Consider the following 288,358-nt stretch of genomic DNA (forward strand, 5'->3'; position numbering starts at 1 on the left):
GTTCGCATTGACGGCACTTTGAACAGTGGACGTTACATTTCAGCTGTGTTACGACCCGTGGCTTTACTCTTCATTCGATCCCTGCGAAACCCTACATTTGAGCAGGATAATGCACGCCCGCATGTTGCAGGTGCTGTACGGGCCTTTCTGGATACAGAAAATGTTCGATTGCTGCCCTGGCCAACACATTCTCCAGATCTCTCACCAATTGAAGACGTCTGGTCACTGGTGGCCGAGCAACTGGCTCGTCACAATACGCCAGTCACTACTCTTGATGAGCTGCGGTATGGTGTTGAAGCTGCATGGACAGCTGGTACCTGTACACTCCATCGAAGCTCTGTTTGACTCAATGCCCAGGCGTATCAAGGCCGTTATTACGACCAGAGGTGGTTGTTCTCAGGATCTATGCACCCAAATTGCGTGAAAATATAATCACATGTCAGTTCTAGTATATTTGTCTAATGAATACACGTTTATCATCTGCATTTCTTCTTGGTGTAGCAATTTTAATGGCCAGTAGTGTATGTTGCCTTCAAACGCCCAGATACTTGAAAATGGTCTAAGGCCAAATTTTACAAGTGAAGTAAAACAGGCAGTTGCAAGCGAAATCAACCATTCGAAAAATTCGCTACAGCTGTGGACCAAAGTTCAATGAAAACCTTGAAAAATTTCGATTCGAAAATATCTTTTGTGTTTTGATGGCTAGAGTTGCGGTGGGATTGAGCTTTAGATGCTTAAAATGGAGCTGTTCTCTAGCAATGCTGTCATATTCGTTAGGTCAATGGATTGTCATATTATTCTGCCTTGTTAATAGATGATTGGATGCCGACTTTCCTTCGTTTTGGTATTTTTCCGTGGCTCTGCGAATATCTCGTGAATAAAAACCTGTTTCTGCATTTGATCTACGTGTGTAGGAAGACTAGAGAGTGGTCGGAAGGGCAGAGGAGACGAGATGAAAATACGGCAAAAGTTTTATGAATGCACAAAACATTTTAATATAAACTTAAAAATTCGTACAACAATATGAAAAATTATAACTATTATACACATGTATATTATAGTAACGGGATGGAAAAATCCGTTCTCACTATGACGGCGGCCACTATAAGAGCAAAAAACGTGGGTGCGCCGGCGAGCGGTCGCAACGGACGCAGGGATTGCGACTGCTAGCCGCGCGAGATTAGAAGAGTCTGGCCTCCGCAAACCTCAGCCCGACCACCACTCGCGCTGACGTCGACGACGGAGCGCGAGGGGTGCGTCGGGCTGCCGCGGGCGTCACTAGCATTTCCGCCCGTGCATCGCTTCACCTAATCATCCTACTTTTCCCCTCTGCGGGCAACAATTTCTGCCGTTGTCGAAACAATGACGGCAGAAGTAGTTTGGGAACCACAAGGTGTTTCCCTCTGAACCTCGCCAGAGCTCAACACCCGTATCAATAGAGCACGCGAAAGTCATATTTTCAGACTCGACGTGTCGTAGTGGTTGCTGGGTGAAGATACGAACATCGTTTCCACGACACCAGAGTGGCGTATGCAAATATTCATCGCCGACAACGGCGCAAGAAACTGCAAGGTGCGTGTTTTTCTGTTTCAGTACTTGTTACAGAGCGTGATTATCGAATATGTCTGAGATCACAAATTACTACTTTTATCACAAACATTGTGTACGTCGAGACAGCCGAAATAGCCGAGCGGGCCTCTTGCGGCGCGACGTTAGTTCGCCCAGAGCTCTATCGGTCCCGCTACACATCGGGCACTAGACGATGTAGTTCGGCGACATTTCCAGGTTGAGTACTTTACTCTTCCGCGGACGCGCAACACGAGACGTCAGTTTTGGTGCCTACATTTTAGAATCTTGCCTCGAGGTAGCTTGCATTTTAAATCCTATCGCGGTAAACTAAATTTTTCAGTAGCAATTAAAAAAAGAAGCAGACTTCGCGATGAAGCAAATGGGGCAGTAAAAGCAAACCGACCGCTGTATCATCTGTCTCGAACCTGTATCTCGCAACCCACGAACGACTGAATTCTCATACAGACTGCAACTGGGTAACATAAATGGTCACTCAGATGCTTCGAGAATCAGCGTACCTGTTGCCCATATGGGACGCAATGTCCGCATCCAGTCACCCGATCACTCGTTAGTTCCTCAAATAATACAGGTTTAAGACGTCTCCGACGGTATTACTGTAGCTGTACGTGGTTACTACATCTCTGTCGTGCCGACGACGCCAAATAAATTCTTACCAGTCCTCACACTAAGGCAAAATCCGCGACAATGTTTTGGGTCGAACTTAGGTTCGATGTAGCCTGACTGACTGCTCCGCTACGGACACGTTATACGCAATTTAGTTTTCGCGCTGGAAATACTGTATATGTGCCTCGCCAGCACGTTAGTTTACCGACGGTCCATAGTTCGCGGAGCGACAGGCAGAACGTTAGTCTCCTGGTGAACTTCGCACGAAAATGGTGCAAAGCGTCGATCGCCACAAGAAGCGCTTGTCGCAAACGACGGGAGCATAGTAGCCCCCCTGTATCACAGACACTGTGCGACTTCGGCCAAGTTCGGCGTTCTCGTCGTCCCTGCCTCGTCCGGTAGTGCGCAAATCGCCCGCTGGCTGCGCCACCTCCGCTGTCAGGCCGCCTTCCTAAAGCTAAATTCTACCTCGCTACTATAAATAGTTGTAATTGATATTGACACTGAAATCACGTTAGGTAAAAAAGATAGACCGTCGTCGCCGACTTTGCTATTCCCTATATATATATATATATATATTTATTTATTTATTTATATATGTGTGTATTTATTAACGTTACTTCTGTAGCTCCACAAAAAACGGGATGAAAAAGAAAAGTCTGACACGGACGTTGTAGATAAAAAAGAGTCAATGTTGCCACTTTCTGAGTTGCTTCTCACAGAAGATATCCCTGTCACTTTCCTTTATTTGCTAGTCATATCTACCGTAAAAACAGTCGGCTGGGCGGAAACCGCTATTGCTTATTCAAAACCAGACGGCAGACGTGATTCGTCGGTTGTATTGTAGACGTGGGAACGACCAGCTAGTTATCTGCTCAACTGTGGCGCCATTTTAACATTAAATAGTTTTCGCGGTTTCAGAAAATCAGTTGTGTCAAAAAAACTATTCTCTTTATATTGGTTTCTGGACTAAATAGAAGCCACATACGTTATTGCATGGAGTACACCTATTTATGCACTGATTAATAAAAGCTACCTAGGTTGCAATGATTTATTTATTACACAGACTCCTTCTCATTCAACAACACCCACTAAATATTGAAACCAAAGTAAATAACTGTTCAGATTGTATAACACAACAAAGAACGATAGATCAGTTGAAAATGCTGATAGTGTCTTGAAAAGAGATAGAGATAAGAAAAGGGTAACTGAGGACTGTTGGATTAAGTCACGTGATGCTGAGGGAACTAAATTAGTAAATGAGACTCTGAAGTAGAAGCTGTTTGTTATTTTGACAGCAATGTAATTCACGTCAGGAGAAGTGCAAAGTAATTCACGCCAGGAGAAGGAAGGAGGATATGAAGTGTATGCTGGGCAATATGAATGAAAGCTTTCGCGACACAGAGAGACATGTTGACGCTAAATGTAAATTTAAGAGCTAAAAGCCTTTTTGAAAGTATTTGTTCTGGGTATAGCCTTACATGGAAGTGAAATGTGGAAAGCAAACAGCACAGACAAGAAGAGAATAAAGATTTTGAAATCTGCTGCAGAATAATTTTGAGGATTACTTTGGTAGAGTGAATAAGTAATCATGAGATACTGAAATGAAAACGAGAGAAAAGAGCATGATGGCACAAGGGATAGGTTGATACGAGACATCCCGACGCATCGAGGAATAGTTCATTTGGTAATGAAGTGTAGGAGGATAAAATAAAAATTGTGGAGGAAGACCAGGGCTACACCACAGAAAATAGGTTAACGTGGATATAGGTTGAAATAGTTATGCGGAGATGAAGATATGGACTAGTGTGGAGAGCTGCATCAAAACAGTTTTTACACTGATGATAGCCCAAACGTCTCGTAGAAGTACAAAAAAGAAAAAAAAAATACGGGCTACAGTTAATCACGATGCTTTTTGTTTGAGTGTAGATGTTCGCTCACAAAAGGAAGAGGTGCTTGACAGGAACAGTACTTTTTCAGTTTTTTCTGCTATGCTTTGATGATAAGGGAATTAGGAGCTGATTTAGTAAGAAATAAGTATTATCAAAGTTTTGTGTCTGTTAATGTGTTAGGTGCTGAAAAGCGGAGGTGAAAGCTGCATTGGTCACACACGTTTCTGTTTCTAAACAAGTCTTATACTAAAAATAAGAAATAAACGTAACTTTGGTAACTCTGTTTTTATGGATTCTGCACTATCCAGTAGGTAAACGTTTTGCTTAGAGTGCATAGAATTTATTAATGGATAGTTTGTATAAAATGTACTCGGACGTTCTTATAGGAACTGTGCACAACCGACGAACCCGCGTCTCCCTCTGGCCCGATCTCAGTTTGCGTCCATCGCACAGGCAAGGCAGCCTCCGCCTTAACACCAAATTTCTTCACCAACAACCGTAAACAACCAACTCGTCATTGCCTGACAAATGACTATTTTTCAGGTACCATTAACCATTTCTTCGTTTCGTTCAGCAACATTGTATTGAAACCAGACCCTATACTTACTTTGAAGTATTAATTTTAATATTATTATTAATATATTAATATTATTATACCAAACATAACAATAGTCAGTATTAAACAAAATATATTTCAATATAAAAACAAATAAAAACAATAGCTATAGCAAATCTATTTTATGTATATATATATATCTCTTATGTATATATATATAATCAGTGAAAAAATAAAGGAACAAATCAAAACAATATGTGTAGCTATGACTAATCTCTATACATGAAGATCTAGCGTAGAAAGTCGAATGGCGCCCGCGGCGGCTAGCGCAGCGGGCTACAATACTGATCCGAGGGCACGGTACAAAAAACTTGAAAAATATTTGAATCTTTCAGCTCCTCCGAACGTAGTAACAAAATAAAAAGCTTGAATCACCGGTGATCTTTTTTTTATCTCCATTCTTGGTTTTCTTCTTTTGTTTCCTTTCACTCTCGCAGTTTCTATTTACATGTGGAAGGCGAGCTCGTCGCACACGCCCACCAGAACTTTTTTTTTCATTTTTTTTTTTTCGTTTTCAAACAACATCGAAGCTGCTCTGTCTGTCGTAATCGAAACACGGGGGCGTGCAGCGCAGGGACGCAATCGCTCAGCGACGCACTCCACGCGCCACGCCCCTTGGTGTGAAGATCAACATATCGTTACAATGTAGAAAAATGGGTAAAAAATATAGATATATTATAAAATATTACTTTCTAGTTTTACAACATAACAGTGGCTTGGCAAACCAACCAAGGAAGGAAAAATATATCATCATGTATGTATATATATTATGGTGTGTGTGTGTGTGTCTCAGTTTTTTTTTCTTTTTTAGACGGTGTTGGTTCTAGAGCGACCCGAATCGTAATCCAAGGTAAAGGGTGTGCTCGCCACCCTGCGACTAGAAGATGATCAAGCCGGCTGCTGCTGGAGGGCGGGCCTAGTTGGCTACGAGCAGGTGCTGGTACGGGCTGTGCGCCTGGTAGTGGTGCGGGGGCGGCGGGGGCGGCAGCAGCTGCTTGGCCGACGGGGGCGGCGGACCGTCGGGGGAGGAGGCCGCCGCCGCGCCCGCGCCCGCCCCCGCGCCGGCGCCGGCGCCTCCAAACAGCTGGTGGTGGTGCGGGGGTGGCGGCGGGGGCGCGTGGTAGGGGAAGTGCGAGCCGTGGGCCTGCTGGTAGCCCTGCAGGAAGTAGTCAGCCGGCGACAGCGGCCGCGGCGGCTGCAGCTGCTGCTGCTGCTGCATCGCCCGCTGCTTGATGTAGTTGCTGAACTCCGTCGGCGACATCCTGCAACCATGTACAACACATTAGCATCTGTCTCCAACTCAGCCAGAAATGACAGGGCAAAATCCTTACCGCCCAGCTACTGCGATATTCCACAGTCTACACCAGCCGTTGGTAAACTCATTAGTCAACGGGCCAAATGTCAACAGCAGAATGACTGCAGTTTCTTTTGAAAGGCACCTTTTTTAAAACTTGAAATGTCTAGGTAGGTACGGTGTTATTAACTTAAGGCGGGTAGGACGTCAAACGGGCCGTCTTGGAGCAGGAGAGACACCACAGGACTTTTTAATTCCCACTGTCTATACTTCTATGAATAAATTCATAAAACTTTGTCAGCAAGACCAGGAAGGATTCAGGATTCACACTCATAGCAGAGGAAGTTCAAAACCATAACAAAATTAAATTTGTTTTACATGTGAAAGTTCATCATTTTTTCACTTAGTATTGGCTGCCCAAATTATCTCTTGTTAGTTCATTATTAACCTAATTATTTTCTTCTTTCGCCCGATCGTATACTTTTTCCCACACTTCAGGAGGAGCAATTTGCCGGCCGCCGTGGCCGAGTGGTTCAAGGCGCTTTAGTCCGGAATCGCGCTGCTGCTACGGTCGCAGTTTCGAATCCTGCCTCGGGCATGGATGTGTGTCATGTCCTTAGTTAGGTTTAAGTAGTTCTAAGTCTAGGCGATTGATGACCACAGATGTTAAGCCCCATTGTGCTTAGGGCCATTTGAACCAACCTGTTCCCAAAACTATAGCGGAATAGATATTCCTTCCACTGCTACATTCCTCATGAACTTCAGCACGTTAAAAATTACCTGACGCACCTGGCTTCGAAATATCGTCCGCCTCGCACTTTCGGAGATATTGTCAAAAGCAGCAAAAGCGGTGCGGATGTAAGAGAGAGCACGAGGGCTGAGTCTCCCGTTTAGTTATTTTTTTAAAATAGACTCGTCCAGGCCGAAAGCGGCCTGGGTGGCCGAGCTGTTCTAGGTGCTTCAGTCTGGAACCGCGCGACCGCTACGTTCGCAGGTTCGAATCCTGCCCCGGGCATGGATGTGTGTGATGTCCTTAGGTTAGTTAGGTTTAAGTAGTTCTAAGTTCTAGGGGACTGATGACATCAGGAGTTAAGTCCCATAGTGCTCAGAGCCATTTGAACCAGGCCGAAAACCGACCTCTGCGTGTGCCACGAAGTTCCAGTCACTCTTTATGTGAGCGCCGCCACGTCGTATTTTGAGGAACAGCCATTCTCACAAACGGACCGTACGAACTCCCCCTCACCGATTTGATTCGTATTGACACGCTGTGTGGGGAATAACCAGGACTTCAAAAAGTGTGAACAGGAAGACGCAACTCTCAACCGTTTTTGAGAAAAGTCGAGTTTGAATATTGTAGGTGTGCGTACGCCGTACGCTTTGGACCGCCGCTAGCGTTCACGTCAGCAGGCGAGTGAACAAGTGCTTTGACTTCAGTGACATAATCAATGAGTTTACTTCGGTCAAAGCAAGGAAATGGAAAGTATAATTATAATAAAACTACAATTCTTGGAAAGGAATGCGTTCTCACCACTTAATTATAGCCATTCTTCTTTTTTCTAGTTGATTTTTGGACTACACTCCTGGAAATTGAAATAAGAACACCGTGAATTCATTGTCCCAGGAAGGGGAAACTTTATTGACACATTCCTGGGGTCAGATACATCACATGATCACACTGACAGAACCACAGGCACATAGACACAGGCAACAGAGCATGCACAATGTCGGCACTAGTACAGTGTATATCCACCTTTCGCAGCAATGCAGGCTGCTATTCTCCCATGGAGACGATCGTAGAGATGCTGGATGTAGTCCTGTGGAACGGCTTGCCATGCCATTTCCACCTGGCGCCTCAGTTGGACCAGCGTTCGTGCTGGACGTGCAGACCGCGTGAGACGACGCTTCATCCAGTCCCAAACATGCTCAATGGGGGACAGATCCGGAGATCTTGCTGGCCAGGGTAGTTGACTTACACCTTCTAGAGCACGTTGGGTGGCACGGGATACATGCGGACGTGCATTGTCCTGTTGGAACAGCAAGTTCCCTTGCCGGTCTAGGAATGGTAGAACGATGGGTTCGATGACGGTTTGGATGTACCGTGCACTATTCAGTGTCCCCTCGACGATCACCAGTAGTGTACGGCCAGTGTAGGAGATCGCTCCCCACACCATGATGCCGGGTGTTGGCCCTGTGTGCCTCGGTCGCATGCAGTCCTGATTGTGGCGCTCACCTGCACGGCGCCAAACACGCATACGACCATCATTGGCACCAAGGCAGAAGCGACTCTCATCGCTGAAGACGACACGTCTCCATTCGTCCCTCCATTCACGCCTGTCGCGACACCACTGGAGGCGGGCTGCACGATGTTGGGGCGTGAGCGGAAGACGGCCTAACGGTGTGCGGGACCGTAGCCCAGCTTCATGGAGACGGTTGCGAATGGTCCTCGCCGATACCCCAGGAGCAACAGTGTCCCTAATTTGCTGGGAAGTGGCGGTGCGGTCCCCTACGGCACTGCGTAGGATCCTACGGTCTTGGCGTGCATCCGTGCGTCGCTGCGGTCCGGTCCCAGGTCGACGGGCACGTGCACCTTCCGCCGACCACTGGCGACAACATCGATGTACTGTGGAGACCTCACGCCCCACGTGTTGAGCAATTCGGTGGTACGTCCACCCGGCCTCCCGCATGCCCACTATACGCCCTCGCTCAAAGTCCGTCAACTGCACATACGGTTCACGTCCACGCTGTCGCGGCATGCTACCAGTGATAAAGACTGCGATGGAGCTCCGTATGCCACGGCAAACTGGCTGACACTGACGGCGGCGGTGCACAAATGCTGCGCAGCTAGCGCCATTCGACGGCCAACACCGCGGGTCCTGGTGTGTTCGCTGTGCCGTGCGTGTGATCATTGCTTGTACAGCCCTCTCGCAGTGTCCGGAGCAAGTATGGTGGGTCTGACACACCGGTGTCAATGTGTTCTTTTTCCATTTCCAGGAGTGTATTAATAATTTATGAAGAGCAAATTAACACATTATATTTTCGTGTGGAAAGCACGTAAGTAAAAACGAATATAGGTGCGAAGACATCACGACAGACTTAATTACATTCTAGAAGATAGGTTAACTCCCAGAAAAAACTTTCTCATCCACATCGTTTGGTTGCAGATGACAAGCTACATGTAGTAATTAACACATAAGTGAACCGGAAAATTAATGCCCCCCAAATGTAAAGGTATTTACAAAAAGAAACGATCTATTGTTTGAACTAAATATCCACATAATTTTATAATCACTTAACAAAAATGTTCACATTACAGAATAAATAAAAACGAAACCTCACTGATGATGGCACAGTGGTGCCGAAACATGTTTGGGTACTGAGAAACACTGATGTTTTGCATAACTGGCGGACCTTACATCCCACAATTTTAACTGCAAACACGGCCAACACAAGGAGCTGCGAATCAAAATGATGAAGAGGACTGCGACCAGTTGAACGTAGTCATTGTGAGAGGCAGTGTCACAGCGCAATGGAGCAACGTGTAAACATCAACTTCTGCTACAAATTGGGGAAGACTGCAACAGAGACACATCGAATGTTGGTGCAGGTGTACGGGAGGGACGCCGTGAGCAGAAAATGTATTGACGAATGGTTTAAACGCTTCCGTGAAGGGAAGGAAACAACTGGGGACGAGCCACGTTCAGGTCTGCCACCGAGAGAGTGCGACAAATGCTGACACAAGATCAGCGACGGACTCTCGGATTGATTGCGCGGAGGAATTGGGCATTAGCAAGGCCATGGTGCACACCATCGTCCGCTGTGATTTGGATAAGCGGAAGATCTGCTCCCGATTTGTACCACACAGCTGGACGGAGTGGCCAAGCGGGTCTAGGCGCTTCAGTCTGGAACCGCGCGACCGCTACGGTCGCAGGTTCGAATCCTGCCTCGGGCATGGATGTGTGTGATGTCCTTAGGTTAGTTAGGTTTAAGTAGTTCTAAGTTCTAGGGGACTGATGACCACAGCAGTTAAGTCCCATAGTGCTCAGATCCATTTGAACCATTTTTTGTACCACACAAGCTCACAGGCGAGCAGAAAGCAAAATGGATGGAAACTGCTGGTGAACACCATCGTCGCTGGCCGCAGAGGCCGAGCGGTTCTAAGCGCTTCAGTCCGGAACCGCGCTGCTGCTACGGTCGCAGGTTCGAATCCTGCCTCGGGCATAGATGTGTGTGATTTCCTTTGGTCAGGTTAGGTAGTTCTAGGTCTAGGGGACTGATGGCCTCAGATTTTAAGTCCCATAGTGCTTAGAGCCATTTGAACACAATCTTCACGGGAGATACCTGGTGCTATCAGTCCGATCCGGAATCAAAACGGCAATCGATGTCCTGGTGTTCACCGTCTCCCCGCGACCAAAAAAAAAGCCGTCTGTAAAAATCCAAGGTGAGAACACATCATCCAGAAAGAATCTATTCCTGCAGGACGAACCATAATTGCTGCATTTTACCAGTCCGTTGTGAACCGATTGCTGAAGCGTATCCGGCGGGTTCGGCCAGAGTTGTACAGGACTGGAAAATGTATCCTGCTCCATGAAAATGCCCCTGCACACTGCGCGATCCGTTTGCTCGAGTTCCTGGCGCAGAAGATGGCAACTGTTCTTGAACACTCTGCGTACTCCCCTGATGTGACTCCTTCGGACTTCTTCCTGTTTGCCCACCTGAAGGCGCGCATGAAAGGTGAACGTTGTGCGGACGTGAATGCCATCAAAGATCGCGTGACAACTGTTCTGCGATCGATTCCACAGGACGCCTTTGCTTTCCAAAAGCTGTACGAACGTTCTCAAAAGTGCGTTGTAGCGGGTGACGACTATTTTGAAGGGCAATAAAGAACATTTGTTTGTATCAAAACTAGACATGATTGTCTTAATGGGATTTCCGCGATCGTTCTTTAAATAAAAATATGGCATTTCAGTCTTTGATCGCTATTTTTTATTTTCAATGACCGGTTTCAGGCTAGCTGCCCTTCTTCAGATCATATATTGCAGTTACAGAGTAACTTGTCAGTACAGAACTATCGGTTCGCTGTCATAACTAAAGTAAATTTTAATCTGTTAAAAGCTTATATAGCATGTTTTGGAGAAACCTGATTGGAAACTGTAAAAAGTGCCCTCTACCTATAAGAATTGTGCATATGTTATTTTTTCACCGTACAGGTACAGATTAATGGCGAATATACTTTTTAATCCAACAATTTTTTTAAAGTAATAACATATAAAAAATTGTTTTATTAAAAAGTATATTCGCCATTAATCTGTACCTGTACGGTGAAAAAATAACATATGCACAATTCTTATAGGTAGAGGGCTCTTTTTACAGTTTCCAATCAGGTTTCTCCAAAACATGCCATATAAGCTTTTAACAGATTAAAATTTACTTTAGTTATGACAGCGAACCGATAGTTCTGTACTGACAAGTTACTCTGTAACTGCAATATATGATCTGAAGACGGGCAGCTAGCCTGAAACCGGTCATTGAAAATAAAAAATAGCGATCAAAGACTGAAATGCCGTATTTTTATTTGTTTGTATCTTTTGTTTTGTTTGCTGTCTGATAGCATTCATCGAACTTTTTAGACACACCACATATACAGGAGTTGGGCTGAGAAGTCATTCTGCACCGCGTTTATTTATGTGAACCTGCGCCCTAAGATTTTCTCCTTTTGCCGGCCGGTGTGGTCGTGCGGTTCTAGGCGCTTCAGTCTGGAACCGCACGACCGCTACGGTCGCAGGTTCTAATCCTGCTTCGGGTATGGATGTGTGTGATGTCCTTAGGTTAGTTAGGTTTAAGTAGTTCTAAGTTCTAGGGGACTGATGACCTCAGATGTTAAGTCCCATAGTGCTCAGAGCTATTTGAACCATTTGAACCACCTCCTCCTCTCCTGGGTGCTTGATTATTTTGTCAGGGAATGCATGTTTCTGAGTCTTGATTACTCATGCCTATAGCTTGTAACAGTTATTAAGAAGAGGTATTCGATGGTATTTATCGCCGATCATCGTTCTTATAAAGTGATATTATTCAGATGTTGTTTTTCAGTAAGTATTTACTGCCCTCAGTCCCCGCAGTTGTCCTTCATAATTAATTCTGCGTTATTTATTTATCGTATGATGATAAAGAGCTTGGATCAAATACATAATTTTAAGAGTATACAGTGTAAGAAATGGCAAGCAAAATACAGGTACGGAATCAAATGTCCAAAGTATTATACTAAATTATGAACACATTACACAAGTTCTTAGATTTCTGAGTCCCATCTTTTGATACAGTTGAGCCCTTCAGGTGATGCATGGTGGATGTCATTTATTGATCCCACGAAGGCTCGTTTCAGGCATTCACCAACAATGTGATTTATTGTTTGCAGGTCAGCTCCACACAATAAATCACATTGTTGTGTGTGCGGCTGGTCCCGGCTGAGGTTCGAGTCCTCCCTCGGGCATGGGTGTGTGTGTTTGTCCTTAGGATAATTTAGGTTGAGTAGTGTCTAAGCCTAGGGACTGATGATCTTAGCAGTTAAGTCCCATAAGATTTCACACACACACACACGCACATTGTTGTGTAGCGATAACGCCTACCACACAGGGGGCCCGGGTTCGATTCCCGGCAGGGGACTGGGTTTGTGTGTCCTTCATCATCATTTTCATCATTCTGCGTTAATTCCGTTCCGTCCCGTGGCCTTTCCATTTTTCATTTCTCTTACGGCTTCCTGTAGCTCCTCCTCGTTTATTTCGTGTCCTTAATAAACTTCGCTTTGTGCTTCGGAGGTGTTCCTCGTGTCCGTTGGCTCATTTTCTTCCTTGCATAGCTCCTAGTAGTAGTCAATTCAAGTAGTTTAGTGTATTACGTGCAGCCGATCATCATGTTTTCCTGCTTTGTTGATGTGATTGTATGCTACTTCCTGCCTACCGTGGATATCAGTCTGACTGTGAGCTATTTATTAACTCGTACCGAGGCTGATCATAGGTCGCTGGAAAGCGTACCGCTTATGAGGCACGTAGGGGACGATTGAAAAAGGTGTCACTGGCAGCGAGATGCGGGCTGAATGGCGATTGCCGTCACAGTGGGATGCGGCTTGCTCGGCGCGGGATGTCCGCCGCGGCGCGGCGGCGACCGGCGAGGTCGCGAGGTATTGTGCTGGCCAGGCACGTCGGCGCCGGCCATCCCGGCCAAGGCTGCGGCGCTACACGGAGGCGAGGACAGCACACGGCCTCTCCCACACAACACCCCACAGCCTCGTGACGCACGCCTCGCTCTTCCTTTTTTTTTTTGGTCATCAGTCTTCTGACTGGTTTGATGCGGCCCGCCACGAATTCCGTTCCTGTGCTAACCTCTTCATCTCAGAGTAGCACTTGCAACCTACGTCCTCAATTATTTGCTTGACGTATTCCAATCTCTGTCTTCCTCTACAGTTTTTGCCCTCTACAGCTCCCTCTAGTACCATGGAAGTCATTCCCTCATGTCTTAGCACATGTCCTATCATCCCGTCCCTTCTCCTTATCAGTGTTTTCCACATATTCCTTTCCTCTCCGATTCCGCCTAGAACCTTCTCATTCCTTACCTTATCAGTCCACCTAATTTTCAACATTCGTCTATAAGACCACATCTCAAATGCTTCGATTCTCTTCTCTTCCGGTTTTCCCACAGTCCATGTTTCACTACCATACAATGCTGTACTCCAGACGTACATCCTCAGAAATTTCTTCCTCAAATTAAGGCCGGTATTTGATATTAGTAGACTTCTCTTGGCCAGAAATGCCTTTTTTGCCATAGCGAGTCTGTTTTTGATGTCCTCCTTGCTCCGTCCGTCATTGGTTATTTTACTGCTTAGGTAGCAGAATTCCTTAACTTCACTGACTTCGTGACCATCAATCCTGATGTTAAGTTTCTCGCTGTTCTCATTTCTACTACTTCTCATTACCTTCGTCTATCTCCGATTTACTCTCAAACCATACTGTATACTCATTAGACCATTCCGTTCAGCAGATCATTTAATTCTTCTTCACTTTCACTCAGGATAGCAATGTCATCAGCGATTCGTATCATTGATATCCTTTCACCTTGTATTTTAATTCCACTCCTGAACCTTTCTTTTATTTCCATCATTGCTTCCTCGATGTACAGATTGAAGAGTAGGGGCGAAAGGCCACAGCCTTGTCTTACACCCTTCTTAATACTAGCACTTCGTTCTTGATCGTCCACTCTTATTATTCCCTCTTGGTTGTTGTACATATTGTATATGACCCGTCTTTCCCTATAGCTTACCCCTACTTTTTTCAGAATCTCGAACAGCTTGCACCATTTTATACTGTCGAACGCTTTTTCCAGGTCGACAAATCCTATGAAAGTGACTTGATTTTTCTTTAGCCTTGCTTCCATTATTAGCCGTAACGCCAGAATTGCCTCTCTCGTCCCTTTACTTTTCCTAAAGCCAAACTGATCGTCACCTAGCGCATTCTCAATTTTCTTTTCTATTCTTCTGTATATTATTCTTGTAAGCAGCTTCGGTGCATGAGCTGTTAAGCTGATTGTGCGATAATTCTCGCTCTTGTCAGCTCTTGCCGTCTTCGGAATTGTGTGGATGATGCTTTTCCGAAAGTCAGATGGTATGTCGCCAGACTCATATATTCTACACACCAACGTGAATAGTCGTTTTGTTGCCACTTCCCCCAATGATTTTAGAAATTCTGATGGAATGTTATCTATCCCTTCTGCCTTACTTGACCGTAAGCCCTCCAAAGCTCTTTTAAATTCCGATTCTAATACTGGATTCCCTCTCTCTTCTAAATCGACTCCTGTTTCTTCTTCTATCACATCAGACAAATCTTTACCCTCAAAGAGGCTTTCAATGTATTCTTTCCACCTATCTGCTCTCTCCTCTGCATTTAACAGTGGAATTCCCGTTGCACTCTTAATGTTACCACCGTGCTTTTAATGTCACCAAAGGTTGTTTTGACTTTCCTGTATGCTGAGTCTGTCCTTCCGACAATCATATCTTTTTCGATGTCTTCCTTTACAAGTCCCTAGGCTCGCAGCAGAGTCGTCATTTTATCTCTACACGACATTCCGACATGCATCGGTTTGGAACATAAGGTCGTAGCGTATTCCTGTAAGTTTAATAAACACAACTGATGCACATAACAGAGTCTGCCACTGTAGAAATCACCTGGTTATAAGACGAAGAAGTCATCGAGCCATGTTCTGAGCCCGTTTCCATCAGAAAACGAAGTACCTTGAAGGTTGTTCGATAGAGAGCGGGCCGGCCGAAGTGGCCGTGCGGTTAAAGGCGCTGCAGTCTGGAACCGCAAGACCGCTACGGTCGCAGGTTCGAATCCTGCCTCGGGCATGGATGTTTGTGATGTCCTTAGGTTAGTTAGGTTTAACTAGTTCTAAGTTCTAGGGGACTAATGACCTCAGCAGTTGAGTCCCATAGTGCTCAGAGCCATTTGACCCATTTGATAGAGAGCGGAAAAGGTGAAAATGGTTCAAATGGCTCTGAGCACTATGGGACTTAACATCTGAGGTCATCAGTCCCCTAGAACTTAGAACTACTTAAACCTAACTAACCTAAGGGCATCACACACATCCATGCCCGAGGCAGGATTCGAACCTGCGACCGTAGTGGTCGCGCGGTTCCAGACTGAAGCGCCTAGAACCGCTCGACTACAGAGGCCGGCTTTCACATTTGGAAAAACCTTACTTTTCAGGAGGTGTTTTCGTAATTTCTGAAAAACTGCAGCACACAGAAAGTGGATGCCCTCGTTTAACAATGGAATAAGAAAATATACTAAACTGCCAATAAAGCGCTGGCTATAGATAACGGTCTGGAATCTATCCCAAGGCAGAACATTCTCCACTACATTGTATCACTAGGTGCTGTATAAATGGTTTATTAATAGTAGTACCGTGCATGAAACTACTAAAATGCGTATTTTGTTCCCGATACACTTTTTGTTTTACACAGTTAAGGCATCGCCAGTGCAAGGATTTTCCAGTCTGTTAGTTGTTAACAATGTTAATGTGACGTCTGCAAGAAAGTTCCAATAAAAATTTTCTCTGTAACGTCGGTGCTGCATATTAAACAAAAGGAAAAATGGCATACATCATCGTACACCAGCGGACAGGCTGCCGACGAATACTGTGTAAGGAGATATTCCTTCGACGGCCAAGAAACACAGAGCATAGACAGCCGTGAGGCGGAAGGAAGCGGGAGGAAGGGCTATTTACTCGTCTTTAGACGCACCCCGCCTCATACCTTGCAGACACTCTTTTCATCTGCTTACCGTACAATGGCATGCGTAACGGAAATGTGACTGATGATGCAGATATCTACATGTACATCTACATATATTCTCCGCAAGTCACTATACGCTCCATGGCGGAGTGCAATTTGTATCTCTACTAATCATTACCTCTCCTGATCCACTTTCAAATGGAATGAAGGAAAGATGTCTTTTTCTATGCTTCCATAAGAACCCTAATTTTTCTTATCTAGTTTTCGAGGTCCGTAGACGAAATTTCCGTTGGTGATAATGGAATCATTCTGCAATCAGCTCCAAATACCGGTCCTCTAAATTTTCTCAACAATGTTTCCTGAAAAGAACGTCGCTTTACATCCAGAGAGTCTCATTTGAGCTCACGAAGCATTGCCGTATTACTCACACGTTGCTAGCACCTGCCTGTTACAAATCTGGCAGCCCGTCTCTGAAATGCTTCACTGTCTTCCTTAAATTTGACCTGGTCTGGACCCCGAACACCCGAGCAGTACTCAAGAATGGACTGCACCAGTGTTCTATTCGAGGTCTTTGCTATAGATGAGCTGCACTTTCCCTAGAATTCTCTAAATACACCGAAACTGTCCATTCGCCTTTCCTGCTACCGGCCTCAAGTGCTCATTCCATTTTGTATCGCTTTGCAACATAACGCCTAAGTGGTAATCGTAGTGACTGTGTCAAACAGCACACCACTAGTACTATATTTTGTTTTTTTCTATTTATCTGCATGAAGTTAAATTTTTCTACCTTTGGAGGAAGCCACCATTTATCGCAGTAAATAGAAGCTGTACGCCGGCCGGAGTGGCCGTGCGGTTCTAGGCGCAACAGTCTGGAACCGAGCGACCGCTACGGTCGCAGGTTCGAATCCTCCCTCGGGCATGGATGTGTATGATGTCTTTAAGTTAGGTTTAATTAGTTCTAAGTTCTAGGCAACTTATGACCTCAGAAGTTAAGTTGCATAGTGCTGTACGTCATCTTGAATTCTCCTACAGTCACACAATGACGATACCTTCCGGTACCTGACAGCGTCATTACCAAACAGACGCAGATTGCTACTCGAGCTACCCGTCAGATGATTTATGTAAACAGAAAATAAGAGGTCTCCTATCACACTTCCCTGAGGCACTCCTGACTATACACTTGTCTTCTGGTGAACACTAGCTGGCCAGAGCCTATTGTGTCCTATTACTTAAGAAGTCTCCGAACCACTCACGTATATCGAAACCCAGTCTGTATGCTCGGGTCCCCTTTAATAGCCTGAAGTGGGAGATTGTGTCAGAGGACTTCCGGATATCTAGGAGTATGTAATTTGCCTGTTGGTCTTAACCCACGTTTCACAGGATATCGTGTAAGAAAATGGCGAGCCGAGCATCTAAACCCATGCTGATTTGCGGACAGGTCAGTTCCTGCTTGAAGGAAATTTCCTGTATTCGAAATTAGAATATACTCCAGAATTCTGCAGCTCTCTGTTTTTGTGGGTCCTCTTACCCGCGCTACATTCAGGAACCACCTGTACTTTTACCCAGTCATTTGGGACTTTCCACTGGGCGAGTAATTCGCATCAAATGGATGCCTCGTGTGGGGCTATTTCCGAATAGTGCTCTCTGTAAAACTAAATTGGGATTCCATCCAGACACTTGTTTTAAACTCTTTCAGCTGCTTCTCAGTGCCAAGATCAAGTGTGGCGCCTCCGAGAGGAAGCTGGCCAGTAGGGCTATGCGACAGAAACTCTGGCAGGAAGACTCATGGAAGGAGGCTATACATAAAGGAAACAGCCCCTGCCTGCTGATCGCTCCAGAAGATAGCTTTTCGGCTATAGGCACTCTTGCGCAAAGCACGGCGGTGCTCGAGCGGGGAAAGTGAACAGCCAGTGCGAGTGTTAGTGGCCCGACCAGAACCAGATCCGACTTTCTCCGGCTGGGACAGGTAACGGTAACGCAATATTTTCGTTACCCCGCTTGCCGGCGGTAAGTCCAAAGGCAGTTCTGGGCGTCGTCGCCGTGGCCCGCGGGTTCCATCTCGACGTGAACACGCCCTGCGCCCGGCCGGCCGTCCCCTGCTGTCGCAACCGTGCGTGGCGCGCCGCGACAGGCGAAGAGGCCGCGCCCTGCCGCCAGCGGCCCTTGCACGGCCTCGACGAAATTGCTAGTAACCGAGCAGCGATACGGTGCTGTAGCCGTAGCCAAAACACATAGGCAGTCGTCTCTCTGGACATTCCAAAGATGCTTCTTCGTGTACCTACTACACTGCTGGCCAGTAAAGTTACAGCACTAGTTAGGACAAGTACATTTTACGAATTGTGGGTGTATACAATAATATACACGGTCCAGTTACACTAACGTGACCACTGTCGAAAGCCTGAGTAACCACCATTTGCAGCTCGGACAGGTGGGAGACGTGCAGTAAAAAGAGTAAAGTTCTGGGAAGGTACCGACAGGGATGTGAAGCCATTAGAGACCAGTGCAGTAGCCAGAGGCCCTAGATTTCTCGGGTGAGGAACCGTGTCGCGGACAGCCCGATCGAGATGGTCCCACAAATTTTCGATAGGTTTAAGTCCGCGAAATTTGGCGGCCAGGGGAGTACGGTAAACTCATCCTGGTGCTCTTCGAACCATGATTGTGTAGATAAAGCAGCGATTAGTATGATTAATCATTCAGAAACAGTCTTAATCGCATTTATTATTATTATATCGCCAACTGGTTTCAATCCGACGTAGGGGTCATCTTCTGGGCGTTTACACCATTCGTCGACTGCTGGTGGTGTCACTCCTGTCTACATAACGGCAGCAAACTATCAATCTTACCCGCATTATATTCAGGAGTCACCTGTACTTTTACTCAACAGGAAACTATCAATAGTTTGATAGTTTCCTGCCGTTATGCAGACAGGATTGACACCACAAGCAGTCGACCAATGGTGTAAACGCCCAGAAGATGACCCCTACGTCGGGTTGAAACCGATTGGCGATATAATAATAATAAATGTGATTAAGACTGTTTTTGAATAATTGGCTCTTCGAACCACTCACGTACACTGCGAGCTGTGTGATCCGTTCCATTGTCCTCCTAGTAGATGCCATCGTGCTGTGGAAAAAAAAAAAACTGCATTTAGGGGTGAACATGCTTCCAACGATAGGTGCTTACGTGTCTTGATCCATTGTGCAATCCAGAATGAGTAGATCACCCAGAAAATGCCACGAAAACTTTCCCCAGATCATAACGCACCGCCGGCCGCGGTGGTCTAGCGGTTCTAGGCGCTCAGTCCGGAACCGCGCGACTGCTACGGTCGCAGGTTCGAATCCTACCTCGGGCATGGATGTGTGTGATGTCCTTAGGTTAGTTAGGTTTAAGTAGTTCTAAGTTCTAGGGGACTGATGACCTTAGAAGTTAAGTCCCATAGTGCTCAGAGCCATTTGAACCATAACGCACCCTCCTCCAGCCTGAACCCTTCCGACGATTGTTGTAGGGTGTTTGCTTTCTGACATTTCACGCTGTGTTGTAGGGTGTTTGCTTTCTGACATTTCACGCTGTACTCGCCAACGATAATCCATTAGACGGAGGATAAAACGTGATTCATCTGAAAAGGACACCAGTCGCCAATCACTGAACGTCAAATTACGGTATTGACGAGCAATTTCCAGTCTTCTCTGCTGCCGGCCGATGTGGAAGAGCGGTTCTAGGCGCTTCAGTCCGGAACCTCACTTTTGCTACGATTGCAGGTTCAAACCCTGCCTCAGGCATGGATGTGTGTGATGTCCATAGGTTAGTTAGGTTAAGTCCCATAGTGCTTGGAGCCATCTGAACCTTCGTCGCCAATGAAGAGGAGTCAGCATGGGTGTACGAACCAGGCACCTGCTGCTCAAGAGCTGCAAGTCTATCCGCCCCTACAGATCTCCGTAGCCTTCATTCACCCTTGTCATCTATGGCCCATGATCATCACAGCTGCCTCGGCGCCGGGTCTGAGTAGCCCAAAAGCTAATGATCAGGCCCATTTGGACGTCAGATAAGTCGGTACGTTTCCGTACCACGACAACGACTGCACTGTTTTTCCCCGGCCCACCCACCCAACACGCCTTATCTACCCTCCTCTCTTAGTGCCGCTACCTGCCGTCTGTGAGCGGTTATTGCATGTTGACGTCGAACATACGCTGTGACTGTGCCGTGTACAAGAGAAAATACATGATAAATGAGTGTGATTTTGGATATTTATGGCGCGAAATTTACTTCACAGAGCTGCCAACTCTGGCAGCAGCATCGGCTGTAACCCGGTCGGGCTTAGGTGACAAGACGCAGCTCCGTCACTGCATGCTGCTTCAACTCGTTGCCAGAGATCATCAATCGCTGGCGAGTAATGGCGTGCTGGTCTCTCACAAACACACGACACGTGTTTTCAGTGGGTGAGGTGACAGACGCAGCTCCGTCACTGCATGCCGCTTCAACTCGTTGCCAGAGATCATCAATCGTAGTGGCTGGCGAGTAATGGCGTGCTGGTCTCTCACAAACACACGACACGTGTTTTCAGTGGGTGAGAGTTGTGCAAAACGTGCTGGCCAGAGCAACAGTCAGACACTCTCTGTGCCGCGGTAGGTCAAGACACTACAGGCGATGTACAGTCTTTCGTTATCTTGTGGAAAGATAACGAAATGGACACGTCAAAGATAGAGCACAGCCACGAGCCTAAAAACATTGTTATGTAATTATGCGAGTGGGGTGAAGCTGTGGTATGGAAATTAGTGGGCAGTTTAAAGACGAATACAAGGCGGTGAACAATGTTTGTAGGGTGACTGCGTTGGTTATGACATGGGGAAAAGCAGGTTAACGCGAAATGGAGAGAAGCAGCAGAAAAGAAAGAGATGGGGAGAGAACAATACTGTTTTATGTTGTATTTTTTGTATCAAAACAATATCCTCTGAATCCTTGGTGACAGCTGTGGCCAGGGAAAGTTTTGATTCTTTCTCAGCATATCGAGGATGGCTCTGTGAAACGTCTTGCTACTAGTGTTGTCTTTGTTGACCTGAGTGCGGTCCACGACATGGTGAAGATCGGGAGGCTTCTCCCAAATGAGTACAATACCACAAAGGTTTACGACTTTATGAATATTACTGCAGAGCTGCTCACCAACAGGGGATTGTACGTTACCTTTGAAAACACTTAAGGCCGGCCGGGGTGGCCGAGCGGTTCTAGGCGCTACAGTTTGGAACCGCGTGACCGCTACGGTCGCAGGTTCGAGTCCTGCCTCGGGCATGGGTGTGTGTGATGTACTTAGGTTAGTTAGGTTTAAGTAGTTCTAAGTTCTAAGTGCTCAGAGCCATTTGAACCATTTGAAAACACTAAATGTCAGTGCTGGAAAAAGCAAAATGGCTTTCGCTAAGGAAGCGTTCTTGCTCCCACACTATTTAATTTGTACACCTTGACCAACCATATGAAGAGGCTTGCGCCTCATTTATTTATGCCAACAATTTGTCCCTCCCGACCCAGCATAACACATTTAAAGGTGTCGAAATACAACTTTCGTCGGACCTTGACGACCGTGGAGAGTTTTACGAAGCCAACGCCGTGAATTCAAGTCCTAGGAAAACGGTAGTCAGTGCTTTCCACCTCCACGACAAACAATCCAAATAGAAGTTACAGATCTTATGGCTAGGAACTCTTGTCAGCCACAGTACTGCTCCTAAATATGTACGTTTTCATTACTCTTCACCAGACATGCCGTCCGATGACATGATGCCTGATACCAACGCCAGTCGAGAGGAGCTGAGTTCTGTCCACAATAGCACCACTCTCTATCCGACGGGTAGTAACACAACGAAACCCGAAAAAAGAGCAAACTCAACACGGAAAACAGACACCCACCCAATCGTGATGAACCTGTTGCTCACCGTCTTTGCGGCAGTAAAAGCATTATGTCAAGTACCTCTCGCTTAATAAAATCAAATGCAGAAGAGGGTCTTCAACGCTGGCAGACAGAGCTACGTCTACCACCAGGAAACATCTTGCCATGGCCAACACGGATCACTTAATCGTCTTCGTGGGAGAATTGAAAGAAGTATACCGAGGTGAGCTCGCCCGGTTGGCCGTGCGGTCTGACGCACGGCTTTCCGGGAGGGAAGGAGCGCCTGGTCCCCGGCACGAATCCGCCCAGAGGATTTGTGTCCAGGTCCGGTGAACCGGCCCGACTGTGGATGGTTTTTAGGTGGATTTCCATCTGCCTCGGCAAATGCGGGCTGGTTCCCCTTATTCCGCCTCAGCTACACTATGTTGGCGATTGCTGCGCAAACAAGTTCTCCACGTACGCGTACACCACCATTACTCTACCTCGCATCATGGGGGTTACACTCGTCTGTTGTGAGGCGTTCCCTGGGGGGATAGCGATAGCCCACGTACAGGTGGTGGTAGTATCGTGTATACAAGATATAAAAGGGCTCTGAGCGCTACGGGACTTAACATCTGTGGTCATCAGTCCCCTAGAACTTAGAACTACTTAAACGTAACTAACCTAAGGACATCACACACATCCATGCCCAAGGCAGGATTCGAACCTGCGACCGTAGCAGTCAAGCGGTTCCGGACTGAGCGCCTAGAACCGCTAGACCACCGCGGCCGGCGATATAAAAGGGCAGTGCATTGGTGGACCTGTTATTGTGCTCAGGTGATTCATGTGAAACAGTTTCCAATATGATTATGGCCGCACGGCGTGAATTAACAGTCTCTGGACGTGGAATGTTAGCTGAAGCTAGATACCTGGGACATTCCATTACTCAAATCGTTAGGGAATTCAGTATTCTGAGAGCCACAGTGTGAAGAGTGTGCCGAGAATACCAAATTTCAGGTATTACTTCTCACCACCGACAACGCATTGGCCGACGGCCTTCACTTAACACACTCGAGCAGTTGCGTTTGCGTAGAGTTGTCAGTGATAAGAAACTACCCCGCATGGGGCCTCCCGGCCAACAATGCCATACGATCATTTCATTTCATTTTTCAGCAACACTTTGTGAAATAACCGTATGAATCAATGAGGGACGTAAGACGAAAGTATCCATTAGGACAGTGTAGCGAAATTTGGCGTTAATGGGCTACGGCAGCAGTCGACCGACGCAAGTACTTTGCTAACAGCACGACATCGGCTGCAGCGGCTGTTCTGGGTTCATGATCATGTCGGTTGGATCCTAGACGACTGGAAGCTGTGGCCTGGTTAAAAAATGGTTCAAATGGCTCTGAGCACTATGGGACTCAACTGCTGTGGTTAACAGTCCCCTAGAACTTAGAACTACTTAAACCTAACTAACCTAAGGACATCACACACATCCATGCCCGAGGCAGGATTCGAACCTGCGACCGTAGCAGTCGCACGGTTCCGGACTGCGCGCCTAGAACCGCGAGACCGCCGCGGCCGGCGTGCCCTGGTTAGATGAGTGCCGATTCCAGTTGGTAAGAGCTGATGGTAGGGTTATAGTTGGCACAGACCCCACGATGCCATGGACCCAAATTGTCAACAAGGCATTGTGAAAGCTGGAGGTGGCTCCATAATGGTGTGGGCTGTATTTACGTGGAATGGACTGGGTATTTTGGTCCAAGTGAACCGATCACTGACCATTTGCAGCCAATCATGGACTTCATCTTCTCAAAAATGATGGAATTTTTATGGAGGACAATGCACCGTGTCACTGTGTCACAGTTGTCCGCGACTGGTCTGAAGAACATTCTGAACAATCCGAACGAATGATATGGCCACCCACATCAACCGAAATGAATCCCATCTAACATTTATGGACATAATAGAGAGATCAGCTCGCCCAAAAAATCCTGCACCGGCAACACTTTCGCAATTATGGACGGCTATAGAGCCAGCATGGCTCATTACTTCTGCATGGGACTTCCCGCAACTTGTTGAGCCCATGCCACGACGAGACGCTGCACTGTGCCGAGAAAAAGGTGGCCCGACACGATTTTAGGAGGTATCGCATAGCTTTTGTTACCTCAGTATAAAACTGCCATGTTAAAGTGGGGACTGTGCGATAACCAAGGTATGTCCCGTGCGTGTGGTGCTAAGCAGCGGTTCTTTCACTGCCCTGTGTACATCATCTCCTCAGGCAGTGTGATGCGAGAGGATCTGGCAGTGCACCTTGCTGAGGCGCTACACTTCCATTTAAATAGTTGTCACTGATGACACTTCCGATCTAAGTAAAAAACAGTAGAAGATGCAGTTAGTCCAAAACTGACAATTGTAGGTTGTAGACCAAGAACGAAACCAAAATTGTGAGTATAGCTGTTTACAGACCACGGATGAAGTTTTAATCCAATAATACGTATTGTAAACCAGATGCATGAGACAGGCGAAATACCCTCAGAGTTCAAGAAGGATATAATAATTCCAATCCCAAAGAAAGCAGGTGTTGACAGATGTGAAAATTACCCAACTATCAGTTTAATAAGTCACAGCTGCAAAATACTAACACGAATTATTTACAGACGAATGGAAAAACTGGTAGAAGCTGACCTTGGGAAAGACCAGTTTGGAGTCCGTAGAAATATTGGAATACATGAGGCAATACTGACCTTACGACTTATCTTAGAAGAAAGATTAATGAAAGGGAAACCTACGTTTCTAGCGTTTGTAGACTTAGAGAAAGCTTTTGACAATGTCGACTGGAGTACTCTCTATCAAATTCTGAGGGTGGCAGGGGTAAAATACAGGGAGCGAAAGGTTATTTACAATTTGTACAGAAACCAGAAGGCAGTAATAAGAGTCGAGGGGCATGAAAGGGAAGCAGTGGTTGGGAAGGGAGTGAGGCAGGGTTGTAGCCTCTCCCCGATGTTATTCAATCTGTATATTGAGGAAGCAGTGAAGGAAACAAAAGAAAAATTCGGAGTAGGTATTAAAATCCACGGAGAAGAAATAAAAACTTTGAGGTTCGCTGATGACATTGTAATTCTGTCAGAGACAGCAAAGGACTTGGAAGAGCAGTTGAACGGAATGGACAGTGTCTTGAAAGGAGGGTATAAGATGAACATCAATAAAAGAAAAACAAGGATAATGGAATGTAGTCGAATTAAGTCGGGTGATGCGGAGGAAAGTACATTAGGAAATGAGACACTAAAAGTAGTAAAGGAGTTTTGCTATTTGGGGAGCAAAATAACCGATGATGGTCGAAGTAGAGAGGATATAAAATGTAGACTGGCAATGGCAAGAAAAGCGTTTCTGAAGAAGAGAAATTTGTTAACATCGAGTATAGATTTAAGTGTCAGGAAGTCGTTTCTGTAAGTATTTGTATGGAGTGTAGCCATGTATGGAAGTGAAACATGGACGATAAATAGTTTGGACAAGAAGAGAAGCTTTCGAAATGTGGTGCTACAGAAGAATTACATGGATAGATCACATAACTAATGAGGAGGTATTGAATAGAATTGGGGAGAAGAGAAATTTGTGGCACAACTTCATTAGAAGAAGGGATCTGTTGGTAGGACAAGTTCTGAGGCATCAAGGGATCACAAATTTAGCATTGGAGGGCAGCGTGGAGGGTAAAAATCGTAGGGGGAGACCAAGAGATGAATACACTAAGCAGATTCAGAAGGATGAAGGTTGCAGTAGGTACTGGGAGATGAAGAAGCTTGCACAGGATAGGATAGCATGGAGAGCTCAATCAAACCAGTCTCAGGACTGAAGACCACAGCAACAACAAACGGAATACGCATTTTTAGCGGACCCTTTCGAATAATTGTGCAGGTACCTGTTGGCCCTCTTGCTGGAGGTCTTGAGCTTGGTGCTGCCGAACTTGGTCTGCGCGAAGGTGGCGGTGGTGAAGGTGAGCGGCGGCGGCGGCGGCCTCGTGAGGAAGGAGGCGGCGACGGGCGACGGCGAGCCGGCCGGGCTGGGCGCGGGCTGCGGCGACGCCGACCCGGCGTGCGGCTCCGCCTCCACCGGCCGGAAGCACTGCGCCTCCGGGTTGAAGGTGCGCGTCACCTCGCGGTCCTCGGCCGACGCCGACGCCGGGCCGCCCCCGCTGCCGCCCCCGCTGCCGCCCGCCGCCGGCGAGCCCTCGCCGCCGGCGCCCCCCGCGCCCGCCCCCGACTCGCTCAGCAGCAGCTTCACCGCGCCCTTCTCGCCGATCCGGTAGCTCACCTCGCCGGGGTCCACCTGCCGGCAATGGTGCTCTGTCAGCTGGCTCTTCACCATCACAAGTACGTTGTGCAATATATTTCAAAAACATCGCACATTATCTCAGGTGTTGTACATCTAAGTATAAAATACAAGAAACATTTTATCAAACGGTTTACAGTAGGTTTCTAGAAGACCGTAGCGCCCCAAAATATTGGATAAGGGCAGAGGTCATCCTCGTTTTCAAGAAGGGACGTCGAACAGATGCGCACAACTATTGACCTATATCTCTAACTTCGATCAGTCGTAGAATTTTGGAACACGTATTATGATCGAGTATAGTGACTTTTCTGGAGACTAGAAATCTGTAGGAATCAGCGAGGGTTTCAAAAAAGACGATCGTGTGAAACCTAGCTCACGCTATTCGTCGATGTGACTTCCGCAAGGCGTTTGATACAGTTCCCAACAGTCGTTTAACGAACAAAGTAAGAGCATATGGACTATCAGATCGGTTGTGTGATTGGATTGAAGAGTTCCTAGATAACAAAACGCAGCGTGTCATTCTCAATGGAGAGAAGTCCTCCGAAGTAAGAGTGATTTCATGTATGCCGCAGGGGAGTGTCGTGGGACCGTTGCTATTCACAATATACATAAATGACCTTGTGGATAACATCGGAAGTTCACTGAAGCGTTTTGCGGATGATGCTGTAGTATATCGAGGCAACGGCCTTGTCGCAATGGTTACACCGGTTCCCGTGAGATCACCGAAGTTAAGAGCTGTCGTGCGTGGTTGGCACTTGGATGGGTGACCATCCAGGACGCCATGCGCTGTTGCCATTTTTCGGGATGCACTCAGCCTCGTGATACCAATTGAGGAGCTACTGGACTGAATAGTAGCGGCTTCGGTCAAGAATACCATCATAACGCCCGGGAGAGCGGTGTGCTGACCCCACGCCCCTCCTATCCGCATCCCCCACGGAGGCTGACACGGCGGTCGGATGGTCCCGGGAGGCCACTCGTGGCCTGAAGACGGAGTGCTGTAGTATATCGAGAGGTTGTCACAATGGAAAATTGTACTGAAATGCAGAAGGATCTGCAACGAATCGACGCATGGTGCAGGGAATGGCAATTGAATCTTAATCCAGACAAGTGTAATGTGCTGCGAATACATAGAAGGAAAGATCCTTTATCATTTAACTACAACATAGCAGGTCAGCAACTGGAAGCAGTTAATTCCATAAATTGTCTGGGAGTAGGCATTAGGAGTGATTTAAAACGGAATGACCATATAAAATTAAACGTCGGTAAACCAGAAGCCAGAATGAGATTCATTGGAAGAATCCTAAGGAAACGTAATCAGAAACCAAGGAAGTAGGTTACAGTACACTTGTTCGCCCACTGCTTGAATACTGCTCACCAGTGTGGGATCCGTACCAGATAGGGTTGATAGAGAAGATCCAACGGAGAGCAGCGCGCTTCGTTACAGGATCATTTAGTAATCGCGAAAGCGTTACGGAGATGATAGATAAACTCCAGTGGAAGACCGCAAGAGAGACGCTCAGTAGCTCGGTACGGGCTTTTGTTGAAGTTTCGAGAACATAGCTTCATCGAGGGGTCAAGCAGTATATTGCTACTTCTTAATCTCGCGAAGAGACCATGAGGATAAAATCAGAGAGATTAGAGCCCACATAGAGGCATACCGACAATCTTTCTTTCCACGAACAATACGAGACTGGAATAGAAGGGAGAACCGATAGAGGTACTCAAAGTACCCTCCGCCACACACCGTCAGGTGGCTTGCGGAGTATGGATGTAGATGTAGATGTAGGTAAATGGCTAAACGTAACATAATAAATTATACAGTACGTGAGAGAGAAACTCTCAAAGTTTTCAAACGTTACACCGGCAAGTTAGTTTCGAAAACTACCGACAGTGGCGCATCGACAGTAATTGCTGGAAAAGGTAACCAACCAAGTGAGAAAGCATTTTGTGTGCGGTAATTTGCGCATTGACAATGGGTAGTGAATGTGCAAGCAGTTCTGTGGCTATTTTCACAAGATACCAACAGTTAACACTAGCCTATAAAATAGCACAAGAAATTGTTTGTGTGATGCAAAACATTCAGGTCTACCCGGCATTTAAGAGGAGACAGTGGACTGTGTCAGGAACATGATGTTACGAAGTCCCACAAAGTCTCTCTGTCAAGTTAGTGCAGGACTGAACATCCCTCAGTCAGCAGTGCGGGAAATCCTTCGTAAGCAATTAAGAATGAAGCAGTACAAATTGCAGCTCCTGCCAAGTCATAAGGCACGATGACAAAATTGCACCTTCTGCGGTTCTGCACTGATATGTAAAAGCATCTTGAAAATGATGACTTCGCAAGCAAATTAATCGTGTCATAGAGGCGCCATTCGTTCAAAATGGTTTGAATGGCTCTGAGCACTATGGGACTTCTGAGGCCATCAGTCCCCTAGAACTTAGAATTTCTTGAACTAACCTAAGGACAGTGGACAAAGTTCAGAACCGTCGTACAATATGCATCGGATGAGTATGTGCCAAGCAAGATCGTAAGAGATGGAAAAGAGCCACCGTGGTACAACAACCGAGTTAGAAAACTGCTGCAGAAGCAAAGGGAACTTCACAGCAAACATAAACATAGCCAAAGCCTTGCAGACAAACAAAAATTACGCGTAGCGAAATGTAATGTGAGGAGAGCTATGCGAGAGGCGTTCAACGAATTCGAAAGTAAAGTTCTATGTACTGACTTGGCAGAAAATCCTAAGAGATTTTGGTCTTATGTTAAAGCGGTAAATGGATCAAAACAAAATGTCCAGACACTCTGTGACCAAAATGGTACTGAAACAGAGGATGACAGACTAAAGGCCGAAATGGTAAATGTCTTTTTCCAAAGCTGTTTCACAGAGGAAGACTGCACTGTAGTTCCCTCTCTATATTGTCGCACAGATGACAAAATGGTAGATATCGAAATAGACGACAAAGGGACAGAGAAAGTATTAAAATCGCTCAAAACAGGAAAGGCCGCTGGACCTGATAGGACACCAGTTCGATTTTACACAGAGTATGCGAAGGAATTTACTCCCCTTCTTGCAGCGGTGTACCGTAGATCTCTAGAAGAGCGTAGCGATCCAAAGGATTGGAAAAGGGCACAGGTCATTCAAGTGTTTAAGAAGGGACGTCGAACAGATGTGCAGAACAATAGACCTTTATCTCTAACGTGGATCAGTTATAGAATTTTGGAACACTTATTATGTTCGAGTATAATGAATTTTCTGAAGACTAGAAATCTACTATGTAGGAATCAGCATGGGTTTCGAAAAAGACGATCGTGTGAAACGCAGCTCGCGCTATTCGTCCACGAGACTCAGAGGGCCATAGACACGGGCTCCCAGGTAGATGTCGTGTTTGTTGACTTCCGCAAGGCGTTTGACACAGTTCCCCACAGTCGTTTAAAGAACAAAGTAAGAGCATATGGACTATCAGACCGGTTCTGTGATTGGATTGAAGAGTTCCTTCAGGTGTGCCGCAGGGGAGTGTCGTAGGACCGTTGCTATTCACAATATACATAAATGACCTTGTAGATAACATCGGAAGTTCACTGAGGCTTTTTGCGGATGGTGCTGTAGTATATCGAGAGGTTGTAACAACGGAAAATTGCACTGAAATGAAGGAGGATCTGCAACGAATTGACGCACGGTGCAGGGAATGGCAATTGAATCTCAATGTAGACAAGTGTAATGTGGTGCGAATACATAGAAAGAAAGATCCTTTATCATTTAGCTGCAATATAGCAGGTCAGCAACTGGAAGCAGTTAATTGCATAAATTATCTGGAAGTAGGTATTAGGAGTGATTTAAAATGGAATGACCATATAAAATTAATCGTCTGTAAAGCAGATGCCAGACTGAGATTCATTGGAAGATTCCTAAGGAAATGCAATCCGAAAACAAAGGAAGTAGGTTACAGTACACTTGTTCGTCCACTGCTTGAATATTGCTCACCAGTGTGGGATCCGTACCAGATAGGGTCGATAGAGGAGATAGAGAAGATCCAACGGAGAGCAGTGCGCTTCGTTACAGGACCATTTAGTAATCGCGTAAGCGTTACGGAGATGATAGATAAACTCCAGTGGAAGACTCTGCAAGAGAGACGCTCAGTAGCTCGGTACGGGCTTTTGTTGAAGTTTCGAGAACATAACTTCACCGAGGAGTCAAGCAGTATATTGCTCCCTCCTACGTATATCTCGCGAAGAGACCATGAGGATAAAATCAGAGAGATTAGAGCCCACACAGAGGTATACCGACAATCTTTCTTTCCACGAACAATACGAGACTGGAATAGAAGGGAGAACCGATAGAGGTACTCAAAGTACCCTCCGCCACACACCGTCAGGTGGCTTGCGGAGTATGATGTAGGTAAATGGCTAATCATAACACAATAAATGATACAGTACGTGAGAGACAAACTCTCAGAGTTATTTTAAATGTGGTATACCGGTAAGTTAGTTTCGAAAACTCCCGACAGGGGCGCATCGACAGTAATTGCTGAAATATGTGGCTAACCAGGTAGAGAAAGCATTTTGTGTGCTGTAATTTGCACCTTGACAAAAGGTAGTGAGTGTGCAAGCAGATCCATGGCTATTTTCACAAGATTCCAACAGTTAACAATAGCCTATAAAGTGGTACAAGAAGTTCGAGGAGCGTGGTTGTTTGAGCGATGCAAAACATTCAGGTCTACCCGGCATTTAGGAGGAGACAGTGGACTGTGTCAGGGACATGATGTTGCGAAGTAACGCAAAGTATGTCTGTCAAGTTAGTGCACGACTGAACATCCCTCAGACAGCGGTGTGGGAAATCCTTCGAAAGCAATTAAGAATGAAGCCGTATAAATTGCAGCTCCTGTCAAGCCATAAGGCACGATGACAAATTGCACCTTTTGCGGTTCTGCACTGATATGTAAGACCGTCTTGAAAACGATGACTTCGCTAGCAAATTAATCGTCAGTCATAAAGGCGCCTTTCGTCTTTCGGTAAAGGTCAACCCACAAAACACATGCGTAAGGGGGGGGGACAAAGAATCCATTCACAACCGTCGAACATGTCCAGAATTCCGAGAAAGTTAACATGTCCTGTGCCGTATCAAACAAGATAGTTGACGGATCCTCCTACTTCGCTGAGAGAAATGTGAATGATACCACCAGTCTCGACTTGCTACAACTGTGGCTCATGCCACACCCTGAAGCATAACAGGGACTTCATCTTTCACATTCAGATAACTGTGTACGAAATTACCTGAATGAGACGTTGCCACGTCGCTGGATCGGCTGCGCTGCAGCCACTGACTGGCGCTATTCAAATGGCCACCCACAGTCTCCGATCTTGAGACCTCGCGATTTTTCTTTTTTATTAGGTAGCTTTCTTGTCTGTCTGTCTGTCTCCTCGTTACAAATTTTGCAGTTGATTTTAAACTAACATCGAGATGAACTAGAGCCTTGAAATTTCAAACATCGCTCAAAACTAGATGTCAGTCTCTTCGTTAGGGCTGTGGGTGGGGATGAAAAATGTTGCTAACAGCTGACGTCCCAGTTTCCCTGGAGGACTGGCGTGTTGTGGTAATAGTATCAGAATGCATTCCAGACAGATTACAAGTGGACAGGCACGGCTGAGCAGTGGACAGGCACGGCTGGAGATGGACAGAGAGACGGGCGGGAGGAGATAAGTGACATACGTGTGACATACGAATAAAAGGGCAAAGCCATCAAGTATATGTAGTATAGTATTTAAAAAACCATTACAATAATGATTATCTTTAAAAAATACTTAAAATAACATTTTTATAGCACCAAGCTCAAAAAATGCACAAAATTTCTTCACGTAATATCCACGATGGACAACACAAAATAAAACGAAATGTAGCAGGATTCGCATACTGCGGCTGGTGATCCTCTAAATATACTAATTTGTGGAAAGCCTCGGCAAAGAGAACTGATTTTGTATAATGCTACTCAGTTACTTAACATTTTCAGTTAACAGAATACACGCATGTGAAACGGTAAACTACAACACAAACTAAAAAATCTATGAGTTTAAAACCTAACATAACATTTTAAAACATAAAACAAATAATCAGAATAAGAACGAACGTTTAGATATTTTAATTAGCTATGGCGAAAATACTCCAACAGCACATTGTGTACAGCTTATTATCCAAAAAAAGGTATTTCGGAATATAGTTTTATTATACATGGATGGGTGTGGCGTGGAAACTCCTTTAATTTATTTTGTAACAAAAGGTTTCATTTTTCAAAATTAATTGTGGTGGGGTATTTTGCCAAATTTCGATTACAAAAATTGATTATAAATCTTTTAAGAACGTTAACCACATTTCAATTGTTATATGAAAGACATTTTGATATTACATGGTTTCGAAGACATTCGCTCTAAACTCAGCATGTGAAATTACCTTTCGAGGCGTGTTTTACTCCTTAAAATTGAAACTGGGCAAAAACGAAAAAATAGGTATTGCATTATTTTGACCCCTCTACAAGCCGGCCAAATTTCATCAAGATCGTTTATTTACGCCTGGGAATTTGCCCTTGTTAGTGAAACGATTCAGATTCTTAACATAGATATTTTGCTTAATGGTTTTGGATGCCTCCCATTACAGAGACACACAAAACGCTCCCTGAATACTACGCTATCATTTCCGAATAGCAGAGACTTTCAAAAGTACCGAAAGCAGCAAGCAGCAGTAGGCGAGGGAGTGCCCACAAGTGCATGTCCTTTACCCGCTCAGAGTGCAAAGCTCCCGCTGAAGCCGTTGGACCACTTTCGCTTCTCGGCTGGCCTTGGCATCGCCTCAGACAGCAGGTCCGGTAAACCCGGCTTCCATAGTTCCAGGTACTTTCTGGGTTGCGTGTGTAGGGAACTGCTTTGGGTGCGGTTTCATTTCTACGAGTGTGCACGTTGTACCTCATAAGGACTGCCAGGTACATTTTCTCCGATGTTTCAGCACATAATTTTAACTTCGCTTTTGTAATGTACAGCCGAAGTCAGCTAAAACAAACGCTGCTCATCGCGTCTTTCATGCGACGCTCAGTATCGATGAAAAGCGTCGGTGTTTTTCCACTTACAAACAAAATGGTTTTCACAGCTGAATTTTACATGGCCATAGAGCGGCCCCAATTTTGTCTATTGCGATATTTATTTTATCGAAACCTATTAACGGGGACAGTAAAAAATGAAGAACAACAAGTACGCCAACAGCGCCTGAGCAGCGCTAATGCAAGAGGGTAGCTACGAGTGTGGACTAGGGTGGTGCTGCCACAGGTGGAGTAGCCTACTGGCTATTCTCCGTTTTTCACTTTCCCTGTTAATATATGTTGATAAAACAAATATCACAGTACACTAATACAGGACCGCCATATCGAATGACCATACAAAATTCCGCTTTAAAAATCATTTTGCTCGTAACGGGGAACAAAGTGACTCTTACCGTCGACACTGACACACGGCAGATGTGATGAGCAGCATTTGTTTGAGATGACTCCGGCTATACATTACAAAAACGAAGTTGCAGATATCTGCCGAAACATCGGAGAAAATGCGCCTGAGGACCAATAGGAGAAACACCCCGTATATAAATCACTGAATTACAGAAATTTTTGTTTCAGTAGTACTCTGAGCTTTTCGGCAACGACTAATAATCTGCAGATGGTGTTCACCTTCACAGCATGGACACACAACATTTGCATGTATAAGACTGTTAGTTGGTTTAAAATGGTAATACTATTAACTTTACGATGTTAGCGATATGAGTGAGTAGCGACACTTTTGTCATCATTTCAGTGGTATCGGTTTCGATACGAAGTATTAAATAATTTCATAGTATCGTAAGAAGCATTAAGTGTCTTTACTAGTAGTCTCGAATAGTTCTTCGGAAAATAATAAATAACCTTTTACATTAATGCAGCATCTACATAGTATACAGGAAACACGAATACAATAGTAAAAATTACATTATCTACAGTTTAAAACAAACAAACAGATTTTAGCTACATAAGAAGTAATATTAATAATTTGCCTACTAAGTTAGAAAAATGGTTCGACTATTGATTTTATATTAGAGTTACTCTTTAGTTCTGTGTTTGATTTTTAGAGTCAAGATAGTTAATGAAAACATAATATAATATCCATAGTCGGTCTTGTGTTCTAAATCTTTGGGGCTCAAGAGAAGCTTAAAAATATAAAGGCAATTAACGCCTTATGATGCTATCGGTATCTATGATTTTGTTCCGTTGTTATCGAATTATAGGTACAATTTTAAACATTGGTACTGATACGCAAATATCGAATCTGGCACTGAAACGTTCCTAGTACTATTATCACTGAAGGAAGTTTAGCACAGTTTTAATTAATAAAGTTTTAGAGTTCCTTCGTAGTCGCAGACATTTTTGGCAAGGCCAACAAGTAATTAAAGCATTGTTTATCTTATTAGTTAACTTATAACATTAAAAAAGTCAATATGTCTCTATTACTTAATAGATGTGTCATCACCAGTCATATTACTTCTAAGATTATAATGTATCCCAGTTATCTGCTGAAAGTGTCATAATCACTTAAAAGAGTTTTCGAAATTGTTGCTGCTGCATATGTTGTGTAGGTACCTATAAATAGGAGAATAAATGATTTAAATGAGTACTTAAGAAAAAAAAGTTTCGAGGACCCAATGAAATAGGACTAAGTAAAAGGATCAGTACGTTAAGCATTTCACGTTGCAAGTCCTAGTTTTCTGATTTGCAGAACAATTTATACCCAAAGTCTGGTATACTTTTCAGTTGTAAGCAACAATATCTTGGTAGAATTTAGCATTGAAATATGTTATTCAATATTGTGTTGCCATTTGTTTTTAGTTACATCGCAGGACTGGGCAATAAATACATCGCAGTCTGTCTGTAGAAATGAACAAGTCGACTTGCAACGCTCTCGGTATCTGTAAACGTGAACAGTAGCAATGACAATCAAAGCCGTAAAATCAATTATTTGGCATCACGAAAGCTTTCACTAGTCGTTTAACTACTCGCAAAAAATGGAGATGGACTCTCCGAAATCACTGTTTTAAGTACAATCGGAGAAATAAATACATGATGTGTTCTGCATTATGTGAAGTGTGAAACGTTAGTTGCATAAGAATATTAGTTCCGCCTTGGCTAACTGATGTAACTGTGTTACTTTCAACAAGTCAGACGGCAATAAATTCGCTTGCTTCGTACACCCTCTACCTTAAAGTTTACGATTGCAAATCTCACTGAACAAAAAGTAGCCATGGTAAAGAATTCTTCGTCAAGTACTTGCAATTTCTTACCAAGGGAGAATATAAAGCAGAAGAGTTAAACTGAATCTCACAGAATCATCGTACACATTAAATAATTCAAGATGTCATTTTCTTTGCTTTTGTTTTGTTTCTTTTCTTCCCTCATGCTACTTCATCGTCTTCTATTTATACCATTTCTCTTTTGAAAGATTATCGTAACACGAGAGCTGTCTTTCTTCCGACATTTTATTTGACTTATCCAGTCAATGATAGGGAAACCTACAATCGCCGGCCTCTGTGACCGAGCGGCTCTAGGCGCGTCAGTCTGGAAACGCGCGACCGCTACGGTCGCAGGTTCGAATCCTGCCTCGGGCATGGATGTGTGTGATGTCCTTAGGTTAGTTAGGTTTAAGTAGTTCTAGGGGACTGATGACCTCAGATGTTAAGTCCCATAGTGCTCAGAGCCATTTGAACCATTTTTTTGAACCTGCAATTTATCACTGACGCCGAAGCATGGCGCGGCTTGGCGTATTTCATTGCTCAGATGAGTTCATTGTCGCAACACTAGCGTATTTTAGAAAACTTGACAGTTTCTGTTTTACTAAAAGGTGGTCAGGATGCTGGGAAAAGTGTATGTACCTTTGAACGTAGAGTTCCCAAATATTTAAAATTCATGTTCTCTTAGCCTTTGCTGCCATTTACCATAGAATTTTTCTTAAAAACTACACACATAGTAATCTCGTTAACAACAGTAATTCAGTCCAAAGTGTTGAGTTGTTATCAGCTTACAGCTTCTCAATGTGAACAGCTTCGTCCCAACTGTTGAATTACTGTATGTACCTTTTGTGAAAAGGTATTAGCTGGAGAAGATTGAACCTTATAATTTAGTCGTAATAATGTCGAACAAATGACGTAATGAAACAAAGCCGTGCTGCTTCTGTTACTGTACATTTTTGTTATGTTTGCAGCCATTCTAATTTTTAACTCCAATTTTTTTGTCTCTCTACTGTTGTAAAAATTGCAAAACTGGTTCGTTGGGTGATGCATGGAGCCTGGAAGTGACAAGAAGCTGATATTAAAATTCCATCAAATTCTAACAAGTAGGTTTTGAGAAAAGGTACTTTTACATTACGAAAAATTTAAGATGAGGAGAAAAGCATTAAAAAAAAAACATACAAAATTCACATTGCTGTATCCAGCGATTCGCTCCACCACCAGCGGATCTCAAATCACGCCTTTTGAACCACGAGCGGCGCTACGAGCTATGAACCTGGGTTCTCGCTCCACGTAGGACCGCGCGACGCCGATCGGCCTCTTCCGACTCTGAATAAAGAACGCAACACACCTACCGCAGGACTACTTCAGCGACGTCCACGATCGTCGCTCAGACACTGTGGTATTTATACGACGACCACTGCGAAGGACCTTGTCTCTGCGAGGTTTGTTGTGCTGGAAGGATACTAACCTACATCTCATAGTCCACTATGCCAGCACCTGGAGTCGAGTTTTGTGTTTGTGTTCTGTGTAACCAGTGTCTTGTGTTTAATAAACGTGATGTGTACCGCGAAAAAAAAGGGGGAGGGTCAAATGGCTCTGAGCACTATGGGACTTTACATCTGAGGTCACCAGTCCCCTAGAACTTAGAATTACTTAAACCTAACTAACCTAAAGATGTCATGGTTGGGATTCACAGTCATGTTTGTGAGAGCTTATTAACAGATAACACATGTATTATCCCCTATTATGCTATAAATAAATATTCCCATCCTATCCTACTGCCCATTACAATCATAGCACTATTTAGTAAGCTGTGTGATGTCGACAGATGAAAAGACTTTACGATATAAAGCTTATACGTTGTGTCATTGGTGTGCACTGTCTTTGCTACGTGCACAGACAGTATCTTTAGTAAATGTATTTTCACGCCAACTGACTTAGCTCCACATGTCAGTGCACCTGAACTTGTATGTGTGATAGATTATTAGAACGATGGTAACATCGACAGTTCAGTATATATTTAACAACATATTACGATGTAATAAGTGTCGTTCTCATCAGATCTTGTGGGACTCTCACAGCCAAAAGGCTGCATTTTGACAACGACAGTTTTATTTTCTGACAGAATGTAAGTAATGTACATTTATCTCCAATTTTTATAATTGAGCTACTTTCTTAATGAAATGTTTGCTTAATTATTTATATACACCCTGTGCTTTACTTTTGTATTTTTGTGTTTAGGTAACTTTGCAGTGTTACTTGAAAATGGCCATAAGGCCGAAATTGCAATAGTAACAATAAATATTTTATACAGTCAACGGCGACTATGATGTCTTTTAAGTAACCGAAAGACATCACAGACACACCCATGCCCGAGGCAGGATTCGAATCTGCGACCGTAGCGGTCGCGCGGTTCCGGACTGAACCGCCTAGAACCGCTCGGCCACAGAACCGCGAATCAGCACACCTTATAATATACAAACATACACTCCATAACATGCCATATGCATAGGCTTTTTCTGCATATTATTGTCTTGTCTCTCCTATTTCTGTTTCTGCTTTCTCTTCCTTCTTGTTTTCTTTCTTAGCACCTCCACACTTATATTCACAGTTTATTTCCGTAACCTGTCTATTCTGCAGAGCTGCAGTGCACAAAATGACTGCTTCCACAATCATTCCACTCAGGATTAATTTGCGAGATTATAACCACCATTGGAAATGCTTCCAATCAACCTTCAGGTGAAAAGCACTCCGTCTTCAGGCACGAGTGGCCTACCGGGATCATCCGACCGCCGTGTCATCCTCAGAGGAGGATGCGGATAGGAGGGACGTGGACTCAGCACACCGCTCTCCCGGTCGTATGATGGTATTCTTGACCGAAGCCGCTACTATTCGGTCAAGTAGCTCCTCAACTGGCATCACGAGGCCGAGTGCAACCCGAAAAATTGCAACAGCGCATGGCGGCTGGATGGTCACCCATCCAAGCGGCCGACCGCGCCCAACAGCGCTTAACTTCAGTGACCTCTCGTGAACCGGTGTATCCACTGCGGCTAGGCCGTTGCCCCAACCTTCAGGTAAGGATATTGTTGTAGGGCAGCTGAACTGAGTGATAATGTGTGTTCTGAACTGAACGTAATTCGCACCGTAAAACCACATAAATATGTGGAGAATCAGAGATATGATATTCAGTCTCGAAACTGAATGTTAATCACTCTGTGAATCCAGAGAAGTCTGTAGATAATCTCTTTGAGCGACGCCTACTCGAAAGTCAAAATTCAACACGTCATAATTGTATGGCTATAAACGAGATTTGCCACCTTGTGTATCCGGCCAGAGTCCGCCACCATGCAGGCACAGCCACTGGGGCCTCTAAGTTCCTTGTAGCAGCCTCCAGATGAGCTCACAAACGTGGACCTCTTCCTGATTTCGTGCCAGATCCTTCAGCTGCTGATATACGTCCGCCGATAGCGTAGACAGCCGCCTGTGGAAGCTCTGTCAAATGCGGACTACATTGCTTCCGCCTCGGACTGGTAGACATGGAAATCCTTCTGCCCACAAACACGAATACACGGTGCGCCGCGGACACTCAGAGAGTTACGATCGAGCAGTTAGACAGTTCAGTTAAGTGCCTGCAGCCAGCTCAGTATAGTACTGTGAAGACTACATTCTGGCTTAGCAGCTGCTAGTTATGGAGTAACAGAACGATCAAGAGTGTCTGTACGATTTCTGTTAGTTAGTGACTATATCATAGACTGCCAAGTGACAGCAAAATTATATATCTTCTACATTTCGCGGCCCTGTCAGCAACTGTATAAATATTAATTTTAACTTTAATAATCAACAGCCTCAGTTGCACCGTTTACCTAGAATTTACCTAGGTTTCAGTCGGGATAACCCAACCTCCTTCAGAATAACCGTAACTACTGTTTGTCCATAGTGGACATAATCAAGCTAAAACTACAAACCCATAAATTACCGTCAGACTGTCAAACTTATCTGGCACTGCCTCGGCCCCACTTCGCGACCGCGATGCGGCAGCCACGAGTGCTGTACTGGAACCTTCCGAGGCAGTTCCAGGTAAGTTTTAAAGTCTGACGATAATTTATGGATTTGTAGTTTAGTCTACTATGGACAAACGGTAGTTACGGTTATTCTGAAGAAGGTTGGGTTATCCCGACTGAAACCTAGGTAAATTGTAGGTAAACGGTGCAGCTGAGGCTGTTGATTTTTAAAGTTAAAATTAAAATTATTTATATTTCATTGTTTTAGGTTTAGGACATGTAGAGCCACATATCAAATTGGACTAAAGTTAAGTATAATTTTGTAACATACTCGTATTAAATGGTATTTGTTATTTCTTATTGTGCTGTCACGTTTCTGTTAAAAATGGTTCAAATGGCTCTGAGCATCATGGGACTTAACTTCTGATGTCATCAGTCCCCTAGAACTACTTAAACCTAACTAACCTAAGGACATCACACACATCCATGCCCGAGGCAGGATTCGAACCTGCGACCGTAGCGGTCGCGCGGTTCCAGACTGTAGTGCCTACAACCGCTCCGCCACCCTGGCCGGCACGTTTCTGTTACAGAGCCGCCCTGTCAAAAAAGTGTTCAATTAGCAAGCGTGCAGCTAGCCATCTTTAAGGAACTATAGCAAGGTTCAAATGGCTCTGAGCACTAAGGGACTAAACATCTAAGGTCATGAGTCCCCTAGAACTACTTATACCTAACTAACCTAAGGACATCACACACATCCATGCCCGAGGCAGGATGCGAACCTGCGACCGTAGCAGTCGCGCGGTTCCGGACTGAAGCGCCTACAACCGCTCGGCCACCGCGGCTATAGCAAGGAAACACTTTTTGCTACCGAGGATGTTTGGGCTGAATTAATAGTAGCATTCAATTACTACAGTGACAACATACCTGAAACAAGGTTTCCTTTCTACTATAACCTTTACTTTACACAAAAGGAAAGAAAAACCTGAAATTCAACTTTTTGCCAACAAAACTTGCCCATAAGTGCACTAGGCTGTCAAAAGAAGAAGAATATGTTTGTGATTAATCTTCATGGATGGAGCCCTAGGCACGTTCAGTTGTATTTCATTAACGTACTGTTCTTGGATAAATCATTTTAGCTATGTTGTTGATGTTATGTATTTCACATGATCGGTTTACAGAGTATGCAATTTCACCGTCGGATGGGCTTGTGGCACTCCAACTGATCCGAACCACAGAAATATGTAACGTGGTTCAAAATGCAAACTACAGTTGAGTCGGAATAAGGTGAACCCAGAGAGCTGCAGTGGGCTGGGCGTGGCAGGTTAACTCAACCAATACCGTAGCGCGATCTTGTAAACGTCTCTACGGCAATGCCTGAGTGTCGCCACAGCTCTGTAGACGGCTAGTGTTTCGCCTGCAGCCGTTAGCGTTTCGCAGTTGAAAGCTGGCAACAGAGCTGCGAGATGTCAGATTTTTCAAATGCCTTTTCTACTATAGGCAGCTTTACAAATTTTCGATGTGGTTACGTTTTGGATCACTTTATGTGCTTCTATCATTCGGTTGAATTGTGCTGTCAGATGCACGTCTGATGATGATATTGTGTAATTTCGAAATCGATTACGATAAATACATAAAAAAATGAAGATTTAAAAACACCACTCTGTCTACAGGTCACAAGTGGCCCAATGAGACCATCCGACAGCCGTGTCATCCTCAGAGGAGGATGCGGACAGGAGGGGCGTGTGGTCAGCACACCGCTCTCCCGGTCGTTACGATGGTATTCTTGACCGAAGCCGCTACTGTTCGGTCGAGTAGCTCCTCAATTGGCATCACGAGGCTGAGTGCACCCCGAAATTACATAACACCAGTAAAACATCTGAATCGGTTATGCAACAACAATACAATAAAGAAGAACTGTTTCGCCCGCATCTCGTGGTCGTGCGGTAGCGTTCTCGCTTCCCACGCCCGGGTTCCCGGGTTCGATTCCCGGCGGGGTCAGGGATTTTCTCTGCCTCGTGATGGCTGGGTGTTGTGTGCTGTCCTTAGGTTAGTTAGGTTTAAGTAGTCCTAAGTTCTAGGGGACTTATGACCACAGCAGTTGAGTCCCATAGTGCTCAGAGCCATTTGAACAATTTGAAGAACTGTTTCGGGATGAAAATGTCTTCTTCACTCCTAGCACGGTCCCTAGTTGAACTGCAGCGGCAGAGACGCGCTACTGACCCAGACGGCGAGCTCCTGGGGCAGGTTGTCGAGCACGTCGTGCACCGGGACGCCTGCCTCCCTGGCGGCGCGCTGCAGCACCGGGTCCACGGGGTCCCCCGTCTTGAGGCACCGGAACGCCGAGCCCTTGAACGGCTTGTCCGGGTACCAGTGGCCCTCGAACTTCTCCTTCAGGGCCTTCTCCAGCTCCTCGCCGAAAATATTGACGCGCCGCCTCGGCAGCTTGTTGTACAGGTACGAAATGACGAAGTTGAGTGCTACTTGCACTTCGATGTGCATGTTGATGGTGGGGTTTATCACTATTTTTTTGTTTTTTTACAAAAAGGTTCCGTAGTTGCTTTCTGAAACAGAGAAGAGAGAAAAGTCTCAGTTAGCACCGCATCCTCATAACGCAAGTCAAACATAAAACAGTTAGCCAATATGACAACAAACATGCGAGATCTCATGCATAAATACACTACTGGCCATTAAAATTGCTACACCAAGAAGAAATGCATATCATAAACGGGTATTCATTCGACAAATATACTACACTAGAACTGACATGAGATTACATTTACACGCAGTTTGGGTGTATAGATCCTGAGAAATCAGTACCCAGAACAACCACCTTTGGCCGTAATAACGCCCTTGATACGCCTGGGCATTGAGTCAAACAGAGCTTGGATGGCGTATACAGGTACAGCTGTCCAAGCAGCTTCAACACGATACCACAGTTCATCAAGAGTAGTGACTGGTGTATTGTGACGAGCCAGTTGCTCGGCCACCATTGACCAGGCGTTTTCAATTGGTGAGAGATCTGGAGAATGTGCTGGTCAGGGCAGCAGTCGAACATTTTCTGTATCCAGAAAGGCCCGTACAGGACCTGCAACATGCGGTCGTGCATTATCCTGCTGAAATGTAGGGTTTCGCTGGGATCGAATGAAGGGTAGAGCCACGGGTCGAAACACATCTGAAGTGTAACGTCCAATGTTCAAAGTGCCGTCAATGCGAACAAGAGGTCACCGAGACGTCTAACCAAAGGCACCCCATACCATCACGCCGGGTGATAGGCCAGTATGGCGATGACGAATACACGCTTCCAATGTGCGTTCACCGCCATGTCGCCAAACACGGATGCGAACATCATTATGCTGTAAACAGAACCTGGATTCATCCGAAAAAAATGGCGTTTCGCCATTCGTGAACCCAGGTTCGTCGTTGAGTACACCATCGCAGGTGCTCGTGTCTGTGATGCAGCGTCAAGGGTAACCGCTGCCATGGTCTCCGAGCTGATAGTCCATGCTGCTGCAAAAGTAGTCGAACTGTTCGTGCAGATGGTTGTTGTCTTGCAAACGTCCCCATCTGTTGACTCAGGGATCGAGACGTGGCTGTACGATCCGTTACAGCGATGCGGATAAGATGCCTGTCATCTCGACTGCTACTGATACGAGACCTTTGGGATCCAGTACGGCGTTCCGTATTACCCTCTTGAACCCACCGATTCCATATTCTGCTAACAGTCACTGGATCTCGACCAACGCGAGCAGCAATGTCGCGATACGACAAACCGCAATCGTGATAGGCTACAATCTGACCTTTATCAAAGTCGGAAACGTGATGGTACGCATTTCTCCTCCTTACACGAGGCATCTCAACAACGTTTCACCAGGCAACGCTGGTCAACTGCTGTTTGTGTATGAGAAAACTGTTGGAGACTTTCCTTATGTCAGCATGTTGTAGGTGTCACCACCGGCGCCAACCTTGTGTGAATGCTCTGAAAAGCTAATCATTTACATATCACAGTATCTTCTTCCTGTCTGTTAAATTTCGCGTCTGTAGCACGTCAGCTTCGTGGTGTAGCAATTTTAACGGCCAGTAGTGTACAAAAAAGAAAAATATTAGCTGCTGCTCCTCAGACTGATTTTATTTAGTAAAATTATGTGAACTAAAATAATATGAAAATTTTCTACCTCAATACATACTTGAGCCGCAAATTAAATTGTGTCATGAGGCTGGCAGTATACTCACGATCATATGTAATAACTAGAAAGGTAGGTGAAATTTGAACGTTGTCATCGATAAGGAAGATGAAAATTTTGTGGTCAAATCAAAGTGCCCACTGACAATATTTGTTCGTAAATTCCATCTAGGAAACTTTTCAACTATAACGAATGGCTGTGCCGATAAACAGGAGATATAGCGTCTAGAAACGTCACTATTTTCCAACGGCGTATTGCTAGTGTCGGTAGTTTTTTACTTTGCTTGCTTCCCGTTGGTAACGGTTCGCGCGATGAATGAAGGAAAGTCGACACGGCGGATCATGAGTCACATGTAGGCAGCCAAAGAGATTCTCGTTTGTAATTTCTTTCGCTTCGTGAATGGAAATGCTGAGATTTACTTTCGCTAGCAGCAATTTAATCAGCTGGTATATTGTTTCACTCGCAGCAGTTTGAACTGTACTCTTACGCTCCTGCTGGACTAAAACACTGAAGATTGTGACACATTCGTAAAAAGTCATATATTTGTAATAAATAAGACTAAAATTTCACGCCATCCACAATCTCAGAAATTGTGACACATTCGGAAAAAAGAGGCAAATACTTGTGATAATCAAAATTATGCTGTATACTATGCCGTTTACTATGACATAATTGCCTACAAGTAGTGATAACTAATTTCTAACAGCAGAACGCAACTAAAATCCGCCTATACTGTTGTGCACCGTAGCCGAAATACCCATAACATACATAGCGTAGTAGCTACAACTATTCAAAAGGCGAGTGACGATTACTGACAATGGTTCCTTTGGTCCACTGAGGACGTAATAAAAATTCATTGATAGGTAAAGTTAACTGAAGTAGACAAGATATCAGCCTTAACACATGACATCCTGAAATCTGCGGCCCCGATATTTTTTTTTCTATATGTATATGAGATGTTGCCCCTGACTATGGGAAATAATCTGACATTGTCTAATTAAAGAACAGTGGGTAACTCCTGGAGCCCGACACATCGTTTAAATTTGTGACATGGGCCGACCAAACAAAATCAGTATTATGAATGGCGTTTGGAAGACTTTAAGTTCTGTTGGAAGTCTTCCAGGAAGGTCCACAGCATATGTAAAGGTGCTAGTTCTTGAATACCTGCAGTGCTTACTGACTGGGCAACACACCAGGTGCTGAAGAAGTACAGAGATGCGCTGTTCAGATCGAAACATGTCGAGAGGTGCTCGGGGAACTTAAATAGGGATCTCTGGAGGAGAGGCAACACGATTTGGCAAAACAGTGTTTTCTAAATTTAAAGAACAGACATTCGACGAAAACTGTGCAACGGATCTACTGTAGCAATATCATATCTCACGCAGGGATCATGGGAACACCGGGGCGTATAGGCCAGGAGTAATCAGCTTTTACTACCTACTGCGCATTTTCGAATTTCTGTTAAGAGTAGAATTTTCCAGTAGGCCACCGGCTCCACGATAATGATGATTTATAAAGTAAGGAAGTAACTTTACTTTATAAAAATTATTAAGTGGAGTTACAACAAGTCAAAGCATATAATAATCATTACTTGCCAAATACTTTACACCAAATTTTTATGGATTTTTTTAAAATCCCTGGCGCCTACCGTTCGACATTAAAACTGGACGCGCACTAGTGGGCGGTATGGACGAGGTGGACTACGACTAATCTAGACCTCATTTCTCTTATTGTTGCCGCGCGGTCTAAGGCGCCATGTCACGGACTGCGCAGCCACTTCCACCGGAGGTTCGAGTCCTACCTCGGGCAATGATGTGTGTGTTGTTCTTAGCATAAGTTAGTTTAAGTTAGTTAAATAGTGTGTAAGTCTAGGGACCGATGACCTGAAGAGTTTGGTTCCGTAGGAATTCACTCACATTTGAACATTTTGAACATTATGTTGTTAACAGGACTAGCCCAGGAAACTGCGGGTTCGAGCGGAGTATGCTACTCAAAACTAACAGCAATAACCAAAACAACAACAACAACAACAACAACACATAAGTACGCACAAACACACACACACACACACACACACACACACACACACACACACACACACACACACACACACACAGGCGCGAGCGCTCACACACACAAACATACTCGCTTTAATAGTGTGACGTTTTTTAAGTAGACAAAGCGATACACTTAAAATAATAAAACAGGAAATTAAAGCCAACTAGAACAGCCCCTACTGTACCGTTAACTTACTTTGACCCATAAGCATAGTATTGTGCTTGGCTCCCTGCATAATTTTCGAGAAAGTTCTTTTGACTGGAATGAAACAAATTCTGTTCAACATTATTCAGATACGCGGTATTCTTAGTACTTGTTCACACCTGAGTAGTGGCAGGCTTTCTTGCTCAACATTATCTGACCATCCCTAATCGTGTAAGCGACAAGTAAAATGAAATTAAATCTCATAAAACGAAAAAAAAGACACTCTGTATTCCTTCAGCGTGCAAACCATTGCATGTGTGTAATTTCCAGTAGAGAGTCGTGTTTATCTACGAGAGTTTTCCTACTTCTTTTCTAACTTTTCAAATGTGTTCCAAAATTCTTATGGATCACTGAGGTGAAACAAGTATGGAAATTTCCGGTGTTACGAAAGTAAACGGTAAAATCGTTGCAGAACCACTGAATAACGAAGTTTCCTTTACCGAGTCAGTGATACATACGAATACCATAGGCTCAAATATAAGCTTTTTTTTAAAGATATATGTATGTCTGCAAATAATAAGCTACTTAAATACTGAGTGGAGAGCATTTCTATTACAGAGATACTCTTCACCTAGTCTGCTGCCTACTCATCGATATACTTCCAAAAATGAAAGGAAAGAAATACCGTACGCTACACAACGAATCTTTACTTTTTTCTGCTGCGTGTATAATAATACCGCTCCAAAGTGTATTTTGATCCTTCACTGAGCTTTCCGCACGTGGTTTTTACGACAGCATGGGCGTTCTATATTTTGTGCTTGATTTATTGTACTGTTCTCTCAAATATCACTACAAAACCTGTCATTAATTTACTCACTCATCCAACAAACACAAACACGCTTCGTTGATGCTTGGTTATCACCCTAAATTATTAGCTACACGTTCCTCAATAAGTGTATTCATGATCTTCAAATGATATAGGTGTAGTTACCATGCTTATGTAAACCTGTTTGCCTGTGTAGTTTACTTGTCACACGAAACATTGACCTTTATCAAACTCTAATAGCAAAAGTCAAGTTAACAAAACAGAGCAACAGGCAATATGCTAGCAAGTGGCCACTGAGGAAGCACTAGTGATAACTTTTTAAGTAGAGGAAACGTTTTCCTGGTGTGACGACTTACAACGCTTCGGCGAACGCTACAAGGATTGACGGCTTTAGTATTGCAAGAACACGCTCAAATGGCACAGGTTCAAAGCTGTAACTAAACCGCATCTTACCTCACTATTCATATTTACGAAGACTTCACTGGAACGACACTTCATGCTGCATAGAAAATATGCAGATATTAATCTGCTATAATAATGGAGAGAAAGAAACATTTCACGTAAGGTGTGCTTGACAGCTAGCTCTATATTATTTTTAACTTACTACGGTAACAATTATAATGCAAGAATCAACACAGATTCTACAAAGTCAAAGAATAACGCACAATTTGTTTGCATGGCAATATCGTAACTAGAAAAGTCATTCTTTCTGTGTTACTAATAGTACTGCTAGTAAACATTAAGTTCGAAGAAGGCTCTAAAGCGATTTCTTCTATAAAATCAGCAGAAATAATGGCGATGAACTGGGCTTCTGGTGACACACTTTTAATTAGCACAATCAGGACGTCTTGGGTCAAACAAAACAAACAGTATGGACCTAACAGCGTCTTGAATGAGTTCTGTACATGAGGCATGGGAACGCTGCAGAAAGTATCCCTAAAAATTACCTACTTCATTTACAAACTTACGCCCTACGTGATAAATCAAGTATCCAATCCCAGTGTTCTCATGGAAATAACTATGCAGACGACAGGTCAATCGATCAGGGAATAGCTAACCTCAGTTTCGCTAGCAGCTTCCACATATAGAAGAGCTTAGGTTTTTTAACTAGTTTCAAAGTGCTACGATAGAAACACTTCAAAGAGATTCACCCTGTAGTTCGCATTGAACACGGATTATTTTTGTTGTCGTGTTTGTGGTAGGCATATTTTCTGACATAATTAAGACAATTTCCTCAGGATAAACAATGATAGATGGAGTGCCATGGTTAACCCTTCTCACTATCACAGTAACTCTGTTGTTTTATAATTTTAGTGAGGCAGGTTCAAAAATGGTTCAAATGGTTCTGAGCACTATGGGACTTAACTTCTGAGGTCATCAGTCCCCTAGAACTTAGAACTACTTAAACCTAACTAACCTAAGGACATCACAAACATCCATGCCCGAGGCAGGATTCGAACCTGCGGTCGTAGCGGTCTCGCGGTTCCAGACTGTAGCGCCTAGAACCGCTCGGCCACTCTGGCCGGCTGAGGCAGGTAAAGTGCAAAGTATGAATATGTGCCATTAGACCAACTTACTAATTGGAATGCTATAGTACCCTCGTTACAGCCAAATTAAAAGAGAGAAAACTCAAGAAGTATTATACGACAACTTGATTGACCGTTAACGGAACTCTTAACTGACTTTGGATGGAATGCAAAATTTTTAGTCGTTCCCACTGGAAGATATTTTTAACTGCCATCTAACAGTATCAAGTAATAGGAACAACAATTGCTTCTCCAGTGCACATCAAAAAAGCTTTAGTAATGTAAGGATCCAATAACCACTGATTCACAAACAGAGTATCTGTTAAAATGACTCCTAAATTTCTTCAGTGTCTGTTTGGACTGTTTTCGACTCACAACTGACGGCGTTAACCATAGATTACTAAACCCTCGTGAAACTTACGACTGCAGTAAGATATAAAACAGAACATTTTGTACTTAATTTGGTTTGTAAGATACCATTGGGGATCTAATAATGGTTCAAATGTCTCTGAGCACTATGGGACTTAACTTCTAAGGTCATCAGTCCCCTAGAACTTAGAACAACTTAAACTCAACTAACGTAAGGTCATCACACACATCCATGCCCGAGGCAGGATTCGAACCTGCGACCGTAGCGGTCGCGCGGTTCCAGACTGTAGTGCCTTTAACCGCTTGGCCACCACGGCCGGCTCTAATAATGGTAATTAAATGATTCATAACCTATAAATTATGACTTTCTTCAAATAAAATGTCGAGTAGTAAACTTTACGATTGCTTAGTAGCAATGTTAACGTTTCCCTCCCTTTAATGTTCTAGAGTTAAGCGAATTGCTGTTTAGAGCACATTTCGATGCCATACCCTTCGAAGTAACATCACAGGCAATAACGTCAACTTCCTGCTGTTATTTTGTAGCCTGAGTTCCAGATAGTACAGTTTGCTGCAATACCGAGAACGGATAGCCAGAAAATCGGGAGCGGAAATTCTCAATCGTCTGTACTGTGAAATACGACGTCAGGCTACTGAGGTCGCACCGTAGTTTTATTTTTATTTTCATCTGAGACCTCCCTAAATATTGCCATTGTTTTTATCTCGAGTTGTCCCACGTATGTAGTTGATATTTATGACTTTAGGAACGTGATTGTAAACGTGTTTCAGTTTCAGTTATAATTTTTTGACAGAATGCAAATCATCAGGAATATTAAGACGTATATCAGAAGGAAAAAACTCATTAAATAATGTACTTGTGTCTACTCGAATACGATGCAAAAATTTGCATCTTAAGCTAACATGATTTAAATTCATAAATAACTTCATACAGTAAAATCGACAATATAAGCTGAAAATGAAAGTTCGGTGTTCTTGAAACTTCTTGACAGATTAAAACTGTGTGACGGATGAGGACTTGACCCAGACGTTTGATTTTCACATGCAATGTCCACACTAGCTGAGCTATGCAGACGAACTCTTAATTCACTAGCTGAGGCGCGGGGTAGCCGCGCGATCTGGGCGTCTTGTCACGGTTCACGCGGCTCCACCGCGGGATGTTCATGTCCTCCCTCGGACATGGCTGTATGTGTTGTCCATAGCGTAAGTTAGATTAAGTAGCGTGTAAGCTTAGGGACCGATGACCTAAGCAGTTTGGTCCCATAAGATCTTACCACAAGTTTACAAAAAAATTACGTGCTGCAATCACAGTTTGAGTTCCCTCTTCCCCACTTCCTGATGTTTACTCATGGTGTCCTGCATACTTTGCTGCGCTGTCATTCGTGGCAGAGAGGCGATGAGGACATTGCCCACGAAAGAATAGGGACGGGTTCAAGTCCCCATCCGACACAGAGTTTTAACTTTTAACCTGTCAGGAAGTTTCAAAACAGAGCAGAATGAAAATGGTTCAAATGGCTCTAGCACTATGGGACTCAACTGCTGTGGTCATAAGTCCCCTAGAACTTAGAACTACTTAAACCTAACTAACCTAAGGACATCACACACATCCATGCCCGAGGCAGGATTCGAACCTGCGACCGTAGCAGTCGCACGGTTCCGGACTGCGCGCCCAGAACCGCGAGACCACCGCGGCCGGCCGAGCAGAATGAAACATCCGTTCTATCGTATTGTGTCACCTAGACTACCTTACGTCAGAACGTACTATATACTAACAACAATCAGTCTTTGTTTTTCTTTGTTGCTGTCCAGTCCACTGGTCTCTTTTGGTCGGCAAAGACTGGTAGTCCCAACTAACGAAAGAATTTTTTTGATGGTACTGCATACTGTTCCTGTGTCACTCGCAAGAGCCTTCTAAGAGGACTTCAGTGACATAACGTGCGTGAAACATCAAATAGTATATAACAAGATACAGCGCCGTAGTGTCCTACATACGTCGCCACCCCAACCTCTGTGTATTCTATGTTACGTTTCAGACTTATTTGCTCGTTTCAGTACATTGCAGATGTAAAATTGGTTTTATTTTGGAATTTGTCCTTTGTTAAAAGTGTGAACCAGGGTACGACGGTACGACTTCAACTAATGTATGCTCTACTTTGCCAAAACAAACTGTAGCATCATTTTAGCAGTGTTGAGATGACTGTACGACACGCACCGAAAGCCAAATAATGTAATAATATTAAAAAAAAAAAACAGCGTCTGTCCCACTGTAGCATATGTAAGCGTTCTTGTGTTTACCTGCGCATGTGGAGCCCATTGGACTGTACTCTGCTGATGGGCTATTATATGTGGGAAAAACAGTAACAAGAAGTCTACAAGGAAAGACATATGACTCTTCAAGACACGAAATGCAAATACCTTCGAACGACCTCCGAAATTGTATCAGCAGAAAAAAAGTAAAGTCGTATGGAAAGAAGCTGGTACACCTGCCTAATATCGCAGGGGGCCCCCACGAACAAGCAGAAGCGCCGCAGCAGAACGTGGTCGACTGATGTCTGAAGTAGTGCTGAAGCGAACTGACATCATGAACCCTGCAAAGCTGTCCATAAATTCGTAAGATTACGAGGGGGTGGAGATCTCTTTTGAACAGCACATTGCAAGACATTCCAGATATGCTCAATAATGTTCATGTCTGGGGACTCTGGTGGCCAGCGGAAGTTTTTAAACTCAGAAGAGTGTTCCTGGAGCCACGCTGTAGCAATTCTGGATGTGTGGCGTGTCGCATTGTGCTGCTGGATTTGACCGTCGGAATGCACAGTGGACATAAGTGGATATATGTGATATGACAGGATGCTTACGTATGTATCTCCTGTCAGAGTCGTATCTAGACGTAACACGGGTCCCATATCACTCCAACTGCACACGCCCCACACCATTACAGAGTCTCCACCAGCTTGGTCCCCTAATGACATGCAGGGTCCATGGATTTATGAGGTACACGTTCCTCCATTCGATACAATTTGAAACGAGACTAGTCCGACAAGGCAACATGTTTCCAGTCATCAACAGTCCAATGTCGGTGTTGACAGGCCCAGGCGAGGCGTAAAGGTCTGTGTCGTGCAGTCATCAAGACAACACCAGTGACGTTTCGTTGAATGGTTCGCACGCTAACACTTATTGATGGCCCAGTGTTGAAATCTGCAGCAATTTGTGGAAGGGTTACAATTCTATCCCGTCGAACGACTCTCTTCAGTCAGGATTTTTTTCCTGCCGCAGCGATGTTCAAAAATGTTCAAATGTGTGTGAAATCTTATGGGACTTAACTGCTAAGGTCATCAGTCCATAAGCTTACACACTACTTAACCTAAATTATCCTAAGGACAAACACAGACACCCATGCCCGAGGGAGGACTCGAACCTCCGCCGGGACCAGCCGCACAGTCCATGACTGCAGTGCCTTAGACCGCTCCGCAGCGATGTCCGAGATCTGATGTTTTACCGGATTTCTGATGTTCACGGTACACTCGTGTAATGGTCTTACAGGAAAATCCCGCTTCATCGCTACCTCGGATCTGCTGTGTCCCATCGCTCTTGCGCCGACTATAACACCACGTTCAGACTCACTTAAATCTTGATAACCTGCCATTGTAGCAGCAATAACCCATCGAACAACTGCGCCACACACGAGGCACTGGCAGAACTGAGGCTGTGAGGACGGGGCGTGAGTCGTGCTTGGGTACCTCAGTTGCTAGAGCACTTGCCCGCGAAAGGCAAAGGTCCCTAGCTCGAGTCTCGGTCCGGCACACAGTTTTAATCTGCCAGGAAGTTTCATATCAGCGCACACTCCGCTGCAGAGTGAAATTCTCATTCTGGAAACATCCCCCAGGCTGTGGCTAAGCCATGTCTCCGCAGTATCCTTTCTTCGAGGGGTGCTAGTTTTGCAAGGTTCGCAGAAGAGCTTCTGTGAAGTTTGTAAGATAGGAGACGAGGTACTGGCAGAATTGAGGCTGTGAGGACGGGGCGTGAGTCGTGCTTGGGTACCTCAGTTGCTAGAGCACTTGCCCGCGAAAGGCAAAGGTCCCTAGCTCGAGTCTCGGTCCGGCACACAGTTTTAATCTGCCAGGAAGTTTCATATCAGCGCACACTCCGCTGCAGAGTGAAAATCTCATTCTGTGCCACACACTTGTTTACTTACATAAGCGTTGCCGATGGCAGCGCCGTATTCTGCCTGTCTACATATCTCTGCGCTACAGTCTGGAACCGCACGACCGCTACGGTCGCAGGTTCGAATCCTGCCTCGGGAATGGGTGTGTGTGATGTCCTTAGGTTAGTTAGGTTTAAGTAGTTCTAAGTTCTAGGGGACTCATGACCACAGCAGTTGAGTCCCATAGAGCCATTTGAACCATTTGAACATATCTCTGTATTTGATTGCACATGCCTATACTGCTTTGGCGCTTCGGCGTATGACAGCTGATCTATTTTCAAAGACAGTGCAGGAAAAGGTAATGTATTGATAGATGCACTGTATTTTCGGTTAATCTGCAGAAGGAAAGGTGGTTTATAAAGACGGGGAAGGAATGTAGCAATCAGAGGGGCCGGCCAGTGGTAAATTCCAACGCGGCAAGCAGCTGCTGGTGTCTGTTGTGGAGGCGTGCAGAGACACACCGGAAGAGCGGAACAGAACGGCCAGCGAAAGCGGAACGCCCGGCGCGGCGTTGTACGGGAGCGTGTCTTCCGGCCGCGGCAGCGCGGGAACGGGGGAACAGATCGTTTGGACACGACCAGCCGACAGCCACCGCTCCGTCTCCGCGTTACGCTCGGCAGGCAACCGCGCCGCCGCCTGCAGCTCTGCGCTTCGCGGAGTCATACTTACCACACACCGCCGAAGAAACGCCCTCTGGCAGCGGCGGTATGGCACTTGCACTACTCGAACTGCCAAAGTTACCGACCCGTTATTTACTTCGGAAGCTGTTTGCAGATGGAAAGCCAGAAATGACACATTTTTCTCTCTAGTGAATTGTTACCGGAGTTATTGATCTAATGATAATTTTGATTTGTTTACTGTATTCGATTTGTACCACTTTCCCATGGTCAGTGTCCAGTAGCTTTGAAGTGTTGCAGTTATGGCCTTGCTAATATAGGTGTCGTCCCTTTACTAACAACACACATCAAAAAAAGTTTTGCATCACCCCAGTTCCCAGAACTCCTGAAGATAAGCGTTGACTGTGGATATTGTATCACAGATACAGTTCCTTTGACCGTTCAGAGATGTCACTAAACCCGCCCAAAGATGTAAACAACCATGCATGAGCAGCGCCTATTAGACGGAGGGGGTCCGACAGCCGATCAGTTCCAGTCATTCCACCAGGAAGGAGGTACACGGCTCGTGTCGTCTGTAGTTCAACCATGCCTAGACGGTCAATACCGCGGTTCGATCGCGTCCGCATTGTTACTTTGTGCCAGGGAGGGCTCTCAACAAGAGAAGTGTACAGGCGTCTCGGAGTGAACCAAAGCGATGTTGTTCGGACATCGAGGAGATACAGGGAGACAGGAACTGTCGATGACATGCCTCGCTCGGGCCGCCCAAGGAATAGTACTGCAGTGGATGACTGCTATCTACGAATTATGGCTCGGAAGAACCCTGTCAGCAACGCCACCATGTTCAATAATGCTTTTCGTGCAGCCACAGGACGTCGTGTTAAGACTCAAACTATGCGCAACAGGCTGCATGATGCGCAACTTCACTCCCGACGTCCGTGATGACGTCCATCTTTGCAACCACGACACCATGCAGCGCGGTACAGATGGGCCCAACATCATGCCGAATGAACTGCTCAGAACTGGCGTCACGTTCTCTTCACCGATGAGTGTCGTATATACCTTCAACCAGACAATCTTCGGAGACGTGTTTGAGTGCAACCCGGTGAGGCTGAACGCCTTAGACACATTGCCAGCGAGTGCAGCAAGGTGTTCCCTGCTGTTTTGGGGTGGCATTACGTGGGGCCGACGTACGCCGCTGGTGGTGGTCATGGAACGGCTGTGCGAGACGTGAATGCTATCCTCCGACCGATAGTGCAACCATATCGGCAGCATATTGGCAAGGCATTCGTCTTCATGGACGACAATTCGCACCCGCATCGTGCACATATTGTAAATGGCTTCCTTCAGTATAACGACATCGCTCGAATAGAGTGGCCAGCATATACTCCAGACATGAACGCTACCGAAGATGCCTGGTATAGATTGAAAATGACTGTTTACGGACAACGTGACCCACCAACGACTCTGAGGAATCTACGCCGAATCGCCATTGACGGGTGGGACAATCTTGACCAACAGTGCCTTGATGAACTTGTGGATAGTATGCCACGACGAGTACAGGCATGCATCAGTGGAAGAGTACGTGCTACTGGGTATTAGAGATACCGGTGTGTACAGCAATCTGGACCACCACCTCTGAATATTTCACTGTATGGTGGTACAACATGCAATGTGTGATTTTCATGAGCAATAAAAAGGGTGGAAATGATCTTTATGTTGATCTCTATTCCATTTTTCTGTACAGGTTGCGGAACTCTCGGATCCGAGGTGATGCAAAACTGTGTCACAGATGTGATGAGCAACATTTGCGTGGGCGACCTCAGCTACACATTGCAGAAACTAAATTGCAAATATATTGTATATATGTATAGTGAATCAAAATTTGCGCACTCGGGTGGCACAGCGCAATTCCTTGCATACTAATGGTTAAGACTGTCTGGAGCAAACTTTACAGCCTGCACATATTTTCGCCAAATAACTGACGTCGAAGGAAAGCGATTTGGTAACGGTGTAATCACATGAACTATTATTGTTTCAATGCCACGTAAGTGTTCAGCAATGTTACTGCAGAAAATCAAGTTTTGTGTTAGAATGCTCCAATTCGGGATTTCGATTCCAGGTATAGATGTATCATTTTCTTACAGTTTATAATTTTAGGTTGCGTGATGTCGTATCTTGCTTCTCAATCATTATATAACAGAGCAGGCCTTACAGGACAAACGTGTAATTGTGTAATACCAACACAGAAATGAAGAAGGGTATATTTGAAGACTTTGGCGTATTCCATTTCAGTTTGTAGCGTCTATTAACTCCGGTAACGCATCGTCGATGGTTTGAATGCGTTTGGAAAACGCCTGGGAATTGTGATCGTTTGCAGGCACTGATGAGGAGACACACTCATGTCTGCCTTCACGTAAACGGCAGTTGTGTGGAACAACTTTTGTAATGAAACTTGCTGGCAGGTTAAAACTGTGTGCCGGGCCGAGACTCGAACTCGGGATCTTTGCCTTTCGCGGGCAAGTGCTCTACCCACTGAGCTACTCAAGCACGACTCACGCCTCGTCCTCACAGCTTTAATTCCGCCAGTAGCTCGTCTCCTACCTTTCAAAGAGTGAAAATTTCATTCTAGAAACATCCCCCAGACTGTGGCTAAGCCATGTCTCCGCAATATCCTTTCTTCCAGGAGTGCTAGTTCTGCAAGGTTCGCAGGAGAGCTTCTGTGAAGTTTGGAGGGTAGGAGACGAGGTACTGGCAGAAGTAAAGCTGTGAGGACGGGGCGTGAGTCGTGCTTGGGGAGCTCAGTCGGTAGAGCACTTGCCCGCGAAAGGCAAAGGTCCCGAGTTCGAGTCTCGACCCGGCACACAGTTTTAATCTGCTAGGAAGTTTCATATCAGCGCACACTCCGCTGTAGAGTGAAAACTTCATTCTAGTAACTTTTGTAATGTGTTTGTCCTCACGTGCATACTTGCAGTTTCAATATTAGTAGCTTGTTTCATCGTTCTGTATTCGCCCCTTTGATTTGTGCCTATAATAGTTGTACAGTTTCAAAAATGATTCAAATGGCTCTGAGCACTATGGGACTTAACGTCTGAGGTCATCAGTCCCCTAGAATTTAGAACTACTGAAACCTAACTAACCTAAGGACATCACACACATCCATACCCGAGGCAGGATTCGAACCTGCGACCGTAGCGGTCGCGCGGTTCCAGACTGTAGCGCCTAGAACCGCCCGGCCACTCCGGCCGGCAAGCCGCTGGCTTGGTACATTGGGCACATAAGCTTCTCCATCGTATTCTGTATTTCCATAATCTCACCTTGATCAAATCTTCTCCTTTCTTTTGCACTCAGTGGTTCGCTGCTTTCAGCCACCTGTGTCTTGGTCTTCTTCTTGGTCTTTTTCTCTTACCTTTCATCTCAAGTATCTTTCCGAGTACCTACTTCTCCTCCAGCCATTTAATACGTTCATACGATCTAAGTCTTGATTCCCCTGTCCTGTCGTGTGAAGGTTCCTCCTTCCCTAATTCACTGTCCTCTCGTTCCTCAACGTGTCCATCTTTGTCACTCCAATACTACTTCCCAAGAATTTCATCTCTTTAGCTCGTATTTTACTGCCCTATTTTCCTTTCACTATCCAGGTCTGTAAGGCATACGGCAAGAATCATAATGGGCAGGCCGGGGTGGCCGAGCGGTTCTAGGCGCTACAGTCTGGAACCGCGCAACCGCTACGGTCGCTGGTTCGAACCCTGCCTCAAGCATGGATGTGTGTGATGTCCTTAGGTTAGTTAGGTTTAAGTAGTGCTAAGTTCTAGGAGACTGATGACCTCAGATGTTAAATCCCATAGTGATCAGAGCCATTTGAACCATTTTGAAGAATCAGAATGTAGTATGGCCAGTACAGAATCCTTGCTCCGTATCAGGCTTTTAACGCCCTTCCGGAACGCTTCCGCTTGTCTCTCCTGGCCCGCATCTCGTGGTCGTGCGGTAGAGTTCTCGCTTCCCACGCCCGGGTTCCCGGGTTCGATTCCCGGCGGGGTCAGGGATTTTCTCTGCCTCGTGATGGCTGGGTGTTGTGTGCTGTCCTTAGGTTAGTTAGGTTTAAGTAGTTCTACGTTCTAGGGGACTTATGACCACAGCAGTTGAGTCCCATAGTGCTCAGAGCCATTTGAACCATTCTGTCTCTCCTGTCCAGTTATTCTCTGTCGTTTCGGCCATTCTCCTGTATTACATTTCCGAGATACTTGAAACTCTCTATCTTCATCAGTCGTTCCGCACTACTTGTAATTCCTAGTTGTGACCATCATTCAACACTTTCTTACGCTAGGTTTTGTGGTGTCACCGCCAGACAACACACTTGCTAGGTGGTAGCCTTTAAATCGGCCGCGGACTGTTAGTATACGTCGGACCCGCGTGTCGCCAATATCAGTAATTGCAGTCCGAGCGCCGCCACACGGCAGGTCTAGTCTTGAGAGACTCCCTAGTACTCGCCCAGTTGGACAGCCGACTTTGCTAGCGACGGTTCACTGTCTACATATGCTCTCATTTGCAGAGACGATAGTTTAGCATAGCCTTCGGCTACGTCATTTGCTACGACCTAGCAAGGCGCTATATTCAGTAATTAGAATGAATTATGAACTGACAATACTGTGAATCATGTACCGCCAAGAGCGACGTTCATCATTAATGGATTAAAGTTAAGTATCAAACTAATTACGTCCGCTTTCTGAATTCTGATTCCTTGTCATGTTCCAGACCTCAGTATAGTTCTTCCCTCCTCACGCCAGCCCGCGTGAGCTAAAACGCGTGCATTTCGGCCTCCACTAGTAACACGGTGTTGGCTCTTCTGCTAACACCACAGGTTTTATGCCATATCCTTGTGCTATTCATTGCTATACGTCCAACTTCTTTTGCGGGGGTGATGGTCCGTCTCCGTCGTTGAGTGGTCAGCGGCTGGTTGCTATGCGGAATACCCAGGGTCGATTGCCGGTACTGCCAGGGGTTTTGCCTTGGTGGGAGGACTGGTATGGGCTGCACTGAACCACGTGATGGCAGTTGAGGAGCGGCTCCGAGTCACCAAAGCTAGCGACAACTGGGACAGCGGTATTTTGACCCTATAGCTCCCCCCCCCCCCCTCCCCCGGCACCGTATCCAATGAAGCTATTGGCGGAGAATGACACGGCGAACGGTCGGTACTGGTGGTCCCGCCAATGCCTTTGCCCGGAGTTGACATTACGTGTTGGGTGACAAATATGATGTCTGCGGTCAGTTCGATCTCCCCGCTGGTGCACTGGCGTATAGCGAGTTCACTGATTTGGGACTTGGCCGAGGGGCCAGCTGGCGTTCGCGTGTCGCGCTGTACCGGAGGTCCGTCCTAATTGCAGGCCCGCAGCTGCCGTGTTGCAGACAGGGGACGCCCACAGCGAGTATGTGGAGCGCCGTATGGCGGGCGTGGCCGCTACAGGTACAGCCAGCCTTGTGCAACCAGCCGAGACCTGATTTTTTTCCCCTCTCCTTTTTTTTCCAGTCCGTGGAGCGGGCGCTGCGACACACGGCTAGCGGGACAGCTTAAAGCGATGCGGGTAGACCGCCCACACTACACACCAACTGACTGGCACTCGTTTGCAAAGGGTCCGATAGGTGCGACTGGCTCCATTACGAAACCTCACCAAGTCTCGTTTAATAACACTCCCCTCGTCGTCAGTCGGTAACACATTTAGTGTTTCTAACATACACTGAAGAGCCAAAGAAACTGGTATACCTGCTTAATATCGTGTAGGGCCCCCGTGAGCACGGAGAAGTGGCGTGGACTCGACTAATGTCTGAAGTAGTGCTGACGGGAATTGACACCATGAATACTGCAGGGCTGTTCATAAATTCGTAAGAGTACGGGGGGTGGGGGGGGGGGGGGTGGAGATCGCTTCTGAACAGCACGTTGTAGGTACCCCACATGTGCTCAATAATGTTCATGTCTGGGGAGTTTGGTGGCCAGCGGAAGTTTTTAAAATCAGAAGAGTGTTCCTGAAGCCACTCTGTAGCAATTCTGGACGTGCGGGGTGTTTCGCATTGTCCTGCTGGAGTTGCTCATGTCAGTCGGTATGCACAACAGATATGAATGTATGCAGATGATCACACAGGATGCTTACGTACGTGTCACGTGTCAGAGTCGTATCTAGACGTATCACTCCTACTGACACACGCCCTACGCCATTACAGAGGCTCCACCAGCTTGAACAGTACCCTGCTGACAAGCAGGGTCTATGGATTCATGAGGTTGTCTCCATACCCGTACACATCCAGCCGTTCTATACAATCTGAAACGAGACTCCTCCGACCAAGCAACATGTTTCCAGTTAACAGTCCAATGTCGGAGTTGACTGGTTCAGGCGAGGCGCAAAGCTTTGTGTCCGAAAGAACAGTTACCATCTCCATAAATAGTTAAGGCTAACCGGCCATTGACCTTCTTCTTCTGTGCGGATGCACACGCATTGCCCGAACTCTTACGGGACTCGGTCAGATTGTCTGCCGCGAGTAATCAGTGTAGTGGGCAGGGGCACTACGAATGTAGTGTGTGGACATTTAGTTGGGAATGTGGGTCTCACGGGGAGCGTACAAGGGATAATTCCCTGCAGTCGCACTACCCTCTGTGCCCTCGGTGGCTCAGATGGATAGAGCGTCTGCCATGTAAGCAGGAAATTCCGGGTTCGAGTCCCGGTCGGGGCACACATTTTCAACTGTCCCCGTTGATGTATATCAACGCCTGTCGACAGCGTAGGCTCTTAATTTAATTACCATTTCATATCGATGATGTTTCGTTGAACGGTTCGCACGCTGTCACTTGTTATGGCCTAGCATTGAAATCTGCAGCAATTTGCGGAAGGGTTGCACTTCTGTCACATTGAACAATTCTCTTCAGTTGTCGTTAGTCTCGTTCTTGCAGGATCTTTTTCCAGCCGCATCGTTGTCGGAAATTTGATGTTTACCGAATTCACGGTCGACTCCTGAAATGGTCGTACGGGAAAATCTCCACTTCATCGCTACCTCGGAGATGCTGTGTCCCATCGCTCGTGCTCCGACTGTAACACCACGTTCAAACTCACTCAAATCTTGCTAACCTGCCATAGTTGCAGCAGTAATCGAACTAACAACTGAGTCAGACACTAGTTGTCTTATATAGGTGTTCCAGACCGCAGCGCTGTATTCTGCCTGTTTACATATATCGGTATTTGAATACGCATGCCTATACCAGTTTCTTTGGCGCTTCAGTCTAACAGGGAAATTTTAAGAATATAGAAGACAAGTCTACCAATGTGATGTAACACATCATTTCCTGGCTGCACCAGGTGCTCGTCCTGTTCGCTCTTCTGGACGCCAGGGCCAGTCTCCAGTAGGCTGGGGAAGTGTTTTTGTTCAGCCTGGAGGTGATGGGTCGGATTCCCTGTAGCCTCCTAAGTGGGTAACCGTCTGGACGTGAAGTGCGTGTAATGTTTCCATCAGCCGGCCGGAGTGGCCGAGCGGTTCTAGGCGCTACAGCCTGGAACCGCGCGACCGCTACGGTCGCAGGTTCGAATCCTGCCTCGTGCATGGATGTGTGTGATGTCCTTAGGTTAGTTATGTTTAAGTAGTTCTATGTTCTAGGGGACTGATGATCTCAGAAGTTAAGTACCATAGTGCCCAGAGACATTTGAACCATTTTTTTGTTCCCATGACTGTCGGCTTTTTTCTAGTGTGACGTGAGTTTCACACATCGCTCTGCTATATTGTTTCATTTTTGTGCCCCTATTTCGCAGTTATTTCATTGAAAGTAGTGAGCTTGTTTGTTTTGGAGGAAAGCTTAGAGTTTTCCTGTCTGGGAGACTGCACTCCTGCTGTGAGAGTTCTTGCCAGTAGAAAGAGATCAGTGAGTCTCATTAGGAGGCAAGCATACCCGCAGAGTTGTGCAGTTTTTCGCAGTAGTGGGGCTGTGGCATCTCCGTGCTTTTGTTGGCATGTCCTCGCTGAGGGCAGAGACCAACGTGGCACCAATGCCGTTTCCCAGGAATAATTGGGCATGACATTTTTGCGTTTTCTGTGCGGACATCAAAGATTGGGACTCTGTGGCGCCGCCCGAGCTGTATGAGAAAGGCTTTTGTTTTTCCTCCAAATTTTTCGTGGATGCAGTCGAATGAATCATTCCCACCAGTGTGCCAGGAGCGAAGAGGTTGACCAATCGGTGGGGCACTGCTGTACGTCAGAACCAAACGCTTGTTTGCTAATGGGCATTTTGTATCCCAAGAGTGTGAAGTGCCTGCTGCGTTTCGCTGTTTTTTTTTTTTTTTCCTGAACCAAGCGATAGTCTTGTCTGCCACATTAGCAACAGCACTGAGTCGTCCACTACACGTGGAGTTTTTAAGTTGGTAGTTGAGTGCGGAGAAGGAAGTTTCTTGACTATTTGCCTTCCGACCACTGTCTGGCCCTCATTGGCACAGTCTAACTGATGAAGGGGAAATGTAAGTGTCGCAATTGCAATAATGCGATCCATATACTGGGCAACTCGTAGCTGCAACGCAACTTGTATTGCCTATTTCATTATGATTTTTGTTCTTTTGTCTTGCTAACTAAGAATGCGCGGGCTGACCAGATGAGGAAATATTGCTGCGTTGTCTCCATACCGTCTTCCACATAGGATGCCGTGCTGAAAAGTAATGTCTCCGAATTTTTTATGTGGAAACTCTTAAAGCCAATATCCTAGACATCCATTTGTTGTAGTATCTTAGAACATATTCTGAGCTCCATCATAATGAGCTATCTCAAACATAACGACCTACTCCATGGCCACCAACATGGATTTCTAAAACATAGATCATTTGATACCCAACTCGCACTTTTCTCGCGTGACATCCGAAACCCATGTATCAAGGCTATCAGGTAGATGCTGTATTTCTCGATTACTGAGAAGCATTCGACTCAGTACCACGCCAATTCTTATTATTAAAAGCATGGGTATCAGCCGAAATATGTAACTGGGCTGAGGTTTTTATCGGTAGGAAGGACGCAGAATGTTATCTTGGATGGAGAGTCACTGTCAGGTGTAGAAGTAACTTGGGGTGCACCCCATGGAAGTGTGCTGGGTCGCTTGCTGCTCATGTTGTATATTAACGATCATGCGGACAATATTAATAGTAAACTCAGACTTTTCGCAGATGACGCAGTTATCTAAAAGGGAGCACAGTCTGAACGACGCTATACAAGTATTCAGTCAGACCTTGATAAGATTTTAAAGTGATGCAATGAATGGCAACTTGCTTTAAATGTTCAAACATGTAAAATTGTGCGTGTGATACAACGGGGAAGCATAGTATCCCACGAATATAATACTAATGAGTCAGAGCTGGAATATGTAAACTCATACAAATAGCTGGATATAATATTTAACAGGGACATGAAGTGCAACGATTAAATAGGCTAAGTCGATGGTAAAGCAGATAACAGATTTCAGTTTATTGGTAGAACACTGGAGAAATGCAACCAGTCTAAGTAGGAGTTTGCTTACGAATAACTCGTGAGACCACTCAAGTGTGTGGGACCCGTACCAAATAGGACTGACAGCGGATACTGAACGTATACAGAGAAGGGCAGCACGAATGGTCACAGGTCTGTTTCTTCCGTGGGAGAGTGTCACAGATATGCTGACCAAACGTAACTGGCAGACTCTTGAAGATAGACGTAAACTATCCCGACAAAATCTGCTGAACGAAGTTTCAAGAATCGGCTTCAAATGATGACTCTAGGAATATGGAATATACTAAACCCTCTACGTATCGTTTCCGCAGGGATCGTGAGGAGGAGGAGATTAGATTAAATATAGCACGCACGGAGCCAGTTCAACAATCATTATTCCCGCGTTACATACATAATGGAAGGGGGAAAAGTCTAACAACTGGTACAATGGGAGGTACCCCCAGCCATACACTTCATAGAGGTTTATAGAGTATAGATGTAGATGTAGATGTATACCCTACAGAATCTCTAATCTTCCCACTGCTACCGTATTTCACCAATGCAGAATACGAACATTTTGTAGTCAAATGAAGGTACTTCAATTTTTTGTATTTTCTTTAATTGTTGTGAAACTTATAAGTGTGTCGTTTATGTCCATAAACATCCATGTTTTCCTTGGAGGTGGCGTTTTAGCCCAAAAAACGCGTTCGACGTAAATTGGATAGTAAAACATTGTAACTGAAGATGACGTATTAACGGTAAAAATATCCTTAACCAAAGCTATAGCTCCTGAAACACTGTTCAAAATGTAATTTAACCTTGCTTCTTTCCGTCATGCCTGTAGTAAAATATGCATGCCTTTCACGTTATACGTATTTTTGGTTAATTATGCCGCGGTGAATAATATACACGATTGATTCCAGAGACTTCTCGACCACTTAAACTATTATATAGTACGAAAGCAGCTGCTTTGCAGTTACGGCTCAGGGTCATATGGTTGGCTTTCAAGAAATATTTCTTCGAAAAAACCCGAGCTTGGTCTCGCAAATATCTCGGTGAAAGTTTTTTGGCATTAAAGATGTACTCGTACTTTTCGAAACGTAGTCAGTGAGTTTTAGTGAGATAATATTTTGTGTTTGCTTCTGCTTATGATTAGTGTAGCGTGATGTAGATTAGCATCCCTTGTCTAAAAGCGACCAAACTGGCACATCAAGGCCAATCTGGTAGGGCTCGCTGGCTGTAAGTCCAACGAACATCGGCCAGTGTTATGCCTGAACGTGGAAAACAGTTACGTAACCTCCGAAAACAGGACCCTGCGACGTTGGGGCGTACAGTTCTGGGTTTGCAGTTTCGTCTCAACCTATTGTTATGCAAGTCCGCCCCCGCCTCCTCCTTCTCCTCCCCCCTCCCCCCTCTCCCCTCCCCCCGTCCCCTATTCGCCGCCGCAGTGACGCAACGCAAGTCGCGGGACACACGGAAGCACCGGCGCAAAGAGCTTCGGAGCTCGCCTGAGCTCCAAGACGAACGAAGACACTTATTTGTTCTGGGCGGCATTTGGCGACCAGCATCCTTTAGTCGCGGCTAAATTGTCTCAGGAAGAGAGCGGCGTAGATGCTTTCCGGTTGCGGGAAGTGAAGGACGACAAAAACCGATCAACTTGCTGGCAGTTCCTGATTGGTTGCGGGCAGCCGTCGCTAGACCCCATATTTCCAAGAAGCACCGCAGTCGTTACATCACGACAAGAACAAACGCTGCGGTTACGTAAGACACTTGCAGTTGCACCTAATGCTCGTGTCACGAAGATGAGGGATGGCGTACTTATAGGCTGAAGAAGCTACATTGCAGGTCTCGGCTTCGTCGTTAAACTTCATCGCATCTTTCCGGATGATTTCGTGTATGGTGGGTAGCTTACCATGTCCACTTTATGAGTTACTGAGGTAGCTGCAAATTACAACACTCCGTAGCGATTATATATAAGATACATTTATGTTACCACTCGAGAGTAGCCTTACATAGAGGTGATACGCGGACGACAGAGAACAGATAAGAAAAGAATGGAAGTTTTTGGAATGTAGTGCTGAAGCTTAGATTGGTAGGTGAAGTAACGAACGAAGAAGTAAATAACAATAATTTTACGGGACAGTTTGATAAAAAAAAACGTAGGTGATCGGTAGGACACATCCTGGCACATAAAGAAATAGTTAATAAGCTAGTTTATTTGTTTTAATCTGACAAGACTGGAGGAAAGTGTGAGTTGCAAGGGGGGGGGGGGGAGGGGGGAGTAAAAAGTGTAGAGGGAACCGAAGACTGAATTCAGTAAGCAGGTTCAAATGGATGTAGGGTGCAGTTGTTATTCAGAGTGCACAAGTTAACTAACATGCAGAGCGCATGAGACAGCTCTTCGTACTGGTGACCATAACAACAACAGTGCCAGATTATGCTGGAGAAATCAGTTTAGAACCCCTATCGCACTCGTACTTTTTTTTTTTAAACACATACCCTGAAATCACTTCTGCTCTTGTGTTCTGCATTGTGGATGTGGAGAAAATTACGTGTCAATCCTGTCGACATATCTTTGATGATGTCTGTCACATTTTCTCTTTTTTGTCGCTAATTGTCACCGATGTTATTATAAACTGTTTACGGTGAAATATTAAATTAATATCTTCCTTAGTATAACGATTGCTAATTGACTTGAAGACTAGATTGGGCTTCTGGGAACGTACATTGGGTTGTTTTTGGTGTAGTGTTGGCAGAGGAGCCAACACCGTGTTGCTAGAGGAGGCCGAAATGCACGCGTTTAAGCTCACGCAGGCTGGCGTGAGGTCTGGAAAATGACAAGGAAATTAGAACTTAGAAAAACGCACGCAGATGGTGTAATACTTAACTTTAATCCATAATTGGTGAACATCGGTCTTGATGATACATGAATTACAATCTCAATATAAACTGGTAATGGCGCCTTGCTAGGTCGTAGCAAATGACGTAGCTGAAGGCTATGCTAACTATCGTCTCAGCGTATTTGTCCGTGAACCATCGCTAGCAAAGTCGGCTGTACAACTGGGGCGAGTGCTAGGACGTCTCTCTAGACCTGCCGTGTGGCGGCGCTCGGTCTGCAATCACTGATAGTGGCGACACGCGGGTCCGACGTATACCACCGAGAAACTTTCAGGGGTGGCAGTAAAGAGCAAAACAGTAGAAGAAATGTGTATCACAATAGCGAAAATGGACAGGTGCTCAGAGTACTGTTGTGCATTTCATAGCTCATATTTACTAGACTTTTATTTTGTTTTGGTCCATCTCTAAAGAAGTTGAAAGTAAAGAGCTCTCAGTAGAAAAGATGTCTCACAATAGCAAAGATGAGCAAGTACTCATAGATCTCAAGGTAAGAATTTTAGACCCAATGTTTATTAGACTTTTTTTGTTAGTTGGGCCGTACTGCCACCTCTGGAAGTTTGTCCGTGGAATTCTGATTCACCTAGTGTATGAGAGAAAACCATGATGCGGGAATTTAGCTTGCAAAAGCGTCTAACATTCATAGTAAGCTCTTTAGTCTGCAGAAGATGATCATACAGTAAAAAAGTGACAAATAATCGGGCGATGCTCAACTAAAGCGTTTTAGTAGGAATACAGGAATTATTACAGATATTAAGAGAAAGGCATAATTAAATAAAATGCACAATTGTGGATGCCCTATGTTGAAGATGAGGAACATGTTGGACAAAACAGCAAAATATTAAGTTCTCAGGAATGGCAAGAGGCGATCGATGAGCGGCTCTGTGACTGAGCAGTTTCTCACATCCGTCTATATAAATACGTGGCTGGTTCACCAGTTACACGTGAGTAACATAATACACGAGACTCAAATAACATACGGGAATTCAACCGAGTGACGTCGTCGACAGGAGCACACCCCGCAATTTCCAAGGCATAACTGCAGCAAGTAAGCGCTGTGTAAGGGAATTTAAAACCTAGGCTTTCAGAGAAACTCCGGAAAGATAACACTACACTGTATACACTGGCGCCATCACAAACCTAAGATGACTGACGTCAGAAGTTATCCACAGTGAAATTAATAACCAGCGGGTGAGGCAGCATTTCTGACAAGGGAGGGAGCAGAATTTAAACAAAAACCATCCTCTCTTTTTATAAAGTTACTTGCTAATTCACTTTCAACAGCTTCCATAATAATATTGTCCCAGTAGCTGGAAGTGCATGCCAGAATCTCCGTGTTGTTATATTCCATATGATGAGCTGTGCAAAGACAGTGTTCTGCAATGGCGGATTTGCTTTGCTGTTGTAAGCGTACGTCAGTACCTACACGACAGTACCTGTACGACAGTGAGTCGGTCCTCCACATTCCTGATAGTCTGACCAATACCTGACATGCCACAACCACATGGAGTAAGGTAGACACCACACTTACGCAAACCACGATCATCCTTTAAGGAGCCTAAAAGAATTCTGATCTTAGATGGTGGTCGAAAAACACACTTCACATCATATACGCCGTGTGGCTAGAAAAAAACCGGACTAGTACTGGTGAAACAATAAAACGAATGCAATAAGGCTGAAAGTCGCGTGGCCTGTCACGTGACTCTCGCTCCGCCTACTGCTCGAGTTTCATCTGCCTCCTGCACTCAGTCTGCCCGTGGCGTCTGTTTTAAGTAGTTGACGTTTTGTCTGTGCGTCGGAAAATGTTGAGTGTGCAGAAAGAACAGCGTGTTAACATCAAATTTTGTTTCAAACTAGGAAAATCTGCAAGTGAAACGTTTGTAATGTTACAAGTGTACGGCGATGATTGTTTATCGCGAACACAAGTGTTTGAGTGGTTTAAACGATTTAAAGATGGCTGCGAAGACACCAGTGATGACACTCGCACTGGCAGACCATTGTCAGCAAAAACTGATGCAAACATTGAAAAAATCGGTAAACTTGTTCCTTGTCAACTTCTGTTAACTCAGACACTGCTCTGATTGTTAAACGGCGATCTTGTCGAACAAGATTACCGATTTTTTCAATGTTTGCATCAGTTTTTGCTGACAATGGTCTGCCAGTGCGAGTGTCATCACTGGTGTCTTCGCGGCCATCTTTAAATCGTTTAAACCACTCAAACACTTGTGTTCGCGATAAACAATCATCGCTGTACACTTGTAACATTACAAACGTTTCACTTGCAGATTTTCCTAGTTTGAAACAAAATTTGATGTTAACACGCTGTTCTTTCTGCACACTCAACATTTTCCGACGCACAGACAAAACGTCAACTACTTAAAACAGACGCCACAGGCAGACTGAGTGCAGGAGGCAGATGAAACTCGAGCAGTAGGCGGAGCGAGAGTCACGTGACAGGCCACGCGACTTTCAGCCTTATTGCATTCGTTTTATTGTTTCACCAGTACTAGTCCGGTTTTTTTCTAGCCACACCTCGTATATCCGAAAAATACGACCAATCCTGTTCGAAATGCTCCCTGCGTAAGGAAAAAAGGCCGTAGACATTGGTGCCACCTCGGTATTATCACTCACCCGGTGCTCAGTTGACCGATAGCGCAACGCTTGTCTGATGGTTTTTGTTTAAATGATAGAATCCTGCTCTCTTCCTTATCAAAAAATCAAAGGGACTGAGTTAATGCTACATCACCCGTTGATTATTAATTTCACTAGCGATAACTTCTGACGTCGCTTATCTTTAGTTTGTAACGACACTATTGTTTATAGTGTGTCAGTGTTATCTTTCCGAAGTTTCTCTGAAAGCTAAGGTTTTAAATTCCATTGTACAGCGGTTACTTGCTGTAGTTATGCCCTGAAAATGGCGGGGCGTGCTCCTGTCGAAACATCGGCGGCTGTCGACGACCTCACCCGGTTGCATTACTGTTAGTTATTCGGACATCGTATACGTCGGGACAAACTCAGAATACACGAGGCGTTACACAAGCGAAACAAGATTTTCAGGATTGACACACATACGACGGATACGATTTTCTTGCCCAAACAAATGAAACTGAGCGGTGGCTTGGCACTGACGCACATCCAAGAGGAGCGAGGTTCGGTTTCCCTGTCTTACGGTCCGGATTTAGGTATTCCATTGTTTCTCTGTATGACTTAAGACGAATTCCGTGTTGGTCCCTCTGAATAACACCGTGGCAATTTTCATCCCCCACGCTTGTCCATTCTGAATTTCTACTGTACCTCTAACGACCTTGTCATCGACGGGGCACTGAACTCTGGTATCCTTATCGTCGCAGCCGGCCGGTGTGGCCGAGCGGTTCTAGGCGCTTCAGTGTGGAACCGCGCGACCGCAACGGTCGCAGGTTCGAATCCTGCCTCGGGCATGGATGTGTGTGATGTCCTTAGGTTAGTTAGGTTTACGTAGTTCTAAGTTCTAGGGGACTGATGACCTCGGCTGTTAAGTCCCATAGTGCTCAGAGCCATTTGAACCATTTTTGAACCTTATCGTCGCTTCTTTCTCATCTCAGGTTAAAAATGCCTATGTGGCGACGGAAATGTCATTCATTTACAGAAATGAAATAAGGTAAAGATAATCGTCCACAGAAATAAAATAGGGTAGAGATAAAGCAGTCCTCAACCTTAAGTTCTATTTGAACAACGCAGTGCTTCACTAGGCGTGCTATTATTTGAAGTCGTATGCCCCACTGAAGTAACTTACAAAGCCGAGGCACATCTAGTTTAATGTGGTCTCACTTGTCAGAACTATGTTTGACAACGCAGCAAATTTCACATTTACGGATCGGTACTAGAGGTAAAGCTATAAGTGACAGAAGGACTTGCCGGTTGCGGTGGCCGTGCGGTTCTAGGCGCTCCAGTCCGGAGCCGCGCTGTTGCTACGGTCGCAGGTTCGAATGCTGCCTCGGGCATGGGTGTATGTGATGTCCTTAGGTTAGTTAGGTTTAAGTAGTTCTAAGTTCTAGGGGACTGATGACCACAGCAGTTGAGTCCCATAGTGCTCAGAGCCATTTGAACCATTTTTTGAACAGAAGGACCACCAAGGGACTTTTGGATTCAGTCAGACACTTACCCTCTGACCTACAGAGGTACGACAGTCCAAAATACAGCTCGACGCGGGTAGAGGGAGAGAGAGAGAAGTGATGTCGTACAGTGTCTTGACAGAATTTTGCGGATGTAACACCTCGCTGGAGGCAAATACGTAAGGATGCGGTCACCGTGGAACCGATGTCGTTAGAGTCCATCGACGACCGATATCTGCCGATCTTTTCAGATTAGTACGCCACAACGAGTGCAGTGACACTGCAGCCGATCTCGTCCGAACGTAGAGACTTCGGACGACAATCGGTGAAAATTCAAGTCAATTGTTCGGTCAAGTCGACCGTGGTTTTTACTCTCGAAGTATGGACAATGAGAAGCTAATAAGTTTATTCCAAGAAAGATTGAGTTTGTGGCATACTGAGGATGAAACATATCATAATCGACATATAGTTAGGACTATATGGACTGAAATCGCAGCTTAATTGCAAACCACAAGTAGGCAAAATCTTCATCGGAAATTTTAGGCATAATTTATAGCCTCAAAAAATAATTTTTTCAAGTGAGAAGCCTGGCATATCTTAAGCTTATAGTTAGTGTAGAGGATCTTTTTGGGTTGTGGTAGGTGAGTAATAGCTGTCTACGGATTACTACTACTGCTTCCTAACATTTTATGCCAGAGGATGGTGATTGTCTATGGAGTGGTTTGCAAGTGTTGTGTCTGTGTTTCCATTTTTAACTGCTTTAGGTGTTCAGAGTACCGTATTCTAAACTTTAGGCTTGTCTTTCACATTTTGCTGAATGGCAGTCATTGAATGTTAATTGACGTATGCCTGTACAACTTCAGATAAAAAGAGCAAAAGAGAGTGTTGTAATCTTGCTTCTCAAGGTCATCATGAATCATCTCGAGCGTCTAACACAACGTTTCTTCCTTAATTTCATACATTTGAAAACTTGTCTTGTTATTCTGGTAACCGCGGAAAGAGAGTACAGTACTTGTCACGTTATTTACGAGACAGATACAGCTCATTTACTTCCATTCGGCGTCTTTTTAATAGCAAAAGCCGCAGCGCAGCTCTCGTCTCAAAGCACAGAAGCGTCGTGGTATTCATCCCATCCTAGGTTAACATCTAACCCAGAATAGATTATAACCTAACTTAACCTTGCCTGCTTGACCCCGCCAAAAACTGACGAAGCGGATCGGACGTACCGTGACCGTGATGTCGACCGATGTTATAGTCTGTCGGTAAACTGAAGAGCGAGCGAGCGATTCCCCACTCTGACTACCCTGCTACGTCCAAGGGCGCTTCTACAGGCTGTTTCACAACGAAGTGCAGTCCCTGCCGCAGCGCGAGCTTTAAAGCTGAGGCGACGCCGTTTATTTTTAGAGAAATGCGTTAAGAATATAAGGAAAAAAAAGACGATAGCTTCTTCGAAACGAAACATTATAGAGTAAATAAGATTAACATATAATAATATTAACGGGAGTCAGGATTCTACTACAAACATAGAACCGAATGCCTATTCATGTGAATGTATGTTCCTCTATTCGTAAGACGAACCAGATAAAGTGCAATCAATCTGTAGAATTTAAGGCTTGTTCTTACTGTGTTTCTACTAAAAGGTAAAAGTTTTCTTTGAAGGGCTGCATTGAAACTTAACAATTCTTGCAACACGAAAAGTGTTTAAGAAGTAACCAGAAGTTTATAATTTCGTGTGTTATATTAGTTCGATTCGCACTGCTTTTTTTTTGTCACTGTCTTCGTAAACATGTCTGAAAAGTAAAAAAATGGCTCTGAGCACTATGGGACTCAACTGCTGAGGTCATAAGTCCCCTAGAACTTAGAACTACTTAAACCTAACTAACCTAAGGGCAACACACACATCCATGCCCGAGGCAGGATTCGAACCTGCGACCGTAGCGGTCGCGCGGTTCCAGACTGTAGCGGTCTGAAAAGTATTTCCAGGTAAATCCCATTTCACGCAATGTCTTGTGTGCCAAGGAAAATGTATTTTTTGTTTCACGGCAGTAAGTAATTTCCGTAATGTGGACACTATTCTTTGGTTTATGTAAAAGTCCTCCGTCGTTTGTCGAATGACCGATTTTGTGAAACCGTCTATAACGATGGGTTTCCTCCCTAAATTAGTTTTCCTTCGCGGCGATTCCAGTAAATCGTGCGCCTTGTTTTCGCGTTCCTTCCTTATGCGTCCTACTGTGGCGAGGCTGTCGTTTGCATAAACTGCAGTCCTTTGATTGGGACTGGTAATATTAGCCAACAGTTCTTTTCGTGTCGCCTCCTTAATACACGCTGTAATAACGTTAGAGACGATCGAACGCTCGTTACTCCGCAAATACCTCTTCTTCGTATTCTGCACATTTTCTTGCAATGCAGGGCGATTATCCACACATCCGGATACTGAAGTATATCAGTGAGTACACAAAATCAACTGTCTGACACTGGAAACTAAGATCAACGAACAGGAACGACGTATATCACTGCACGCCGAACTACACCGCTACACAGGTAACGGGCAACTGATTTTGGGTGCCCCTGTAGGCCAGTGGGAGGGTTCTTCTGGGAAAGGCAACTTCCCCCACCAAAAGCGCTGCTCACTCTTGAGTTTACAGACAGACCTCTGACGAAGGCGTCTGGTATCTGTTATCGGCGTCACTGAGAACGTAGCCGAAGGTGGTGCGTAAGCCCACTGAGGCAACTGAGGCCACGTGGACGCCACGTGCGCTCCTGCTAAGGCTCCTGCTTCTGAGAAGCTATCGACGCAATAGCTGCTGCTGGAAGCTTTGCATGAATAGCTACTTCGCAACGGTTCGCGGTCACACGACCTCACGGCAAGCGATCCGTGCCTGTACGCAGAATTATGCGGTAAATGCTTTTCACCAGAAGGCGGGCTGTGGTCGCGAGTAGAAGGCTTTCGTAATAAACATAAGGCAATATGGACCGATCTCGGTGGTCGGGTGCTTCATGTAGCAGGTAGCAACTTTCAATATGAGAGTTGTACGAAAACCTTATCAACAATATCTTGCATGAAAGGGGCTGAAAGGTGACGGCCGAAAGTTTCTTATCGCTTGTTGTCTAACTCTCAAATAACTTCTTAGTGTTCGGAAGAGTGAGGTCATGAGACAGTTGTTAGTGTGATCTGTACGTCTGATGAGGACGTTTAACCCTTCATGGAGCTATTCGAGAGAAGTAGTCTAAGGACGACACTCACAAGGGAACGTCCCCATCGCACCCCCTCAGATTTAGTTATAAGTTGGCACAGTGGATAGGCCTTGAAAAACTGGACACAGATCAATCGAGAAAACAGGAAGAAGTTGTGTGCAGCTGCGAGCTCAGCAGTGCCGTGGTCCCGTGATTAGCGTGAGCAACTGCGGAGCGAGAGGTCCTTGGTTCAAGCCTTCCCTCGAATGAAAAATTTAATTTTTTATTTTCAATTTATGTCACAAACTCTTATGTTTTCATCACTTTTTTGGGAGTGATTATCACATCCACAAGGAAACCTAAACAGGGCAAGGTAGAAGAATCTTTTTACCCATTCGCCAAGTGTACAAGTTAGGTGGGTCGACAACATATTCCTGTCATGTGACGCACATGCCGTCACCAGTGTCGTATAGAATATATCAGACGTGTTTTCATGTGGAGGAATCGGTTGACTATGGCCCTGCGATCAACTGTTTTCGGTTCCCATCGGAGAGGCACGTCCTTTCGTCTACTAATCGCACGGTTTTGCGGTGCGGTCGCAAAACACAGGCACTAAACTTATTACAGTGAACAGAGACGTCAGTGAACGAACGGACGGATCATAACTTTGCGAAAATAAAGAAAATAAATTTTTCACTCAAGGGAAGACTTGAACCAAGGACCTCTTGTTCCGCAGCTGCTCTCGCTAACCACGGCACCACGGCACTGCTCAACTTACGCTGTCCTTGATGTTGCCTATCTTGCAGATGGACTACTCAGTTTATATATTTTCTTATTTTTCCATAGTTCCACACAACTTCTTCCTGTTTTCTCGATTGATCTGTGTTCAGTTTTTCAAGCCCTATCCACTGTGCCAACGTATAACTAAATCTGAGGGGGGTCCGATGGGGAGGTTCCCTTGTCAGTTAAATTCTCTTCCTTCGTTCTATTTAAAACTGTAAAAACTTAACAGCGTGCTTTACAGGCATTAATCACATTTCTCCATAGGATACACATATAATCTTCACTACAGTTTGGGGAAAAGCAATGGTAAATCACCTCCACTAGAACCTTCATGACGAAAGTAACTACAGACGTTTACATTTTCTCACCATCCTTGGGGTTAAAGCAGAGGAAGAGAAGCAGGAAAAGGAGAAAGCGGAAGACAGAAGGAGAAGGCACGCTCGTGTATAATGTTCATACCTTGACACAGATCCTCACGTCAAACCCATCTCGCTAAACACAAAAAATAATAACATTTGTTTATTGGTGTGGCTATCTTCCGCAGCAAGAATACAAATATTCGTTTAACAAATCAAAAATTTTTTTCCTTGCTGCAATACAGGGTGTTCCAGGAGGAATGGTCAATATTCAGGGATGTGACAGGAACGTTCATTCGAAGCAAAAAACTCTATTAAACATAGGTTCTAGAAGTCATACTTTAAAAGCTGTTAAGCACTTTTTCAGTAGAAGAGATGAATGTGAAATTCATCTCCTCTATTGAAAACTTTCGCTACTGTGAAAGTAGTGAAGACGAACAAGTAGCCACCGGCCTTGCCGTAGTGGTAACACCGGTTCCCGTCAGATCACCCAAGTTAAGCGCTGTTGGGCTGGGCTAGCACTTGGATGGGTGACCATCCCGTCTGCCGAGTGCTGTTGGCAAGCGGGGTGCACTCAGCCCTTGCGAGGCAAACTGAGGAGGTACCTGATTGAGAAGTAGCGGCTCCGGTCTCGGAAACTGACATATGGCCGGGAGGGCGGTGTCCTGACCACATGCCCCTCCATATCCGCATCCAGTGACGCCTGTGAGCTGAGGATGACACGGCGACCGGTCAGTCCCGTTGGGCCTTCATGGCCTGTTCTGACGGAGTTCAGTTTTTTAGATGAACAAGTTCTCGTAACTCATAAGTTACGCACTTAAGAGGCCATGTGTACTAGACCGCCGGCCGTGGTGGTCTCGCGGTTCTAGGCGCGCAGTCCGGAACCGTGCGACTGCTACGGTCGCAGGTTCGAATCCTGCCTCGGGCATGGATGTGTGTGATGTCCTTAGGTTAGTTAGGTTTAAGTAGTTCTAAGTTCTAGGGGACTGATAACCACAGCAGTTGAGTTCCATAGTGCTCAGAGCCATTTGAACCATTTTTTGTACTAGACCTTTTTTTCTTATACTGGTCCGCACTACCAGCTCATAAAGTACGGAAAGCAATGAGGGTGCAGTACAAGAGATTTGTTTCACAGTATTGGAGTTAAAGAAGTGCTCATAGGTCTCAAAGCTCTTGAGGTGTGCATTTTAGAGCCCATATTTATAGGAATTTTGCTTCGAATGATCGTCCCTGATATATCCCTGAATATTGGCCAGTCCTCCTGGGAAAACCAGTATAATATTTACTTTGCAAATGCGTTTATGTTACAATCATCTCTACTGAATTTTTTTTTACTTTTTATCTCTTCAAACTTTGAGTTTCCTCATATCCATTTACTGGAATTAACATTCACCAGATGTAAAAATATATTCTTGCAAGTAATATTATGCTAACTAACATCCTTCATAGGTGAATAGAATTTCTATCGTCCCTTTCTTGGTGTACAGGGTGAATCAGAACTCCACCGACAAAGTTCCAGAGGTGGTAGCATGAACCAAAAGAAGAAACGAATCTCTAGTAAACTTGTGCTCTAAAATGCAAACCGAGAGAGCTGCGAGTATCAGCACTTGTTCATTTCGCTAGAGTGAAACACATCTCTTCTACTGAAATGTTCCTGCTTTCCCTATTTTGAGAGGTGATAGTATGGAAGACAACAAGAAAAAAATGTCCAATAAACATGGGCTTGAAAGTGCATACCTTCAGAGTTATGCACCCTTGTCCATCCTCGCTTTTCTGAACCACATATCTTCTACTGCACAAGTGTTCGTAGCTCTTAAGGTGTGCATTTTAGAGTCCATGTTTACAAGATTTCTTTCCTCGTTTTGCTCCATATTACTACTTACGAAATTATGTCGGTGGAGTTCTGGTTCACCCTGTATATTGTACTCACACCAACTTTCAACCGAAGACGGTTGACTGAATGACATGCGCTTTTTACCCTGTGTTCCCATTTGTTTAACGTGAACTCCGCCAAGTGGACGAATTACGCTACCCCAGATACTTGCACTGTGTACTAGTACAGGAAAGTCAAAATGGACTTGATGTTATCTTTTTAATTACGTCATATTTATGTGAATGGTAGACTGTGATACGTTTTCGAACTGGATTAGTGAATAAAAAAAAATACAAGGGCCGGCCGCTGTGGCAGAGCGGTTCTAGGCGCTTCAGTCCGGAACTGCGCTGCTGCTACGGTCGCAGGTTCGAATCCTGCCTCGGGCATGGATGTGTGTGATGTCCTTAGGTTAGTTAGGTCTAGAGGACTGATGACCTCAGATGTTAAGTCCCATAGTGTTTGGAGCCTTTTGACTTTGACAAGGGGCTTTTTAAAAAAGACGTCTAGCTGATCTATATTCGTAATGAACGAAGTTATAAGAAAGCCAACGATGCTGGTTAAAGTCCCCCTGGAACTAACATTTCCTTGATACTTTTTTATTTTGCTTCTGAACAAAGAGCTACTTCTGTTAGTCGAGAAGGACTGGGGACCCTGTATTAGTGCGGCCTCTCCACGGATGCCCCTCCAGTATGTTCGCGGCTACTGTATGGCTGTCTGTACCGTTGAGGTGTCCGAGCGACCCCAAGTCCCAAGCTTCGTGGGGATCAGTGTTCGTACTGTACTCAAATGTGTTAACCGCTAAGTTGAGGAGGCAGGAGCAGTCGGTTACCCGGTGGCTTGTACCAGGTTTCCAGAATGAGATTTTCACTCTGCAGCGGAGTGTTGCTGATATGAAACTTAATGGCAGATTAAAACTGTGTGCCGGAACGAGACTCGAACTCGGGACCTTGCCTTTCGCGGGCAAGTGCTCTACCATCTGAGCTACCCAAGCACGACTCAGGCCCCGTCCTCACAGCTTCACTTCTGCCAGTATCTCGTCTCCTACCTTCCAAACTTTACAGAAGCTCTCCTGCGAACCTTGCAGAACTAGCACTCCTGAAAGAAAGGATATTGCGGAGACATGGCTTAGCCACAGCCTGGGGGATGTTTCCAGAATGAGACTTTCACTCTGCAGCGGAGTGTGCGCTGTATGAAACTTCCGAGTTCGAGTCTCGGTCCGGCACACAGTTTTAATCTGCCAGGAAGTTTCTTTTGTACCAGGTCGCAGGCGGTCTACCTGAAGAGCTGTCAGATCCGGTGGCACCGCATGCCTTTTCTGGGGAAACGAAAGGCAGCAGCGGCTGCCAGAGCTGTGTGCCCCCGTTCGCACGGCCGCCTCTCCACGTCCTTGGCCGCCCTGGTCGCATCCTACTGATGGACGCCCAAGCCACCTGCCGTGACGGCTCCGCACGCAACACGCAGTCTGCAGCGCAGTTACGTCCCGACTGTACGTCCACTCGGCTCTTTCTGTTTACTTTATTCCATCTTCTCTATTACTATTATTTTCATTTATTTGCTGGCACTGAATTTTGACCTTCTGTCCGTGTACTGTTCGTTTCCTTTATTGCTATTTCATCCACCTTCATCCCATATGGGTTGTCAGCAGTACAGTCTTCAGCCAAACGACAACAGACTCTTAATGAGATGAAAAATACTGAACAGAAAGGGGAGATATTTATAGTGAATTAAAAAAGCACTTTAAAGGTGATAATGGAAGTTTTTCTGTATAAGAAACATAACTTCCTTTCCAGAATGAGTTTTTCACTCTGCAGCGGAGTGTGCGCTGATATGAAACTTCCTGGCAGATTAAAACTGTGTGCCCGACCGAGACTCGAGCTCGGGACCTTTGCCTTTCGCGGGCAAGTGCTCTACCATCTGAGCTACCGAAGCACGACTCACGCCCGGTCTCACAGCTTTACTTCTGCCAGTATCTCGTCTCCTACCTTCCAGTATCCTTTCTTTCAGGAGTGCTAGTTCTGCAAGGTTCGCAGGACAGCTTCTGTAAAGTTTGAAAGGCGTGAAGTTCCTGATCTTCAAGCCTTGTCGCAATGTCCTGGATTAAATTCAAAGTCCCTCCACAGAGCAGCCGGCCGGAATGGCCGAGCGGTTCTAGGCGCTACAGTCTGGAACCGCGCGACCGCTACGGTCGCAGGTTCGAATCCTGCCTCGGGTATGGATGTGTGTGATGTCCTTAGTTAGGTTTAAGTAGTTCTAAGTTCTAGGGGACTGATGACCTCAGAAGTTAAGTCCCATAGTGCTCAGAGCCATTTGAACCATTTTTGAACCTCCACAGAGCAACTTTCACCGAGTAACGCTGTTGACTGTGATTCGTGTTTACGTACACCTTGAAACTGCACATTCTGCATTCACGGAATCTGGAGTGACTCTCTATCTCCAAGTAAAAAATTTGCATTTTCCAAATATGTAAAAAGCTTGTAGGTAGATTAAATTTAAATTCCATTGATATTTAAGCCGTTATAGATGGATCACAATCTATGATTGGTCGTGAATGAGGGAAGGTAATCGGCTTTTCCCTAGAAAAGGAACAATTCTGGTAATTTCTAGAGCCGGCCGGGGTGGCCGAGCGGTTCTAGGCGCTAAAATCTGGAACTACGCGGCCGCTACGGACGTAGGTTCGAGTCTTGCCTCGGGCATGGATGTGTGTGATGTTCTTAGGTTAGTTAGGTTTAAGCAGTTCTAAGTTCTAGGGGACTGATGACCTCAGAAATTAAGTCCCATAGTGCTGAGAGCCATTTGAACCACTTTTTTAATTTCTAGAAATGATTTTACGCCGATTCCTTGTCTGGCCATCTAGACTTCTTGTGCTTTCTCTAAATCGCTTAGGGAAAATTCTCGAATTGTTCATTTGTGACGGGCAAGGCCGCTCTGTTGTCCCATTCCGAGCTCATGTTCCATCTCTAGCAATCTTGTCGCCAATGAGTTGTTAAATCCTGATCCTCCTTACTCCCTTGCCAAGTGGTTTAGCGGAACCATGGATGTCAACTTATACTGTATGGATAAAGTAAAACAGGCCCAGACATTATTTCATGCACCTACAGAGAGGCAACCCAGCTTAAATCTTCTGCATCTGCAGTACATGATGTAAGCTGTGTTGCCTATATTGAACTGTATGAAATATAAGGGGCGGTCAAAAACTATTCGTTTGATGGCAGACAATGCAACGTAGCACGACTCCGATGCGGGTATATAAGGCACCGACATGTAAGCAAGGGATTAGTGTGGCCTTGGTGTCTTTACGAGATTCGTGCGATAATTGCGGGAACGTGAACAATGGCGACGTTATTATCAGACGCGTCGAAATATGGCTGCCGAGGGACAGACACCGATAGACGTCCATCAGAGGATGAAAATGTGTATGTGGCAGCACGTCCGTTGAAAACTAGCGTGCTGCTACTTCAGGTAACGCACGTCTCCGTAACTCAAATAGCGTCAAGCAGATATTACAACACATGTGAGAGGCGTTCGAGCATTCGACTTAATCTCTCCCCATACGATTATCGCTCCTTCTGTCACTTAAAAAACGCCTTGTAGGGCCGACAATTCCTGTCGGACGAGGTCTTGCAGCATGCATTTACGGACTTCTTCCGCAGCAGGACAGGGTGCTTCACCAAACATGTATTTTCGACCTAGTTTCACGGTGGGATGATTGCCTCACTGCCTGATTGACATACCGATTCTGGACTGCACGGCCTTCGACCGGAAACTTTTTGACCGCCTTTTATATTTCCCGGTCTAGTTCATTTTGAACCCCCTCTCCCTGCAGGAAATAACGAAATACACTCCTGGAAATGGAAAAAAGAACACATTGACACCGGTGTGTCAGACCCACCATACTTGCTCCGGACACTGCGAGAGGGCTGTACAAGCAATGATCACACGCACGGCACAGCGGACACACCAGGAACCGCGGTGTTGGCCGTCGAATGGCGCTAGCTGCGCAGCATTTGTGCACCGCCGCCGTCAGTGTCAGCCAGTTTGCCGTGGCATACGGAGCTCCATCGCAGTCTTTAACACTGGTAGCATGCCGCGACAGCGTGGACGTGAACCGTATGTGCAGTTGACGGACTTTGAGCGAGGGCGTATAGTGGGCATGCGGGAGGCCGGGTGGACGTACCGCCGAATTGCTCAACACGTGGGGCGTGAGGTCTCCACAGTACATCGATGTTGTCGCCAGTGGTCGGCGGAAGGTGCACGTGCCCGTCGACCTGGGACCGGACCGCAGCGACGCACGGATGCACGCCAAGACCGTAGGATCCTACGCAGTGCCGTAGGGGACCGCACCGCCACTTCCCAGCAAATTAGGGACACTGTTGCTCCTGGGGTATCGGCGAGGACCATTCGCAACCGTCTCCATGAAGCTGGGCTACGGTCCCGCACACCGTTAGGCCGTCTTCCGCTCACGCCCCAACATCGTGCAGCCCGCCTCCAGTGGTGTCGCGACAGGCGTGAATGGAGGGACGAATGGAGACGTGTCGTCTTCAGCGATGAGAGTCCCTTCTGCCTTGGTGCCAATGATGGTCGTATGCGTTTTTGGCGCCGTGCAGGTTAGCGCCGCAATCAGGACTGCATACGACCGAGGCACACAGGGCCAACACCCGGCATCATGGTGTGGGGAGCGATCTCCTACACTGGCCGTACACCACTGGTGATCGTCGAGGGGACACTGAATAGTGCACGGTACATCCAAACCGTCATCGAACCCATCGTTCTACCATTCCTAGACCGGCAAGGGAACTTGCTGTTCCAACAGGACAATGCACGTCCGCATGTATCCCGTGCCACCCAACGTGCTCTAGAAGGTGTAAGTCAACTACCCTGGCCAGCAAGATCTCCGGATCTGTCCCCCATTGAGCATGTTTGGGACTGGATGAAGCGTCGTCTCACGCGGTCTGCACGTCCAGCACGAACGCTGGTCCAACTGAGGCGCTAGGTGGAAATGGCATGGCAAGCCGTTCCACAGGACTACATCCAGCATCTCTACGATCGTCTCCATGGGAGAATATCAGCCTGCATTGCTGAGAAAGGCGGATATACACTGTACTAGTACCGACATTGTGCATGCTCTGTTGCCTGTGTCTATGTGCCTGTGGCTCTGTCAGTGTGATCATGTGATGTATCTGACCCCAGGAATGTGTCAATAAAGTTTCCCCTTCCTGGGACAATGAATTCACGGTGTTCTTATTTCAATTTCCAGGAGTGTATGTCATTGGAGGCAGTCGATGAATGTATGGCAGTAAATATGTAGCTGCACAGAAGATAACTGTAGAAATCTCAAAACATTTATACTCTACAATACAGTCAGTCGAAGACATAGCAAAGCTACGGCTATTTTCATTTAAACATCTTTTATTTCCGCTTGTAGTAACCACACCTTCATATTCTAATTTAAACTCTATGGTTCTAAGGAAATTCATAACATACATCGACGAAAGTCCTCTCTCAAAATCAGTTTGTGGAAAATGTGCTGTTGTGCGCGCTAAACGTAGATAACGTGTTATTTGTTACTTACCGGTGTCCGCTCCAGGGCACCTGAAGTGTTTACGACATCGCCCGCACGGCAGTCATCAGAGACAGAGCGTTGCCTAACGCGGCAGGCGTTAAAGCGGACGAATGAACAAACACGGGCTAAGGAAGGTCGGGGTTCAGTGCCCTCGGCTAGTTAGCTCGCTAGAAGGCCACTGGATTTCCTACGGCGCTGTTGTCGCTGACAAAACACGTAATTTGCTTTCGTGTTTACTCGTGCTACATTTGTATGCATTTACTCGAAAAGCCTAAGCCCTCTTTCCACTAGACGGCTGAAACCATATAGTTGCTCTGTATGACCTGACTTGTTGCTTTCGCAGTTTATGAGTGTATTGCGTGTTTTGTGAAATGGTTGCGGTCCTCTGGTAGACTGATGCAGCTGGAGAAACAGCTACGTCCCCCGACCGCCAGGGGTATACAGTTGGCAATGTTGCTGCTGCTATTTACTGTTTTTATTTTAGAAGTTTGTAGTTCAAAATTTAAACTTGGATCTTCAGCCAAATCAATGTTCCAAAATCATTTGAACCACATCGGAGGACGAGATTAATAGAAATTCTTTTACAGAATAGGAATAATTGTCAAGGAGAACTTTTTCAGTTAGTTTTCAAATTTTACTTTACTATCGTCAGGTATTTTGTACCACTGGTTATGTGATCCAAATTCTAGTTGCGGGCATCGTGCAGCTCATTCTTGTGGTAAAGACACCCTCATGGTGGAGCAATGAATGTCCTTTTTTGCTTCTGGTATTGAAATTATGTACATAATTGATCCTCTTGAACCGCAGTGGATTGTTTACAACAAACTTCATGAGGGAATAAATATGCTGTGAGTCAGTAGTCAGATTGCCCGCCTTCTTAAAGAGATATCTACAAGATGATCGTGGGTAAGCACCACGTATTATTCTTACAGCACTTCTTTGAGCAATGAAAACGTCTTTCTTAAAGATGAGTTACACCAGAACATCAATCCATGTCATGTTGTTGAACGAAAATATCCAAAATATGTCAACTTTCTGATTTTCGTCTCCCCAAGATTTGCAATGATTCTAAGTACAAATGTGGTTAAACTAAGTTATTCTGAAGTTCCAAAAATGCTTTTTCCAATTTAAATTCTCATCAATATGGACACCTAAGAATCTTGAAGTTTCGATCCTATTTATTATTTCCTCATCATGTATTACACTTATTACTAGCGAAGTACCTCTAGACGTACAGAACGGAATATTTTGTAACTTTTTGAAATTGAGAGTGAGATCATTTGTAGAAAAGCAGACAATGATACTTTCAAGAATATTGTTTACCGTTTCTATTGTTGTACTTTGTGTGCTTCGATTGATTACAATTCTAGTGTCATCCGCAAAAAGAAGTAATTCTCCTTGGTGGGTACTAAAGCACCAAAAAACTGGTATAGGCATGCGTATTCAAATACAGAGATATATAAACAGGCAGAATAAGGTTCTGCGGTCGGCAACACCTATATCAGACAACAAGTGTCTGGCGCAGTTGTTAGATCGGTTACTGCTCCTACAATGGCAGGTTATCAAGATTTAAGTGAGTTTGAACTTGGCGTTATAGTGCAAGCGATGGGACACAGCATCTCCGAGGTAGCGATGAAGCGGGGATTTTCCCGTACAACCATTTAACGATTGTTCAAATGGTTCAAATGGCTCTGAGCACTATGGGACTTAACTTCTGAGGTCATCAGTCCCCTAGAACTTAGAACTACTTAAACTTAACTAACGTAAGGACATCACACACATCCATGCCCGAGGCAGGATTCGAACCTGCGACCGTAGCGGCCGCGCAGTTCCAGACTGTAGCGCCTAGAACCGCTCGGCCACTCCGGCCGGCTTTTCACGATTGTACCGTGAATATCAGGAATCCGGTAAAACATCAAATCTCCGACATCGCCGTCCGTTGTGGCCGAGCGGTTCTAGGCGCTTCAGTCCGGAACCGCGCTGCCTCTAGGGTCGCTGGTTCGAATCCTGCCTCCGGCATGGATGTGTGTGATGTCCTTAGGTTAGTTAGGTTTAAGTAGTTCTAAGTCTAGGAGACTGATGACCTCAGATGTCAAGTCCCGTTGTGCTCAGAGCCACTTGAACCAATCTCCGACATCACTGCGGCCGGAAAAAGATCCTGCAAAAACGGGACCAACGACGACTGAAGAGAATCGTTCAACGTGACGGAAGTGCAACCATTCCGCAAATTGCTGCACATTTCAATGCTGGGCCATCAACAAGTAGCAGCGTGCGAACCATTCAACGAAACATCATCGAAATGGGCTTTCGGAGCCGAAGGCCCACTCGTGTATTGTTGATGACTGCACGACACAAAGCTTTACGCCTCTCTTGGGCCCGTCAACACCGACATTGGAATGTTCATGACTGGTAACATATTGCCCGGTCGGACGAGTCTTGTTTCAAATTGTATCGAGAGGATGGAAGTTTACGGGTATGGAGACGATTTCCATGGACCATGCATTTCAGCAGGGGTCTGTTCAAGCTAGTGGAGGCTCTGTAATGGTGTGGGGCGTGTGCTGTTGGAATTATATGGGACCCCTGATACGTCTAGATATGGTTCTGACAGGGCACACGTACTAAGCATCCTGTCTGATCACCTGCCTCCATTGTGCATTCCGACAGACTTGGGCCTTCCAGCAGGACAATGCGACACCCCACACGTCCAGGATTGCTTCAGAGTGTCTCCAGGAAAACTCCTCTGAGTTTAAACACTTCCGCTGGCCACCAACATTATTGAGCACACCTGCGATGCCTTTCAACGCGCTGTTCAGAAGAGATCCCCACCCCCTACTACTGTCATGGATTTATGGACAGCCCCGCAGTATTCATGGTGTCAATCTCTTTCCCCATAACACGTCGTGTTGCGACACTTCTGCGTGCTCGTGGGGGCCCTACACGATATTAGGCAGGTGTACCATTTCTTTAGCTCTTCAGTGTAAATTAGACGGAAGATCGATTGCACTGATAAGGGACAGTAGCTGACCCAACATTGACCCTTGAGGAATACCATAAGTGATATCTCCCTAGTGGGAATTACGTCGGCGGGCTAAATGGTTGAATTACTAATTACAATTTTCTGCATTCTTTTGGTTAGATATGGCGTTATCCACTGGTTGGCTATACCATCAATTGCATAAAACCTCAGTTTATCTAGAACATTGTGATAGGCTGCAGAAAATACCAGCTGGTGCTAATATATTACTTAATTTTTGTAAAGTGTGGTGAGTGTAAGTGTAAATGATATTTTCAGTTGACAAACTGTCCTGAAATCCAAACCGTGATTTACTAAGGATTTTATTGTTTCTGAGGTGTGATCTGCGGATATCCTCTTTGCAGAACACGGGTAATAGGGACAGAGCAATGAGCAAGTAGCACAAGTTGGTGGACGTGAGGGCCAAACAGTGGAGAGCGGCCATCCGAAGTGGCAGATCGGGTCTGCTGAGAAACAATCTAGACGCGGCTATCAGGTGTCGGTGCCGGCCGGCAGTGCTTTCCTGTCTTCTCACCGCGGCCGCCGCTTTCCGCGGCTTTTCCTGGCAGCCTGCCCGCGACTTTGCCTTCACCTTGTCGCTGAACGTACTGCGAGATTCTTCTAGGCTCCTCTCCCCCTTCTGCTCGTGGCTGTAATGGTGTGGTAACACTTCACCGAGTGCAAAATTACTTCCCGACTCTGAGTTCGGTCGTGACAATAACTCAAAAAAGCGTGACGTCGAGAGAGAAGTGTTTGTACGGATGGTGTGGGAAACTGAACAATGGGATGTATTTTCCCATAAATGTTGCTCCATATTTATGAAGGGCAGTCAAATGAAAACCCAACACGCGCCACAACGGGACCATGGAATGATTACATTCAAAAGTAATCACCAAACTCGTTAAGACAATTATCCCATTCGGAGACGAGACGAACAATTCCTGCTACGTAGAAGGCGCTCAGTCGTTGGCGAATCCACAACCATAGCCATTCTTTCACTTCCTCGTCCGGCTCAAACCTACTTCCACGAGTGTCTTTCTTCAGGTCGCCAAAAATTGAAAATCACACGGTGAAAGATTCGGGCTGTACGTAGGATGTTGCAGAGTCCCCAACCAAATCGCTGAAGTGTTGCCTTCCGACTGGCTGAGTGTGTGTGTGTGGGTGGGGGGGGGGGGGGCGTTATAGCGCAACAGGACGATTCCGCCCGACAGCGTTTTCAACAGCCAGGGGGCAAACTTTTAAGCCAACAGTGGAAATATTCTATATCTCCCCCGCCGGAGAAATCCCACATCTGTTCAGACAAGCTCCGGTAAGGACATATCATGTTCTCGTTCGACTGCAGGGGCTTTCTCCTCATCGAGTTCCTCGAGCGTGGAACAACAGTCGGTGTGCAGCGCTATGAAGACACTTTACAGAAACTGCAACGTGCCTTAAAGAGAAAACGTCCAGGAATGCTGTCGGACGGAATCATACCGTGTCACGATAGCGCCCGCCCACACACTGCCAATCGCACGAAGGATACGCTTCTGTGATTTTGTTGAGAAACACTGCAACATGCTCCATTCAGCCCCGATACTTTACTGTGTGGTTTCCAAGTCTTTTTTTCACCTGAAGAAAGACACGCGTGGATGTCCGTTCTGTCGGAGGGGATGCGGTTGTGGATCCTTCAGCGGCAGACCACGTTCTAGAAATGGGAACATAGTCTCGTCTCCCTGTGGGATAAATGTCTTAACGCGTGTGGTGATTACTTTTAAATGGAACGATTCCATTGTCCCGTTGTGGCCGGCGTTCGGTTTTCATATGACTGCCTCTTTTACTTGACTCATTTCTGTTTGAATTTTTTGTCTGATCCGACAACACAGGGAATAAAGTTACAATATAAAATATATGACATAGAATACCAACAGAATTACTAAAATCATAACAGGTATAAAACATGTGCCACAGAAATAATAATATTAATACCAGTTATTATTATATTCTAATGATATTAAAAATGAAGTGGACAAGTTAAATGCGAAATGAAGAGTCATTAGAAAGGACAGATTGCCAAAGATATCCATAGGAAACCGTTAACTGCCGAATGGTTGGTTGCTACGAAGTCATAGCAACAACGAGTATTTAACTTGTTACTACAAGGAGCGATAGCAGGGATAATTTGTAGTGGCAGTGGGCTATTTATGGTTGTTTCCTGACATCTGGAAACTGTGTATGTTTACTGTTTAATATTTTATTCTGGAGAATAATGATTGTTCCTGTGTCTGAGTCAACTATGTTTACTGACATCTGCCTACTTTTTATGGCTTAAGAATGACTAAGACTTCATCTACGGGACTTGAGTTTGGTAATCGAGATCGTGTATCCGGTTATTGTTATCCAGCATAATGTGGCGTGGTTATTAGAGGACTGGAAATTTCATCTAGCTGAGATTAAGTGCTTGAAGATGAAGGTTTAGATCTTCGGTATCGATAGCAAATAGACGAAAACCGATAACAAGAGATGAATGAAAAAGACAATTCTCTAGAATAAAATATAACAGATAATGGTGTTAGTTAGATGTTGTAGACACTTACAGATGAGACGATTAGGACAAGCCAAGAAGAACTGCTGACTGGCAGCAAATCAAGACTAGTGACCTACATGCAAGATAATACAGTGTGGGGTACTCGATGTGACGTCACTTATGTTACTTCAATACCACTTGTGATCAGTTTCAATTTGAGGCACCAGAGCCACAAACGCAGAAATCAGTGTATCAAAACCTATGGAACAATATTACAAAAAATTTTCGAGAGAGCCTGTGTTAGCAGCCGCTTTAGTATCAAAGTTTATGATTTAATTCAGTTTTATCCATATTTTCCAGCTGTTAACGTTACTGTATTCAATACACAGAAAGTGTGAATAAAAATGCCTTCATTCATCATTTTTTTGTGTTTTTTTAAATTACAGGTTGCGTTTCGGGCTTTGCGGGTCCTCTCTTAGGTGCAACTCGTCTAATACGTAAATTAGATTTGCTCTTGAGTGAGGTGAAATGCGTGTTCCCATTATGAGAAAGATAGATGTTAGGTTTTGTATTTCGTGAATCAAATGGGGGAGATAACCGAGAAACAGTGGAAAAACAGTGAAAAATTTACCGAACAAGCAAAGACGAACATTTTTAACCTTTTGATGTCAGCATACGTTGGTTTATTCAATGCAAACCTATTCAGAAAACAATGTAACAATTATAATCTCCGCTAATAACAAGTCAGGAAACTTATTAGTCCACAGCATAAAAAGAGATTATCAAAAATACAGCAGCAGTGGAGTGTTTAAAGTAACATGCCCCAGATGTCCTACATAATATGTAGGTAAACAGGCAGAAATTTCTAAACCCGTTTCCAAGAACAAACGATTGCTTTTCAGACTCAACCACTTTGAAAAATCAGTTATTGCCTAGCATATGCTAAAAACCAAATTATCAACAGGGTAGAAAACAATTTGGTGATGCTACGCAATGCAGCCAATATTAAGGCCCTAAATCTCTTAGAACAACTAGAAGTAGAACTCCACAAAATCAAAAAGCCTGAATCTATGTCAAATGAACAGAAATATTTCACTAGCCATAGTTAAAAGTCTTATTTTAACTTTTCTCCTTGCATAGGTCAACTTCTTAATACTCAGATCTCTGATAAACTGCCGACCGTTGTGGCCGAGCGGTTCTAGGCGCTTCAGTCTGGAACCGCGCGACCGCTACGGTCGCAGGTTCGAATCCTGCCTCGGGCATGGATGTGTGTGATGTCTTTAGGTTAGTTAGGTTTAAGTAGTTCTAAGTTTTAGGGGACTGATGACCTCAGAAGTTAAGTCTCATAGTGCTCAGAGCAATTTTTTCTGATAAACTTCGTCTTCGATCATAACATTTTGAAGTACAGTACAAGTGTGAAGTATTAAAAAAAAAACTGAAATGTGTAAACAAATGTGCACCTTGAGTGACGTGATGTTCGGCACTAGAACGAATAAACCAACGTGTATGGATCTCACAAGGTCAAAAATATTCGTCCTTGTTTGTAACGTAAGTTTTTTACTGTTTTTCCACTGTTCCTCGAATTTTTTCCGCATTTGATTCACGAAATACAAAACGTAAGATTTAACTTTCTCATAACATAAAAATGTATTTCAACTCACTCAAGAGTAAATGTAAATTATGTTTTAGACGATCTGTATCTGAAGATTGACCCACAGGAACCGAATTGCATCGTCTGTTTTAATGAAACACGAAAAAATTGTGACTGAAGGCGTTTTTATTCATACATCCTGTTACGATTTAATGTCTTTATTGTTTGAAAGACATCTTACATTTTAATTCCCTGTACGTAAGGAAATGATATTATCTAGGCCATTTGTTGTTAGTCATTAGTGAAGCGATTTTCTTTGAAAGCTACGAGGTAGAGTGGGAGGCAGCTTACCTTGGAGGTGCGTTGCCCTAGCTCAGCATGACGAGCTGTTGCCTTTCTCGATGGAATTCTGCGGTTTTCTGCGAACAAACAGACAGAAGACATGTTGTCAGAAACACGATGAAGCCACCTGATAGGTTTAAACATGCTCGGCGTCCGAGGCGTTTTAACATTTCTGTGCGCAGCCGCGTAATCTCTGCGTTCTGTTAAATGACATAATTTTCGAAAGCGAGCTACGTACGTCGCTTACAGCTGCGGACAGTAGCCAGAGGCTACTGTCGATAGCGGTACGTAGCAGGTTTTCTCCCGTGAAAATGCAACTTCTGTCTGGCTCTTGTTTGTTGATCCATGAGAGAACTGACTTGGATACAACTAATGATATAATATGATACACTTAGGAATTTTAACGATTCAGACAGATAAAAAGACCGCGATTATTTTTTAAATCGTTGTTCTTGTGCTGTTTGAAACTGTGTCTATGTTATACGCATTTTATCCATAAAAAAACATAACGTTAAATGGACTTGTACACCTCACCTCCTATAGTTTCAAATTCTCTCTCTCACTCATTCTCTCTCTCTCTCTCTCTCTCACACACACACACATGCGCGCGCACACACACAGGGGCACACACTGAAATTGTTCAAAACGTGACAGACTGAATTCTCACACAATCATCGAATCAGGAGTCAACAAGCACTGGTTTTCTAATATATAAAATAGCCGTTTCATTATCATCTTTGTCAGTTTTTACGCTCATGAAAGGTTCTTGTAATTTATACGTTTATAAAGAATGTAAGTACATTCAACGTGTACCGCACAAATACCTTCTCCTTCAACAAGTGCTACGTGACTACACAACTAAAAAAAAATTAATGTAATATTTGGTTACAAAAGTTTGTCTATGCTAATTCATCAAACAGTTGCAGTTGCTGGAAGCTCCGCCGATCGTTCTTGAAAGCTGTTTCCATAGGTTGTGCCGTTAGAATAATTATCTATTGATTATAATGTCACTGACTTGCCATCTTCGCGATCTGAGATATTAAAAATGTCACGTACATTTAAGCAATGACTGTTTCTTATACTTTTCGTGATGAGGTTACCTTCTAGACTGAGAAATCATTACTCTCTCTCTCTCTCTCTTTGATTTCTTTTAGGCGAGGGAGGAGCGGAACGGATTCAGTCTTGTGACTGGTTTCATTCTGATCGCTACTTTTCCCTCTCCTACAATGTTTCTAAATCAGAATATCACCTACACTCAAAGTTCCCAATTATTTCTTGCGTAAATTCCAAACTCGTCTTCCCTTACAATTTTTGTCCTCTAAGGCTCCACCTAGTACCGTGGAAATTACTTCCTGATCTTAACTCCCATCCTATCGCTTCTTCTGTTTAACGTTTTCCACATAATCTTTCCTTCACCGAGTCTGTGGTGGAGCATCTAATTTAGTATGTTTAAGAAATCAGGCTGGTGTGTGTTTAGAGCCGGCCGCGGTGGCCGAGCGGTTCTAGGCGCTTCAGTGCGGAACTGCGCGACTGCTACGGTCCTCGGGCATGGATGTGTGTGATGTCCTTAGGTTAGTTAGGTTTAAGTAGTTCTAAGTTCTATGGGACTGATGACCTCAGATGTTAAGCCCCATAGTGCTCAGAGCCATTTCTACAATTTGTGTATTTAGAAATGTGCTGAGGCTAAGAAGAGTGAAATGGGCGAGAACGCGATAGGAGAGATGCAGCATTTCTGGAAAGAAAGAAATGAACATACAAGGCGGACACGCGAACTTGGTTCTAATGAAGAGTAAGTAGGCGCCTGGGAGTATGGGATAGTTGAAGACGGGTATAATCTGTGTCATTAATATCATAAGTTGTGTATTCAATTTACAGCCGCTGTTTCCTTATATTCAGATGTTATTTTAAGTTTTAATCCAAGGAGAGTGTCTTTTGATCGTTTCCATTCAAGGTGTTTCTTGGAATCCAGTATGGATGCCTTCGTCCTGGAGCTGGACCGCTGTCACGTTTCCAGGAACTCCAGCGGACTTCCCCACCGTCTGGCCCTGACAGCCTGTCTTCCAGCAATCAGCCTGTTTTCCTCGCTGCTGCCACTCGACGCGCAGTTAAACGCCGATTGTCGGCTCCACCACGCACTAACCCGTCGTCACCTTTTCTGTTTGAGTTCCGTAAGGAGCCAGTAGATAAAGTTGGCAGTTCATCTGCGCCTCGAAATTTCTGTTGTCATCGGTGAGAACAAATATTACCAGACAACGACGAGCCAATGGTCAAAAGATGACAGTCCAAGTTAGTTTCACATTCGGGTCATGAACGATGAGAGCAATGTAGGATTCACCTATTGCTATGTTGGACAAGGTCCCAGCAGATGTAATTTGAGGTTCATTTCGTCCGAGTTTTTACGAAGGGTCCACTGCGTATCTTTTTTTTGACTGCATCCCTAGCAGAGGTCGCTAATGCGCCCACGTGCGATGGCGCTCAACATGGAAGTAGCCGCTACGGAATTCACTTGTTGGCTGGCCGAGATGGCCGAGCAGTTCTAGGCGCTACAGTCCGGAACCGCGCGACCGCTACTGTCGCAGGTACGAATCCTGCCTCGGGCACGGATGTGTGTGGTGTTAGTTCGAAGTTATAGGGGACTGATGACCTCAGAAGTTAAGTCGCATAGTGCTCAGAGCCATTTGAACCATTTTTGTAACCTACTTCTCTACATCGTCGTCACTGGGACTTAGGCATTTACCGCAGCACGGTACCAACTTTCAAATGTGTGAAATCTTATGGGACTTAACTGCTAAGGTCATCAGTCCCAAAGCTTACCCACTACTTAACCTAAATTATCCTAAGGACAAACACACACACCCATGCCCGAGGGAGGACTCGAACCTCCGACGGGACTAGTACCAACTTTCCCGTACCCTCGTCATAGAGGGCAGGCACTTGAGTTTACCGCCAATTCTCTATGCCGGTCTGCAGTTCGTTGTTTGTGCCAAAATGTTGTCCTCATAGCCAGCATTTCAGGTGAGCAAAGAGATGAAAATCAGGGGGAGTCATGTCAGAGCTGTATGGTGGACCATCAAACACTTAGCATCGAAAACGCTGTAGGAGCGCCTTTGTTGCAGCTGCCCTTCGTTAGACGGCTTTCTTGGATCGCCTGGTCCACTCTCTGAACAAGATCATCGGTTGACGCTCGCTTCCTTTCCTGACCGCCTGCGTCATGAACGACCGTACCTGCTTCAAATTCCTGCACTATTGCCGCACTTTGCTGTCACTCATGATAGTTACTCTGTATGGGTTGCATGAAACCCAGGCGGAATCCCTCGGCAAGAAGAAGTCGAATGACAGCGTGCACTTTATACTTAGCCGAAGACTCTGTTGTTCTAGGCATTTTTACGTATTCACTGTGCGCTCAGAACCGAAAAATGCGGCGTAACTCGATCGACGGACATACTGGAGACACCTGCGGAAAGCTTCATCGGATTTTACTAAGGTTTTAATCTCGTGACCAATCGGACCACTTTTTTTTTTTTTTATTTTTTTTTTAAGACGCTTAATTTGATGGATAGATGTAGTACAGAAGGCAACCAGACAGCACGAAAATGCATCGGTCCTGTGTGTAGTTGCGGAAGAACATAATTAGGGCAGCTGGAATTCTTAAAATACGGTTAAAAAGCCCCACCGGATACACAAAATTGTCTGTGAGACATAGGAAAGTCAGAAAACTGTGGCTGAAGTGAGGGTGTGCTCATTGCAAAAAGGAAATTTTGGATATTTTCCGCTACGATGAGTGTTGCGGACAGGGGAGACAGATGTAGGCGAGGCTGTGGCGTAGGACGCGGCAGGAGGGCGAGCCTCCGCGGGCTAATTCTGTGTTGTTGACCAGTGAGTCACAAGAATGCCGGACCGGAGCCAAGCGCCCGCGCCGGGTTTTGCAAGCTGTGGCCGCAGCAGCAGCAGCAGCAGCGGGGAAAGCAGCGCCCGCAAATAGACGCGCGGGGGTGGCCGGCGCCGGCGTCGCCGTTTTAGGAGGTTCGCGGCCCCCGTCAACAATGGCCAGCTGCACCACCGAGGTCAAGTTCAGGTCGAGGCCGCCGGGCTCCGACGCTGCCCCCGTGCTTTGTGGAGGGCAGCGCCGCGACTCGATGGCTAGTAACCAGAAAGCATGATGAAAAACGTAGCTTCCGTTCCCAGGCGCCGGCGGACTCATCGGTACCGACCGACCGCCGTGTCATCCATCCAGCGAATGTCTGCCTCTATCGACAGGGGATCTCAAAATGATTCCGTATTTCTAGATTTCCGGAAAGCTTTTGACACCGTTCCTCACAAGCGACTTCAAATCAAGCTGTGGGCCTACGGGGGTATCGTCTCAGTTGTGCGACTGGATTCGTGATTTCCTGTCAGGAAGGTCGCAGTTCGTAGTAATAGACGGCAAATCATCGAGTGAAACTGAAGTGGTATCAGGTGTTCCCCAGGGAAGCGTCCTGGGACCTCTGCTGTTCCTGATCTATATAAATGACATGGGTGACAATCTGAGCAGTTCTCTTAGGTTGTTCGCAGATGATGCTGTAATTTACCGTCTAGTAAGGTCATCCGAAGACCAGTATCAGTTGCAAAGCGATTTAGAAAAGATTGCTGTATGGTGTGGCAGGTGGAAGTTGACGCTAAATAACGAAAAGTGTGAGGTGATCCACATGAGTTCCAAAAGAAATCCGTTAGAATTCGATTACTCGATAAATAGAACAATTCTCAAGGATGTCAATTCAACTAAGTACCTGGGTGTTAAAATTACGAACAACTTCAGTTGGAAAGACCACATAGGTAATATTGTGGGGAAGGCGAGTCAAAGGTTGCGTTTCATTGGCAGGACACTTAGAAGATGCAACAAGTTCACTAAAGAGACAGCTTACACTACACTCGTTCGTCCTCTGGTAGAATATTGCTGCGCGGTGTGGGATCCTTACCAGGTGGGATTGACGGAGGACATCGAAAGGGTGCAAAAAAGGACAGCTCGTTTTGTATTATCACGTAATAGCGGAGAGTGTGTGGCAGATATGATATGCGAGATGGGATGGAAGTCATTAAAGCAAAGACGTTTTTCGTCGCGGCGAGATCTATTTACGAAATTTCAGTCACCAACTTTCTCTTCCGAATGCGAAAATATTTTGTTGAGCCCAACCTACATAGGTAGGAATTATCATCTAAATAAAATAAGAGAAATCAGAGCACGAACAGAAAGATTTAGGTGTTCGTTTTTCCCGCGTGCTGTTCGGGAGTGGAATGTTAGATAGTATGATTGTGCTTCGATGAACCCTCTGCCAGAGTAATCATGCAGATGTAGATGTAGATGCCAGTGGCATCACTGGATGCAGCGTGGAGGAGCAGGAGTCGCCACACTGCTCCCACGGCCGTTGTCATTTTTCCTGAGTTGGAGCCGCTACTACTCAAAGTAGCTCTTCAATTGGCGTTCTAGTTCTCCCACCACGGAAAAATCTCTGCTAGCACCGGGAATCGAAGCCAGGTCATCCGTATGGCAGTCGGCCACGCGGACCATAGGGCTATGAAGACGACGGAAGGTGTAGTGGGGACTGTGAAATTTACTACACATGTAAGACGTGTTTATTTCTATTGTCTATTGTCAAACCACAATTTATGAAAGATGTTTATATTTTATTAATAGGAATAAGTAGGAATGATTAATATTTGTCATGTTGGAAACAATTGTGGTAGCAAAAAAATGGTTCAAATGGCTCTGAGCACTATGGGACTCAACTGCTGAGGTCATTAGTCCCCTAGAACTTAGAACTAGTTAAACCTAACCAACCTAAGGACATCACAAACATCCATGCCCGAGGCAGGATTCGAACCTGCGACCGTAGCGGTCTTGCGGTTCCAGACTGCAGCGCCTTTAACCGCATGGCCACTTCGGCCGGCTTGTGGTAGCAGGGAATGTCTGCACCAAAGTATTGTTGGCAGGAGAGACCGCATATTGATATAATTTTAAAAAGGGCGGGAGAGACCGCGTATGGATACATTTTAAGAAAAGAGCGGGAAAGACCGCGCATTGATACATTTTGTAATGGTAGCAGGGATTGTCTGCACGAGAAAGAGTTGTTGGCGGGAGAGACCGCACTTTAGCGTTCGTAGAAAGTCAGTAGTAAGCGAGATGTGAAGCGAGTCGGTAGCAGGTCTGAAACGAGAGGTTGAGAGGATAGGTGTGCCTGCCAGCCACTAGCTATGATTTACAAGAGATTATAAACGGATGTACAGAGACATCAGCCAACTATTATCATAAGAGGAACTAATATTATTGAATAATTTTTTTCAGAAACTCAAGAGTACTGAAGGTATGTCTGCGCAATGCTAGTTGTAAGATTATTGTAAAAAGTAAGTCCCATTTGAACGTTTGTAAAATCATTTCATTCAGAATATAATTAATTTTTGCCAGCATTACTGACAATAATCCATCCCAAAAACAATCAAAGTAAAACTTTGCAAAATTTTATTGTTGTCAAGAAAAAATTTAACTATGAATTACGTAACTTCAGTCAAATTAATTAAAGAATAACGTCAGCTTTGCTATTAAAGAATAACGTCAGCTATGGTAATAAATACAGCCACTTATTATGACAGCCCACCAGCAGCTAATAGAGTATAGTAAAACAGAGTAAGTATATTCATGTCGCAGTTCGATGTAGCAGTCAAATGGCGATCCAGTAACAGTAAAAAAGGTAAGGAACAGTTTTGGGTTATTGCAGGTAACGACTGAGGGCCACGACGACTACACATTCTATGTTTCGTCGAAATAATCAGCAAATCACTTTTAATAAGCAGCATTTAAATTTGTATGCGAAGATTGAGAAGGAGAATTAATTTCAAAGGGAAGATTTCATTTGTTATTATTAAGCAAGGGACAGAAATCCTAAGGTAAGGTTTCATAGCTTATTGTAGGAGGGAAGGTTGCATAAAACAGAGATATAGAGGAGACGGGAAGGTTTCACAATAGTCACCTCTGGTAGCAAGAACTGCTCTAATTTTGCTGGGGATATAGGTGAAGAGAGCTTTGATGACAGAGAGAGGTACCTCATTCCATGCCAGCGTCCATCGATCGAAGTGGCCTGTGAGTTTTGTCTCAAAATGGCTCAAATGGCTCTGAGCACTATGGGACATAACATCTGGGCTCATCAGTCCCCTAGAGCTCAGAACTACTTAAACCTAACTAACTTAAAGACCTCACACACATCCATGCCCGAGGCAGGATTCGAATCTGCGACTGCAGCAGTCGCGCGGTTCCGGGCTGAAGCGTCTAGAACCGCTCGGCCACCGCGGCCGGCTGTGAGTTTTGGCATGTTGGTCTCTCGGAATCCAATGACCAGATGTTTCCAGTGGGGGAGAGCGCCTGAGAAAGTGCTGGTCAGGACAAGAGAAGAACATCCTCTGCAATAGGACAGCACGGCCAACATGCAGTCTTGCATTATCTTGTTGAAAGATAGCACCACGAAGACCTCGATGGTACGACACAGCCTCGACTTTAATACACAGAAATGTAACACCTTATGTCGAAATTACCGGCTGTGCAAACCAGATGTGATTATTCACCCAATTATATCAGGAAAGTGTCTGACACAGTGTCACACTGTAGACTCTCCGAGCATACACATTATGTTCCGAAATACGCGAGCGTCTCGAAGATTTCCTAAATAGTACAATCCAGTATGTTGTCCTCCACGGCGAGTGTTCATCACGAACAAGGGTATCTCCAGGGAAGTGTGATAGGACCGCTGGTTATAATTAAACTAACGATGTTCCGAGTGCTGCAATGCGGGCTGCATACATCGCGGGGTGCTGAAACATCGTAGGTATGTTCATTAACCTGTGATCGTGGGGTGTGCTGAAAAGATAACAGTTTAACCTTCTGTCACCAGACGCTGTAAGTAGTTATAGCCGGCCGTTGTGGCCGAGCGGTTCTAGGCGCTACAGCCCGGAACCGCGCGACTGCTACGGTCGCAGGTTCGAATCCTGCCTCGGGAATGGATATGTGTGATGTCCTTAGGTTAGTTAGGTTTAAGTAGTTCTAAGTTCTAGGGGACTGATGAGCTGAGAAGTTAAGTCCCATAGTGCTCAGAGCCATTTTTTTGTAAGCAGTTATAATGTGGAATGTTTTCTGTTGTGACGTCAGTATGCTGTTTGTGACCTGGTGATTTATTTTGTGAAGTGACTGTCCGTGTAAAGGGTTAATAAAGTAGAAGTATTTCGTGCGAAACGCAATTGCCGTTGAGAAGAAAGACTATGCCCTGCTGCTAAAGTTGTTTTATCAGAACGGCAGCAATAGCAGCGCTGCATTGCGGGGAAACCGCCGACAGAAACAGCTGCGAAAAAGCCCCACGTCAATAAATGGGCTAAAGAATATCGTCGAGACATTTGAAGAAACCGGTGAAGTAGTTGGTGCAGTGAGCACAGGGAGGCGGCTCATCCGATGGCAGTTGTTGATGACGTTGCTGCTGCTATAGCCGGCAGTGTCGCATATGCCGCAAATTCTGCAGCCAGTGCTCGAGCTGTGTCATGTGAATCGCCTCTCCCCTGGTCAACAGTTCAAAAGATTTTACGTCGCATTTTACACTGGTATCCCTAAAAGATTCAGAATTAGCGCCAATTGAAGCCCCATCATTGCCGCGACTTTACACTTCGTTTTTGGCCCACATGGAAATCGATGACATGTGACGGTGGAAAATTCTTCGGACAGACGAGGCACATTTTTCTCTACACTGTGCTGTGAATGCATATGTGTCGAATATGAGGCTCTAATCTTCAACATGTTGTGCAGGGACAATCACTGTACTCAGATTATATGACAGTGTGGGGTCGTTTCATGGACTCCTTCATGCTCTGTGCGTTTTTCTTTGAGGAGATGACACCCCGCAAAACTGTTAGGTGTGCAGTGACGTCTGTACGCTATCAGGACCTCTTTGTCCAACACGTGATTGCAGCTTTGCAGGAAGGCAACTGTGTCCACGCCACTTTTTTCACGTAAGATGGGGCGACGTCACATGTCGCCTGCCAGATGAAAGATATACTTCGAGAAATCTTCGGTAACGAACGCATCATCTCTAGGTAATTTCAAGATGTGTGTCCTTCCATGTGACTTCGGTTGTGGGAATATCTAAAAGGCAGTGTCTATCAGGGATGTATCCGGATTCTTCACGATCTGAAGGATAGTATACGATGATATATCCCTCTGATTTCACCGGATACACTGTGAGCAATTATCGGCTATGCTGTATTACGGATGCAGTATTTTGCTGAGTCAGGAGACTATACCGAACACAAGTCGTAACTTGTGATCAGATCCTAATAAAAGTGCCTAAACCACCATTATCATGTATCTGATCGTCCCTCTGCTGTTCTCGCACCCACACGAAGTTTGCTTGCAGCGCCATTTTTTCACCTGGTGGCAGAAAGTGGAACGATTTTTTTTCAGCATACTCCGCAACAGCACTGATTTATGGAGATATCTACGATGTTTCAGCGTCTTACGATGTCCACACAGCGCACTGCAACACTCGGAACAGAGTGACAAACAGTATGGGCGGCATTCTGCAGCTGCTTACCAATGACTGTGTTGTATGGAAAAACGTCATCGTAGGATGATACAATATTATTTACAAAAAATGTTTATTTGGTATGATGAAAGGCAGCTAGCGCTAAATGCAGAAAAGCGTAAGTTAATGCAGATGGTCAGGAAATACAATGCCTTAATGTTGGAATACAGCATTAGTAGTGTGCTACCTGACACAGTCACGTCAGTTACATACAAAGGCGAAACATTCAAACCGATGTTAAATGGAAGGAAGGAAGGTAGCGGGGAAAGCGAATGGCCAACTTCTACTCATTGGGATGACTGGGTGTTGTGTGATGTCCTTAGGTTAGTTAGGTTTAAGTAGTTCTAAGTTCTAGGGGACTGATGACCATAGATGTTAAGTCCCATAGTGCTCAGAGCCCATCTACTCATTGGGTGCATTTTAGAAAGGAGTAACTCGTCTTTAAAGGGGAGTGCATAGAGAAGATTAGTGTGACTCATTCTTGAGTATTCCTCAAGTGTTTAGCATACCAATCAGGTTGGACGACAGAAAGATATCGAAGCAATTGAGAGGGGTGTTGCTAGATTTCTTACCGGTAGGTTTGGTCAACAGTGATACAGAGATACTTCGTGAACTCAAATGGGCCTTCTTGGAGGGCAGACGACGGTTCTTTTCGAGAAACGCTACTGAGAAAAATTAGAGAACTGGCATTTGAAGTTGATTGCGTGATTGTACGCAACAGCAAACCTTTTTCCATGAAGGCATTGATCGTCGTGTCTCACAGTGGAGAAAATGTAATAAGAGTTATGGCGATTACTTTTGAAATGATAAACAGTTTACACACTTTCTTTCCATTGGTTGCGTTTACATTTGACTGTCATTTATATAACAAAATTTTTCCAAATGTAATTTACATAACATTTCACGGAAATTTATTGTTCACTAAAAAGGAAACTACACTCCTGGAAATGGAAAAAAGAACACATTGACACCGGTGTGTCAGACCCACCATACTTGCTCCGGACACTGCGAGAGGGCTGTACAAGCAATGATCACACGCACGGCACAGCGGACACACCAGGAACCGCGGTGTTGGCCGTCGAATGGCGCTAGCTGCGCAGCATTTGTGCACCGCCGCCGTCAGTGTCAGCCAGTTTGCCGTGGCATACGGAGCTCCATCGCAGTCTTTAACACTGGTAGCATGCCGCGACAGCATGGACGTGAACCGTATGTGCAGTTGACGGACTTTGAGCGAGGGCGTATAGTGGGCATGCGGGAGGCCGGGTGGACGTACCGCCGAATTGCTCAACACGTGGGGCGTGAGGTCTCCGCAGTACATCGATGTTGTCGCCAGTGGTCGGCGGAAGGTGCACGTGCCCGTCGACCTGGGACCGGACCGCAGCGACGCACGGATGCACGCCAAGACCGTAGGATCCTACGCAGTGCCGTAGGGGACCGCACCGCCACTTCCCAGCAAATTAGGGACACTGTTGCTCCTGGGGTATCGGCGAGGACCATTCGCAACCGTCTCCATGAAGCTGGGCTACGGTCCCGCACACCGTTAGGCCGTCTTCCGCTCACGCCCCAACATCGTGCAGCCCGCCTTCAGTGGTGTCGCGACAGGCGTGAATGGAGGGACGAATGGAGACGTGTCGTCTTCAGCGATGAGAGTCGCTTCTGCCTTGGTGCCAATGATGGTCGTATGCGTGTTTGGCGCCGTGCAGGTGAGCGCCACAATCAGGACTGCATACGACCGAGGCACACAGGGCCAACACCCGGCATCATGGTGTGGGGAGCGATCTCCTACACTGGCCGTACACCACTGGTGATCGTCGAGGGGACACTGAATAGTGCACGGTACATCCAAACCGTCATCGAACCCATCGTTCTACCATTCCTAGACCGGCAAGGGAACTTGCTGTTCCAACAGGACAATGCACGTCCGCATGTATCCCGTGCCACCCAACGTGCTCTAGAAGGTGTAAGTCAACTACCCTGGCCAGCAAGATCTCCGGATCTGTCCCCCATTGAGCATGTTTGTGACTGGATGAAGCGTCGTCTCACGCGGTCTGCACGTCCAGCACGAACGCTGGTCCAACTGAGGCACCAGGTGGAAATGGCATGGCAAGCCGTTCCACAGGACTACATCCAGCATCTCTACGATCGTCTCCATGGGAGAATAGCAGCCTGCATTGCTGCGAAAGGTGGATATACACTGTACTAGTGCCGACATTGTGCATGCTCTGTTGCCTGTGTCTATGTGCCTGTGGTTCTGTCAGTGTGATCATGTGATGTATATGACCCCAGGAATGTGTTAATAAAGTTTCCCCTTCCTGGGACAATGAATTCACGGTGTTCTTATTTCAATTTCCAGGAGTGTATTATGTTCTTAAAACGTACTCATGATTTCGTAAATATCTCAGTAGTTTGTAAAAGCTAAACTTATTCTGTCCTTCACACGTGGCATATTTTAGAATCCCAAAATTTCTGATTAAAACTTCGTAAAATAACTTTGACCATTATTTTACAAATCACGAAAACTGACAACTGAGTTGTGTGCTGACCAGACGCCATTGCGGAGGATGACATGGCGGTTGGTCGGTACCGATGGGCTCGGTCAGATCCTGAAGACCACTGGATGTTAACTGGCTGTCTTCTCAGCCTATGGTAACAGCAGTTAGGAAACACGTGGTCATTACATTGCTTCCCCAGTCGAGGTCAGGTATACGATCTTGGAGCAGCAACTTCTAAGCAGCCCTTCAAGCCACCTTACAAAGCGACTTGGACCGAGAAAAAAAATCATGCAGTAATTGGTATCGAACAGGGTCCTTCGCAAGGCAATCCAACAGGCTTACCGCACAACTATGGACGCTTACAATTATTCGCTTCACTTGTCGTTAATATAAGCATCGTTTCCTCACGCTGAAATTAACCTTTTACGCAAAAGCGCGAAACATTGCCTACAACATCTGAAAGGGTTTAATAGGAATTGTGAAACGTATACAGTATCTGTCAACTTTGCCACATGTCTGTCGTGTGAAAAGACTGGAGAAGACAACAAGGGTATATAAACTATATATTTGATAAGGAAATGTGACCACCAATTCAAGTTGACTACTTGGGGAACGAAGAGATGGACGATGGTTGGAGAACGCACACTGCGTGGGATGTCGCCCTGGAATCGGAACACACACTTCCCGTTGTAAGGCGAAGCTTGCACCGGACGGCGCAAAACGGGAACTAGTTCCGCAGAGGCGTTCACGACGGGACAGTAGCAGCAACAACGCGGTTTTCATATAACGTGATGCTTCGTCGTCGCGAAGCGCAGCGGGTGCCAGCATACGTTCACAATGTTTCCGCGCTGGCACGGGCGGCAGAAATAGCACAACGGGAGCGACCATGGCGCTGTGTTCACACCAGCGATGCGGCGACATTTGGCAATGGGAGACAGCGCCCCCGCCAGCTCCGGCTGCGGACGCGCGTAATGTTGGCAGCACTGGGGGCGGCCAAGGTGACCTCGCGCGCCAACAGGTGGCTCTGTCTGCCACCACTCTGTTATCTCTCGGCGGGCTGCGAAACACGTGCCCGCCACGATTGCACGCGGAAAGTCGCCAGGGACAAACGATAATCAGTAAGGCAACAGAGTCTTGAGCAGAAGGTTTCACGTTTTTCATGACTGAACAATTGCTGGTTCGGGACCAAATCCACTCTTGCCTCAACGGTCCCAGGATGCGGTCCCGGCTCGAATACGATAGACGGCTATTAAATGTACTGTTGCTGTGTCTGGCTTTTGAAATGCATACGAGATGTAGAGTTTCTTTTTTCTTTTGGGTCATCAGTCTTCTGACTGGTTCGATGTGGCCCGCCACGAATTTCTTTCCTGTGCCAATCTCTTCATCTCTTGCAGTCTACGTCCTCAATTGTTTACTGGATGTATTCCAATCTCTGTCTACCTCTACAGTTTTTGCCCTCTACAGCTCCCTCTAGTACCATGGAAGTTATTCCGTCATGCCTTAACAGATGTTCTATCATTCTGCCACTTCTCCTTATCAGTGTTTTCCACATATTCCTTTCCTATTCTGCGCAGAACCTCCTCATTTCTTACCTTATCGGTCCACCTAATTTTCAACATTCGAGAGTGCAAATGAAAATTATAGACAATTACGATGAGGAAATGTTATGTATCGTGGGCAATGCTTAATTTCTAAAATTTTAAGTGCCGGAACGCACCTTTTCAACCATACAATACCCCCTCTCCACTCAACCATGAAAATCAGTTTTCGATTTTTGAAAACTTGTGATAAAACTAACAATGATAAATTATTTTTTTACACAAGACTGTCGACATCAAGGTTACCGATACGTGTGTCGACCATGTCCATCAATAGTATGTCTCCCATTGTGACGTTTACTGCTGCCGGCACAACGGCAAATTACAGTTATGTTGTGATTTAATAGCTCAAAGTGTTTTACATAAATCTCCGATGCCGACTTGTTCTAGTGAGTTCGATTCCCTGGGAGACGTCGGAACGCCGCACCGGGACTTTCCGGCCGAAATTAAGCCCCGATCAAGGGCATCTGAAAAAAGCAGAGATTTTTAATGAATGTAAGTAACGCTTGTATGTTCGAGAAAGGAAGAACACTCTCCCATTTTTCCGGCATCACAAGTGAGAAACTATTAAGGATACTCAATAAGTTACTCAATATAACTGCAGAAGTTAACACAGAAACTGTTTTTTGTTTTTTGTTAAATATGTCTTGTTTTCAGAGCGATGACGGCGTTCCAACTAATCGTTAGTATAATAAAACCAAAACAGTCAGGAGCGCTTTTGGTGCCGAAAAATGAATTGTAACTGTTGCGTTCGCAGTGTCATAATTTAGCAAGCTCTTCACCTTTCTGACGGCTTCATCTTTCAGTGTGCCGTCTGAATGTCTGTTGCAGGATGGCAGCCCATTGATCCTCAACAGCCGAAAACGAAGAAGATAATGGAGCGAAGTCAGCTTTCCAACTCATCTCAAAGGTTATCCATTGGGTTCAAGTCGGTACTCTTGGCAGGGCAGTCCATTTCAGGAATGTTATTTTCCTCAAACCACTGTCTCATAGATGCTACTTTACGGCTAGGTACATAATCGTGCTGATACGTAGAATCATCGTCTCCGAACTGTCGCTTCACTGAAAGCAGCACACAGTGCTATCAGTTGTGGCTCTGAGCACTATGGGACTTAACATCTGTGGTCATCAGTCGCCTAGAACTTAGAACTACTTAAACCTAACTAACCTAAGGACATCACACACATCCATGCCCGAGGCAGGATTCGAACCTGCGACCGTAGCAGTCGCGCGGTTCCGGACTGAGCGCCTAGAAGCGCGAGACCACCGCGGCCGGCGCTGTCAATTGTGTTCACATCCTTCCGCATTTAGTGTTTTCAGGGGCGCAACGAGGGGATCACACCCTAACCACGGAATACACACCAGTATTGTAACAGCACCTCCCCCGTACTTCGCTACACAAGGTGGCAGGTAACGTCCACCAGGCGTTCACCGAACGCAAACCCTTCCATTGGATTGCCACATCTTATATTGCGATTCATCACTGCAGTCATCCACTGTCCGATGGCGTCGCTCTTTTACATTACCTAAAGTGCCGCTTCTGAATACTTACAGAAATGTGTGGCTTATGAGGAGCTGCACGACAACTGCACCGCCTGCCGTAGTGGCCGAGGGGTTCTAGGCGCTACAGTCCGGAGCCGCGCGACCGCTACGGTTGCAGGTTCGAATCCTGCCTCGGGCATGGATGTGTGTGATGTCCTTAGGTTAGTTAGGTTTAAGTAGTTCTAAGTTCTAGGGAACTGATGACCTCAGCAGTTAAGTCCCATAGTGCTCAGAGCCATTTGAACCATTTGACAACTGCACCCCATCCGTGGTTTAACTGTGGTTGGTTCGATTTTCACTTCACAGACATATCACCGAATGTCGACTTGAGAAGCTGCAGACCGGTTGAAATGTCCGTGATGGATATGTTGTAAGTATGTATTAAACCGGGGACCTACAAACGACGGGGAGGCTTTGTCCCGCCGTAGCCGTGAGTATTTCACAACCCCACAACAGGCCATAGCAGTCCACCCACCCCACCGCCGCCCCACACCGAACCAGGGTTATTGTCCGGTTCGGCCCTCAGTGGACAGTGGACCCCTCACCCCCTTCCCCCCCCCCACCCCCCCCCCCCCACCCCTCCTCCCTCGGGAACGCTCATACCAGACGAATGTAAACCCAGATGTTTGCGTGGTGGAATAATTATAGTGTACGCGTACGTGGAAACGGTGTTTGCGATCCATCACAGTGTAACTGAGGCGGAATAAGGGAAACCAGTCCGCATCGCCGAGATAGATTGCCTCCAAAACAATCCGCAGGGTGGCCGGTCCACGGGCCTTCGACACTAATCTGTCGGGCAGATTCGTGCCGGGGACCGGCACGCTTTCCCGCTCGGGAAGCAGCGCTTTTTTTAAAAATCTCGTTTTGTTCGATGTTGTTCGTTGGGTTTGCTCAGGGCGGACGTCCCATCACACCAGTTCAAGTTCATCGACAATCCACTGACTCAGTTTTTTTTATTTTTTTTTTTTAATTGCAGAGGGATGGTAAGCCTCCGACCGAACACGCTGAATTACCGTGCCGGCAATGCGCGTTAGACGGCGCGGCTAGCCGGTCGGGCGATGGATATGTTACTCAGTTGACATACGATGTCTAGTGCATGTTCAAAGTCGCTGAGCACCCCTGACCGTCCCATTCTTCTGTTACCGTCTCTCTACTGGCAAGACAAAACTGTCAGCTTTCTTTTACACTGGTGGGTCGCCTCTCGTGACATCTAGTGGTCAATTCTGCATTACGCAGGGGTGTCTGGAAACTTGTGATGAGATAGTCTACCTCTGTTACAGGCGACCGTATAGCTTAACGCGTTGCGCGTTAGCTTGCGAGATAGGGAGATGAGTCATCTCCAGATCGAATCCGCGTAGTAGATAAACGACAGTTGGTGTGGTATACCGGCCAGTCTTGGGCTGTTTTTCGGTGGTTTCCCACGCCCATGTAGGAAATACGGCGCTGGTCTCCAGTAGAGATGGCAAAAAACCGACCAGTTAAAACCGATCCTTGTTTTTAACTAATAACCAGGTAAAAAACAAAATATCAAGTAGCCCATAGCAGCAGTGCTAAAATTTTTCGTTTTTAAATAAACCCCTTTTAAAAAAGGACTAATTTTTCGTAAAATTTGCATTGGTTTGAAATACTGCGTTATTATGGAAAAGTGGAAAAAGCGATCGACGCTATTGTAATAACAGTGCCGAAAGGAACGAGCAACAAACACAGCACAAGAATTGGTACAGCGTTGCTTAGACAATAATGGCCTGTTGCCGTGTGTCGTGGCTTAAGGTGCGTTTGTACATGCAATGTGCAACCCTTGTCCCCATCTGATCTTACGGTCCGTTCCCGCTCTCGTCGCTGACATCTATTGTATTGCAGAATGGCCCCAACTTTAGTTCGGAAATATTTTTACAAAGTGACATAGCAATGAAGTACAATGCTTCTTTTGCTTTAAAAGATTAGCGATTTGTCTACCATTTTCATGAAGTAATGAAACAGGAAGGAAATTATGGAGCAGTAACAAACTAAAAACATAACAGCAGTTCGCCGATAGTGTACAATACAAATAGAAAGTAACTAATCTGCTGCATGTATCTACACAATGTGCCTTATGTGCTTGTATCACTGAAAACGGACAAATTAACACGAAGAACAAGTTCTTCAATCTCCAGATATCACCAGTAAGCACAAACTTTTCATAACGCCGAAATGGTGGTACGATCGCAAATTACAACATGATTTCTGAGTAGAGTTTCAAAAAATTAGAATCAATAGGACAATACCGGTAACCACCTGTAGTATTAAACCACTTACAACTCCTCGAGAAAAGCAGCGCGCGATGGAGGGACTAAGTTTTCTTTTATTTACCTATTTAATTTAATACGTTGATTGTATGTATCTTGCAACTGTCAGAGTCAGTGTTTTTCAATCTGTGTTCGATTTCTACGTTTTTTTAACAAGAAATAACAGGAATAAAAAAATGACAATCGGTTATTACAGAAACTGGTTATTCTGAGCGGTTTTTAAAAAAGGAAAAAAAAACTGACACGATTTACAGACGAGGCTCGTGCAGCTTCTCTCCCGGGGGTAAGTGACGACTGTAGCGAAAAGAAATTTAAAAACAAATTAATTTGTTAAATCAAGAAATTAGCAGACCCCGTACGTCAGGATACACTCTAGGAAAGAGATACGTCCGTCAAAAATAACCCCTCTTTGTTGAATGTCTCGGCAGGTAACAATGGTAGAAGCACTGCCTTTACAGCAACATTCTCCTACCTTTGTGCTCGGCAACGAGGTGTGAGCGTCCGTTGACCTATACGTACGCGCTTTATTTCGGGCGCACAGAGGTATAGTTAATGAGGTCGACTAACTGCTCTATGCTCGCGGGGCGTGCGGCGCTGCTAGAGCGCTATTTCGGACGCGCTGTAATCGCTGGCCAGAGGGTGGGTTCCCCTCCGATAATAGCCACCGCGACGGGGGTGCGGGCCCTGCGCCGCGCTGCGCGTTCCACTGTGACGTAGGTCAGTCGTATTGATCGCCGCCTCTGACGTCATAGCCGCCGCAGAGCACTTGCTCCCCGGGCGCAGCGAATCTGCCCGCCGCCCGCTGTTTACGCAGATATTTTCGTCCTGCAGCGCCGCGCCCGGCCAGGGAGGACTTTTCGCTGAACCGATACTACGCTTCCCCCCTCCTCCGCTTCGCGGAACGGACCGGGCGTAGACAGGCGCGGTGCGTCGCAGTGAATTTCGCAGGTGGAGGCGGCGATGAATGAGAGTGAAAGCGGAAGCGGAGAACAGGCGCGGCTCGGCTGACGGCCTTTGTCGCACGTCGGGGTGCGGCCGGTTCGCCGACTCGGCACTGGTTTCACCTCTCCCCTCGCCGTCTCGCTTTCTGAATCCTCTCACCGGCAATACGCCAAAACGTTCGTCGGACAATTTTCAGCGGTGATAGAAGTACCAGGGATAGTAAAAAATTGTAATTATCACTTTCTTTAAAAAAAAAGAAAAAAAGAGAAAAAAACGGACATGTGCGAGTGCGACTCACGCTATGACGGTTCCGTTCGAACTTAATTTTATATAATAATAATAACCCATATGGCTTAATGGTCTGATGCGTATCTTACTTATTTTGTTTTGTATTTTTAATTTTTTAAATTCTTTTTCATTTTTATTGTTTTTTTGTTTTAAATTTTCTTCCACAGACTTTATTCATATACGCATACACGCAAATATATGAAAAATAGCCACAAATACTTCGTATAGGGCACAAAATAAAAAAGAAACAAATACGGTACAGAACGAAATATTAGAAACTGTGCGAAGTATGTGATAATAATCTACGTAAATAGGTTGTGTTACGTAGATGTATGAGATGTATGAGATAGGCGAAATACCCTCAGACTTCAAGAAGAATATCATAATTCCAATCCCAAAGTAAGCAAGTGTTGACAGATGTGAAAATTACCGAACTATTAGTTTAATAAGTCACAAGTGCAAAATACTAACGCGAATTCTTTACATACGAATGGAAAAACTGGTAGAAGCCGACCTCTGGGAAGATCAGTTTGGATTCCGTAGAAACGGTGGAACACGTGAGGCAATACTTACCTTACACCTTATCTTAGAAGAAAGATTAAGGAAAGGCAAACCTACGTTCTAGCATTTGTAGACTTAGAGAAAGCTTTTGACAATGTTGACTGGAATACTCTCTTTCAAATTCTGAAGGTGGCAGGGGTACAATACAGGGAGCCAAAGGCTATTTACAATTTGTACAGAAACCAGATGGCAGTTATAAGAATCTAGGGACATGAAAGGGAAGCAGAAGTTGGGAAAGGAGTGAGATAGGGTTGCAGCCTCTCCCCGATGTTATTCAATCTGTATATTGAGCAAGCAGTAAAGGAAACAAAAGAAAAATTCGGAGTAGTTATTAAAATCCATGGAGAAGAAATAAAAACTTTGAGGTTCGCCGATGACATTGTAATTGTGTCAGAGACAGCAAAGGACTTGGAAGAGCAGTTGAACGGAATGGACAGTGTCTTGAAAGGAGGATATAAGATGAACATGAACAAAAGCAAAACGAGGATAATGGAATGTAGTCGAATTAAGTCGGGTGATGCTGAGGGAATTAGATTAGGAAATGAGACACTTAAAGTAGTAAAGGAGTTTTGCTATTTGGGGAGCAAAATAACTGATGATGGTCGAAGTAGAGAGGATATAAAATGTAGACTGGCAATGGCAAGGAAAGCGTTTCTGAAGAAGAGGAATTTGTTAACATCGAGTATAGATTTAAGTGTCAGGAAGTCATTTCTGAAAGTATTTGTGTGGAGTGTAGCCATGTATGGAAGTGAAACATGGACGATAAATAGTTTGGACGAAGATAATAGAAGCTTTCGAAATGTGGTGCTACAGAAGAATGCTGAAGACTAGATGGGTAGATCACATAGCTAAAGAGGAGATATTGAAGAGAATTGGGGAGAAGAGGAGCTAGTGGCACAACTTGACTAGAAGTAGGGATCGGTTGGTAGGACATGTTCTGACACATAAAGGACTCACCAATTTAGTACTGGAAGGCAGCGTGGAGGGTAAAAATCGTAGAGGGAGACCAAGAGATGGATACACTAAGCAGATTCAGAAGGATGTAGGCTGCAGTAGGTACTGGGAGATGAAGAAGCTTGCGCAGGATAGAGTAGCATGGAAAGCTGCATCATACCAGTCTCAGGACTGAAGACCACAACAACAACGTAGATTAACTTACAATACGACCATATTACATTGCCGCGGGACGGTAGCCGCGCGATCTAGGGCCTCTTGCCACGGTTCGCGGTTTTCATACTAATCTGTTACAGCGTTCCCGACATACTTTCCGTTGGAACGGCGACCAACATATCAGTTTTTTTGGTCTATAGTCGCTCTTCTATTTAGTCTACTGACTATCGGATTTGCTACCAAGTATCGCCATCAGGCCATCCCCTGTCGCTGCGTGCTGTTGTTAAAGCTGCTTGCGTAAGTAGTTTTTACTATATACAGGATATTTCAAATTTATGAGGAACAATTACTATTGTTAGACAAAATGTTCGCTGATGCTTCCGGGCGTTGCGACGCGGCGTTTTACTGACTTCGCCCGCCCTCGACGACGATACTTAGCCGACTAAAAGGGTGTACTAAACAGGCGTGCTACCTACGCCAGTAAAGTGATAGAGTGGTTTTCAGCAAAGAAACCTTTAGAATGAGTCTCTCTAAGCGGAGAAAGGTATTTTATAGCCCCCCCCCCTATCGCCTTTCACGTGGAGCAGATGACTAGCTTATAGGCAACACATATTGCAGAGTGCCTATGTCCTGTCGCCTCTCAGGGGCAAATCAACTATTAAAAGACGCCTAACACCGCCGGGAAGCGTAGGAGAACATTTTGTCTAAAAGGTGTTCCCATGACGTGAACTGTCACTCCTAGTTATTCGTCGCGAAGACTTTGAAACACCCTACTACATATGACACACCTATTTGTCTAAGCGAGCTTGAGAATTTCGCGCCACGGTATGGTCTGATGGTGGTACCTGCTACGGAAACCGATAACCATTAGACAAAATAAAATTGCGATTACAGACGGCAGTAAGAAAAAATTCTCTTTCGATTGGACTGAGATCTTCCTAGCAACTAGAACACGTCATAACGGTGAAAAGTTTTCGTACGTACAAGTAGTTTCGGGCATACCCTAATAGGAACATTACTGTTCACTATATGACCTTTGCACGAATTATGAAGTTTATTCTACACTTAAACTGACGCATTGTGCATAAGCATGCGGAAAAACGTAGTACTGTTTGATATCGCAGGTCCTGAACACACCCTGGAACCAGACGTATTCATTACAGAACGAGTTGAAGGGGAAGAAACACGTCAAACTAGTCGCCAAAAAAATTGAAAATGTTCAAATGTGTGTGAAATCTTATGGGACTTAACTGCTAAGGTCATCAGTCCCTAAGCTGACACACTACTTAACCTAAATTATCCTAAGGAAAAACACACACACCCATGCCCGAGGGAGGACTCGAACCTCCGCCGGGACCAGCCGCACAGCCCATGACTACAGCGCCCAGACCGCTCGGCTAATCCCGCGCAGCAGTCGTCAAAAAGATAGATGCCAGACTACGATTCACTGTCAGACTCCCTCAGCATCTGTAGTCAACCCACGATGGTGCTAGTATATAAAACCTTCGTCCGATCTATACTTGAGTATTTCGTTCTGCCCGGCACATTTACCAAGCATCACTTACATAAGATTCAAAGAAGAGCTATGCGTTGTACCACTAGTTCGTTTAGTTATCGAGAAAACACCAGGCTGCCAGAGAGGCATTATACATCCTAGAAGAGTTAATGGAGGTACTACTTCCTCGTACATATATCTTACGAAAAGACCATGAAGCGGATGACGTCAGAAGTTTGATGAAGATGTTCAAGGCCCCCGGCGTAGTTTATAGTGAAGTCGCAACACAACAATCAGACAGATTCGATTTCATAAGGAAGCTTGCCAAGAACTGGTTTTCCCGAGTGCCGTTCGCCACTGGAAGGGGGAAGTGGCTGTTGAACACGAAGTACACTACTGGCCATTAACATTGCTACACCACGAAGATGAGCTACAGACGCGAAATTTAACCGACAGGAAAAAGATGCTGTTATATGCAAATGATTAGCTTTTCAGAGCATTCACACAAGGTTGGTGCCTGTGGCGACACCTACAATGTGCTGACACGAGGAAAGTTTCCAACCGATTTCTCGTACACAAACAGCAGTTGACCGGCTTTGCCTGGTGAAACGTTGTTGTGATGCCTCGTGTAAGGAGGAGAAATGCGTACCGTCACGTTTCCGAATTTGATAAAGGTCGGATTGTAGCCTATCGCGATTGCGGTTTATCGTATCGCCACATTGCTGCTCGCGTTGGTCGAGATCCAATGACTGTTAGCAGAATATGGAATCGGCGGGTTCAGGAGGGTAATACGGAACGCAGTGCTGGATCCCAACGGCCTCGTATCAGTAGCAGTCGAGATGACAGGCATCTTATCCGCATGGCTGTAACGGACCGTGCAGCCACGTCTCGATCCCTGAGTCAACAGATGGGGACGTTTTCAAGACAACAACTATCTACACGAACAGTTCGACGACGTTTGCAGCAGCATGGATTATCAGCTCGGAGACCATGACTGTGGCTACCATTGACGTTGCATCACAGACAGGAGCGCCTGCGATGGTGTACTCAACGACGAACCTGGGTGCACGAATGGCAAAACGTCATGTTTTCGGATGAATCCAGGTTCTCATGATGGTCACATCCGTGTTTGGCGACATGGCGGTGAACGCACATTGGAAGCGTGTATTCGTCATCGCCATACTGGCGGATCACCGGGCGTGATGGTATGGGGTCCCATTGGTTACACGTCTCGGTCACCTCTTGTTCGCATTGACGGCACTTTGAACAGTGAACGTTACATTTCAGATGTGTTAAGACCCGTGGCTCTACCCGTCATTCGATCCCTGCGAAACCCAACATTTCAGCAGGACAATGCACAACCTCATGTTGCATGTCCTGTACGGGCCTTTCTGGATACAGAAAATGTTCGACTGCTGCCCTGGCCAGCTCATTCTCCAGATCTGGTCAATGGTGGCCGAGCAACTGGCTCGTCACTAAACGCCAATCACTACTCTTGATGAACTGTGGTATCGTGTTGCAGGTGCATGGGCAGCTGTACCTGTACACGCCATCCAAGCTGTGTTTGACTGAATGCCGAGGCGTATCAAGGCCGTTATTACGGCCAGAGGTGGTTGTTCTGGGTACTGATTTCCCAGTATCTATGCACCCAAATTGCGTGAAAATGTAATGACATGTCCGTTCTAGTATAGTATATTTGTCCAATGAATACCCGTTTATCATCTGTATTTGTTCTTGGTGTAGCAATTTTAATGGCCAGTAGTGTATTCTCCGTCACATACTACAAGCTAGCATCTGGAGTGTAGCTGTAGACGCAGACGTGGATCTAGTGAGATTTGGCGTCCGATCTCCGCCTCTGTCGGCAGCAGTGAAAATGAGTTGGCGCCAGCCGGAGGCGAGAGCGGGGTGCGTAGGCGTGGGCGTGGCCACTGCGGCGTGGGCGGTGGGGGTGGCAGCAGCTCGATCGACCCGCGGCCTACCAACTGGTCCAGCACCCCCGCGGCCAACTGGGTCACAGGCACCTGCCTCACACCTCGTCGCTAGCCACCCGACCCAGCTACACCGCCTGCTCGACTACTTGCATCCAATCGACCTCTGTAGCCGAGGTCTCTGACCCAAGCCTCTACTGCTACGCTCCAGTTGGAAGTAGCTGGTTCGAGGAGATTAGTGTTTTAACGTCCCGTCGACAACGAGGTCATTAGAGACGGAGCGCAAGCTCGGGTGAGGAAAGGAGGGGGAAGGAAATCGGCCGTGCCCTTTCAAAGGAACCATCCCGGCATTTGCCTGAAGCGATTTAGGGAAATCACGGAAAACCTAAATCAGGATGGCCGGAGACGGGATTGAACCGTCGTCCTCCCGAATAGCTGGTTCGAATCCAGGTGGCTGGTTACAAGGCTTATGGTAAACATCTTGAGCATGTCACATCGTAAAAGTATTTAGTAGCAGCAATAATGGGACTACCACATACAATCAATATTAGGGGAGGCGAATGAAGACTTAAGTTTGAAATGAAACTGATTGGTTCCAGAGACCTTTTCAAGTCTCAAACATTTGTGATGTGTATATGCAGACTGAAGTGACGAGTGGAAATTTGTACCAAGGTTAGGTTCTGAACTCGGGTCTCCTGCTAAATAGGCAGATGCACTAACCACTATGCCACCCTACTATGCCCTGCCACACCGAGCGAGGTGGCGCAATGGTTAGCACACTGTACTCGCATTCGGGGGAACGACGGCTCAAACTCGCGTCCGGCCATCCTGATTTTTCCGTGATTTCCCTAAATCGCTTCAGGCAAATGCCGGGACGGTTCCTTCGAAAGGGCACGGCCGATTTCCTTCCCTGTCCTTCCCTAATTACAGCTTGTGCTCCGTCTGTAAGATCTAGTTGTGGACGGGACGTTAAACACTATTCCTTTCCTCCTCCGTGATCTCCTCATTTCGTTCGATGCTTAGGTGCTTTTTCAAAGGGGTTGGAGAGCCTCTGTAAGGCTGTTCGAATTTTGGGGGAATAGCAAGTGGACTGAAGCGTACCTGGGAATCTGGATTTAGGAGGGAGGCATGCTACGATATGTGCAAAGCCACTGTGCGAGGATGGCGTAGTGGTTAGTGTATCTGCCTAGCGAACAGGAGGCCTGGGTTCAAATCTAGCCCTTGTTACAAATTTTCACTCGCCGTTTCAGTTCGCATATATACATTTAAATTTGTTGTGAGCATTTCGGACAAGTGAAGAACTGTCGATGTTGTCGTGTGTATGGAGTGTACACAGAATAAATAGAAGTCCACGGTATTTGGTTCAAAATACGTATGTGGTACCTGTTCTATGTGCGCCAGTGTTTGGATGTTTCCATCAGTTTTTACGCATAGGGGTCTGAAGATGACGCTAATGAAACGTCGAAACTAGTTGCTGAAATAACAAAACATTTAGGATGAATTACGGCTCCTGGTATCATTTTTCTACGAGTTATTGGTCAGCTGCAGTCCCGCTTCCACATCTATACGATGGATGTACAAAAAGAACACATAAAATGTGATCCCAAATTATCCTACACGTTCCTAGGAATTGAATACTGCGCTGAATAGATGAAAATCAGAGCATAAATCAATCTCCAGAGACAGAACATTTCCGCTACAGAAACGAACGTGAGAAGGCGTTTTCGTTGATGGGTGCAAGAGAAAAATCTACTATGACTGGTAATTAGTACGTTTATCAAGAACTAAGTAATGAGGTAACAATGGCCAGCGCTAATGCACTCGCGAGAAGTGCAATATTTACGAATCACAGTACAGTTATTCAGTGCCACTTATTCCACTGATCGTCCGCATTCGTTCCACTTCAGCAACAACCCGTACGGTCCTACAGGACGGGGTGTATACTTACAAGAGAACCGCTGTAAATCTTTTCACGATTACCCTCAGTTCAACGTGAACCACGCTGCAACTCTGATTTTTTACATGCACAAAGCACTGACAGTTGTGTGAATCACGTAAAGTTGCAGGAAAAATCCTCGGACCGACCGTAGCTCGTGCCAAAAACACTCCTTTCAGGCCTTTGAAGCTACGCCCCATTTACAGCAAATTACGATTTTTTTAAAAAGTTTGCACGACAGTCTTTCGTGAGACACCTTCTTTCTCATTCTATCATTAGTGTAGTACTCCTTCACTGCACAAGTCATGGACTACAGTGGAAGAAACATGATACCAAGATGAATGCGAGTTTTGCATATTGTTTCCGGACCTTGATAATTAGATTTTTGTGCGGCCGCTTCAGTAATCTGGTGGTTAGCTTTGTTGGCTAGTGGCCCTGAGATCCCGGGTGCGATTACTGGTAACTGCCTCATATTGTTCTGTTGCGGAAGGTCTGGGACGGGGCGCATTCAGCCTCGTGAGGCCAAATGAAAAGCTGCTTGATTAAATAAGCAGCGAAACTGACAGGAAAGCAGGTGAAGTGAGTTCAGATCGAAAGGCAAGTACGTAATGTAGGTTTTCTATAGGATTCTGCCACGACTGTTTCTTCTGTTATACAGCCCAACATTGTGTAGTATGTCATTTACATCCTACGCTGAGATCGGTCAACTAGTACTGTTAACATTGCTACATTTCAAACAGAATCCAGCCAGGTTACGAGTTAGACTCCGAAACTCTGTTGGCTATTCACGGTGACCTGGCTGTCAGATCGCGTGGATTAGTGTGAAGTACCGAGGTCTCATCGATTATCCGGAGGCCCTTTCTTCGGAACGTAACTGCCCATGCTTCCCCTACTAGCGTGCAAGGTAAAATGGGGCACTTTGATAGTCGATGTGAGGGGAGGAGGAGGAGGAGAGGGCTATTTAGGGGAGGGGGAGAGGGCAGGGCCAGAGGACAGCTGAGGACAAGACGCGTGCGCACCGCATGTCGCAGCGTGAGTGTGCCACGTTTTGCTGAGGTGAGATGGAGCCGATCTCGCGCGATCTGGCTCGGAGTTGTCAGCAAAGAGTTGCGCATGCGGGCAGAGGACAGATAAGTCGCGCGACGCGTTGGCCAACCGCACGCGCGGCCGCCCTTGACACGGTGGCACACTCACGCTGCGACATGCGGTGCGCACGCGTCTTGTCCTCAGCTGTCCTCTGGCCCTGCCCTCTCCCCCTCCCCTACATAGCCCTCTCCTCCTCCCCCCTTCACATCGACTATCAAAGGGCCCCATTTTACCTTGCACGCCAGTAGGGGAAGCATGGGCAGTTACGTTCCGAAGAAAGGGCCGCCGGACAAGCGATGAGAACTCGTTACTTCGCACTAATCCACGCGTGTAAACTATCTTAACGCTGTCTTGCGCTGGGGCACACGGTTTATTAAAGACTGTTTTTCAAGAGCGACGTTCAAAATCGACCATTCGTGTTGTGCACGCGTCACATGCCTGCGTGTTTAGCAGGCACCACCCACTTCGCGAGTGGGTCAATAACGTCAATGGTGAATCGTGCCGAGTGTAGAGTTAAGAAGTCCTGAAGCTGCTGAATACTGTGTTTACACAAGAAATGGTGCGCTGTCGTCGATTGCTAACACCGAAATTTAGCTAGTTTTCGCTGCACTTACTCCTATTACAGTAATGATTTTTGCGTCATCTTTACATTCGTTTTATTGATATCTTTGTTTCGGTGACACATTGCAGCGATAAGGACTTGTTTACTTTTTCTTCCGGAGAAATCCTGTGAAGTTTGGGAAGTATGCGAGAGGTACTGGCATAAGTAGGGCCGTAAGACGGAAGCGCAAATGGTGGCCGGATAGCTCCGTCGTAAGAGCATTACCCATGGAAGACAAGGTTCCAGGTTCGAGACTCGCTCCGACACAGTTTCAATCTGCTAGGAAGTGTTTGGAATTTTGTTTTCAAGTTCTCTCATTCTGAGCCGCGAGGGGCGATCTCTGATAACAGATCAGAGAAGACAAATTCTTTGCCGAGATCGCTAATAATAACCTTTATTCTCGATAAACGGTTTCGGCCGGCCAGAGCAGTTCTAGGCGCTACAGTCTGGAATCGCGCGACCACTACGGTTGCAGGTTCGAATCCTGCCTCGGGCATGGATGTATGTAATGCCCTTAGGTTAGTTAGGTTTAAGTAGTTCTAAGTTCTAGGGTACTGATGACCTCAGAAGTTAAGTCCCATAGTGCTCAGAGCCATTTGAACCATTTTTGATAAGCAGTTTCGGTAATCAATGTTACATCTTCAGATCTTGACAGGCAGATAAATGCATGTTTCTTAAAATAGTAGTATTAGTACTCTTTCTCATGATCTGGCAGGTACGTAGCAGACTAGAAGACTGATGATTACCGAAACCGGTTATTACTAGTGGTCTTGGCAAAGAAGCTTTACCTTAGCTATTCTGGAGGATTGCCAGATGTTGGTAATTTGACGACCTAATATTTCGGCGTAAAGTCGTCTCGTCTCACCTTGGCACCAACTTCGGAATTTATCATTACTTCATTTAAATGCGAGGGACTCTCTGAAAGAGAATTATGTCATCGGTTATCTCACGAAAACTTCAGTGCCAAAAACAAATACACCTTGCAGTATTCTTGGACACAGTCACCACCGACATTAAGAAATTTGTCATCTCTAGTAAAACTTGGTGCCCTGCGATGCAAGGAATTGCCGCACAGCCTGCTCCACCACAGCATTGGTTTGGAAGCGCGCTCCCGAGAGTACAGCTTTCGATGCAGGGAACAAGCGAAAGCCCGATAGGACAAGATCAGATCAGTCGGCCGGGTGATTTAATCTCTCCCATCCGAAGCGACGAATCTGATCCTGCGAGATCCTTACATTGTGTGATTTTGCGTTGTCGTCCACGATTTCATTCGTACCGGATAACGGAATGCACTCCCATTGATAACCACATTGGTGGTATAGCCCGACTGCCATTGTAATATATACTCCAATATCCTCGGGGGCGCTGGTGTGCTGTGGGTGTGAATTCATGTGGCGTTTCTTTACTTCACCTGGCATACTACCATCTTCCCTTTCGATTGACAGACAATGCCTTGGAATTTTTTATTCAGTTCTCACTATCGGTTGTGTTGCACGTCATGTGTATTACTCGGTCAACTTCCTCGCTTCGCCGTCTCAAGCTGCAACCCACTGCTGCCACAGGGCTCCAAATTGTGGCTTGTAACATGGCGACGTGTAACATAACTATGTCGGTGTATGAGAAATAGCGTCGGCCGTTGTAGCCGAGCGGTTCTAGGCGCTTTAGTCCGGAACCGCACTGCTGCTACGGTCGCAGCTTCGAATCTTTGCTCAGGCATTGATGTGTGTGACGTTCTTAGGTTACTTAGGTTTAAGTAGTTCTAGGTCTAAGGTACTGATGTTCTCAGATGTTAAGTCCTATAGTGCTTAGAGCCATTTTAACCATTTTTATGAGAAATAGCGTAGTGTAGTCTCTCAGAAAATTGAAGGCACGAATTCGAAAATTTCGTTCTCACTTGGAACACCCCCTCCTTCAGTAGGGCAATTCCAGACTACATGCGAGCGCTGCAACGTTTGCAACAATCCGATGCCTTCGGTTCCTCCATACAGTTCCGACTTGGCCCCACCCAATTTTCGTTTGTTTCCAAAAAGAACACCTTCGAGGATTTCACTTTGATGGTGATGAAGCAGTGCGGGAAGAGGTGACGTTGCGGCTCCGTCAACAAAGATAAACGTTCTACTGTGACGGTATCAACAAACTGGTTTCTCATTGGGAGAAGTGTGTTCGTCGCCATGGTGCCTATGTTGGGAGCCATAGATCTAAATTTTTGGAAATTTTTGGTAAGGTCTTATGGGACCAAACTGCTGAGGTCATTGGCCCCTAAGCTTACGCACTACTTATCTAGGCGCTTCAGTCTGGAACCGCGTGACTGCTACGGTCGCAGGTTCGAATCCTGCCTCGGGCATGGATGTGTGTGATGTTCTTAGGTTAGTTAGGTTTAAGTAGTTCTAAGTTGTAGGGGACTGATGACCACAGATGTTAAGTCCCATAGTGCTCAGAGCCATTTGAACCCATTTACGCACTACTTAACCTAACTTACGCTAAAGACAACATACACACCAAAGCCCGAGGGAGGACTCGAACCTCCGGAGGGGGGGGGGGAGGGGGGGGGGGGCGCGGACCGTGACAAGACGCCTCAAAACACTCGGCTACCCCGCGAGGCCCCCAAATATGTAGACATGAAGAAGAAGGATGTAGAATGTCAATAAAGATCGTTTTATTCAAAAATCTTAAAGATTTTTCACATAAAAGATTCGGATGCATTACTTTTCAGCATGCCTTGGTAAGTGCAGTCAACTAACTCGTTTTGTGTGGTTCAGACTATATTTCCTCAAGTTCACAATACGTCATTCTATGTCAGTTTTCATTTTCTTTGCTTTAAAAGTTTAGGATGTTTGCTGACAGAATAATGACGAGAGAAATTTAGAAGAGTGCAAGTGCCAGTATTACAAAGAATGTCGGTCGGTGGAGTACGACGAAGTGAGCATTCTACGAAGCGTCTTTTCCTACGATGCGTTCCATTGTCCCGGGTCGGCGTGACTGGTGGTGCTGTCAACCCAGCAGATAATAAGGAGTTGCCTCATGGACGGAGAAAGTAGCAACCGCTAGATGTGCGCTAACGGCGGTATGACGTGCAGAATTACCACTTAGTTCCAGCTGCTTACGCGGGGCCGTGATCTGCGTTGCGCCTTGTTCGTCTGACAGCTTCGCAGGGCAATGACTCGCCGTTTGCCAACCAGGTGATGCTATCTCTCTTACAGCGGGTACCGCATTCGACAGGTGTTAACGTTCTACGCCCGTCCAAGATTCTGTACGGGTTTGTGTGTTATCAGGAGAAGTATATCTGTTTAGTCATCACGTATCTGCCTACGTAGTCGGTGTCGTGAACTGACAGAGTCCTCAACCAGAGGGAGAACCGAAATCTAGTAGCGAAAGAAATTTTTATCATTTTGGTCTGTGAGGACAGGGTAAAGGATTGAGTACAGTTCCTGATCATCATACTTCGTGCCAATGTCCAAAGGGCAGCATTATCTCAGGCAGTGTTAGGGGGGGGGGGGGATGGTTGTCAGTTTACTACTTGATTTGATTTACTTTATTATGTCAGTCTTTTCACAGGAGAACAGTCCTTACACTCACCGTCATTAATTATTTCTTATGTATATTCCAATCTGTGCCTTCCCGTACATTTTTTACCCTCTGCGGCTCCATATAGTACTATGGACGTCATTATCTGCTATCTTAATGCCTATCATCCTGTCTCTTCTTACAGTTAATATTTTCATCTATTCCTTTCATCGATAATTCTGTTGACGACCGTCTCATTTCTTACGTTAGCAGTCCACTTCATTTTCAACATATTTTCTGTACAACACACCTCAATGCATAGTTTCTGCTTTCGTGGTTTACTCACACACCACACGACACTGAGTTCCAAAAACCCATTCTCAGGAATCTGTTTCTCAAATTAAGGCCTTTGTTTGATACTAGCAGATTTCTTTTAGCAAGGAGTGCTCTCTCTCTCTCTCTCTCTCTCTCTCTCTCTCTCTCTCTCTCTCTCTCTCTCTACCTCCCTCTATCTTTGCCTGTACTTGTTTGATGCTTATACCACCCCTGGTTCGTCCGTCGCGTGTTATTTTGTTACCAAGGTAGTAGAATTCCTATATTTCTTCTTCTGTGTACTCCCCAATTTAGATGTTAAGTTTCCCATTAATCTAATAACTTTTCCTGCTACTGAATACTTTCGCATTTTTTGTTTTGTTTTTCTCTCAATTCATACTCCGTGCTCAGCAGACTGTTCATTCCGTTCAACAAATCCTGTAAGTCTGTCTCACTTTCAAGGAGGATAGCACTTGCCATCAGCGGATCTTATCACTGATATACTTCACTTTCAATTTTAATGTCGTTTTGGTGTATAGACCTTCTGGTTACAAAAGAAACAGCACAGTGCTGATATCATCTTTATGCTCTTCCCACACGTCATTTCGAAAACAAGACGATCATTTCAATATGCTTCACAAGCTTTCGCAACAGCCGTCCGCGCGTTTTTCAATACTTTAATTTGATCCGGTAACAGCGATAAAAATGAGTTACAACGTTCGTATTGGAACTAGAGAATACACAACTGAATTACGTAGGATAGTAGCATGCGAGATTAAGAACGAAACATATTGTAGGTATGTACTGACTCTCAACTTCTTAGTTTTTTATGACGTTCAGGCACATATTAAAATATTAGCTGCCCTAACATCTAAACAAAATGCTTCAGCGAAAATGTAATCGCAGGACACCGAAGACATGGACGAGGTAGTAGCCTCTCTCACATTCTTTAGATAAGGAAAACAATGAGGCGGCTTGTTGCGTGATAGAATTTCACGATGGCTGATAGTATTAAGGGCCGCCTCCGTTGCTGAGTGATCAGCTCGGCTGACTGACATGCTGAGGGCCCGGTTTCGATTTCTGATACTGCCAGGGATTTTTCAATGGTGGGAGAAATGGAAAAGAGTACACTCAGAAAAGTGGTGCTAATTGAGGAGCTACTTGATCGAGTAGTGGCTGCTCCAGGTCACGAAAACCGAAAACGGTCGGGAGAGCAATGTGCTGAGGCCATGCCCCTCCATACTGCGTCCAATGACGCCACTGGCGAAGGATTAAACGGCGGTCGATGGGTACCGATGGACACACCAGCGCTTTTGGATGGAGTTTATTTCAGTTACTATTAAGGGCAGCAAACCACTACAGACATTTTCTTTCCATTCGAAACACCTCTTAATTTACGAAAGATACCTCACCAGGAATCACAAGATGCCCTCTGAGGTACCAAATATCCAGAAGAGAGGGACTATGGATGGAGGATTAGTGTTTAACGTAATGCCAACAACTATTTCATTACAGACATGCGCTAGCATTTGGAGTGACAGGGAAGGAATTCGTCCCCGACTTTTTCAAAGGAACCACCCCTGCATATACCTGTGGCCTAAATTGTCAGACGAGGATCTGAAACCCACTCCTCTTGAGTGTTAGTGCATTTTCTTAACACTGCGACACCTCACTCGGATCAAAAGCTCCAAGATAAAGATATAAATACATTCATTCAAGGTGATGTACTTCAAATTGTGTCCAAATGTTGACTGAGAAGACGTGAACGAGCTAACTGCTGCACGATAAAATCAAATTTCGTGGTATAAAATACTCAGATTAACACACATGGTCCGCTAGTAAGAAAATATATCAACTATAATTAAGAAAATTACATTCCTTGACGTGTGACATATCATAAGATCGTTAAGAGTGACGTAATACGCGAACACGTTGTGAACAAATGAAGTGAAGTAGTATAAATGGTTGGCAACATCGTTTTTGAATAAGTATTATTCATCGCATTGTTGGTTGTATGGGACTGTCAAAACAGTGATGAGGATGTAAGTGTTAAACTGGTCAAGTTTGTAAATACCATACTTCACACGCTATTCTATAAAACAACCTATTTTCCACCTCTTCTTCGTCTCAATGAATCGTGGGTACAAGATACAAAATGTGATGGTTAAATTCTGAGAGAGAGGTTACTCAACAACAGACCACATAAAGAACAAAACAGTGTGACAACAGATGAAATAGAGGAAACTTCATGTGAAATACTCACGTTGTTAAGCAGATCTCTTAGTATATGGTATTTTCTTTATTACTTTAATTATAATAATTAATTTCGGCTACTTCCATCATCGGGTCCAAACTTAGAGCTTCTGAAACACAGTTCAGTTTCAGATTCAATAAGACTTATGCCAAAGCGGTGCGTTAACTGAAGCAAATGAACCAATTTAGTAATGTAGACCTTTTATTCCCAAAAATGAAAAAAATTATGTGCTGCCGCACCGGGTATGGAGGCATACAAAGAATGGAAAACTACGGGGGTTGCCCATAATTCTTTTTCTCAGCCGAAAACAATGCTTCGAATGTATTATTTTTAAGTCTCCTCTGTCAGCGCGTTACGTGTTCGTCACTTCCGACAGATAGCGTACCTGCAGGACAGTTTCAAAATGGCGTCTGTAGGTGTTACGCGTTATAAGCCATTCGTGGAAGACATTTTGAGGACGATGAGGAGGTGATTCACACAGTGAAGCACAGGCTCCGCCACCGACAAGGATTGGTACCGACGGGGCATATAGGCCCTTGTTTCGGGCTGGAGGAAGGCCATAGAAAGGGGATGGAGATTTCGTGGAAAAATAGGGTGTGTAGATAAAACACCCTTCTTTCTTTCGGCACTGCCTTTATCCTGCATGGTGCGCAGGGTCGGCAGGGTTAAGTACGGATTCGGCATGGTTAATTTTTAAGGGGTGGCCGGATGGCCTTCCTGCTGCCACCCCATACCCCCCGGGACGAAATTAGTCAACCCTAGCTGTCTGCGTCAAGTGTAAATCGTGAAAGAGTGTGGTTCAAATGGCTCTGAGCAATATGGGTCTTAACTTCTGAGATCATCAGTCCCCTAGAACTTAGAACTACTTAAACCTAACTAACCTAAGGACAACACACACACCCATGCCCGAGGCAGGATTCGAACCTGCTACCGTAGCGGTCGCGCGGTTCCAGACTGTAGCGCCTAGAGCCGCTCGGCCACCCCGTCCGGAGAAAAGAGTGTGAATGTGTTGCAGATGTCTGCAAGTCGTGGAACTGAGGAGGGACGTAGGGACCAAACGGGTATTCACCTATGAGGATGCGGAAAACAGCCTAAAAACCACAGCCAGGCTGGCCTGCACACCGGCCGTCGTCGTTAATACGCCGGGCGGATTCGATTCGGGGCCGGCGCGCCTACCAGAGTCTAGGAAGCAGCGCGTTAGCGCTCTCGCCTATCCTGGCGGGTTGTGTAGATGAAACACCATTCATGTGTAATTCGTATTACGCTCAATAAAGAATTGTTGAAGAAAAAAAAATGTGTTGCATTACTTTCTGGGCAACCTTCGTAGATCATAGAAGTCGTGGCCGGCCGGTGTGGCCGAGCGGTTCTAAGCGCTTCAGTCTGGAACCGCGCGACCGCTACGGTCGCAGGTTCGTATCCTGCCTCGGGCATGGATGTGTGTGATGTTCTTAGGTTAGTTAGGTTTAAGTAGTTTTCTAGGGGACTGATGACCTCAGATGGCTCAAATGGCTCTGAGCACTATGGGACTCAACTGCTGAGGTCATTAGTCCCCTAGAACTTAGAACTAGTTAAACCTAACTAACCTAAGGACATCACAAACATCCATGCCCGCGGCAGGATTCGAACCTGCGACCGTAGCGGTCTTGCGGTTCCAGACTGCAGCGCCTTTAACCGCACGGCCACTTCGGCCGGCTGACCTCAGATGTTAAGTCCCATAGTGCTCAGAGCCATTTGAACCATAGAAGTCGTGAAGGACAGTCCAATTATGAAGGCTAAAAAAATTGTTAAGCTTAAACTATGATGTAGAGTTGAAGCAGGAGGAGGAGAATGCGTAAAAAACATAGGATAGAATTGTTTTACTATTAGCGTAGTTTATACATTGGTGATAATTTTTGATAAGTGAAAATTGCGTGTAGAACATGGACAGGAACCCAAATGCATGCCTACTGTCGCAAAAGAGTCCGTATTCCTTTTTCGCTTAAGTCCGATCACACATGTTCTGCCGCATTCTGCTAAGGAACCTGTAAGCATTCGCGCAGCACTGTCGTGGCGCTTTACGTAGCTGACCGGGCTCCAGACGTGATGACGACGGCCGCTCGGCAGATACACGGAGACTTTTACACTGTCCTCTGTGCCCGGAGTCGCCGCAAGGTCAGGCCGAGCGCAGCTGTTTGCGCGCAGGAAGCGCTGCCGAGCTAATGGCCTACGTACGCAGGAAGGCGTCAACAGGCCGTGACGTCACGTGCTGCGCTAACAGGCCGCGCGTGGCGCGTGCCGGGTGGAATATTCCGCGGCGGGCCTCGCCACGCCGTCACGTCCTGAAGAAGATCCCCACAGCGGCCCTGCCCCCACCGCCGCCACCCACATGGCCCCCACCTGCCGCTCTCGAAGCGGACACGTGACCGCAGCCTGGCTGGCACGCAGCGCGGCCTCCAGCCTGCTCTCGTCAGCGAGCGCACGGACGGCTGCACTGACGGTGCTTCCCGACCCTCTGCGCTCTACAGCCCACTTTCTGCACTATCTCCCGTAGCTCCATCATACAGGTATAAATTTGAAAACTTAATAAACCACGGAATACTGTTGATAGAGAGGTAAAAATTGACACACATGCTTGGAATGACATGGGGTTTTACTAGAACAAAAAAAAAAAAAAAAAAAACAGTGTTCACAATATGTCCGACAGATGGCACTGGACAGCAAAACGTCAGTGACTGTGCATGACAATCGTGTATAAAAGGAGCTGTAATGAGAGAGAGAAGCTGTATTATCAGAATGGGGAATGTGCTAGTTCAGCGTTACGATGTTTATGCAGGATGGCGCTCCACCCCATATTGCTAGACGCGTGAAAGATCTCTTGCGCGCGTCGTTTGGTGATGATCGTGTGCTCAGCCGCCACTTTCGTCATGCTTGGCCTCCAAGGTCCCCAGATCTCAGTCCGTGTTATTATTGGCTTTGGGGTTACCTGACGTCGCAAGTGTATCGTGATCGACCAACAATATCTAGAGATACTGAAAGACAACATCCGACGCCAATGCCTCACCATAATTTCGGACATGCTTTACAGTGCTGTTCACAACATTATTCCTCGACTACAGCTATTGCTGAGGAAGGTTGGTGGACATATTAAGCATTTCCTGTAAAGAACACCATCTTTGCTTTGTCTTACTTTGTTATGCTAATTATTGTTATTCTGATCAGCTGAAGCGCCATCTGTCGCACGTTTTTTGAACTCTCGTATTTTTTTGGTTCTAATAGAACCCCATGTCATTCCAAGCATGTGTGTCAATTTGTATCTCTCTATCTACATTATTCCGTGATTTATTCAGTTTTCAAATTTACATTGACTTTTTGATCACCTGGTATATAAGAAACCCCTCATTTATACCGACCTATATACCTTTCGAAAGAACGTGTTGCACTTGCCAACAGCAGCATTTTATTATTTGCATCTGACGTGATAGCTGAAATGTGGCGGGACAAGATATTGAACCTGGATTTCCTACTTTCTTCCGGCAGTCTTCTACGCGTCCCTCCTGGCGTGGCCCAAATTCTCTGTCTCGACGTTTAGGTGCTACATAGCTCCAAGCAGATGAAGAGTGTTTTTGGGACAGTTTTCCGCTATCGTGTTTACATGTTATGCTGTGGCCACAGTGGCGTCGACTTCGGTGGTTTCCGTCGACGACCGACATCGCCCGAAGACGGCCGATCTTTTCAGATCAGTACAGCACTATGCACACGCTCACATTGTAGACAATCTCATTGCCTATCGTACAAACTGTGAACGACAAATGGCTCTGAGCACTATGGGACTTAACTTCTGAGGTCATTAGTCCCCTAGAACTTAGAACTACTTAAACCTAACTAACCTAAGGACATCACACACACCCATGCCCGAGGCACGATTCGAACGTGCGACCGTAGCGGTCGCGCGGTTTCAGACGGTAGCATCTAAAACCGCTCGGCCACCCCGGCCGGATTGTGAACGACAGTCGGTGGAATTCTAATCAGATTGTTTTCTTCGGTCTAATTAATTTCAGAATCAATTGTATTTCACATTCTCAAACATGGGCGGTTTTGCAGTCCTCTCTGGCAATCCAGATTTAGGTTTTGCATGGTTCCCCCTCATCATTTTCTTTGGGCCTTTGTCCCGCTTCGTCCTTGTTACTACGGTTTTGGGAATGATAGTTGCAAAGAATGGCCAGACGCCCTTCCTGTCGCCACCCTGCGGGATAGAATTAGTGTACCCAGCTGTCTGTCTAGTGTGAGCCATGAAATAGTCTGCGAGTCGAGTAACGGAGGCGGAAAGTGGGGACCAGACCAGTATTCACCAAGCAGGATGTGGAAAACCACCTAAAAACCACATCTATGCTCGCTGGCATACCAACTCTCATCGTTAATCCTTCTGGCGAATTCGATTTGGGGCGAGCGCGCCTACCCGAGTCTAGAAAGCCACGCATTAACGCCCTCGGCTACCTTGGTGGGTCATTTTGCATGGTTCCCCTGAGTCAAATGGTTCAAATGGCTCTGAGCACTATGGGACTTAACATCTGAGGTCATTAGTCCCCTAGAACTTAGAACTACTTAAACCTAACCTAAGGGCATCACACACATCCATGCCCGAGGCAGGATTCGAACCTGCGACTGTAGCGGTCTCGCGGTTCCAGACTGAAGCGCCTAGAACCGCTCGGCCACACCGGCCGGCTCCTCTGAATCGCTTAAAACAAATTCCAGTGTGGTTCTTTTGAAAAGGACGCATCCAATTTTCTTCCCCAACCCCAATTCGAGCTTACAGTCCATCCCTAATGCTCTCATTGCCGATGGGGTGATAAACCCTTGTCCCCTTCCTGAAACGTGCTGTGCATCCGAAGCCCTAGGTCACGGCCCAGTTTCGAAATTCTGATGTGACGTGGCACGGAGCCTGCCGGAGCGTAAGTGGATGGTAAATTAATTGCGTCATCGCGTCACCTAATAGGCCGTAGAGGAAGCAGTTGACAACAGAATTAGCGCCCGGCTGTTTGCGAAACATGTCTCCACTACGGAACCGTGCAGTGCGGGAGTCTTCCAGCGGCCGGCGTCGCCCCAGCTGGCGTAATGTCGCCTTTAAAAACCGATGCCCCGCCAGACAATGAGGCGGTAAACCACAAAGGCGGCTCGCCTCGCCACCTCTGCAACCGCTGTGAAACGCCGGCGAGACATGCTGCGGCAGCTTCTCTCCTGAGACACTAGCTGAGCTCCGCAAGACCGTACCTCGTAAAGAGCGGTGCAGAAGTTGCGACACCGCAGTCCTACTCCAGAGGAGAGCAGCCGGCTTCACGCCCACGCGTGGACCTTTTGGTTTAGTTCTAGCTAGAGCTATGCAGGCTCCCATAAGTAAGCTTAAATTACAAAAGTTAACCTAGTAGCTTTGATCAGTTAGGATCGTACCCGCGTCACCTGCGCGTTGGGTGTGTTGTATAGCTATTAGGCGTACCTCACAACGATCGCTTTCTTTACTTATGCGATGAGATTCCCCTAAAAACTGGAATCAGTGAACAGTATAGAAACCAATAGAGGATATATAAAAGGCTGGGTAACCTATGGAACATTTTTGTTGTGAATAAACATCCTCTTGTCTGTTATTTAAGTATAAACAACATTTATAGCAAAACCGAAATTGTGAATGTTTAATCCAGGGTTTATTCGAAAACTGTTGTTTTATTAGGTGAAACAGAGGGATATTGTAGTAAAAATAATAGTGCATAGAGACAGAAGTGATGACACTTTCTGCAGGACCTGACTATCATTTTGCAGGACCACGCTCAAGCACGTACAGTGCAAGCTGTTACTGATTTGTTTGACTGATGGGGCTGCTAAGTGCTATAACACCTACTGCACTCCCTCAACGTAAGTCCTCGTGAGTTCAACTCGATTTCTAAACTGAAGGAAACACTTCACGGCATTCGCTTCAGATCCGCTACAAATTCGTCGGGCATTAGACCGCGGCGCTCGAGCTGTCACCACAACTGGCATTGCTAAGAGTATCCTACGACTTCCACATCGCTGGCAACGGGTTATACACAATGCCGGTGATTACTTTGAAGGTCATTAAAACTTTGAAACATATATCTATTTTGTACGAGCTGTAAATAAATAGTTGCCACTATTAAAGTTCCAAAACGTCGTTTCTTGTTTACAGTATCAGCTTATTCCAAAGAATTAGCTGCTTTCACTCAGTTGATACTAAGCAGAAATTCAATCTGCATTTGGACCGCACCTCCTGGACTTTTGTACAGAAAAGCATGCAGTATTCTGCTGCATCCATTTCCTGTAAGCTACCACAAGAACTCAAATCCATGTTGAGGAGTTCCTCCAAAAATTAAGCTAATTCCTGTGTTACATTGGCGATTTTGGTTTATATAAACTTATATCTTGTCGAATTTTTAGGATTCGTAAGCATTTTATGTATTACTTAGAGCTTTGTATACAACTTATAGGTCTGAAGATGACCACAGTAGTGGTCGAAACCGGTCACCTTGTTAAATAAATCGTGATCAAGACTGTTTTTAGTAGTAATCATTTTATGTATTATTACTTTTTTGTTGTAATTTCATACACTGACTCGTTCCATGACCATGGAGATTTGCGTCTCGATTTGGTCCTACAGAACTAGACGTGTAAAACAAAATTTAAAAAAATCTATAGAAGATGCTGGTGAGAACTGGTGTGTATAACTTTCCGTACAGTTGTGGTTCGCTTCAGTCCGGAACCACACTACTGCTACGGTCGCAGGTTCGAATCCTGCCTCGGGCATGGATGTGTGTGAGGTTTACGTAGTTCTAAGTCTACGGGACTGAGAACCTCAGATGTTAAGTCCCATAGTGCTTAGAGCCATTTGAACCATTTTTGAACAGTTGTGGCTCAACTACTTATTGCAGCTTACAGAAAATCTCTGGCACAAATAATTTCCAGACATAAGTTTAAATGACATATTTCCTTGATCTGACGTGACGAATTCTTTTCAACGCTTGTCCAAGTATTTCTTTTGTAATAGGTAGAATCACATAAATACTGTCACTGTAGACTGTGCGTCTACACGCTCTTATTCACAATGGACACTGTTTGTGGAGAAATGGCAGAACACCCCAGTATTACAAGTAGGAAACCTTTCCGCAAGTTGACACCCTATGGACTTGTCTAATCAGTACGTTCGCACTTTCCAGTGCTGAATCGCTAGCACCATCCCGCAGCCTGTCACTGTCGTTGCGAAAGCTATAAAAGCCGTTAATAATCAAACTCATTCGTTACAAGTTGCTGATAGAGGGTACATTGCGTCAGCTACAGGACAGTCGCCAATGTGCAGCGTAGAGGTGCCAGATGTCGAATCACAGAGAGTCGCTATCATATACGAGATCTTTCCTTGCTGGTGCTGTTGTTCTGTATGAGGAACGTGATACAACATTCATCATCTCAGCGTAATGTAGTGTTACTTGATGTCCATCTAAAAAAAAAAAAACTTTGCTACTGGTTCAAATCCATTCCATTATTTCGTTTTGAATATTCTACTAGATCGCCGATCAGGTGAAAAAATGAAACGATCGTATGGCATTGTTGCCCGGGAGGCCCCATGCGGGGAAATTCGGCTGCGGTATTGTAAGTCCTTTTTAGTTGCCACTTCGGCGACTTGCGAGTCAATGATGATGAAAGACACACAACACCCAGTCATCACGAGGCAGAGAAAATCCCTGACCCCGCCGGGAATCGAACCCGGGACCCCGTGCGCGAGAAGCGAGAACGCTACCGCTACCGCAAGACCACGAGCTGCGGACGGCGATCAGCTAATAATGCAGTTATGAATATGTAAAGACTAATTGTCTCTTTTTTTTTTATTTGACTGGTTGTTCTCAAAGACAGGCAGTGGTAAGTATCCGCAACGACACTGACGTGTCTTTTCCTAAGACGGTTCCATTCGAACAGCCCTCATTACTTCAGTTGTGTGTTTTGCAGTCAGTTCGCATTAGTTTACAGCACACTTTGTGCATCTAACAGTGTGTTTGTATACCTGAGGAGGTTCATAACATATTACTTCCTGAGAGGATGTAAACAGGAGACTGCAATTGGAAAATGTGCTGTAATTGCAACTCTGCATCGGCAAGGCTGTTGTCACAGGACAACAAAAGTTGGCCTAGCCGATCTACAGGGGTGTATACAACAGAGCGGTGCAAGCAAACTGGAGCCAATGCAAATGTTTCGCGATTTGGAAGACGCGGAGTAACATCATACAGGGAAGATCAGTTCATGTGTGTACAGAGGAGACATCACAGTACTCCTCCTCCTCCTCATCATCATCATCAGCCAATTCAATCATTAAATGATGTGGCCTCTTCGAGTCGTGGATTCAGGTAGGCTTTCAGCAGTCTTCTCCAAGTGGGACGGTCTTGGGCAGTTCTCTGCCTCGTGATGACTGGCTGTTGTGTGATGTCCTTAGGTTAGTTAGGTTTAAGTAGTTCTAAGTTCTAGGAGACTGATGACCATAGATGTTAAGTCCCATAGTGCTCAGAACCATTTTGCGCTGCAGAGACAAGGCGTTATTTACGGAGTAATCTAAGTCTGAATTATTTGGAAGCCATTGTCAAATGTTTGTTCGTCGACTTCGTGGAGAACGTATGGCGGGCCAGTATGTGACGCCAATGGTGAAGTATGGTAGAGGGTCGGTTATAGTGTGGGGATGTTTTGCGAGTGATATAGTCGATGATCTAGTAAGAAATAATGGAACATTAAAGAAGGAAGGATATCACAGGTTACTGATCAACAGTGTAGTTCCTTCCATCTGGCAAGAGACAGGATTTGTTCTGCAGCAGGACAGTGGTCCCAAACATGTTTCTAAATTGTACAGAGGGTGTGTCAATATAAAAGAGAAGTGTGGGGAACTGAAGAATATGTCTTGCCCAACTCAGTCACCTGACTTGAGTCCCATTGAACTCATATAAGATGAACTTCACAGGGAGGTGAATCTCATATAATGTTGAAGATCCATGGAATAGTTTACAGAGGTGCTGGACTGCAATATCTGCAAAAGCACTACAAAATCTTATCTTCAGAATGCCAAGAGCTTGTGCGGCTGTCCGAGGGCAAAGGGTGGAAACTTTGAATAGGCTAAAATCTAAACCATATTGTTCAAATGTTCAAATGTATGTGAAATCTTATGGGACTTAACTGCTAAGGTCATCAGTCCGTAAGCTTACACACTACTTAACCTAAATTATCCTAAGGACAAACACACACACACACACACACACCCATGCCCGAGGGAGGACTCGAACCTCCGCCGGGACCAGCCGCACAGTCCATGACTGCAGCGCGTTACACCGCTCGGCTAATCTCGCGCGGCTAAACCATATTGTCTTTTACTTAATAATAGAGAGAGAAAATATTTATTCTGTTGGTTCAAATGGCTCTAAGCACTATGGGACTTAACATCTGAGGTCATCAGTGCCCTAGAACTTAGAACTACTTAAACCTAACTAACCTAAGGACATCACAAACATCCATGCCCGAGGCAGGATTCGAACCTGCAACTGTAGCGGTCGCGCGGTTCCAGACTGTAGCGCCTAGAACCGCTCGGCCACCGCGGCCGGCGGTGAATCTCATTTAATGTTGAAGATCTATGGAATAATTTATAGAGGTGCTGGACTGCAATATCTGCAAAAGCACTACAAAGTCTTATCTTCATAATGCTAAGAGCTTGTGCAGCTGTTGGAGGGCAAAGGGTGGAAATTTTGAATAGGCTAAAATCTAAACCATATTGTCTTTTACTTAATAATAGAGAGAGAAAATATTTATTCTGTTGGTCTATTTAGTTTGTACGATGTGTTTGTACATTGAAATATAGTATAATGTTTTTATCATTTGTGATCGAAAACTTTTGACCAGTAGTGCACATCATGTGTATAAGAACATGCAACGACGTATTTAGTTATGTGAATTACGCAAGAGAGGAATCTTTCAACAATTATTTTCCCACAAGTTTGCATTACATTTTGAGCACGTTGGTCACCTCCATCGCTTGAAGAGCCACGATGAACTATAACGTACGAATTTCAGAAATACTCATGGAAATAAGAATTATTTGGCACTATGTCTGTGTACATTGTGAGATGTTCTCTCGACGAGGCACTTGGAGCCGCGTAATAGGATTAGGACCGAGGATCGCGATTAGCAGAGCCTCGCAGCATTAGCGTAATGCGGAGGCCGTTGTTTGGTTTGGAAACAGGCTGTGGAAGTAACGAGGCAGCCGCTCGCGGAAATGTAATCGCATAATGGAAAGGGCAGCGAGGCCCCAGAGCGAATGCATGCCGACCTTTCCGTGGCTCGCAACGCACCGGTCTATCCGCCTAATTAACAAACATTGCCTCCAGGGCAGGTAATGAGCATAGTAATACCGTTGATATCACCAACTAATGGAATTTTGCAAGCTTCATGGCATCATCGACTAACCACAGGTGACAGAGAAATATCTGACTCAAGTTTGACAAAAAGGAACAGACTGAAATGTAAGGTAACGAGAGCTGTAGCTTATGCACATAAATTCTGGATGGGGCAAGTTATAGCCTATCAGTTCATAAATAAATGGTGAATTATGTGATGTTGACTAAGGAGATGTAAGTGAAAGCATTGAAAATGGGCAAGTACTTACATATAGGTCTAGTTTCCAAATGGTATAGCATATTTGAGTCCAAAGCGTTCGTTTGAAGAACCCTCTTTGTACACTCCTGGAAATGGAAAAAAGAACACATTGACACCGGTGTGTCAGACCCACCATACTTGCTCCGGACACTGCGAGAGGGTTGTACAAGCAATGATCACACGCACGGCACAGCGGACACACCAGGAACCGCGGTGTTGGCCGTCGAATGGCGCTAGCTGCGCAGCATTTGTGCACCGCCGCCGTCAGTGTCAGCCAGTTTGCCGTGGCATACGGAGCTCCATCGCAGTCTTTAACACTGGTAGCATGCCGCGACAGCGTGGACGTGAACCGTATGTGCAGTTGACGGACTTTGAGCGAGGGCGTATAGTGGGCATGCGGGAGGCCGGGTGGACGTACCGCCGAATTGCTCAACACGTGGGGCGTGAGGTCTCCACAGTACATCGATGTTGTCGCCAGTGGTCGGCGGAAGGTGCACGTGCCCGTCGACCTGGGACCGGACCGCAGCGACGCACGGATGCACGCCAAGACCGTAGGATCCTACGCAGTGCCGTAGGGGACCGCACCGCCACTTCCCAGCAAATTAGGGACACTGTTGCTCCTGGGGTATCGGCGAGGACCATTCGCAACCGTCTCCATGAAGCTGGGCTACGGTCCCGCACACCGTTAGGCCGTCTTCCGCTCACGCCCCAACATCGTGCAGCCCGCCTCCAGTGGTGTCGCGACAGGCGTGAATGGAGGGACGAATGGAGACGTGTCGTCTTCAGCGATGAGAGTCGCTTCTGCCTTGGTGCCAATGATGGTCGTATGCGTGTTTGGCGCCGTGCAGGTGAGCGCCACAATCAGGACTGCATACGACCGAGGCACACAGGGCCAACACCCGGCATCATGGTGTAGGGAGCGATCTCCTACACTGGCCGTACACCACTGGTGATCGTCGAGGGGACACTGAATAGTGCACGGTACATCCAAACCGTCATCGAACCCATCGTTCTACCATTCCTAGACCGGCAAGGGAACTTGCTGTTCCAACAGGACAATGCACGTCCGCATGTATCCCGTGCCACCCAACGTGCTCTAGAAGTTGTAAGTCAACTACCCTGGCCAGCAAGATCTCCGGATCTGTCCCCCATTGAGCATGTTTGGGACTGGATGAAGCGTCGTCTCACGCGGTCTGCACGTCCAGCACGAACGCTGGTCCAACTGAGGCGCCAGGTGGAAATGGCATGGCAAGCCGTTCCACAGGACTACATCCAGCATCTCTACGATCGTCTCCATGGGAGAATAGCAGCCTGCATTGCTGCGAAAGGTGGATATACACTGTACTAGTGCCGACATTGTGCATGCTCTGTTGCCTGTGTCTATGTGCCTGTGGTTCTGTCAGTGTGATCATGTGATGTATCTGACCCCAGGAATGTGTCAATAAAGTTTCCCCTTCCTGGGACAATGAATTCGCGGTGTTCTTATTTCAATTTCCAGGAGTGTATATTCACTCACGAATGTCAGTTCATATAATAATAATTTGCCCTTCGTGTATATCAGCGAACTACAATCTTGAATGTGTACAGACGAAACTGAATGTAAGTACCGCAAGATGGGCATATGCGCGAAACCGGTCGTGTTTTAAAGAAACCGCCTTAATTGTGACTTGCAGCGGATTTTCTTGAACATTATCCTTTAACGGACCAGTAATAGAATTCAGCAGCATCCATTACGGGCAAAACGAATCATTTGACTGGTAAGAGTATGTAAGGATAGTGGAATGCTGTTTTGACAACTATGTAGTGTGTGTAACACGAAAATCTACGAAATTCCCTATGGCTTTAAACAGAGTTATGTTCATTTCTGTGCCTATTTGTATTACATACTCCATTAGCCACTGTAAAGTTCATGGGTGAAGGTGTTTTCCAGTGCATCAGAGGGAGAGAAGAATGATTCTAGATATTCTACCGCTAACCCCCTAATCTCTTTCCTTAATCGTAAGAATTAATTTGTGATTAAAGCATAATGTATACAAACAATAGCAGTTATGGCAGAAAGGCCTAGAGTAATGTACATTCCATGATAGAACGTATAATTTTTTTGAGTTGTAAGAATCGATATGGGATAGTGTTAGAGAACATTGGCTAGTATTCGATACTATACCTGTATTTAGAATGGGCGTGGTTGAATTCCATGTTCGACCTTTACAATTAAGGTTTTCCGTGACACACAGGTCAAGCCGCTATTCTCCACATTAGTTACAGTAATTGATGGGCTGATCTCCAATACCAGAAAATGCGATACACAAACAGTCAAAATACAACTACATAGAAAACGGTTACACGATTCACATATAAATGGCATGTACGACTTCTCTATCATAGGCTACCTGACGACTGTGGCAACAGAAAAGGCATCTGGTCACAAAGACATAATAAAATAAATTTGTAAATCACGAAAAACTGAGAGCCCTGTATGACAGGATGGACGCCAGCAAAGAGCGAGAGAGTTGTAGTTCATGCATCACCAAAGAAAATTACTAGAACTTTTTAATTAATTCCGAAGGTAGTTTTTATGAACCATCTAACATTTAACACTAATTTTCAATAACAGTTTTTATTATGAGCAAGAGCATTTCTTATATTTTGTATTTTGTCTGAATAAATGTGGCGAACAGAACAAAGATTTTACTTTTAGATGTACGAGGCATATTCGGAAAGTAAGGTCTGATTAGGCGCAAAATAGAAACCACTGTGAAAATCTCATGGAACTTTTTCGCAGATTTGTTGGGCAGTGTATTTAGTGTGTCTGTTGGTCGCTTCACGTCGCTCTTTTGAGTTCAAAGTGAAATGTGATCACGTAGAAATGCCTAAAACAAAAATGGCTCTGAGCACTATGGGACTCAACTGCTGAGGTCATTAGTCCCGTAGAACTTAGAACTAGTTAAACCTAAGTACATCACACACATCCATGCCCGAGGCAGGATTCGAACCTGCGACCGTAGCGGTCTCGCGGTTCCAGACTTGCCTAAAACAACAGTGTCTCCCGTCAAGTATGTTTATCTGGTGAGAGATATCGCCTGAAGGTATGCAGCCCACATAACATAAATGTCATGCATTTCTTCCTTCAAGACAATTTTTAGCCGCATTCTGCAGGAGCAATGAAAATGCCCCTGCAGCGTTCTCGATGGGAAGTGTTTCAACACCCACAACACAACGCTCAATTGGCTCCCTCTGCTGTTCATCTCTCCCCACATGAACTGCTGACTATGAAGACACTATTTTGGCACAAACAACGAAAGGCAGACCAGCATAGAGAATTGGCGGAAAGCACAGGCGACTATTTAGAGAGGTAAACAGCAGTTGACCGGCGTTGCCTGATGAAACGTTGTTGTGATGCCTCGTGTAAGGAGGAGAAATGCGTACCATCCCGTTTCCGACTTTGATAAAGTTCGGATTGTAGCCTATCGCGATTGCGGTTTATCGTATCGCGACATTGCTGCTCGCGTTGGTCAAGATCCAATGACTGTTAGCAGAATATGGAATCGGTGGGTTCACGAGGGTAATACGGAACGCCGTACTGGATCCCAACGGCCTCGTATCACTAGCAGTCGAGATGACAGGCATCTTATCCGCATGGCTGTAACGGATCGTGCAGCCACATCTCAATCCCTGAGTCAACAGATGGGGACGTTTGCAAGACAACAACCATCTGCACGAACAGTTCGACGACGTTTGCAGCAGTACGGACTATCAGCTTGGAGAACATGGCTGCGATTACCCTTGACGCTGCATCACAGACAGAAACGCCTCCGATGATGTACCCAACGACGAACCTGGCTGTACGAATGGTACAACGTCATTTTTTCGGATGAATTCAGGTTCTGATTTTAGCACCATGACGGTCGCATCCGTGTTTGGCGACATCGCGGTGAACGCACATTGGAAGCGTGTATTCGTCATCGTCCCGGCGTATCACCCGGCGTGATTGTATAGGGTGCCATTGGTTACAAGTCTCGGTCACCTCTTGTTCGCATTGACGGCACTTTGTACAGTGGACGTTACATTTCAGATGTGTTACGACCCGTGGCTCGACCCTCCATTCGATCCCTGCGAAGCCCTACATTTCAGCAGGATAATGCACGACCGCATGTTGCAGATCCTGTACGGGCCTTTCTGGATACAGAAAATGTTCGACTGCTGCCCTGGCCAGCACATTCTCCAGATCTCTCACCAATTGAAAACGTCTGGTCAATGGTGACCGAGCAACTGGCTCGTCACAATACGCCAGTCACTACTCTTGATGAACTGTGGTATCGTGTTGAAGGTGCATGGGCACCTGTACCTGTACACGCCATCCACACTCTGTTTGACTCAATGGCCAAGCGTATCAAGGCCGTTATTACGGTCAGAGGTGGTTGTTCTGGGTACTGATTTCTCAGGATCTATGCACCCTAATTACGTGAAAATGTAATCACATGTCAGTTCTAGTATAATATATTTGTCCAATGAATACCCATTTATCATCTGCATTTCTTCTTGGTGTAGCAATTTTAATGGCCAGTAGTGTATTTTGTCAACTTCAGCATTTTGTATATTACGGTCTTGAATAGTTCGAGATTCTTCTTAGCCTCCCACTGCTCCGATGGTAAGAATTTCGGCGTCCTCGGTTTCCACTAATCAGTTCCGCAGTAACTAGCAGTTCCTGGTAGAATGGTAGGCGGCACTTGTAAGGTTCCCGCTCTAAAGACTGAAAGGGTAGGGAAGGGGAGGGATATGAGCCGGAACACGAGACAGACAGCCAGTGCGCAGGAAGGCCCGTGATGGCCAACGTGCCTTGTGCAAGGTTGGGGTGCGGCGTGGCGGCCACCAAAGATAGTCACGGAGCTGGAGGGGCGGCAGTGTCACGTGACCAGCCGACCGGTGACGCAAGTGGGCGTTCAGTACTTGCGCAAGCTGCCGCGGCCACGGCCGGCGGCGTGACCACTGCCTAGGGCTGCCGCTCTGCGCTCCACTACACGCCGGCCGGTGCGCCCGTCGGGTCGTCACAGATATTGATTGCTCGAAGGGGAGAGGTGTGGCGCGCTGCGGTCGCTGCCTCCGGAAATAGAAGCGCGATCGCCGGCACTGCAGCGGCAACGCCGGCGCGCAGCAACTCGCCGTGGCAGGAATGCGCCGCTGTGGCAACACCGCCCTATATTGTATGCAGGAAGGAGAGCTGATAGCTGCCGCAAATTGTGCTACTTGCGTGCAGGTAGAGCTCGAATGGCGCCTGCAAGCCGTGGGCTTCACCCAAGGAACGCCGCTACATAGATTTTTAGGAGGCAGATTTTTCCACGAGTTTTACAGTGTTGTTGTTGTTGTTGTGATCTTCAGTCCTGAGACTGGTTTGATGCAGCTCTCCATGCTACTCAATCCTGTGCAAGCTTCTCCATCTCCCAGTACCTACTGCTACCTACATCCTTCTGAATCTGCTTAGTGTATTCATCTCTTGGTCTCCATGATTTTTACCCTCTACGCTGGCCTCCAATACTAAATTGGTGATCCTTTGATGCCTCAGAACATGTCCTACCAACCGATCCCTTCTTCTAGTGAAATTGTGCCGCAAACTTCTCTTCTCCCCAATCCTATTCAATACTTCCTCATTAGTCGCGTGATCTACCCATCTTCAGCATTCTTCTGTAGCACCACATTTCGAAAGCTTCTGTTCTCTTCTTGTCCAAACTATTTAACGTCCATGTTTCACTTCCATACATGGCTACACTCCATACAAATATTTCAGAAACGACTTCCTGACACTTAAATATATACTCGATGTTAACAAATTTCTCTTCGTCAGAAATGCTTTCCTTGGCATTGTCAGTCAACATTTTATATCCACTCTACTTCGACGATCATCAGTTATTTTGCTCCCCGAATAGCAAAACTCCTTTACTAATTTAAGTGTCTCATTTCCTAATCTAATTCCCTCAGCATCACCCGACTTAATTCGACTACTTTCCATTATCCTCGTTTTGCTTTTGTTCATGTTCATCTTATATCCTCCTTTCAAAACATTGTTCATTCCGTTCAGCTGCTCTTCCAAGTCCTTTGCTGTCTCTGACACAATTACAATGTCATCGGCGAACCTCAAAGTTTTTATTTCTTCTCCATGGATTTTAATACCTACTCCGAATTTTTCTTTTGTTTCCTTCACTGCTTGCTCAATATACAGATTGAATAACATCGGGGAGAGGCTACAACCCTGTCTCACTTCCTTCGCAACCACTGCTTCCCTTTCATGTTCCTCGACTCTTTATAACTGCCATCTGGTTTCTGTACAAATTGTAAATAACCTTTCGCTCCCTGTATTTTACCCCTGCCTCCTTCAGAATGTATTACATGAATTTACAGTAGCATAATTAATTCAGTTTTCTAAGTAAGTTATATTATTGTGCGTAAATAATGTATACTGATATCGTTGCCTACCTTTTCTGTCTTAATATTTTTTATGTTTGATGGAAGTACGAGGGGCATTCAGTAAGTAACGTAACACTTTCTTCTGAAAGCTGGTTGTTTTTATTCAGGAGTTCACTACGAAACATGAATCTCCAAATGTTTTGCTACAAAACCCTATTTTTCTAAATAACCCAAGATCTCCGTTCAATGCAATGGCCTTAAACCATCTTACTGGGAGGCCTGTGTGCCCCCATGGTACCAGTCTACTGGTCGATGTCGCAGTCAGCGTCTCCAGCAATAACCTCTCCACCATCCATGTGCTACTTCGTGCGGACTGCATCCTTCCATTGGCTCAAACAGATGGAAGTCAAAAGGTGCGAGATTCGGGCAGTAGGGTGGATGAGGAAGAACAGTCGTGAAGTTTTGTCAGCTCCTCTCGGGTGTGCAGCCGTGCGAGGTAGCCGCGTGGTCCAGGGCGCCTTGCCACGGTTCGCGAGGCTGCCCACGTTGGAGGTTCGAGTCCTCCCTCGGGCATGGGTGTGTTCAAATGGTTCAAATGGCTCTGAGCACTATGGGACAACTTCTGAGGTCATCAGTCCTCTAGAACTTAGAACTACTTAAACCTAACTAACCTAGGGACATCACACACGTCCATGCCCGAGGCAGGATTCGAACCTGCGACGGTAGTGGTCCCGCGGTTACAGACTGTAGCGCCTAGAACCGCTCGGCCACCCCGGCCGGCCATGAGTGTGTGTGTGTTGTCCTTAGCGTAAGTTTAAGTTAGATTAAGTAGTGTGTACGCCTAGGGACCAATGACCTCAGCAGTTTGGTCCCATAGGAACGTACCACAAATTTCCAAATTTCGGGTGCGCAGACTTACGTGAGGACTTGCGTTGTCATGGAAAAAGAGAACTACCTTTGCATTTTTTTTGGCAACGAGCACATTGAAGTTGCTGCAAGAGTCACAGCTGTGTGCGACCGGCTGCCACGCGGGAGATCGGACATGTTTGCGTGATCTTGTTGCGACGATGACAGACGCCTCGCCAACGACTCATGCTTTTGTTCACTGCCAGGTCTCCGCAGACATTCTGCAAGGGTCTATGAATATCTAGGATGCTCTGGTTTTCCGTCGAAAGAAACTCAGAGACAGCTCGCTGCTTGGAACGCATCTCCATTACAGACTCCATTTTTAAGGCGAGGTATAGCACCGCCACCTACCAGAACTTCATGAAAACATAGCGGCTGAAGCGGGATTATTCCATGATGTTCCTCTACAAATTCCGCATTTTTTCATCCGAAATGGGCGAAGGAAAAAAATGTGTTGCATTACTTATTGAACCCCCTCGTAATTGGAATTTGTGTTAATGTGGGAAGCTTTTTGCCAACATTTGTATGCTCATATAGATTATTGTACTTCAGCAAATACAGGACTTTTTTGTTCAAACAACGGGACAAGGGTGTCACACTACAATTCCAAAAGAGGCAGAGCTCAATCTCCACTCGGTTAAAAAAAAAAAAAATTCCTGTCATTTATGGCATCTTTCAACTTTTGTAATCATTTCCGTATACGAAAAACACTGATTAGCACCGTAGGTTGCAGTTCACGTTAAAATATAGGTAGCTTATAGCTGGATTGGTGAATCAGTGCGAAGGTCTTAGGAAGACAACGACATATCATTTCCAAAAGGGCCATTCCCAGTAAAGTATTGCTGTGTACAAACCAACCTTAGTTCTCTAGTCAGTTGTTTTACCTTTTATATTTTCCTCGTGATGCACTGAGTAAAACTGATGATGTTATTGTCGGGTTGTACAATTTCGACGCCACGCCTTGTAGTTACGAACAGTTAAGGGAAAAGTTACAAGTTTCATCCAATACATTCATGCAAGAAGGACTAAATTTCAAAGATAGTGAGAGGGACATCTCTTCTATGATCTTGCACTATACGCGCCCCTGTAGCCGCCGCAGTCTGTAAGACATTCCAACGCTGTGACGCACAGCTCGGAGATAGCTGGTTCGATTCCTGATCGTATAAGAAGCGTTTAGTCCGCAGCCCTTGCTGTCTGTATATCATGGGGTCCCACGTTCGATTCCCGGTCTGGTCAGAGATTTTGTTCGCTCGGGCACTGCACGTTCATGTTGTCATTATATCACTGTCAACGACGCACCATTCGCCGAAGAGGCATCAAGTAGAAAGACTTGCACAAGGTAGTCAAACTACCTCTGCAACGCCATAAGGTCATTCATTAATTACTGCCAATATTTGACGGGAGAAGAGATGGTGGCATTAAGTTTCTGATCACCAGACACTGCATCTATGTCCTCAGTTACATTTCAAACCTCTTCGACGTGTCAGACGAAGCGAGAGTCTGTGTCATTGTTCAAAGCGGTTCATCCATCGTTCGAAAGGATTTCCCCAGGTGCTATTTGAAAGTAGCAGCGCTGTTACCGGTACTTGGTTTTACTGTGTTCCTTTTCTCTTGTCGTCATCATCATCATAAGCAGTCACCATCACCACCGTCACCACCAACAACAACAACAAGCCAAACATGACACTAGTCACAGCCAGCTACATGCAACAGTCGCGCTTAAAACAATTGATCATTGGTGTCAGTTAAGAAAGCCAGTCAGTATCCGTTCGTAACTAACACTAGTAAACCAAAATAAACTGAATACTGTAGTGCGAAAAAGTTTGTATGAAGTTATTGAAACCGAGCAGTTTGGAAATATTGTAGGTCCTTGAAGCCTATTACTTTTTTTGTAGTTTGTTGTTTCTTCATCATCACAGTTTTAATAAACTTTATACAACACGAAGTCAGAGGTAGCAAAGATAAGGTTCGCTGATATAGCAGTAGCACTACTGATCATTAGAACTACCTCTCGTTGATATTTCCTACATTGGCATGTTGGATGGTAGTGATGTACTTAGCACTGAAACACTGCTTTTGATTGCAACTATACAGTCTACTAGTCTACTGTTATGTACACTCCAGCTGTTTTAAATTCGTAGCTTTTTAGTTTTTTTGGGAGGGCATGTTATAACTTCCTTACAGACTAAATCAATGTGATGCCACACATAAATCACAAGAAGTCAGTAGAAGACGGCGTTTTTTTGACGATGTCTACGGCGGAAAGTGACAAGAGGCAACAAGAGACAACAGGCCCACGAAAAGGTGCTTCAGTAAAGTACTGGAATCTACGGTATGCACTGTGTCAATAAATGTATTCAGACCAGTCAACGAAGACGAGGCGTGGTGGAGGATGAACGACAAATGAGAATAAGAGAGGCTGTTAGCATGCTCTGTAGTTAACTGGACACAGTCTCTAATACGACTGCTGCAAATCAAGCGATGTGTTGAAACAGTATAGCCGCGCGGGATTAGCTGAGCGGTCTTAGGCGCTGCAGTCATGGACTGGGCGGCTGGTCCCGGGGGAGGTTCGAGTCCTCCCTCAGGCATAAGTGTGTGTGTTTGTCCTTAGGATAATTTAGGTTAAGTAGTGTGTAAGCTTAGGGACTGATGACCTTAGCAGTTAAGTCCCATAAGATATCACACACATTTGAACATTTTTTTTGAAACAGTATGTTTCATAATCTTGAATGTCAAAAGGCACATCTTAACACGTATACCCAACGAGCAGAAGGGCTTTGGAAGATGTTCTACACCGGCTGCCACAGGTAGGCCGATAAGTGCAGATATTTCATTGGCAGGGAGGACAGTATACTGAACAACATATGCAGACTAATAATGATAGAAATTACAAATCGTATGTTTTTAGGTTTTGTTAGCGCTTCCAAGTACATGTGGCACGAACAAGCCATTAATGCTTATTTTCCCCTGGGCAGCAGGTCATGTGTCGAAGTGTGGTCGCATGAATGCAAAACGGGTAGTCTATATTGACAGGCGTAGTCCACTTATTGGTGCAGTGCGACCATAGAGAAAACATCAGGTCGTAATGTTCTTGATATGTACGTGGGAAGACCGTTCGACGCAGAGAAAAAACAACCATCACACTGATGTGTGTACATATTAAGGTACTACACACAAAACTATCTGCACTTATCCGCATTGCATCCTGTTGTCACCGATGTCCCCAATATTGTGACAGCCAGGCACTAGGGTTTACCGACGAGAGTGGCGGCGGCGTAGGAAATTGCAATACGTCTCAGTGGCGCCTCATCAACCGCGTAATAGGCGCGGTGAAACCGCGGAAACCCGCGCTCTAGAAATCGGAAGCTGGCGTTTTGGTGCGGACCGCGCACTCCGTCATCAGGAAGTCCGGGCGCCCGAGAGAGCGAAAGCAACCCACTTGCGACACGCCCTTGCAGCGCGTGGCGAACTAATTAAGCAATTAGCGCGCGCCGGTTCCTAAAGTTATCAGCGCTTCGACACGCCCCGGGACAAAGGGTGGCCAACGAGCCCCGTGCCGCTCGAGGTCGGCTGCCCCTACTGTAGCTGAAAACCGTTTCGAAACCACTCTGTTCGCTGTTCGCAGTCTTAGGGCGCAGTCTTTTCTCAGGACACTGAGTGGATTTTTAAATCTTGTTAAAATCCCGTGACGAATCGAAAAATTACTCACATTAATTCGTTCACACATTTTTTTTCTTTTACATTTTTCCTTAGCGCTGTAAGCCAATTTTCGATGAACAGTATGGCTGCAGCCAAACCTAGAACGGCAGTGTTTACAAAATATTTTATCCGTTCACTAGGGCAGGGACCGTATGCTTTATATAACGGGAGGGGCTTCTCGTTCTGTTCTTTACGTGTTTCCGGACTGTCTTTAGCTTCGTTCTTGTAGCAAAATGAAATGGCTCTGAGCACTATGGGACTTAACATCTGAGGTCATCAGGTCCCCTAGAACTCAGAACTACTTAAACCTAACTAACCTAAGGAAATCACACACATCCATGCCCGAGGCAGGATTCGAACCTGCGACCATAGCAGTCGCACAATTCCGGACTGAAGATCGCTCGGCCACAACGGCCGGCGCTCTTGCAGCAATCACGTGTAAAACGTCAAGAGCTCTGAGATACTTCCAAGTTCCGTAGAGCCTTTGTACGATTTTTATCGATAAGGTGTGGGACGCGTTTGGTTACTGACTACGTATGTGGAATAGTCATGAAGTTTTAACTTTTACCTCGAAAAAAAGTAAAATGTATAATTTAGATAGTTCTACGTGACTAGGGCTCTCAAGAATACGAAAATTATTGAGAGCCACGTTCCCAAGATGGGCTGCTGTCGAATTGATTTTGGGGTTCGACATAGGACGTAAGTAGAGTTGACATGATCATCTCTGGGTGGTCAAACGTTAAATATAAAGTTCTTGAGGTGTGACTAATTACCACAATAATGCATCACTTCAAAACGGCTTCAGAGCGGAAGAATCAGTAGCGTTGAAAAGAAATAAACTTGCCCAGATAGCTGCACACGTTAGCACTCCACTTCCGGGACTAGGGGAGGGGCGGTGGGCCCGGACCAAATCTGTCAGGTAGATTAAAGACGAGAGCAGGTATGCAGGCCAGTCCGAATATGGTTTTTAGGCGGTTTTCCACTTCCGATTAGGTGAATAGCGGGCTGGCACTCTCAGTTACACGATTCGAAAACATTTAAAAAAACTTTCATCCGACCACCATCACTAACACTGCCAGATCTAGTAATTAACATGCAGACCCCCAGAAGATATGGCATAAAGACCAGGAAGAAGAAGAAGAAGAAGTGCACATTTTTTTCTTCTTCATGAAGTTTCGTATGTCTTTTTCCGTTTTATTCGAATGCGAGGAAAATTCAAAATCGGTTACTATCTACACCATCTGTCATCCTCTGGCCCACTTTGTGACGCTACAGCTGTAATTCCGACGGATCAGGCGAGGCAAAGACTAGCGGAGAAAGGACGATATCCATAGGAACAAAGCCGCACCAAAGAGGCGCTTAAGAACGCAGGGTGACGTTGTATCATAATCTGCAGGGCAGAATGCACGCGTGCGGTCTTGGCGGCTAAGCTCTGTGCTAATACCCGCACTCTGCGGCAGCTGGTCTCCGTGTGGCGGATATTACTCCGCCTCTAAAAGCGGACGCTGCAGAAATAGGCGCGCGACCCCGTTGTGTTCTGCAAGCGCCACGCTCAAGTTACCAGTCTCAAAACTCCTGACACCGTGCAGGAAAGATTGTCTATGGTGGTGGATGGTGGAGGCCGGGTGGTAGTGGTCGGGAGGGGGGAGGTAGTCATCGTAGGGGAAAATTCACGAGGGCGGGAGTGCGCTACTGCCCGCCAAGTAAGTGACTGATTTGATGCAACTCCCATGTATTCTCATTGCGATGTGTTAATATACAGAGATATCATAAATACGAGGTGCATTCAAGTTCTAAGGCCTCCGATTATTTTTCTAATTAACTACTCACCCGAAATCGATGAAACTGGCGTTACTTCTCGACGTAATCGCCCTGCAGACGTACTCATTTTTCACAACGCTGACGCCATAATTCCATTGCAGCGGCGAAGGCTTCTTTAGGAGTCTGTTTTGATCACTGGAAAATCGCTGAGGCAATAGCAGCACGGCTGGTGAATGTGCGGCCACGGAGAGTGTCTTTCATTGTTAGAAAAAGCCAAAAGTCACTAGGAGCCAGGTCAGGTGAGTAGGGAGCATGAGGAATCACTTCAAAGTTGTTATCACGAAGAAACCGTTGCGTAACGTTAGCTCGATGTGCGGTTGCGTTGTCTTGGTGAAACAGCACACGCGCAGCCCTTCCCGGACGTTTTTGTTGCAGTGTAGGAAGGAATTTGTTCTTCAAAACATTTTCGTAGGATTCACCTGTTACCGTAGTGCCCTTTGGAACGCAATGGGTAAGGATTACGCCCTCGATGTCCCAGAACATGGACACCATCATTTTTTCAGCACTGGCGGTTACCCGAAATTTTTTTGGTGGCGGTGAATCTGTGTGCTTCCATTGAGCTGACTGGCGCTTTGTTTCTGGATTGAAAAATGGCATCCACGTCTCATCCATTGTCACAACCGACGAAAAGAAAGTCCCATTCATGCTGTCGTAGCGCGTCAATATTGCTTGGCAACATGCCACACGGGCAGCCATGTGGTCGTCCGTCAGCATTCGTGGCACCCACCTGGATGATACTTTTCGCATTTTCAAGTCGTCATGCAGGATTGTCTGCACAGAACCCACAGCAATGCCAACTCTGGAGGCGATCTGTTCAACAGTCATTCGGCGATCCCCCAAAACAATTCTCTCCACTTTCTCGATCATGTCGTCAGACCGGCTTGTGCGAGCCCGAGGTTGTTTCGGTTTGTTGTCACATGATGTTCTGCCTTCATTGAACTGTCGCACCCACGAACACACTTTCGACACATCCATAACTCCATCACCACATGTCTCCTTCAACTGTCGATGAATTTCAATTGGTTTCACACCACGCAAATTCAGAAAACGAATGATTGCACGCTGTTCAAGTAAGGAAAACGTCGCCATTATAAGTATTTAAAACAGTTCTCATTCTCGCCGCTGGCGGTAAAATTCCATCTGACGTACGGTGCTGCCATCTCTGGGACGTATTGACAATGAACGTGGCCTCATTTTAAAACAATGCGCATGTTTCTATCTCTTTCCAGTCTGGGGAACAAAAATCGGAGGCGTTAGAACTTGAATGCACCTCGTAGTAGCTCAAACTGACCCAATTGAAAGTGTACGACATTAGAAGCAAAACCGCCTCAGTAAACGAGTTCACAAACTTGAGATAATTTCGAATGTGTTTGTAAACACCGTATTACTCGTAGTTAGGAATATGGTAATGACTAAGAAAAGTTATTGGGTACTGTTTTAGGTGTACACATGCATTTAGTGAACAATAAGTACAGTGTAAGAGCCACACTTTCTGTATGCTTGTAACTGTGGCAGGAGGTGTTCAAAGAATATTCCGCAGAGTTCAATGCACTGAATTTAAACTAGTTTTGAATGTCAGATAATTTCCCGATTTTTACATCTACATCTACATGGTTAGTCTGCAATTCACACTTGTGCCTGGCAGAGGGGTTCATCGAACCATTTTCATACTACTTCTCTACCATTCCACTCTCGAATGGCGCGTGGGAAAAAGGAACACCTAAATCTTTCCATTCGAGCTCTGATTTCTCTTATTTAATTATGATGATCATTTCTCCCTACGTAGGTGGGTGTCAACAAAATATTTTCGCATTCGGAAGAGAAAGCTAAAATTTCGTAAATAGATCTCGCCGCAAAGAAAACCGCCTTTGTTTCAGTGACTGCCACCCCAACTCGCGTCCCATATCAGTGACACTCTCACTCCTGTTGCGCGATAACACGAAACGGGCTGCCCTTCTTTGCATTTTTTAACGGGAATTTACAATTCTCTACTCTAGTTGATCAACCGCGTTAATGTACACGACGCTTTTATGGCGATTCTTGACACAAAACACTAAAGGATAGAAATGATACAGACATTTGATGACCAACTACAGTTTAAAATATTGAAATCTATTCATGAATTTCAACTTAACTATGTAATAGATAGATGTACTACATAAAGCGACGTATGAAAATTTTGCCGGATCGGAAATAGAACTCGGCCCGCTTATCATTCAGACTTTCCGGACACGTTCCTTGGACCGATTCAAACTTCCATATGTCACGCACTTATCTCTTTCTTCTGACAAATTATTAATTCATAAGCCACATTCGCACATCTCGTGATTCCTGTGCAGGTTTTAAAACCGAGACAATGAGATATCATAGACAATTGTTGTCGCTTAGGCGGCTGCTTTCGATAAACGGGAAATCCGCGCTCGAGTCCTTGGTTCGACACAAGTTTTTGTACGTCGCTTTAGATAGTACATCTATACCTATTACATTTAAGCTGAATTGCCGGAACAAACTTGGAGACGGGTCATTTTATCTTGTAGGCCAGCGTCCAGATCTACCTAGACGTGTTCCTTGTTGACCACATCATTGTGTTCGACGTCATTTCAGAGAATCAGTAAAAGGAAGGAAGGAAGGAAGACAGGATTTAGGCCGGCCGCAGTGGCCGAGCGGTTCTAGGCGCTTCAGTCGGGAACCGCGCAACCGCTACGGTCGCAGGTTCGAATCCTGCCTCGGGCATGGGTGTGTGTGATGTCCTTAGGTTAGTTAGGTTTAAGTAGTTCTAAGTTCTAGGCGACTAATGACCTCAGATGTTAAGTCCCATAATTCTCAGAGCATTTGACAGTATTTAGAGTGTTATAGACGGAGCACGTGCTCGAACTGGGAAAGAATAGAGAAGGAAATTGGTGATGTCATCTTCAAGTAAATCACCGCGTTTAAACGAATTACGGAACCCACGGGAAACCTACATCTACCTGACCGGACGGGAATTCGCACCGTCGACCTCCCGAACGCGAATACACTATCTTCGCAGTTTGTCATTTCACTCGCCAGTCGCAGTCAAGTGTGTCAGTGTCCCGTCATGCATACGTCACGTAATTCGTTGTTGCTCAAGAGCTACATCATCAAGCACCCTCGATAGAAGACGACGTAGAAGAAACCGGAGGTAGTTGCATTCCTTGGGCTGTGTGGAAGAATGTGCGATGAAATAAGACGATCGCCTATTAGTCTTAATCAAACATTCCATGGCAAACTTTGCTAATGTGGAGAGTGATGCACATACGGCGGCTTTAGGCCTAATCCACTCAAAAAGTGACAATAATTATCAGTTTCATAATGATCGCGAATTGATAATACCTTCACAAATGAATCCCAAAACGATTGCTTTGAGGAACTATGTTTATTTCTGTTTGCTGTAAATTGTTTTATTCTGCGCCATCAACTGATACAACCCGTAGAATTTCCCGAAGGGTTGCGAAAAGATTACGATATGATACATTTGAATGTGACAGGGCAAAATACACTTCTAGTTTAAGATGCAGACATTAAGACTTCAGAGTGTAGTGAGGGTTAAATTGACTAATGTAGAACGGGGCTATTTGGTGACCGTATTAGCGCCTGCTTCTTTTTGATAGTGGACTGTGTCGTTAAACTAATACATGTTTCATAAAAATTCATCAAATTGCGGTGAATGTACTAGATTCAACTACAAAAGTGCTCTTGCACTCTGAAAGGGAATGTCGTACCCGAGGAGTGCTGCAAAAGAATTGAAACTCATAGTGCAGTTTTCTCTACATGCGCTAAATATATTGCTAATATCGTTCAAATGGCTCTAAGCACTATGAGAGTTGACATCTGAGGTCATCAGTCCCCTAGACTTAGAACTACTTAAACCTAACTAACCTAAGGACAGCACACACATTCATGCCCGAGGCAGCATTCCAACCTGCGACCGTAGCAGCAGCGCGGTTCCGGATGAAGCGCCTAGAACTGCTCGGCCACAGCGGCCGGCTTCAGTTAATAATCGCTTTGTTAGCAGGAACAGCTTGAGTCTCTGTTCGCACCGTTCTCCGCTCAAAACATTTCTGTGCGTCGTTTTCCTTGCCGTTTCGCAGGAGCCCTGCTGTTTTCGACTTCCGACATTTCCAGGACGTGTCTGCTGTAAATTGCTCATCCTCAGTAACTGAAATGTTCTATATGGAGGACAGACGTCACAACATAAGGACATGGAATGGTGTTCAAACACAGAGACGAACAAATACAGAGCGACGAATAATTTCTTAATAATTTAGTTTTATTTGTCAGTATTTGTGTGTAAGCATTTAATAAAGAGCGTGGAGCAGAATGCGTGGAATGTGAGGAGGGGGACACGTCACGCCGATTCAAGAGCGCGTCGAAATATAACTTTCCCGCATTTGGACCGTTCCAGGTAATTCTTCTAGCACGGCGACGCTTGGCCCAAAAATACATTCGCGGCCCTTTGGGCGAACTTTCTGGGAAACTTGCAGATCGGGGATGAGTCACCGCTGGTCGGATAATTTTTAGCGTCCGGCGGTGACCCTGACGGTCTGACGTTTACTGGTTGCGCCTCACGCACGCTGCGTTTACCGGACGCGTGGAAATAGAACGCGTGTATAATGCACCCGCAGGACGCTTCCGCGGAACCGAACGCGGCACAGTCTAGCAGCACTGGCTAAAGCCGCCTTCCCGAATATCGCAATGCCTGTGGTGTCATCACTCTATACTGCCATCTGCAACTGCTCTAGATACAGATGATTAGTTAATGGAAATGTTCGAAGAAATACCAGATCGTTAATTAATAAACAAGGTACCACCGTAAGGGGTATATTCGCAGATATGCGATATATTTTTGACTCTTAGAACCCGTTACGGTGTACTGGGACTATTTAACAGAAATGAGAGTAACATTAAACGTGGGCGAAAGATTCTTAATAAGCCTTTTGTATGTCCATCCTTCTAGCAGGATGTCTGTGGGACAACGGCCGTTTACTATCGTGACAAAAAATAAAAACACCTACAGCCGTTCTTATGATTTTATTTTATTTTGTCGCTACCAGTTTCGACGCTTCATTGCATCATCTTCAGGCTGTTTTGATGCGGTACAGGTTGATACGATCCCCATGCATAACGCATCAGTTGCCAGCATTACTGGATTCGCAGATAATGTGTCAGCACTCCTAACATTCATGCTGTATATGGTTCAAATGGCTCTGAGCACTATGGGACTTAACATCTGTGGTCATCAGTCCCCTAGAACTTAGAACTACTTAAACCTAACTAACCTAAGGACATCACACACATCCATGCCCAAGGCAGGATTCGAACCTGCGACCGTAGCAGTCGCGCGGTTCCGGACTGAGCGCCTTAACCGCGAGACCACCGCGGCCGGCTCATGCTGTATAGTCCATAAGCGGCATGTCAGTCAGGCAAAATCACCATGAGCACGGTTGGAGTGCTGGCACATTATCTGCGAATCCAGTAATGCTGCCGGCCGGTGTGGACGAGCGGTTCTAGGCGCTTCAGTCCGGAAGTTCGAATCCTGCCTCGGGCATGGATGTGTGTGATGTCCTTAGGTTAGTTAGGTTTAAGTAGTTCGAAGTTCTAGGCGACTGATGACTTCAGATGTTAAGTCTTATAGTGCTCAGAGCCATCTGAACCATCCAGTAATGCTGGCAACTGATGGGTTATGCAAGGGGACCGTATCAACTTGTACCGCATCAAAACAGCCTGAAGATGACGCAATGAAGCGTCGAAACTGGTTGCAACAAAATAAAATAAAATCATAAGGACGGCTGTAGGTGTTTTTATTTTTTGTCACGATCTTAATAAGACGTCCAACGTTCTCAGTATATACAAGGAGCGATCAAGAACTTTCCGTTTGAAGAGCTGTATAGTCCATAATCGGCATGTCAGTCAGGCAAAATCACCGTGAGCATTGAGGCAATCATCCCACAGATGCACCAGTTTGAAGATATCCGCTTGGCAAAACATCGCTTCCTGCTGCGTAATTACCTGTTGCACGTCCTCGTGCAACAGGAACCGTCAACCCTGCAAATCCTTTTTAAAGAGACAGAATGCGTGATATTCGAATGGGGAGAGTCCAAGAGTATTGGGCGGGTGCTGGGGAATCTGGCTGGCTGGCCTCTCAGGTCGACCGGCGTCTCGTGTCGCATCGAGACCAGCACGGAACTTAGTGAACCGTTCCGCAACGGTCGTTTTCGACAGACATGCTGTCCCATACATATTATTTATTTTCCGACGGATGTCTTCCTGTGTTTGTGCTTCAGCAGCTAAGAAAAGAATAAGAGCACGTTGGTCCTGTTTTGACGCATTTGGTAATAACGTCGCCATAGTTCACGTTGCCGCATTTGCCGCACACACGATGGAAAGACAGGAATACCACAGTAATCCGTTGCCTATATGTCGGTGCTTATATACCTGTATTAGAGTCGCACTATGTTGCATGTATGCTACAATAACACAAGCAAACGGAATCTTTTTGATGGCCTATCACACTGATTACTGGTGAGACTGTCGTCTACAGGAAATTAATGTCTTTGGGCGATAGGGAATTTAGAAAGACATGGACATAAATTTCACTGACTGAATAGCAGTTCTGTGTAATGGTTCATAAGGAAGCGCCTAGAACAAACGAAATGAGCCCCACAGTACCCAGTTATGCGATTAGTGCCAAACATCTGCAGCAATCCACATCGTTTAAATATTTAGGGATAGTACAGGGCTATTACAAATGACTGAAGCGATTTCATGAATTCACTGTAGCTCCATTCATTGACATATGGCCACGACACACTACAGGTACGTAGAAAAACTCATAAAGTTTTGTTCGGCTGAAGCCGCATTTCAGGTTTCTGCCGCCAGAGCGCTCGAGATCGCAGTGAGACAAAATGGCGACAGGAGCCGAGAAAGCGTATGGCGTGCTTGAAATGCACTCACATCAGTCAGTCATAATAGTGCAACGACACTTCAGGACGAAGTTCAAGCAAAGATCCACCAACTGCTAACTCCATTCGGCGATGGTATGCACAGTTTAAAGCTTCTGGATGCCTCTGTAAGGGGAAATCAATGGGTCGCCCTGCAGTGAGCGAAGAAACGGTTGAACGCGTGCGGGCAAGTTTCACGCATAGTGATGTGAAAGATGAAGTGTTTAAACCTCTTCTACCAAGAAACGTGCCAGAACTGCGAGCTCGCATCAACAATGCTTTCAAACTCATTGATGGGGACATGCTGCGCCGAGTGTGGGAGGAACTTGATTATCGGCTTGATGTCTGCCGAATCACTAAAGGGGCACATATCGAACATTTTTGAATGCCTAAAAAAACTTTTTGAGTTTTTGTATGTGTGTGCAAAGCATTGTGAAAATATCTCAAATAATAAAGTTATTGTAGAGCTGTGAAATCGCTTCAATCATTTGTAATAACCCAGTATTATGGAGCTGTATGAAGTGGAACGAACCCTAAAATCAATGTTATGGAAGGTAGATGGAAGTCTTTGAATTAATGCAAGGTTTCTGGAACAGAGAAGTGCGTCTGTTTCCAAAGCTTAAAGAACACGTTCGAGAAATTCACTTTGGTAGTGATTAAGTAGTGCAAGCAGAGTTGATGTTATGGCTCCGTCAACAAAGCCAAACGTTCTACAGTGACGGTATCAACAAACTGGTCTCTCGTTAGGAGAAATGTATTCGTCGCCAGGGTGACCACGTGGAGATATAAATATGTAGACGCAAAGAATAAAGACGTAGAACGTTTACGTTTGTTTTATTTAAAAAGATGTAAGAGTTTTCACACAAAAATTTCGGAGGCATTTCTTTTCAGCAAGCCCTCGTAAATGTAAGACGTAATGAATTTTACTAATTATTGTGCCACTGACAATAGATGGAGCACTAGCTCGTATTGGCCAAAGTGAAGGAAGCCACCGCTTCTGGAATCCGACCGAAGCTATTTAGTGAAACTTCCAGAATGTGATCAGAATGAGCGAATGGGATGCTGGTACAGATATTATCTTCCCGGCGTTCACGTTCAGGATGCGTGTGTCACGAAGATGCCCTGCAGGTGTGACTGGCGTAATAGAATTGCGCTGCCACAGTCGTCGCGCTTAGTGCTAAACTCTGGCCTATAGTGGTCGTGTTTGCCGAGTTACGCCAACGGCGGTCTTATCTGTTGGGCGCAGGGAAGGGAGATAGCGCCTCACACCACACGACACCAGTCGGCAAGCGCTACGGGCCAGCCGGCGCTGTCCGACGTCGCCATGCGTGTTCGCGGATGCAGTTATATAGGTATACAGAGTTTTGGGCCAGTCGGTGTACACGGCAATGACAAACCTTGTTAGCACACCCTTCACGACCAGGGTACCAAATGGCAAAATCCAACAAGATAATGAGAGACCGCACACTGCACTTCACACTACAAATGCCTTAAGGAATGTACGGATCATTGACTGCCCTGGCCTGTCCCATGATTTGTCACTCATGCAGCGTGTCTGGGGTGCGATGGAAGACGTAACTTTCATACTAGCCTCAAGTCGTCGGTCATCGTGAACTGACGTAGTTTCAGCTATCACAAAACATTAGTATCCACCGTAAAATAAATACAAGAGTGCAAGAGTCCTCGTGGGGATGATACCTCGTATTGAAGTCGGTGTTGGTTATCGGTTTCAAATTGATTCAAAGTTTAATCATGTAATACTCTTTGTGTGTTGGGAGATCGGACTGGTGTTTTACTAATACTTTCCATTTTCTTAAGTCAGTGTTATGTGATGATGGTCATAATAACATCGCCTCCAAACGAAAACAACAAGAAGTATATTAGAACAAATAAGCTCTCGGTCACAAATATTAAGTAAAAATTGACCAGGTTTCGACGCAACTATGAACGTCGTATTTAGAATTAAACTAACTGTTCTAAAACATATTAGGTATATAAGACATTAATAAAATTAAAAAGGACCGATGACCGTCGCAGTCTGGTCCCTTTAATCCCACAAACCAACAATAAAATTAAAGTTTGTACTGACTGGAAAGAGATGCATTACTTACAAGTCACATTTTAAAAAATCTAAGCCGGAAAGACGACGTCATGAATAGTCGTAAATAAGATGCCGAGCCACTAAGGGCTGCTCGTACTTGAGCGAACAAGGATTGCAACAAGAGTCTTATTGCAATCCTTGTTCGCTCAAGTACGAGCAGCCCTTAGTGGCTCGCCATCTTATTTACGACTATTCATGACGTCGCCTTTCCGGCTTAGATTTTTTTTAAACGTGACTTGTAAGTACTGCATCTGTTTCCAGTCAGTACAAATTTTATTAACGTATTACATACCTAATATGTTTTAGAACAGTTAGTTTAATTCTGAAGACGACGCTCATAGTAACGTCGAAACCTGGTCAATTTTTACTTAATATTTGTGACCGAGGGCTTATTTGTTCTAATATAATGCTGACACGGTCACTGAACCTTAGCAGCTATGCTCAAAGTTTTACAACAAGAAGTGTATGAAGTCGTAACAAGTACCACAAGACTTATTGTACAGTCTGTTACGTAAGCGTGTGTTTGGCATTACACACAGATGGTAAAAGATATTGACTATGTTCTTTCACAGCCCATCGGAGGGAACCTTTACTCTTCTCGGTATGTCCATAAAACATGTTTACTTTGAGTTCTTGACTGAGATACACAAGAAGAGACATGAGTGCAACTTACGGGACGCCTTTATCAAAGATGTTTGATACCGACTGCCAAATTCTGGTTCAACGACAAAAATGAAGACAGGATGGCGCAGGCGCTTTGCGGCGACTCGAAAAGAGAGAAAGGTGTGCAGGAACTGGATTGGCGGTGACAGTCGTCTGACGTTAATCCTATTGAAAATGTATGTCTTATACCAAAAAGAAGTTGCAAGGAAGAAAGATCTTCACTTTGAAACAGCTGTCAACGCAGATTCGACGCATTTGGAGGTCTCTTCCAGGGAATACCGCGGAAGAGTAGAGTAGTGGCGTACTCCTGTAATCTAAGCTTCCGGGAGGCCGTTGTGTGGGAGAGATCTGGAAACAAGTACAGATTCGGCCGTTTCATGAGCTCAGGAACGACCGCGATGCATTCATCGAGCTCTACAGATTGCAGTGCGAAATTTTCAGCTAGTGGTGGCTCGGGGTTAAGAGAAGTCGAAAGCAGTGAGCAGTGAAAACTTGGCTTCAGGCATGCCTCGGAGATGCCGAGCACTTGTCGACGCTGCGGGTGACTGGACGTATTATTAATTGTAATTGCATTTTCTTTTGTTCATATATGATGTATGTAGTTTTAGTTTGTTGTCAAATACACTTTTCTACTAATTTACCCGACCACGATCTTACTTAACAAACTGTAAATACTCAACATTGCCCCCCACAAATGTTGCTGCACCACTTGCGTACACTTCCTTAAGGCGATCACTTCACAGAAGAACTGGGGCGATTTCTTATAAGGATACAGATGTTCCTTCTTTCATCCTTGTGGTAATGAATTAGAACTCTGTCGACAACAGCTTGCACGTTGGATCTTTGTTTTGCTTTCAAAGAAGGGTGTCCACCTAACATGCACGCAAAACAATAAAGAGTCATCTCGCTGGAATCGTCCAGCCAATAGAGAACAGTTGCAAATATTGTTCTTGGAATAAAGAAAGTTTTGAATACACGCCACAATCTGCAATACTAAAGCCTATACGCCATGTGTAAACGTAAGGATCGTGCCGATATGTCGGGCGCCGCAGCTGTTGCTTAGTGCACGCAGGTAGACGACATCTCCATACACGTGTATACCTGCGACGTCAGGCGATGCTCGTCGGCTGCCATAAAGCCGTGTATGACCAATAAAAGTCGCCATGAAATTAAGACACGGCAGACAACCGATACAAATGTCGCCATTAAGCGTGACCACGCACGCAGGGACAACTTGCAGCGTGCGACCTAACATCACGCTTCGGCGCAATCGACACGCAGACATCTCCACTGACCTTCGGTCGCCCTTTCGTTCTCAACAGTTTGCCTCACAATTACGCCTCACGAGCCGCTAGCACTCGAATTCTTCACTTTCGTGACATATTTTGCTCTTACCGTCCATGAGATCCCAACCGTCGTACAAAACGATGCCAAGGTTAATGACGTGTTCCTTGACTCGCGGAACAGATTCAACTAAGAGCGACACGTTTCGACACGGGATCGTTTAATCGGCGAGAGCGCGTTACGGAGATGTCCTACGAACTCCAGCGGCAGAGGCTGCAAGACAGGCATTGTGTATCACGGCGACGTTTGCTATTGAAATTCCGAGAGCGCACGTTCTAGGAAGGGCCGGGCGGCGTATTACTCTCTCACATACGGCTAGACGAATGACCAAGACGAAGTCAGAGAAATGAGAAACGATACGGCGGTGTACCGACAGTCTTTCTCTCTCATTGGCGAACGGGGAAATTATAGTGAGGCCAGGAGCTCCTTTCATCACACACCGTAAAGTTTCTTGCATAGTGTAGATCTAGATGTAAGGTATTTAACTTTATCCATTCATTCTCACACTGTAAACTCACATAGTAAACTGGTAACTGTCGACATTTGGTTTCACAAGGGGAGGCCGCCAATTGTGAAATTCAGATTTGATTCATACTGCGCATAATAAAAGCTCATGGCCAGAGGTGTAATGTGGCAAAGCACCAAGATGCACTTCTCAGCCGTTGTCGAGAAAATCGACAGTTAATAGAAACCGTTGCGGTGAAATACTCTCTACGAGGTATAACTTCCTATAGCGTCGTGGCGCAGCGATAAGTGCTTGGGTTCGCAAGTCAAAGGTCGCCGGATCGAATTTCGCGCCATGCAACTTTTTTTTTAGTATTTGTTTTTTGTAATTCAAATATATATATATATATATATATATATATATATATATATATATATATATATATATATATCATGGGGTCTCACACTATACGTATTCGTTTCGGAATATCGTTTCTACGTCTTCCGTTAACTGCACGTGTAAACATTATGAAGACAATTAATAACATTTGTGAAATACAACTTTGTTTGCAGAAAACATAATCATGTTCGAAATCGCCAGTTTTTCCACGACAAACGACTTTCAACAACTTATTATATACATAATTGTTGCAACTGATTGCCGGGAATTTTATATATATATATATATATATATATATATATATATATATATATATATACAACAAATACTAAAAAAAAAGTTGCATGGCGCGAAATTCGATCCGGCGACCTTCGGATTACGAACCCCAGCGCTTACCGCTGCGCCACGACGCTGTAGTAAGTTACAAATCGTAGAGAGTATTTCACCTCAACGGTTTCTTTTAACTGTCGATTTTCTCGACAACGGCTGAGAAGTGCATCTTGGTGCTTTGCCACATTACACTTCTGGTTATGAGCTTTTATTATGCGCAATATGAATCGAATCTGAATTTTACAATTGGCGGCCTCCCCTTGTCAGTATCTTTGCAAAGGCAAATGGGGAAAAAAACTGTTTAGTTTATGTTATCTTCTATACATATCACGCCAATTAAGCAGAGAAGAAGACGACGGGATGAGTTCGTTGATGTACCGATATTTGTTATTTATTTCTCAACTCGCTTGACTGAAGGCTGTTATACCACCGTGTACACAAGGCGACCTCCGCATGCGCTGTTTCAGCCGGACGTCGTCCCCGTTTTGCTATCGCCTTGCTATATTTTTTCCCCGCTGTGGCATATCTGGAACAACGACAGCAGGTTGCAGTTCACCCCGGCACTGCATATCACCGCGACACGTTACGCAACACCTGCCATTTGTCGTGGAGCGCTTGTTTGCCGGAAAGGCACTTCCTTTCACTATATTACCGTCGGGGAAAACACCGCCCGTTACGAGTGGGAGGCGAATATTGCATGGATTTAGAACCCTGGTGACACGTAGTGAAGCAGATGACAGTGAATCCAATACGGGAGAAATTTTATCGACTTGTACCTGAAATAAGTGGTTACAATCTCGCGGCTCGGCGTGTGACAGGTGTCGTCACTATGAGCCATACGTCTTAGAACTTTTCGAGTTTTTAAAACAGATTGCATAAGATTTGAGGAGTAAGGGTTTCGACCTAGGCTGTACTCGTATTTGACTAGCAGCAAGTAGTCGTCCGCACAGGTAATGAGGCGAAGCCATCGTGCGTTGGAGCAAATGGCACAGTAGCGGAGCAAAGTGGTATGGGGAACGGTGATCCAAGCGTAACGATTACAGTTAGTGACGAGATGGCAGAATCCATTCCCCAGAAGAGAGCACTTTCACAATAAATACTAAGCAAAGCAGGCGACAAGTAAGGAACGGGATGAATCGCTTTATAAACTTACTGCTATAATTATGTTTTAAATGATCTGAAAAGAAAAGATATGATGAAACAATTCCTAGTGTGGTGTGATGTCAATAATAAGCGGTTGCACGAGGTTGCTGATATTCTGATACTGAAATTTAGTACAATAAGGATTGGGATTGGTATGGAAGACATGTGCGACTTATGATGAAACTAATTATTAAAATTTGATTATGTGCGTCACTGCCTCAATTTTTATCTGAAGTAGACTACTGGGACTAGTGGACTCACTCCACATCATGAGTGATTTTTGTGCAATTCGCGTTGCTGGAGGGATGAGAATTTTGCACGAGTAGTTTATTTCAAGTTGACATTACATTTGCCTGTCTTACTTACATAACAATTAACTGCATCACTTTTATTATTTAAGACACTTGGACCATGACCCACTTATCTTCCGGGACATGCAAGTAAAGTTCTGAAGCGATAAGCATTACGTCTGCAAGGGACTAGGAGTAGCAAACAAAATAGCACGTATGACGCCAGCATCAGACAGACGTCAGCTCAGGGATTGGTACGAGTAGGTGCTGCTTCCAAGCAGCTCTCGGCGAGGCGTGACTGTCAGGGAAATCCTAGGGGTAAAGTTCCAGGGCAGTATACGGCTGAAAAAGCAGGTAGCTCGCAACCAGCGCGACGTCCAGGGAGTGTACCCAGAAGAGAAATCTTCTGTACAGTTTCACCTACATCTGTACGTCCACAGTTATACTTAACGGTGTGTGGCGGAGAGTACTTCCGGCATCAATCTTCTTGAGTGCTGTGAAAGCAAATCACTAAAAATTTTCGGAATATTTTTGGTACATTGTGAGATACTGGTGAATGAAGAAGAAGGAAGAACCGGGAATTGTCGGAAATGACCCGACAACATAAAATTTTCCAGAAAGGGCTGTAAAGCGTCTAGTGTGCCAGAGCACCTACGAGTCAAATTTGTGACGCCGAGGTGCCCAGAGAAAAAAAAATCTGTTTCGCAGACTCCAGGAGCAAAGCACGGATGGACAAAGACCTACAACAGCTTGGGATCAAAGGTAAAAGCCAGACAACTTAGTTACTAGAGGCAGGTTCTAAGGCCTCTATGGTCGAGGAAAACAGGAGATTAATGTGCCGTCGACGTTTAGGTCATCAGAGACTGAGCACAAGCCCGTATTGGGCAAGTATGGCGATAAGATTTGCTTTTTCCTTTTCAAAAGAACCTTCGAAACAACTTAAGGAAACCACGGAAAATCTAAACCAAGACAGAGGGACAGGAATTTGAACTGGTGTCCCCACCCGCTCCTCCCTCCCTCCAAAATGCGAAGCCATTGTATCACCATTGCGCCATCTCGCTGCTTTCAATGTCAATGAACACCTTGAAGTGAATAAGTGTAGTCGAGAGATATCTTCCTCTTAAATGCGCAGTTTTTTTTGCCCTTGAGGAGATAATGTTTGCAGTACTGTATAATTAGTCAGATAACTGTTTGCACTACAAGGATGGAACTCGACAATAGCGCAAACGCTTTGCGAATTCTAGACGTTTATGGAGCTGGCTCCTGGAATTTCAATGAGGCAAGTGCGATTTTCTCACGCAGTCTGGATGATGTGCGATAATGAACATTTGGAAGATTAACGCAAGAATTGCCGTGACGTGTTATCGGTTATCGCCAACCTGGCCACAGATATCGACCGACGTTCTGACTCGTACTGGTTAGGTCCGTCGCTTGCCAGCGTTGCAAAATGTTCTGCCAGGATACTTGACAATACTCGCCGGCGTTACAAAAAGAGGAAAGATCAAGATTTAACGCCACTCTCTCATCTCTGGAGATGGAACACCAGCCCGATTGTAGAAGGACGAACGTGGCCAATTTTATAAGTCATCTGGACACTTTCCGGAAATTATTTGAGGAACTCATGAAATATGGATGTCTCTAGGACTGAAAGTAAATTTGATCTGCGCTCTTCATCAGTACGAACCTACTGTATGTGAGCATCTCGCTCGCTGCAGCAATACTGTCAGTATCTGTGCACCAAAATGCCTATTACGTCCATGAAGTCGGGAAAGCATACTTTTCGTGTATGGAATAATCCAGAGCAAGATTTTAGTGACATTTGTTTGCCTTTCCGTACCATCAAATGATAAGTAGACGTGCAATGAAGAGATCGTTCAGGGACGTTTCAAAGTTGTTGACTAGTAAAAAATGGCACAGTTTCAAAGAAGATGACGACTTGGTGCGGCCGCTCGAAAGATATTCTTCATTGAAGCCTTCAAAAATAGTTTGTGTTTGCGTGATGCCTATCGCTTATGGGAGGAAGAAACGGGAGAGGAAGCGTACAACAGGCTACAGGGACTTTTCATTATGATAGTGCGTCTGTCAACACGATATGGGAAGCGCTCAGAGCCAGGACAACTTCTGATCAAACGAGGAGAAGGAGACTAGGGTCTAAAGTCATTTCAGTGACGACGTCGTTACAGACGGAGTACAATCTCGGACTGGAGAAGGATGGAGAAGAAAGTCGACCGTGTTCTTGCAAAGAAATCAACCGAGCGTTTGCCTTAAGACATTTAGGAAGCCACGGAGAAACTAAATCTGTCTGGGGTCGAAGCAGCTATGGGCTCCATTTAAAAATCGTAATATTTCTTCTGAACTTCAAATGCTGTTTCTACGTCCGGCATACCTCCTGTTACCAACATTCAGAAGAGAACTGCGACTGAGGGACGCAAAGGAGCAATTCCCGGCCTAATCACGGGCACGCCATAGAAGGATCTGTTCACCACGTTACTTGTCAAAAGTGCTACTAGGAAGAGGTCACTGGATTTTTTAGGGGTGGGAGATGTACGGGGTAGGGTTGAACAGACTAAAGGCCTTCAGGAAAAGAAAATTCAGTCCGCGGAACGATCGGATCTGTCATGAGATTCATGTGCCTCCTATGAACTCCCATTCTGAACAGCGATAATGATCTGGATATCAACGATGGGGTTACATCAGACTTGAGTGATGGAACCTGCATCTTTAGTGATGAAAATGTCTCTGAAGATACTCGCGAAGAAATGCGGTTAAATGTGTTTAGTGCCAAATGTGGGTACACTTAGATAGCATCATGGCTGACTGGGCCATTCACGTTTGCGATTTCTGTAAATAAATTTTGATTTGATGTTTATTTAAAATATTTAAACATGGAAGTGTCGGTCCAACATTCTGTAGTGGCTCATCAAGTTTTATTATGCGTTTGAAAAGATTTTTGGTGACGTTTATGGGAGGGCACAAATTTTTATCCCATTTTTATCTTATTTTATGAGGTTTTTGTGAATATTCGTTCCCGAATAGAAATAATAAGAAATAATAATAGTTTTTACTCTTGTCAGTTAGTGAAATTATTATAGCTGTTAATGATAGCCGAAAAACTACAACTTTACCAAAAGAACGCGTAAGTGAAAAATAAAAGAAGGTACCCTCTGTAAGAGACTTCACTAATATTTTCAGAATTATTGAGCATGATTCTTTAGTATCTTTTAGTGAGTAACAATGATAGAAAATCCCAGGGGCTTCCAACAACAATAGCATTGTCCTCCGTAGGACATTCATTATTACAGCTACGCTATGGAAACGTAGATCCGCTGAAAGCACATGAGAACGAAGTAATAATTTCTACGAAGCTTAGGATAACCACTGCTGAGTTTCAGGAATAGCAAAACACCTGCCATTTGAGCACAGTTTTCACGAACAAGTGATGCCTTAGCTTTAAATTTATTTGTAGTTTCCAGCGATTCTTCTGTTTTAAATGTAATCTGCGAATGCTGTCAAGGAGCAAAGTTTTTCGAAGGAGTAGGGGTTGTTCTGTGACCGAAGTTATCGTACAAACAATGAGACGGAAAGGGCAAATAAACGGCAAGTTTTGCTGTATTCATCCTTTTTTTAGAATCCTTTGGTGTAGCAAAGAGACTACACGGCATTAGCCCGTCCTACGCTACGCGTGTAGGTATATATAAAACGTATGGAGGTCAAGGCAGGCATGGGGATAATACGCACCACTAACCCACAACAACAAGAAAATCTCTTCAGTGTATCTGTCTCTGACGTTATTGATTCAGTGCAATGCAATCATTTCTTAGTTAATCAGCGAATGGAAGGAGCTCGCAGCACGACGACCTCGATAGGAGTGAATCATAACCCACTAGTGCGCAGGCGCGCAACACAGAAACTGCGACGACTCGGGAAGCACAATTCAGCCGCATGAACTGAGAGCTATAATCGATCACCGTCCATTGAGAGCGTGTCTGGTTACACACAAAATTTTTCCTACGGCAGTATCTCAGAACTTGCCGATCGGGAACTGCGTCAGGAGCACCTATTGTATTCTTGACACAGGAAAAGCCTATTTGGGCTACTGCTTTCACTCATTTCCGTATGCCTTAACAACTGCAATGAGATCGATGAACTTTACAAGAGCAGCAAATCAAATCCACGCCAAATTTTACAGAGCGATCTACACAAGATGTCTTCACTACAGAGTTACATAAAATGTTTGTGCCGCGTGCACACGTAGCGAGTCACATTTTATGGCGGGAAGAAGCGTGGTTACAATAGCGTGCACTTACACAAACTCGTGTTTGCATCGGAAGCTTTTCAACAATAGAAGTCTCTAAAAGTATGGCACAGGCAACGATCTGAATTGCATTTTTATGTAGGCGGATACTTGGTTATTCTGGTAGTAAACGTTTCGAGCATGAGCCATAAATGACAAGAAGATTTCACATCTTCTTGCACTGTCTGCTATTCGAAATATTGTACAGCTAGGTACCGCAGGTATGTAAGTTGCGTCTATATGGAAGCTCTCGTCATTGCCGGCCGTCTGTATGGCATTACTGCTGTTTTAAAAATGCTCTGTAAGGAATGAGGTGCATAGATGCAGTTTATTCCTTCGCTTTCGCAGTCACAGAACTGGCGCCCATAACTAGCGCGCAACTGACTGTCAAGAAATTATAATATAAAAAAATAATAGTATGTTTTTCAAACGTAAAATAAATGGTTCAAATGGCTCTAAGCACATGGGACTTAACATCTGAGGTCATCAGTCCTCTAGACTTACATATACTTAAACCTAAATAACCTAAGGACATCACACACATCCATGCCCGAGGCAGGATTCGAACTAGCGACCGTAGCAGCAGGTTTCTGGACTGAAGTGCCTAGAACCTCTCGGTCACAGTGGCCGGCTAAAAGTGAAATAAAACTTTCATACCAACTGAACCATCATGAATGTAGCTATTTTTGAAATAGAAAAGAGTGAATGCTTCAAGTTGATGCCTTGGGGTTAGCTATAATCACATCACAATAAAGTACAATGAAATTTTATGTTACTTACGTATCTTTGGTTCAAATATCACGTAAGCTGATAAAATTTTTTTTTATAGATATCATGCTTACTCCAGTGACTGTTCAACGTTTTATTTCCACTATTGCAATTTCGATCTTAGGCCAATATCAAGTGCAGATGTTTTGGCTTTGAGCCATGTCAACTTCATACACGCTAACACATTTATATGTCGTGTATAAAGTTGACATGGCTTAAAGTCAAAACATCTGCACTTGATATTGGCCTAAGGCCGAAATTACAATAGTGGAAATAAAAAGTTTAATAGTCACTGGCGTAAACATAATGTCTTTCAAAAAAATTTTACTTAACTGTGAATCCCAGTTATGAAAAGTTGATAAAAAATAATATATTAGATAAGTTTTAAAACGTACGTCCAGTTTGATTCACTCCCATGTAAAATGGCCATACGATCGAAACTGTACTCATGTTGGTCGAAATTAAAAATTAAACAGTCAAAGACGAAAATACTGTTCCCCAAAAAATAGAGTCATCGCAATATTTCCAGGAGAAGTCAAAATAATAGACTGTCAGAAGAACCCAAAATATAATAAATGGAATAAATTTACAAAGATATTTTCACGGGGTAACATAGTAAAAGCAGGCAACTCACGAGTTTAAATGGACCCCTTGAATGTGGAAAACAAAGCAAAAAGTGTTGGATAATCATATAGTAGCAATATTTTTCGGGGTATGCATTTTCAGCTCCATATTTCCATGCTGTACGGCACATGTAGAGACTAGTGATGAATGCTTACATTCGTAAGAAGAAACAGCTACAAAGAGAATCTTTTGGTGTAATTAAAGGAAAAGGCATGCAGCTAGGAGCTGTGCAACTGTTGAAAAATGTGAAAGCAAATACACAATTTACAGTATGATAGTTTCGGAGCTCTTTATTCCGTTTCTGCCACCAACGTGATATCTATATATTGTGTAGGTCAAAATTGGAAATCCGTTTATGCTTACTTAGACCCAAGAAGGAGTGAATGCTACTAGAACTGTGTCGTGAAACCAAAGCAATCTTATGAAAATGAGTCAAACAGCTACTGAAAGACAGAAGACTGTAACGAAATACAGGAAGATCAGCAGAGGATCGACGGTATGTCGAGACATAAATAAACGTAACACATTGCGGATAAATTGACGAAAAGACTCGTTACTATTCGTTTACACTTTTGGCTATAGATAATTGGAAACGGCAACAACCGTAATATACGTAGGAATAACTGCCTGGAACGATTTAAAGTGGAATGACAATACCAAATTAGCTATAAGAAGGCTGAGAATCAATAGAAGAACCGCGAGGAAATGTAACTCATCCAGGAAAGAAGAGGCTGGTCAGTCTTGGAGCCTTAGAAAACAGAATAATACTATTCGATGCCACACGGGATTCGTTTTTACTGGCGGAATTAGTTGTACGTTAACAGTAATACCCAGCAATGTATACACGTTCGCTGATGAATAGGTGGCCGATATACACTTCGTATACGGGTTTACTAAATGCAGTGGAACAGTGGTGCGACGTCGCCTTGCTGAACTATTCCCTCAACGACAGCACACAGTACTTTTCCATTACTCTGTTTCTTGTGTTGTACGTTTGATAATTGGATTTTACACTACTGTGAAGGTATTTTTGAGGGAACTTAGGTCACTGGGGCAACAAACTCTAGAAATTATAATTATATTATTACTCCCTAATGAGACACCGGAGACCAGGGGTTCCTTATGTCAAAATAAAAAAAAAGCACTCCATCTTCAGACCACAAGTGGCCCACCGGGATAGGAGGGGCGTGTGGTCATCACACCGCTCTCCCGGTCGTTATGATTATGACAAAATACTTACAGTATATTGAGTATAGCACGACATGTGTAACAAGCGTACACTGTAAATAATTTTGGGTGGATATAATTGGAAATTTTGAAAGAAGACTGTATTCTAGTCACGTAGGTTGGTAGATACAGCCAGCTACGAAGTTGTACGGCAGCTGTTGTTATTGCGTAAGCTGGAAATGGAGGTACGTTCCGCTCGGGATGGTCACCATTGCGGAACTCGGAAAGTGGTTAGCGCATCCGTCACTTTCTCACAGCCTCTGCGGCAAAAGAGAGGAACTTGCCGATCGTGATCGTGATCGAGGGGGGGGGGGGGGGGATCCGACGAGTGACCTCTGCTGCTGAGGATCAGTGCAACGCGGGCGAGCCTAGATGACAGGGGCCGGTTGCGTCACTTCTTACATACGCGTCTCACCGCGCGCCGACGTGGCCGTCCCAACAGATTAGTGGGCTGGCGCGAGCGACGTGTCCGCCTCTTTTGTATCTGACGAGTCATCACTTGCATCGCATTCATCTTATTTGTGAGCAGAAAAGCTGACACCGAAAACGAAAACAAACCTTGCACCGGAGCTCTGCAATGGGTGATACAAAGACCCTATTTATGAGTTCAACATCTCACTCATTATGGAGCATGCCGACTCAGGTTTTCAAGCACGCAAATTGAAAGCTACAATACATAAAATGGATAGCAAACGCAATCGTTGCGGCCCAGGTGTCCGCTGATAGTGTATTCGTAGCTTGTGCGGCGATTTGTGTAAAGAAATGAGAAAATTTCTCTGCAAGAGTGTATATAAAACAATGTTGCACACTAGGGATGAATCGAACGAAGTTGCACTGCTGTTAACAGATTGTTCATGAATTAGGGATTCGGTGTTCCGTGCTTTCTCTAAATTAGTTTAGGCAAATGCGGTGATGGTTCCTTTCACAATACCACGGGCGACTAAATGTGTAACGATAAATATGTAAATTTCCGCATATATAAATCATGCTTCTTGATATTAACCAGTAACGTCCTTGTTAATGTGATCCACGGATGAATAGAGCTACTGTCACTATTCCTACTAACTTGGTGACGAGGGTGTAAACATGTGCGCATGCAGTACTTGATATACTTGCGTAAATGCTATAAAATTATCTAAGTCAGTTCTGCGAAAAGATCAGCTTTGGACGAATCAGTGTATAGTAAATGTAAAATTCGAAATATTTGAATTACACTCACGTCATTAGTCATTAACGACCTAACGCGGAATTAGAGAACGTTGGAAACGTCGTGTTTATCACGTATTATTTGGCACTGAACCAGCTTAAATTCAAAGGTATCTTTATACTCGCATGCTAATTTTTATTTACATATGTTACTTTCACGTCACATTGGATTGAAATTTTTCCAGAATAACGCTAAAAGTTTGTTAGAATAATACTAACAGGATTTCGAAATAAAGGAATGGAAGTCAGTAAGAAACATTCTTCGTTAATGTTGATTTAAAAATCTTATGATTCAAAACATCCTTGAAAAATGTTTTCACGGTACAAAATAAATACTATTTATACCACATTGATGGCTATCTCCAAACAGCTCTGTTTATTGCGTTCCAACTTAATTGCAATCGATTTGCAAGCCACAAAGCACTCTCTTGACACACAAAATACGGGAATCGACGTGTAGTACTTTCGTAAATGTGTAAACTGAACATGAAGCTGTTCTTCTAGCCAGCAACAAATGTGAAAACACTTTAACTAACTGGATCAACAAAAATTTTTCAGATGCGTAATGTCATTTTGAAGTCAAGGGACGTGGCTTAGGAAATTTAGCGCAGCAGTGCAATATTTTCTAGCGGTTGCTTTCTAAAAGCATTCTCCGATTTGTCTCGCATAATTGTGACACACACTGGGAATTCAATGGTCTTTTTAGAGTTTTGCGTCTCCTCATAAAAGCTGCTTTCTGTTATAACGACTTCGATTGTTTCACGAAAATAACACATTGCTGAGGTCGATTACTGGTAAATTTGTCAATAGTGAATTGGTGGTGTCCCTAATTCAGGCTGCTAGTCCTAGCACGAAATGCGAACTAACAGGCTGTACAAATTAAAACTATCGGGGAAAATACTAAATTTCCAATTTAAATACACTCCTGTCATCTATCGTTAACGTCCCTAGTGCAGAATCACAAAATGGGGAAGAAAACGCCGTAGTTATTTCATTTGATTTCGCACTGAAGCAGAATTCATTTACGTGTGTCTCCTTCTACTCACAACTTACTGTAAAATTGGATTGTTACTGTGACATGACGCTACATTGGCATTTCACCAAATTAATACAAAACTGTTGCTATACATACATCAATACGATTCCGAAATTCAGAAATTGTAACCAGCAAGACGTATATCTTCTCAACTTTTACTTAAGGGGGTAACGCGTCTACTGATTCGAGATATTTTTACATCAATAATTTTCAAGTCGATGATGTCTTGTAGTCCGTGATAATCTTGCCTAATTCTACGTTGTGGGACGTGGCTTAAGAGCCTGAATGAATATGCTGAAGAACGGAGTAAAGAAGTATTTCCAACCTGCTGCTTACTAGCAGTGCTTATTGATTTGTTTCCAATTATGCTGTCCCACATTGCAGCATGTCGACGAACCACACCGAAGTGTTTTATTTCGCAATTCTCCGTTCGTTTTAATTCTTTGCATCTCTTCGCAAATGCATTTTTCACTTACAGAAACTGTGATGTTGCTATAGAACAACATGTTACCGTAGTTAATGGTCAGTAACTTCATTCGCCAAAGGTAAAGAGGTTGCGCCTACTGCCCAGTCTGCTTCTGCTAAGCAGGAAATGCGACCAGGTGGCTGTGCTGTACCGTGCTCACGGACTGCAGTGGCGTTTTAAAAGTCGAAGGTGAGAGCGAGTTTGCAGCCAGCCTCGACTGTGACCTTCCTGATTCGTTAACAGCCGTGTCGCACTGCGGTGCTTCTGCCGCCAGCTGACCTTGAGAATGCCAGGAAGCTCCGAGTACATTTCTGATCGAAGCTGCACCTACAGAGCAGCGGACGGTGTTTTTTCCCGAACAGCGCTGCAACTATATCGTTAGAGGGATGTAGTATTGTCACCTGCATCGTGTATGGAAATATTCGCTACGTAAGCACTATTACCATATGTCAACTACGTTTCTTCAAATTTTTCGTAAAATGTGACTGCAGGATCTCTAACGAATGGTGTTATAACCAACTGCGGCGGAAGTAATGAAACGTTCTAACCAACGGCACTTATTAGTTGCTATAAATGAAACACGTCTCGTCAGGTATGCATCTCATGTAATTCTGTGGGACAGAACTTAAACATGTTACAGCACAAGTGATCTAAAGGCCGAAACATCAGCAGTTATATTTTCTCAGTAGATTGCTGCCATACGTGAAGTATGCTTCTCAGGCTGCAGCGTATTGGAAATTTTCGTTCACATTTGTTTATTTCCATATGTGGAGTATGTTTCTACAGATGTACATAATATGTGACTGCAGCTATTCAATAGGATACTATTTAAGTCGTTGCAGGAAACTGATGAACATATCTAACTACTGACATTTATTAGTTTTTATAACTAAAGTACGGCTCAACAGGTATGCATATTCTGTAATTCTGTAGAATGGAATTGAGACATGAATGGTTAGGTATTCGATTACTGTAGATTGTTGCCATATGTCTATTGCTACTGACTGTATCTTAAGTATCTCTATACACATGTAGTTATAGTATCATTACAGGAATACTCCGGAATGGGACTGAAACGCATGTAGGAAGAAGTGACCTAATGGTCTTCAGCGCCTGTTTGGCGCATATTGATGGTTCGAATACGTGAAGTTTGTTTCCACTGAAGTATACAACACTACGGCATAGAACTGACGCTAATTCATGGAGAAGTCACCCAAATGTCTGATTACCAGCACTTATTCATTCATGTGTGTATACCGACGTATGTGAAGTATCGATTCACAGGTATAGGTTTCGTATTGTTGCAGAAACTGCACGGGCTAAAATTAGGAACTATTGCAGGGATAATGACCTAAGAATATGGACATCATCACTTGTTTGTTCACATATGGATGGTGCCCGTTTGTTAAGCATGTCTCTGCAAATGAAAATATCACGTGAATGCGAAAGTTGTATGGCACGCAGCTGAAACTTTTTCTTAGACAAGTGATTCGTATGTTTAATCAACAATCCTAATTCGATCAGACCTAGATTTTGGGCATTAGAGAAGTACGGTTGTGCCTTATCACCAGCATACACTGTAGCACACAATTTGCTCGTAGCTCAACCTAGTACAGATTTCATTTCTAAGTCTTGTAGAGCGAAGTATCTTAGGTAGTTCCGCCAAGTTATACGCAGCATGTTTTTCACGAAGAAATGTTGCTATAACTCACAGAGCTCTCCGCGTACGCTCGGAACGTAATTTGAATACGGTATCAGTTTCACACTAAAAATATTCCTTCGGCACACACGAGGCACGCTGGACTAGCTGATTCGAGTACTCACCTCGTCTCGAACAGCCTTCCTCTTCGCCGCTCGCAGCGCTTCGAGAACTGCTCAAGCCGACGACGACGGTGAAGTATAAAAGTAGAAAAGTATAAAAAAAGGAAGATAAGCGCTTCCACGCGTTGGCGGCGGTCGACCTGCGACTGTAGCGGCGCGGCGCGCGACGCCCGCTTTTATCAACTAGCGGCGCGACGGTGGCGCCGCGGCGGCAGGCCGGTCAACCGCCGTCCTAGTATCGAGCCACGCGGGCGCGCGCCCGGCAGAGCGGCTTGCGGGGCTGCCGCGATCATTACGGCCGGGCCGCGCTGCTCCTAGCCTCGCCGGGCCAACTCCGAAAAGCGCTGCCGTGCCCTGCCTGCTGCAGTCGCGCGACAGCGAAAGTGGGCTCGGCCGACGCCTGCGTTCCCTGTCTATAGGCAATTATTTACCCGCTAAGAGCAACTACTTGAGAGACAACCTTTGGAGGCCCTAACATATGGTACAGAAACTTCCTGGCAGATTAAAACTGTGTGCCGGACCGAGACTCGAACTCGGGACCTTTGCCTTTAGCGGGCAAGTGCTCTTCCAACTGAGCTACCCAAGCACGACTCACGCCCCGTCCTCTCAGCTGTACTCCTGCCAGTACCTAGTCTCCTAACTTCCAATCTTTACAGAAGCTCTCCTGCGAAACTTGCAGAACTAGCACTCCTGAAAGAAGGAGTGCTACTTCTGCAAATTTCGCGGGAGAGCTTCTGTAAAGTTTGGAAGGTAGGAGACTAGGTACTGGCAGGAGTAAAGCTGTGAGGACGGGGCGTGAGTCGTACTTGGGTAGCTCAGTTGGTAGAGCACTTGCCCGTGAAAGGAAAAGGTCCTGAGTTCGAGTCTCGGTCCGGCACACAGTTTTAATCTGCCAGGAAGTTTCATATCAGCGCACACTCCGCTGCAGAGTGAAAATCTCATTCTGGAAATATGGTACAGAGTCATCAGCTGGCGACGACATTCTCCCATGCCGACCAGTAGAGCTACAAAACTGCAACGCCAAGACGGGTAGCTAATAACAAAATATTACTTATTCTGCCCACAGAGTATCATATGGTTAAATTTTTTGGTATTTTGGGGGTACAAAGAGTGCGAAATGTAGTACATGGAGCTGCCACTTTCGGCAACAACTCTGGTTCTAGGCTGCCATAATCGAACTGAGCTTGGACGACAGATACAGAACTTTATCAATCGCTGTGACTGCTGAGTGATGGCATAACGGCCTCTTGGCAACCCACGATGTTTTCATTGGCTCACAGATCTGCAGAAATTATTGACCAGGAGAATAGTCAACCACCCTCAGTATAAGATTAGGTCAGGAGAGCAGGGGCAACATGCAGTACTCCGGTGTGTTGTTGAAAGATAACGTCAGGGAGACCTCGTAGATAGGGCACAGCGACTGACCTTCAGACGCCAGAAACATAGCTCCTGCTACCTAAACTACCGACTATGCCAATTAGAGGCGCTCGTGCCGTGTATCTACTGGTGCCACATACTGTCACGCCAGTTGCTAAGCCTGTTTCACGATGAGTTCTCCAAACAGTTCATGCATACGTACAGGGTAATTAAGCTGCGCTACCTATGGGTTTTAGGCAACCTGAGCAAAGCGCGTTTCAAGGTCAGTTTTGTAAGTTTTTCTTGAATAACTCGAAAACTATAACCTCTGGTAAAAAAGGTACCCCAATGTAAAATTGAACTACATTAAATTTTCTACAGGAAAGTCATATTCATGTTTTTTTTAATAAGCCAAAGTATATGAAAATCTTGCACGTGGTATTTGAAGGAGTTGCATGTTGCATAAAACCTGTAGGTAGTGCAAACCGAATCGCCCTGTATGTTGCCTTCGTAATTCTGTACGCAGAATCGTGACTTGGACTTGTGTGAGATGACGATGTGGTTCCATTCCTCTGTCCACCGTTGTTGTTGGACCTGTCGCCGTGTGTGCCCCTCTGTCCATTGCAACGTCAAGAGAAGTCACATAATGGTAGTCAACCTAACTGTGCACAGTGCTCCATACGTCCTTTGTCAGTGCAGACAAACCCATTTCCTGAATCAAATTACTTGATATGACTGTACAATCCTGCATGACTGAGTAAACATGTCTGTCCTCTCGGGAGGAAGGAAGATTATGGTTTGACGTCCCATTGACATGGTGGCCATTATAGATGCAGCACAAGCTCGGACTGTTTCAAGGACAATGAAGGAAACATCCCAGCATTTGCCCGACGCGATTTTAGAGAAATTATGGAAAACCTAAATCTGGATTCCTGCACGCGGATTTGAGCCTGGCGTCCTCCCGAACACGAGTACAGTGTTCTAACCACTGCGCTAGTATGCTCTGTCTGTCCTCTCGGGTACTAATCGAATGTGTCCTGGGTGTTGATGGGTACATCTGATTGAATGGCCAAACAGGAATTTCGTCACTGCTCTTTCGACAAAGAACCTATTACAGTTGTGCTTTTGAACTTTATGTAGTAATTCAGGGATGGTACATCAATATAGTAACAATCCTTTCAGCCAGTCTTAGTATACTGCTGATCCATGTTCGAAATAACTGTACTTAATTATTCATGTAAGTCGAGATCTGGCTTGTGGGATTAGGTGACAATATAGCTAAGCATTAGTAGTAGTTGACTTCCGGAAATTGTCTGTTGCCTATCGGAGCATCCAACGATAGGTAACCAATTCTACGTGTCATTCCTGGACTTAAGAGAAAGAAATGGCATTGTATTTACGAGCATAGATTAATACTGTATGGAGACTTTTCAGTACTCATTATGATTTTGTAACGTCGCGTAAGAGGTAAAACCCCCTTTATTCCGGGTACGACTGCACGTATCGACAACCGGTGTTCGGTGAATCAAAGCCGACTATGGGGCACATACTTTGGTACATGCACAATAATCACAACGTTTATATTGACAGAGATAATGAGGCAAGTTCATGTTTTTTAAATGGCACGCTATACTTTTTTACCATCATTCGAACGCTCTTGAAAAGACGCGTATAGTGATGTAACGCATGTTGCTATTGTGATTCAAACTTTGCTTAAAAGACGCTGGGAAATGAGGATTTACCTACGTAGCGTAGGCCGTGCATGCTGCATAGAGCACGGCAACTCGGTCTATGCGTCGCGCGAGGCGTGTTTACAGTCCGCAGCCTCTTCCGACCGCCTCGACCTTCAATCGTACAATATTTCCCAGCGTCTTTTAAGCAAAGTTTGAATCACAATAGCAACATGCGTTACATCACTATACGCGTCTTTTCCAGAGCGTTCGAATGATGGTAAAAAAGTATAGCGTGCCATTTAAAAAACATGAACTTGCCTCATTATCTCTGTCAATCATTGAGCTGTGCGTGTGTGCGTGGCTCGTGTTCCCACCATCAAGTATTTTACACCCTACTTTTAACGTTCTTCCACCTCGCTACTTTAATTTAAATTACTACTCTCACTGAGTTGCTGCTTTGCCTGACCGTGAGCGGCGTTAGCAGCGCGTGTCGATTATCCCCTCTCGTAGTATCTTTGCTCGACTGCTATTACTTCCCGGTAGTTATCTGTTGTAAGAGAGTTCGGGTCGCGAGTTCAGGTCTGCCAGTCAGTTGGAACGCGTCTGGACCGCTGTCCGGACCTGCCACTCGGGGAGTTGCAATGCGGCAAGTGCAGTCGGGTTGGAGCAGCAGTGAGGTCTGCGTCACATGGCTCGCCCGACCATTGCCGCCACGCATCACTTGAGCCGGGTCACGGTCTCGGTGGATCGTCGGTCGGTCGTCCTACCTGACGACGCGTTCTGGCTCGCCGATCGTTCATGAGTCGGCTGGGTGTGTGTGCTTGCATCGACTCCCGATTTGTCTTCGTGGGTGCTTAGTTACTGTTGGGTATCGTTCAGGTCTTCGTGCAAGTGCTTGTCAGGTTGTGTGTGTAGTTGGCGTTATTTCCACTGACGACTATTTTAGATGTTGTCAGCATTCTGGGAGGAGTCGGTCGGTTGCTGCGGACCAGCGAAATTTTCTGCCTTGTGGCCGTTAGAGTTCTGGTTACCTGCCCTGGCCACTGACGTAAATTCAGGCAGTGTTCCTTTTGGGTGAAGTTAACTATATTACCGTATTTCAAATTCAAGTGTACCAGTGGAATTTTCTGCCTTGTGGCCGTTAGTGTTCCGGTTACCTGCCCTGGGCACTAACGTAATTTCAGGCAGCGTCCTTTCCTCACCTGTTGCCGCTGTCCAATATGGTGTGTAATTTTGACAGCTAATACTTTGTATTGTATTGTATTGTATGTTAACTGGGGACCTAGAAACGACGGAGAGGCTCCGTCCCCGCCGCAGCCGCAGTGGTCCACAACCCCACGACGACTACCGCGGTCCACTTCACCCCTCCGCCGCCCCATACCGAATCCAGGGTTACTGTGCGGTTCGGCCCCCGGTGAACCCCCCAGGGAACGTCTCACACCAGACGAGTGTAACCCCTATGTTTGCGTGATAGAGTAATGTTGGTGTACGCGTACGTGGAGAACTTGTTTGCGCAGCAGTCGCCGCCATAGTGTAACTGAGGCGGAATAAGGGGAAGCAGCCCACATTCGCCGAGGCAGATGGAAAACCGCCTAAAAACCATCCACAGACTGGCCGGTGCACCGGACTTCGACGTAAATCCGCCGGGCGGATTCGTGCCGGGGACCAGGTGCTCCTTCCCGCCCGGAACAGCTAATACATACATCATTGTGGATTATCGCGTTTGTAACCTTTTGTGTTTGAGTTCTCATGTACTGATTGATGGCAAGCAAGTCGTTGTGTTGGTCGGTCGGTGGCTGTCCCCTGGTTGGGTTCCGACGGATCAAGTATAGTTGGACTCACCACCTGTCTCACTTAAGTGAACGAGGGCAGACCGACCTAGCTGGAGGCTTCTGAGTGCCGTTATCTTTACTGTCTTTCTCACCGGTGTTTAATTGTCTGTTGGTAATCTATTATAGCCAAAGATTTAAAAGAAAATAAATTTTAATTATGTTTTATGTAAATCAATTTATGTAAATCAATGGCTGGCCTTCAACCATGCAACCTTATTCTTAAAATTACCTTTCAAGCTTAAACATTGCGGCCTCTTGCCACTGAAAGGTTATGGTAATTTATTTTTAAAATCTTGAAAATATTACTGTGGGCCTTCGGAATTTCGTATTGCACCTTGCATGTGTTTGTTCTATCTGCTGCGACTTGAGGCTTTCCACCTAGCTGTGATATATGTTTTTTTAATTATTTTATTTGCTATTTTAACTGCATTTTTATCTTGTTGATTTTTAAGATTTCTTGTTTGGAGGCCTTAAGCCTATGTGCCGCTTTCGTTGTAAATCTGTTATTCAATTACAATTAGAAGGTAAAACTGACCCCAACCTTATTTTGCCCTTTCCACAATCCTAATTACCCTAGCCTATTGGATAAATACCTGTTGGAATGTACGACGTTAATGCAGGATGGCAGCAGACCGTATTATTCGTTTCGGACCTCTTGATAAGTATGGAAGTGTGATTACGCATGTCAATCACATCGCGATTACGGGCAGCATAGGGTTCACGCCTGAGCCTCAGGACGTGGGCTACAAACGCATGTCGGGTGTTTCAAGCGTCAACTTCGCGTCTTAATATCTCGGGATGTAATGGGAATATTGCGATGCAATCAACGCCATTGTGTATGTGCTTTATCATGCTATGGATTGCTGAAGAAAAAATATAGGAGGTCCATTTAAAAAAAACATAAGTTTGTGTTAAAAAACACATATGCCTTCGTTTTAGAATGTTTCCAAATATGTACATTCATGGGCCCCAGTCCTACATTGATACCGGTGAAAATCGTTTCCCAATAGCTGTTATTGTTCCAGAGATATTTTGGGTGGACAAGATAGCTGGGACACCCTGTATATATGATGTGCCAACAGTCTTGCCACCGTGGTAACACTGATTCCTGTCAGATTACTGAAGTTCAAATGGTTCAAACGGCTCAGCATTATGGGACTTAACATCTGAGGTCATCAGCCCCCTATAACTTAGAACTCCTTAAACCTAATTAATCTAAGGACATCACACACATCCATGCCCGACGCAGGATTCGAACCTGCGACCGTAGCGGTCGCGCGGTTCCAGACTGAAGCGCCTAGAACCGCTCGGCCCCACCGACCGGCTCAAGTTATGTACTGTAGGGCTCGGCTAGCACTTGGATGGGTGATCATCGTGGTCTGTCGAGTGCTATTGGTAAGCTGGGAGCACTCTGCTGTTGTGAGGCCAGTTGAGGAGTTACTTGACTGAGAAGCAACGGCTTTAGTCATGAAAACTTGCAACGGCTGGGAGAGTAGCGTGCTGACCAAATGCCTCTCCATATCTACATCCAGTGACGTCTGTCGGGTGCGGATGACATGGCGGCCAGTCGGTACCATTGGAACTTCCGAGGTCTGTTCAGGGATAGTTTAGTTTATGCGCACAGTGCAATAGATATTAATGCAGGTAGTTTTATAAGTGGTAACTTAATATCTACTCACAGCAGTGTGTTGGATGTTTTATCTCTTCCCACCGACACATCATAAACTTTACAATCAGCTGTTTCCTGCTAGGTCATACTGTACCACTAACTAGACTACACATGTCAGTATACACTACCTATTTTGTGTCCACACATCAAAATTTCAACACCTGACCTGCTGCCCAGGGGAAAATCAGCATTAATAGCTTGTTCTTACCACACCGACTGGCAGATACTAACCAACCTAAAAACATACGACTTGTAACGGCCATAATTATTAGTCTGCAAATGATATAAATACTGATGTAATATTCTTCAGCACACCGTTCTGTCACCAGTAGTAACATCTGCAGTTATACGCATTACATGAACACCAACAAAAGCAAAACGAAGATAATGGAATGTAGTCGAATTAAGTCGGGATATACTGCGGGAATTAGATTAGGAAATGAGACACTTAAAGTAGTAGAGTTTTGCTATTTGGGGAGCAAAATAACTGATGATGGTCAAAGTAGAGAGGATATACAATGTAGACTGGCAATGGCAAGGAAAGCGTTTCTGAAGAAGAGAAATTTGTTAACATCGTGTATTGATTTAACTGTCAGGAAGACGTTTCTGAAAGTATTGAATAGAATTGGGGAGAAGAGGTGTTTGTGGCACAACTTAACTAGAGGAAGAGATCGGTTGGTAGGACACGTTCTGAGGCATCGAGGGATTACCAATTTGGTACTGGAGGGCAGCGTGGAGCGTAAAAATCGTAGAAGGAGACCAAGAGATGAATATACTAAGCAGATTCAGAAGGATGTAGGTTGCAATAAGTACTGGGAGATGAAGAAGCTTGCATAGGATAGAGTAGCATGGAAGCTGCATCAAACCAGACTCAGGACTGAAGACCACAACAACAACAACCCATTACATATATTCCTTGATAAGTAGTAAAATTAAGGCGCAAAAAAGCAGGAATGACGGGGAAATGGAGGAACAGAGTAACAAAATTGACAGTCTAATCAAGGCACAAATTAGCATGACTGAGAATCCGATCAAGGCACTGAGAACTAAATTGATTATAAAATCGAACAGAGTAGCAAAATGAGTCAGGGTCAGCTAAATAATACCAACGGAACCCTTGAGTCGGAAATAGAAAAAACTCAGGAATTTGCTGAACGTGTGACTGAAATGAAATTGAAAGATAAAGTGTCCCTCTTCAAAGCTGATACTGTCAATGCAATACATCGAAATCTCAACTTCGAGAAAAGCCATTTCTGATCTGAGACAGAATAAAAGAAACAGGATGTTGTCTGCAAACAAAAGTGTATCAAAAATACTTCCGTCATTCACTGTAAAATTTGTGATCTTGAAATATCTGACAGAACTGCCATAAGCAAAGTACATGATCAAACACAATGTTTACGAAAATGTATCTTTATACTGTTTGTGGCACGTGTCTGTGCCTCATGACTACCGGAGTGAATCTTTTAATACTGAATACTGGCAAACACATCCTGCGACAGACAACATGACTGTACATCTCGACTGCCTAATCCAGAGTGACGAACAGGAACTTAAATAAAAATTTGAAACGCATCCTATGACAGGCAACATATCTGTTCGTATCGACTGCCTAATCCAGAGTGACGAAAAGTCCGAAACACTTCACGCGCCACACCAGAAAAGGCGTGACCCGAACGCTTCCGAAGTGCTTCGTCTGCAATTTCGTCAGTCTTTTTTTTATTTAAATTGTTTTTAATAATTATAAAATGATGATTGATAGTCAGCTGTTGAGAGATATTTATATTAAAAAGTGAAGTAATTCCAATGAGTAGTTTAACTAACAATAATAACTATACTTTAACGTTTTGGCGCCCTTGCTCCGAACACAGCAGCCAATCACAGAGCAGTAGCATTATGCAGGCGGTCTTTCTCACGGGAATGGTACCGAATCTAACATCTCTTATAGGTACCTCACACCACATTTCGTCATCCATATACTTCTTGCATCTCCACTGCTCTGGGAACAGCTTCTTGGAGCCTAATATGATGGCTGACTAAGCCAAAAAAAAAAAAAAAAAAAAAAAAAAAAAAAAAAAAAAAGGTTCAAATGGCTCTGAGCACTATGCGACTTAACTTCTGAGGTCATCAGTCGCCTAGAACTTAGAATTAAACCTAACTAACCTAAGGACATCACACACATCCATGCCCGAGGCAGAATTCGAACCTGTGACCGTAGCGGTCGCTCGGCTCCACACTGTAGCGCCTAGAACCGCACGGCCACTCCGGTCGGCTGACTAAGCCAGAAATATTACAACATACTTGGTTATTTTCTGTGTTAATTAATTTCATTTGCTTAGAATTCTGAGATAGTTTCAGAACGAACCTTAAAGCTCTGCGAAAAATTGGTTGAAAAGTGTGTTGGTTGATAGGTATTTCAGTTATGCGTGCAGCATTAGTTCAAGGACAGTACGCTCTTGAATACCGTATATGTTTCATGAGTAGTCAGAAACGGGCAGAGATGTCCTTGAGCTGCCCCGTTTTAATATATCGATCCCTTGCGCACCGACTACGCCGCGTCGTCTACGTAAACAGGTCAGGAAGCTCGGAGCTAGTCTCGCCTTAGATCGATCTTCGCTTAGCGCCAGCCGTTCTGTTTGCGAACTCCAGCGCTCGCCTGTGGCGTTGCCACAACCTCCAACCACGGCGCAGAAGCGTAGTGAATGTCGCAAACTCGCTTCATCTCTGTATGGGTTATCTTCTGAAGGAAATACGATCCTTGCTATCGCAGTTTCCTGCAGCGCTCTGTCCCACGCATGGCCTCTTTTCCACAGTTTTCATTTCTGTGCGGTAGAAATTTGGCACCGAAAAGCACATTTCCAAATCGGAGGAAAGGCTCCTGAAATTTCTTACCTATAGCTCGAACTAAACTGCTGCATTTCGCACAGCACTATTTGGTCTTCTTAACCTCGTATAACAAGAAAACCAGACACAGAATCAAATCCAGACCCGCTCAAATGCTCTTCGTGATTGGAACATAGCCGGCCAGGGTGGCCGAGTGGTTCTAGGCGCTACAGTCTGGAACCGCGCGACCGCTACGGTTGCAGGTTCGAAACCTGCCTCGGGCATGGATGTGTGTGATGTCCTTAGGTTAGTTAGGTTTAAGTAGTTCCAAGTTCTAGGGGACTGATGACCTCAGATCTTAAGTCCCATAGTGCTCAGAGCCATTTGAACCATTTGAACCAGCTTGGAACATAAATAGAATAATTAATGCTGCAACTCACTTCGCGACAGGCCGATATCAACAATAACGAATCGTGCTTGTCTTTTTCTACAGATTCAGATCGAAAATCAGTGATTTATTTCGTCTCGTAGAGCTTATTTTCGTGGTTCAAATAGTTCAAATGGCTCTAAGCACTATGGGACTTAACATCTGAGGTCATCAGTCCCCTAGACTTAGAACTAATTAAACCTAACTAGCCTAAGGACATCACACACATCCATGCCCGAGGCAGGATTCGAACGTGCGACCGTAGCAGCAGCGCGATTATGGAATGAAGCGCCTAGAAACGCTCGGTCACAGCGGCCGTCTTATTTTCGTGAGTTCTGAAAAACCTGTGGTGATAGTATGATTTGTTAATAGTGATTGAATCCTCAGGTGGTAAATTGACGCCGGCCTAGTGGCCGAGCGGTTCTAGGCGCTACAGTCTGGAACCGCGCTACCGCTACGGTCGCAGGTTCGAGTCCTGCCTCGGGCATGGATGTGTGTGATGGCCTTAGGTTTAACTAGTTCTAAGTTCTAAGGGACTGATGACCTCAGAAGTTAAGTCCCGTAGTGCTCCGAGCCATTTGAACCATTTCTGTAAATTGACTTTCCGCTGTGGCCGAGCGGTTCTAGGCGCTTTAGTACGGAACCGCGCAGCTGCTACTATCGCAGGTTCGAATCCTGTCTCGGGCATAGATGTGTGTGGTGTCCTTAGTTAGGTTTAAGTAGTTTTGCAAGTCTAGGGTACTGATAACCTCAGATGTTAAGTCCCATAGTGCTTAGAGCCATTTGAACCATTTGACTTTCCGGATGGGGGACGTATATGTACACGGTCCAGTCACATTAATGCAACACCACCTACGTTCCACGTCAACGTGCAATAACTACTCACAGACGGCAGGTGGCAGCATTAACAGTGGAGGATATATACTACTGGCCATTAAAATTGCTACACCACGAAGATGTGCTACAGACGCGAAATTTAACCGACAGGAAGAAGATGCTGCGATATGGAAATGATTAGCTTTTCAGAGCATTCACACAAGGTTGGCGCCGGTGGCAACACCTACAACGTGCTGACATGAGGAAAGTTTCCAACCGATTTCTCATACACAAACAGCAGTTGACGGGCGTTGCCTGGTGAACCGTTGTTGTGATGCCTCGTGTAAGGAGAAGAAATGCGTACCATCTCGTTTCCGACTTTGATAAAGGTCGGATTGTAGCCTATCGCGATTGCGGTTTATCGTATCGCGACGTTGCTGCTCGCTTTGGTCGAGATCCAATGACTGTGAGCAGAATATGGAATCGGTGGGTCCAGGAAGCTAATACGGAACGCCGTACTGGATCCCAAAGGCCTCGTATCACTAGCAGTCGAGATGACAGGCATCTTATCCGCATGGCTGTAACGGATCGTGCAGCCACGTCTCAATCCTTGAGTCAACATATGCGGACGTTTGCAAGACAACAACCGTCTGCACGAACATTTCGACGACGTTTGCAGCAGTATGGACTATCAGCTCGGAGACCGTGGCTGCGGTTACCCTTGACGCTGCATCACAGACAGGAGCGGCTGCGATGGTGTACTTAACGACGAACCTGGGTGCACGAATGGCAAAACGTCATTTTTTTGGATGAATCCAGGTTCTGTTTACAGCATCATGATGGTCGCATCCGTGCTTGGCGACATCGCGGCGAATACACATTGGAAGCGTGTTTTCGTCATCGTCATACTGGCGTATCACCCGGCGTTGTTCGCATTGACGGCACTTTCATCAGTGGGCGCTACATTTCAGATGTATTACGACCCGTGGCTCTACCCTTAATTCGATCCCTGCGGAACCCTACATTTCAGCAGGATAATGCACGACCGCATGTTGTATGTCCTGTACGGGCCTTTCTGGATACAGGAAATGTTCGACTGCTGTCCTGGCCAGCACATTCTCACCAATTGAAAACGTCTGGGCAATGGTGGCTGAGCAACTGGCTCATCACAATATGAGTACGCCAGTCACTACTCTTGATGAACTGTGGTATCGTGTTGAAGCTACATGGGCAACTGTAGCTGCACACGCCATTCAAGCTCTGTTTGACTCAGGCGTATCAAGGCCGTTATTACGGCCAGAGGTGGTTGTTCTGCGCACTGATTCCTCAGGATCTATGCACCCAAACTGCGTGAAAATGTAATGAGATGTCAGTTCTAGTATAATATTTTTGTCCAATGAATACCTGTTTATCATCTTTATTTGTTCTTGGTGTAGCAATTTTAATGGCCAGTAGTGTATAAAACGTGTCGGGATGACACGGAAAGCAATGCAGCGTTATCGTAATGCGTAAACGAAGGGATTTATCTGACTAGCAAAAGGTTATGAACATTGGTTTTCGGGCTAAGGGCGGAAGCATTCCCGACTTGGCTAAGTTTGAAAACAGTTCGCGTGTTACAGTTGTTAAAGTGTAGCGTGCGTGGGAAAATAGCGCTATCCAAAATTGGCGCCGAGGCAACTGTTGAGCACCATTGGCCATAGGTAACAGATACGTGTATGGGCGAATAGACTTGCAGCTGACCGCGCAGATGAAGCAAGGGATACGAACAACGTCCTCAAAGACCATTCAGCAAAACATTGCTGTATTGGGTCTCCGCAGCAGGCACCTGTTCCATGCACCCATGCTGACTGATGTTCATCAGCGACGATGGCTGGATTCTGCATGTCAGTAATGCAACTGGACACCCAGTGAATGGCGATAGGTGGCCTTCTCAGATGTACCACATTTTATGCTCCATCGGTCAGGCGGCCGTTGGCTCGTACAGCCTGAAAACTTCGAAAGCAAATACCCTGCTGCCAAGAGGGAACATTACGATCTGGGGAATCGATAGGTGGCCTTCTCAGATGTACCACATTTTATGCTCCATCGGTCAGGCGGCCGTTGGCTCGTACAGCCTGAAAACTTCGAAAGCAAATACCCTGCTGCCAAGAGGGAACATTACGATCTGGGGAATATGTTGGTCGCATTCCCTGACTGATCTCGTCATCCGGGAAGTCACAATTGATCAATACAAGTACAGATCTATTCTTGGGGATCATGTCCAACTCCTACATACAGTTTGTTTTTCCTCGGCACAGTGGATTCACCAGTTGGACAATGCAACGTGTCGTATAGCTTGAAGTGTATTTGCGTGTTTCAGAGAGCACTAAGTAATTTACTGTACTCCTCGCGCCACCAAATCCCTCGGATTAAATCCAATCGAGAAACTGTGGGACCACCTAGATGGGGCAGTTCGCGCCACGGGTACTTAACCATGAAACCTAGTGCAGCTAACAACGGCACTGCAGTCGGCATGGTTCGAAAACCGTGTCGGTACCTCCCAGAATCTCATTGACTCTCTTCCTGCGTGTCTCGCAGCGACTCCGTCTGAGAAAGGTGGTTATTCAGATCACATTAATGTGACTGGACAGTATATTTTGTCAACCATTTCCATTTACACAACTGCTCCAACTACCCCATGTCGTCGTGGTATCTTTTTGTTACTGTAATTAAGTCATGGGAAATTATGCGGTTTGCACAGAGCGTATTGTACGCATTTAACGAAGATAACCATCACGGCTGAAAGTACCCGATAATAGCAACAGAAAGTTTCAGTAAATATTGGCCTGCAAACGAGCCGTTTATTTCGAGATAACTACCTTATTACTGTCTTCATAAATATAAGCGTATTTTACATATAAACCTTGGATTAAGTCCCTATCTAATTTGGCTCTAACGTCACTGACTGCTGCCTTTATAAGAAACTATGAGGGTCGTTCAATAAGTAATGCCCCATATTTTTTTTAAAAGAAGCCATTAATATATACAGTCAAGGCCCTTGTTGGTGCTTCACAATTGATGTTTGTTCTGTGTGCCGGTGAAGTCTCGAACCGTTTGGGCAGGTGGCAGAGCTGTAGTACAGAGTCAAAACGGCATCTACATACGACTCACGTTACAAGCAGCGCGCTGTTATTGAATTCTTGTGGGCAGAGAAATAAATCGTGGTGAACATCTAGAAACGTTTGTGTGGAGCGTATAACGACGCTGCAGTTGATAGAAGTACAGTTGGGCGATGGGTAAAGAAAGTTAGTCTCAGGAAATGCAGAAGCAGAGCTCCATGATCAGCCACGCTCGGGACATCCTGTCACAAGCTCTGCTCCAGACATGCTGAATCGTGCGGACGCCATTATTCGTGCCGACCGGCGCATAACAACTCGACAATCGGCTCTACAGTTGTCGGCCACCATTGGAAGTGCGTCTGTAATGAAGATACTCTCGCATATTCAAAGAGGTGCTCACGATGGGTACCACGAATACTCACAGCGGACTACAAGATTCAAAGAAAGACCATTTCGTCTGAATTGTTGGAGCGGTTTGAGACCGAAGGAGAGGCCTTTCTTTCAAGGATCGCTATGGGGGACGAAAGCTGAGTGCACCACTTTTCACCGTAAACAAAAAGGCAGTCCGTGGAGTGGCATTATCCTTATTTACCACAAAAGAAGAAATTCAAGACAATCCCCCGCCGACCGCGGTGGCCGTGCGGTTCTAGACGCTACGGTCCGGAACCGCGGGACTGCTGCGGTTGCAGGTTCGAATCCTGGCTCGGGCATGGGTGTGTGTGATGTGCTTAGGCTAGTTAGGTTTAAGTAGTTCTAAGTTCTAGGGGACTGATGACCTAAGATGTTAAGTCCCACAATGCTCAGAGCCATTTGAACCAAGACAATCCCCTCTGTCGGAAAAGTCATGGTGACAGTATTCTGCGTTTGTGATGGCGTCTTTCTCGTGGATGTGATGCCAAGAGGGTCAACCATCAATTAAAAGGCACACGTGAAGACTCTGAACAGTTTCCGACGTGTTCGATCAAGCAAGAATCCAGCAGAAATCTTGCTCCAACACGATAATGCATCCCCACACACAAGTGTGAGGCCCCGGGAACACATCTCCAAACTGGGTTGGACATCATTGCCTCATCCACCCTACAGTCCACATCTGACACCATCGGACTTCCAACTCTTTGGGTCGCTTAAAAATTCTCTACGGGTAACACGCTTTGAAGATGAGAGTGTCAGTCATGCAGAGAAAACATGGCAACGCCTACAGAACAAGAGCTTTTACAAGCAGGGAATACATGCTGTACCACTGCGTTGGCGTACGGCTATAGAACTTGATGGAGATTACGTAGAAAAATGTGACGTGAACAAGACATGTTGATGTATATTGTTATCAAATTCTGACTGTTAACAATAAATACGTTCTGAGAAAAAAAATGTGGGACATTACTTATTGAACGACCCTCGTAGCTGAGTATCCGGCGTTGCCGGGGAATATATTTATTCCACTCTTCTATTAGACCATCTCTTTCTCTTTCCTTTATCTGTCCAAACGACCTGTCCCTTTTCTTTGTCCATCTCCTCGTCTCTCCTTAGTCTGTCAATCTCATGTTCTCTCCTCTCTCTGTTCATTACCCCTCCCCCTCTCTCCGTCCATCTTCTCCTCCCCCTATCTGCGTCCACCTACTCCTTCCATCCCTCTCTCTGTTCACCCCCTCTTCCCCCCTTCTTTCTCCACATCATCAACCTTATACTAATAGGAGGTTGGTCTTCTCACCGCTAGAAGTATTTCTTCCAGACCGTAACTCATATGTGAACCAAATTTGGATGAAATCACTGCAGAGGCTTAGGTCGAACTTTTTACCCGGGGCTTTGCGTGCATATACAAATGTCAAATACATTTCACATATATATTTAACGTAGGACTGGTACTCCTGGTCCGTCTCAGTTACATGATTCGCAAACCTTTCCGAAACATTCTCATACTTGCACATGGGATAACACTAGACGCAGACATTTTTGAAGAGGGTGCAGACAGGAAGGGCGTCCGCCCTCCCATTACCACTAACATTGCCAAATTACAGATTTGAATGCCAAATCCGTGACGATAGGGGATAAGGCCAGGAAAAAAAAGAAGGAAGACAACATTTCACACTGCAGCCAGAGGCAGCTCGAAGCCATGCACTCGCAGATATCGTTTGCGGACCCGCATTTTCTGGAACGATTTTGTTTCTATTGTCGTGTCAGTTGTTGCTATTATGACGCACACTGTACCAGCATTGTATTCATGTTTCAATTTTTGCACTGTGCTCAGTGAAACTGCCGCGCGGTGTTAGCCGAGAGGTCTAGGGCGCTGCAGCCATGGACTATGCGGCTGGTCCCGGCGGAGGTTCGCGTCCTCCCTCGGGCATGGGTGTATGTGTTCATTCTTAGGATAATTTAGGCTAAGTAGTGTGTAAGCTTAGGGACTGATGACCTTAGCAGTTAAGTCCCATAAGATTTCACACACATTTTTTTCAGTGAAACTCACTTGCAGAGAGAGCTCAACGATGAAGCTTTAACCACTTATAAGATTATGTTGATGTCGGTTTGGCACCCTTGCTGAACAAGATTACATAGCAGTATATCACTTAATTTGTATTCGGTGGCCATTCGATTTAAAACACTGTCAGACAGCGCTTCTCGTAAATAAATCAGCAGGCGCGTGTCACATCCATCAGTGCGTGAGAAACAGAGTGCTGTTATGGAATTTCGAATTCGTCCACAGATGAAGCACCCTCGCCTTCGGCATTTTAGTATCATACCAAAAACGAGCGTTGCGATATCCGCAACAAACCGACGCCTTGGGTCCGCTCTCATCGACCATTCTCTATAGAGTCTGAACTTGGTCCATCTGATTTTCATCAGTTTCCAAAGCTTAAAGAACATCTTCCAGGACTTCACTTCCATATATGTAGACATGCAGAATAAATATGTAGAATGTGAATAAAGTTTGAGGCATGTACTCGTACAATGCTCATATGCTGTGCGAATTGCTGATGAATGATTGAAATTAGCATAAAAGGACTGGTGTCTGTTTTGGCCTAATAAGATGTTCTGCATAAGGAATGAAGAAAATACTGCATCATCTTGCAAGTTGATTCTCCCCACAAGTGGGGAAAACCGCATTGAGAGGAAGAAAACGGAAGTTAGCTTACCTGTGTAATTAACTATGAAGAGTCACGTTTTCCTCGGGAACACAAGTGCAGCTCTTGAATTAATGTCGCACGGCGTAAGTGTCTCCTTTCGACCTTCAGACAACCCCGAGCCAAAGAGACGTGCATTTCAGGCTTTTTTTGCCATTAGTCGCTTTGGCTATACTCTTCATCTAACAACGTTTTCGGAATTACATTTATTTAAAAACTCTACTCATACTGCAAATTCTCATCATTTTGATGAAAGAACTCTACCGAACTGTTTATGCCACATTTTCTTCTGTAAAAAGTCTGTTTGATGTTTCAATATAAACTACATGCCAAGAAAAGATGACTTGTTGTTTCCTATTGAAACACACATTCGTGGTAAGGATTATTTCGTAAGCGCTAGTAACCACTGAGGAATGATCTGTGATTGCGCATCGTGCGTGTAATGGGACTTACACCCGTTTTATACACTTCAACATTTTGCAGTCGAGGTTTTGTTTGTATTCGTCCGGAATGTTTCCTTTTACACCTCATACTCGTCTTTTCGTCCGCGTCTTGCCCTTTCATGTAGTCGGACGGCCACAGATAAATATTTTTAAGGTACATCATAGGTTAAATTGGAGGTTCGTTGATTCACTCTACAGCTGAGCGTACGCTATGGAGAAGATTTTGTCAAATTAATTCTTTGAGCCTATCCGAAAATCAAACCTAGACCTCTAATTTTATTCATTTATTATGCCTGAAAGTTGTACAACGACGCACAGTCCATTGCATAAGGGAATATTCATTCTGGTAACAAGCCATGGTTTTTCCCCAAACTATTTCTCAGTGACATTTTTCCTTAAAACCTGCTAATCTAGCAAGGTATGCAGAAGAACTTAAGTTCAGAAAGTAGGAGAGAGAGTTACTTGCAGAACTGAAGTTGTGGAAGGCGGATCGTTTGAGTGGTGCATGGGTACATTTGAAGGGCTTATTTTAATAGTGGTACAAGTCCAGTTTCGTTCATTCTGAGATACAGAGTCCTAAAGTTAAATGAGCGCTGAAAAATCTGCAGTTGAGATACCAGAAGTATTCAATTATATCTGCAGTTGAGATACCAGAAATATTCAAGTATATAATCGGTCAGTAAGTTTGTCAAGTATTTCACTGATTTTAATTTTACTGTGTCTCTTAACACCATCCTCCTGATTTTTTTTTTCTTTATTGAGTTTCGATTCCCCCCAAAGGGGGCGGGCTAGCAGCAGCTTAGTACGCCGCTCTTCAGCCTACAGAATTTGTTTTAAAAAGATGAAGATAATAAATAATAAAAGCAGGCGATAAAATCGGAGACTTAAATGGTAAAATGGCGGAAAATTTTGGAACTTAAAACATAAAACAAAGGGTTGATGATGCTAATAAAATACACAGGAAGCAGACAGGTAAAATAATAGACAGACAATTAAAAAACGCAGCGACAGACTGGTTTCTGTTCGCAAGCTAACACCCAGCGACAGCATGATTTCTGTTCGCGACACTTTGGAAAGACGCACAACACTGAACACTCACTTTAACATTGCACTAAAAAGTTGGCACAAATATGACATACCACAGTCGAGGGCAGACGGGGGGAACCTGGACAGATGATGGGAAAGAAAAGGGGGGAAGGAGAGGAAAAACGAAGTGGAGGGGGGAGAGGGGAAAGGAGCCAATGGAGGACAAGGACACATAAGAGGGGGGGGGGGGGAGCAGGGCAGCAAACGCGACAGGGAGTGGGGAAAGGCAGATGAAGGGAATGCAAAAGGACTCGGGGGGGGGGGGGGAGAAGGGAGGCATAGAGAGGTTAGGCGGGGAGAAAACTGGATGGAAGGGGGGGGATTTGGTGGTTTTCTTAATATATCGCAAGTGAGTTATTTTTCCTGATGAGGGCAGGAGGCTGAGGAGCAAACTTCTGCAAATCGAAGTGATAAAAATATATTTTGACATATCATTCCTTATGTGCTGTAAAGCTTCAATTATGGCTGTGGATTCTTGAGACAAACCAGTAGATTCCTTGGAAACTGAAATAAGTTCTTTCTAACAAGATTTCTGTCATTACCTGCGGCCTAAGACTCATTCTTGTAGAAGGCGTTACTCTCTGCAAAACTAGCAGCTGCTAAATGTAGCTTCTGTTGTAATCTAGCAGATTTGTCATAAGAAGACAACATCGTACTGTAAGTATCATGCACTATCGAATGAAGCAGCAAATTCTCTGTTGCCATTCGCAATTCATTATTTACATGCGTGCTTTAGTTGGCAGTGTAATTGTACCACACGTTCTTCACATGTAATGTTTCTAATATGCCATCCTGATTACTTAAATGTGCGCAAAGTGCTCTGGTGTGCAAGACTTAAGGACGAACGTAACTTTCGCATGTTGTTTTACTGCCTTGTAACGTGGATCGATGAAACTTGGACCACACCTAGACAGTATAGTGCAGAAGCTAACTGAAATTAGGTGCGCAATGAGATGAACGAAGATGTCACTTTCATTCAAAGGCAATAATTACAGTGAGGTCACTGTAATTCGTGATAGTCCCTAGGATGTTACAACGGTGGGAAATGGTTCTTAGAGGGTCTGTGAACTCATGGATGGCACTGCATTGCTCTGCAACGCGCTCCCTTGGAGCCCACGAGTTTGGTAAGGAGTTCTTATTGTAGGGCGTTCCATTCCTCTAGCAGTATGACTGACAACTGGTGGATGGTCGTCGGTGCATGTGAACGAGCTGCACTGCGTCTCCCCAACGCATTCCACACTTTCTTGGTGGGGTTTAAGTAGAGGGAACGGGTAGCCCAGTCCATTCGCCGAATATCTTCTCGTTCCAAGGCTTCCTTCACCTGCGCTGTTCCATGCGGTCTCTCATTGTCATCCGTAAAAGTGAAGTAGAGCCGAATGCACCCTTGAAAAGCCGCAAATGGAGGAGCACAATGTCACAGTAATGTTGACCAGTGAGTGTTCTGTTGACCAAATGGAGGTCAGTACGCCCATGCAACATTATGTCTAGGCTCTACAGTTTGAAACCGAGCGACCGCTACGGTCGCAGGTTCGAATCCTGCATCGGGCATGGATGTGTGTGATGTCCTTAGGTTAGTTAGGTTTACTTAGTTCTAAGTTCTAGGCGACTGATGACCTCAGAAGTTAAGTCGCGTAGTGCTCAGAGCCATTTGAACATTATACCTCCCCACAATGCTGGACGTATCTCCATTTGCCGAGAGTGGGAGCACCTAATGCACACATGAACATTGTCAAACATGATCGATTCGGTTATGTAAACATGAGGTATGACAAATGAATATATTTACACGTGTATCTGTTCATAATACTCTGAAACTTGTTAAAAAATGGCGTTTTGTTTTGTTGTATTTTTTTTGCACTGACTACATTCCAGACGCCATCTTTGCTCCTTTCAGTGTTTACGGAGCGCAATGGTGTATGTGAGAAAAGACTGATCCTGTCGCCACTGACATTTATGTTTCTGTTTATCGTACAATCAGAGACCTCCACATAGCTATGAGCAACATAAAGAAACAGCGTTTCGTTTTTGTCTTATGCTGTCAGATAGTGCCACAGGTTACCCAAAAATCGTAACACAACACGTGCAAATCGCATTAATCCCCGTGAAGGAGGCTTCAACTTCAGAGGGCCATGGAAATAAATAAATATTGTGACTGGTAAGAATAAATTTGTTGATTCATTCGATACCATAATATTCGCTGTAAAATCTAATCAAAATGTTCACATTTAAAATACCATGAATTATACGTTCGTAAGGTTCCGCAGCTCAGTCTGTAAAAATGGAAACCTTATATGACCATTTTGTTGTCCGTCTGTGTTTCTGTTTGTCTGTCAGTCCGACTGTTGAGACCTCTTTTCCTCAGGAACGGGCAGAGATAAGAAGAAATTAATACTACATGCTAAGGTCTACCGTCCCTTGGTGCTGTACAAAAACTAAGCTTCTAATTAAACGCAGTCGAAAGATACAGATGTCACAAATTTTGATACTCGCAAACTCTCATCAAAACCTGAACTAAATGCATGCATGTCGGGCCTGGTGGTCTAGCGATGCTGGAACGGTAGTTCAGCGTGTTCGGTCAGAGCACTGGCTGTCTTCTAGAAAAAGAAAAAAGAAAAAACTGAGTGAAGTATTCAACGATGAACTTGAAGGCGTCTCACGTGATACCCAGCCAGACCAAATTCTGAGAACAATGGCGAATACAATTTTTAAAAAAGGCAGTAAAGCGTTTGCCTGGATATTGGGAGGTCACAGGATCAAATTTCGGTCGGGCCGTAGATTTTTCACGCTTAATTTTAGCCTAGCCTTCTCCTCTCAACGATATAGGTATCACTAGAAACAACACGTGATTCGGACTCCACGTTAAATTGTAGGTCTCCTTTCCCCGGAAGGATATCTGGGGTAGAATAAGGATACCCACGTGGCGTCCAATAGGAAGACTTGCGTCAAAGCATTGAGCCACACGGAATTATTATTATTATTTACATACATAACTAACTGAGTGCTCAGCTTTGTCTGGGTATGTATTTCTCTCATTGTCCATTTCTTCCACTCTCTGTCCATCTCCACCCTCAATCTTTATCTCGTCTATGCATCTCTCTATGCATCTGCCACTCTCCCCTCTCTCTATGGATCTGTTCCTCCCGACTCTCTCTGCCCTCTGCTCCTGCCCCCCTGTCCATCTCCTTCTTTCCCCACTGTTTATATCCTCTTCCCTTCTCTGTATGGATCTCCTCTTACCCCTGTATCCCTTCCTCACTCCCTTTACCTCCTCCTTCTCCTCCCTCTGTCCATCTCCTCCACATCTTCTATCCATCTCTTTCTCTTCCCTTTCTTACCCATTTCTGCCTCCGCTCAGTATGTCCATCTTCACCTCCCTCATATCTATCCATCTAGCTCACAGTATTTCATTATGGATAGTAATACGTACACCAAGTTTTGTTGAAATCGATCCAGGGTTTAAGGAGCAGCTTTTTATCTGGGCAATGCTGGAGTACAGACATGTCACATGTACCGGGTGATCAAAAAGTCAGTATAAATTTGAAAACTGAATAACTCACGGAGTAATGTAGATGGAGAAGTACAAATTCACACATATACTTGGAATGACATGGGGTTTTATTAGAACCAAAAAAAAGAAAAAAATACAAACATTCACAAAATGTCCGACAGATGGCGCTTCATCTGATCATAATAGTAATAATTAGCATAACAAAGTAAGATAAAGCAAAGATGATGTTCTTTACAGGAAATGCTCAATATGTCCACTATCATTTCGTCAACAATAGCTGTAGTCGAGGAATAATGTTGTGAACAGCACTGTAAAGCATGTCCGGAGTTATGGTGAGGCATTGGCATCGCATGTTGTCTTTCAGCATCCCTAGAGATCTCGGTCGATTACGATACACTTGCGACTTCCGGTAACCTCAAAGCCGATAATCGCACGGACTGAGGTCTGGGGACCTGGGAGGCCAAGCATGACGAAAGTGGCGGCTGAGCACACGATCATCACCAAACGACGCGCGCAAGAGATCTTTCACACGTCCAGCAACATGGGGTGAAGCGCCATCCTGCATAAACATCATACGTTCAAGCAGGTGTTTATCAGCCAGGCTGGGGATGATGAGATTCTGTAACATATCGGCGTACCTCTCACCCGTCACGGTAGCAGTTTTGCTGTCCAGCGCCATCTGTCGGACATTTTGTGAACTTTGTTTTTTTTTTTTTTTTGTTCTCATAAAACCCCATGTCATTCCAAGCATGTGTGTCAATTTTTACCTCTCTATTTATATTACTCCGTGTTTTATTAAGTTTTCAAATTTATACTGACTTTTTGATCACCCTGTATTTCACGTATGTTTAACATATTTCACACATGTTTCTCCCGTATCTCCAGCGAATTTCGTCCTGCAATTTCGTTTTTACGTAGCTAAATCTCTGTGACGTTGTATCTTTCATACATTGAGTCATAAAATGACATAATTTAGCAGGTGATATGTTTTACTGTCTGTGAAATGCGTTGCGAATCGAGTTAGTAGCAGAGAAGTAATAATTTAAAACATCATGCCTAATGCAGCAATTTTACTGCATTAACAGTGGAAAAGTAGCCAACTTTTTTCCTTTCAGCATTTTGTGGAGTTTGTTAGCGAGAAAAGGTTTCTTAAAGGTTTGGAATTATGTGTAAAATAAGCTGGAAGTTGCAAGCTACCACTTGCTTTAATCATAAATATGTGTGTGAGTGATGCTAAATATTATTAATTTTACATAAAGAAAAGTATTATCTTCTCAATAATCTTGAAATCGTGAGCTACACCCTTAATTTTTGAATATAAATCAGTGTATCTACTGAGGGCACTTTTGTTGCTTATTCCTGTGGTCACTTTCATAACTTAAATTAATAATCAAATTAATTAATTTAACAAGATTGAACTTTAAATTGCTTGTGTACTGATGTACCACCACAATAAAATGAAACAGTAAATAGCTGAGGGAGTATGAATGAGACACGTAGTATACTTAAGTTTACAAAAGAATTACAAGTTTTATTAATCCTTTTGTAACTATAACTAGCTGATAAATCTTACACAAAAATGACAAATGCAAATCGAAAAAAGGAATGGTGATTGATTTGCAAAGCGTGCATCGTAGTGGAAATTATACAAAATTCTCCCCTGAATTAATCCCTTTTACAATGCACTTGTGACTTTGTTTACATGAATCTACTGTGAGGCCCAACTCAGCTGTACCGCAGACTATGGTTCACCTGCGAACAGAGAGCTATGAATATCATTTAACAACCCTACGCCAGTGAAGCAATACTTTACCCTTTCACCTTGATTCAGGTGGCAGCAGGAAAAAGGGTGCTGTGGATGAGGAGGTGCACTGCAACAGCTGTAATGTTCTGACAAGTCCACGAAAATTTGCAAACTATGTGGTCTGGCTTTCTTACTATCAGAACCTATTATCAGAACACGGGGAACGCCCCCATCAGAGCCTTCAGATTCTGGCAGACTTCAGTGTGAGGTGCACCCATTCGCTGGGCTGGCCAAATCTAGCTTCACTCACAGGCACAATGGTGCATGCGGAATTGTCAAACGTCAGATGGCCAACTGAGGACGAATAAGTTCATCCTCATGACACAGGATATGTCCAAGATGATATGCAGCTCCCCTGTCGGTACACTTGGAAGCTGCCACTGGCTCTTAGTCCACCACAAGATACATATCTCGAGCACTATGGAAAGACCTTAAGTTCTCCACCAGGGGAGGACAAGAAAAAGAAAGAAGAAAACAAAGAATCACAACCACCAAGCCTCGGTACGGGAGCCAAATTAGCAAAAACTAAACTGCCCCCACATTGCACAAACCAGTTGGACTATCCTCTACTCATTGAATATCCCCTCTTGTCTGTTATGATGGCCTGGTAGCCAACCCAGACACAGCATCGGGGCTCCCACGATGGGGAAGCAAGCCTCCACTTTGAAAATCCTGCTGGTCCCGGCGGAGGTTCCTCCCTCAAGCATGGGTGTTTGTGTTTGTCATTAGGATAATTTAGGTTAAGTAGTGTGTAAGCTTAGGGACTGATGACCTTAGCAGTTAAGTCACATAAGATTTCACACACATTTGAACATTTTTCTTTTAAATATCCGACACGCTCTACCTCTTCCTTATTCCAGAGAACAGGACAAAATTTTCCTTTGATTTGTCAGTTTGAAAAACCTCATTTTGAATTCTATTGTGAACTGTTCTCCAAAGAGTTGTTGTAGGAACATTAAGCTGAATACTGGCTTTCCTAAATCCCAATTCCTGTTTCTCAGCATCTGTTGCCGCCTCTTCCATGTTTTCTAAAAACCATCCTTGATGATTAGTTTTGCTTTCGTATCTTCTAACCATTTAAGAGCAAAGATGAATTGCCCTAGCATCAACACGGAAAACCTGAAAATATCGTAAGGTATCTTGGAAGTGTTGAAATAAATATGAACACTAAAAAGTAAGCAGTAGGAAAGTATCTGGGACAGGACGGAACCTTGTCAGTTTCGCCTGTGTCCGTTCCTCCGCGACCGGTGAGGTTAGGTAAATTTCAAAACTCACAAAGCGCTTTGAAAAACAAACATCTTCTGAATACACCAAAATAAAGGGCTTAGGGACTGATGACCTTAGCAGTCTAGTCCCATAATATTTCACACACATTTTTGATTTTGAAAATCCTGAGAGGAGCCAATCAGCGACTCCAAATCTCCCTTGTCTGAAAAAAGAAGATTTTAGACCAGGGAGAAGTCGTTCCCACGGTGTGCATGGTCATGTTTGTACAAAAAACATATACCTATATGTGACCATAGTTCCCCATTTATGGAGAGGTCTAATCTCTCCAGGCCGACCATTTCCAATTTCTGAAAGGAGGCTGTTAGGTTTTCCAGAAAGTCGTGCCCATGAAATATGTTTTTGCCACTCACTAAAAAAGCCTGTCTTTCTGGCATCATGATGGCTACAGTCTTGCCTCCACTAAACACGTGCACCAGCCGCTCTATCCGTATCGTTCCAGCGTCTAACATGACCATGTACAGAGTTATATGACCTTCCCACCGTTTGCACTAAAGATGTTTACAGCAGTATCTCTTAAATGGCTTCCTCAAACCACTTCCCGCCAACTGGGTTTTGCGAACTGACGCCCTTCTCTCTGAATCTAAGCGGAAGGATGAGAGGGCATTGGCCAGAAGTCCCTCTGCAGGTACAATTCACAGAGCGCTGCTCCCTAGAGTCAGTCGCACAGCGAGGTCGCTGCACTCCGCATTTATGGCTCGTCATTCATCTCGCTTTCTGTTCACCGCCTCATTCTCAAAAGCTGTATGACTAATACTTGATTTCACGGATCGTGAGCTGCACTACTGTTTCATCACCACCCTCTCCCCTTTTGACAGGTAGGTGGTTGTTACTCCATATCGATTCTCTCCAGATACTAAGTGATATGTGTACGAAGTTTAGGTGAAATCGGTACAGTGGCTTAGGAGAAAAAGTGGAACATACACACAGAATTGTATACATATCTATATGGATTAAATTTGAACGGAAGGTCTTTTACTTCCAAAATGACTGATTTGCCTGAATGTCCGGATCTACCTGTTTACTCTGCAATTCACATTTAAGTGTTTAGCAGAGGGTTCACACAACTTCTTTCGGACTGTTTCTCGGCCTCCCACTCTCGAATACGACGTGGGAAAAATGAACACCTAAAATATTTTCATGTTAGCAGCGATTTCCCTTATTTTTAATACGACTCTGTGAATGTTTACGATCTTCGTCAGACCTGTCGGGTAAGGACCCCACACCGTGCAGCGAAACTTCAGGAGAGCAGAGAAAAGCACAGTGTAGGTATAGGTTGTTGCATATCTAAGTGCTATTCCAATGGCTTGTTCGCGTTTGTGATGGTTTCGATTTAAGTTATTCTCAATGGTAATTCCTAGGTATTCAGTTGACAGCCTGTTTAATTTGTGTTATTTAAAGGGCGAGAGACTGTTGAAAAGTTTTCCTTAAGAGTTTTTATGTGAAAACAATTAAAGCTTTTTAAATAAAACAAACGTTATTCATATTCTACACCTCTCTTCTTAATGTCTACATATTTATTTCTCAACATGGCGACCCTGGCGAGGAACACATTTCTTTCAACGAGAGAGCTGTTTCACAAGCTGCGACATAGTCGAGAATACAAACAGTGATCCAGGTACTGTCAGATGTTTTTTATTCCAGTCTTTGATCACACTTTAAAGTCCTTCGACAATGACCGGTTTCAATCAGTAACGACCATCTTTAGATCTGTTGTACACCATGTCATAACATGTAAATGCACTCAGCAAAGCATCGTCACGTAGAACTGAAATATATTTTGACGATGCCATGACGGCTTTACCACATTAGGACATCGTGCACAACTGATCTGAATATGTTCATTACTGACTGAAACCGGTCATTGTCGAAGGAGTTTATATTGTGATCAAAGAGTGGAATAAAAAACATTTGAGAGAGTTGTTTGATGATATCGTCACAGTAGAATGATTGGCTTTGCTGACAGAGCCACAACCTCACCTCTACCTGCACCGCTTCATCACTGTCATAGTACTCGAAGGCGTTCTTTAAGTTTCGGAAACAGATGAAAGTCAGATGGGTCCAAATCGGGACTGTATGGAGGATGATCGATGACAGTGAACCCGAGGCGTCGTATCTTGCAGATATTATCGCAGCGTCCATGTGTGGTCTGGCATTGTGATGCTGAAGGTGAGGCTGCTCCATGTCTGGAAGATCTCTTCGAATTCGAAACTCGATTATAGAACACTGTTTCTCACGCACTGACATAGATACGTCACACGGCGCCATGTTGGACGCTACAATTCGGAGCATAGAACCGCAAACAAGTAAAGAATAAGATGTAGAATGTTAATTATGTTTGTTTTATTTAAAAATGTTTAAGAGCTTCCACATAAAAAATTGGGAGGCATTACTTTCCAGTACGCTCTCGTATAACCTAAATTAAACAGTTTTTGTAGCACACCCGTTTTTGTTAGAGGTAACTGCCGCTTTTAGCACCATGTAGATGTCTTGACAAAGCCACTTTGGAATTCTTTTTGATAATGCATTTACTAGACCGTAAACGACAGCAATATAGGAATGCTCATTGTAATACTTCTTTGGAGAAACGGAGATGTCACTTGGTTTCACTAGATGGTTTCCTGTCAGTTATTACGAACTAAAAAAGTGGTTCAAATGGCTCTGAGCACTATGGGACTTAACATCGGAGGTCATCAGTCCCCTAAAACTTACTACTTAAACCTAACTAACTGGTGTCCGCAGCTCGTGGTCGTGCCGTAGCGTTCTCGCTTGCCGCGCCCGGGTTCCCGGGTTCGATTCCCGGCGGGGTCAGGGATTTTCTCTGCCTCGTGATGACTGGGTGTTGTGTGATGTTCTTAGGTTCAAATGGTTCAAATGGCTCTGAGCACTATGGGACTCAACTGCTGAGGTCATTAGTCCCCTAGAACTTAGAACTAGTTAAACCTAACTAACCTAAGGACATCACAAACATCCATGCCCGAGGCAGGATGTTTATGTGGGTACCACTAAAAGAACTGTTTCAAAACGTTTGGAAGAGCACAAAGCCAATTGTGGAAGAGGAGAACGGAACGATCAGCTGTTGCGGAGCATGCTTTCCAGCCAGGGAACCACCATATTCATTTCGAGGAGACGCAAGTGCTAGCTGCCACAAGCGGATATTACGAAAGGCTCTTCAGGGAGGCTATCGAAATCGCTAAACACTCTAATAATTTCAATCGAAAGGAGGAGGGCGTGAAATTATGGATACCGGTGTTAAAGAAGATGTGTACCGCCCGTCCACTACTGGGTGATGGCAACGGCGATCGACGGCAGCGGACAGCGGCCAATTGCACTGGCGTTTTCAAAACACGTGACGTCACGCCGCGGCGCGGGAGCGCGCGGACACGGAATTTAGCGGCAGTCGGTAGCGAGCCTGCGGGTGTGTTGGACCTTCCATTGAACTACAGGCCCTGTTGAAGATGTCTCCCGGAGACGGGGACGAAACGTTGGGAACTGAGACGAAATTCATCAACCGACCACGACATAACAGCCCGGATAATCATAATGGACATTACTATAGCAATGTTGCAATCATTCTGTTTCCCCTACTATTTCAGAGCCTTTGGCCATTGCCGAAAAGTACAGATAGTTACTGTAAACATGATGTCAGTGATGGCTAAAATTTGCAATCATATGTTAGCTCTTCACCGTGCGCTGGCGTCGACACGGCGGCCTTGCCCGCTTGCCTGCTACGGCTGATGAGCTGTGTGTGCGCCGGACTGGGCGTGGTGCCCTTCTCGGAACGCCGCTAATTCCACAGTCTGCCGTAAGTGTCTCAGTCCGAGGACACCGTGTATGACGACATGACTACCAGTCGGTCTAGGGTTCAGTTTCGCACCCAGGTCTCAATGTCAGTATTGTGTAGAAGTTGAAAGCATCTAACTCTGGAGGTTTTGGCTTACAGTCTTGATTGGCTGGAGACATAGAGCTAATGAGTTTGTAATTCCAATTGCCACCGTTCCACAGAAACATTGTACTTCCCCTCCGGTTAGAAGATAGCTTACCTTAATCGTGCAGTCCTCTAGATTCCAGTCAATTACTGTGACAGAACAGACGATAATGTAGATCCTATATTCTGTAGTAATCTTCCAGTGAGCTCTGTGTTTAAACCTTAGATCTCCTTTCCATGATTTAATGTATAATTTCTTACAGGTTTGTGAGCTCGAAAAGCAGTTAAAACGAGATATTGATTCCTTTACGAAGGACACCAATTTCACAAAAAATTTCGTTGGCGCCTCGTCTCATCTGATCTATCTTATACTCGTAATGGGGACAGCTGTGTTTCAAAGTGGTTTTAGTAAACGGCGAAATCTTTGATTATGAGTCCAATTATTAAACGAAACATTATAAAACTATTGGTGTTATTTGTTAATCACTTCCAAGAATATGTCTGGTCAGAATTTCGACCATCTTCGCCTCCCGAGTACCTAAGTCAAATGTTTCATTCATTTAGCGCGAAAGTATGAAGACCTCCACAGAACTATGAGCCGTGAACTGTAATAGTGTGAGTAGATAGGAAATGTATGTTCTACCCCAATTACCAAAATCAGCTATTTAAACCCTATTTTATGCTATTTTTAGACCATTTTACATCGAAATCAGCTATTGTTCATATTTTTACAATGATACAACCACAAAATTAGGGAAATGCATAAAGTGTCTCTTTTAGATAATACTATATAAATTATAGATGGTGTTGAATAATCTAAATATATACATATATATAATTACAAATAATTATGTTTACATAATATATACAATGAATGATGATGAAACAATAATCTAAATATATAGAATACATACATTAATAAATATAATATATACAACATATATACATACATACAATTATAGATGGTGTTGGTTATTCTAATTATTTACTTATATACAATTACTAATAATGATGTTTATATAATATATACATATATACAATGAATGATGATGAAACAATAATACACAATATATTTTCATATATAAAACATAGACAACAAATAGTGGACAACAAATACTTACATTTTTTTATATAATAAATGGACAACATATCAAAGAAGTGTACCAAATGTGATATGGTAAAAGATATATCTGCATATGGACTTAAATTAGGTAAACCAAGGTCAATATGTAAGAAATGTATAAATCAAGATAGAAAAAACAGATATCAGCCAAAGAAAACCAGTAACATTCAAAATGAAACAGTACAAAAATGTACTAAATGTGAGATGATAAAAGATATATCAGAATATGGAATGAAATTAGGTAAACCAAGATCTATATGTAAGAAATGTATAAATCAAGATAGAAAAAATAGATATTATTCAAAGAACACTAGTAACATTCAAAATGAAATACAAAATGATGATAGTAGACTAGTTCAACAATTCGAAAAAGCAGTTCAAATTGATATACCTGATGATATACATTATCCATCTGAATATTATGCACCTGAATATTGTCAAAATTGTTCACAATGGAATATTGTTGGTACAAGATGTTATATCTGTAATCCTGATAAAGTAAGTGTTCATAATAATAAAAAATATAGATTTAAATATTTTAATAAACATTTAATGAACTTACGTGTAACTATAGAAAATGGTGCAATAGTGGACATGTTTACTGGTAATGAAAAGGATCGTATTATAGAAGTATTTGAGATGTTTAATCACTTTTACAAAGGTAAGGCAGTACCATACAAATATATAATTGCAAAAATAGCTGAACTATTAAATATTGAACATCAAATAAAAATACAAAACACAAAACGTAATATTAGTATATGGGAACAATTTTTAAATGAGAAAAAGAAACATGAAGAAAATGAGTATAAGAAACAAGAAGATGAAGATGAAGATATTGATATATGGGATTAAAAGTTCTCTGTCAGTATTCTGTGTTGTGCATCATAAGTGAGATTTTTCTTTCCATACATGACTATGTAGGCTAGTGTATTATCAGGTATTTTATCCTTAAAAGTAGCACATAACTTCATAGTTGTTTTTTGTGTAACAACTGTATTTTTTCTATGTGCCATATTAATTACATAAATAGGATAATTTGTTATATAATTATATGGATTAACATCAACATTTCCATCTCCATTTTGTTTTAACCTTTTAAAATCACGAAATGAATCATAAGCTTTCAAATAATCGTATGGTGGATCTAAATTCCACATTTCTTGAGGAAATAATTCATTTCTCCCATTTTTCAGATATAGGTTTTGTAACATAACATGATCATATAATGATGAATCAAGCAATTGATTATTTTTACGATTAGTTTGAAACACAACAAATATAAAGTAAGGCATATCAAATTCCATTGAGTTATAATAATTTGTGATGTCTAATTCGAATTTTTCCTTACCATTTAATCCAGCTACTTCTACAGTTTGTAATTCATAAAATGATATTGGTATTTTTGGATTTTTCAGTATATTTTCTCGTAGTTCAAGTTCATAATTAGGTTCAAATTTAACAACGGGTACACGAATTTCCATATTCTCAACTATGATTTTACCTTCACTTGGAAGTGTATCTTTAATTTCAACTCCAGCATTATTATAATCAGCCCATCTCAAAATACAATCATTTGCACTTGATGACCATGTGAAACATACAGTAAGATCACCTTCAAACATCATTTCTTGGTAATCATTAAAAAATCCACCTAACATTTCCAATGGATATAATACTTCATTTTTCTTCTTTCTTAATTTTCCATTGTTAACTATATGTCCTTGCATACTTATTTTATCAGTAACACATGATGTTAAATGTAACAAAACTGATGATGAAATAAATGGATGTTCAATTCTAGATAAAACATGATTACCCTTTCTTATGGTTATAAAGTCAAATAGTTTTGCTACATAGTTATCAATTAGCTTCTTATTGGATTTTCCATCATATGTTGGATAATTAGTTCCATCAGTTTTAATAATACTAAAATTCATGTACAATTGAGCCATATTAGGATGCAACCATCCATCACCAACATGTATATTAATTTCTGTATCCTTATTGGGAATATTTAGGTTATTTTTTGTTTTTTCATTCACTGGAAATGATTGAAATTGATAGCTTTCAATCTTCTTCATTTATTAAGAAGAAAAATGTATCATTTCATCTCCAATATAACTGTTATTTGTGCCCCATTGAAATCAATTAAATTATCATTGTCATCAGTTATAGTTACTTCTAAATCATATATTTTATCATGAATAGGAACAAATAATGGATGAGATGGTTCATATATTATTGGTGCACCAAATTCAACATTTGGTTTAAAAGAAACAATAATATTAGTTTCTCTATGAAAATGATCATTATGCTTTATATACATACCATCAGCTAAATTAAAATTAATATTAATTAATTCAAATGGTATAATTTTAGGTACATCATTAGCAACAGTTCTTTGTTTTGGATTAATTGTTTGATTAGTAAAACCTAACAGAGGTGCTATATTATCATCTTTTTGTATATCCATATATATTTTTTTATCACTCTCAATAACAACTCTATTTAAAATTTCATCTGCTTTAATATTTATATTAGGGTTTTTTGTATGAATAAATTTTTCTATATTTTTTAAATTATATTGACCAATAGGAAATATAATTGTTTCACCATCACAATATAATTTATTATTTTTAGATGTTATATTAGGTGTTAAAAATGTTGTATAAAATCCAACTAATGCTACACTATTAAAGTTATCTCTAATAGGTACATTTAATCTTTTTTTAAGTACTGATGAATTACCACTCAATTGAAATAATCTACTCATTTATTATTAATTAAATGAATAAAATTGATTGGGAACCAAAAATTAGAATACCAGAGAAAAAGGTAAAAAATAAGCATGGGAAACTGTTACCTAATTCAATTAGATGTGCAATTATAGGACCAAGTGGATGTGGTAAAACAACATTAATGATTGATAACTATTTATTAGCACCAGGCTGGTTAAATTGGGATAAAATAAACCATGTATATATTTATTCTAAAAGCTTAGATCAATCAAAATATCAACAACTAATTAAAAAATGTAATAAAATTGAAGATATAACAGGTGATTCATTAGCATCATTTATTAGTAGCAATGATGACATTGTACCATTAGATGATTGTGATGATAATTCAATTGTAATATTTGATGATTTTATCCTAGAAAATCAAGATATAGTAAGAGAATATTTTACTAGAGGTAGACATAAAGGAATTGATTGTTTTTATTTAGCTCAAACATACTCAAAAATACCTAAACAGTTAGTCAGAGATAATCTGAATTTCTTAAATATATTTAGACAGGATGATACAAATCTACATCATGTTTATAATGAATTTGTTGGTGGTGATTTAAAATTTAACGAATTTAAAGAAATATGTAGTAAATGTTGGAATGATGAATTTGGTTTTATAACAATAGATATTACAAGGAAATGTAATGATGGAAAATATAGAAATAAAATACAACATTTCATAAGAACATAAACGTAAACATAAACATAAACATAAATGTTAACATAAACATAAATGTTAAACATAAACATAAACGTTAACATAAACGTTAAACGTCAACTCAAACATCAACATAAACACATTTTCATTCTAAATAAATGTTTACAAAATATGATTCAGCTATAGTTAAACAAGCTAAACGTAATAGAAAAAAAGTAGAAAAATTAAAAGAACAATTTAAAACATGGAAAAAACAACCAAGAACAGAATATGAAAAATATAAAAAAGAGGATCAACCTGTTATTGATGCTATAGAACAATTAAAACAAGGGTTTGAAGAAATAGGTGATAATGTTCTGAAAGCTATTGAAGAAAATAGAGAGGTAGAAAAACAAATAATTCCATATCATCACCATCATGACATAGCACCAATTAATGATTTTACATTAAGTGAATCTGAAATACGAGATGTTTTAACTCAATATGATGAAGAAATAAAAAATAAAAAAATGCTTAATAAAAATGATGATAGCAAAGGTAAAATTATAAATATAAGTGAAAGAATGTTAAAATCTATCAATAACAGTGAGGATCCAGTTTTTGGATTAAGACCTGTTGGAATGTTTAAGTACATTGGTAAATTACCTGTAGAATTCAAAGGGGATAAACTAATCATTGGTGGACATGAATATGATGGTACAGATGGATTAATGAACCTTTTAACTAAAAAACATATTTCTATGGATGATTTGAATGATGAATTTTATCCTGTTGATCTATCAAATTATGCAGATATATTATACAAATCAGATGCATTATATTCTGATAAAAATCCAAATAAAATAAAATCAAGTAAAGGTGTTAAATACAATAATTTGATAAAAGAAATTGTTGATATTTATTTCCCCCAAAAAAGAAAACAAACTATAGATTCATCAGATTATTCAGATGTGTCCCCAACCAAATCAGGTACAGGATTTGTTAAAAAATATAGTGAAAAACCAGTTGAATATATATGGATGAATGATGTTAGACAACTAATTGATAGATTAATGGTAATTCATGGTGAGGAAATGGCTGGTAATAATAATTATTACAATGAAAAGGTAGGAATAACTAAAATGTTAACAAATAAATTTAATGACTTTATAATTAATGATCCAAAAGGTATTCCATATTTAATTAGGTTCTTGAATAATATACCACATACATTTTGGAAGAATGAAAAATATGGTAAAGGCTTGATAAATACATTAATTAATAAATTACCATTTGAAATGCATCTACCTGGTTATAATTATTGTGGACCAGGTACAAAATTAGATGAAAGGTTATCTAGAGGTGATAAAGGTATAAATCCATTAGATGAAGCATGTAAACAGCATGATATTGCATATAGGGATAATAAAGATATAGAAAAAAGACATATAGCTGATAAAATATTACAAAATGTAGCAAAAGAGAGAATGTATAGTTCAGATGCATCATTAGGTGAAAAATTAGCTTCTACTGCTGTTAGAGGTATAATGTATACTAAAAGAAAATTAGGAATGGGACTATATCTTGATGAGATAGATGGGATTTTTAATCTATATAAATGAATACATTCAGTATTGACTATACTTTACTACCTAGTGGAAAAATTAAACCAAAAGCACTTAAAATTAAAGCCAATAATGATCAACTAAATAGTATTGATCAGTTTTTAACTAATGCTCAAAAAAGAAAAAGAGATAAAAAAATTGGTGGTAATTTACTTATTACACTAGGTATTCCAGTTGTGAAAAAGATTATTGAATATTTACAGAAAAAGAAAGAAGGTAGTGGATTAACACAACATGAAGGTGGTTTTCTACCTTTACTATTTGCAGCATTAGGAGCATTGGGATCTTTAGCAGGTGGTGCTGCAGCTGTTGCTAGTTCAGTTATCAATAAAAAGAAAAATGATGCTGAATTAGCTGAATTAAAGAGGCATAATATGGAAATGGAGAAAAAAGGTACAGGGTTAAAAAAACGATGCAAAAAATAATGAAAATGTATCCACAAGCATTGAGTAATTTTGATTTAGAAAATATAGCTAAAAAACTAAAAATTAAACATTTTAAAGGTGTTTTTATGATAGATGAGTTATCTAATAAACCTAAAAATAATGAATGTGGAATAGTAAATTTAGACACATCTGATCATGTTGGTACACATTGGATATGTTATTATAAGAATAATGATGGTAAATTTGTGTTTGATTCATTTGGTGGCAATATACCATATCAACTAGTTAAATATTTAGGTGAAAATGAATTATACTATAATGCAATGAGAATACAAAATTATGATGAAGTAATATGTGGGCATTTATGTATATTTGTGTTAAAGCTATTATCAGATGGTTATAAATTCAGTGATATTTTGAATCTAATAAATGGACATTTTTGGAAATAAAATAAAATCAGAAAATATAAAAAACAAACAAATTAATAAACTAAACTCAATATTGGATTCAAAAATACAAAATGTAATTAATGTATTTGAAAAAGAACTGATTGAGATTTTTGAGGTTACCAAAAAATATATTAGTTTTAAAGGTAAACGGTTAGTAAATATAAATGACCCAGTTAATGACTATGATGCTGTTACAAAAGGATACTTAGAAAAAGAATATGTTACCAAACCTGAATACATGTCTATTTTAACACAATTTAATAACTATGTTACCAATACAAAATTTAATGAAAAAATTAATCAGATTCATCAAGATAACTACAACACTTTTAAGAATTTCTTCACAAAAAAGGAGATTGAAAAGGCTTTTTCAGATTATTTCTCAAAGTCAGATTTATCACCATACATAAATAAAATAAATAATCTTGAAAATAAAATCTGTGATAAACAAACAATTGAATTTACCTTTCTGACTGGAAATGAACAAAAAGTGCACAACTTTGAATATGATTTCAGACTTAAAAGAATTGTTGTTGTTGGTAAGAATATAAACAAAGATTTGAAATTTGATGACTTTGATATTGCAGTAAGTGTAGCTGATAAATTATATGAAGTAAATAATGGTAATCAATCAATAATTGTACACAAATCAAATTTTCTAACTGTTACATTAAATGATGCAGTTAAAACTGTTCCAGTTGATGTTAAGTTAATTATATTTGGTGAATTAATAGATGAAGAAGAATTTTAAGCCTTATAAATGAATGATCAAATATATTGTTTGAAGTGTAAAACATTTACAGATACACATGATCTACATAGATCAATAACTAAAAATGGACGTAATAGAATTGAAGGCATATGTTCAGTATGTAAAACAAAAAAGAGTAAGTTTTTAAAAAAAATTTAATTGTAAGTAGAGAAAATATAATAAATGAACTACATAAACCAATGAGAAAAAATTATAATAGGAGAAAAGTAGAATCATTTGGAATAGATGATTTATGGCAGGCTGATTTAGTTGAAATGGATTCAGGTAATTTAAAAGGTATATCAAAAATTAATAAAGGATATAAATATATGTTAACTATTATTGATGTATATTCTAAATATGCATGGGCTATTCCAATTAAGGATAAATCAGGTGAAAATGTAGCAAATGCATTTGATAATATATTTAAAATTAGATCACCAAAACATTTACAAACAGATAATGGAAAAGAATTTTATAATAAATATTTTAATAAACTAATGAAAATATATAATGTTAATCACTATTCTACATTTACTGAAATTAAAGCATCAGTTGTAGAACGATTTAATAGAACACTAAAAGAGAAAATGTGGAAACAATTTGATATTCAAGGTAACTATAAATGGGTTGATATGTTACAAAAACTAGTAAATGACTATAATAATACTAAACATAGTACAATAAATATGAAACCAATAGATGTTAATGATAAAAATTATAAACCAAATGCTACTGTAATATATCCATATAAAGCTAAATATTCTATTGGTGATCAAGTTAGAATAAGTAAATTAAAAGGAATATTTGAAAAAGGATATACAGCTAATTGGTCAACAGAATTATTTGAAATTGAAGATGTTATTTATTCAGATCCAATTACATATAAATTAAAAGATATTAAAGGTAATTTCTATGAACATGAGATACAGAAAACAAAATATCCAGATGTATATCTTATTGAAAAGGTGTTAAGAACAAAAGGTGATAAAGTATATGTCAAATGGTTAGGATTTGATAATTCACATAATAGTTGGGTTAGTAAGGACAACATAATTACGTGAATAATTTTTATATATATAAATGAAGAAGTTAGCACTTCTGATTTTTCTATCTGTCTGTTATCCTGATGATGATGTATCTATATTCATTAATCAGTTAAATGACGAATCTTTGAATTATGTATATGATCTGAATGGTGAGGAAATATGTGTTGTTTATGAATATTTTAAGAAACAAACTGTTTATTTCTTATATAATAAATGAGGCTGATAGAAGTCATATCTAAACTTGAACAATTCAACATTGATTTTTATTTACATAATAATCTTAGAATTGGTTATATTAAATATGAAAAAATGTTGTATACGACTTATAGAATTATTATTTATAATTATGATGAAAAGGTATTTCTAAATTTTAAAGAATCAATTACATCATCTGATTGGGAATTTTCTTCAACTATAGATAACCATATTATTGATTTATATTTTAGTGATAAGAATGAGAATATTAAGATTGAATTTTTTAAGTCTATATAAATGAAAACAATAATATTCTTATTGTTGTTTAAAATTATATATGCCAATGATAAGAGTAAAGCAATAAAGTATTTAAGTGATTATGGATATTTAGATATTACAAATGTTAATGATAATACTCATGTTAGTGATGATACATTTAGAGAAGCATTAATGTTATTTCACTTAACATATAATCTTGAAATAAGTGGTGAATTAAGTGATGATACTTTAAATTTTATGAACATGCCTAGATGTGGTGTAAAAGATGAATTTGGTAGCTATAGAACTAGTTTGTATAAATGGAATAAGCAACATATCAAATGGCATTATAAAGGTGCTACTAAAAAAGTATTACAATTAACTGATGCAGCATTTAAAATATGGCAAGATAAAATAGATATTCAGTTTAAACATGATAGCAATAATCCTGATATCTTAATTACAAATAAAAGACGTAAACATAAATTTGAAAATGATAAAAGTATACATTGTTCAAAGGATTTAGATGGTAAAGGTAATGTTTTAGGTCATGCATTTTTTCCAGATATGAATAATAATCCTGTAGAAATACATATGGATGATGATGAAATATGGTATTTAGAGATGAATACTAATACACCAAAAGGACAAACAAATCTATTTGAAGTATTAATACATGAGATTGGTCATTCAGTAGGTCTACGACATTCAGATGATTATGGTTCAATAATGTATGCATACTATAATGGATCTAATTTAGAATTATCTCAAGATGATATTGATGCTATTCAAAGTTTATATGGTAAACAATCAACACAACCAACACAAGTACCAATTAAACCAATTTCACCACCTATACAATCAGAACCTATATCATTATGTCAAACTAAACATATTGATCACATATTATTTATGAATGGGATTTTATATGTTTTTTATCAGAAATGGGTGTGGATAATTCAAAATACAATACCACAATCACAATTAATAACTGATTGGTTAACATTTTTACCAGATGATGTAAACCGTATAGATGGTATATATCAGAGACCTAGTGGTGAACTTGTTATATTTTCCAATAATATGGTATATATGATACATTTACATACATTACAATTGATATCAGGATATCCAAAACCACTATCTAGTACAGGTTTACGCAATAATTTCAAATTAAATGGCATAGTGAACACTTATTCTGGTAGAACATTTATTTTCTTTAATGACTTTTTCTATGCTGAAATAGATGAATGTAATTTTAAATATAAAGTACGTGGTATTATAAGTAGAGAATATTCTGGATTACCAACTGGTATAAATTCAGTATTTAGGTACATTAATGGTATGTTGTACTTTTTTAGAGATGATGCCTTTTATGAATATAATGAATTCACCAAAAAAGTAGTAAAGTATGGTATATTTGATTTATCACTATTTGGTATAGATTGTATTAAATCATCTTCGTTAATATCAGAACTAATAATTGTACTAAACAATACAATCCAACAATTAAAACATTTTTCTTCTATATAAATGGAACTATTAACTAGACTTAATAGTGTTAATAAAAATACACCATTGGTGAAATTATGTGACATTGAAGTGGATAAAGTGTATCATATTACAAATGTAGAAATCAAAAATACTAAATTAGGTTTTAAAACATTTATTGAACTTAATAATGAATTTAATATAATACTACCAGATAGATATGCAAAAATGATTGGTTGGGATGATTGTACAGCTATAATTGGTTGTAATATTGTATATAAAGGAATGATGGATAGATCAGATAAAAAGGTACATGTATTAGAATTTAGACAACAATAAATTAGAGTTTTTAAGTGTAATAAATGGATACAACTAAGAAATGTTGTAGATGTAAAGAAGATAAAAATATTAATGAATTTCATTTTGATAAATTTGTAAAAGATGGACACCGTAGAGTATGTAACCAGTGTGCATGTTATTATACTAAAAGATATTATGAAGCAAACAAAGATAAATTATTTGAAAAGGTAGCATGTGAATGTGGTAGAATTGTAGCTAGATGTAAACTTAAACAGCATGAAAAATCATTAATTCATTCTGATCTTATAAAAGAAAAAGAATCTATAAATATCTACTAATTCTTATAATATATTTTTTATCAAATTATATAACCATATGTTGTATAGAGTATAATATTCTGAATAATTATTATGTAAGTAAATAGATACATCTAACTGTATCTAGTTATCAAAATAAGGCTAATAAATATCAGTTATGTAATATAAAAAAACACAAAAGAGACAACACATACAGACAACAATTAGTTTACTTTTTATCCCTAATAAATAGATATATCTGTATCTATTTGTAAAAATACAGTTACGAAATATTCTGAATAATAATTACATAAGTAAATAGACAACAAATACAGACAACAAAAATAATAGTTTTCTTCCTTAATAAATAGAGCTATCATAATGGAGATGAAGATGAATGAACTTAGAGCAATAGCTAAAAGCATAAAGATTAAAGGTTACTCTAAAATGCGTAAAAGTGAATTAATGGATTTATTATTTCCACATACAATTGATATTGCTAAGGAATCTAATAAAAGAAAAAGAACACCTAAAAATGAATCTATTGCTAATATAGAAGATAAAGATCCATCAAAAATGAATGTTAATGAACTTAAAACATTAGCTAAACATTTAAATCTTAGTGGATATTCTAAATTATGTAAAAGTGATTTGTTACAGTTGATTCAAAATACTCAAACACTATTTCCATTTGCTACAGATATATTTGAACATCCTAATGAACGAAAAATTCATGTTTATCATTCAATTGAAAAAGCATTTCAAAATAGATTACAAACATACAATATTGAAAACAACTTAAAAATTAAAGATCCACAACACATTATGACATCAGCAAAACCTATTGTATGTCAGTTAATAAAAGATAATCTTAAAATATACAATGGATTAAAAGTTAATCTAATATTGTACTGTGAATTCAAATTGAATACTACTAATGAAATAAAAGAATTTAGATTCTCAACATACAACTATACAATCACAAATGAAAAAGATCTAAATAAATTTTATACAAAAGGTAAACAACAAATATTAACACACATGCAAAATTTTCAAGATAGAGGATCAGGCTGGATGTTAAATAGTGTAATTGGTTTACAATTAGGAATTAACAAATATACACCACTTAATGGTTCATCATATATTGAACTACCAAAAACAATAAAAGATAAAAAAGCATGTATAAATGTTAAGAATAATGATGAAAAATGTTTCTTGTGGTCTATAGCATCAGCATTAAATCCAGTTGACCCTACAAAATGTAAAAACCCAGACAGAACTAGTAACTATATAGAATGTGTCAAACAATTAGAAACTAAAATTGGTCAAATAGAATATCCAGTTAAAATTGATAATATACCTAAATATGAATGTAAACTTAATATATCGATTAATGTGTATGCATATGATGAGAAATATGAAATATATCCATTAAAGATAACTAAAGATGAAAAATCAACACATATTGATTTATTATACATGAAAAATAATAATAATTCACATTATTGTTGGATTAAAAATCTATCTCGATTAATTAGATCTCAGTGTACAAAACATACTGAAAATATTCATCTATGTAAAATGTGTCTACAACACTTTAATTCAGAAAGTAAACTAAATGTACATAAAGAAGATTGTTCTAAAAATGAATCAGTTAAAATTAGAGTACCAAATGAAGGTGAATACATAACATTTAAGAATTATAAACATACAATGCCTGTTCCATTTGTTATATATGCTGATTTTGAAAGCTTATTATTGAAAATGGACACATGTGAACCAAATCCAAATGAATCGTACACAATGAAATATAAAAAACATGAACCATCTGGATTTTGTTACTATGTGAAATACATTCATAATCATTATAAAGATCCTGTTGTTTATAGAGGACCAAATGCTAAAACTAAATTTATTGAGATGATTAAAAATGAAGTTGAACAAATAGGACATATATATTCACAAATAGAACCAATGAAACAGTTAACACATGAACAAATAAAAATACATAACCAATCTAAAAGATGTACATTATGTGAATCACCATATACACCAAATAATAAAAAAGTACATCATCATGATCATTTAACTGGTAATTATATAGCACCATTATGTAATGAATGTAATCTTAAACTTCAACAACCAACATTTGTGCCTATATTCTTACACAATCTAACTGGTTATGATTCACATTTGTTTATTAAAGAACTTGGTTATGATGATAAGGAAATAGAATTGATACCAAATAATGAAGAAAAATATATAAGTTTTGGTAAACAAACAAATAACTTAAAAATGAGATTTATTGATACATTTAGATTCATGGCATCATCATTAGATAAACTATCATCTAATTTATCAAAAGATAAAATGAAAAATATTGAATTATTCTTTCAAAAAGATATTGTAGATCTAGTTATTAGAAAAGGTGTGTACCCATATGATTATATGGATAATTGGAATAGATTTAATGAAACACAATTACCACCTAAAAATGAATTCTATAGTAAGATCAATGAATGTAATATAAGTGATGATGATTATGAGCATGCACAATTAGTATGGAATAAATTTAATATAAAAAATATGGGTGAATACCATGATTTATATTTGAAAACAGATGTGTTATTATTAGCTGATGTATTTGAGAACTTTAGAGACACATGTATGAAATCATATGATTTAGATCCAGCATGGTATTATACAGCACCTGGTTTATCATGGGATGCAATGTTAAAAATGACTAAACAACCACTTGAATTATTACATGATTATGATATGATATTAATGGTTGAAAAAGGCATTAGAGGTGGTATAGCACAATGTTGTAAAAGATATGTTAAAGCAAATAATAAATACATGAAAGATTACAATAAAAATAAAGAATCAAATTATTTAATGTATTTAGATGCTAATAATTTATATGGATATGCAATGTCACAATATTTACCATATGGTGGATTTGAATGGGAAAATAATTTAAATATTGATGTAATGAACATTCCAGATAAATCTGAATATGGATATATATTAGAAGTTGATTTACAATATCCAATTGAATTACATGACAAACATAAAGATTTACCATTAGCACCAGAAAATGGACATAAATTATTAACAACATTAAACAATAAATATAAATATGTTGTACATTATAGAAACCTAAAACAATGTATAAAATTAGGATTGAAATTAACAAAAATACATCGTGCACTAAAATTCAGACAAAGTGATTGGTTGAAAAAGTACATTGACTTAAATACAGAAATGAGAACAAAAGCTAAAAATGATTTTGAAAAAGATTTTTTTAAACTGATGAATAATAGTGTGTTTGGAAAAACAATGGAAAATATAAGAAACAGAGTTAATATAAAATTAGTATCAGATGGTAAAAAATGTGATAAATTAATAGCTAAACCAAATTTCAAACATAGAACAATATTTAATGAAAATCTGGTAGCTATTCATATGAATAAAACTGAAATTAAATTTAATAAACCAATTTATGTTGGAATGAGTATATTAGATTTATCAAAAGAATTAATGTATAGTTTTCATTATGATGTAATGAAACCTAAATATGGTACAAATATTGAGTTATGTTATCAAGATACCGATAGTTATATATACAATATAAAAACAGATGACTTTTATAAAGATATGAAAAATATGATTGAACATTTTGATACAAGTGATTATGCAACAAATAATGTGTACAATATACCACAAATGAACAAAAAGGTATTAGGTAAAATGAAAGATGAATGTAATGGTAAAATAATGACTGAATTTGTTGGTTTGAGAGCTAAAATGTATGCATATTGTGTTGGTGAAAAAGAAAATAAAAAATCTAAAGGTGTTAAGAAATCAGTAGTAATGAATAAAATATCAATGGATGACTATAAAGACTGCTTATTCAATAATAGTGAATTATATAGATCAATGAATTTAATTAGAAGCTATAAACATGAAATATATACAGTAAAATTAAATAAAATAGCACTAAGTGCAAATGATGATAAAAGACACATTCTGAATGATGGAATAAATACATTACCACTTGGACATTGTAGTTTATTGTAAATATTGTATATATTATGTATATATTATGTAAACATATTTATTTGTAATTGTATATATGTATATATTTAGAATAACCAACACCATCTATAATTGTATATATTTTTATTATTCAACACCATCTATAATTTATATAGTACTATCTAAAAGAGACACTTTATGCATTTCCCTAATTTTGTGGTTGTATCATTGTAAAAATATGAACAATAGCTGATTTCGATGTAAAATGGTCTAAAAATAGCATAAAATAGGGTTTAAATAGCTGATTTTGGTAATTGGGGTAGAACATACATTTCCTATCTACTAGTGTGTTGTTTTTTCTCTTCTAGATAATGCCACAGGCTACTCAAAAGTCTTAACAACTCATTGATGCCATATATCCACGTAAATCCACCGGATGATGTAGACGTAAACCTTAGCAATGCGTTTTAGAAATAAATAACAGTGACTGGTAGTAGTAAACCTGTTGTTTCATTCGATGAAATATTCAGAAATCAGTGATATTAAACTCATGTTCTACACTCTACTTCGAAATTAAGTGCACATTGTATGTATTTTTTTAGTTTATTTACTTTTTCTCTTTATGAAGTGCCGGCCGCTGTGGCCGAGCGGCTCTAGGCGCTTCAGTCCGGAACAGCGCAACTTCTACGGTCGCAGGTTCGAATCCTGCCTCGGGCGTGGATGTGTGTGATGTCCTTAAGTTAGTTAGGTTTAAGTAGTTCTAAGTTCTACGGGACTGATGACCTCAGATATTAAGTCCCATAGTGCTCAGAGCCATTTGAACCATTCTTTATGAAGTATTGCAGTCACTTCGGAACAGTTAAATAAATCAATATAAATTATCTGAGGGTAAAACCTTCTAGGATGTTAGGCTGCGTTATGTTTCTTCCACACGATCGATGATTCGATCCCTTTGTTGTGATCTTCTTCAGGGTATTGTAGAATTCATAGTTATCCGAACACTGTCGAAGACCAGTGTCTCGTTCTCTTACAAATGGCTGTTTCCCGTGCTAATGCTGAAGAAATAGGGTAATTGGGCAAAATTCCTGTAGCTACCATTGGTCGACTATAGTAACTTGATATAAAGGGAGTTTTTCTGCGCTTATGCTTAAGAATTATTGGTTAAAATTCTTCCGGCTACTATTGGTGGATCATACTCGTTGGGTAGAAGCGAAACAGCCAGAGGAAGGGAGGATGGAATGTTTTTCAAAAATACAGTACTATTGTCCACAGATGTGTCTTCCTAGACTTTGTTTGCATTCCTCGCTCACCGCGACTGTGCATTCACTTCCCTAATGGCAGGGAAGCCAAGAAGCCGGAAGCCTCTAGCAGTCTTCTCTAAGGAAGTTACATTCCTTCTTGGAAATCTCAATCGTGTCTCTGTCTTTTCGTCTATAAATGTTGATTTCCTCGGCCAGCATACGTACGTTGTTGAAAGCAATGGCACGGCCGCAATTCTCCTGATATTTCCCTTCTGCAGATTTTATACCGTGTTTTAACCACGTGTGACATTCGTGTTCCTCAGTATGTTCTTCTACAGTCCTTTCCGTTTCGCCTATATACACTCTGCACTGCCACAGGTCATCTGATGAATGCCTTCATTGTGGCGTAATCAGATTCGTTCTTTCTGCGTCGTAAAAGTCTGGTATTTTGTTCTGACAGAAAAATATAGTCTTTATATCATGTTGTTGTTGTTGTGGTCTTCAGTCCTGAGACTGGTTTGATGCAGCTCTCCATGCTACTCTATCCTGTGCAAGCCTCTTCATCTCCCAGTACCTACTACAACCTACATCCTTCTGAATCTGCTTAGTGTATTCATCTCTTGGTCTCCCTCCACGATTTTTACCCTCCACGCTGCCCTCCAATTCTAAATTGGTGATCCCTTGATCCCTCAGAACATGTCCTACCAACCGATCCCTTCTTCTGATCAAGTTGTGCCACAAACTTCCCTTCTTCCCAATCCTATTCAATACTTCCTCATTAGTTATGTGATCTACCCATCCAATCTGCAGCATTCTTCTGTAGCACCACATTTCGAAAGCTCCTATTCTCTTCTTGTCCAAACTATTTATCGTCCATGTTTCACTTCCATACATGGCTACACTCCATACAAATACTTTCAGAAATGACTTGCTGACACTTAAATCTATACTAGATGTTAACAAATTTCTCTTCTTCAGAAACGCTTTCCTTGCCATTGCCAGTCTACATTTTATATCATCTCTACTTCGACCATCATCAGTTATTTTGCTCCCCAAATAGCAAAACTCCTTTACTACTTTGTCTCATTTCCTAATCTAATTCCCTCAGCATGACCCGACTTAATTCGACTGCATTCAGTTATCCTCGTTTTGCTTTTGTTGATGTTCATCTTATATCCTCCTTTCAAACACTGTCCATTCCGTTCAACTGCTCTTCCAAGTCCTTTGCTGTCTTTGACAGAATTACAATGTCATCGGCGAACCTCGAAGTTTTTATTTCGTCTCCATGGATTTTAATACCTACTCCGAATTTTTCTTTTGTTTCCTTTACTGCTTGCTCAATATACAGATTGAATAACATCGGGGAGAGGCTACAACTGTGTCTTACTCCCTTCCCAACCACTGCTTCCCTTTCATGTCCCTCGACTCTTATAACTGCCGTCTGGTTTCTGTACAAATTGTAAATAGCCTTTCGCTCCCTGTATTGTACCCCTGCCACCTTTAGAATCTGAAAGAGAGTATTCCAGTCAACATTGTCAAAAGCTTTCTCTAAGTCTACAAACGCTAGAAACGTAGGTTTGCCTTTCCTTAATCTTTCTTCTAAGATAAGTCGTAAGTTCAGTATTGCCTCACGTGTTCCAGTGTTTCTACGGAATCCAAACTGATCTTCCCCGAGGTCGGCTTCTACTAGTTTTTCTATTCGTCTGTAAAGAATTCGTGTTAGTATTTTGCAGCTGTGGCTTATTAAACTGATTGTTCGGTAATTTTGACATCTGTCAACACCTGCTTTCTTTGGGATTGGAATTATTATATTCTTCTTGAAGTCTGAGGGTATTTCGCCTGTTTCATACATCTTGCTCACCAGATGGTAGAGTTTTGTCAGGACTGGCTCTCCCAAGGCCGTCAGTAGTTCCAATGGAATGTTGTCTACTCCCGGGGCCTTGTTTCGACTCAGGTCTTTTAGTGCTCTGTCAAACTCTTCACGCAATATCGTATCTCCCATTTCATCTTCATCTACATCCTCTTCCATTTCCATAATATTGTCCTCAAGTACATCGTCCTTGTACAGACCCTCTATATACTCCTTCCACCTTTCTGCTTTCCCTTCTTTGCTTAGAACTGGGTTTCCATCTGAGTTCTTTATACCATATTTCCGTAGAATTCTCCTGATACGCTCAGTAACTCTAGAAACGAATGGTAACCCAACAGAGTGAGAAGGCGGTTCGTCATCCTTTTTGTTAGTATAATTAATACCGCGTTCGATAGACCTATGGACAGACCATCGTATACGTTGGCCTTCAAAGTCTTCTTTAAGAAATCGAATTCTGATTCCAAGCTTTTATTGTCATTGGTACGGAAGGCACGTGAACACGGAGTATTGAGCACTGCTTGCTTCTTCGTTGGATGGTGATGGGAAGTGGCATCTACATATCTATTTGTGTCAGTAAGCTTTTTATACACTCTCTGCCTTAAATGTTGGCAGATCTTCCATATACGAGTACCAACACATCGAGGAAAGTGATACCGACATTACCCTATACCCCCTAGGAGAAGCTCATTTATGAATTTGTGGAGTCTGTAAATTTCTTCTTTGTTACTGTGGGCATATGGCGAACGTGTCATCCACATGGCAGAGCCAACAAGAAGGTTTTAGTGGCGCATTAATTCGTGCCTGCTGTTGAAAATGTTCTATGAAAATGTCATCTACTACTCACAACGAGGGATATCCCCAAAATTCGAGTAAGTCACATACGTTTCTCCCCAATGATCTCCGTCGCATCTAACACTAGGACATTAATAAATAAAGATTTCACATAGAAGCTTTCAAGGTTCTAAATTATGCATAAAATTTCTAAAAAGATGCTTCGTATCTTTCACAGAGTACTTTATTTTCCAAGTAAATGTCTCAGTGTCCCAGACAAAATATCTGGAAAATAAGTACGAGAGTTAATTCGGTTCTCTATAGGTCTCAGTGGGCGCCCATGTTTGTACATATTTGGGGAATATACTCGTACATTCGGGGAAGATAGCTATTCAACCATTAGATTCTTGTAAATAGAGCCATCCATTCTGGAGTATGGTAACAGATTTTTCCTTTTGCGAACGATTCTGTTCGTCAGGATGTTTTATTGCTTGTGGTACATAGGATCAATTAAGAGTTGTTTCACATTTTTGTGGTCCTCCTTAGTGTTCATAATAACTGGGTCACCATGATGTTTTTGTTTCTCTTGAGATCATTAAGAGCTTTTCTTTCGTGCACCAATATGTTGGTTTTGAGTGGTTTTGTTTTCTACAGAATTCTCGATACATTCGTTCTTATTTCTAATGTCCAGTGGCTCTGAGCACGATGGGACTTAACATCTGAGGTCATCAGTCCCCTAGAACTTACAACTACTTAAGCCTAACTAACCTAAGGACGTCACATAATCCTTGCCCGAGGCAGGATTCAAACCTGCGACCGTAGCAGTAGCGCGGCTCCTGACTGAAGCGCCTAGAACCGCTCGGCCACCGCGGCGGGCCGTTCTTATTTCTTCGGCCTGAACCTTCAGAAGAGAAAACAAGGCACTGCCAATTTCTGTAACGGGAATTCCCTTAGGTGTGGTTGCGAAACTACAGACATATCACAAATTCAACAGAATAAAATGTTTCATACTTGGAATAAAGTGCACACACCACGAAAACTGTGTACATCCCAAATAATGTCGAAAGTAATATGGGAAATAAGTCAAATATGCAGAGCTTTTCAAACACCCAATAAACAATAGGAAAAGCCAACAAAAAATTTATTGACAGCAATTGAACCATACAAACGGCCAAATTATCAATGTCTGAAAATTACGTGCTGTAGACGGCGTTCTCCTTACCAATCCGAATTTTCAAAAAGCAAGATCCGGCGACGCCGTGTGACGAAACTGCACCCAGTACTCATCTTGCTGACATGTCAAGGGCGTTCATGAACATCACTAGGGTTGTTGACTGTCCAGTAACGGTAGTTCTGCTTATTCACGTAACCTGTGAGATAAAAATAGGTCTCATTTGACGTCCACAGCTTGTCCAGAAATCCGTTGTCCTCTTTATTTGTCATAATTTTCGGACAGAATTCTAATCGCAACTCGAATTTGTTCTCCTTCATCTGTTGCACGATCTGCACCCGGTACGGATTAAATTTTTAATCATAATGTATTAGTGTACTCTCTCCATCCGAACTGGCCTCAGAAGGCTCAACGTTACCAACCGACCACCATTTCACCCTCAGAACTGGATACGAATATGGAGTGGTGTGGTCGGCACATCGCTCTCCCTGCCGTTGTCAGCTTTCGTGACCGGAGCCGGTACTCACCAGTCAAGTAGCTCCTCAATTCGCCACACAACGGCTGAGTGCACTCTGCTTGCCAACAGCGCTCGGAAGACCCTGACGGTCTCCCATCCAAGTGCTAGCCAAGCCCGACAGCACTTAACTTCGGTGTGATGCGACGGGAACTACTGCAGTGAGGCCGTTGCCATCTGTATTACTCTTAACTGTACAATATTTCGTAGCTGTACAATATTTCGTAACTGTACAATATTTCTCCACTGTACAGCTACAAAATATAGTTTAATTTTTAGTATCAGGAAATTAAGTGATATTTCGTACAAAATGTCAAACGCAATTTCTTTTTTAGTGCATACATTTGAGTATGGAATAACTATTTAGGTTTTGACCATGTAATGAAACGTCGGAAACAGTGCAGTGTCGTCACATCGGCAATGACCTCATGCTGGATGACCTTCCGCAGTCAGCATGGGACGGCCTGCGTATCTTAAATGATTCCCAATAGGTTGATTCTCCTATGATCCACGATCTTCATATTATCATCATCATCAGTTATCTGCTATATTAGCAGGTCATTTGCCTCTCCATTTTCTGCGATCCATTGCTTCCTTCTTAAGGCTGCTGTATGTTGTACCGTCCATCATGTCATCCAGTATCTGGAATCTCTTCCTTCCTCGCTTCCTTTTCCCTTCTACATAACCTTCTAAAACTGTTTTTATCAGTCCGTCATTCTTTCTTAATATATGCCCAATCCAATTTCTTTTTCTTCTCTTTATTACATCTAGTAACTGTCTTTTCTCTCTCACTCTTCTCAGTACCTCTTCATTTTTACTCTGTCCATCCAACTTATTCTTTCCATCTTCCGCCATGTCCAGATCTCAAAAGCCTCCAGCCTTTCTCTGTCTTTTTTCCTCATAGTCCATGTTTCAGCGCCATATAGAAGAACACTCCATACAAGACATTTTATGAGTCTCTTTCTGAGTTCTCTGTCCAGACCACTGCAGAAGATTCTCCTTTTCTTATAAAACGCCTCTTTTGCCATTGCTATCCTTGTTTTAATTTCTGTGGTGCACTTCCAGTCGGTGTCTATCCTGCTTCCAAGATACTTAAAATTTTGCACCTGTTCTAGTGTTTCTCCATTCAGCACAATTTTTATTTCCTTATTTCATCCTATTGCCAATACTTTTGTTTTATTTGTGTTAATTTTCATTCCATATTTTTTTCCGTTAGTTGCAATGGTGTCCACCAAATCCTGTAATTCTTTTTCCCCTGTGGCTAGAAGGACCATGTCATCAGCAAATCTCAAGCATCCTACTCTTCTTCCTCCAATTTTTACTCCTTTGTCATCTAATGAGCATTGGTCAATCATATTTTCCAAGTACAGGTTGAAAAGAGTAGATGATAAACAGCATCCTTGTCTTACTCCTTTCCCTAGTCTGATCCAGTTTGTACTTTCTCCTTTCACTTTAACTGAAACTTTTTGATTAAGGTATAATGAGTTTATAAATCTTCTGGTTTTCCAGTCCACTCTCTTTTCCCTCATAATAGTCGCCAGCTTGTCCCAAACCACATTGTCAAATGCCTTTTCTAAATCGATGAAGCACATATATAGGTCTCTTCCTTTTTCAATAAACCTTTCTCCCAAGATTCGTAGGAGCCCTATTGCATCTCTGGTGCCCGTATTCCGTCTAAAGCCAAACTGCTCCTCGCCGAGATTCTCCTCTATTACTTTTTCAAGTCTTTTATTAATTATTCTTAACATCACTTTGGCTGCATGTGAAATGAGGCTGATTGTCCTGTGCTACTTAATTTCTTTGTTCCTTGTTTTTTCGGTAATGGAATCATTACTGTTGTCAAAAAGTCCTCAGGCCATTCACCATTATCATATATTTTATTACATAACCTCAATATTTCTCTTATTCCATTGTGGTTCAAGCATTTTAGTATTTCTCCCGGTATTGTATCTGTACCTACTGCTTTGCCATTTTTCATTGCAGCAATGGCAGACTTTACTTCTTCCATTATGATGGTCGGTCCTTTCTCTTCATCCTATAAATGCAGTTGCTATAACTAAGAATAGAATTACTGTACCAATTATTCAGGTGTGTATGTATATGTAAGATCCATAGTAAATTCCTCGTCCTACATGTAAATAAATACAAATAAAAAATATAGAAGCTCCATTTGCATGTAAGGTTCGAATAATTCAACCATTATTTACGTCTCGGCAGATGTGTACTACACTACTAAATGCTATTTCAATATTTGATGTGTAATGTATAGCTAAAAATAGTCCAGTTACAATTTGAATTACAACTTCATATTATACCACCATATGAAACATAAAATTATCAAACATCAGATTTGGATAGTGAAATGAATTATAATAAGTAAAAAGACAATGAAACATAAATGATAAAGAGTACGGACAATAAATGATAGAATCCTTGAGATTTTGGTTGTACACTTGAGCAATGAAACATCCCATAAATTGCGGCGGATTATTAATACAACGATAAATGTAAAATACCTGCGCGAGAGATAAATACTTTGTGGAATTTAAGCATCTCCGTGCGAACTCGATAACAAAGATATACAGACTGTTTTAAGCTACGGCAAAGAGATAATTATTCCATGTTGGACATTGGCACAGAGATGATGTCGGATTGAGAGGAGATTGTTGAAAGCCGCCATTAAGGCAGTAATCTATGTTTTATGGTATTGAGGAAAATAAATACATATAAAAGCATAAAAGGAGTGTCAGGCGTGAAGAGTTCATAACCCTTAATCATTTCAAAAGAAATATTGAGTGATTATAAAGACGCAAGTCGTTCGGAAGTGTTGTGTGGTTTGATAGTGCGAACCTGCAGTTTTACACTGTTTTGGGATTCGTCGAGAATATTTCTCCGAAGACCTAAATAATTTCACGAACTAACGTTGGATACCACATTCCATACACGTGACACAGCATAGCTCTCGGCTGTACCGATAGATTTCCGTAGAGCGATAAATTATCTTTTGCGATTTCAGGTGGAGAGGTTCAACCAAGGAGACTCAACGAGATCTGCAGCTACGAAATGCGCATGGTGTTACCGTATTCTTTAACTTACAGAGAACAGTAAGCAATATAGACTTCATAACCACCGCAAACATAATTAAAATGACTCAAATAAAAGGAGAAAACAATGAAAAGGAATTGCTAAACCATGTCATAAATGAAAATCAGTTAATAATAATACGCAATCACTTTAATAAAACGCTCATCGAATAATAGAGAGAATAAAAATAAGAACTTTAAATGGTGAAGCAGAAGATTGCTGAAGATTAAAAAGGCAGATCGATTATCTCATAAAGAGCTACTGAATCGAAAAAGAGAGAATAGAAATTTTTGGCTTAATTTGACTAAAAGAAGGTATCAGTTGGTAAGATGAAACAATACTCAAATTGGTAATTGAAAGAGGCGGGGAGGGGGTAAAAATTGTAGAGGAAGACCAAGTATTATCCACAGTAGGCAGGTTCAGGTGGGTGTAGAGTGCAGTAGTTACGATGATATGAAAAAACTTATGTAAGTCAAATACGGAGAACTGCATCAGACTAATTTTCGGACTTACGACGACAACAACAACAATATGGGTCTTTAAAAACTAACTTTATCAATGGTGAAGGGAAGGGAGGGTACGCGGAAGCGGAAGGAAAATGGTTAGGGGATGGAGGAGGAGGAGGTTGTTTACTTTCCAAATGTTGAGACGTAATTTTTTCTACAGCTGTCACTGAAAAATTTTACTCCCCGAAATGGAGATCGAACGATAACGCATAATACAGCGTGGCGCCAACCAGCCGAAATGAAACTAGTGTGGTTTCTTTATTTTGAAAAATAATAGCTGAATCATTTAGTTAGCTAAATATCAAGACTACATTTAAGCGGAAAGTAGAGAAAACGATATTTTTAGTAATTTCACAGTGAAAAGCGAAATGGAAGGTTGACACAAGTAATTTATGCAGTATATTTTTCATCGATATCTATATTTTTGCTGTGTCTCACAGAAGCTGATCGTTACAAACAGTGTTTCTAGGGCGCATAAGCAAAAACGTCGCAGTCTTGAGCTGAATAGCTCAAGGCAACTAGTTGAGGCTGGAGGACAGACAAATCATTTAAGAGAACAGGAGCCTCTAGCCATTGTGTTCAGAGAATTGTAACGCTCGCTTGCGTAAACGGAGCGCCGAACAAGTAGCGTGAAACGTATGGATGCAGTGTTGGGAAACCAGACTCGTAAGAATTGCAGCAGCCAGCCATCCCAGTGCTCCATTACATACATACGCCGATACTGAAAGCGCTTCTTAATACTGGTCTTAGGACAGGGCTTCCCCTTCTTTCCAACAACGAGGGTATTTACTGTTCAAATACTCAATGTGGGACGGTGCATCGTCACGTATAGATGGTTCAAATGGCTCTGAGCACTATGGGACTCAACTGCTGTGGTCATAAGTCCCCTAGAACTTAGAACTACTTAAACCTAACTAACCTAAGGACAGCACACAACACCCAGCCATCACGAGGCAGAGAAAATCCCTGTCACGTATAGATTGCATAGCCTCGTGGGCAATATGAGGTACACTATCCAACAACTTGTAATATAATTCTATTGATTTCTCCGCCCATTTTGTATATACAAGGTCGACTGCAAGCAGTCGCTCGAAGAGGGACATTAAATAATTAAACAGACAAACTGATGTAGAAAAAAAAGTATTTTTGCAAACTGAGACTTTTACTGCTTCTCAACATACTATCCACCAATATTCATACACTTATCCCAAAGTTACGAGCGGTTCTAGGCACTACAGTCTGGAACCGCGCGACCGCTACAGTCGCAGGTTCGAATCCTGCCTCGGGCATGGATGTGTGTGATGTCCTTGGGTTAGTTAGGTTTAAGTAGTTCTAAGTTCTAGGGGTCTGATGACATCAGCAGTTAAGACCCATAGTGCTCAGAGCCATTTGAACGCAAAGTTAAGGGGGGTAGGACGTCAAACGGGCCGACTTGGAGCAGGAGAGGCACCAAAGGACATTTTAATTTCCACTGTCTATACTTTTACAAATAAATTCATAAAACTTTGAAAGCATGATCAGGAAGGATTCAGGATTCATACTCATAGTAGTGGGAGCTCAAAAATGTAATAAAATACATTTTTTTACATGTGAAATTTCATCATTTTTTTCACATACTACTGGCTGCATTTGTTGCTATAGGTACACTTTTCTTCTTAAGTAAGAGAGATTCTTCGATGAATTTTGCACAACATATAAACTATAATTACATGTGTATGAAACTCTAGAGTTTATTTAAAATGCGAAAAAATGAATGAACTGTTACATTTTAAACTTCTTGTTTAGAAAAAACTCAAATTTTGCAGTTAATTATCTCAATTTTTACCACAGTTTTTAATAGATTTGGAAAATTCTAGAGTTTCATCCACCTAAGTACTGCTTGTATGCTGTGCAAAATTCATCGAAGAATCTCTCTTACTTAGGAAGAAAAGTGTACCTACAGAAACAAATGCAGCCAGTAGTAAGTGAAAAAATGATGGAATTTCACATGTAAAAAAAAGGTGTTTTGCTACGTTTTTGAACTTCCACTGCTATGAGTGTGTCCTCAATCCTTCCTGGTCATGCTTTCAAAGTTTTACGAATTTATTTGTCAAAGTACAGACAGTAGCAATTAAAATGTCCTGTGGTGCCTCTCCTGCTCCAAGTCGGCCCGTTTGACGTCCTACCCCCCCTAAAACCAGTATTTTTTTATACCCGAGGCAGAGAAGTCTATGGCTTGTTTTGGCCACATTCGAACAATTTCATTGACCTGCAGTTCGTTGCTGAACATTTTTCCTAGTAATGCCTCCTCGAGTGGACCAAAGAAATGAAAATCCGGGGGAGGATGAGGTGGTTTCTCCCAGTCCAGTTTTTCAATGATTTCCTGTGTCAGCTGGGCGGTGCGAGGGCGAGCAGTGTCGAGTGGCAGTACCACGCCTTTTACTTTGTCCATCAGCATGTTTGAGTACTAGGCACTGTTGTACACTGGTCTTCCAAATAATAGCAAAAGTTGGCACTCCGGGCGTCCCAAAATATGACAGTCACTGATAGTCGACAATTTTTACACTGTTGTACCCATTTATGAAAATTTCCACAGTTCATATAATTTTCACCATGTCTTAAAAGCATTCGAGAAAACATTTTAGCCGGTTTTTCACCTTCAGAAAGCAAAAAACGGAACGCGGAACGTCATACAGCTGATGTGGAAACTTTAAGCGGACACGCCATAGCTAAATACAATATTGAGCTTATAAACAAAATAATTTTTACCTGTCAGCTGTTATCGGCTCAGTCCAGTGATGCCAGCCTAAAGTCATGAAAGTAGAAAAGTTCCTCTTACAAGCTGTTATATTTCTTCATTAAACTGTCTCTTTAAATACTGAATGTCCCTCGTAGACAGTTTTCAAAAAGATTCATCCGGTTTCACAAGACTATATCGTCTCCACGAATGAAGACAAAAAAATGGCTCTGAGCACTATGGGACTTAACATCTATGGTCATCAGTCCCCTAGAACTTAGAACTACTTAAACCTAACTAACCTAAGGACATTACACAACACCCGAATGAAGACAGAAACACGGTGTGAATTATTACTCACAGGAAGAAAAAGCGAACATCTGAGTTTACAAGGGTATATCTATTACACAATTCATCCGGTTTTACAAGACTATATCGTCTTCACGAATGAAGACGGAAACGTGGTGTGAATTATTACTCACAGGAAGAAAAAGCGAACATATATCTATTACACGTAATCACACAAAGAACTGAGGTATTTTTCATAATAATCTTTACGGTCGAAGTTTTCAATAGCCTTTCACAAATGTTCAACGTGCCCTCTAACGTTTCGAAGCTCCCAGCCTGTCCTATGATTTAGGTGTGGCTTCATTTGCCTCAAAAACGGCAACGGCGTTGCCGCAGTGGATACACCGGTTCCAATCAGATCAACGAAGTTAAGCGCTGTCGGACGTGGCCGGCACTTGGATGGGTGACCATCCAGGCAGCCATGCGCTGTCGTCACTTTTCGGGGTCCACTCAGCCTCGTGATGCCAATTGAGGAGCTACTCGACCGAACAGTAGCGGCTCTGGTCAAAGAATACCATCTTAACGACCGGGAGAGCGGTGTGCTGACCACACACGCCCCTCCTACCCGCATTCTCAACTGAGGATGACGCGGCGGTCGGAAGGTCCCGATGGGCCACTTGTGGCCTGAAGACGGAGTGCATTTGTCTCAAAAGCCACTACCCATAAGGACTGAGTTTGCTCTCACTCTGACAGTAGCAAAATAAATCTGGTTCTTTGTTATCAACGTGCAGACTGAAAGTTTTCAGGCAGATGCTCACTTTTAGCAGAGCTTCGCCGAGGGCTGGAGACACTACAGTGCCGACCAATAAAACTCCGGTAAGAATAGTAAATGACGAAATTTTATATATCGGGCGTATACGGTATAGTGTGAGAGTACATGGTTAAATTTTTAGGTGATTTGAAGGTTTAAACTGTGCGAAGTTTATTACACAGAGCTATCACATCTCGCAACAACAGTAGCTCAAACCTGGGATGGCATCAAGTCGAGCCGAGCTTGGTTGACAGATAAATGTAAGTCAGTGCAAGCTCAGCTAGAAAGGTGTGGAGGTTGGTCGAATCCCCGTCTCTGGAGAGCGTTCTGACTAGCGCAGTAGTGGAACACGCACTACAACGAGGTCAGCCAGATCAACACAGGAAACATGTTAAAAGATAGCCTCATGAAGATCTCAAAGACACGGCACAGCCGGCGACCTCGATACGCCATAAATGTAACGTTTGCTGTCCAAATTACCGCCCATTTTCTGTTGTGTACCGAAACTTGTTCCCTGCTATCATGCCAGGTGCTAGGCACAAGCGAGGATGATGAATGTAATTCGACAACTGACATTCTACTAATAGCCTCCACACGCAGATACGATCGCGGTGATGGCACTCAGACCTCACTGCACCAACAGTGTGCTACTTGTGAGCCGTGGCTGGCTCACAAGAAAAGAAATTCTTTTTTACAAACAACAAGAACAAATAAAAAAAGGCAGTACATCCAAGGGCGTTCAGGTGTTCGAGGGTCTGCCTGGAATTCAAACACTAACGCTCGCTTAGGTGAGACAGGCAGTCGGTCGAACCATTCACGATCCGATGACAACCCAGCCGACCGACAATCAACGGACCCACCGACAAGATAACTTCCATTGCACCCGACCAGGGCACAACGGGGAGTTCAACGGAACAACGTAGAAGACATTAGCGCCCACAACCAATCATACATGGAGCTGTCAAACTATACACCGTGCTGGACAGCAACAACACGACGAAGAAACTACACTGCCTGAAATTTACCTCAATGGCCAGGGCAGGTAACCGGAACGTTAACGGCCACAAGGCAGAAGATTCCGCTGGTGCACTTCAATTCAAATAACCAAATTCAGTGAAACTCCACAGGAGGGTGGCTAGAATTTTCCAACTTGAAAACCACGTTGTTGCTCGCGCGAATATCCCAACAGCCGACAACGAACCCCAAACGACACAATGTGAACGGTCTTGACTTGCTGGTAGATTAAATCAAAACTCAACTTTTCGTGTCCAGGGTCGGTGAGCCACGGACCTTGTAGCATTGGGAACAGCCTCTCCGATACCATGTAGAGACCGCCAGTGGCCCCGGCCAAACTACGTTCCGCAGAGAATTCCTCGCTGCTCCACGCCACCCGACCGACTGGTCACCCACGGCCCAGCCGGAATCTATAAGCGCCAGCTCAAAGATAGTGCAAGGTGCGAATATCGATACACATCGCTGCTATCACCCGCAGAAGGAGAGGATAACAGCATAATAGCGATAACTGCGGGAAACTAAACATAGAATCGCAACGAAGGTTTAATTCAGCGCATAGCATGAGCCAGCCACGGCTCAACTTGCCTTTCTCTAAATAAATTCATTTCACGGCCCAGTATATAATGAGGCGAGAAAAGTCATGGGGTACCTCCTAATATCGTGTCGGACCTTCTTTTTCCCGGCGTAGTGCAACAACTTGAGGTGTACGTACTCACAAGTCGTTGGAAGCTCCTTATAGAAATACTGAGTTATGCTGCATCTAGAGCAGTCCATAACTGTGAACGTGTTGCCGGGGGTGGATTTTGTGCACGAGCTGAACTCTCCGTTACGTGCCACAAATGTTCGATAGGATTCACGTCGGGCCGGTGGGCTGAGTGGTTCTAGGCGCTTCAGTCTGGAACCGCTCGATCGCTACAGTCGCAGGTTCGAATCCTGCCTCGGGTATGGATGTGTCTGATGACCTTAGGTTAGTTACGTTTAAGTAGTTCTAAGTCCCATAGTGCTAACAAGGGAACCTCCCCATCGCACCCGCCTCAGATTTAGTTATAAGTTGGCACAGTGGATAGGCCTTGAAAAACTGAACACAGATCAATCGGGAAAACAGGAAGAACTATGAAAAAATAAGTAAAATATACAAACTGAGTAGTACATGCGCAACATATGCAACATCAGGGACAGTGCGAGCTCAGGAGCGCTGTGGTCCCGTAGTTAGCGTGAGTAGCTGCGAAGTGAGAGGTCCTTGGTTCAAGTCTTCCCTCGAGCGAAAAGTTTTCCTTCTTTATTTTCACAAAGTTATGATCTGTCCGTTCGTTCATTGACTTCTCTGTTCACGGAAAAATTTGAAAACGTTGAAAACATATGTTTTGACAGAGCACAGGGAAAACTGTGCGACTGTGAAACTGTTGCATTCATTTGTTGCATTTTTGTGACAAACTCTTACGTTTTCATCACTTTTTTGGGAGTGATTATCACATTCACAAGAAAACCTAAATCGGGCAAGGTAGAAGAACCTTTTTACCCATTCGCTAAGTGTACAAGTTAGGTGGCTCGACAACATATTCCTGTCATGTGACGCACATGCCGTCACCAGTGTCGTACAGAATATATCAGATGTGTTTTCCTGTGGAGGAATCGGTTGACCTATGACCTTGCTATCAAATATTTTCGGTTCCCATTGGAGAGGCACGTCCTTTCGTCTACTAATCGCACGGTTTTGCGGTGCCGTCACAAAACACAGACACTAAACTTATTACAGTGAACAGAGACGTCAATGAACGAACGGACAGATCATAACTTGGCGAAAATAAACAAAAAAAATTTTCACTCGAGGGAAAACTTGAACGAAGGACCTCTCGCTCCGCAGCTGCTGACGCCAACCACGGGACCATGGCGCTCCTGACCTCACACTCTCCTTGAAGTTGCCTATCTTGCTATTGGACTGCTCAGTTTGTATATTTTGCTTATTTTTTTCGTAGTTCCACAAAACTTCTTCCTGTTTTCTCGATTGATCTGTGTTCAGTTTTTCAAGGTTTATCCACTGTGCCAACTTATAACTGAATCTGAGGGGGGTGCGATGGGGAGGTTCGCTTGTCAGAGCCATTTTTGAAGTCAGAGGGCGCAAATTTTTCTTTACCCTGTGTACATGGTATACATCCAGGAGCAGAGCAAGTGGCTTTACGACTCTGTATATGAGACGGCAGGCGGCCTCACTGTATCTGCCTCAGGTTCATCGTCTGGTCTTCGGACCGTGGTGACCACACGGCGTGCCTTCAGATGGACACCGCATCAGAAGGTCCGCCCCCGCACGGCACACGGCCGATGCCGGCCTGGCCGCAGTGTGTGCGCGCTGGTGGCCAGCGGTCGGCAAGGCGCAGTACAGTAACGGCTGGGAGCCAAGGACGGCTCAACTGGGCCGGAACGCGACGCGCGGCCCATTCCAGGCTCGGGGCTCCAGCCTCAGGCTCGTTCTTATTCATGAGGCCGGCTCACAGGCGCCGCGGCGCGCCGTGGCGGACAAGCGGTCCAGCAGCTTCTTGCCGTCTTCTCACTGACACGCGGTACGCGAGGACTGAGCACCGCGCATTCCAGCGATACAGATACAACCTCTCATCAGACAATGACAAATGTAACGCAGTACTCGCATTTTGTCATAAATTCTTTGTCATCTGTTGTTGTTGTTGCGTTCTTCAGTTCGAAGGCTGCTTTGATCTAGTTCTCCATGCTAGTCTACACTGTACCGTTGTAATCTCCCCCTCCCTCCAATTCGTTGTTGTCACTAATACTGCCGATGGTATGGTCTCTCTTTTCAAACATACGAGAGGAGTAAGATTTACAATAAACTTTTTACTTATCTCGTAGTTGGCTCCAGTTCATCATGTCTCGAGGTTGATTCCTGAAGCTGAAATTTTCATATTTTAGGATCTCATGGTTCCAATTGACATGATTGAAGTAGCCTGCGCAAATTATTTTTTTTCACTATAATTTATTGTTTGACATTTTTCTGTATCGCACTGTCTTTTGAATTTTCACATTAACAAAGCCGAAATTACGTTGTTCTCCTAAATACAAAAACACGTCCGGTCACATCAGAGGCATGCTCACCACTACTACACTCTGCGGTAATAACAATATTGCAAAGGATTTAAAAATTTTATTGACAAATGTGTTTCTGTTAATTTATATTATTTTATAAATGAATCCAGAAATAAACATAATAAGTAGCACCAAATTGCGTAATTAATAATAGAAATTTTAAGTGTACTAAATAATTAATAATTTCAAATGTTTCTAAAAAAAATTAACTGTACATTCAGAGCTAGTACATACAGATTGTAACAAAAAAAAAATAAAGTAATTTCTTTTTATAGATTTACCTTGAAATATAACACATGGCAAACCTACGTTTCTAGCATTTGTAGACTTAGAGAAAGCTTTTGACAATGTTAACTGGAATACTCTCTTTCAAATTCTGAAGGTGGCAGGGGTAAAATACAGGGAGCGAAAGGCTATTTACAATTTGTACAGAAACCAGGTGGCAGTTATAAGAGTCGAGGGGCATGAAAGGGAAGCAGTGGTTGGGAAAGGAATGAGACAGGGTTGTAGCCTCTCCCCGATGTTATTCAATCTGTATATTGAGCAAGCAGTGAAGGAAACAAAAGAAAAATTCGGAGTAGGTATTAAAATCCAGTGAGAAGAAATAAAAGGTTTGAGGTTCGCCGATGACATTGTAATTCTGTCAGAGACAGCAAAGGACTTGGAAGAGCAGTTGAACGGAATGGACAGTGTCTTGAAAGGAGGATATAAGATGAACATCAACAAAAGCAAAACGAGGATAATGGAATGTAGTCAAATTAAATCGGGTGATGCTGAGGGAATTAGATTAGGAAATGAGACATTTAATGTAGTAAAGGAGTTTTGCTATTTAGGGAGTAAAATAACTGATGATGGTCGAAGTAGAGAGGATATAATATGTAGACTGGCAATGACAAGGAAAGCGTTTATGAAGAAGAGGAAGTTGTTAACGTCGAGTATAGATTTAAGTGTCAGGAAGTCGTTTCTGAAAGTATTTGTATGGAGTGAAGCCATGTATGGAAGTGAAACATGGACGGTAAATAGTTTGGACAAGAAGAGAATAGAAGCTTTCGAAATGTGGTGCTACAGAAGAATGCTGAAGATTAGATGGGTAGATCACATAACTAATGAGGAAGTATTGAATAGGATTGGGGAGAAGAGAAGTTTGTGGCACAACTTGACCAGGAGAAGGGATCGGTTGGTAGGACATGTTCTGAGGCATCAAGGGATCACCAATTTAGTATTGGAGGGCAGCGTGGAGGGTAAAAATCGTAGGGGGAGACCAAGAGATGAATACACTAAGCAGATTCAGAAGGATGTAGGTTGCAGTAGGTACTGGGAGATGAAGAAGCTTGCACAGGATAGAGTAGCATGGAGAGCTGCATCAAACCAGTCTCAGGACTGAAGACCACAACAACAACATAACACATGGTGTACAAAATCATATGATTTTTTTTTTTAGAAAATACTTCTGGTATCGACTACCTCTGTTGAGGAAAAGTAATGCTTAAGGAGGGTGTCTGGGTGTCTCTTTACACCATACTGATCATGTCTGCAGAACGTCTACAGCCTACATCCATTTGAACCTGCTTATCGTATTCTTGCTTTGGTCTCCCTTCACATTTTTAACCCCCACTCTTCCCGCCACTTCTTTCCGTCTCCTAATTGACGATTCCTTGATGCCTGATGATATATCCTATCAACATCCGTTTTGCAGGGCAGTTCCAATAGCTGTCTTTGTCGTGTGGCAGATTTCGCCATTAGTGAAAGGATCTTTAATCTAATAATTACCAGATTGTGGGATAGCTAATGCTGTCAAATGTCTTACGAGTATTCTACATTTCAACAGAGTTTTTCACCCGAAGAATCACTGATGTCCCTGAGCACGGGAAGTGATGAATCGTTATTGTTGTGTATTCCTACTGCCCACAGCTGCAGTTTGTTACTTGTAACTTCAACATTACTCTCAACCTACACAATATTAACACTTCTTCATTGCAGGCCTAAGCTAAAGTCGTTGAGAAAGGAGAATATACCCACCAAATAGGCCGCTTTACACAATCAATCAATCAATCGCTTGAAAAACAATGTTGCATATAAAAAAACCCGCACTTCATCACGCAGCTCAAAGAAATGACACAGAACTTTCCCTCTTGACTACCAGCGCACTTCAGTACGTAAGAAAAGTTGAGTGTTTTCGCTGACAATTTCTTCACATAAAATTATGAAAAACCTGGAATTAAGACAACGTGATTTAATGAAATTAACAAGTTTTGCAACTTCATCCATAACACATTTCAAATCATCAGGCATTTTTCTCGCTGCTAAAGCTTCTCATTCTCTGGAGCAAAGAGTACACCACTTCTGATGCTAAAGGTTTCACTCGAGCCAACCTGTTAAAGTCCCTAACTAAGAAAGAATTTCTTTCGCTTGAAGTAGTCCTAAATAGCGGTTGCCCAGCTTCACGGCAGAAATTTAGTAAAGTAGAATAACATTTAAATTTCTGGAACCGAGCGACCGCTACGGTCGCAGGTTCGAACCTGCCTCTGGCATGGATGTGTGTGATGTCCTTAGGTTAGTTAGGTTTAATTAGTTCTAAGTTCAAGGCGACTGATGACCTCAGAAGTGAAGTCGCATAGTGCTCAGAGCCATTTGAACAGTTTGAAGGAAATATGATTAAATTTTAAAAGTAAACTTGTAGGGAAAGATATCAAAAAAATGTATACACACTTGGAAGCGTCATCAAAAATTTATTCCCCGTTCTACACTGTTAAATTTCTGGAAATGGAAAGCTTAAAGTCCAATTGGAAAAATAAATGGACTTTGCAAATGTGATTAATGTTCAAACTGGTGGCCTTCAGCATCAATACATTTCTGAGTACGAGTCACCACTGATTCCGTACATCGTACCAAAGTGTCCAATGAGATTTCTGCGCACACCGCCCGAATCTCATTCCAAAGCGTGTCCAGGTTACGTGGTTTACGTTTGTACACCTCATTTTTTACTGTGCCCCATAAGAAGAAATCCAGCGGCGTGATGTCTGGAGAGTGTGCAGGAAACTCGATTGGTCCCCTACGTCCTATCCACTGGCCTGGCACATAGTGATGTAAGCTCGTACGTCCCTATGATAGTGCGGCGAGGCGCCATCTTGTTGGAAATAAAACTCATCATTACCGTATAATGCACGAATGGGAGGGAATATGGAGTCAGCAAGCATTGTTAGGTGCGTTTCTCCAGTTACAGTACCTTCAAAGCGAAAAGGCCCAATGAGTCCCCTTGCAGACAAACCACACCACACATTTACACCAGGCAAATCACAGCTTTTTCAACTGTAATGTGAGGATTATCTTCAGCCCAGTACACACAATTGTGCCTATTGACAGTTCCATTTAGTTTGAATTGGGCGTCATCCGACCAAATTATGCTACCCGTAAATCCCGGTTCACGTCTGACCATCTCCTGAACCCATTCACAAAATTCTAACATTTATATGGATCGTCGTCACTTAGCTGTTGCACCAGCCTTGGAATGTACACACGAAACTTGCCTTTCTTCAGAATGCCTAGCACACTACTAGCACTTACATTACTCTCACGTGCCGCGTGCCTTGAAGATTTCTGAGGCGAACGCTGAAACAGTTCCAAGACCGCAGTTGTGGAATCATAACTTGTAGCTGTACGAGGTCGCCCTGATCGACCTTTATGAACATCACACACTGTTCCATGAATTTCGAATTTGTCTCGCAGACGTGTAATTGTTAACCTCGAAGGTGGTTCTGTACCATACTCACTTCTCCACTGGCTTCGAACCGCAGCTACATTCTCAAACTTCCAGTACCACTTAATTATGTGCTTCCGCGCTTCAAAGCTCAAACGCAAGTCCGCCATGTTGCAGTTACTTCCTTGCCACTGCTGCCGCCTGTTGAAGAAACATAACATTACTTTCTCACAGATATTTAACCTTGTAGAACGGGAAATAAATTGTCTGACAGTTCAAAGTGTGTATACATTTTTTTGACACACTACTTAATCTAACTTAAACTAAGTTACGCTAACACACACAGCCATGCCCGAGGGAGGACTCGAACCTCCGAAGGGGGGGGGGGGGGAGCCGCGTGAACCGTGGCAAGACGCCTGAGACCGCCCGGCTACCCCGTGCGGCTAAACATAAATTAGTAATAGTCCTAACACTTCATTAGATCTATGATCTGGTTCCGTTCTGCGCCAGGTCTGGCACACAGTTGGCCAGCTGTCAGACATTTTGAATTCTTTTTATCGTGTTTGCCTGTATGCCTTTACGATTGATTTCTTTGTTTCACTGTTTAAAATATACAAGGTCGTTCAATAAGTAATGCCACTCGTTTTTTTCTCACAATATATTTATTGTTAAGAGTCAGAATTTGGTGACAATATACATCAGCATGTCTTGTCCGTGTCCTATTTTTCTACGTAGTCTCCATGATGTTCTATGGCCATACGCTAAGATTGTGGAAGAGCATGTACTCCTTGCTGGTAAAAGCTCTTGTCCTGTAGACGTAGCCATGTTTTCACAGCATGACTGACACTCTCGTCATCTTCAAAGTGTGTTCCCCGTAGAGAATCTTCAAGCGTACCAAAGAGATGAAAGTCCGAGGGTGCCAGGTCTGCCCTGTAATGTGGATGAGGCAATGATGACCAACCCAATTTGGCGAAGTGTTCCTGGGTTTTCACACTTGCGCGTGCGCGTGCATTATCGTGTTGGAGCAATATTTCTGCTGGATTCTTGTACGATTGAACACGCCGGAAACGATTCTTGAGTTTATCCGGAGTCTCCATGTATGCCTCTGAATTGATGGTTGACCCTCTTAGCATCAAATCCACGAGAATGACGCCATCACAACCCCAGAAGACGGTCACTGTGACTTTTCCGGCAGAGGGAGTTGTCTTGAATTTCTTCTTTTGTGGTATATGAGGATGATGTCACTCAATGGACTGCCTTATTGTTTACGGCGCAAAATGGTGCACCCAGATTTCGTCCCCCGTAACGATCTGTGACAGAAAGGCCTCTCCGTCAGTCAAAACGCTCCAACAATTCAGATGACATGGCCTTTCTTTGAATCTTGTGGTCCGCTGTGAGTAGTCGTGGAACCCATCTGAGCACCTCTTTGAATATGCGAGAGTCTCGATCATTGCAGACGCACTTCCAGTGCTGACCGACAACTGTAGACCCAATTGTCGACTTGTGATGCGCCGGTCGGCACGAATAATGGTATCCGTACGATTCAGCATGTCTGGAGCAGTGGCAGTGAAAGGACGTCCCGAGCGTGGCTGATCATGGAGCTCTGTTTCTGCATTTCCTGAGACTGTAACGATCTTTACCCATCGCCCAACTGTACTCCTATCAACTGCAGCATCGCCATACACTGCATACAAACGTTTATGGATGTTCACCACGATTTCTTTTTCTGCACACAAGAATTCAATAACAGCGCGTTGCTTGTAACGTGAGTCCAGGCCCCCACAACCACACGAGTGGTCGACTGTGAAGAGCGGACAAATTGAATAGCTTGGCGGCAGCCATTAGAGTGGTAAACTGACGCGCGGAGTTCGAATGTTTATACATCGCTTTTGGTTATAAAATGCCTTCCCTTGAGTTAGGTCGCAAACATAATGCCTCATTTAAATGCTTTACTACAATATACTTTTTAATTTATGAACAAACAGCAACTAGTCACTGTTTATGAATTTATCTTACGTACTACATGGAATCTGCCGTAGCTAAAAGTTATATACTGGACCCCTAGCATTTTTCGTAGTTCATTTACGATAGATGTACGCAAAATGCATCAGAATACTCAAAGATTTGCCCACTATATTAATAGATATTTTCTGACGCTACCTTGCTTTAGATTTTATCACGAGAAGTGCGTTACATATGGCATAATGTTTTGGCAACTCACGACCAAATTATCAAGTTTCAACCTAACCTAGACCATGAAAACACTACCGATCAGCCAACTTTCTTCAAAATGATCAGAACATATAAAATGGTATTCTGTCTGTTGGAAATCTTGCCTCCTGACAGCGTGTAACCATTTTTGTAACAACTGTGGTTTTGAGAAAGGAAACCTGCAAATAGATGCACAGACATTATGCTAATACCGTGTTACAAAAACATTTATTAAGCAAGTGCACTGACATATAAACAAAATAGTCACATACCTGTGAAATGTATTATTCGTTCCTTTCTCGAATTTATTTGTACAATTAATCGCTGCATAACTCTTCGCCATTGTACTTCTTTTGATTGGCATGTACAGACAGTAGAATTACGAGTAACAAATACTGTATGTACGCCCCAACAAATATACAACGTTGAATCAGGATCTTCATAAACAACAATACTACACAATACATCAGACTACAACCACTATAATGGCGTCCAGCCGAAGGTTCAAATTATCCCGCATCTGCAGCGCCATCAGTGAGTCTAGTTATTTTTTACAAGGTCTTTGCGTGAGTCGTATGTAGCAGCCATTTTGACGCTGTACTATGACTCTGCCATCTGCCAGAACGGTTCGAAACTTCACCGGCGCACACAACAAGCATGAAATGTAAAGCACCAACGAGGATGTCTGTCTGTGTATATTAACGGCTTTTCAAAAAAAATGTGGTGCATTACTTATTGAACGAACTTTTAAATTGCCATATTAATTGAACGATGGTCATTTTGATGTTAGCTTACCGTACTGTCCCTGGTTCCCTTACATGTCATTAACATGCAATGATTGTTCTGTTAACAAAATCATGGTTTATAATCTGCATCCCAGAGGAAAACAGGAGTGATGGCTGTTGTGGGCCGTGCAGTGGCAGAACAGATTGGCCCAAAAATTTATCTTACACCTAGAACAAAGTCTTCAGTAGCCCTACTGCAGAATTACATTAGCTCAAGTAGTAGCGTGTGCCACCATAAGGTATAGCTCTGTCGCCTCTCTTCCACACCATTCAGCAAAATTAGTCTACTACATCTACATTTATACTCCGAAAGCCACCCAACAGTGTGTGGCGGAGGGCACTTTAAGTGCCACTGTCATTACTTCCCTTTTCTGTTCCAGTCGCGTATGGTTCGTGGGAAGAACGACTGCCTGAAAGCCTCCGTGCGCGCTCTAATCTCTCTAATTTTACATTCGTGATCTCCTCTGGAGGTATAAGTAGGGGGAAGCAATATATTCGATACCTCATCCAGAAACGCACCCTCTCGAAACCTGGCGAGCAAGCTACACCGCGATGCAGAGCGCCTCTCTTGCAGAGTCTGCCACTTGAGTTTGCTAAAGATCTCCGTAACGCTATCACGGTTACCAAATAACCCTGTGACGAAACGCGCCGCTCTTCTATGGATCTTCTCCATCTCCTCCGTCAACCCGATCTGGTACGGATCCCATGCTGTTGAGCAATACTCAAGTATAGGTCGAACGAGTGTTTTGTAAGCCACCTCCTTTGTTGATGGACTGCATTTTCTAAGGACTCTCCCAATGAATCTCAACCTGGTACCCGCCTTACCAACAATTAATTTTATATGATCATTCCACTTGAAATCGTTCCGCACGCATACTCCCAGATATTTTACAGAAGTAACTGCTACCAGTGTTTGTTCCGCTATCATATAATCATACAATAAAGGATCCTTCTTTCTATGTATTCGCAATACATTACATTTGTCTATGTTAAGGGTCAGTTGCCACTCCCTGCACCAAGTGCCTATCCGCTGCAGATCTTCCTGCATTTCGCTACAATTTTCTAATGCTGCAACTTCTCTGTATACTACAGCATCATCCGCGAAAAGCCGCATGGAACTTCCGACACTATCTACTAGGTCATTTATATATATTGTGAAAAGCAATGGTCCCATAACACTCCCCTGTGGCACGCCAGAGGTTACTTTAACGTCTGTAGACGTCTCTCCATTGATAACAACATGCTGTGTTCTGTTTGCTAAAAACTCTTCAATCCAGCCACACAGCTGGTCTGATATTCCGTAGGCTCTTACTTTATCAGGCGACAGTGCGGAACTGTATCGAACGCCTTCCGGAAGTCAAGAAAAATAGCATCTACCTGGGAGCCTGTATCTAATATTTTCTGGGTCTCATGAACAAATAAAGCGAGTTGGGTCTCACACGATCGCTGTTTCCGGAATCCATGTTGATTCCTACATAGTAGATTCTGGGTTTCCAAAAAAGACATGATACTCGAGCAAAAAACATGTTCTAAAATTCTACAACAGATCGTATGCATTTCTTAAATTTGACTAGCGAGCACTGATTCTTTGTCCTGAGAATCGAATTATTTGTTGTATTTCACTCTCATAGCCCTACTGTAAACGAAAAACACACCATCCAAAACTTGTTCGCTCTTAAACCGTGGCTAAATAGTTCTTAGTTTGATGATGTTATAACGGCTCTATCCTGTCGAGTCGTAAATCTACTTTTCCTCAGAACCTCCCATCGTGCATTATCGTAGGCTCTGTATCCTTGCATCAGGTTGAACACTCTTCTGGAAATACAACTTGAGTTCGCCCTTGGTGGCATTATCTGGCGAGGCAGATTCTCTCTCTTGTTTTGTGTTCCGTCACCCAGTCACAAGTGAGTTGATTTTAAATTCCCTTGTTTGACTCCACAGAGCGTGCAGGAAAAGAGATGCAGACTACTTCTTGAGATAACTTAGTGGTGTGTGGCTCTCCAACACCTTAGCAGAACAGACACACACAAATAAAATACTCAATGATACAAATTAACATCATATAATCATAATAACACATGAAATAGGGGCATGGATATTGTGTTTTTATGGTAAAATACATGAAATACCCGCAGTTTCCTTTGCAACAGATGAAACGACATCAGCAAAATAAATGTTTTAACACTTAAAAAACAAGTGACGCAAAATCTGGAACCGTAAATACCAGCTAAATCAAGCGATATAGCACAGCGATTTTGTCTGGAATAGACAAAAAATATAAAATATAAAAACTGTTATTTGCAGATGACAAGCCATAGAATGTATGGGAGATATAAAACAGCCACATAAAAAACTCATAGCGTCGTGTGAGGTATATATAAGACAAAGTTTCATTAGTTCTCTTTTATCCAAACACACGGAAGCACTTTCCTGGCTATCTGCAATGACTATTATTTTTGTTCTTCCTGAAAATTCTTGTCCCGTGTTAACATTTTCAGGAGTTATACGAATTTCCACTTAGCGCTGTTTACATTCATAAAGGAGCGAATGTGGTACGTTTATGTTATGCTGAAAATTATTCCTAGAATACTACTTTGGAAGTAACAAATTCGCTCCTTTATGCATGTAAACAGCGCTAAGTGGAAAGTCATATAACTCCTGAAAATGTTAACACGGGACAAGAATTTTCAGGAAGAACACAAATAAAAGTCATTGCAGATAGCCAGGAAAGTGCTTCAGTATGTTTGGATAAAAGAGAACTAATCAAACGGTGTCTTGCATAAGGCGGAATTTCTGTCCAATTTTTCTTAGAAAACACTGTTGTTATGGAGTTACACCAACCAAAAGATGACGGACTGTGAATTCTTAACGAAAGAGTCAGAAATTTCATTGTTGAAGGAACACCCTTGGAAACCGCAAACGCTATCACATTTGGTGGTTAGGCCTCCATTGGAAGCCGTCTGCCACCGAGACGGCGTTTAGTGGTGTGGGACTCACTGGTGAATCATATGTAAGTACGTTTAATAACAAAACACTGACTGTGTAAATCAAAGAACATATATCTGATAGGTAGACTCATCCTGGAAACCGGCATTTGTTGTTTTTATGAGTCGAATAATTAGGTTTCTTTGCTCCACACAACTTCTCTAACTCCTTATTTCTGTGACTTTTTTTTAGGTTTTAGCGTCTGCTGACGGCGTTATAGTGTTATTTTCTTCTCAAAAGAAATGGGAAACTATCCATCTGTGATTTTACAACATTAAATTGTGGATCCGATCGGATTCAGACAATTAATTTCGAAAAATCGGAGGACTGAGAATATAATGTGACTGAATCGACTGAGGAACTCGATTAAAATAGTAAAAACAACTTTGAAAAACGCGAAATCCTATATTGGTAGTGCAGCATTACACGTAAGTACAGCCTTTCAGAATAACCAAACTTTTAATTCATGAATAGTTGCGAAATCGGTGCAAATATAACTTACAAGTACAGTAATAATCTCGAGTATGTCAAATTTTGAATAACTGGGACAGACGAATAAATAATACGAATTTCCGAGTCCTTACAAGAATAAAACGAGACAAAAGTAAGTAAAAAAGTAATAATAAAAAAAATATGCAATTTACAATTTCGTTCGCTTTTGCGTCACGATTCATTTCTACATTTGGCATTAACTGTTCTATGCTCGAGTATAGAAAAAAATTAAAAAAAACGGTTGTTCAGTCGACCCATTGCATTACACTTTAAGCGTTCCCACACGTTAAACCTGTTGGAAAATCCAAGAAACGACCAAAATAACCAACAGAGTACGTGCAACTAGCAATCTGAAAAACATAAATACTTCTTAAAAGACTGTCAAGCATGTAACGATAGTAGTTTCGTAAAAGGTGAAGTCATTCCGTTATGCCACATGTCCCGACAACAGCTTTCCTGTGCTACAAGGACGGTGAACTTGCTTGTCGCACGTGTTTTCACTGAAAGTCACGCAATTAGGATGAAACGAGATACGGCGTGGATAGCACGTCTTCAGTAGTATTCCGACTGTTGGGTTCATGTCAACGCAATCCTGACAAACTCACGTGTTTTGTATTTTAACTATTTGTAAATGAGATACTGGCAGCTAATAAATAACTTGGGGTCTTCTAAACTGTTTCTTCACAACCAGCCTTCAAGTTTATAGTAACTGTCATTAGCAGGTCCTGTGTGCGGTCGTTTAAAATGAGTTGACTGAACGCGCCTGTAGATGACAGTAAAATTTCATTAGTTTTTTCTTACATATAATAACAGAAAGTCTTCTAAAACAGAAACTAACGGAATTTTACAGACGCGCATAGATCACTCTCAATAAATATAAGGTAGTAACAATGACAACTCATTTACCACTAAAACACTAACCAAGTACAGCATAAAACACATCAACTATAGCAATGGTAATCGTCAAATGACGCACATTCCAGGTATTTTACGTGACGATTTAATTTTGAGCTTATATTGTATATAAAAAATCAGACATCGACTTAACATGCCTGTACTTCAGATGAAATGTTGTATTAATATATCCTATCAGTTTGAAAAGTTTCGAGACTGGATTAATAAAAAACAGACAAACTTTGAAATGATTGCTTTAATGCTACCGGTCACCCATCACTAGAGCGCAACGCACGTAACGTACATACAACCATGTGAAACTGTCAGAAAAATCCTTCCTTGGGATGTTGCCCAACTCGCTGGTCATATTGGATTGAATGCCGGTTTATGTCATTAAAGCGTTCTCCAACTTGTTGTTTTGTGGTCACCGGTAATGATATTTTCCAGAAAATAATTGTCCATGTTTTACATTTCAGTCAATTCGCAGCAGACATCCATTCACGTTTCTGCTCAAGAATCGAGGTGTGCAGTTTTTTGAAGAATATTTTGAAAACTTCATTTGGAGACTCTGTTCCATTGCGATTTGTGACGCAATGACGTTGATACACTACGGCCGTACGTTCTTCTCTTAACAATGCCTGCTCACAACTGACTGGTCGAATGCACATCTGTTGTTTACAGTTGTTAGTCCGAATTGCTGCAGTGGTTACTACGAGGAACCTTTTGGGCGGACTGTGTAGCCTTGTGGATGATTTTTAACTGATTTATGTAATCCTCACAAGCGTCTACTAACCAAACTGCGTGCCTACGGAGTATCACCTCAGTTGTGCGACTGGATTCGTGATTTCCTATCGGAAAGGTCACAGTTCGTTGTAATAGACGGAGAGTCATCTAGGAAAACAGAAGTAATATCCGGCATTCGACAAGTAAGTGTTATAGGCCCTCTCATGTTCCTGATCTATGTTAACGACATAATAGACAATCTAAATAGCCGTCTTAGATTGTTTGCAGATGATGCTGTCATTTACCGTCTTGTAAAGTCATCAGATGATCAAAACGACTTGCAAAATGATTTAAATAAGATATCTGTATGGTGCGAAATGTGGGAATTGACCCTGAATAAGGAAAAGTGTGAAGTTATTCACATGAGTACTAAAAGAAATCAGCTAAATTTCGATTACGCGATAAGTGACACAAATCTGAAGGTTGTAAATTCAGCTAAATACTTAGGGATTACAATTACAAATAACCTACATTGGAACGATCACATAATAATAGTGTGGGTACAGCAAGCCAAAGGCTGCGATTCATTGGCAGAACACTTAGAAGGTGCAACAGGTCTACTAAAGTGACTGCTTACACGATGATTGTCCGCCTTATCCTGGAGTATTGCTGTGCGGTGTGGGATCCGCATCAGGTGGGACTGACGGATGACAACGAAAAAGTACAAAGAAGGGCAGCTCGTTTTGTATTCTCGCGAAATAGGGGAGATAGTGCCAAAGACATGATACGTGAATTGGAGTGGCAATCATTAAAACAAAGGCGTTTTTCGTTGCGACGGTATCTTCTCACGAAATTTCAATCACCAGTTTTCTCCTCCGATTGCAAAAACATTCTGTTGGCACCCACCCGCATAGGGAGAAATGATCATCACGATAGAGAAATCAGGGCTCGCACAGAAAAATTTAAGTGCTCGTTCTTCCCGCGTGCCGTTCGAGAGTGGAACGGTAGAGAGACGGCTTGAAGGTTGCTCATTGAACCCTGTGCCAGGCACTTTATTGTGAATAACAGAGTGATCACGAAGATGTAGATGTAGATAGATGTAGATGTAGAATCTAACAAACAGGAAAACTCTGATGTCAATACAATGAGATGCATGAAGTAAGTAATGGGATAGCGATATGTACACATACAGGTGGCGATAGTATGGCGTACACAAAGTATAAAAGGGCAGTGCATTGGCGCAGCTGTCATTTGTACTCAGGTGATTCATGTGAAAAGGTTTCCGAAGTGATTACGGCCTCACGACAGGAAATAACATGCTTTAAATCGGAGTAGTGATTGAACGTGGACACATAGGACATTCCACATGGAAATCGTTGGGGAATTCCATATCCGAAATCCACACTGTCGAGAGTGTGCCTAGAATACCAAATTCCAGGCATTACCTCTCACCACGGACAAGGCAATGGTCGACGGCCTCCACTTAACGACCGAGAGCAGCGGCGTTTGCGTAGAGTTGTCAGTGTCAAGAGACAAGAAACAAGGCGTGAAATGTGATTCTTGAAGTTTTCCCGGCGGACATAATGTTCCATCATCTTTCGGGCGTGCACTCGGGACAGCGACAATTCTTCTTGCGATATTTCGGCTAGAAACCTCCCAGCCATCTTCAAGGCGAGTCGGAGACTTAGTTCATAGCAGACGCAGACGCAGACGCACGTGACTGAGGGCTGTACCCTCTGCTGGGGACGAAGTTCTAGCGCTACTAGGGCGCTTCGCCTTCTTATATGGTGTGTTGAAGATGTGGGTTAAAAATGGTGGTTGTGGTCGTTTCTTGGCTTTTGTGTTTTTTTTTTTTATTTTTTTATTTTTTTAAGGTTGAAAGGATAGTCAGAGCGATAGTGGAAGAAATAGGAAAACGAACGAACGGCTCAATTGACTGGCCAGCGTACTTTTTAAATGAAAGAGGACAGGACAGTAGGAGGGACAGTAGAAGAGTGGGGAAAACGAACGGCCCATTGACTAGCCGGGAATTACCGTTAAATTACAGAGTAAAGGAGAGGAGGAGGAACAGTAAGAGTTAGTGAAAGCGAAAGGCCATTATCCTGGCCTCTTCTTCTTCATAGCGGCATCATGATGGTGGTGACAAACAATCTTGAAGTGGTGGGTTGGGGGGGGGGGGGAAGAGAAAGAAGTCAGAGGGTGACAAATGAGTGAGTTCATAGCGTTTGCGCGTGCCTATTTATACGGAGAGTCGCGTGATACAAAGCTGCTGAGGATTCAAAGCGCATGCATCAAAGATATCAAAGTCGCCACTACTGCGCTAGTCATAGATAAGATGTATATAGCAAAGATAAACATATAAGCGCAGATGTCACCACTTTTAAAGATTAATTATTTATTTACAAGCACGGTGGATTCGCAGCAGCACTATTTTGTTTGCACTCTGCGCTCATATGTTTATCTTTGCTATATACATTTCATCTATGACTAGCGCAGTAGTGGCGACTTTGATATCTTTGACGCATGCGCTTTCAATCCTCAGCAGCTTTGTATCACGTGACTCTCCGTATAAATAGGCACGCGCAAACGCCATGAACTCAGTCTCCGACTCGCCTTGAACATGGCTGGGAGGTTTCTAGCCGAAATATCGCAAGAAGAATTGTCGCTGTCCGGAATGCACGCCCGAAAGATGATGGAACAAGGCGTGAAATATCCGCAGAAATCAATGTGGGATGTTCAAATGGCTCCAAGCACTATGGGACTTAACATCTGAGGTCATCAGTCACCTAGGACTTAGAACTACTTAAACCTAACTAACCTAAGGACATCACACACATCCATGCCGAGGCAGGATTCGAGCCTGCGACCGTAGCAGCAGCGCGGTTCCGGACTGAAGCGCCTAGAACCGCTCGGCCACAGCGACCGACAATGTTGAATGTACGGCGAACTTATCCGTTAGGGTAGTGCGCCGAAATTCGGTATTAATGGGTTATGGCAGCAGACAACCGACGCGAGTACTTTGCTGGCAGCACGGCATCGCCCGTAGAGCCTCTGCTGCGCTGGTGAAAGTGTCGGTTGGACCCTAGACGAATGGAAAACCGTGGCCTCGTCGGATAAGTTCCGATTTCAGTTGGTAAGAGCTCACGGCAAGGTTGGAGTGCAGCGCAGCCACGTACTCGGGTTGTCGGCAAGGCACAGTGCGAGTTGGTGGTGGCTCCATAAACGTGTGGGCTGTATTTACGCGAAATGGACGGAGTCCTCTGGTGTGAGTGAAGTACTTGGACACCATTTGGAGCCATTCATGAATTTCATGTTCTCAAAAAATTATGGAATTTTAATGGTGTACAGTGGAGCATTTCATTGGGCTACAACTGTTCGCGACTTGTTAGAACATTTTGGACAATTCAGCGAATAATTTGGCAAGCTAGATCGCCCAACATGAATCCCATCGAATATTTATGGAACATGAAACTACCTGGCAGAGACTGGAGAGGTAATTTTAAGCACAAAATCCTGCACCGACAACACTTTCGCAATTGTGGGCGGCATGCCACAACGAGTTTCTGCATTACATCGGGCAAAAGGAGGTCCAACACGATATTAGGAAGTGTCCCATGACTTTTGTCACCTCAGTTGTATATTCATATTCTTAATCCACATAAAATACTTGTGTGTATGTCTTTCAGAGGCAATAAAAGGAAGACCCACAACTGTAATGAAACATATTTGGGGAATACGAGAATACAGAAAAACTGGGTTGTTGCAGGTAGGCAGGGCCTTTTAATTCGTTAATGACTACTTGAGTCTGCATAACTGCGAATCCCATATGGATGTAAATTTTCTCATCTTTAGGTAGAGGGCTGCCTCGTCAATCGTGCATCATTGCTGACCCTGCAGAACCCAGACGGGCGAAGGGAACTGAATGGTGCTCAGGGAGTCATTACAAGGCGAGATGCTTTGTTTCTTCAGGCCTGACGATGTAACAATATGCTAAAACACAAACAGTAGGCATTACAAAGGGAAGTCCAGTGATAAGCACAATCCAGGAAGTAGAGCAGTGTATTTTACATCACTTATAGGGCGCAGGAGTGTGGGCACCGGAACAACGGAATAAGTGTGATGCGAGAGAAATGGTCGTATAAGGTTTCCCAGTGAGCAGTGAGCAGTCCCATACACTATTATCAAGTCCTGGCAGTTTTCTCTGAGTTCGTACCTTGCGTCATTCTGGGGTGCTAGAGCGACACTAATTAAAGTTTACCCGTGGTCTCAATATATTTCTGTAGAAGTAGACTCTCGGGTACTTCTTTCTCGATATCATGTCAATATTTGATACCATTTGTGATGTTGGGATTTTCCAGTGCTCCAATTCGGATCTTTTGTCATTATCTGTGATCATACTTCGTAGATGGAAAATTTGTGTTTTGCATCTTCTACAGCTTCATAATTTCCAGTTTTTATGTAAAGCGATATCTATTATTGTTTAACACCTTCAAAACAACTTTCTTGGTACTTAATGTGTATGCAGCGGAAAGTATGCACGAACTTCCATTGAAATGTTGTTTTATATTTTCTTGATATCTGGGCGGTATTACTACAGATTCTCTGAACTATAGCGCTGCTATATGATTCACTTCCGTTAAAATATTTTATTACGTTTCCTGAATTGTTCTTTCGATATTTATTAAACTATGGCTTTTACACACAGCTGTCAACACATACATACAAATATATCTGTGTATAAAAGAAAATGTCACAACTGATTCACTGACTCATCGTCGTCCTGCCCAAACCGCTAAGGAACGAAACTTGAAATTTAGAGTCGGTCTTATACTATACAAATCGTTTAAGAAAGGAGTTTTCGAAATTCCACTTAAAGCGTACAAAATAGGCGACGAAATGTTTTTTGAAAATATGTCGCAATTAAGGAAATTTTGGAGCTAGAACTACGAAAATCGGTATTTGTTTTCTCAGTCAGAAATAAAAACTATGTGTTTCAGCATTTTTGAAAATACAATTTGTAGCGAAGTGAAATAATGGGTGAAATTTTTTCAATATAATCATAATTAAAGAACTATAAAAGCGTTTTCAAAGCTGTGAAAATTGGTTTTTGGCTTCTCGGCTGGAAATATAGAAATAGATGTTAGGGAATGAAAGTTTCTATGGAAATATCACCACAAGAACTCAAAAGTTGGGATTAACAAAAACATCCGAGTCCAGCTACCAGAATCAAAACTTTGTTTCTGTGACATTAGTTAATGTGAAAAGTTTAGAAGATCTTGTAATTCGTGACGTAAATCAAAGGAACCTACACGACAAATAGGCTTTATCAGAATTGCACAGAAAAAGGAACTGCTCTTTTATAAGAGGGGCGTTCAAAAATAAACGAGACGGAGTCTGGAATGCGCAAACCGGTGACAGGAAGATAATGTCGTGGTGTGTGTAACGAGGTATGGTTCCGACCACAGCGTTGAAGTTCGCAGCCCGTCGTTAGAGGGCATGCGTGCATGTCACGTGACTATAATGAGCTAGCAGCAGCATGCATCAATCGTCCAGCGCTGCCAGTCGCATTGCAAACAGTGACATGGAGGCGTCAACAGAAGAGCAAAGAGGTGTTGTTGTTTTTCGAACAGCGGAAGGAGTAGGAGAAACGGACATTCATCGACGAACGTTACAAGTGTACAGCGAGCACTGCATATCCCTTGCAACGGTCAAGGCATGGCACAAGCGCCTCAGGGAAGGACGGGTGTCGTTAGCCGATGATGCACGGCCTGGAGCACCACACTGCATTACCGATGACATCGTCCAGCTGATGGATGCACTCATTACCCAGGACCGCCGAGTGACAGCGAAAGCCATATCTGCCGTGGTCGGATTGAGCGTCGGAAGTTTTCACACCATCATCAAGGGACGACTGTACACTCTTTGACATAAAACTTGACCGGCGGCCGGCCGCTTCAGAGGCTAAGTCCGCGCCGATCGTGACATGGGACAAAAAAACTGGCCAACTCGCTAATTCTCTAAGTCCGGTTATCTGCACAATCTGGCAACACTGTAGACTGCGGCACTTCCTGGAGGAAAACTTGTCCCATGATAGAGACACTCTAGGCTGATTACGCCTGTGGTCTAGCGGTAGCGTGCGTTGTTTCTGTTCATAATGTCAGTGGATCGAAAGCAGCTGGCATAAAATATTTTTATAGCCTCTTCTGTCTGAATGCTGAAGACGTGAATGTAATGGTAGCGCAGATTCAATCTATTTCGCTTTGTGACACACCGATATCAAAATTTTATCCAGTAACGATTTTGCGGCAGATTTCCTGCAGCCTGTCCTCCTCTTGACGCCGTATGCGGCAAAGCTCCGGGATCCATTTGCTGGCTACTGGCAGCGGCCGTGGCGACAGCAGCGGCGCTGCACTCCCCCGTTCTTTATCGAAAGCGCCTGCTACCGCTCATCGCTTTTGATGATTTAAAACGCTTTATTATTAAATGTTGCTCCACAGAAAATTTCTACAATTTCCATTCACGCTCAAAAGCAACGGAGACAGACGCCCTGATTAGTAGGCGGGTATTATATTACATTAATCAGCAAGAGCTGAGTATGGCCCGAAATTAATTTTATAGACTGGGACGAAATTAAACCACCTCACTACATTCGATGAATTTATAAATGCTTCGTACCTCGTTTCTTTTCCTTTCAAACTCAATTATTTGTGCAACTTTTGGTCAATGTTTGGATGTTTTCGTCAAGCCAGAGTGAGCGTCTGTGGTGTAAAGTGTATTACAGTTCTTGTTTCATTCCTTATGGTAAGTCTATGCGATAAACTGTGTGAATACCTTGCAATGCATGCTCTGTAGCAGTGCAGGAACACTGCACTTTTGGAGTTCCATGTATGGGTTCATGAAGTATTTATTGTTGATCGGAAGTGATAGTTAAGGTCATCAGATTTAAACCAGAAAAATTTGTCGTTTTGAAGGTTGCAGAGAACGGAAAGGAATTGCTAACGCCGGTGTTAGAAAACGTCTACAGTTAAATGCTATTGCAAAAATTTAGAAGAAGGGAACTACATTAATGAACATGTGCACTTCATAAACAACCTTCTGACATGTTAGACCTATATGACGAACAAAGCTCAAATTTATATCGTTGACAGTCGGTTTGAATCTTTTCAGGGTCTATTTTACAGTGAAGCACCTTGGAATTTGCAAAGCAGAAATCCATGATATTAACTTAATTTACTAAGTCGAAATCGGACGAAGATTGATGTTTAAAGGCATTCTTCAGATTTCGCATAAGAAATTTTTACTAGCAGTTTGCAACTCCATTAATTAAAATGGAAAATAAAAGGTTGTAGTCAGCGGCTTCTACCGTGATTCGAACTGCTATGTCTTATAGTACAAGCACTGCAACGCACAAGGGAACCTCTGAGCTAACGACACACTGGCAGCCAGAGGCGGAATATAGTCACTGCGATGTTGCCTGAGCCTCAAAACGCAACCTTAAACACACGAACAGAGGAGGTGGAGATTACTGTTTTAACGTCCCGTCGACAACGATGTCATTATAGACGGAGCACAAGCTCGGATTAGGGAAGGATGGGGAAGGAAATCGGCCGTGCCCTTCCTAAGGAACCATCCCGGCATTTGCCTGAAGCGATTTAGGGAAAACATTGAAAACCTAAATCAGGATGGCCGGGCGCGGGATTGAACCGTCGTCCTCCCGAATGCACACACAAACAGGTGTTACTTATGTGAAGAACGCCGTTCTTGGAGTCCAGAAATTAAATATACTTTCTAATTGTGTCATCTTGCAGTGGATTATATCGTACGAGTCTTCGATGTTGTAAACGAATGTCAAGTGAATTTAGCGAGGTAACGCCGACCTACACCAGGAAGTAAATGCACTATCAGAGTGTTGACAAATACTTGCTACGACGCTGCCATTTCTAGGCTCTCTGACGAGGCAGCTCTTCAGCGAAATGCTTGCCGTGATTCTCCGATACGGTTCTTCAGAGTGGAGACGCGCGCGCACGTTTGGTTTTTATGCGGCGTTCTTCCCTGATGGTTTCTGACGTCGCCTTGTGGGCTATGTATACATATGAGACATTCAATTATCATTAATCCAGAATGATACAAGTTGCAGCTTCCGGCGTGGAAGAAGGCTGTTGACGCCGACATTATATCATTTCAACGTAGGGAAAGCAAAACGGATCATTGAATGTTTCTCATTCAACATAAAGCATGTGAGATAATTTTCCGTAACGTTCATAATCATCTAAAAATACAAACGAAGTAAAAATACACCGGAAGCTTATTCGAACTGAATATAACGCTTTGCACCTCGATGTCGAATTTGTCCACTTGCAATCTTTTGCAGCATACACATAGAATATCACGATTACCACGAGAATGAAGAAATATGTTGGTAAGGATGGAAGCAAGAAGAGACGCAGTCAACAAATATTCTATTCCTCATGGCATTCATTTCATTTGACACGTAAGAAGAGGTAAAGCGGGAATTTACTTTCGTTAACACGAAAGATATGCCGCACATATTGATAACGAGGAAGTCTGCGTCTTCATACGTTTCCTCCTTGAAATCTGTATGCTCTATTATATACTAAGTAGCCCGATCATTGTTTCAGTAATGTTACCCTCTTGTTTGAGCCCGTAACGATGAACAGATTCCAAATGCATGTCTCCCTTCCTGGGTTGTTTTTTGTGTTTTATTGCTTGGAATTCCTGAAGCAGACCACTGTGCCTTCCCCCCTCGTGGGTTAGGTCTCAAAACTAAACCGCTTTGTATCCAATGGCATAATTTATTCAGACAGCATCAGCATAAGACTATCAAACAAAGCCTTCCATTTACAGTTGCAGCACTCTAACCAGCACTGACCAAAGTGTAATCCACGGTCATGGTCCTAAATTACCAGCTGTCTGCTACTGTGGCAAAGTCCGTACTACACTGTCGATTCCGCAGCACCATTTTATCTGGTAACACTGTGTAGTTGCACAGTTGTGCTACCAGGTCTGTCCTCACACTGTCAACTTTATGTATCTCACTTCTCCTGTAGCGTAGATCACGAGGAGCGGAAGTAAATGAGTGTATTCTGCATGACGTAACATTCAGTATTCCCTTCTTTCATAGCCACTCTTCATGTGCATCGATACCAAATAGGAATGCGAAAACTCTTGCGAGTGAGAGAATGACAATAACAATCGTAACAAGAACAAGCAAATAATGAATGATGTTTATTCCAACGCAGAACGAGAATGGCTTTAAATATAAAAATTTGTATCTATATCTATATCCATATCTATTGATCTTTGAGTTGGCACAATGCAAATATATTCTTAGCATTTAGTTACTGAATTTAGTTCTGGATGTTTGCAGAGAAAAGTCGGTACTTCTCGCTAGTGTAATATAATGTGAACCAGCAACTACCCTTTCCTTAGAACACGACTCAAGCAGGTCCTCAAGTAGGTAGCAAGGCACTGCTGCATTCTGTTCCCTGACATTGCTCTGATGACGGTTAATGCAGATAGTTCCGATTATGAAATACAAAACGTATTGCAGGTTAGTTCCTAGGATAGTAACATTAAATTTGCGTTGTAGACGGCACATGAGCGTGACGACTATCCATATTACTCATCAATATAAAAAGACAATATTTTGGGAATTTAGCAGGATTACTCAAAATGAATTCTGAAACTGGGTGACTGACTGCACAGGTGCTAAACGTCGTCAAGAGTATACGATGTCCTAATCGCATTAGGAATATGAAGATCGTCTTCGACAGCTCGCAACTTTCACATTGCTATCTCCACCCTACTCCAGACAGCCCTCGGTGGAGTTGCACTACGTTGCCGATGTTATGGAAGGCCTTCAAACCGACAACAGACCACATATTGAAAAATACAAGCGAATTCTCTTGCAGCGTAAGCTTATTGTAACTAATCTAAAAATTATTGGAGAGGAACATTGTCCTATTCAAAAAAAGTAAAATGTTACACACTGTTGACGTCAAACGGACATTATCTATGTCCTGTCTTGTGTCCTACTCATCTATAATATCAAGTGTACTATGAAAATGATTATATATAATGGATGATAGGGTAATGCATTGATACCAGATGGTGGGGGCCGGCCTGTGTGGCCGTGCGGTTCTAGGCGCTTCAGTCTGGAACCGCGTGACCGCTACGGTCGCAGGTTCGAATCCTGCCTCGGGCATGGATGTGAGTGATGTCCTTAGGTTAGTTAGGTTTAAGTAGTTCTAAGTTCTAGGGGACTGATGACCTTAGAAGTTAAGTTCCATAGTGCTCAGAACCATTTGAACCATTTGAACTATTTAACACAAAATGACATTAAAAATTAAAGTTATTCACGAGCAGCTAGTTGAGAATATGTATGAACATTAAATGACACGACGAACTGAAATAATATGACGAAGAGTTCAGCGCTCACTGGGAATAGAGCCCCACACATATCGTTGTTGACTACACACAAAGAGACGTCAGCTACCGAATTTTTCTCCACCAGCTGCTCAGAATAGCATCTTGAACTTACAGTCATCTCGCAAATAGTTCTGTGTCTCACTGGGAGTTAAAAACGTCAGATATCGTTAGTGTTGACAACGAATGAAAATACATTAAAAATCAAAATTATTATCCACCAGCAGATAGGTGTTCTCATGATAGAGCTTGATAATACATAATTAAATCTTTAGTGCCGGGCCAGGATTCGATCCCATTCACGCGTAATATGTGAAGGTGTTGAGGAATCTGCAGTTTTGAACAAACAACAAATTGCAGCCGAGCTGTATTGCCACGAAGGGATCAAATTGCGCGTTAAGGGCGGTCTGAGTTGCATTCCCAGTTTAGAACCAATTTTATCGACATACAGAAGCTCAAATAAAAGATGGAATAAGTGTCCTGTGACCATACATAGCGTTTGTGTCGTCACTTGAAATAAATAACTAGTATAAGAAAGGTTACTGGTGATAGTGTTTCTACAAGTCGCCACTCCAGACTTTATTGTGGTTCAACCTACCTTCTACTTGGTAAAGAAGGAATATCATCTTTAATGTGAATTTTCAGACCACGCAGCCATTATATCTCCTTCACTTGGTGTAGCCAGGAGAGAATGGAATCTGTCTCTCCCTATCTAAAATCATTGACGGAAGTGGGTTCAAAAATGGCTCTGAGCACTATGGGACTCAACTGCTGAGGTCATTAGTCCCCTAGAACATAGAACTAGTTAAACCTAACTAACCTAAGGACATCACAAACATCCATGCCCGAGGCAGGATTCGAACCTGCGACCGTAGCGGTCTTGCGGTTCCAGACTGCAGCGCCTTTAACCGCACGGCCACTTCGGCCGGCTGACGGAAGTGGGAATCGAACCCAGACCATAGGTATAACAACCTACCATCCGTCCAACAGACCACGAAATCCTCTTCTCTGCGAGTCATTTTTCTATCGTAACGCAGTTGCGCCACACTGGATGAGAATTCTGACACACAGGCTCCCTGTAGTAATTTGCAGCATGTTCAGTAAATTCATTTACTTGGTTGACCGAATCACCATGAACTAGCTGCCTCGGCTACCCAGTGCATACATTCGACTATTTTGTAATCACAGAAATAAAATCACGTAACTGCCACCTACACACAACTGCCAACAGTGTAGGATGCAGAAGTTTAAATAGGAAGTGTTCCTTTCCACTTGAGCTATTCTATTGCGCTATCTGTTACTAGAAAACGTCGTTCAGTCCAAAAGAAAAGCTGTAACTGTTTGTCTCTCAGAAGTCAAGACCTGGCCATATGCATAATCTCACAGTGCTGTGGAATCCAAAAGTTCTGGAGGAATAGTTGCCGAGCTCTGGAGCTGCTGTAGCTACGTGTCAGCTTGTAGCATAGATAAGATGTCACGAGTTCGAATACATTCAGTGCTACATTTTTTAAAACGCAATTCTGCTCTCTGCTGAAGGTATCAATCTAATGGAACTTTGAACATAATTCCCTTCACTTCTCAACCGAAAGTAGTCGCATGTGGAAAAAAGGCTAACTACTGTGACATTTTGTTCTATTCAGGTTTAATAGACAGCAGGCAGCAGATGCATCTCGAAGATGTGCAGGGAGAGCGCATCGTGCCATAATATGTCAGAAAAGTATTTTCTACATTAGCCGTCGTGTGGTAGTGATATTTTATTCTTCTTAAAACTTTGTTTGACAGCTTTAACTCAGAACAAGTTTTCTACATGCATGTAATCAATAAACTGCATGTGCATTGTCAGACTGTCATAGGTAACATCAGAGAATTCGCATGTATCGTTGATGATTAATTTCTCTCTCATGTTTACTATTGTTTTAACAACACTAAAGGAAACCTTACGAAAATTGTGCACTGTATTATAAGAAATGAAATAAAACTAACCATGATAACCTTACGACGAAAGTATCTGTACACAAGCATGCCTCTATCGACACGAATTAGTGAAATACTACTCACTTAGATTTTGATTGGGTCTGTGTTTAATTGGTATGCTGTGTCATACTCAAGAGGTATGCAAATGTGGCATTTCATAAATATAGTTACGTATTCCTAGAAACCCAAAATTCGCTTGTCAGCAGCGAAAAGAGGCCTTACCTGTTGTGCAGCATTGTAAGTTTTTCAACATTGCACTATGCGCTGAAAGCATTTTCTTGCGATTTCCTTATTGATGTTTGTTTTCAATCTTTTGTTATCCTTCAAGCGATAATAACTCAGATTATTCAATGGAAATGACAGGTAAAATCAAGTGAACTTTGAGGCTTAATTCCGTGCACACCAGGAAGTAACTCGTCGATCACAGAGTTGCCAAACATACGTTGCCTTGTTGCCAAATCTCAGTTACAGTACCAGCAGGAAGAAGACGAACCGATGTGATCCTACAGCGGTCTGGGAAGTGACCATAGCTGGTGTCTCCAAGTCGCGGCTGCTACGGCCTGGAATACGTAATGCGTCTGATTCGCTTTCTGTAACTAGGTTTAGCGACTGGAGCGTAGTTACTAATAATACTCAGAACTGACTGCAAACTGAGCATCATAAATCAGTAACTCTCATTGTTGTTTTTATATTTCTTTCGTAAGTGTACTCAAAACTAAGAAAGTCATTCACATGCGTTTTCGTGCCTCGCCGATAGTCGAGCACAACATACAAATAAAAAAAAAAGAATGTGTGTGTGTTTGTGTGTGTGTGTGTGTGTGTGTTTGTGTGTGTGTGTGTGTTTGTGTGTGTGAGAGAGAGAGAGAGAGAGAGAGAGAGAGATAAATAAAAAGCAATGAGAGAGAGTGTAAAAAATTGTTGTAAAGAAATTGAATCATGGTATTTAAAGAAATCTTTCATTAAAATGACACGTTCCACATCATTACGAAATGTCGTATTCATGATCTATGGAACAAGAGTTAATCTAATGTAATCTAATCTAATCTAATCACATCATATTGATGATTAGCCATGAAGAGTCATGAATTACCGAAATTTTGGCCAATACCAGTAACCAAATCTAAACTTGAAAATAAAAGACGACAATTTTTGTAATAAACCGTGACTCCTATTAAGACCCTTTCGTCCCTGTTATCTAACCACGAAAGATGTCTGATATACCTCCATTCTGAAGTAACAAAGTGTGCATGCATTTAAAGATGAAGTGCATGATGTGAAGTTCTGTGACGGAGATACGAACCCAACACGTAATCCGATTGTTAACTAAGAAAAATCAAATGTTACGTATCGGTTTTTCTTACGAGCCGCTAGGTGTCTGAATCTAAAATAAGGATACAAACTTTTGTGCCTAAGCGACAATCGAACTGCACACCTACTGTGCATCCACGAATATAGCTTAAGTATCAGTTGCTTACTCATGAACAGTAAGATGTGTGCGTGTTTGACCAGAAATAACGACACCTGTTGCGATTGTTGGAAACACATGAACAGACATTGAAATTGCGCGTAAATTTTCACTAGCAGGTGGGTGTGGACTTGATAAAGCTAGAAATGAAATTATGAATATTTTTGTACTGGATCAGGTTTCAGACCTACATACTTACCTTTGGAGGAGACCTAGAGAAGATTGCAGTCTTGGGAAAAGGAACGAAATGACTGAACTATACTGTTCCGAGAGATTCAGATCCTCGAAAGAGGAAATACGAATTCGAATCACAGTCCAACACCAAATTTTTCAACGTCTCTAGTTCAATCAAGTAAAATAAGAGCCCTGTCCCATTAAATGGCTATCGGTTCATCAAATAAAATAAAATTTTCTAATGTAAGTAAGCTTACTGGCGACTGTATTTCTGTTTACCATGACTTCCGCTGTGTCATTTCCCAACGTAAACCGGCTCTGCCCAGTTGGTAATGAAGGAACGTGATGTTTAATGCGGATTCTGGATTATAACGTCTTTCTCTTGAGGTTACCAGAGGTAAAATAAACCTGTTTGTGCCTCTTAAAAGTAAATGCCTGAACCCACGCATTGCACCTGTGATAGCTCGTTCCACCATACCATTGTGGCCACATTACCCAGCCCCAAGAGTGTGCTGTAACGGATGATGTGCTTAGCTTACAAAATTAGTCACGGTGGAAAAAATGCGAGTCTATTAAATGGTCAAGTAGAAGCAAGCTTCTGACGCAGAGATTATGCTATTCTCATGTCAGCAGGATGTAAAGACTCTTCTAGGCATCATAGGCTGGATGTAAGGCCATTTTGATTTTTCACAAATTCAGCAAATTTCTTAGTTCGAGAAAATCCACTGTGAAGTGTGAAGTTGCCGGATAATTCGATTATTACTGTTATTATTACTATCATTTTATTCATACCGCTGCTGGAACACGACCGTAGTCTTCAGGTAAAACGCGAGACCAGCTAATATGACGTCTGGCGACCGAAAGCACATATCGACAAAATTTTTATCGCCCCTTTCCTCTCGGTGCTGAAGCTATGAGTGTAATTCAAGGGAATCTACAATATCATATTAGCTGGTCTCGCGTTTTACCTCAAGACTACGGTCGTAGTCAAGAGTAATGTACTAAGACTGGAGTCAAGACTTCCTCTGGGAAGTGCCGCAGTCTACATGTTGCTAGATCGAGCATATTGCCCGACATAGAATTCTGAGAGGAGCACGACTGTATTGTCCACCTTACGTGAACGACTCGGCGGTCAGTTTTTTGGTCTGAGACTGTATCTACAACACATAATGCACGCTGAAGACCCAGAAGAATTTAAAAAAAAGTAGTTTATGAGAGCAACGTTAACCATAGCGTTCGAAGTATTCATAGTATTGTATACGTGTGTGTAAACGCCTTCCAATGACCACTCAAGAAAGACAAGGATACACAGTCTAGCTCCAATATTATAAATACGCCTCAGTTTGTGGATGAACTCAGACTTAGGTTGATAATAATTGTGAACATTTAACAGCACTGTACCCATTGGTGTTAAACTCGTTTTCAACCAATGATTCCCACAGCTACAGGGATACTACTTGCGATACCTCTTAGACAAAATACTTAAGCAGTGTTATCAGACGAAAAGATCAACCTGACACAAACTGTGGGAAGTTTGTTTTACAACCTTCGTACCTGGATATTCAGCTTTTTCCTATTTGAGATATCTGTGAACGTTGCTGCTTAAGACGATTTAAGCGGAAACTAAATTCCCTCAGCTTCGACAACGTTTAAAGAAATCGTGTTATTGGCACTAAATCGTGGTTTGTGAATTGTTTACCGGCCGTACTCTGCCGTATTTTGCCGGTTGGAAGGCAAAAGCTTACTGACAAATTTCACACAGAAATTACTGTTACAGTGTACTTATGGAGCCAAATGAGTGAATTGCGTATTTTCCGGTGAGAAAGAGCACTGGCAAACAGTCTTCGCTACATTAGGTTATTTAAACTGGTGTCACTCTGAGCTAGAATTTATGGTCAGCGACTAAGTGTAAGGTCAACGTTTCGGATGCGAGTTTTGCGACTGTGAAATACTTTCCTACATTATAGAAGCGAATATTAAATTTGAACTAATACTGCGAAAATTTTGTACTTAGACAGCTTAGAATGAAAATACTTCTGTTTATTTCAAAGGGAAACAATAGATTTTCTAAAACACTGTCTGTCATACACAACTTGAAACAGGTCATGTCGACCAATACATGTGCAAGAACTAACAGCAACGTATATCGGAAGGCAGTAAGATCTCTTGCCTTTTGGTTTGTCAGTACTCGATAGCCATTTCTAGGCGAAAGTAAAGGAAGAAAGGCAGTGCGTTTTTGTTACCAGGTAACGTCTTCGTCAATTACTTTAGTTTTAAAGTAATCTACGAGTAATTGCTGGTGTTTGATATTAACATGAAAAGGATTCCGTAGACAGGGAAAGAACCTGTTCTTGGGAAACTACATCTATAGTGACCAAAAGGCATTAAATGATGTTCAAGCACTTGTGTTACAGCAGCGGTATGAATAAAATGATAGTAATAATAACAGTAATAATCGAATTATCCGGCAACTTCACACTTCACAGTGGATTTTCTCGAACTAAGAAATTTGCTGAATTTGTGAAAAATCAAAATGGCCTTACATCCAGCCTATGATGCCTAGAAGAGTCTTTACATCCTGCTGACATGAGAATAGCATAATCTCTGCGTCAGAAGCTTGCTTCTACTTGACCATTTAATAGACTCGCATTTTTTCCACCGTGACTAATTTTGTAAGCTAAGCACATCATCCGTTACAGCACACTCTTGGGGCTGGGTAATGTGGCCACAATGGTATGGTGGAACGAGCTATCACAGGTGCAATGCGTGGGTTCAGGCATTTACTTTTAAGAGGCACAAACAGGTTTATTTTACCTCTGGTAACCTCAAGAGAAAGACGTTATAATCCAGAATCCGCATTAAACATCACGTTCCTTCATTACCAACTGGGCAGAGCCGGTTTACGTTGGGAAATGACACAGCGGAAGTCATGGTAAACAGAAATACAGTCGCCAGTAAGCTTACTTACATTAGAAAATTTTATTTTATTTGATGAACCGATAGCCATTTAATGGGACAGGGCTCTTATTTTACTTGATTGAACTAGAGACGTTGAAAAATTTGGTGTTGGACTGTGATTCGAATTCGTATTTCCTCTTTCGAGGATCTGAATCTCTCGGAACAGTATAGTTCAGTCATTTCGTTCCTTTTCCCGAGACTGCAATCTTCTCTAGGTCTCCTCCAAAGGTAAGTATGTAGGTCTGAAACCTGATCCAGTACAAAAATATTCATAATTTCATTTCTAGCTTTATCAAGTCCACACCCACCTGCTAGTGAAAATTTACGCGCAATTTCAATGTCTGTTCATGTGTTTCCAACAATCGCAACAGGTGTCGTTATTTCTGGTCAAACACGCACACATCTTACTGTTCATGAGTAAGCAACTGATACTTAAGCTATATTCGTGGATGCACAGTAGGTGTGCAGTTCGATTGTCGCTTAGGCACAAAAGTTTGTATCCTTATTTTAGATTCAGACACCTAGCGGCTCGTAAGAAAAACCGATACGTAACATTTGATTTTTCTTAGTTAACAATCGGATTACGTGTTGGGTTCGTATCTCCGTCACAGAACTTCACATCATGCACTTCATCTTTAAATGCATGCACACTTTGTTACTTCAGAATGGAGGTATATCAGACATCTTTCGTGGTTAGATAACAGGGACGAAAGGGTCTTAATAGGAGTCACGGTTTATTACAAAAATTGTCGTCTTTTATTTTCAAGTTTAGATTTGGTTACTGGTATTGGCCAAAATTTCGGTAATTCATGACTCTTCATGGCTAATCATCAATATGATGTGATTAGATTAGATTAGATTACATTAGATTAACTCTTGTTCCATAGATCATGAATACGACATTTCGTAATGATGTGGAACGTGTCATTTTAATGAAAGATTTCTTTAAATACCATGATTCAATTTCTTTACAACAATTTTTTACACTCTCTCTCATTGCTTTTTATTTATCTCTCTCTCTCTCTCTCTCTCTCTCTCTCACACACACAAACACACACACACACACAAACACACACACACACACACACAAACACACACACATTCTTTTTTTTTTATTTGTATGTTGTGCTCGACTATCGGCGAGGCACGAAAACGCATGTGAATGACTTTCTTAGTTTTGAGTACACTTACGAAAGAAATATAAAAACAACAATGAGAGTTACTGATTTATGATGCTCAGTTTGCAGTCAGTTCTGAGTATTATTAGTAACTACGCTCCAGTCGCTAAACCTAGTTACAGAAAGCGAATCAGACGCATTACGTATTCCAGGCCGTAGCAGCCGCGACTTGGAGACACCAGCTATGGTCACTTCCCAGACCGCTGTAGGATCACATCGGTTCGTCTTCTTCCTGCTGGTACTGTAACTGAGATTTGGCAACAAGGCAACGTATGTTTGGCAACTCTGTGATCGACGAGTTACTTCCTGGTGTGCACGGAATTAAGCCTCAAAGTTCACTTGATTTTACCTGTCATTTCCATTGAATAATCTGAGTTATTATCGCTTGAAGGATAACAAAAGATTGAAAATTTACGGTTTTCAGCCCAGGAAAGTCGCTGCAGGTGGAAACCGCAACTAATCTCGACCTTCAAATAGCGGTTTACGAGTTCTAGTTACTATTGCCCTCGTAATAGGAAGCTAAGACCCATACCTCCTCGCCAGCTTTGTGGTAACGTGCTGACCTGTGAAAAAGCGTCTGTTACGGTTCGCAGTTCCAGTCTGACTGTAACGTTTTTATCCCTTCTGTGAAAGAGCTACAAGCAGTCAGAACAAACATCAATAAGGAAATCGCAAGAAAATGCTTTCAGCGCATAGTGCAATGTTGAAAAACTTACAATGTTGCACAACAGGTAAGGCCTCTTTTCGCTGCTGACAAGCGAATTTTGGGTTTCTAGGAATACGTAACTATATTTATGAAATGCCACATTTGCATACCTCTTGAGTATGACACAGCATACCAATTAAACACAGACCCAATCAAAATCTAAGTGAGTAGTATTTCACTAATTCGTGTCGATAGAGGCATGCTTGTGTACAGATACTTTCGTCGTAAGGTTATCATGGTTAGTTTTATTTCATTTCTTATAATACAGTGCACAATTTTCGTAAGGTTTCCTTTAGTGTTGTTAAAACAATAGTAAACATGAGAGAGAAATTAATCATCAACGATACATGCGAATTCTCTGATGTTACCTATGACAGTCTGACAATGCACATGCAGTTTATTGATTACATGCATGTAGAAAACTTGTTCTGAGTTAAAGCTGTCAAACAAAGTTTTAAGAAGAATAAAATATCACTACCACACGACGGCTAATGTAGAAAATACTTTTCTGACATATTATGGCACGATGCGCTCTCCCTGCACATCTTCGAGATGCATCTGCTGCCTGCTGTCTATTAAACCTGAATAGAACAAAATGTCACAGTAGTTAGCCTTTTTTCCACATGCGACTACTTTCGGTTGAGAAGTGAAGGGAATTATGTTCAAAGTTCCATTAGATTGATACCTTCAGCAGAGAGCAGAATTGCGTTTTAAAAAATGTAGCACTGAATGTATTCGAACTCGTGACATCTTATCTATGCTACAAGCTGACACGTAGCTACAGCAGCTCCAGAGCTCGGCAACTATTCCTCCAGAACTTTTGGATTCCACAGCACTGTGAGATTATGCATATGGCCAGGTCTTGACTTCTGAGAGACAAACAGTTACAGCTTTTCTTTTGGACTGAACGACGTTTTCTAGTAACAGATAGCGCAATAGAATAGCTCAAGTGGAAAGGAACACTTCCTATTTAAACTTCTGCATCCTACACTGTTGGCAGTTGTGTGTAGGTGGCAGTTACGTGATTTTATTTCTGTGATTACAAAATAGTCGAATGTATGCACTGGGTAGCCGAGGCAGCTAGTTCATGGTGATTCGGTCAACCAAGTAAATGAATTTACTGAACATGCTGCAAATTACTACAGGGAGCCTGTGTGTCAGAATTCTCATCCAGTGTGGCGCAACTGCGTTACGATAGAAAAATGACTCGCAGAGAAGAGGATTTCGTGGTCTGTTGGACGGATGGTAGGTTGTTATACCTATGGTCTGGGTTCGATTCCCACTTCCGTCAATGATTTTAGATAGGGAGAGACAGATTCCATTCTCTCCTGGCTACACCAAGTGAAGGAGATATAATGGCTGCGTGGTCTGAAAATTCACATTAAAGATGATATTCCTTCATTACCAAGTAGACGGTAGGTTGAACCACAATGTAGAAACTCTATCACCAGTAACCTTTCTTATACTAGTTATTTATTTCAAGTGACGACACAAACGCTATGTATGGTCACAGGACACTTATTCCATCTTTTATTTGAGCTTCTGTATGTCGATAAAATTGGTTCTAAACTGGGAATGCAACTCAGACCGCCCTTAACGCGGAATTTGATCCCTTCGTGGCAATACAGCTCGGCTACAATTTGTTGTTTGTTCAAAACTGCAGATTCCTCAACACCTTCACATATTACGCGTGAATGGGATCGAATCCTGGCCCGGCACTAAAGATTTAATTATGTATTATCAAGCTCTATCATGAGAACACCTATCTGCTGGTGGATAATAATTTTGATTTTTAATGTATTTTCATTCGTTGTCAACACTAACGATATCTGACGTTTTTAACTCCCAGTGAGACACAGAACTATTTGCGAGATGACTGTAAGTTCAAGATGCTATTCTGAGCAGCTGGTGGAGAAAAATTCGGTAGCTGACGTCTCTTTGTGTGTAGTCAACAACGATATGTGTGGGGCTCTATTCCCAGTGAGCGCTGAACTCTTCGTCATATTATTTCAGTTCGTCGTGTCATTTAATGTTCATACATATTCTCAACTAGCTGCTCGTGAATAACTTTAATTTTTAATGTCATTTTGTGTTAAATAGTTCAAATGGTTCAAATGGTTCTGAGCACTATGGAACTTAACTTCTAAGGTCATCAGTCCCCTAGAACTTAGAACTACTTAAACCTAACTAACCTAAGGACATCACTCACATCCATGCCCGAGGCAGGATTCGAACCTGCGACCGTAGCGGTCACGCGGTTCCAGACTGAAGCGCCTAGAACCGCACGGCCACACAGGCCGGCCCCCACCATCTGGTATCAATGCATTACCCTATCATCCATTATATATAATCATTTTCATAGTACACTTGATATTATAGATGAGTAGGACACAAGACAGGACATAGATAATGTCCGTTTGACGTCAACAGTGTGTAACATTTTACTTTTTTTGAATAGGACAATGTTCCTCTCCAATAATTTTTAGATTAGTTACAATAAGCTTACGCTGCAAGAGAATTCGCTTGTATTTTTCAATATGTGGTCTGTTGTCGGTTTGAAGGCCTTCCATAACATCGGCAACGTAGTGCAACTCCACCGAGGGCTGTCTGGAGTAGGGTGGAGATAGCAATGTGAAAGTTGCGAGCTGTCGAAGACGATCTTCATATTCCTAATGCGATTAGGACATCGTATACTCTTGACGACGTTTAGCACCTGTGCAGTCAGTCACCCAATTTCAGAATTCATTTTGAGTAATCCTGCTAAATTCCCAAAATATTGTCTTTTTATATTGATGAGTAATATGGATAGTCGTCACGCTCATGTGCCGTCTACAACGCAAATTTAATGTTACTATCCTAGGAACTAACCTGCAATACGTTTTGTATTTCATAATCGGAACTATCTGCATTAACCGTCATCAGAGCAATGTCAGGGAACAGAATGCAGCAGTGCCTTGCTACCTACTTGAGGACCTGCTTGAGTCGTGTTCTAAGGAAAGGGTAGTTGCTGGTTCACATTATATTACACTAGCGAGAAGTACCGACTTTTCTCTGCAAACATCCAGAACTAAATTCAGTAACTAAATGCTAAGAATATATTTGCATTGTGCCAACTCAAAGATCAATAGATATGGATATAGATATAGATACAAATTTTTATATTTAAAGCCATTCTCGTTCTGCGTTGGAATAAACATCATTCATTATTTGCTTGTTCTTGTTACGATTGTTATTGTCATTCTCTCACTCGCAAGAGTTTTCGCATTCCTATTTGGTATCGATGCACATGAAGAGTGGCTATGAAAGAAGGGAATACTGAATGTTACGTCATGCAGAATACACTCATTTACTTCCGCTCCTCGTGATCTACGCTACAGGAGAAGTGAGATACATAAAGTTGACAGTGTGAGGACAGACCTGGTAGCACAACTGTGCAACTACACAGTGTTACCAGATAAAATGGTGCTGCGGAATCGACAGTGTAGTACGGACTTTGCCACAGTAGCAGACAGCTGGTAATTTAGGACCATGACCGTGGATTACACTTTGGTCAGTGCTGGTTAGAGTGCTGCAACTGTAAATGGAAGGCTTTGTTTGATAGTCTTATGCTGATGCTGTCTGAATAAATTATGCCATTGGATACAAAGCGGTTTAGTTTTGAGACCTAACCCACGAGGGGGGAAGGCACAGTGGTCTGCTTCAGGAATTCCAAGCAATAAAACACAAAAAACAACCCAGGAAGGGAGACATGCATTTGGAATCTGTTCATTGTTACGGGCTCAAACAAGAGGGTAACATTACTGAAACAATGATCGGGCTACTTAGTATATAATAGAGCATACAGATTTCAAGGAGGAAACGTATGAAGACGCAGACTTCCTCGTTATCAATATGTGCGGCATATCTTTCGTGTTAACGAAAGTAAATTCCCGCTTTACCTCTTCTTACGTGTCAAATGAAATGAATGCCATGAGGAATAGAATATTTGTTGACTGCGTCTCTTCTTGCTTCCATCCTTACCAACATTTTTCTTCATTCTCGTGGTAATCGTGATATTCTATGTGTATGCTGCAAAAGATTGCAAGTGGACAAATTCGACATCGAGGTGCAAAGCATTATATTCAGTTCGAATAAGCTTCCGGTGTATTTTTACTTCGTTTGTATTTTTAGATGATTATGAACGTTACGGAAAATTATCTCACATGCTTTATGTTGAATGAGAAACATTGAATGATCCGTTTTGCTTTCCCTACGTTGAAATGATATAATGTCGGCGTCAACAGCCTTCTTCCACGCTGGAAGCTGCAACTTGTATCATTCTGGATTAATGATAATTGAATGTCTCATATGTATACATAGCCCACAAGGCGACGTCAGAAACCATCAGGGGAGAACGCCGCATAAAAACCAAACGTGCGCGCGCGTCTCCACTCTGAAGAACCGTATCGGAGAATCACGGCAAGCATTTCGCTGAAGAGCTGCCTCGTCAGAGAGCCTAGAAATGGCAGCGTCGTAGCAAGTATTTGTCAACACTCTGATAGTGCATTTACTTCCTGGTGTAGGTCGGCGTTACCTCGCTAAATTCACTTGACATTCGTTTACAACATCGAAGACTCGTACGATATAATCCACTGCAAGATGACACAATTAGAAAGTATATTTAATTTCTGGACTCCAAGAACGGCGTTCTTCACATAAGTAACACCTGTTTGTGTGTGCATTCGGGAGGACGACGGTGCAATCCCGCGCCCGGCCATCCTGATTTAGGTTTTCAATGTTTTCCCTAAATCGCTTCAGGCAAATGCCGGGATGGTTCCTTAGGAAGGGCACGGCCGATTTCCTTCCCCATCCTTCCCTAATCCGAGCTTGTGCTCCGTCTATAATGACATCGTTGTCGACGGGACGTTAAAACAGTAATCTCCACCTCCTCTGTTCGTGTGTTTAAGGTTGCGTTTTGAGGCTCAGGCAACATCGCAGTGACTATATTCCGCCTCTGGCCGCCAGTGTGTCGTTAGCTCAGAGGTTCCCTTGTGCGTTGCAGTGCTTGTACTATAAGACATAGCAGTTCGAATCACGGTAGAAGCCGCTGACTACAACCTTTTATTTTCCATTTTAATTAATGGAGTTGCAAACTGCTAGTAAAAATTTCTTATGCGAAATCTGAAGAATGCCTTTAAACATCAATCTTCGTCCGATTTCGACTTAGTAAATTAAGTTAATATCATGGATTTCTGCTTTGCAAATTCCAAGGTGCTTCACTGTAAAATAGACCCTGAAAAGATTCAAACCGACTGTCAACGATATAAATTTGAGCTTTGTTCGTCATATAGGTCTAACATGTCAGAAGGTTGTTTATGAAGTGCACATGTTCATTAATGTAGTTCCCTTCTTCTAAATTTTTGCAATAGCATTTAACTGTAGACGTTTTCTAACACCGGCGTTAGCAATTCCTTTCCGTTCTCTGCAACCTTCAAAACGACAAATTTTTCTGGTTTAAATCTGATGACCTTAACTATCACTTCCGATCAACAATAAATACTTCATGAACCCATACATGGAACTCCAAAAGTGCAGTGTTCCTGCACTGCTACAGAGCATGCATTGCAAGGTATTCACACAGTTTATCGCATAGACTTACCATAAGGAATGAAACAAGAACTGTAATACACTTTACACCACAGACGCTCACTCTGGCTTGACGAGAACATCCAAACATTGACCAAAAGTTGCACAAATAATTGAGTTTGAAAGGAAAAGAAACGAGGTATGAAGCATTTATAAATTCATCGAATGTAGTGAGGTGGTTTAATTTCGTCCCAGTCTATAAAATTAATTTCGGGCCATACTCAGCTCTTGCTGATTAATGTAATATAATACCCGCCTACTAATCAGGGCGTCTGTCTCAGTTGCTTTTGAGCGTGAATGGAAATTGTAGAAATTTTCTGTGGAGCAACATTTAATAATAAAGCGTTTTAAATCATCAAAAGCGATGAGCAGTAGCAGGCGCTTTCGATAAAGAACGGGGGAGTGCAGCGCCGCTGCTGTCGCCACGGCCGCTGCCAGTAGCCAGCAAATGGATCCCGGAGCTTTGCCGCATACGGCGTCAAGAGGAGGACAGTCTGCAGGAAATCTGCCGCAAAATCGTTACTGGATAAAATTTTGATATCGGTGTGTCACAAAGCGAAATAGATTGAATCTGCGCTACCATTACATTCACGTCTTCAGCATTCAGACAGAAGAGGCTATAAAAATATTTTATGCCAGCTGCTTTCGATCCACTGACATTATGAACAGAAACAACGCACGCTACCGCTAGACCACAGGCGTAATCAGCCTAGAGTGTCTCTATCATGGGACAAGTTTTCCTCCAGGAAGTGCCGCAGTCTACAGTGTTGCCAGATTGTGCAGATAACCGGACTTAGAGAATTAGCGAGTTGGCCAGTTTTTTTGTCCCATGTCGCGATCGGCGCGGACTTAGCCTCTGAAGCGGCCGGCCGCCGGTCGAGTTTTATGTCAAAGAGTGTACATGCGCAACGTGTGTGCCAATGGGTGCCCCATAGTCTTCAACCACACCAGGAAGCATGTCGAATGGCTCACTGTCTTGCTCATCTGCAGATCTATGCGCGGGAAGGGAATGCGTTCCTGGCACGAGTGATGGCTGGAGAAGGGTCATAATTTCGAACCAGAATCAAAACGACAGTCTCCAGTAGAAGCATCCAGGGTCACCACAAAAAAAAAAAAAAAAAAAAAAAAGCCAAGGCCATCCACAATACTGCAGAGACGGTTATGATGACGTTCTTCTTTGAGCAAGATGGCTTCCTTCTGATTCACTTCCTGCAGCACGGGACAACAGTGAATGCCCAGCGTTACTTGGAAACCTTGACCACCCTTCGCCAACCGATCAAATCAAAACGACCAGGCAATCTCTCCCACGGGGTAATTCTGCTCCACGACAATGCAAAGCCTCATACAGCCGACACAGTTGCGGGCGGCACTCGTCCAGAAATTCAAATGGTAAGTTCTATGCCACCCTATGATTAATCCATATTTGGTCCCCTTAAAAAGGCTCTGAGGGGCAAACGATTCACCTCGGACAACGACGTCCAGCTATACGTGAGGAACTGGTGTACACGGGAGCCCCGGGAATTTAATGAGACAGCCATTCACCGCCTTGTGTCACATGGGACAAGTATCACAACAGCTAGGGTCAGTACTTCTAACATACAGGTACTGGTTTCCGTAGTTATGCCTCCGCTCCGTTTCTTTTTCAATGCCCCTTATACATTAATTTTTCAGTGGGGCTAATATATGTTTATAAACTTAGTTTTGTTGTAATTACTACGCGAACGAAGAGGCGGGCGCGAAGCTAGTATACATATATACAAGTGAGAAATAAAGTACCTGGTTACATGTGTTTCATAACTGAATGTCCGGTTCTTCAATACACAATAGGAGGAAACCTTCTTCACTACCTTAATATGCTGACAAAGAGATGCATAGTTCGGTGTGGAACTGAGCAGTCACAATTTGGATTGGGCACATTGTTCCACTTGTTAGGTGCATCTTTGCACCTTTGATGGATCGTTTGGATTCGATTCAGGGCAGTCCAGGTTTTGTGTGAAAGGCGAGGCCCGCTTGCTAAATGAACAACAGCGATTCAGACAGTCAGACAATCCAAGGCAACTCCTGGCAACCATACGCAATGGTACATCAATCAAGTGTTCCTTTCCAGAATGAGATTTTCACTCTGCAGCGGAGTGTGCGCTGATATGAAACTTCCTGGCAGATTAAAACTGTGTGCCCGACCGAGACTCGAACTCGGGACCTTTGCCTTTCGCGGGCAAGTGCTCTACCAACAGAGCTACCGAAGCACGACTCACGCCCGGTGCTCACAGCTTTACTTCTGCCAGTACCTCGTCTCCTACCTTCCAAACTTTACAGAAGCTCTCCTGCGAACCTTCTGCAAGGTTCGCAGGAGAGCTTCTGTAAAGTTTGGAAGGTAGGAGACGAGGTACTGGCAGAAGTAAAGCTGTGAGCACCGGGCGTGAGTCGTGCTTCGGTAGCTCTGTTGGTAGAGCACTTGCCCGCGAAAGGCAAAGGTCCCGAGTTCGAGTCTCGGTCGGGCACACAGTTTTAATCTGCCAGGAAGTTTCAAGTGTTCCTTTGTTAACCAAAACTGGTGGGAAGTTACAACTCTTTTTTACACCCCTTTGAATACAAACTAATGTTTCTAACAGACTGGTTGATTTGCAAGAGACCAAAGCACTAAATAAGAACCTCATGTGTGTCCAGTCTTGTGGCTTGATACTAAAAATACAGTGTTAGATACCACATTTGGCGACGTGCTTCATTTAAGTAAGGTAATTTACAATCACACTACGGTACTGCTGAGCATTTAGGTCCATATAAATGAGCTCCTTTACGGTAATGACCGACGATAGGCCCTTACTCATGTTCAGAAAATTTTACAAGCTAAATACATTTTTGACTCAGACCCCGAATATCTCACGTACTTTTCCTCGAGACGCCCTGAATCTACTGCGACCTGGTTGGAAATGTCTGTCTGACGAACAGAACAGTCTGTTAGCAAGTTATGCAAAAGAGCTGCTGTTATACACTTCTTTTAAGAGTTCTGAAGACACACTTTTCATACATTCGTGGAAGTGCCACTTTGGTGCTACACAACTGGCCATTAAAATTGCAACACCACGAAGATGACCTGCTACAGACGCGAAATTTAACCGACAGGAAGAAGATGCTGTGATATGCAAATGATTAGCTTTTCAGAGCATTCACACAAGGTTGGCGCCGGTGGCGACACCTACAACGTGCTGACATCAGAAAAGTTCCCAACCGATTTCTCATACATAAACAGCAGTTGACCGGCTTGCCTGGTGAAACGTTGTTGTGATGCCTCGTGTAAGGAGGAGAAATGGGTACCATCACGTTTCCGACTTTGATAAAGGTCGGATTGTAGCCTATCGCGATTGCGGTTTATCGTATAGCGACACTGCTGCTCGCGTTGGTCGAGATCCAATGACTGTTAGCAGAATATAGAATCGGTGGGTTCAGGAGAGTAATACGGAACGCCGTGCTGGATCCCAACCGCCTCGTAACACTATCAGTCGAGATGACAGGCATCTTATCCGCATGGCTGTAACAGATCGTGCAGCCACGTCTCGATCCCTGAGTCAACAGATGGGAACGTTTCCAAGACAACAACCATCTGCACGAACAGTTCGACAACGTTTGCAGCAGCATGGACTATCAGCTCGGAGACCGTGGCTGCAGTTACCCTTGACGCTGCATCACAGACAGGAGCGCCTGCGATGGTGTACTCAACGACGAACCTGGGTGCACGAATGGCAAAACGTCATTTTCTCGGATGAATCCAGGTTCTGTTTACAGCATCATGATGGTCGCATCCGTGTTTGGCGACATCGCGGTGAACGCACATTGGAAGTGTGTATTCCTCATCGCTATACTAGCGTATCACCCGTTGTGATGGTATGGGGTGCCATTGGTTACTCGTCTCGGTCACCTCTTGTTCGTATTGACGGCACTTTGAACAGTGGACGTTACATTTCAGATGTGTTACGACCCGTGGCTCTACCCTTCATTCGATCCCTGCGAAAACCTACATTGCAGCAGGATAATGCCCGACCGCATGTTGTAGGTCCTGTACGGGCCTTTCTGGATACAGAAAATGTTCGACTGCTCCCTGGCCAGCACATTCTCATCTCTCACCAATTGAAAACATCTGGTCAATGGTGGCCGAGCAACTGGCTCGTTACAATGCGTCAGTCATTACTCTTGATGAACTGTGGTATCGTGTTGAAGCTGCATGGGCAGCTGTACCTGTACACGCCATCCAAGCTCTGTTTGACTCAATGCACAGGCGTATCAAGGCCGTTATTACGACCAGAGGTGGTTGTTCTGGGTTCTGATTTCTCAGGATCTATGCACCCAAATTGCGTGAATATGTAATCACATTTCAGTTGTAGTATAATATATTTGTCCAATGAATACCCGTTTATTATCTGCATTTCTTCTTGGTGTAGCAATTTTAATGGCCAGTAGTGGATTTTACCGTGGAGAAAGCGTGTCTGGTTTCAGTTACATTTTTAATAAAAATTTCTCTCCAAACAGGCCCCGAAAGGCCCAGTGGTACTGACCGACTTTCGTGTCACCCTCAGACTATAGGCGGCACTATAGGCGTGGAGGGGCACGTAGTCAGTTTACGCGACCGGAGCCGCTACTTCTCAATCAAGTAGCTCCTTAGTTTGCCTCACAAAGGAGTGCATCCCGCTTACAAGAGCGCTGTGCAGACCGAACGGTCACACATCCAAGTGCTAACCAGGCCCGACACCGCGCAACTTCGTTAGTCTGAAGGAATTCGGTGTTATCACAGCGACAAGGCCGTTGACTTTTTATTTTACTTCTGCCCTCTTTATCGATGGGGTGCAGCTGTTAACCACTGTCTGACTATCATAAATGCTGTTATCCGAATTCTGAAACGAGTACCTTGCTTTGCACGTTCCGTGATATTTGTAACTATCTTTCGATAGTTCCGCGTCTCGTACGTTATGATACTCAGAGTTCTATTCCTTACTTCTTCTGTTCTATTGTTCTATCTCTAACGGTTTAAATATTGAGAGAATGTCAATTGTCATTCATGAATCCCTTTCTAGTTTAAGAATAAGAATCACCTCGATGACAATTCCCAAACAGAAGTGCGGGACGTGTCTAGGAAGTGATCCCCGCTAGCGGCGCCTGCAGCTTCAGTAGTTACAATTGAAGGTAAGCTCGATGTATTGTCCGCTGTCGGTGTTTGAGAATACGCTGTGCTGTTATCGGCGCTCTTGACTGGGACATTATCTGAAATTCTTGAGGGGACAGAAACGTATTCATTCTTTAGTGTGGCGTGTGTAGTTCGTTTTTTTGGAAACACGCAACGTGAGGCCATTTAATATTTAGTCCATATCCAAGAGGTCAGTGGAATAATATCTCCGGAGATGGTACGTGCATTTCATCTCGGAGAGAAAGTCCTTGGCGAAGAATGAACAGATCACCGGTCAATGAAAGGAGTTGTTTTTGCTTGTGCTCTAAATTGACCAGCTCATGTAAAAATTATTGACGCTGCATTCTTATTGACTTCTTGAGGGGAATTCTGTATATTTCGGCTACTATTAAGTCTAAAAAATATTACACGCCAATAGAAACACAGAAAATTTCGTATACCACAAGTTTTTGATATAATTATTCAAACTTTTAATTTTTTGTGGTTATCAGGCTTTACCTTGTATGTTGTTAATACGCTATTTTCATTTCACACAATTACAGAACACATCAAAACGTTAAACTAAAATGGCCGTGATCAGAACTAAAGTAAACCGTGCACTATATTTCTTTACACGACAACCTATTCCATTCCCTTTTCGACTTTTCACTATGTAAGGCTTTCATTGTAAAATGTGTAATCTTTGAAAAATCACGTCTTCCTAAGACAGTAATTTGTATTTTATACAACGTACTTAACAGTTATATTCCACTTTGTGTACATGTTTTAAAAAATTGTTAAAATAACGTTTTAATTAAAAGTATTTTTATAAGGTCATAGATAATATCGAAAATTTTGCAAACTCTGCTATTAGATGACGCGTGTATTGACGAAAAGGAGTGGGGATAAAATGGGATCTATATAACGCATACACTCCCGTGCTCTACTAAGCGTAACAAGGTATTATATGTAGCGCAGTACTGAGTCTGAGACACTGCATTGACGATCAACATCCGCACTCAATTAAGCATGGACTCGTAATTTGCGATTATGGGTCCGCATCAGCTGTAGAATGTTTCAGGACAAATGATAATTTGCGCCAGACCACGACTCGAGACTAGATTTATCGCTTGTCGCGAACACTCGCCTAAACCACTTCGGCTATCCGAGCACGCTTCCCGTCTACTAGCTTTATATTACCGAATTTCGCATGCAGGGTGAGACACTGTTTTCTCTCGCCATTGCCTGCTATGGCATGAGATACTGCAGTGTCTTGAGTCAATGTGTTGACTATCAATACCTGCGTTTAATTGAGAGCTCTGCCAGCGTCAGATGTTGAGTGATGTCAACAACAGAGAGATGTCAAGTACTCGTGTGAGACAGCTTTGTCAGTGCCTAACGTAGTCTGAAAGGGGCCCCATTGTGAGCTCAATTTGGGCTATTGGTGAAATCCTGCACTATCCAGATTCGTGGGGCTATCGGATGTGACAGTCGTCTAATGTTAAACTACACTCCAACGTCTGCCCACCACAACGGAGGATCGCCGTATTGCGAAGCACGTCGTAACGCCCTCGCATCAGCATCTGCCATCTCATAGCAACAATCAGAACAGGGAACTACCATTCCATGCGTAGGCTGCCGTTAACACCACAACATAACTGGCTGCATTTGGAGTGGTAGATGGTTCAAATGGCTCTGAGCACTATGGGACTTACCATCTGAGGTCATCAGTCCCCTAGAACTTAGAACTACTTAAACGTAACTAACCTAAGGACATCACCTGCGACCGTAGCAGCAGCGCGGTTCCGGACTGAAGCGCCGAGAACTGCTCGGCCACAGCGGCCGGCTTGAGGTACTCCCCTAGCCAATAAGATCCCCAGATCTGTCCACGATAGAAAATGTATGGGGTCAGCCCAAACGTCATCTCTGTCCAGGGTGACCAGTTACAGCGTGTTTGGTCCAGTTTCCTGTAGGGGGACATGTAATGGCTTCTGATACCCTCCGCAAAGTAATCAGTGAATGTAACAAGGGAACAATGTGTGCAACGTCATGCTGATCTGTAATCTGATACTGTCAAGTTCTTAGTAAATTGGACTCGATTTGGTAATCACTGAAACAACATCACATAACCTACCTCCCCTTTCGTGAACCCCACGAAGTTTCTTTTCGCATCCTCCTCCAATTCTGGGTACTCCGCTTTTTTTGTCAGGCAGTGTACTGGCTTCCGCAAGATAAAAAATTAAAAAATACGTAAACATGGCATTCTGCGTTGTAGTTATTTCCATACAGTCGTAATCGAAATGGCTACCTGACGCCCCACATAATAATCGGCTGTGATGTGATTTGCAGTAGATCTACACTCATTCTCGTAAAGTAAGGATGACCCTGATACATGGTGAAACAACTCTCTGGTGGGCGGTTTGCGGGGTATGACCACGCGGTGCATCTGACCTGTGGTCGTAGCACGGTGGCGCTGGCAGCAGTCCACAAACGCAGAGGTGTGTTGGTGCATGTCAGAGTACGGTGCAGCGAGTAAGTGTGCAGACATTTTCAGACGTGATAATGGTGACTGTGTGTTGAAAATAGCTCAAAGAACACATATTGATGACGTTATTAGGGGTAGAATACTAGGGTGACTAGAGGCTGGTCAAACACAGCAGGTGGTAGCACGGGCCCTCCGTGTGCCAAAAAAACGTGTCCAGGCGCTACATTACGGGACGTCCACAGTGTACACACCACAAAAACGATATCTCATCATCAGTGCCGGCACACGGCCACGGAGTACTGTAGGTAGCCTTGTTCGGGACCTTACCGCAGCCACTGGAACAGTTGTCTCCAGACACACAGTCTACAGACGACTGGTTTATTCGCCCGAAGACCTGCAAGGTGCATTCCACTGACCCCTGGTCACAATAGAGCCCGTAAAGCCTGGTGTCAGGAATACAGTACTTGGTCAATGGAACAGTGGTCCCAGGTTATGTTCACGGACGAGTCCAGGTAGAGTCTGAACAGTGATTCTCGCCGGGTTTTCATCTGGCGTGAACCAGGAAACAGATACGAACCCCTTAATGTCCTTGAAAGGGTCCTGTATGGAGGTCGTGGTTTGATGGTGTGGGGTGGGATTATGATTGGTGTACGTACACCCCTGCACGTCTTTGACAGAGGAACTGTAACGGGACAGGTGTATCGGGACGTCATTTTGCACCAGTATGTCTGCCTTTTCAGGGGTGCAGTGGGTCCTACCTTCCTCCCCAAGGATGATAACGCATGGCCCTACCAAGCTGCCATCGTGGAGGAGTACCTTGAAACAGAAGATATCAAGCGAATGGAGTGGCCTGCCTGTTCTCCAGACCTAAACACCACCGAGCACATCTGGAATGCTCTCGGTCGACGTATTGCTGCATGTCTTCAAACCCGTAGGACACTTCAGGAGCTCCGACAGGCACTGGTGGAAGAATGGGAGGCTATACCCCAGCAGCTGCTCGACGACCTGATTCAGAGTATGCCAACCCGTTGTGCCGCCTGTGTACGTGTGCATGGTGATCATATCCCATTGATGTCGGGGTACATGCCCAGGAAACAGCGGTGTCTTGTAGCATATGTGTTTCGGGACGGTTTCCTCAAATTATCACCAATACCGTGGACTTACAGATCTGTGTCGTTTTGTTTCCTATGTGCTTACACTATTAGCGCCAGTTTTGTGTAGTGCTACGTTTTGTGGCACCACATTCTGCAATTATCCTTAACTTATGAGCATGAGTGTAGTTGCCGCTCTGAGGAGGCGACGTGACATCCATTCGTAAACATTTGTGGCTCACCTGTGCTGCAGTTTAGTCGTGTGGAAGCATTGTCATTGCGATGTTGACCGCCAATCCTAGGCTCCCTTGACCTAGGTTCAAATGGTTCAAATGGCTCTGAGCACTATGGGACTTAACATCTGAGGTCGTCAGTCCCCTAGAACTTAGAACTACTTAAACCTAACCTAAGGACATCACACACATCCATGCCCGAGGCAGGATTCGAACCTGCGACCGGAGCGGTCGCGCGGTTCCAGGCTGAAGCGCCTAGAACCGCTCGGCCACCTTGACCTAGGAAGCAGTTGTCTTGTGCATTTGTCGAAATGCTAAGATCCCTATATCTTGCACCGATTGTCATCTCACGTAAAAAAGCGGTTTAAGTGAACGTGTTGCCACATATATCACTCGCCTGTGTGTAACAGTTGACTCAGGTATCGTCTATGCATTTTCAAACTACGCATCTAACCGCAACATTCGGATGTTGTACACGATACGTCTTACAATGAGACAACTCAACTGGTGACTTTCGGTAAATCGGTTTGTCATAATAAGTAACAAATTAGTATTTGTGTTAAGGGTGAACCGCAGGGAGTACAGTGCGCCTCGGCGTTAAGAGAATCGGCTCCGCGCCCATGCTTCCTTCGCTGCGTCCGTGAGATGCTTAGGGTTTTGAGTAAACCTGATTTGGTGGTGCGTTGTTTGGAGGGCTTTACACAAAACGTGAACGAAAGTTTCAATAGTCTCATTTGGAGATACGTTCTAGAAATAACGTCCAGCCGAAGCGAAATTGTCAACATTGCTTGAAATTTGACTTTGTCTATTCAGTGTAGGTCATATTTTATTAATGCACGTGGCAGATTCCCTTCAAATCAAAACAGGCGATTAAATGCGTCAATTCTGTGAAGATAGAGAGGCCAGCGGCGACGCGTCAGCGACGAAAAGGGACCTGAGGAGAAAAATGAGGGCTTGTCAGGTCAAAGTAGCAGAAAGCGGCCATCCACAAATTGGGCCTATAGTTATGGACCAACCATCGATGATATCCCATAAGTTTCAAACTTTGTCCCCTTTTTTTATATGATAAATAATTGTCAAACTTTAAAGGCGTTTTTATCAAAACCATGATTTTCGGCTTGGTTGTCATCGCCCACGCTACAATTTTCATACGATTTTAATGACCTTTGGTCCCCCTTGAAGCAAACTCAATTCCCTTCAGTTCATCGTCGCCGATTTGTTAATGTTGGCATTTAGTACTTTTTTCTCTCAAAAAGAGGGGTCGTAAAATGACCATTTTTTTCATATATCTATAATTTTGCAAATTTTTTCTTTTTGTTTGTAAACCCCTACGATGAACCAATATAAAATCTGTAAGAATCAGGATGATGCGTTAAATTCATGTTTCAGATAACCACAACCAAAGTTACAGCGACAACCGTTGATCTACCTCCTTTCAGAGCTGCCTCGGGAAAATACCAATTATGCACTGAAGATATTACTGTTTTTCAATGAAAAATTACCAATAACAACATCAATGTATGCTTTATGCCTTGTAGCAAACTGAATTTGTCTCTTGCATTCAAATACGGAGAAAAAAAAATCCTGATTTTGAGCAATATTTTGATCGGACACACTGTCGTTCCCCCTGAAGAAAAAATAGTATTTTTGTTAAGAGCGATGTCAAGGCGAGAGAGCGTGCTCCGCGTTGTTATGTTTTAGAGTGACAAGGGGCGCCGTGTAAGCGTGACGCACGCTTGCCCGCCTACGCCGACCTTATCGCAGTGGCCGTATGGCGCTCAGAGCGTGGGAGCCGGCGGCGACCTGCCAGGCTGCTGACCTGAACGAATGAACAAGCTACCCTCTTTGAAGCATTGTTTTGTCCGTTATACTGCAAGTCCTTGTCACGGTGCGTTCAAGAAAGTGGCCAGGAGTGAGCAGGCCTCGTGCTTCGGCGCTTCCGTATAAACTTAATTATGTATGTAGACAGTTCCTCCATCCTGGGAATCGAGAATCTCGACACTGGTACTGGTAAAGTACCGATACCGGTAAGTCCAAGGCATTCGAGAATGTCTTACTTTTGAAGTCAGGCAACAAACGATAAAAAATAATTTTTTCATGTGATATAATTACAGATTAACAGTTTTATGAGAAACCTTCCTTCTTCCAAATTTCATGATTCTAGGTCAACGGGAAGTAATAAATTTTGATGAGTGAGTTTGCCAGTATCACAATATGTGGCATAAATAGCCGTATTTTTGGTTCTATTGACTTCGAAGCTTAAATATTTTATACCGCCAAGGGAACGTCCATCTTAGTATGTGATATAAATTTCAATTTGATATGCCTCCTGATTCCTTAGAAAACGAGGTCTCGCCGGCCTTTGTGGCCGAGCGGTTCTAGGCGCTTCAGTCCTGAACCGCGCGACCGATATGGTCGCAGGTTCTTATCCTGCCTCGGGCATGAATGTGTGTGATGTCCTTAGGTTAGTTAGGTTTAAGTAGTTCTAAGTTCTAGGGGACTGATGACCTCAGATGTTACGTGCCATAGTACTGTGAGCCATTCTTTTGAAAACAGGGTCTCAACAAACAGACAGACAGACAAGCGGATGACATATGGCAAAATTTTTTTTGTTATGACGTAGTTACAAATAAAAATTTTTCGAATTTTTTTCTTTGCTTTTAATGTTAAATCTTGCTTCTTGACCAATTTCGTGATTCTGGGTCAACGGGAAGCATCCTACAGGTTTGGATCAGTGAGTTTGAATATCTAAATACGAGTATGTTACATAAATGGCCGTAGTTTTTGATTGCATTGACTTAGTAGCTTACGTTTATTAACCGTCAAGGAACCGTAAACCCCAGTAAGTGACAACTTCATACGCCTATTAATTACTGAGAAAAAAAGGGGTCTTAACAGACGGAGTGACAGTCGGCTAATAAATCATGTATATATTCTCGTGGGATACTATTAGAGGTAAAGGTGGATAAATGGGCCCCCACTCTGTTTTTTTTTATATAAGATCTTTTATTTTTAGTATAGTCACCTGAAATTAACATAAAACATTTCTCTAGTATGTCCTGCAATAGTTACGACATGTTTTGGTCCAACTTTTTAATATTTAAAACAAAATTTTATTTTTTTCTTGATACTCTGCATTTTGTTGCGTCAAGAAGTTGTGCTGGTAATATGGGCCCCAAGGTAGTTTGAAATAAAAAGAAACAAAAATTTGAAAAATATAATTTTATTTAATTTTTCTGCATAAAGAAAGAAAGATTCACTCTGAACATTGTTAATTAGTCTACTGGTGGGATGATTTTCACAGCCTACGCCTAGCCTATTTACAATAGTCACACACATAAGCATCTTTTTCGCATCCAGCGCATTCGTTTTGAGCCCACATCTCACAGGCTATACACTGGACCCAAAGTCCACCTTTTGTGTCCTTTGAAAAAATCCCTTCACAAAGAGACATACAGCGTCGTCAACATCAGGAACAGAAACACCAACTTTTTATTTCTTGTGCAAAGCTGGTAAACCATGCGCCTGATGTCATTTCTAGTAAGGCCGTAGAATTTGGATTCCATAATGAGAAGATATTTAACCAGTCGTCCTCAAGTCCCTGTGGCAAAACCGGTGGAAAGCCTTTGGAGCGTAGAACGAGGGACGGAGTACACTTTAACCGCTTTTTTCAACCCCATTTTTTTCTCTTTAATAGCTACAATAGCATTTGCCATATTTGCTTTGTCCCACGATTGCCGTTTCGATTTTTTTTGGGCGTACAAGATGTGTTCGAGGCATCTGAAACATAAGGAGTAGCAATATCTGATTGATTTTACGGGGCCCATAATACCAGCAGCAAAAGGGGCCCATATATCCACCCTCGCCATCTTGGGAAAAACGATCTTGCCTACGGTTAGTTTGGTTCGCAACCGTCGTTAATTAACGTAAAACGGTAACCCCAACAGCAAGCCAAATACGTACCTTACCTTAGTTCTACTAATAACATGTTAGAAATTTGAGTTTCATTCAAGTAAACACTAACCTTTCAAACTTTTGAAGACAGCGAAAAAATTCACAGCACAACTACTCACAAACCATGACAGCTACTACGTCTGCGCACACTACAGTGAAGTTTGGCAACGGTCAGTTAGACCGTCAGCGAGAGCGCATCGCTAGCTCCTGCTACTACTAAGGCGAGTACACCGTTTGCTTCTTACATATTTTACAAACAGCAGCGACTTATTTTCAGTTATCTGTGTAATTACTAGTTTATTTTTGTAATTTCTTGCGTGTTCGAGTGCTTACTAGGTAGAACCTTTTATTTCAATAACAGTGTAGTGTACAGTACCGCCATTGCTATCGACCGTTGTATCGACTCTCGTATCGTGCAGGCTTGTATGTTTGGTTAGAGCAGCTCAGTCAGTGTCAGTTAGACCGTCAGCGAGAGCGCATCGCTAGCTCCTGCTACTACTAAGGCGAGTACACCGTTTGCTTCTTACATATTTTACAAACAGCAGCGACTTATTTTCAGTTATCTGTGTAATTACTAGTTTATTTTTGTAATTTCTTGCGTGTTCGAGTGCTTACTAGATAGAACCTTTTATTTCAATAACAGTGTTTTTGTACTTATTTGCTGCGCTTAGCTTTTAAATAGTTTTTCTGGGAAAACCTAGCGTAGTTTTCGCGTCTCGTATTTCAGTGAGTGTTTCTTGATTATCAGAGTAGCTCATCAGAAGATTATCTTGGGAATTTGTCACCGTATAGAGTAGGGTAAACATAGTCATGTGTAGGGACTGTGGTTGTTGTGAGCGGACGCAAGGAGAATTGGCCACTCTTCGGGGACAGGTGGAGGCTTTGTCTGTTAGGCTCATCGAGCTCGAGGCGCAGGCGTCGGCTCGTAGTGGCGTTGGGGCAACTGTGGTGAGACCTATGCCTACTTCGGTGGCCTTGGAATCACATGGAACCCCTGATGTCGCTGCGTCTTCCGGCAGTGAGCATCTTACCGGTCAGCCATCACTCCAGGGTGAATGGCGGACAGTGGTGGGCTCGCGCGTGCCTGGCCGAAAGGCGAAGGTGGGATCTGGCCGCGTGGCGGCTGCCTTACCCCTTTCCAACAGGTACGGGGTGCTTCCTAGTGGTGATGACATCGTTTCCGAGCCACCACAGGATGCCTCGCCTGTTGGGCCAGTGGCCGATTCTCCGGCAAGGTCCCGACAGTCACAGAGGGCGGGCCTATTAGTTATAGGGAGCTCCAACGTTAGGCGGGTTATGGAGCCCCTCAGGAAAATAGCGGGTAGGTCGGGGAAGAATGCCAGTGTGCACTCGGTGTGCTTGCCGGGGGGTCTCGTCCGTAATGTGGAGGAGGCCCTTCCGGCAGCTATTGAACGCACTGGGTGTGACCGGCTGCAGATAGTAGCACATGTCGGAACGAATGACGCCTGCCGCTTGGGTTCTGAGGCCATCCTTGGTTCCTTCCGGCGGCTGGCTGATTTGGTGAAGACAACCAGCATCGCACGCGGAGTGCAAGCTGAGCTTAATATCTGCAGCATAGTGCCCAGAGTCGATCGCGGTCCTCTGGTTTGGAGCCGTGTGGAGGGTCTAAACCAGAGGCTCAGACGACTCTGCGACTATAATGGTTGCAAATTCATCGACCTCCGTTATTGGGTGGAGAACTGTAGGGCCCCCCTAGACAGGTCAGGCGTGCACTACACACCGGAAGCAGCTACTAGGGTAGCAGAGTACGTGTGGCGTGCACACGGGGGTTTTTTAGGTTAGAGGGACCCCCCCTTGGGCGAAACGATAAAATACCTGACGGCTTACCAGAGAGAACATTATCATCGTTGATAAAGAACGTCCGTCCTCAGAGACCAAAAACAGGAAAAGTTAACGTAATATTGGTAAACTGCAGGAGTATCCAGGGCAAGGTTCCTGAATTAGTATCTCTTATTGAAGGAAATAGTGCGCATATAGTATTAGGAACGGAAAGTTGGTTAAAACCGGAAGTGAACAGTAACGAAATCCTAGACACAGAATGGAATATATACCGCAAGGATAGGATAAACGCCAATGGTGGAGGAGTATTTATAGCAGTAAAGAATTCAATAATATCCAGTGAAGTTATTAGCGAATGCGAATGTGAAATAATCTGGGTTAAGTTAAGTATCAAAGGTGGGTCAGATATGATAGTCGGATGCTTCTATAGGCCACCTGCATCAGCAACCGTAGTAGTTGAGCGCCTCAGAGAGAACCTGCAGAACGTCGTGAAGAAGTTTCGTGATCATACTATTGTAATAGGGGGAGACTTCAATCTACCAGGTATAGAATGGGATAGTCACACAATCAGAACTGGAGCCAGGGACAGAGACTCTTGTGACATTATCCTGACTGCCTTGTCCGAGAATTACTTCGAGCAGATAGTTAGAGAACCAACTCGTGAAGCTAACGTTTTAGACCTCATAGCAACAAATAGACCGGAACTTTTCGACTCCGTGAATGTAGAAGAGGGTATCAGTGATCATAAGTCAGTGGTTGCATCAATGACTACAAGTGTAATAAGAAATGCCAAGAAAGGAAGGAAAATCTATTTGCTTAACAAGAGTGATAGGGCACAAATCGCAGAATATCTGAGTGACCACCATCAAACGTTCATTTCTGAGGAAGAGGATGTGGAACAAAAATGGAAAAAATTCAGAAACATCGTCCAGTACGCCTTAGATAAGTTCGTACCGACTAAGGTCCAAAGCGAGGGGAAAGATCCACCGTGGTATAACAATCATGTACGAAAGGTACTACGGAAACAAAGAAAGCTTCACCATAGGTTTAAGAGTAGTCGAATCATAGCTGATAAGGAAAAGCTGAACGAAGCGAAAAAGAGCGTAAAGAGAGCAATGAGAGAAGCATTCAACGAATTCGAACATAAAACATTGGCAAACAATCTAAACAAGAACCCTAAAAAGTTTTGGTCATATGTAAAATCGGTAAGCGGATCTAAATCCCCTATTCAGTCACTCGTTGACCACGATGGCACCGAAACAGAGGACGACCGAAGAAAGGCAGAAATACTGAATTCAGTGTTCCGAAACTGTTTCACTGCGGAAAATCGTAACACGGTCCCTGACTTCAGCCGTCGCACGGACGCCAAAATGGAAAATATTGAAATAAACGATATCGGAATTGAAAAACAACTGCTATCACTTAGTAGCGGAAAAGCATCCGGACCAGACGAGATACCCTTAAGATTCTACAGTGATTATGCTAAAGAACTTGCCCCCTTTCTATCAGCAATTTATCGTAGATCTCTGGAAGAACGTAAAGTACCTAGCGACTGGAAGAAAGCACAGGTCGTTCCCATTTTCAAGAAGGGTCATAAATCAGATGCGAATAATTATAGGCCTATTTCACTTACGTCAATCTGTTGTAGAATAATGGAACATGTTTTGTGTTCTCGTATTATGACGTTCTTAGATAATACAAATCTCCTTCATCATAACCAACATGGATTCCGCAAACAGAGATCATGTGAAACCCAGCTCGCCCTATTTGCCCAAGAAATTCACAGTGCCGTAGACACTGGCGAGCAGATTGATGCCGTATTCCTGGACTTCAGGAAGGCATTTGATACGGTTCCGCACTTACGTTTAGTGAAAAAAATACGTGCTTACGGAATATCGGACCAGGTTTGTGATTGGATTCAGGATTTCCTAGAAGAAAGAACACAACATGTCATTCTTAACGGTTCAAAATCTGCAGATGTAGAGGTAATTTCGGGAGTACCGCAAGGAAGCGTGATAGGACCTTTATTGTTTACAATATACATAAATGACTTAGTTGACAACATCGGTAGCTCCGTGAGGCTATTTGCAGATGACACGGTTGTCTACAAGAAAGTAGCAACATCAGAAGACTCGTACGTACTCCAGGAAGACCTGCAGAGGATTAATGAATGGTGCGACAGCTGGCAGCTTTCCCTAAATGTAGATAAATGTAATATAATGCGCATACATAGGGGCAGAAATCCATTCCAGTACGATTATGCCATAGGTGGTAAATCATTGGAAGCGGTAACGACCGTAAAATACTTAGGAGTTACTATCCGGAGCGATCTGAAGTGGAATGATCACATAAAACAAATAGTGGGAAAAGCAGGCGCCAGGTTGAGATTCATAGGAAGAATTCTAAGAAAATGTGACTCATCGACGAAAGAAGTAGCTTACAAAACGCTTGTTCGTCCGATTCTTGAGTATTGCTCGTCAGTATGGGACCCTTACCAGGTTGGATTAATAGAAGAGATAGACATGATCCAGCGAAAAGCAGCGCGATTCGTCATGGGGACATTTAGTCAGCGCGAGAGCGTTACGGAGATGCTGAACAAGCTCCAGTGGCAGACACTTCAAGAAAGGCGTTACGCAATACGGAGAGGTTTATTATCGAAATTACGAGAGAGCACATTCCGGGAAGAGATGGGCAACATATTACTACCGCCCACATATATCTCGCGTAATGATCACAACGAAAAGATCCGAGAAATTAGAGCAAATACGGAGACTTACAAGCAGTCGTTCTTCCCACGCACAATTCGTGAATGGAACAGGGAAGGGGGGATCAGATAGTGGTACAATAAGTACCCTCCGCCACACATCGTAAGGTGGCTCGCGGAGTGTAGATGTAGATGTAGATGTTTTAGTAGTTCATGTGTTCTCCGCTAGAATTCGTGGCCTGTACTTCCAAATATGTAGGAGGCCCATAATACCAGCAGGGGCCCATTTATCCACCTTTGCCTCTACAAACTAACAGTTTTCGGATTTTTTTTTACTTTTTTTTTTTTTTTACTTTTGCTTTGAAAACTTGCTGCTTGCCACATTTCATGATTATAGGTGAGCGGGTAGGACACCATATGTTTTGATGTGTCATTTTACGTGGATCAAAATATATAATATAAAAGGCCGTTTCTTTTGTTTGCATTGACTTTACACCGCCAAGGGACCAGTATGAGGAACGAGTTTGATGCGTATAACAGGGATGCAGACGAATAAATGAATTTATTTCAAAAACACACAAATTTACGGCATTTTTAGGGTTTCGTACCCCAGTTGGTGAAAACGGAAGGCTCGTAGGATCACTTTGTTGTCTGTCTGTGTCTGCCTGTCTGCCTGTCTGCCCTACCGTTAGAAACCCTTTTTCTCAGGAACAGGTAGACGCATTAATTTGATATTTATGTCACATACTAAGGTCTACAGTCCAGTAACGGTGTAGCGGTGTAAAAAATTGAAGCTTCTAAGTCCACGCATCAAAAGATGTAGTCTTTTGTGTCATATATTTTGACACAAACTGACTCGTCAACGATCTACTTTCTCACTTGTTAACCGACTATCTGGCTATCAGGCCGTCCGTTAACATCCCTTTTTCTCGTGAACGGGTAAACGTATCAAGTTCAAATTTGTGTCACATATTTGGATACTGAGAAAAAGGATTTCTAACGGTAGGGCAGACAGAGACAGACAACAAAGTGATCCTACGAGCATTCCATTTTCACCAGCTGGGGTAAACACTAAAAATGCCGTAAATTTTTGTGTTTTTGAAATGATTTCATTTATTCGTCTATATCCATGTTATACGCATCAAACTAGTTCCTCTTACAGATGTCAGTGCAGTGCTTTTTCCAATCCCTGCAACACTTCTACGACTTGATCCTTGCTATAGGTTATAGCTCTGCGACGCCTTTTTGATTTCATCTACGCCCGTACAACGAGAGCCTTTTATGGTTTTTTTATACGAGTGGTATTTAGGAACAGAAAAATTCACATAGGACCATGTCTGGCAACATTATAGTATTATTTTGGCCTAAAATTTTCGAAGAAGCAAGATAGTGTGAGCAGGTCTAATATCGCGGTGCAAATGCCATGAATTATTTCGCCACTAATTCGGGCATTTCTTATGAACTACTTCATGCAAACGCTTTTCAACTTGTATTAAGTACTCCGCACTGATCAATCGACCTTGTAGCAAGACCTCGCAGTGCAATATACCCTTAAAATCGAACATCGAACACAGTAATCGTAACCTTTGAGTGCACTTGTCGAGCTGTTTTTTTTTGTCCATTCAGAGTGATACTACTGGCATGACTGAACTTCTTTTCACGTCATGTACACTAATGTTTCATTATATTTTACGCCATGTTTCAGTATTTTACTTCATTGTTGGCTTCATTTAGCGACTCTTGAGCAATTAGCATTCACCGTTGTTCAAAATGGTTCAAATGGCTCTGAGCACTATGGGACTCAACTGCTGTGGTTATCAGTCCCCTAGA

General features: G+C 43.3%; 1 protein-coding gene and 2 pseudogenes across 1 annotated transcript; 2 read left to right on the forward strand and 1 right to left on the reverse strand.

Moving 5' to 3' along the window:
• Window positions 1–970: 970 nt before the first annotated feature.
• On the reverse strand, window positions 971–171,600 carry LOC126199507 (protein Tob1-like). Its single transcript, XM_049936433.1, has 6 exons — window positions 171,462–171,600; window positions 89,341–89,408; window positions 41,960–42,300; window positions 26,387–26,451; window positions 26,045–26,317; window positions 971–5,963 (listed from the first exon to the last, which is right to left on the reverse strand). Exons 3-6 carry the CDS (start codon window positions 42,236–42,238, stop codon window positions 5,618–5,620), a joined length of 963 nt encoding a protein of 320 aa, XP_049792390.1. The 5' UTR covers window positions 42,239–42,300; window positions 89,341–89,408; window positions 171,462–171,600; the 3' UTR covers window positions 971–5,617.
• Window positions 27,132–27,249, forward strand: LOC126209329 (5S ribosomal RNA; annotated as a pseudogene).
• Window positions 74,894–75,011, forward strand: LOC126208343 (5S ribosomal RNA; annotated as a pseudogene).
• Window positions 171,601–288,358: the final 116,758 nt, after the last annotated feature.

This window comes from Schistocerca nitens, chromosome 1 (genome assembly GCF_023898315.1).
Source record: "Schistocerca nitens isolate TAMUIC-IGC-003100 chromosome 1, iqSchNite1.1, whole genome shotgun sequence".
Lineage (NCBI taxonomy): Eukaryota > Metazoa > Arthropoda > Insecta > Orthoptera > Acrididae > Schistocerca > Schistocerca nitens.

Bases quoted from the DNA above. Each gene is read 5' to 3' on its own strand.
- LOC126199507 (XM_049936433.1), bottom strand. From the start codon at position 42,238: ATGCACATCGAAGTGCAAGTAGCACTCAACTTCGTCATTTCGTACCTG. The intron at 26,452-41,959 runs GTCAGTAGCGCG...CATTGCCGGCAG, and splicing joins CCCAGGAGCTCGCCGTCTGG to GTGGACCCCGGCGAGGTGAG. The intron at 5,964-26,044 runs GTACCTGCACAA...ACATGGTTGCAG, and splicing joins TCCAGCAAGAGGGCCAACAG to GATGTCGCCGACGGAGTTCA.